The sequence below is a fragment of the Strongylocentrotus purpuratus genome, unplaced genomic scaffold (genome assembly GCF_000002235.5).
Source record: "Strongylocentrotus purpuratus isolate Spur 01 unplaced genomic scaffold, Spur_5.0 spur5_scaffold_11, whole genome shotgun sequence".
NCBI lineage: Eukaryota > Metazoa > Echinodermata > Echinoidea > Camarodonta > Strongylocentrotidae > Strongylocentrotus > Strongylocentrotus purpuratus.
In genome coordinates this window covers 17,219,273-17,507,630 of record NW_022145596.1, presented here as the reverse complement: position 1 = coordinate 17,507,630, position 288,358 = coordinate 17,219,273, and the positions used below count along the sequence as shown (strand labels likewise).

Here is a 288,358-nt window from a genome sequence, read left to right as displayed (position 1 = left end):
GCATGTCTCCAAGGGAAGACACTTGTTTATCTCGACACCAAGGGCGCGAGAGAGTTCTCTGGGTAGAGGGGTGTAAACACAAACAGAGGCACAAAAGAGGGCCAACAAAAAAGTACTAAAATTCTATACTCGATTAATTCTCTCCTTTTCATGAGAAAATATTTCCTCATCGTCATAATCGTGTTGATGAGCATGTGGTTAGGTCATGGTACACTTGCTTCAAAGCGTGAAATTTTCTTAAAACAGTTAATAACAAACAGAGTGAGCGTGTGTGCGTGTTTGCGTGTGTGTGTGCGTGTGTGTGTGTGTGTGTAAATATATATGTGTGCGTGTGTGTGTTTGTGTGTGTGTGTTTGTGTGTGTGTGTTAGGAAACGGGGCATCAGATTATTTATAGAGATGGAATAACATCATTGAAGGATGCTTATGAATTTATTTTACCTTGTAGAACCATTTGAAGATGAAAAGTGCCTCATATAACTAGCGGACAAAGAAACATTAACAATACTTTAAAAGCGAGATAGTTATGTTAGTGAGCAGATCAGAACTTTAAAAACGTTTCGAGTTAAATGAGAAAAGTTAGAAAAAACATCATCAAAACCAAGCACTTAGAGAACAAAAATGTATAGAAGGTTAGTTTGGATGAATGCGGAAAATTTGGGAAGTACTGAAGATTACATTTTCAGAAATAAAAATTGGACACAAATAAAAGTTATCAGTACTTTGAAAAAAAGCAAGATCACGCATGTTATTGTGAATCTTCATTTTGGTAATGCGGTGATGTGACGGTGTCATTAACTTAATTACTTAACCCTTTTTTTCTTAATGTTTCTACGGCACCTTATTCTCTTTCAGTTGAGGATAAGTAAACTATGATACAGATGATGTTTCCGGTTCGTTACAGGACGGGTTCTAACGTATGTTCTTCATATTATATCTGTAGGAAGAGAGCTAAAGGGCGGGGCTAAAATATGCATTCCTTTATTTCGTCGTCTCATGTTTTTCCTTGAAATACGGCATTGCCAAAATGTCTGATGTTCCGATGAGAGAGTCTGCCTAGTGATTTCAATTTCCCCAATTGTACAGTTTTCTTTTCTGTGTCAAGTTCTTGTTCATCTTTAAAATGTGCTTCATTTATAATTCCAAACAATCCCATGCCTAATTACCCTAACATTTGAATTCCAAAGAAGGGTTTCATAAATTGGTTTAAAATAGGAAGTGATGTTTAAACTTGGCGCAAATGCCTAAAAGCAGAGAACTTCTACTATGTAAGGGATTATCCTGATTACGTCATTTGATAATCTTTTCTAACGTAGTACATGGTATCCTAACCCTGAAGGTGACCCCGTTTTCATAAGAGGGTAAGCCTTCAATGAGAAACATATTCCTATCTATGGGCAAGTATCGTATCGGACAGAACTATTTTATTTAAGAAAAAGGATAAACGAACAAAGCAAAGAGTTTTATATCAAGAGCGGTTTTAGCGGAACTCGAAGTTATACCAAATAGGAAATAAATGACTTTGGTAATACAGATTTCAATAATACTTCGAGAAAATAATTTACCTTTAAGCAAATAATGCTATCCCCTAAGTTGCTTGAATAATTTGTTGAATGTCCAATTCGTAATGCTATAATCATAAACTCCTAGATATATGTGAACACTGCTGCTTTTGCTATTACTACGGATATCTATAATTTGACGAATTTGTAGGATCTCTCTCTTCTTCCTTCTTTTGTTTTGCGTTTATTTAATATATTTCAAGATATCTAGTAATTGTTTTTATATCCCTTATCGTAAAATTGTTGCATTAGGAGTGTACACAACAAGAGCGAGAATAGTTTTACTAAAACAGATATTTCCTGCCGAATAGTTCATTTTGTATTGCTGACGTCGCGACTAGTTCACCTTTTTCCTTGGGAAGAAAATAAATATTCGTTTTTTTGTGGCCCCCCCCCCCCAAAAAAAGAGAGGCAAATTCAGCGATTGTGCGGGATTTCAAATACCTCCAGCGGGCAACTCTTAAAGTGTCATGGCAGTTACGCAGTGCAATTTACGCTGATTTGCAGTAACTGCACTACACTGCTGCAGTACCTATATAGCACCATCTAAACATATTTACATCCTTCAATGTTTCATTTGAGCCGTGCCATTTTATTTCATTTTTTTATTGAATGTGGTGTGAATGTGAGTACCGAACATCAATAGTACTATTCACCTTCGGGCCGACAGCCCTCGGGAGAATAGCACTATTTGATATTCCTTCAATGCGAATAATTTTAGCTAGATCCTCGAGAGTCATTGTATATTTGTTTATTACCACTCACTTTGTTAACCACTATTACACGTACAATAGTAACTATGGAGACGAAACACCAAACCAATCTTCGCGGTCATTTTTACTGGCGGCATACACACTAAGAATAGGAAATTAAGCAATATGATTCCGTTGCAGTATCCCGCGGGTAATATCACTTCAGTTTTTTTTCTTTATATAGAAGTCGTTGTCAACGTAATTAAATAAAGAGTTAGTTAAAAACATCAATTTTCAATCAACCACGAATTGGTAACTCTGCGACGTATCTTGCGTGCTCCCTCTCCGTTTGGCCAGTACTAAGAAACAAAAAAAAATTGTATTTTCCCTTAAGATAATTATCAATCATACATGGAACCTAAATAACGTAATTGCAAATATGTTGTTATACGACCCCTGTTTGAAACAAAACTATTCCATTATCAATAACCTAGAAAATGAAAGTTATGATTGTGTATGTACACAGCCAGTTGTCAGAGTGTTGCCAATTTGTGTTTCACTGATGACAACTTAAACAATTCATAACTTTTATGTTTTTTAATCGGATATTGGTATTTTTATTAAAACCAACTTAATATCAGGGTGGACTTCCCCTTTGAAGAAAATTGGTTCGCTGTGCGCAGGTGAGATAGTTTTCGGGCAACTCTGCGTGGGCGCCATTAAATAGAATTCCTCTAAGCTCTTATTATGGACTTGCATGACGTAGATTATCATCATTAATGTCACTGCTTGAATTGACTATTCCTGAGTCATATTATGCACCTGTTCTCATATAAAAATCAAAGGCTGCGATCACTACCATTGAAACAACACATTTCATGAATATTGAATTATATAGATTTGCGTATCCAATTGATGCATGGCGGATAATTAACACCATAATTTCAAAATCCCGTGTTAATTTTTTCTTTATTAAACTGACTTTTGTAGACGTTATTTTCATGGAGTTGATGATTAACTGAATTATGTCAAACTATAATGAAAGGCTGAAATACAAAACAATATCTATACCAAGCATGTAAAGAAGACTTCTTTCAAAATGCATTTCTATTCTTTGAAATGATACATTTTAAAGGGTATTCGAACCCTTGTAAAATGTACATTTGTATGATAGCAGAAAGATAAGTTACATCAAATGGGGAAAGTTTGAAATAAATCGGACCAATTATGAATGTTTAAAACATGACTAAGTATATGAGAATTTCAAATTGGCAGCTTGGTCAGTGGATATGTGCTGGCTCCCATTATTTAGCCTATACAAACCCTTCATCTATTGAATTTAAAACATTGACAGTTATTGTATAAACGCACAACAGAGTTTGGTTTTATGTTTCAATTCAGGATTAACCTGTTTCCTGATTCAATTACAATGTTTTTGTATTTATATCACACTATCCATTCTGAGCCTAGTCGGAATTCATTAAACTTTTATTTGATAAATCTTAAGTTATTGATCCTGCATAAATCGATAATACAACATGGTCCAGATTCATGGAATTCGCTCTAAAGCTGACATAAAAGACGTAAACTCCTCAATTCATTTAAATTAAATACGAAGAAAACATTTTTTCTCAAAGGACATTGTTTAATCTTTTCCCATTTGTGAATTAATATTCAATATATTTCCAGATTTCTTTAAATATCTAACACTATTTTCTATAACTTCGTTTTACATATAAAGATTTTGTATGTCAGACATAATATTTACATCACATCATCACCATCATTATGATCATCATCAATATTTACAGAAGAAAATCACCCACATCCCCCTGAGTCCCTCCTAACCCCGGGCTATCGCGATATCAGGCAAACGCTTACTGTGAAAGCCATTCTCCTGCAGATGTCCTCCTGAATATTTCTTGTTGGCGTGTTATCAGTTACATTTTTGTTTCGATGTCAACATTTCTATTATTATTATATTGTTCACACCTTCACAGAATGTGTTATATTTTATCTATGTTCTATGTTGAAACGTAATTTGATTTGCACGTTGCAGAAGAATATATATTCAATTCAATTCAATAGTCGCAGATAATAATTGGAAAGCATATTAATATTGTTCCTCTAAAGAGAAAAGATCTTTCTGGGTCAAGCTTTTTTTATAATTCGAAATTTTAGATAACAAGTGGAAAAGTTGTATATCACTACCTTACAAAGACACTACCGACCCAGCCAATTTGCAGAGCCCACGGCTTTTAATAGTGATCACAAATTTCTCAATATTTGTCTGATTTAATTCAAACTTTCACAAATCTACTTCTTTGATTTTTTTTTTCTTCAGAGGATTTTGCTATCAATGTAGGATTTCTTTTCCAGCAAATTGATTTTATTAGGCGATTTGGTTTTTCCCTTTATGATTAGGAGCATTTCTGCACTAATATTGAGATTCAGGATCATAAAATAAAATATTTAAAGTAATTTTAAGCGGTTTTACCCTGCCTTGATGTTAGGAAGCACCCTAGATGGAAAATTATCAGGAACCAGGGAGCGAGAATTTGTGCAAATGCCAGGCCCGTACCGAGCACATGAGGAGTAATTCCCTTAATGAAAACAATTAGGTTAGAGGAGTAGTTTATCGGTTAATCGAGACCAAAAGAAGCTACGTTACCCTTTGCTTTAATTAATTTCTCATTTCAATTTGATTAATGGTGAGGCTCCGATTATAACCATAAAAAGGGAAAATTAATATGAATGGTTTATTATATATATATTAGAAGTAATATACGTTATTGGATACCTTCTTTAGCACAATATTTTGAGTAAGAGAGGGCACGGAGGGCGAAAGAGAGAGGAAAAGATAGAGAATGATTTATATCTAGAGCACACAAGAATAAAGATAGATAGAGAATAATGTGAGAGAAAATGAGAGAGGAGGAAAACCTACAAATAGACAACCAGTTACATTTACATCTTAAGAAACCTTTCGGGTGTTGTGGTTAACCACCTTCCTTTTTGGAAATGTAAACATTTATAGATAAAATTAAAATGTTGTGTCAATCAAACGTTGAGAGGGCTCGAGTGTTGCTATGGATACTCTTTCTCACCAATTCACCTAAGGCTGATATCCATGTACATGTTCCAGATGATTTCCCATTTTAACGACAATGCTTTTCAACAACCATGAGTTGTTTTAACTTACATTTCTATTGTTTGGCTGTGTTATCCATTCTATATTTAACAGATGGCGTTTCTCATATGTCAGGTGCTACCTGAAAAAAATAATCAAACGTTTATTGAAGTTAAAAATCGATTTTATTTTGTTTTCAGGATTCATTTACTTGTCTGTTACTCCAGGAAGCCCTCGTACACAAAGGAAGATGTCGATGATTTGTTTGAAAACCGTCTACAGAATCCATTTTCGAAGAAATACAGGAATCAAATTTGTTTTTAAGACATCATTTCCCATTATACCTTTTTCCTTTTTTTATACAGCAGATGTTTCTGCATTTATTGATAAATCAAATACAAAACATTCAAATAACAATAATAGTGTATAATATAATTGATTTACATAAAAAGTGACAACTGAAATACGGAGTTGAGTCAAAGAATCAAGATAAATGCAGAGGTCAACTATCATAAGCATGAATGATTGAGTCGATAGCAACCGGAAAGGGGGGGTACTTGACGATATTATAAGAGTATGTAGGAGACTAGAGAGCCACGTATAAAGATTTTGTTCAGAAAGTATCTAAATAGAAAGTGGAACGAAAATAAAGAAAGAAAAACATGTGTGTGCAAGTGGGTGTGTGCAGGTGAAGTAAGTGTTTGATTGGTATTGAGCATGAACGGGTCATCTTAAATTAATTTATATTAACAAACAATTAAAATCGTCAAGACCCTTTTGATATTAGTGAATATCTGGATATTAAATATTTGTAATCGAAGCTTTGAATGAGTAAAGAGATGCAGAGTGTTTAGTATTGTCAGGTAAAGCATTCCAAATATCTGGATAATGGTGTTTTATCGATTTATAGGCCATAATAATTATTGGGTTAGTTAAATGGAAGTCCGATGAGTGTCGTGTAGAAAAACAATGTATATCCCTATATTAATATTACGAAATGCCAGAGGTATAGTATTTATTCGAAATGTATACATGAAGATTGCATTTTGAAATTGTGAATATCAGCGATTTATAACGTTTTTAAGTTTATAAAATATTGGATCAGTGTGGGCTAAATATTGTGAATGTGTACACAGACGGAGTGGTTTCTTTCGGAGACGATAATTATATGACCATAATTTTCATCTTATACTATTACCCCGCTCTATTTTACAATAAGATATGTCTGACAAAATCGAAGAATTGTAAAGCATAAATAGTGACTGTTGTCACTTTTTCAATTTATATAAAATGCCAATGCCTCTCGAGATTAACATGCAAACGTAGTTAATAATATGACTATTTCAAGTTAGATTTGAATCAATCATTACAACTAAGCATTTTGGTTTTCTTCTGCTTAAAAAAAAGGGACTTTAATAAAAACAAACAGTCACATAATTTGAGAGCTATTTCTACGTTTACAAGAACCTTGCATGGTGCTATAGTCGAGATGTGTAAACTCTTTTTTCCAGATGCACGGTAATGTTCAATACGTGAACAATATATTCAGGACAGATTTCCATTATTGAGATTTTTAATGAGAAACGGTTTTTTATAATCTGTTTTCTCCTCACATGCACCTGCGCCGGAAAGATTTCTATGAAACTTGCCTTCAATACCTAACCTATCAAAACTTCCGGGAATTGATTGGTCGTGAATATTTTATTTCCACTCAGTTCATGTTTTTTAGTATTGGTAAAATAGACTTCGTGTTTTGGGGAAGGGAAATATGTATAGCGGATGCACAACAGCTTCATGCCTGTTGTGAAAACAGATTCCTTTGATTGGGCAGAATTCGTACCACGTGACCTAACGTCCTGTGCGCACGAGGCGTATACGGACCCTGTTTCATAAAACTTGTTATCAATGACAAGTGACAAGCTACTGTTATAAGCTACTGAAATCATGGCATCTGATTGACTGAGAGCAAATTTGTCATATAAATTTAGCAGTTGATATAGATAACAAGTCTTATGAAACGATCCCCAGATCTGACGCAGGACTGTGTTAGTGACTGTTGATGTCTCTGCCGTGTGCTGTGAGTTGTCAGCGTACACAAAGAGAATTCATACTGCAGAGTGCAACAATAATGTTGCATTACTGGCGCAGGCAATCGTTCTTTCACAGGGTCAACAACTAAATTAAATGATTCCGTTTACCCAGAGAAGGTAATCCCCCATACTGTTCTTTATGAGAGTAGTGCAATGATCACTACCTCCTGCATGGCTAGGTACCCTTTAAATTCACCTGGGGTAAGAGGGACATGCACGTGGGTAAAACGCATTGTTCTGAAGTGTAAGCACAGAGCAAGGATCGAACCCATAAAGTGTCTTTACCAAAACACCACGATGCCCCCACGAGGTAGGTCAGTAACTGACAAGAATCCTGCTGAGTTCAAAATTGACTGATGCACAAATAGTTGTAATGACACAATGCCCTTTCAATCAAATGATTCCCACTGCAAAAAGAGGCCAACATTTGTATTACAAGTCTACATCATTTCTCATGCAGAAAACAACATACCCATTATTTTGTTCACCTTCCTCGGAAGAAAATTTCAGCTGCAGGTCTGTAAATCCTGGAAAACAAATCGAAGTAAGATGTATTGAATACCGTGAATAATGAATGATTGGTGATTTGTTATTACTTTCAGAACAATAAACATCCCTCTATGTAGACACCCATCAGTGGGCAATTGCCTTCAGCGTGTCTGTAGCACGGTTCGTGATTCTCGGTACAGACAGCGGAACATGACGTAAACCATTAGGATATGATTTGATTTGGGTATTGCAAGCATTTACGGAGTGACCGAAAACCGAGTTATCTGGGGCGAAGTTGTACAAATTTCCACTAGACCCCTGGTAAAACGAAAAAACTTCGAGCACAATCGTACAGACTCACATGTCGAAGGGGCTAAAGGTGGTTATATTACCAATGTCCGCCACTTCATAGTTGGGTAGCCTCCTTCTTCTCACATTCGAGAAGTAGGGCGGACTGTTTGTAGATTGATTTTTTTTTCACCAGGATTATTTGCCAAAATTGTTGCTCGCTCCCTACGGTCGCTTGCACGATTTAGAAACAACAACAATTGTTTTTTCTGGAAATCGTGACCCCCCCCCCCCCGTCACTCGCCACGCCCCCGCCCCCTCCGAAAACCATGTATAGACAGACTAACTATTGTATTTTACATTACTCTGTTACATCATGATTTTATCTTTCACTTTAGGGTTGAACAAGGTACTGTTTAAGCGTTCAAAATGTTCTACTAATCCCTTAAAAGCACCCCATTTGGAGACAATACGCCTGAAGCCACGCATGGCCTGAATGCGACTTTCATGATATCGATGGATTTGTTTATTCTGGGTTGCAGGGAAACAGTATCCCATGGGTATTTGCTCCAGATTGATAGCTAGAGGAATGGGCCGCCTTTCTCAAAAGTGAGTAATATTCATGAACATGATGAGTGGTGTGGAATGCACCTTTGGTTAGCCGAACTGGGAAAACGCGGTAAACGTGGGGCAATTTTGCATGATTCAGATTTTGTTTATATGGGAAAAGATAACATGCACTCAGTAAATGGGCAGGCTTAATCCTCAATAGTGTTCTAAAGTGATCCTTCCAAACGAATTCAATTTTCGAGCACCAATGGATTATTTGTGTTCTTGTTCTTTTTTCTTTCTTTTTTGTGTGTGGTTTATGTTCATTGCCCTCAAGAAGAAAAAAAAGACGAAAAAATCAGTCTCATATATCTTGAAGAGGCCCTTGATTGTAGTTGATAGTATGGCAAGATTTTTTTTACCTGCTGGCTCTTTCTACTCGAGCGCCAAAAGTAAATTGAATTGAATTGAATTCATTTTCGTATGCAACGTACAGATCTAATTATCTTTCAACGATACAACATACACAGGATATAACATATTTTTGAACGGGTAAACAATATGATGATAATTATGAAAATGTTGACATTTAAACAAAACTTAATAAACACTACAAAAAATTAAACATTGGAAAATTTGCAGAAAAGGGGCTTTCAATTTATGAAGTAAAAAATCAGCAAGCGCAGAGGCATGACGTGATGTGTGCCCAGGGCACAGACATAGTCTGAAAGATTTGCAGATTAACAATCATATTTTTGTATTAATGGCGCTAATCGGTTTAATGGAGCTAATTTGTATTATCAACTTATAGAGGGTTTCCATGATCAATATTTCAGGGAATATCACGGAGAACAGTGTCGATACATTTGAAAATAGTGTATCACACTCAGATTTGTAACTGATTTGTAAGATAATAGGTTACGAAAAGGGAAACAGATACAAAGTAAAATAAACAACCGGCCTTTCGAACTCGTTATTGATCATGGTATCATGTATTTCTTTTAAGTGGAGTAAACGGCACGGCTCAATTTAGACTTTATGTTGGTTCTGCATTCACTATCCCCTGACGTTTGCGAGTGACGTCATGTAATGTATTGGCAGAGCGTTCTATTGTATCATGTTCGGGTATCACGTATCCCTGTCTTTCACGACTGCAGAAATATAAAGGGCGTGATAGTTAAATAGGAAACGTGCCCCTTTTCCTCCTCATGATGACGGTGGTATTACAAGTAGTTAAAAGGGCGTTGATGAAAAGCCCGAGGCTCAAACAGGTTTTCCGTGCTTAAATTGAATAGAAAGTAGGGGAATATAAAAATCAATCATTTCATGTTCATCCGAAACAACATATCCTTAACGAGACTGAACGTGATAATTATTTTCAAAGTCCTGTGCCTTTTTTCCTCTTCCTCATCATTGGTAATGTTGTTGATAATACTTCAAAACTCTGAAAGGATGAGAAAACATTAAATATAAGTATTCAATTATTTAAAAATGATATTTACATCATTTTGTACAATGATGATGATAATAATAATTATAATAAAAATATGAATTATGATAATAAAAATAACAATAATAAATATGAAAATAAATAATGATAATAGTAATAATACTAATAACGATAACATGAGCGCTGATGATATACACTAGAAAGGATGCGGTTCCTGTGTGGTGCATAATACAAATATTGTAATGCCTTCTTTATATTATCTTAGGAATCATAAAATGAGTAAGGTATCGGTTTACATTAATAGGCAATACCGCAGCGCGGCACATATCTCTACCAGATGCTACTGGATTTTCAAGAAAACAATTTCCGATAGAGCTACATATAAATATGAAGTAGTCTCGAAAATTGAAGTGATTTGAGAAGATTCCATTCCTTAAGAATAATAGAAATGAGTAAAGTATCAGTTTACATTAAGCAAGTGGGAAATACAGCACACGTCACTACCTGTTGCTACTGGATGTTTAAGAAAACAATTCTCAATGGAACTACAAATGAACATGAAGTAATCCCGAAAATTAAAGTGATTTAAAAACATTCCATTTGAAGAAAGGACCCAGTGGACGGCGAATATGAAATTTGATTGAGTTAAATTGAACTCATTTTCTTCAGCAACATACAAATCAACGTACAAATGATTGAATGCAATGTTGACATTAAAAAAAAGTGTAACTTAAAACACACTACCAATAATTATTCATAACTGAATCTGCAGAAGAAGGGCTTTCATAAGAAGCGATTGCTTGAGAGCATGATAACCGGGGTTGGGAGGAGGGAGGGCTACGGATGATAACAAAATGATTTTAGAAACTGGTGGTGGTGATGGTGATGATGTTGATTATAAAGATGATGATGAAATTGAAAATGAAAATGAAAATGTCTGACACAGAAAACTTATATAAGTATACGGGAGTTATTAAATATAGGGATGGATGTTTATAGAAATCTTGAATAATATCAAATAATAATTCAGCACTCGGAAAATTTCAGGCAATGTACTCTGACAGAAATGCTTTCTTTGTATTGAATTCAAATGAATTTAGGGTTTTGTATGATTTTATTGAGTCTATGAGTGCATTCTATAAATCTGGACCATGATGTCTCGTTGATTTATTCAGGATCAATAATTTGGAATTCATCAAATAAAAGTTTAATGAATTATGAGTAGGGTAAGAACGGACAGTGTTATTGAATACAAATAAATTCTTAAGTGAATCAGGAAAAAGTTTCTTCATGCATTTAAACATAAAGATCAAAGTCTGTTGTGCGTTTATATTTTTAATAAATCAATGTTTTGAATTCATAAAATAATGGCTTCGTATGGGGGTAAACAATGGGAACCAGCACAAATGCAACGCGCTTTTTTTTGCAATAAATTAACAGGGTTAGTTTATGCATTTGCACTTTACGCCCACACCAAGTTAAAAAATGAAATTCATGGCAAGATGTCTTATAAAGTATACCAATATTCTTAGAAATGCAAATATGTGACGTATTTGTTCATTCCAGCTAAGGTCCTCATCAATAAAGATGCCTAAAATCTTTTTACATTTCAACATGCAATGGTATATTATCAATTACAATATGATAGGAAAAATCTGGAGTATTTATGCATTTGCATGTCTTAAATGTATGAATCTCGTTTTATTAATATTAAAGGATGGTTTACTAATTTTAAACCAATATGAAACTGTTGGTAGTTCAAAAGTAAGTGTGAATAAGAGCTTCCGAATTATCATGAAAAATAATCATGTCGAGGGTCGTCAGTAAATAGTATAAACGATAAAAGGGATGATGCATTAATTATACCATTAATCTACAATAAGAAAAGAAGGGGAACTAATATTGATCCTTGCGATACTCCACATTCAAGTGAAGATTGGCCAATAAAAACTCAGTATGCACCACATACTGTTGCTGGAATGATAAATCATCCATACACCACGAGAGAGCAACTCTTTGAATTTCATAATTTCAAGAATTTCCGTTTCGGTTTAATTAAATTTGGAGTGGACTATTAGGCTATTATTATTAATATTATTTTATTATTATAATTTTGTTTAGCTTTTTAAGCAAAACATTGGGATTCAGGTATCAAACGCTTCTGATTAATCCATGAAAATTCCCATTACGTGTTTTTATTGACCTTTGCATTAATATTTGATCTTGCATTTAAACCAAAGCTAGGACACTGAAATATGAATTTTCTGAAACAATTCGATTTGAATTCAATATTTCATGGTTATTTTAAAAATGATATATTCTTTAATTAATTATTTTTTTCGAGAACTTGGGATATGCTGGGAAGAATAGAAATGAACCTTTAATTGCTTATTTCAATTGCAGTCGATGTTGGCCTTTCCTATAACTGGAAGGCTTAAAATACTCTAGAATATCGACACCAGCCATGTTTTAGTACATTTTACATTTCAATAAGAAAGAATTTACAAATCTACTATTTCACACTTTAATTTATATTTACTTTATTACATAATCCAGGCCTAGGAAAAGGGTGTTTGGTGGCCGAAAACGTCAGATAATTTCGAGAAAAAAAAATTATCTTGAATAATGTAGATGTTCACTGGAAAGGTTTGGCACTATACAAACACGGTTCTACAAATTACTTCCAGTCCCCTGGCAAAACGACTGTAATCCTGTTAATAGAACATCCGCAAAGGATTACATGTATGGAAAAGTGAACGGAGATTTACATTAACATGTTGAAGCTGATAAATGTGAAGGAATTATACAGGGTACATATATATATATATATATATAACTATATACACGGGCAATGCAATTGATATATTCAAATAAGATCATAGGATTTTTTTTTTTAATCTGCTTTTAAGATGTATGACGTAGATACCTGGATATTACATACATAAAGTATTTATATGCAAGAAATATACAGAATACTGTTCCATCGGATTTGCGTTTAGATTCTAAGTAAGATGGTGCAGTAAAGGTTCCAGGCGCTTTGACATTTGCCTTTGCTTCACGAACGTGGCAAAAAAAGATTTAGTTTTAACTTTTAAGACACTCGACCTATAGGCGACAGATTTGGAAGTAATGTATCGCATAAGATTACATATACATAATAACCTCCCCTTACTCTTTCTCTCTCTCTCTCTCTCTCTCTCTCCCTTTGTGTTCATGCTAACTCTCAAAAGGGGCTGTTTACGTATCCAATTTCGCCTAAAAATAAACAAACGGTTGCGTTTCCTGTATGTTTTTATTTTTGTATTCCCTCATTTAAAAAAAAATATCCTGTCAGGTCAAATATGCAAATTTAGCCACCATTTAAGAATCCATGCATGTTAATAATAACAAGATATTTCTATACCATAAATTGCATAATGCCTCTAAGCGGTTTAGAAGGGAAATAGTTGATAAGTAAAGGAAACAGAATTTACATTACAAATGACATCAATCAATTAACATTAAAACTTCGCAATTGAAAATAATTGTTACCAATCACTTACAACCAAAATACATATATTTTATAAATTAATAGTATCCTACGTTAATCTACAACGTACAAAATGCAAAAGGTCTAAGGGCATTGCTTTAAATGTATTTAAATAACTAGCATTGCGAATATAATTGGAAGAGGGAGATTGTTCTAATGTTTCACGGTAATCAGGGCGGGTCTAGGGGAAGGGTGTTTCGGTGGTTTAACCCCCCCCCCCCCCCCTGGGCGGCCATGTGAAAAAGACGAAAAAAAAGGAAACCAGTAAAACGGCGCGATTTTTGGAAAAAAATTGGTCAAACCCCCCCCCCCCCCCCCCCCCCCCCCTTGGTAAAAGCTTGATCCGCCCCTGGTAATTATCAAGTGATCATGGTTTACACTGCGTCCAAAAAAAGGAAACCAGTAAAACGGCGCGATTTTTGGAAAAAAATTGGTCAAACCCCCCCCCCCCCCCCCCCCTTGGTAAAAAGCTTGATCCGCCCCTGGTAATTATCAAGTGATCATGGTTTACACTGCGTCCAATTGGCGGGAAATATTATCATGGATACATATAGCAATTTCTAGATCATGTGTGTTGATTTTTGACGTGTCTCTGCTTTGCTGGATATTAGGGTGTCGGTTTTCCATTCTCATTATCGGGCAAGGTGAGAAGAAGTAAATTGCTGATACTGCTTCGAAATTGTAAACCACCTGAGACAGGCCGTCTAAATTTCATTCTAGTGATGGCAGTCGTGCCTAGATACAATGTATGATTGCAGTTTTAAAGACTTCGGCAAAGATCGATATATCTTATTCATCCCAAAGAAGATTCCTTTTATATATTAAAGAAACAGTTTCAGGTGAACAACATAGCAATGAATGACCGAGAAAATGTTCGGAATGCTTGCAAGATCGACCAAATGCTATTTAAAATCTTACGTCATCAACAAATCCACGAAAATGTTAAAGTCTGCAAACACGTTGATTTCGGCGGACGCTCGGGGTTTTTTTTAATTACCCCCCCCCCCCCCGATCATGGGTCAGGATGGGAGAAATGCAATGCGATCTAGAATGTAATGTAACCATTTTCGCGAACTGTTATCCTCTCGTGTCTTTTACGTATCATTATCTCTGTGATTATCAATATGCTTTTTGTGATGACGGTAAAATGAGTTAAAAATGTTTGAGCCAGATGAGATTCACATACTGAGCCTTTTCCATGAATCCTATATACGCCAAAAAGGGGGTGAATAAAAGGCAGTGGAAACGGAAAAAAGTCCAAGAAATCATATGCATTTTCCCTTTGCTCCTGGGTTATTAAACAATAACAATAGCCTTTACAACCAAAGGTCTTATCAACTTTCTGCTATCTGAAATGGATTATTTCTTTTGAAGAGGAATGGTTGCATGCACCTGCTCATATTGATCAATTTTTTTTTTATATGACTATTCTTCCATATAGTCTTGCTATTTCAAAATAAAGATATATTAGCCGTGGGCAGATTTGTACAAACGTTTTGTATGGGCCTCGTGCGTGGACACAAGTCGCTTCTAAATTGTACGCCATCCGATTAAATATTGATTGAAATGATATATTTCAATTTCCGTCAAACTGTTAAAAATATATTCTTACACCTAAAAGCACATTAATGTTTTTATATTTTCATATAGTCGTGTTTTTATTTGTATTCACCATAAATTGATCTGCCCATAAGGAACTTCTTTTCATCGCGTTTCCGATGCAGTCAATATAAAACATGGCTCATACATTCATTCCGTTCTTATTACCAGGAAGGCCTGCAAGGAACAGGTGCATTAATTATCCCAAAGCAAATGTTTTGAGACCGTAGATTTCTATAAAAGAAAATCCAATCACATTGCGAGGCGCTTCATGACCCCTCAGGGAACCTTGAGTTCGAGCAATTTGTAAGTCTAATTTGAATTTATTCTGGTTGAACCTTCAACGCATTTTTCAAGATTGACAACGTCGTACGTTTTATCTGTCTGACAAGGGGAAAGGCTTTGAAAATATCAAACCTGTAGCAGTAATACGAAGCATTAAATTTGCAATGGTGCATTTTACAAATCTCTCCGTCTGATTACACGTCCACCGCTAGATTTAAGAAGATTACCTACACCTATCACACAATTGACCATTCGACCTAAAGCGTGTTCCATTGATACCCTCTCCGCGGTGCCAGCAAACAGGTCCAACGTCTATGAAGAGGTTTGAACGTATTCATGAGGGAGTTCATCGTGGTTTTTCTAACCCGTTGCCCGGCACCACTTGACTTGACGAGCATCCGAACGATCGGCGAATGGGCGCATCGGGGACTGTCCCAATTGCGCTGAAAGTATTCCGAAAGATAACAAGTATAATAGACTACGACGTAAAAGGAAAAGGCATGAGCAATATACCTTAATTATATGAAGAAACTGATAATGGAAAACAATAAATTTGAGGTAAATTCAGTCAGTTGTAGATTTCACTGGACTTGTACAAGTTGCAGCTCTTTGGGAACACGCGCAATTGAAATGATATGACCTTAGTCTATAGTTTATGCTGAAAGTTCGTCCATGTCATCTCGGAATTTGGCTGTGGTTGATATTGCAGGCTCTTGGCATTTTTTGTCTTATTTTCCATTTTAATTTTAATTTGAACTTCTTTTTTTTTTGGGGGGGGGGGTTGGGGGGTTGGGGGGGGGGTATTAAAGAAGAACTTCCGGTAAGAGATATGAATAAAACGTCAGTACATTGATAACGATATCTGCTCAAAAGAAATATGCCATTGGGAATTATCAATCTTGCCCACGGCTGACAAGTGTGACAGAAATAACTTTCTGCATGATCACTGAGTCTCCTGAGGCTATGGTCATCCATGTGCACATTTCTAGGTTAAATATGCAGAAAAAAGGTCGACCGTGCTCTTCACGAATTGTCAAAAACTCAAGAGTTCTGTCAGCATGCAATAAACGTAATATCTCATTTCCTCCATATAGCCAAGAACTTTTACTTCTTTGTATTGTTCAAAGGGTATACTGTTGTCGTATGTGACCATGACAATAAGGGTATAAGGCACTTTCACGTGCCTATATAAATACAGTGACATAGTACGTGACGCATGGTAACTATACAACGGTTGCCTTAATTACATGTATACAGTCTATATGCTAACAACGATCTTACCTTTTCATTACTTATTTATGATTTAACAACAAACAAAACACTTTATTTATTCATTTTGTATGAGACAAATGAAACACAGGACTGGTGTTTGTATGGAGATGTCGAGAAGTACGCATTTCTCTCTGTTCTGGTCTGCTTGGAAGAGATTAGAGACTTTTAGATTTGCACGACGACATAGTCGACTGCTACGCGTGAAGTCCTTATAAGGCACTGGCAGTGCCTTATAAGGACACTATAGTGCCTTATAAGGACGTCACACGTAGCAGTCCACTTTGTCGTCGTGCAAATCTAAAAGTCCCTAGTATTACATCAGCCAAAGCAAAGCTACTGCAATAGTGCAGTGCACGATCACTGGATATGTAAGAAATAAGGGTTGGCTTTCGTCCGCATTGCGTCATTGTTAATTTAATGTGTCGAGACTGAGGAAGTAGCATATACCTGACATTTACGTGTTAAAATGCCGAAAGCCCGGCATATATATATTCTCGCACTTTCATATATATATATATATATATATATTTGACAAAGGCTATGGTTGTTTCATTATTCCTTCTTCATTTCGTCTAATTTTCCTCAACCGCCGCAGGACTATTTTTATTTTTATTTTCATTTTTATTCTTATTCTTATATGAATATATATTAAAAAAATATTTGTCAGTGTGGTAGAGAAACGCTCGTTGCCAAAAAACATCACCTTCAAAGGTTGCGCTGACATCTTTGGAAAATGGAAAACCGCGAAATTTATCTGGAGGCAATGGGCGGCATACGACTCGGCGAAATTAAAGCAAAACAAGATGGCTTCCAAAAGGTGGGAACATGAGAAACTGCTAAGATGTCTTCGCCTGATGAGCTCCATTAGTTGATTGAAATAGGACAAAAGAAAAAAGTACATGTAAATATATAAATAGCTAATACACTAGCGTACTTTTTGTGCGGTATATTCCCCTTCTCTTGATATTACGGGAAATTATGTTGTTTTGAGGATTTAAATAAACAAACAAACCTCCAAACTGATGTGAAAGCCATGCCAGGGAGGGGCACAACTACGTGTAAAAGGTGATGCAAAGATGACGTGTTATCCATGGAAAAGGATTGCCATCTATGTAAATGAGCAGATGAAATGATGAGGTGTTGCATACGGAAAACCCCGGGCATTTAAAGGGAACTAATCGAACACAGAACATGGTGTGTTCTATATTTACGCATTCTTGTTTTATACTGGTGTGATAGTGTTATGAATAAACCAATGCAACTTTGAATATTCATGTTTTCGGGATTAGTTGAGATAGCGTACTCAACATGTACTGATTTGAGGTAATCACTCGCCTGTTGTTTCAGATCATTTTTTTTTAATCGTCATCATTTTTGTTGTTTTGTATCCTCGAACCACCCCCATGTTACAGAGACTATTTCAAAAATATCATCTTTAAATAATGCTCTAAAGAACACTAATACACATTTTCTGAGGCCGAAATCACGTTCAAGCTCCAGCTTAAGATGGCGAACTCCTGCATTTTTTCTATTTTGAAATGATATATCAACTATGTGTTTATGAAGGTTTCATCAATCAAGTGATTTATAGTATGATATGATCATATATGTATTTTGACTTTTGGGTATAACATATATGCACATATCGTGTATATTAATTGTTATTATGTTAACAAATGCAGACACCAATGGAAACAAACAAACACCTTCCCTTTATGTCCTTGTATTGTCAACCATTTGCATTCATTATATAGTGGTTCTCTTGCATATTATAAATTCCTATCAGTGAAATGATATTGTAGTAAAACAAGGTGTTAATCTAAAGATATATTTAATTTCGTCACCTGTTCACTAGTTCAGCCATGTGTATTGTGGAATCCGGCTGTCAGTTATATGGGACTTAAGTGCAGCTCCAAAGGCCTTAGGCTTCCAATCGTATTCCTAAAATTGTTGAATACACACTGTTGATTTATAATTGCAGAGTCCGTATTTATTTTCAATTTATCTTGGTTATTTTTCCAGTTTTCATCATCGGATCCGGAAGTTGCCAGTGGGCCAATGACCTGATAGAGTGTGATCCTGGTTTCTTCCCGTGCGGTAACAGCACCGAGTGTGTGGCTCAGCAATTCCAGTGTGATGACATTGCACATTGCCAAAATGCTGCCGATGAAAGTGGATGTGGTAAGTCATTTCCAATATAAAAATATATCAATTATTGAATTTCGTAAACAATTTGTATTAGACTTTATTACTAATGACACACATCGTCCAATTGCAGTTCGTTACCGCGTAGTGCCTCTATAAATAGCCAGAGAGAATGAGAGACGAGGACTTAAAGGAAAATGGACAGTGAAAGAAAGTATTTTATAATATTAACTACCTGTATCAAGTAGCTACATTAGCCATTGGTGGTTCAATGGAAGATAACAAAATCTTGCACATCGTTAGTGGACAAATGAAAACAATTCACAAATTTTGTCGATATTAGTTTATAACATTTTGTTGCGGGGCTTGTCAGGGTCCGTTTAAAGCAAGAATTAGGTAGTAATTATGGTAGAGCCTCACTACATGTACCACTGGATGGATATGGAAAGCGTTTTTCCCATTGTTTTCTTTGCTGTGCAGCCATTGCTGACGGATGGCTCGCCCACTTTGATTATGTGCATCCCGTATCTGTCGGAGAGACCAAGGCCCTCAATGAATGCGGTGAGACCTTTATAATTATTCTGTTCTAAACGGTTTTTAAAAAACGCGTTCAGACTACTATAATTCTCTAGTCTGAATGTCGTACAGTGATGTATACAGAAACGGGTGTATAGTTCGAACGAAAACTCTATAATAATCAGGGTTCCGTTCGAGTCTGAACGTCGTATCTTACGAAAATCATACAACTCATCTGGGCTAATCGTCAGGGGCCATTGGTGATTGGCCATCTGCCATGATAATTAATGTTTTCAAAATTAGTTTCTCTACACGACGTTTCTTTATACGCTTTTGTTTTCTAGCCTGTACCCTCCTTTTACTACACAATAATCATTTAAATGACGTTTCTTTAAACGAGTGTCGTATAATATCCTAAATTATAAACACCTCCACATGACATGGCGTAGTATACGTAACACATGTTTTAATGGTGTTAAGCTCAAGTTTCGGAGTTATGGAAATGCAGAGTGTTATAAGTCAGATGTATTGGCGTAAACAACAAAAATGATTTCACATGTTGCTGTGGCTTGTTATCTCTGTTGTACGACTACAGTTTTAAATCTCATCTGAAAAGGCATTAATCATCCATTTTCATCTTGTCATTACATTAACACATAATTGTGTCACGCTTGTATAGTGATGAACTGTGACATTTAACTGTAGCAAATTATTATAAATTAATTTTAATAGGAAGAACGCACATTGCGTACTAAGGAGATTCCAGTCAAACAAACTGTTTGGCGTGTACGCAATATGTATTCTGACAACTGAAATACCAGTGTATGTAAAAGTGGTTACTGGGCTTTAAATAATTAGAAGGTGTGCTTTAGATTACGAAATGACCTATTGAATTACCAATAAATTGAGCGTTGCAAGCACTGTGATAAAAAAAAAATTCACAAGCACGCCAGGATTTAAACAAAAACAATTATTGTTTATTTCTTGTTATTCTCGTGATTATCATAGCTCTGGCCCAATATCCTGATGGTTGTGTTTGCAGTAAATTAACTCAACTCGATTGCTCAGAATTTAATTTGAACGAGGTCCCACCCAATCTACCAGAGAATATCACCAGACTGTAAGTATGTAACTCTGTGCAGTATCCTAAACGCTGTAAGTCTTATGAGGAGGTTTCGTGTTTCGTTCATTTGACTCTCAATCTAATAGTTAAATGTTCGAATCCAAGCCTGGCACTAATGTCCTTTGGCAAGACATCAATCCGCATTAGCCACTATTCATCCAGGTGAAAATGGTACCTTGCAATTCTATAGGGTGATAATAATTGAAAGGCCCTCGGGAAAATCGCAATTGATACTGATGTAGCTACCCTGAGGGAATAAGACGCACATCTGTATTTGTATTATTATATTATTATTCTCATCACTATTTCTGTTGGCAATTATGGATTTGGGGGAAAGTTTGATTTTCGTCGGCTAACAACATCACACATATAGACCACGAAAGGACATGCATTGCATAATTAAAGTCAACGCAGCCCAGCCTTATCTTAATGGACGACTTCAAGAATGTATTAAACATTTTATACGATTCCCACAATTGCTCATACCTTGCCATCTCATACCGATAAATATGTATGTGACCTGCATTCAGGCTATTTAAATATAAAAATATCGCCCAACAAGTGAATGCAATAGTTCGCCATCCTCCTTTACTACTACTATTACTATTCCTACTAATAATGATAATAATTATAACGATGATAGTAATATTAATAATGATTCTAATGGAAAGTGCTCATCTTGCATATAAATGGCATAATAGTTCGGAGAATCTATATATGTGTTTTTACATAATATGAAAACAAATATATATACACGCATATATAAGGGCCTTGTACACTTGTAGTAGGCTGTCGAGAAATTACAATAAATGTTGTGAACTGGTCTGCTGAAATAAGTTGAAACCTTTGCAGTCTCCCTTCTTCCTCTTTAATAGTTAAAGTGCCAACATTCATTTCTTATTGAACTGTTGGGGTGGGTTACTCAACGAGGTTCTTTCACCCTCCAACCAAGTGTGGTACTAACTGTATGTTTCATTTGCTTTACATTGTATCAAACCATTCTTATTATGTTTCATCAATTATCAAAGAAATTGCAGTGCACTCAGGCAAATGTTCTTCACTAGCAGCAGCAGTGGTGCTTCGTGTTCTTTCTGTGATACATTTTGATCTTCTGAAAACGACCTAATAGAACAACTCTTGATTATTAATCAACAACGAATTTGTGCTTTAAAACCGCTTATTTATACAGATACCTGAAATCAAACAACATTGTGAACATCGGAAGTGAACTACTTGCAAACTATTCATCACTCGTATACCTGTAAGTCTGATTTTGTGTTTGTTTTTGCTGCGATTGCATTTTATGCATTCTCATCCTCATGTAAACATTTTCCCATGATTTTTGGTCTTTTCCTCTCTCTTTATTTTTTTAAACTCTATCGGTCATTTCAACGAATAGGGAACAAATCGATTATGAAGTAAATTACATATATTTATTGTTATATATGAAAAGAAACGTTAATTTTATTTCAATACCTTTTGTAAATCTATATTCTAAATTTTATGTGATGGCACATTGCTTTGATTTAATTATATCATGAGTAAATTGCGGTTTATAAATACGATACAATACAATATATCGCGACAATATGTTTAGACTTTAGACTGAACCACTAACGGCTGATAATTGTATTCCAATACAGGAACTTGATGGGAAATAGAATCCACGAAATAGCCGAGAATTCTTTCCGGAACCTGCGTAATCTCAAAAGACTGTAAGTTGATCGGGGATCTTTATTGATCCGGGCTGGTCTGATATTGTGATCTTTGAAGAAACAATTGCGTTTGCGCGGAGGTGCGCGAGGAAGTGGGTTGTGTGAGCATGCATGAGTGGAGTGTGTATGGTGTGTGAGGGGTATGTCGATGTGCGCATATATTTTGGTGGTCCTATTTTCTTTGCTGGATTTCCATTTATCCTGAAAATTAACCTGAAAGTGCGGTCTTTTTCCCAGTAAGGGTATTCGAGAAAAATCTATCTCTCAAATTAGGGGAAATAGACGAATTTCACTGTCCTCCCAAAGAAAGTAGTCAGTTATCTGTTGACTCATCTCTAAACAGCGTACCCACTGGCTACAGACGTGTAAAATTGGGGTAAATGAAAAGTCGTATATTGTTTTGAAACTCATAAATGAGGGAAACATTTAAAGAAATCGGGGGAGAGCGGGAAATTTGTTTTCATAATATTTTCTTTAAAATTATGAAAGTAATGAACAAATGATCGACATATTTTACTGTCTTTTGCGTCCGTTCCGAAAAAAAAAATAACTAACCGACAAGGGTCTAATAATCTTCAAATCGAGAGAAGGTGTAAGTATGAAGTGACATCAACTGACTATTTTGCCTTGCAAATTATCCAGTTATCTTATATTTGATAGATCGCCTTGAGAAATCACGATTATATCTCTGGAATCCTTAAACGATAATTTGTTTAGATTTTTAGTTCCACCAATTTGTTATCTAAAATGTTGCTGTCCATTTGATTGAAATAAATTGATTCGGGTAAAATATATGAGAATGTATAGGTCGAAAATCACATTCCATTTTTTTGTAAAATCTCCACGAACTTTGGTCACCCCATCCAGGCGCGTACACAGGGGGAGGGTTTGGGAGGTTAAACCCCCCCCCCCTTTGGTATTTTTTTGTATGTAACCCCCCCCCCCCCCTAAATTTCCCTAAAACCCCCCCCCCTTTTGGATGTTTTTTTTTTTTTTTTTTTTTTTTTTGTATTAAAAAAAAATATATATATATATAATATATATATATATATTCCCATGGCTGACCTCAAAAAGAAGACCTTACCCCCCCCCCCCCAACGGAGAAAAATGTCAAATTTTCAAATTTCGATACCAAAAAAAAAAGAAAAAATGTCCTCTTTACCCCCCCCCCCCCCACGGCTGAGTCGTTGCGATTTTTTGGGGAAAGAAAAAAAAAAAAAAAAAAAAGTGACCTCTTACCCCCCCCCCCCCCCCCCCCCCCCCCGCTTATTCAGCGGCTGGCTGAGTCGTTGCGAAATTTTTAATTTATAAATGTTAAACCCCCCCCCCCCCCCTTGAAAAAATCCTGCGTACGCGCCTGACCCCATTAAAAATCGCACAATCATGGAGGCCGCCATTTGGTTTCTTGGATAACGCCATATCTTGCAGTGCGCGCGCCGCCAAAGCATTGTCATGCCGTTTAGAATTACTACGCATCAAGATGTGTGAATCAAGAATGCTACACGTGCTGCACGCAACTTGCATAGGTGCTGCTGCAAAAAAAAAAATGCATAGCCGGGCGCGATGGAAAAAAATAAAGCATAAACACGTGATTTGAATACATGTTTGCCATTGGCTAGATTCTTTAACCCGTTTTATAATGCTTGAAATACACGGTGTGACTACGTCTTACGTCATCTTACCAAATGTTTGTGTCCACAGCTTTCTTTCGGAGAATAACATATCACGTATACAAACGGGAGCCTTTAATGGACTGAGCGGTTTACACTGGCTGTGAGTATGTTCATGAGACCTAATTCTATATATTTGTAAGCTTTCGCTAAAGCGAAATTTTATCCGACCATGGACCTACTAATCCGACACGGCTGTAACATGAACTGTTGTCGAAATCACCAATTATTGTAGTAAGTCCTGCTCTAGATAGGCAATGCCCAGACGGTACAACTAGTGGTCTAGCTAGTTAAGGCCCGGGGTACTTGCTTATCCCCCTACCCTTTTGAACGGCGAAAAAAATATACAAATAAAGGGGAAAAGGAGAAGAGAGACTGATCCCCGCACTCCCCCTACTCTTGTAAACTCGCATGACATTTCCAGATTAAGATCGGTTCCGCCCCCACCTCGTCGTCCCAGGGCCCCTCAGTTAATGGACTCACGTTACATCACTGGGTATATACCTAAACTTATCGCATATCCTGAAGACCGACGAAGTGTTTCATTTTTGTTTGTTTCTTTTTTGTTTGTTTTCCTTTGAACGCAGCTTCCGGATACAATGTGATGTGTTAAAGCAAGTGAATAATCGCTTTTCACGGCATCTTTGATCTTCTCTCCATTCATTAAGCATTGCAATTATAAAACTAGGAGGCCGGAACGAAATTATATAGTTGAGAAATGAACGAATGAACCGGAATAATTGTGACCAGCATCTGAAGACGATGAGACTGAATGAGCATCCCATAATATTATGTGTCGTGATGATTTTGACAAAAAATATTTTTATGTGCAAGGAAGAACAGCAACAGTAACATCATAGACAATTTAAACAAATGCGACTTTAGATTAATTAGTTCTACAGAACATTTGTTGAGGTGTTTTTAAGCCTTTAAATGCTTCTTTAGTACACAATTTATTCACGCTTTTCTTTAACACACCGTCTTTTCTCATAATGGCTTTGTCGCCTTTGCCTTTTACCCGCTCTGTTCATATATTTTTGTTTACCTTTTATCAACATTGTTCCCTAGATTTCTAAACGACAATAAAATGCGGACTCTGGAACCAGGCATATTTCTCGGATTAGAAGGCCTGTATTGGTTGTAAGTTACCCTATCCAAATAAAAGTAATATTAGTAGTAGTAGTAGTAGTAGTAGAAGTAGTAGTAGTAAAAGTAGAATTAACATTAGTAGTAGTAGTAGCAGCAGTAGTGGATACAGTAGTATTAGCAGTTAGTAGTAAAACTTGCAGCAGCAGCAATAGTAGTAGTGTTATAGTATTAGTAATAGTAGTTGTGGTTTGTTGGAAAACTAATTTTGTTCAATACAAAGGTAATTTACTACGAGGTCGATATACTTTTTCCCCAAGACTTTTGTTTTATACATGTAAAAAAAAAATTGTGCTTTGTATGATAATAAAAAATGATTACTTCGTGAAGTTTGCTTAAAGTGAAAGCAAAGGGCACAAGTCCGAAAGGACTTTTTTAAAGTTTACCATTTTCTGACATTTTTCTGAAACGTATACTTCTCCTTTAATATCAAACCTCTGTGAAATAATAAGATCCGCCCCCGTTTACAATATAAACAAATCTTGAATTATAAAGAAGATTATCAGCGACGATTACAAGAGAAGAGCAAAGACTTGCTCAATAGGCCACTTCATAAATAGTTCTTTAATAAATGACCGCAAATTTCCACAGATCCTTTACACATGGAGACGTCCCACTTTGTGTATTTAAGTATGATCACTGCCAAAGCAATAACGGTGCTTCATGAATATCTTTTGTTTACCCACTGGTAATAGAAGTACGTCCACTTGTGTATCGTAGAATCGACCGCAGGTGCATAGATGAATAATGATTAAATATAACTTTCATGAACACGTATACAGCAGTCGTTTTTTAACAGGATTGTATAAATAACCTTATATGCCCGTGCGTAGATAGAGTCTCCGAAACGGATTATATGCATGGGAGGGGTCTGTATAAGGTGATATTATTATCATTTTGGGATGTAATTCATCTTACCTCTGAGAATACGTGGCTCGGAGAAATTGAGTTGTTGAGAGCCGATGCTGAATGCTGCCCTCGAAGTTGAACGGAAATGCATAATTATATGGCCTATTTCTCTCGCTCTGTTTCTTTGTAGGAATTTGCAAAAATGCTCCTGTCAAAGTTGATATTGATGTATACATATTTTACCCGAAGGAACCTTCGGCATTACCATAGAAATAAAGGAATTACCATAGAGGAATGTTAAACAAGGAAACACATTTTTTCTCAGTTTAGATAACCTTGATCGAGAATGTGTATTGCCTTCGGCACAATATAAATCTTGCAACTAATTTGTTAAACAAATTTAGATTTGTGAAATTTTTTTAGGCCCTCATACAGTGTGAGTCAAAAAGAAGTTTGCACCTCGAAAAATGATAATTATTGAATTTTTTTATATTAACAGTAAATTAGTATACATCTCATGAAAGAGTGTTTTATCCCAAATCATATAGTATCATTTTTGTGTGGTATTTGTTCACGCTTGGATGAACAAGAGGCATTGTTTGCGAGAGGGTAAACATCGACTTGCGCTAAAGTAGCTTATGTCATGTTTTACAGTGAGAGAATGTATTGAATGTATCATATGAGATGCATTGCATAATTTGTTTAATAATTTGCAATTTTGTAGGTGTAAACTTTTTTTTGACTCGCACGGTATAATAAAAGCCGCCGTGTTAAAAAAATTATAAAGTGTCTTACTATTTATGATTAAATCGACAGAGATATGCGTAATAATGAAATCAGAGATTTACAGGAAGGAGAAGCACTCAAAGATCTTAAATCACTTGTTTGGCTGTAAGTATATTCGTATATCCATGTAAATACATACATACGTGAATACATCCTCATACATACATGCACATATACATTATGCATTTTCATTTGATGCTGTTAATGGTAGTGTTAAGCTGGTAGCTTCGAACAATATCGATCGCAAAGACTTTCGAAAAAATCAACCTGATACCTCAGTCACACCACGAAATTGACTGCAAACCAACCCCAAACCGACCCATTCTTGCCATTGAAGATAATGTAATGGCTTGTTCGGTCTGTAGGCGGTCTGGTGTTGGACTCTTTGGTGTGAGTGTGGTATAAGGCGATTTCAAAAGCCTCGTTCCTCACCTTCATCCATCCTTGGAATGTGCGAACGTTGCCATGACGTATTGCGTAATCCGATCAAGATTTCTATATGATTTGATTTTCAGAAAATTCTTTGCGATAGCGTTGTTTTAAAAAAGAGCAAATCAAAACATGGAAAGCTAATTTGGGGTCCTACCGAAGTGAAATCTTTGGGTGACTTACTATCTTGTTCCCGAGATCTTTTTCCATACTCCCATCGAAATAATTATCTTTTCGCATTTATCTTCAATATTAAATGTAATGACAGATCCAGAGTAATTTATGATTTGTGAACAATTTACCGGGCAATTTGTTTTCCAATGCAATAGCATGCATGTATGCGTTTCTGGGTGAACCCTACAAATGCGTTCATGAGAACTGGGGTATAGAAATTGGCGCCGCGTACTAGATCCACCCTCTTTTGGGCAAACCCAGGATCTACCACTGTAGTGTGGAATGGAGGGGGACACAAATGGACAACCGACACGTTGTTTGCTCAAGTAAATTCTCCTCAAACTGTTAAAATCTATTTAAAATTTCGGTTTGTGTGTGTGTGTGTGTGTGTGTGTGTGCGTGTGTGCGTGGTTGTGTGCTCAGTTTCTCCAATAATTTGAACAAATCTTCGTGATGACCTGTTTGTTTATGTTAACATACTTCTGCAGTGACTTTGAAGGGAATGATATCAGAAGCATAAATGCAAGATCTTTTGCTGGGAATACTTCTCTGACAGTTTTGTAAGTACTTCAGTACGGTTGTTAACTCATAATTTATATTTATTTATTCATGAAATCCATGAACGTTACACCTTTTATATTCGTAAAGCTTGGATTTTTTTATTTCACAGTTTCAAATATATGTTGTGATTGGGTTAAATTCACTTTATATGTAAAGAAGAGCTAAATCCTTACACAAATATACATCCATAGTGACTTCGTGCAGTATATAATTTAGGTAATCAAATGCCTAAAGCGCTTCGAGGCACGTACGATAAGATCCACCACACATAATTGATGCCTAAAAGTGGTCAATGTGATATGAGTTTCCACCGCTCTTCCTGTTGATTGAACATTATGATATCATGTGTTGCATTCAGAATTTTAAGCAAACACCAATTATTGTGCAACTTTAATTAATGTTGACTAGTGATGTTTCAGTAGTAGCATCTCTTCAAAACAAAACAAAATTATGATTTAAAGGTTGAAGGAATACGTATTGTTTTCAACTAAAGGAAAGACTTCCTATTTCGAATTGTAACTCTACTTTACACACTGAGAAAAAATGGTGCAAGTATGCACCTTTAGGGGTGCAAACCGATGCAACATTGGCATGACCTTTAGGGGTTAAATCCTGCACCCTTTAAAAGGGTGCCAGATTGAACCTGTTAGGGGACATGTTAGTACCCTTTATGGGTTCAATCCTGCACCCTTTAAGAGGGAGCCAGATTGCACCTTTTAGGAAACATGTTAATACCCTTAATGGTTCAATGCTACTTCAGTAGGGGTGTAAACTGATACAACAGCAGTTTGTTTGCCCATGCCTTGAGCCATAATGCATGGCCATCCAGAGGATTTGTTTATGTTGGGGATCGGGGTAAAATGCAATAAATTATTGAAAATTTATTGCATTTTCTGTTTTTTATTTTATTTATGGAAACTGCCCCCTACCCTAGCCCCCACTGCGTACAGTCATGGTTCAGTGACAAAGCAATGGCCTCGTAACTGTGAGGCCCTAGGATCAAAAACCGTGTCGATGTGCTATATTAGTGCCCTTTTGTGGGTCATTAATCCTCATTACTGTCATTTATGACTTAAGGGTGTAGGTCCCCTAGTTTATAAGAATAGTAGCATACACATGCTTTAGCAGTCGCGCAAAACACACATTGGCAAATTATTATTAAATAAAATCTGAGAATGAATACTATTATCTAGATCTATTATTTTCAAATAATTTTTAAAATAATCCATAAATTGGGGTAAAACAAAAATATTCCAACTTTATGAGTGACAGTGTATATAATCAATATATCTATTGCTAAAACGTGAATGTAATTGTAACATGATCAGGCAAAATAATCTATTTGTTAATGATTTTTTACTTTTATTTTGCACCCTTTTTTGGTCGATAGGGTTCATTTTTGTGGGAAGGGTACAACATCTTATATTGCACCCTTTTTTAACCCCTTTTCCTTCAATAGGGCTCATTTTTATGTTAAGGGTGCAAACTCTTATTTTGCACCCTTTTTTGCACCCTTTTTTCTTAGAGTGTAAAGCAAATACTCCAACATGTTAGTTTTCCTTTACAATTTTCATAACCTTTTTTTTGAACGCAAGTAGAGTTTTGACTAATACATTCGTATTCATTAAAAGAGAACATGATGTATAAACGACGGTTTTGGCGGAAAACCCCTAGGACTATTGATTGTATTTCAGACACGTCGGCAAAGTAAAATGGACCCCACGAAGCACTTTTGTAAGATAAAATGCACAAGCCAGAAGGAAAACGTCGATTTTGATAGATTTTTCGAATGTTACGGTGAAGTGATCGGAATTAATTTAAGGTTACATTTACAATTTCGCTTTTTTTTTAATCTCTTTTTTTTTGTAGCAGTCACGTCAGAAACTCTTCCTGCTTTCAATATTTTATGGAATGCTCTCTTTGAAATCATGAAAATGACACCGCAAGAGTTAATATGCTGTTGCCAACAAACGAAAAGGGGAAATTGGGAAATATAATACTGAGAAACGGTGAAGGTCATTGCCTAATTGCGGAAGGTAATATCATAGTCGTCATCCCTTAGGGTGACCCGTGTCGACCTTCCAGTTTCTCAGGGTTGTTGACCATTAATAATACAAATTCAGAAGGGAAATCAAGGGGACAGGAGAATAGAATACTGAATTCTGAAGGTAAAGGACGATCGCACATGGTAGAAGATATCAGATTGTTGATAAGGCCAACGCGATAGAAGATGCGAGATTGTCGTATTTGTCATATGCAAGCATAAAATCAGACCGTTACAACACTACAAATAAGACGTTACATGTTGTAAAATTCAACCATTTATATAGGTTTGAAAATAGTAAGATAATTACAAAAAAAACATGGTCGTAGCCAATGGAATACACGTGCAATATCGATGTCATTCTTGAATGTATCTTTTTCTGTTAATATTTTTCATATCTTTTGCCTCAGAATACTTAGAAACAACAGTATAGAATCGATTGAGAGGGACGCCTTCACCTCATTAGGAACTCTAGTGGAATTGTGAGTATCTAAGTTAAATCCATGCATTAGTATATTGTTATTATGTGAAAATCAGGTTTGCATGCACTATTTTGAGAATGATACACACTCAAGGGATTACCTATCATGTTAATGGACATATTATGACTACATCCCTTCTATATTCGTGTATTTTTATACCGCTCGTTCCAGTTTATACTTGAAATAGACTGATACAAAGGTACGGGGGCACTGGGGTATGTGATCCCCAATCGAATTGATGAAAGTAACAGAGAGAGCGGGAGAAAAACAGAAAGAGGAATAACCACCCTTCCCTCTCTTGATCGTCTAATCATCTCCTTTTCGACTTGAGCGCCTCCATCCTCCGCCCCTTACACCAGTGCTCCTCAATGCATGGCTTCACCACTGACCACTATTCCCATGATTCCGATTACAATTCAATGCATTCGCAGAGTAGCCTTTTTCATCACTGCACATCGTGTGACGCTCAATAAATGGACAAAGCGTTCAATCTTTCTTCGTATCCCGGACAATCAAAGTAATATCAATAGTGCAAGAGTAGATGACCATGACTGTATTCATTTCAATAGTGACCTTACTCGCCCACCAACGCAATGTTAACTCGATATATATACATGTCACACGAGTGCTCCAAGTGCAGAATTGGCTTACGCTGTCTGTCACTGAAAGTGAGTTTAAAGTGAACCTTAAGGAGGCTAAGTAGTCATTTGAGAGACGGAATAAAGAGGTTTTAGTCTGCAAGGTCTGATCCGCTGCTCAACGCAATATTACCGTGGCATAATGGGGAACACGACAACGAGGTATTTTTTTTATTGAGAGCGGAGGAAAAGACTTGACCTGGAAAGATGTCTCCAGCTTCACGATCCCAAAGCACGAAATATAGCGCGCTTTAGTTTTCTTCAAGATATTAAAGAACGTATCCAGCTACCGCCTCCTGTCCGGATCATGCATGTCACCGGACCTCAAAGTCAACTTCTACAGTAACTGTTCACCATGTTCGGAAATCGGAAAGGTGTCCACCTGTTTGGGACTCTGTCTAAAACATTTCTAAACTTGTACAAGTTTTGGCAACATCCACGTCAAAAATCGATTTGGTCGTGATAAAAATGTAATTATATCATGTATATAATTATAATGCTGAGCACGTGTTGTTTGTGACGCATGTACCACGTGACGTGCACACCATTCACAAAGCTTTCACAAAAGTCACGTATCGTGTATGCCCATTATGTGTCTTGTTCCGGAACGGGACGAGGCACATCTTCTGAGCAAAATTCCCCCCGCCCCCTCCTCAAAAGAAAAAGAAGAACTTAAAGCCCCTCTAATGTGGTGGGAGCCCCGAATTCGCCAACAATATGATGGCAAAAATAAAAGTTAAATTGTATCACAATGTGAAAGAGGATGTCATTTAAGACACACTTCTGCAAAGATTTCCCCAAAAATATGTCTCTGAAGAGAAATATTGATTTTAAAAAAAAATGGGGTTTTCTGTTTTCTGCGTATACCTAAATTGTGTATTCTGTAATTGACTGCAAGCATAATTGTTTCGAAATGTGCTTTGAATGACATCCTCTTTCACATTATCATACAATTGAAGTGAAATTTTGCCATCACATTTTGGGGGCTCCCAACAGTTCAGAGCTAAGGGCTTTAAGGAAAATAAAACAAAATAATAGGACGAACACCAACCAACGAGATAAATGAAAGTTATATGCCAAGGACTGATGGACATGGCAGATCATAAGTTCGTGCTAAACGATGTACTACAGAAGCTACAGAGCACTTTATATACCCCGTTTTGAGATTTAGGTATTTGATGAGTGGCGCCAAAGCTCATATGTTTACATCGCCTGTGTGTGAGTTGAATTTAGTTGCTTCGTTTTGCTTACACTTTTGTCCTGTCTTATTTTCTTCCTCAGAGATTTGTCGCACAACCAAATTTCCCATTTACCCGAGGGCATTTTCGATGGGTTACACACTCTAGAGATTCTGTAAGTATAATGAGAATGTGCTTAAAGTACTGAGAAGCATTTTGCAGGTTAAATGTTTTTTTTTTTTAAAGATGTTTTTGAAAACGCTTCTTTTGAAAAGTCATGATATTGCAGAAAACGAGTAGAATGATTTTAATAGATTTTGATGGTGTCTCCCTAATACGATATAAATATAAATTTACACTTCCCAAGTTTCTCCAGTTTGGGACATCTGTAACCTGAATATGTATTAACAGGAAGATGTCACGTTCAACGGTTAATCGTACAACGTAGGTAAGCAGATAATTCACAAGTTAAAAAATTAATCGTTTACTGTATTTTGGTTGCTTCCATTGAACGTGAACATGTTTGATTCAGCAGGTCTCAAATTGCTAGATTATATTAATCAAATAAAAAGAATGCTCCTTTGTATATTATATAATATAACTTAGTCATTATGCATAATGAGCCGAAAATATACTGAAATTTACTTTGGTCACGAGCATATGTTTGTGTCAGGAAAAACCTAAACAGCTTCAGATCATTTTCTTCTGGTGCCATTTCACAGGAGACTGAGGAACAACCCTCTGTTTTCCCTGCCCGTGGACGTGTTCCGAGGGATGAAGAAACTTGTAGACCTGTAAGTAATTAAAACAGTCATCTTTCATTGAAAGAACAAATGAAGTAATAGCCCCTAAAACCTAGTGCACACTGTACTATCTGACCGATATCCGAATTTGGAATAATTTTCAATAGCATTTGATATGAACATTCATACATGTGAAATGTCAATGACCTAGGATCTCATGCTTCATCGGAAGAGGAAAAAACTAAATCGCCTCAGAATCGTAATGACGTCAGACAAGTAGTGCGAGTATCCATTTTTTGAAGGACATTCGGCTTTTACTCTAACTAAAAGAGTTGAATGCACAAACACTCCGACTGTATGTATTTGTATCATTACTCCAAATCTAAAAATAAGGAAGACGATCTTTCTTCAGATTTTCATATATAATAATTTCTTCAAAAGCCTGATCGCATTTGGACCATATAGTGTACGGTGAGCTTTACAAAACATTAAGTTGGAATAACCAAAAAGGGGCATAAGAGAAATATACAGAATATAATAAATAAGGAATGAACTTACTTAAGCAGAGCAAATAAAATCGAAGCAGAATAAGGCATGATATTGTCTATTTATTCCTAAACTTATTAAACAACAGAGCAGTCATTATGAATTATTTTTATAAATTAGGAACAAAAGTGGAAGTTAAGATAAACAACAAATCTATATAGCTTTAATATTTGGGATTCAAGTCAACGATTGAAATGCAGTTCATGAAATGGTCAATGTGTATTATACCCTACTATATCATTTTTATACTAACATTTAATTTTCACTTCCTAAGGTTTAAATCAATAAAAATGAATGATACAGTGCTCTTGTTTCATTATCTCTGTCTGAAGAGATCTTGCAGAAATCATCATCGGAAATATCAACGTGGACATGTTTCAAGGGCTCACCAGACTTGAAAAGGTGTAAGTATATTAACTTTAATTGCAAATACATATTCAGTACCGCTGTCTTCACCACCAGGATAAATTTCGATATCATTTTACATAATTGATGTTATAATAATTGTTCAGATTAAAAATGAATAAACCAACTTTGCAGAATTTACAAGATGATAACGTATAAGCTACAAATTATATTATTTCAAGTTATCATTTCTCCTCTTTTACATCCCTCTCTCCTCGAATGTGTTTGTTTTTAGGGCTTTCGACAAATTCGAGTACTGTCGATACGCCCCGCACGTTCGTACCTGTACACCGCGATCTGATGGAATCTCGTCGTTCGAGAATCTCTTAAAAAACGTGGTTCTGCGAGTTTTTGTATGGACTATAGGTATCATCACCAGTGTGGGTAATCTAGGTGTACTGGTCAGCCGTGCTTTCATGAAGGCAGAAAATAAAGTCCATACGGTCGTCGTCATAAATCTATGCAGTAAGTTCAGTGTTGTGTTGTAGATTAAGGGAATTAAACCAAAATGCTTAACACTAATTCGTCAACACTGGCATGACTGGAAATGTGTTCTGTGAGTATAATCTGCATCATCCCCATGAATTCGTTCAGCCTCTATCTGGAAGTCTTTCAGCAAAAGAAGTTTTAAAAGTATTCAATTTCATGTCTAATAATATAGCCTTTGCCTGATGACCTATGTCAATAGGTCAATAACTTATATCATTTCGAAATTTCTTATGTCGATCCTACCACTTTTGTTTTAATATATGATGTTTTGAATAATAGATAAATATAAAATGCGCATGTGCATTTTCACATATATAAATTTGATAACAAATGGAATTTTCAATTTTTATATCTTTTATGAAGCTGCTGATTTTCTGATGGGAATCTACTTACTGATTATCGGAACTCATGATGTCAAATACCGAGACAACTACAACCAACATGCACTGGAATGGACCAACGGTATTACGTGCAAAGTTTCAGGGCTGCTTGCTATGATCTCCAGTGAGGTGTCAGTTCTGACTCTCATGTTCATATCTCTAGAACGCTACTTCATCATAGTATACCCGTACAGCTTTCAAAGGATTAAAACAAGACGGGCAATCATGGTGTTAGCCTTCATATGGTTCTTTGGAACCCTCCTTGCTGTGGTGCCAATCATTCCTGTGGACTATTTTGGAAACTTTTACGGAAGTAATGGCGTTTGTTTTCCGTTGCATCTCCACGAGCCGAGGATGAGGGGATGGGAGTATTCTGTCGTTGTCTTCTTAGGAATCAATTCCACTGCGTTCGTTGCTATAGCACTTTCGTATACAGGTACATAGCTTTGTGATAGGCAGGTCAGAGCTATTTTGTCCAATACCTAACCGACCCTTCTTAAATATAACTCTATCTGATAACTGCATCACGTTAATGTATAACCCTAGAACATGGAGCTCAGATCAGCTTAGATATGAGGCGGAATAAAGAACATATCTGATGCCAATAATATTCCAAAACCCTCGGTACTTGATAACGTATTGGAAAACTAACAACCAAATATATATGACTTGCCCAAACTATTACAAATTAACCGCTGTATAATTGATCTAAGATCTGTTTCCAATGGAGAAAAAAGCCCCGACTAATATTATTTTATTTCAATTTTTCATTGTTGTATTAATTTGCATAGGCCTAAATATGTATTCGATGAACAAGGTAAGAAAAATTTCATAAATAAAATCTTACAAATGATTTACTTTAGTAGCGTCATCTTGATTTGAAATCAAAGTTAAAGGGTAAGCGGACACCTTCTTTTTTTTTTTGGTCTCGAAATTTGAAAATTTGAAATTTTGTTCCGTTGGGGGGGGGGTAAGGTCACCTTTTTTAGGTCGGCCATTGATATTATTTTTATATTTTTGTAAGTTTTTATTTTTATTTTTATTTTAAAAAAAAAACTCAAAGGGGGGGGGGGGGGTTTGCCAAGAAACATAACAAAACATACATATAAACAAAAATCAAGGGGGGTTAACCCCTGAACCCTTCCCCCCCCCCCCCCCCCCCCCCCCCTGCGTACGCGCCTGATGACAAGGGGTACCAGCTTACAACTTCTTTATTTGCTTGTCATTTTCAAGGAATGTTTCTTAGCATACGAAAGACAAGACGAGCAGCGGCTCAGTGTGGAATGAAAGGAGACATGGCGTATGCTAAGCGTTTCTTCTTTGTTATCCTCACCGACTCTTTGTGCTGGCTGCCCATCGCCGTACTCAAGGTCATGTCTCTTTGCAACTTCATTATATCAGGTGAGACCGGGGCAAAATGTCATTAGCAGAAATACTCTAATGGATGCCGTTATAACTTGGGTAGTTACACTTTTACAAAGAGATGAGACCTGTCTGCTTTCTACATCAGTGGCATTAATACCACAGTATCCACCATAGTGCCATATTGTGATGAAGTGTTAACGTAAATGGTGGAGATATAGAATATAAAAGAGATGCTCCCCTATTATTACCTCTTCAGAAAGCATCCTAAATGATGTCAAAAGGAAATTAGGCCTACATGATAAATCCCGACCAGATGCATTCAACTCTTGTTTATGACTAAATCAAATTTTAGAGAAAGCTCCAGGAGCACTTTAAAATTTGCCTGATGAATTGGGTATGACAATAAAACTGATCCAAGGATTCCAAATGTTCGCATACAGTTTTAAGACGGTACTCTTATCAATGTTAAATATTTTCATCATTTTTTTTTCACAGCTTGCTAAAAAAAAACTGTTGGTCTCACTTGTCCCCGAAATTCTTTTTTTGCTTATCTTCACTTTTTTTAACATTAACCTTGCATTTAATTATCTCTTTTGAATACATTACAATTGTATCTTTTTAATTACAATTATATCTTTTTAATGCAGAAACCCTTTACGGCTGGATAATAGTTTTCGTCCTGCCAATCAACAGCGCCCTCAATCCAATACTGTATACCCTCAGCACTACGTCATTTGCCATGTGGTTCATGCGGCAGCTGAAGAGAGGTAAATTCAAGACATCTGGTTGCTACATCGGCAGTAATGTCGACATGTCAGAATTAAGAGGTTTGTTTTTGTAAACCTAGCAATTGGTGCACTTATTGCATGTACTCCACATCTTGAAAAAGCATGCACGTGGCACATCTTAAATTCTTAGTTTAATGAAATACTGAGCAATTCTATAAAGAGGCATATTAATATTATCACTAAATCGTCGATTCTATTAATTGTTATCTAACAAATAACGATTGGACTTTGTTACCAAGTCCTTCTATGTCTTTCTAACAATGAATAGATGAAATCGTAACATTTGTTGATGTGTGAAAAAGAAAACAAATATATCAATTTTGAATACCTACATATGGCTTACTTTGTTCTAAGCTGTTTTCGCGTCGGGTTGGGTTGTCGGGTTACACGAACTTTATGAAGACATACCCACACATTATCGAATTCACGTTAACTCTTTTTATATGTTATTTGTGAAAACATCTCCATACAATCAGACAATGGCGAAAAGTCCTTCGCTGGCCTTTTAAGAAACTCTTAAGATAAGACTTCGTATCTAAAAGAGTCGGGTCAAGATGTGAGTTTGGGTAGTTTTTATGTATTTTTTTTCAGAAAGTTTCATATAAACTCGCCCGAAAACTTTGGCGGTACGAGGGTATATTTTACAAACGTTACACCCGACTTTCCGGGTATTAGAGCTTGATTATTAACAAATTTTCGTGTAACCCGAAGATGCGAAGATCCCGTGGAACGAAGGAAGCCCTTACACACCACTAATAAATATCATCAATATGGGATAAAAATCTGGATATCTTTCAAATTCTGTACCACAGGCCGTCCGATGGAAAATGAAATACCCATCGCTAGCAAAGGGGCGGACAATATAGCCTAATAATGAGGACTAGAAATCAATTACAGATGAGGTACACAACTGTTACTCTGGGTTTGAATTGTTCTGTCTCATCTGAAACCCACTTTGATTTGATTTCTTTCACACTCGTCAAATATATCTTTATTTTAATGTCAATGTCACTTGTCTAGCCCACTTAAACTGTTGGAAGCGTTTTTTCCCTGTTTCAGTCCGCACTTAATTTCTTAACTATGTCTTGAGGGTGTTTTGCATGGAAAATAACATTTTGATCAACGCTCGTATGCACCTGCTCCGCTTGATCTAATATCAAATTGATTTATTAATGCTTAATATAATTGTTTCACTCCAGTATCCCATGGGCATAGGTATGTTGTCTCGATCGCTTAGCGATGTTATTCAGAGAACTTTGTCCAATAGTTTGTGTTTTGTATATGCGCCTCCATTACTGTATGGCCTTAAACTGTCACACATCCCCCTCTTTCTCTCACTCCCTCTCATTTTCTTTATACTTTCTCTACTTTCCTTCATTTCAAATATTAATCGTGGTGAAAGAATTGCACACATCCATTGCCTTTAATGCTCTTTTAGGTTTAGTTGATATAATTTGCCTTCATCTGCTTTAAATGAATGTCATAATTGTTTTAACCTTGGTAATAATTATAGTCTGGCTTAAACTGTGCGATGTCGTGTGCTTTTTCTTTTCACGAAGAGAAATACGTCAAAGTGAAATAATTTATACGTTGTCGTGCATTTCGTATTCTTAAGATTTAACTTGACGTGTTGTGAGTGTGCAAAATATGTAACTCGTTGCCAAGTCTCGATAAAATGTAGACAGCACTTGGAATTAGATGAGCATTATGCTGATGACTGGTGTAAACGATGCTTAATCGACGATCTAAATGGAAATCCCAAGGTCAATCTTGAGATAAACTCCCTGTCCTGATTCTAGCAATCTCTTACAACATGGGCCATTAGTAGGGGGAAATGCGAACAAACCCATTGCTCATAAACCAATCATGCAAACTGATTAATGGGCCACTTTCTGCTATCAGGTTCTTATGACAGCATGACTGTCATTTCAACTTTCATAAATCCAACGCTAGAATACATCTAAGGACAGGGGGGGGGAAATTCTAAATTATGGAAAATATATACATCCCCTGGATCATTAATCTTGTTAGCAGACGGTAATATGAGGAACAGTATTGGGTGTCGGGCATTACACCCAATTGTATCGTGTCCATTTGCTATGCGTTATGAAGCTACAAAACATCGCAATCTGGCGCAGGTAAATAAACGTAATGCAATTTAGAATATAGATCATCGGGTATTGGCATAGAAGGGGATGGGGAGGCTTATCCTTTTATCATGCAACCGTGTGACCAATCACAAAAGCCCTATTTGCACCAATCATGGGTCGATAGGAATTGAGTGAGGTAGTGAAATGAGGTTCGGTGTACTATTTCCACGTTTTGTTTCTATCAACATCTAGAAATTGATGAGTGCATGCTATTTGGCTGTGGGGGCGGCAGCGCAAGGAGGAGGGGGGCAAACAACCCTCTCGATAAGTTAATACGGCATATGAAATACAGATGATATTATATTGCGTGGGGGCGGTATCTCCCACTCTTATTTTACAGGAAATATTACCCTGGTTCAAATCCGCTGCATAACTTTAAAGTGACTCCAAGACATGTATGACTTGCATGGGGTTATTAAACAGTTGCTTGGAATTGCAGATAATATTTATTACATTCTTTTCCAAAGTTGATATTTGAGAAAGTAGTGAAATGGTCAATAAATTGAAGGTAAGAAAAATATTACCTTTTAGGGGAAGGTACAGAGAAGAATAATATCTACTAAAAAAACGAATAATGTATCTTATTGAAAAAAGTGTTTCTTACTTCCAGGTCGAATCGAGGAGTCCGGTGCCTTCACCTCGTATACAAACATGCCAAAGCGTGCCTCGTTCTTTTTACCCACCCGCAAACACCATGTCAGCTCCAAGGTCGAAGCAATCCCTGCTGTTTCTAGCTCTGTACCGTCCAGATCGGCAACGACCACGGCCATGACAAACAACATTCGGCCACTTCACACTATTAACGAAGGCGAGATCGTTGATAACAACTCTCAAAGTCAAGGGAACCATCAGTTAAGAAGAACACCGATTGTGCGGTTATGTGACCTAATGGAATGACGTTGGATTACCAGACTTGTGTGTTCCATCTCACTCGAAAGAGAGCCATCATCGAAGGGGGTGGGAATGGGGGGGGGGGGCTAAATTTCTCTTAAATCCGTTGCCTACGAGGTGTCATTAGGGACTTTAACATGTGCACGTCGACATAGTGGATTGCTACGTGTGACGTCCTTTTAAGGCAATGTGACGTCCTTTTAAGGCGGTGCCAGTGCCTTATAAGGACGTCACACGTAGCAGTTTACTATGTCGACGTGCAAATTAAAACTCTCTACTAGCTTGACGGAGGACTGCGTCAGTGATTGATGCGGTATCTGTCCCACCAGTGGGAGTGATACTGCACATGTATCGTTTTTTGTTTGAAGATCAGTATTGCCTTCATGGATTCGACTGGCCCTCGACAAAAAGCAGTTATGAGGCCTCGCGATTAATGGACGTTGATGTATATTATTTATTGTTCTACTGTTTATGTAATTTATATACAATCTTCTTTGTAATCGAATATGCAATACCATATATCCTGTTTTTTGTCTTATGCTATTCATTCGATAACGAAATAGCATTGTACATTAACACTGCCATTGCAATTTTCATTTGTAGTAACCTGATAACGTATCGTATTTCGCTACTATTCGTACCGACAAAAGATGGTCGGTAATGGCAATTTAATTTCTTTAAAAAGTTTGAAATTCTGCATATCTCAACAATACTAATGGCTCTCTGTTGATTATTAGTTTATTGTTTCTCCAATGATTATTTGTTAGGGCAACGTCGTGTTCTTGATTTGCTTTTAAAAAAATGAATAAATTTAACCATTATTAAAACATTATTTCTGATCGGTCAAATATTGTTCCATTTACAGAAATTGTTTTAAAGTGTGTCCCTTTAAATCAGTGTTAAAAGTGTTTCGTCGGTACTCTTCATGAAACATTTTTCATTAGCAATGATTTAAATTACCTAATTTGTTTAAAGTTATCTACACCACACCAATGATTGCAAATATGCTTTTAACAAATGATGCCTCTTAATTTCCCCTCCATGCAAACATATTAACTGTGTTGCAGTCATATGGATCGATGTTTGTTCTAAAATTGCCTAATTTTAGCTAAATTTTCATCATCAATATGTCAAATATATCATGAAAATAACGTTGGATGTGCAATCGTCTTGTAGTCTTTTTAAAAATTAAAGTTTATATAAAGATCTCTCAAGTAAGCACCAAACAACACTTTGTGTGGGGAAATAAAATGAAATTATTATATTCAAAGCTCGTCACATTATTTCTAAAAAATATTTGCTGCATTATTCCAAGGGAGCATTTTTTTTTATATGGTATTAAATCCATAATCATGCTGTCACGTCCGCTCTCATGCTTTTTGATTTATCTATCCATTACCCGGTATTACAATGTCATCATTTTATTGTGATACCCAATTTGCCATCTAAGTATATATACGTCATTAATTCCAGTTTAAGGACAAATCTTGATTGACGCCTTATTAAGGATTTATGGAATCGGAATCGAATTGAAGCTAGCTCCATTTGTTTAGTCTCTTTTTATCTACAGGTATATACATATACAGTGCGTCCCCCCCCCCAAAAAAAAAAAAAACGGAAACAAACGGATATAGTGGAAAAAAATCAATGAACTTGATAAATATAAATACTTGCTTTTCATTTTTAAAAAAAGCTAATATCCTTCCAAGTGATACGACGATAACTTTAATCAACACCCGCTTCTTTGAGTAAAATTGTTTTTAAAAATTGCATATCAAAATCCAATTGTGCCAATATTGGGTGAAACTGTGAAGATAGTTGAAAACGTTAGTATCACTCGAGAACATGACCGAAGATGACAAGAAGGAAACGAAAATTTCGAAACCGGATGGGATAATTGTTTTCAAGTGCTTCGTTTAATAGTTAGGGGGAAATTATTGCCACTATCATAATAATTAAGGATAGTGGAGATAGTGGAGATGGTGGGATGAGGGTCCATGGTGAGAGTTAACCCGGCTTATTTTGTACTGAAATGGGTTTGTAATTCTTCTGAACAGTGATTTCAACATTTTTCACCACTAATACTTCTTAAAAGAACAAAGCAAACAGTCTAGTGATATTTTCTCAATAATCAAAGTAAGGGGAACCGTACATTTTCCGATAGGGGAGAAATATTGTCCAAAGGGCATATAGGGCAGGAAATAAACCATCAAAATATATGATTTACCCTTAGGGCTTAGGATGACACCATTTTCAAAGCATTATTTGAATGAATATTACTTCTACTTTATGTAAAGCAAGAATATGTTTGTATACACCTCATAGTTTTCTCACAATTACCATTTGTTTTCGGGTTTCGTCTTTTTTTGGGACGCACTGTACATTCCATGCTCATAAATTCAGCAATAGATCATCAGATAATCGAAGCAAGCTTGCTTGCACTCATTTATCGTAAATTACCATGGACAGCGAAAAGAAACTTGTTTTCAACTCCAATATTCTTGGGGGCTATCAAAAGGGAAGTCCACCTTGATATCAAGTTGGCTTTAAAGGTACTATGTCCCATTTGCAGGCCAAAAAAATGAAAAGGTTAAATTCCAACGGCATTTGAAAGACAATACTAATTTAGAACTTCTCTAAAAAAAGGGGGGCTTGAAAATGTCTTTAAATGCTGAGATATGACCATCTGAATGAATATATTTCCTATAGGAACTCAGTGTTATATGCTCTGGCTCCTAACTATTTGGAAATTATTTTTGATGCTTTTTCGGAAAATGAAGAAAAAATTGAGAAATTCTGAAAATATAATTTTGATGACGTCACACTTTTACCAAATGTTCGTACGTTTTGTGCTGCACAAATATTCAATCAGTTTAATTTTAGCCATTACAAGTAGTTGGTTATTGATGTACACAAATGCTCATGTACCTGTTACAGCTCATGTTATGTATGTGATTACCAAAGATGAAAAAAGCCAGTCAGTCACTCAATAGTGTCTGACAGTGCAGTCTAGCAAGTAAACGGGTTTCCTTGCATAATTTGAATATTAGGAATCTGCTCAAGTTTAAAATTCACAGATAGGACATACATAACATATTTATAATTTCTGCAAGGTTCTACAGAATTTGATGTTGGCTGCAAAAGGGACATCGTATCTTTAAATAGATGCTGACAAATGAGAGATAAGTCAGTGAAAATATGATTGAGCAATAAGAATTTTTTAAGTTGCGATCAATCAAACACAAATTGGCAACTCTGTGACGTATGTCGAGGTTCATTCCAGTTTGCTGTGTACTAAAATAATCAGAAATTTCTTATATTCCCTAAACAAAATGTTCAATCATACATGCAACCTAAATAAAATTATTGCAAATATGTTTCTCTACAACCCACGTATGACAAAAATCCATTTACTTCATTAATGACTAGGAAAAAAAAATTATGACATTTTTATGTACAGAGCAAATGAGAGAGGAGATCTCAAGAAACGTGACAGCGTTTATAATGCAAGCATCATTGACTATAACTCGAGAACTTCTTATCCTTAAAATATTTTCTTCGAATTTTGCTCCAACTTTCACTCAACCCGGTTGTCTCATGTTTGTGCTTTTATTAAAATCATTCCGCGTACTTTTACAGAATGCGATTCTTTTAAAGTAGGGCTTCTCTCAAACTCGATTAAAATTGCCGGAGTAAGGGAGTTCGGAGTTTAAAGATCATGAAGGCAGACGAAATGAAATTGCTGGAGGAATTTTTCTTTTATTGTTTAGAATTCATGAACTGATAATGGGGTATAGGCCTCAGTCCTCTATCCGTTATAGGATACATCCCCCTCTCCGTTTCATTCCGCTCTTTATGGAAGCAATTTTTCTGTGGATCCGCGCCTGGGGCTAATTGTTATACAGCGTTTATCCATATTCAGATTTATAAACTACGAGCCATGAATAAATTCAGTGTAGTAGGATGGATTTGGATATTGGGGACGGGGGGGGGGGCTGACATCATGGGGGATATCTGCCTCACTCTGTAAATGAAATGGGAATTAACAAAGCCACCAATTATGTGCAGGTAGTCGGAACTTCTCTTCCCATTGTCCCTCATTCCTTTCATTGTTTCTTCTATTTTTGTTCTCTTTTTTCACCCAACATTCGACTGAGAAGGGGGAATGTGCCCCCTACCCCCATAAATATGCAATTGAACCTTGGACAAAGAGTAATTTTTCTGTCAGAAACATTACACAAGATCCATTGATAGATTACGAAATCTTTCACCCCAGACATAACCACCTGCCCGTATAGAAATGATAATAGGCATGCACAATATCCAAATGAAATAGACGGAAATTGATGTATGAACGAGGTGGGTGGGTTCATTCGGTGTGGGTGCGTATGGTGACCGAGAGGGAGGATGTGCATGTGTGTATAAGAGAATAGGGATTTTGCCGGTGTGAAACATTGGTAGTTATTTTTTTCAAGATGTGTTTCTCAGTTTGGTTTAATTAGTTCTTTTAACTATATATGCGCTTGTACATAATAAAAAGGCGCTTTATGAATATAATTTCATACTGTAATATATATGTTTAAGGGCTATATCCAAGTTTTTAAAATAATGTCAACATATTGATTGACTTTATTAGACTCTATTTGCGTTTGTATAAACGCATGGGGCTTTATAATCAACAGTCAGGTCGTCGCGCTCTGGTCGACATTAGGGACTTTTAGATTTGCACGTCTACAGCTTTGACTGTAACGTGTGACGTCATTTTAAGGCACTGCGCATGCGTCACGTCGTCTCAGTCGGCGATCGAGAATGCGTCAACCTTGATTTTCCTAAATCTAGTACGGTACTAGTATGCCGCGTGCGCGCGTGTGCACGCTTACACTATGAACATGAAGAAAGAGGACAAAATATACAGTTTCTCAGGTAGACAAAGGAACATCCCTTGTCTGCTATTATGTAAAATGTACAGGTGTCACATGCATATTCACCAGTTCTACACATTTTTACATAATAGCATGGAGGGGATTCCGATGTTCTTTTGTCTACCACAGCAATTGTTGAGGGTAGAATGAGGAATTGTATATTTTGTCCTCTTTCTTTCAAAGTGTTACTTCATGCATGCATGTATATCGTCGAGTGAGTCTAAGATTTCTAATTGTAGTCAACATGGGCAGTTGAGTACGTTGACACGCATGATCAGTCGGCGTTCGTCGTGTTCTCGTCCACATAATCTAAAAGTCCCTATTATCCTTTCCTCACCCCCCCCCCCCCCCCCAAGAAATTTTCCTTATCATTTTAGAGGGAAGACATGTACAGGCTAGGATAGCGGTAAAGACGATTGGAAAAGGAGGTTCTAGGACAATTATCCCTGGGCGATAACCGCCCCGGCCAATTACCAACGGGACAATTGTTCGGCCGCAGAAAATTACCTCCTAGGACAATCACCCCCATGACAATTAGCCCCTCCCCTGGAAATTACCCCCTTGGAAAATCTGCCCGCAAACCCCCCCCCCCCCCCCTCTCAAAAAATGATCAGGGTAGATTTCCCTTTTAATGAACAAGGGGAGGGAAAATTGTCCTAGGATGTAATTGTCCTCGGGTTAGTTGTCCTTGGTTGTCCTTGGTTGTCCAGGTTGGGGGTAATTGTCCTATGGTGTAATTTGTTTCAGTGGGGTTAATTGTCAACGGGGGTTATTGTCCTCATGCGGAAAAGGCAAATGGTGTATTAAATGATAATATTATTTCTGGGTACTCTTCTCTGAAATCGAGGCACAAAATTGGAACTTAAGATTTGTTTGGGGGAGGGGGAATCAAGCGAAAGGGAAAGGAAAAAAATATCGTTATTATTTTCTTTTACAACTACCTCCCCCCCCCCCCAGGACAATTACCCCCCCCCCCCCCCGGAAATCACCCCAAGGACAATCCCCCCTTTGACAATTGCCCCCCTTTCGCAATTACCACCCCCTCCCCCCCCCCCCTCCCCCCGAGTTATTATCAGGGTAAACTTTCCTAATAATGAACGGGGGGGAGTAAATGTCCTCGGGGAGGTAGTCCTGGATGTCCTCGGGGTGGTAGTCCTTGGATGTCCTTGGTTGTCCTGGGGAGGGGGTTGTTGTCCACGGGGGTAATTGTCCAAGGGGATCATTTTTAGGTTTGAGGAGTAATCGTCCTTAGGGAGTAATTGTCTTCGGGGGTGGTTGTCCTCATACGGGAAAAGGCAACGGGTCTAGTGCTAGATTACTAGCATTCCAAACCTTCACTACAATTATTTTTGCGTGATCTTCCCCGAAATCGAGGAACGGGAGTAGAACTTAAATTCGGAGGGCCAGCAAACGTTGGGGGATAATCCTATTTTATTTGACCATTTACATTGTAATAGGAGCGCCATAAAATGACAGCAAAGCATGTAAGTGGGCAACTCTATTGTGTACCAGAATAGCTTTGCTCAATATTGCTATACATACATTGCTATACATGCTAGCAATTCCATTTTCTATGTCTCTCTTTTATCATTCTCTCTTAATTTTTTAAAATCTTATCTATATCCTTTTTATTTAATTTTGTTATAGTCAATTCACATTATTATATTGGAGATTTGCACCCCCCCCCCCCCCCACCCTAAAGTACAGCACCGGGCACCTGCCTCCTCGCCCGCCCCGGCTCTATATCTGAAACAAAGTATATTGTATTCAAAATGTATTTTATCTATCCTTTTTTTCCATCAAATTTAATGAATAATACTTACATAAAAAACACATTATTATATTGATGACAAAGAAACACACATACAATTTACTTAGCACAAAATTAATTATACGCGATACTTTTCAACATTTACCATACCTAATATTTCCTTTAAATAAATTTCGAATATGTTTGTAAAATAACATTTTCATTTTGTACTGTATACATAAAACATAAGAAGCTAACTTAGCTGAAATTAATTAAAAGATTTTTAAAAACAACATACTTTGAACATTGCTTGCCTACTACTAGATCACTGTAGTTTTTCTGAGAAAAATTAAGACTTTGTTCTAGAATATTTTTTAGTGATCACAGTCAATAAAATAAATAATAATAATTGTCTGTGCATTAAATTTTTGAAACGATATAGATATTCTTCTAATAACTTACAGAGTAATTTGAAAATAAACTATTTTGATCGTATTTCCTTGACGTTTGTCCATTTATCTATCCTACCTTTTTCTTATTCCTTCAATATATTGGTCAACTTCTGTATCTCTCTGATCTTGTATTAAAGCATTAAGGCAAATCCGTGTGTTTTCAATCTCGTTATCTAGTGCGTTGGCTCTTCGTTAGCCGACTGCATTGGTCTAAAAATACCACCACGTCGCATCACTATGCATACTGGAAGCTTTATTCATGAACCCATCTGATCTTGTCAAGCGACATGTCTGTTAACAGACGACTGCTATCATTCTACATCCATATCATGTAGATCAGATAACAGCTGATCCGAGAGCGTGTTCACGATGCCTGAATATTGAATCAGACAATATGGGATTCGCTTTCATTTTGTTTCAACAATGACGAAACCAAAAAAGGAAACCACGATTGAATACAACGACCTACTTCCAAAAAGAAAGAAAGAAAAAAATCCATGGCTCAAGCCACTTTGACCAAACAATTTCAATATCTCAATGCAAGAATAGACACAAACGATTTAAGTTTAATTTGATATTCGTCTATATAACGTATATTTATATATATATACATATATTTATATCCCGCATACTGAGAATCTTGCAATCTTATTGATCAATGGTAGATAAGTACTATCTCCCTGTGATAGGACTTTTGTACAGTATATTTTTGCTGCTGCCCAACTTGCCAATTGAATAAGCGTAGCAAAGTAGGTTACGCGAAATGCCAATGTCAAATGAGCGCGCATCGACTTTATTACTTTGTATGCATGTTGTGCTTTGTAAAAATCTAGCTGAAGCTAAACTGTCTGCAGAATCAGTTCCTTAAATTATGTAAAATTCACTTTAAATACACCTTATTGCCGATGTGGGATATAAAACAAATATTAACCGACTACGAGGGTAATGGTACAAACTATCATCGCCAAGGTGATGGTAGCCCCGAGATCACAGAGGCGATGATAGTTTGTATCCATTGCCCGATATATATATATATATATATATATATATATATATACATATAACCTAACATGTTGTATTAACAGGACATCTACATATATCCCTGAGTGGTACATTAACAGGACATCATAAAAAAAACTGATATGTACCCCAAGCCTAATCCTAACCCTAACCCTAAGTTTAAAACAATATAACTAATCAAACAAATGACTAATGAATAAACCTATTGTTTCTTGGGAGGCCTATAAGTTCCCTCTGCCTACAAACGTACGTAGAGGGCAGTAATCGTATTGTTCAATCACTGACAGGACGTGAAAATGTCCTGCTAATGTTTACCTAACGACTCGTTTTTAAACTACATAGTCCTTCTAGTGACGCTGTTAGGTATATATTCATAAATACAACATATATCAACATTAAATATCTTATTGTATAATAATTCTAAAGTAAATAAAGTTGGAAATGTAGCTTGTATCGATATTTAGAAAAAATTAATATATATTTGTTTAATTGTAAAGGTAAATGTAACTACAATTTGGAAAGGGAATATTAAAGGGGAAATCCATCCTTACATTCAGTTGATTTTAATAAATGCAACAATGAGAGAAAGCAGGTCAGTGAAAGTTTGAGCGAAAACCGGTAAGAAATAAGAAAATTATGAACTGTTCAGGCGCAATCAATCAAACACAAATTGGCAACTCTGTGACGTATCTTGCGAGGTCCCCTCCAAATTGCCCTGTACTTAAAATCGTCAAAAATCTATATTCACCCTTAAGAACATTTTCAATCATACGTTCAAACTAACTATTTCATACATGTTTTTATTTAACCCCTGTATGAAAAAAAAAACCTTTCCGTCATCAATAACTTAGCAATTAAAGGTTTATGAACAGAGCAAATTAGAGAGGAGCTCGCAAGATACCTCACAGTGTTGCCAATTTGTGTTTAACTGATGTCAACTTAAAAAAAAGAACTTTCCCATTTTTGATCGGATATTGCTCAAACCTTTTTTAATTTGTTTCTTTCATTGTTTAGCTTTTATTAAAGCAACTTAAATTCAGGGTCTACGTTCTCTTTTATATATATAGCAAATCAGTCTTGACAAAATATATAATAAATATGAAAAAATAAACCATAGCCATATTTACAAAATCAAATAGTATTATCCTGACTGTAAATGTTCATGAATTGATAATTGCTCTGATCGCATGCAAGATATATATTTTCCTAAGAATATAGGAATAGATCTTCAGAAATCATGAGACCCAATGAACATAACCTGCCCCAAAGCAGGCTCATGCACAAATCTGCAAATAACACAGACCCCATAGCCCTACATTTATAGTAGTACCCAATCCTCCCCCCTCAAAACAAAATATTTATTTAAAAAATAATAATAATAATGATAATGATAATAATAATGATGAACAATAATAAACAAATAACTTAAATCGAAGAAAGAAAAGTAAACAAAGGTTACTCGTTACTTCAAAATATGTACAGATCCAGATTAAAACACTACAATTATGGTATGCACGTACCATAACGCCCTTATAGTAATTGCACAACCAAAATTAATGTCAACCTCCTGAATAAACTATGTGCGACGCAAGCAAATTTTGCGTTACAGTGTTGGTGTTCAGACAGGTGAAATCGTTCAAGACATATTATTTTCATGTCAGCGGTTAAAGTTACAGATGCTCCCTGACTCCGTCAAGCCCACGCCGAGCAGCATCACGTCACAAGTATCGTCAAGCTTCATGACTGGCTGAGAAATAAAGAGACAGTTTCACTGCATGGATGCACAGATGGAGATGCCGGAGATAGGTTCGTGATGGTGGTTGATTGCGGAGGTGCAGCGTATCACACGCTCATAAATAGTGTGGTTCAACAAACGTGGAACGATGGTCATCGCTGTGAAAATGTTCTCAAGTTAAGATGCCATGTGTTAAGACAATTATCCACGAGCCTCACTAGCTAACTTATATCTCACTTCCTCATTCTATCCCTACATCATAACCCCCGCACAACTTTAGCTCAATACTACCCTCGGATATCATATCAACACCCCCAGGACATTGACACCCGGACACCTAACTCAAAGACAAGTAACCCCCCCCCCCCCCCCCCCCCCCGTTGTTGCCTTAGGATGATTTGGAACTTGCATGGTAAATATCAAGACGCGTGGCTAAAGCTGGATAAATAAATTTATCGTTCTGTAGTTTTAAAAAAAAAGATAATAATAACAGTAAAAAAGATAATGGTAAAAATACGCCATTTCATTATCGTTTTCACTATCAAATAAATTTCTCCCTATAGGATTACTTGTCCAGGTTTGTTTTGGGGGCTATTTCTCTAAGGGTTTGTTTTCCGAGGAGGATAGTTTCCCGTGACACAGTTTTTTTGTTGTTTAATGATAAGTCAAGGAAATAGTTATTATTGCTGATTTAAATCTTGAAAAGTCAATTTATGCAAATTTGAGAATGTTGGAATTATTATCTATCACGCTTTGAAAAAATATAGATCGAATTCCAGGTGAAATTGTTGATCCTTTTCCCGTTTATTTCGGGTAGATAGAGAGAGAGAGAGAGAGAGAGAGCGAGAGACAGACAGAGAGAGACAGACAGAGAGAGTGAGCAACGAAAGAGGGGGAAGAAAAATGAAAGAGGAAAGAGAAAGGTAAAGGACGAAGGGAGACAATGAGATAGAGAGAGGTGATAGTGTAGGGAACATAGTCAAAAAAGAATAATTTTGCTTAATATATCTTAGATTGCATGGTTGGGAGTGCATAAAAACTACCACGCAAATGACTATGAATAATGGCTCTATTAGTGGTTATGTGCTTATAAGGCTGATATGTTATCGAGTTATATCCAAATTATCCGGCTTGGTTCAGTCCGGTATCTTTAAAGTCGATTTATGTATAAAGCTCGTGGATATAAAACGACCATTACGCCTTGATGGCGACATATAAGCCTATATCAAGCACCAGGATTCCGATTTACTATTCAAATCGTAGCAATAAGCATTACGGGGTCAATTTAGAATGCGTGCCTAGGATCACGTGAACAAACTATAAACAAAAAACAATTAAAGGTTATTTGAGGATATCTCATCCAGATGTTAATGTTTAAAGGTTTTTGTCCAAAAAAAAATACACCAACAACAGCAGAAGCATCAACTTGTTTTTGTCAACAAAAACAAAAACACAATACAAACAACGACAGCAGCAGCATCATTCAAGCAAATAAATTGTTATATAACTAAAAGCCCGGTCACACAGCCTTTCGCGTCTGTATCGCGGGTAAAATTTCGCGATTTTTTTTTTGCCCGCGGTTGCCCGTGGTGGAAAATGTGCAAAATTGGCTTACCCGCGGTTTACCCGTGGTATGCCCGCGGAACAGACGCCGGCGACTGTTCCGCGTCCTTATCGCGGGTGAAGCGCGGCGGTACCGCGGCCTACCACGCTTACACGCGGTACACACGCTAATGCACGTGATAACAACGCGGTACAGACGCGGAACAAACGTGCTATGACCGTGCTCCACCCGCGATTACCCGCTAAAATTTCGCGTCCAATTCCGCGTGTAACCACGTCTTAACCGCGGCCGTAGCACGTCCTAGCACGTTAGTTCCGCGTCTGTACCGCGTCTTTACCGCGTGTGTACCACGTGTACCACGTGTACCGCCCGCGATTACCCGCGGTCTAAATTTTTGGGCAGCCCAAAACTTTTTCGCGCGGCCAACCGCGTGTGAATTTCTTACCGCGTGTAACGACGGGTAAAGTACGGCTGTATCGCGTCTTTATCGCGACCTCAAAGCGTCCAACAGCGTCTGCTACACGGGCAGAAATTTTTGGCCGTGATTCGGCCGCGATACGCCCGTGGAGGGCTGTGTGACCGGGCCTTAAACCAATGCAACAGTATTAATAAGCCAGTTCACGGTTGCAGTCTGAGCATGAGCAGATAAAGGTCATTGCAGAACAAATTTTGAAATACACGGAGACGAAATACTGGATACGTGCTCATGAAAGTTATGTAACATTATTCATTCATGCACATTCAGTGCACTCCATGATACACAGGTGGAAGTATTCTTCGAAAAGGATTCTTTGAAAAGGGAAAACAAAGGATATTTATATAGCACCTCCATCGCTGTAGGAGTGATTATTTCAAAATGTACAAAATGGGACCTCTTCATGTTTCGAAGATCTGTGGATATTCGGGGTCATTGCAGTAATGTGCTAACCGTGAACTGGTCTATTGTATGTATATAGTATTCATAGTTCATTTCAAAACGGGGTAAATTTAAAGTACATGCCTAGGATCACGTGAATAAACTAAAAAAAGCGTTCCAACTAAAGGTTATTTTAGGGTCGTTCTCTTCCACGTGTTTGCTGATCACTTAATGACTTCCATGGTGCTCTCTATGTGTTGCAGAGGATTTAAAGAAGAAAATGTTGCTGCCCATTATTTAAAAAAAAAAACGCAGAATCCACCTCCACATTCCTTTCCACACGTTTTTATACCAGTTTTGTTAGCGTGATAATGTGACCAAAATTAGAATTTCCACATTCTGAATCTACTATGAAAACAAATATAACGTTCAGATTAATAAGTTAACAATAACGTTAAAAGGGGGAAAAAAACAGCAGCAGCATCAACCAAGCAAATAAATGTTGATACAACTACAACGTAAAAAAGGTCATTTAAATATGTATCTTATCCATATAGTTCATTAAAAAAAAGGAAATACATTTTATTGCAGTCGTTCTGGGAAAATATCGGGCATTTCGACAATCAAACATTTTATACTTACTCCGAAATAGCATTATATAAAATCAATATGGCTAAAAATAGATTTGTTATATGCATGTACTTCAAAACGCTGAAATTGCATTGATTTATTAGATCATTTCCTACCAGATGTATGTATATATTTGATGAAGCACCCACTACGATCAATGTCTGTTACCTCGACACAAGTTGGCGTCTCACTAAATTCCCTGAAATGCCAACTCGAGTTCTGGCCTCGTTCTGCCCTGAAATGCGAGTCACACTCAGGCGACCACCTCTACAACCACTTACGAATCATATCTCGTTACAGTCGGCATGGAGATGTACACTCTCTTTTTCCCTCCTCATCAACGCCAGTAAATGCACTTTCTCCTAGAAGACAGCGTCATCGCTGTGCTCGTCTATGTTACTAGGTTCAGTCTAAACGGTGCGTTGGACGCAACATCACCCAGGCTGTTCGGATGGGAGAATCGTGTTGTGGAAATGCTTTTTTTAGCCACTAGATGCCAAGGTACCTTGCAATGTAAGCCAAGGTCCCCCTTTTCGCGGAATATAATTTCATTGATTTTCGTTTTTGTTTAAGATGAAAGTTTGAAGATTTAAGTTATCGATGAAATATTTATACAATCACGCTGACCACACAAATGGTTAGTTACTATTTGCAGTTTCTCTATTATTTGAAATGCAAAATATAATTTGATTTTAAAATAGGGCTATTTAATTAGCCGAAAGTCAAAATAGCTTTTTAACGGCAGTGAAAAGATTTTGTTCTCAAATTTATTCACAGCTTCACCTATCTTTTTCTCCCATGAGATGTATCTGATTTTCGTTTTTGTTTAAGATGAAAGTTTGAAGATTTAAGCTATCGATGAAATATTTATACAATCACGCTGACCACACAAATGGTTAGTTACTATTTGCAGTTTCTCTATTATTTGAAATGCAAAATATAATTTGATTTTAAAATAGGGCTATTTAATTAGCCGAAAGTCAAAATAGCTTTTTAACGGCAGTGAAAAGATTTTGTTCTCAAATTTATTCACAGCTTCACCTATCTTTTTCTCCCATGAGATGTATCTGATTGAATTTGATTTGTCTGTGGTTTCAGAAAATCGAAAAGTAAAAAGATCCATCTAAGATTAGATTTATTTCAATAACAAATTTTACAAAGGAGAGTGTACCAGGGGGTACTGGCTATTTTTCCGATATATGTTTTGTTTGAAATTCGGTGTATTGTAAGATTCTACGTTTTACTCTGAATCATACCAGCACTCGTAAAGGGGTTCTGCACAACTCTTCTGAGGGAAAATCTCAACATTTCCATTTGCGATGGAATAGTACCTGCGTGCACAGTCACCGTGAAACGCTTTTTGCAAGCACACTTTCCTTGGAGCTAGTGCGTCTTTGGTGCCTTGTCATCTGATGCTTCGATCGCCATCTCAACATCTCGTCACTTCTGAAAACTCTAAATGACCTGCCAACATATCAATATAAAGAGCTCTCCCCAGAAGTCAAGGCATGCCTTAGCATCATTCGAAAATAAACAAAATCATATCAGATATTCTTATTGTAGCCGGTGCTTGCTCGAACGACTCGCATCAGAGATCAGCGTTCGTGTGGCGTCCTTTTTCTGTGGACATAACGATACCAACCTTCAGAACTCTTAGAGATTCAGAGATTCAGAGAAGTATTCACCATGTTCTAAGGCAACGCTTACCAGATGAAAATGGAATTAATACTTCGCGTTGTGACATTTACTTCAGCCCTGGGTAAGAAAACTCTCTCTCTTTAAATATTTATACTTTTCCGAGTGCAAATTGCATACTGAAAATGTGTTGTGAGCGACTTGCAATGGGTCACAAACCTCCGATTTCAGCATTGTGTTCTCTTTCTTATTTAATTTTTGTGAGATTTTAATATGGCTCCGTTCCGTAGTAATTAGTGGAGTTCTTGTGGATGAAAAATAGGAGGTTATTAAATGACAAGTGGACATATTAATGATAAAATACTCAGTGTTTCTAACAGAGTTCATTTCTACGAGAAAAACAATAATTTACTCAGAGTTTATTTTTCAGGTACATCTTCTATCTTCCTTAAAGAATGGAATAATTTAGACATTATTGAAATTTAGAAATACAAAAATCTAATCTAAAGAGCTGATACTCCATTAACTTGTAAAAAATATATCTTGATCTTCAACTTTCAACTGTCTACAACCGGATTTGACGATAATAGTAAACAATTTAAGGTTGGGAAAAAAACATTTTGATTTTCAAGGGGAATACAAAAAAATTAGAAGTAATTAACTTATTACATAACAGTAAGTTATTGTTATTATTATTATTATCATTATTAACATCATTTTTCTTTTCAATTATTATTATTATTGTTATTATAATCATTATTATTATTTTTGCTAGTAGTAGTAGTAGTAGTAGTAGTAGTAGCAGTAGTATTGGTAGTAATATTAAAGTGTTTAGCGTCACCTGTGCCAGGGAGGCGAAAAGCGAACTGAATCACTGTAACCCTCGCATCTCTCCTCTTGTTATAACTGATTGGGGGTGTACAGGTAGACCAACTACTACACCGGGGTCCCCCCCCCCCCCTCTTAAAAGAAAAATATTGCAATGGGTCATTAACGTGCAAAAATGGTGATTCTCTTCTACTAGGTGCCTCCATCTGATTTGATTTGATTTGATTCAATATTTATTTATTTTCCATATACATGATAACAAATGTATGGTCTAATAAAATCATCTTAAGAAAATATGGGTCGTCATAAGCAAAGCTCGAACTGACGTTCATTTTCATAACTCAATCATGTTCATATCATATAACGCCCTTTCCGAGGGACGGAGTGTTTTACACTGTAGCAAAGTGTGAATATATGAAACAGGTGAGGGGTGCATTAACACGCAACCCAGGCTACAGTCATCCACCTGGTAGGATTCAAACCCATGATTTTTAGGTTATACAGGCTGACGCTTTACCGACTGAGCTAACCCGCCTTCTGTGTATTGAATCCTCTGGGTACATTAGCCCGACATTTTCCACGAACTAAAAGTTTTTACAACAGCTTACCGCGTCTGTTTTTAGACGGAGAAAGGTCTGAGAAAACATTCAGTGTTGAATTTGTTGATAATGGCGTTTTATTTCTTCAGACTGTGTTTGAAAGTGCTAGTAGGGCTATTTATTTCTACATCCCAATATAAATTTCCTTTCACGACAATGCAAAACTTATGTTTCGAAGCGTACCAGGGAGGTATTATGTGATGCATAAAATCTATATTTTGAAAAACGAACCTCTTTTTCATGGAATGTGTCATTATTCACTAGGTCTTAGATGAATTACCAAATCGATATAACAGAGACAAACAAAACCTTCAAATCATCGTTTGAGATATAACGTGTGGCACGCACCTCGTTGGTAGGTGGTGATTCTGTATAGAATGACAAAAAAACTTGGAAAAAATTCATCATGTTTCAAATATATTTGTTTCGCATTTCACCTAAAAAAAGAGACAAACATATAAAATAAAAATGTACAATACATATAATATATATGGGCACCTCTCAATGATTATCAATTCATTTGATAGATTCAGTAGAATGTGAGGAACCTATTGAAAAGCAGTGCCTGTATAATATAGGTTCCTGGTAAAATAAACATTGTAGATGTAAAAATCGTAGCAGTAGAGAAAGACGTAATTTAGCAGAGGGAATTTAAAACACAATGGAATAAGGAAATTTGTATACAAAATAATACCCGAGCAATTTAATTAGCATAGCACAAAGTGCTTTGTTTTTATGCATTAAAAACCGGGACAATAGATTTTGAACACTATTTCTTTGGTCGCTTAACAGCCATGGCAGAAAGAATTCTTATATGTTCTTCAAAGTTTTTTATAAAGATATCATATGATGGTATACCAAACACAAATCTAGAGTAAGACTATTGGCAAAATATCCCTCTTTCTAATACACACTCAACCTGCATTATGTATGAAAGCTCTTCAGTTTACTCTAACGGCACTTTAAAATCTTAGTTATTATAAATGCCTGGTAACTGAACACATATGAGTTGTTGGTTTACTTACCGAAAATAATTGACTCGTAAAACAGTTCCATTCGGGCGATAACAATCGCGTGCGTATGCCCAGTGTACCGGGAAAAAGACTTCTGTTTTAAATTATCCAGGTAGCAAAAGTAATGTGCCAAATACGAATAATTTAATTTATGAAAACAGAACGCATCAGATAATAATTTGTACTGGTATCCTGTACATAATTATATTTCATTTCATATGAAGTGTTGAAGTGACTTCGGAATTATTATTGATCAGTGGCGTAATGAGCAAAAAATTGATTTGGGGGGGGGGGCAACTGCCCACCATCAGTACGCCAGTGCTAGTGATTAGGGCAAACAAGTATATCACATAACCTATACAGTAGAACATAGAACACAATCTGAGAAATGCATATATTGATGAGTAGATTAACTCAATACTTCTTTTAAAGAAAAACGATATTGCATTTGAGAAAGATTTCCTTTTTCAGATCTTTAACATTGCAGCAGGGCTCATCAGCGAAAGCCAGTAATATTGTCCAAGCTTACATGGAGTATGCTGTAAAGGGTACGAACACAAATCCTACACTCGTTCTCAAAAGCATGTAAATTACCCACGAAATGGGAAGTTATATATGACTGTAATCCATCAAAGAGGGTGTCGATAAAGAATAAGAGAGAAGGTTGCGCCATATTTGCAACGAACCAATATCAATTAAGAGAAGCTGCCAAATGCATCCTGTCATCCACCGAGATGTTTTCTTAACAAACGGTTGATTTTACAAAAAAACATAATTCAATCTCCATCTTGGATTTTTGTTGTTTATTCAAGTCAGAACTTTCAGAGGAAGATTATCTTAAGAGAAAATCAGCAGAAAACAATCATGAATACCTGTCATACTCTTCGTACTGATTATCTTCTCATTTTATCCCTCTGAAGTGGGAAATGGATTTATCCACCCATTATATCTTGCTTTTTTTGTACGAGACGATGAAAGTGTCCGTGTCACTTCAATGGAAGTCTTATACGATGAAGGAAGCATACATATTACATTACTGTACGTTTTCGTCAGGAATCATGTCACCGACACAAAGGGACAAATATATTACGAGGGGTGGCGAGAAAAAAAATTGGGGGCATCAATGTAAATTACGACTTAACATCATCAAGTATGAGAGAGAGAGAGAGAAAAAAAAGTCTTATTTTTTATCAAATAAGAACAAATTACTTACGCCAGGAGAGTACTGCCACAACTGTTGTCAACACCTTTTTGGCAGGGAATTTTCAGCTTATCAAATCGTTGCTTGCTTCGCCTATTCTATTTTCGGATATTTATTCCGTAAAAGATACCTACGCATTTTATTTAAAGGGAGAAGGATGGTGTTTCGTTTCATGACCGTTCACAACATAATTGTTTCGCATCAATGCTGCATGACAACTGTAGTTGGTATGGATGATGGTGATGATGGATGATAATGATAAGGATGATGGTGGTCATGGTAATGATAATGATAAGGATGACGGTGGTCCTGATTTAATCTTTTTGCTTTTCCTTCATATTCCATGCAAAAGTAACAGAGTATAGTACATTTTACAAAACATTAACATTTCTATAAGTTATATGGAAATAATTAATCCTTAATCATAGGGATTAACACCATGGAATAATGTTCTGTAAATCATTAAATACGAAAATGAAACGTACACCAACTTGAAAGCTCTGCTAACCAGGGAGACTTTAATGATAATGTTGTATATAATCATGATAATAGCAATGGTGATGGTGATGATGATGAAAGTAGCTTTAGCCTAAGTCATGTTATTGGTGGTGATGAAGAGTTAGTAAAGATGTGGGTGACGCTGTCTACTATAATGATAGCATAATAGTATCGATGATCTTTATAGTATGCGATATACAAAAAAATCCCGTTCGCTTTCATCGCATTATGATGGATTAAATAAACATTGACGAGAAAAACATTAGTGGAGCACAGGACCATTAAAACTTTGTATGGATTTAGGTATTTCTTAAAATGACTTTTGAATGGCATGGGTTCGCATATTCCACCTCCAGAATAACCAAGAGAATAAAGAGTGTTCGCTTCCGGGTTCGCTTCTACTGATTCCGAGTTCATTGAATCTCAATGTGACCGGTTGTTCAAAGGAGATGTTTATGCCAAATATCTTCCTCTCCCAATCGAAAACTCTTCAATTCGATGATCAACAGCTCTTCAGTTCTCTTCACGAACTGGCGCGTTCCCCGGGTCGACGAAAGGCGGGTCCGTGAGGTAGCCGTAACTATCGATTATGCATCACACTGGAAGGGTTTCACCGTGGTTTCAGTTATAAATATGCAGGATACATACGTATTTTGCCTTTTTTCAGTTCAGTAGTAAGAATAAAACTGGTTTAGTTGGATTTGGTATTTTGCGGGAGTAAGGACCATTTATGAACCATCCGTTTGCTTAGAATATTGTCTACTTCTCGTCTTGTCTAATTGAACTGGTATTCCCCCTTATTTGGGAACTTTGCATCAATGTGGTTTGGTTGCTTGTTTGTTCGTTTAGTTTTCGTTGAAGTGCTTGTTCGTTTGTTAGTAACACGTGTATTCTGTTTCACATTTCAACTCCATGCTGGGTTTATGCCCGACCTTGTCAAGTCAAACAAAGTGACGTTGATTGGGGTTATTCTCCAGTCACACTGTAATTTCTTTTCTTTCTTTCTTTCTTTTTTTTCTTTTTTTTTGTTTTGTTTTGTTTTGTTTTGTTTTTTGTTTTTTTGGGGGGTGGTCAGTGTAGTGTCGGTCCCACTTTCGCGACCAAGGTTAAAGGTTATCGCTTTCTTGTACCCGACTATATGACCCATCCTGAAATATAGTCCGATTCAGCATATTCGAATAAATGTAACGTCTGTCTAAATTTGAAAAGCTGCGTTTGCGTTTGAGAAAAAACGTTCTACATACTTTCTTTTCCTATCGACATTATCGGAAACGTGTAGATCTCTTGATCATGTTGATCAAACAGAATGGTGCCTGAGAGACACTCCACTTTAGATTCCTCAACTGCTTCATTCCCTGCTGCTGATTCTATCTCAAGCTCTATGAAGGCAAAGGTCCAAGAAAAAACTATTTATTTTTTAAAGGCCCTACCCGATGAAACTACAACTTTTTATCAATGGAAAGCTAAACCAACGTAGAATACAAATATAAATTAATTCAAAATACTTTCCCTTTCAGTATTGCACAAAAGCAAATTAAATTCTTATTTTCCGCACTTTCCCAAATTACGGGTCAACAGGGGTCAAATTTGACGCATTTACAGTGACGACATAATGTGTGCGCCCGATTGGCTCGCCTATATAGCTGAGGCGATGAGCCATGCTTAATGAATGCAAAGTCATTGTGAATTTGCGTACTCCACTTACGATGATGTCATCAATTCGATAGCTTGTTTTTAGGTCGACAACTCCCGATTTTCAATTAAGCTTTAGATTTCGAGTGTTCAGAGAGCTGTTACTCGTCTGACAGGCACTAAAGTAGCATGTAATTGTTATTATCGAAATCTATGGCTCGTAAGCTTTCCTCTGACATATAATTCATCTATTTCATTTTTCACTTCCGACAGGGTCTTTCCCTCTGTCCACAAAAAAACCAAGATAGATATCTTATGAATGTTTCTTAATGGTGCGTAAAGACGGGCGAAACAATAACAAATGCCTCGATGCTCGACCATGAACCTTATATTCATTTATGATATAAGACGTCACCAACGGGCTGCTTCCCTAATCTTAATTGATGATGAAAGGGGCTCTCGGCTATGACGCCTATCTAGAAAAGGGCTATTTTCAATTCCAGACGACTTAAATTGCATTACATGACCAATTATTGATACCCCGGGGAACTATATGACTCCTTGACAAAATCCCCTTTCCCGGGTAGAGTTACGTGTCAAAATATTCAATCAAGGGTACCAACGTTCCCCTCGGAATGTATCGTGAAAAATAAAAATTGCCTTCCATAAAAGATGAAAGCATCGGTATACCCTTTATTTCCATCGTATTAATTACATGAGCATGGAAATAATACTATCCCTTAGTGACTTTCTAGAATTAAAAAAAAATGTCCATGAAATCTTTTCGTACTATATTACAACGAATCCATTCGAAATTGATATATCAAATATTCACTTGTCATGAATACGGTCCTCGGTTTTATTATTCTCATAAAGGAAACGATAAATGATATATGTGCGATGCTAATATACGATGCCGGGTTAGGAATAAGACTCTTCTCTAAATCTATGATTAAATTCCAGACGGAAACGAGAGCGATTTAAAGGATCCGAGATGAAGCGAATAATACGATGGTTATTATGATTATTATTTCACGAAGGGGTGGAGGATTTAAGCCATCCGTCGAAAATGCTAAAGAACAATGTGAATTTCCACCAAATGGAATATTTATCAACATGATTGAAAGGGGATTTGCCTACTCTGTACCTTTAAAATTATCCGGTAGAACTAAAACGTTCATTAAATTGTGTCTCAAACTAAAAACTGGTAGGATATTATTGAAGTAACTAACAGGATTAGACAACAATTATATCGTTTTCCGTATATACACAAGTCCTCTTGACCATTTCGATCTTTACTTGTTCTCGATTTGTATATGTAATAATTTGTGTATCTATATCATCATTTTCGACGACAGTGAAATGAAATAAAGTAAGTATTTGACATGGAACGGGTTTCGAAGTGTTTGTATATTATCAACGGTTAATTGTCGGGTTGTTGACGTTCATCAACCGCCATTGTGGGGCATAAGGTCTAGAAGCAAATCCAAGCTACGCAAAAGCTGAAAAATGCATAATCAAAAAACGTAACCGGTTCGATTATGTGGAACAACAGTGAAAGAAAGGGTCGGTGTATTGACTAGATTCTGATGCTCAGAAAGTACGCACCCACTTCCTCACAAACGCACACATGTCCGCCCAAAATGCATCTCCATGTAAATCCAATTATTCCACTAAGACATGATTGCTACCGCAATAACAAGTCTGAGGCAAATTAGTATTTTCACCAGGTGTAGGACTTTTCATATTTATTATTGTTATCGTTATTCGTTTGTATAAGTCTCATGAGAAAGCATAATGCTTTGTAAGTAAGCGACAAGGGGACCGACGCGCTCTTAGTTTTCTTCGAGGGACTTGGTTATGAGAATTAATACCTTATCAAAGGGCACTAGAGGATCGACTTGGATTCAAACCCGAAATTCCCGGTTTTGAAACCACTTTCTCTACCGCTGAGCCATTGCGCCTTCACAACTACAACCTTTGATCCCATGGACCCACGACTCTACCAATAGTAGTAAATGTAGTTAATCTTTGTCTTATTACAATTAAACCATCTTCATTATTACTGATGTACATTGATTGTTGGAGGTAAGGTTTCAAAGTAAAATACATTAATGCAATTACACGGTATATATTTTCTTAATGTGGCGTCTCAAAAGAGGGTGTGGTTGCGTTCGTCATTATTCATGTTGTTGCCATTTTTTCTCTCTCTTTTTGTCTTTTTGTAAGTGCCTTGAGCACCATTTAGGTGGATATGTTTCGCAATATGCATATGTTTATTACTATTATTATTAACATTATCATTACGAAGATGGTATTATTATTAACCCTTAGATATGTTGTTTGTGACGTCAAACCTACGTTTTTTTAAGAAGGGACGGCGCAAGATTATTTTGAGGGATAAGAAATTCTTTAAAAATATTCTTCAAGCCCCATAAAACAAAACTGACAAGGAGACATTTTATATGCACGGTTTTGAAATCATGGGATAACTGATACAAAGTTGGTGTGAGGGCTTCGTTGCTTTAACCCATCGCATACGAGAACCGGGTAGTTCCTGTCTTGTAGCCGATTGAAGTGAAAGAAATCAGTGACATATTGGTAAACCTAAAAAAACTAACAAGCGTAAAATAAAAACTAACGATGTGGGTGTGCGTACTTCCAAGCTGGATTATCTCAAAGGGAAGACTTAATGGCAAATCCCATAATAGGAACCACTAAACATCTAGGATAAAAGATTTCCTGCCTTGGTCAGTGATATAATACAGATTTTAATGGGGTTTTATTTCTTTATATCAAATAACATCAAAGTCAAACAACAAACTGAAAACCTATCCTTACCACACACACCACATGGACTCACATTGTGTTACATTGTTAAGCGTCTTGAAAGGAAATTAAGGAATTGTCATCCCTTTGGTATACCATTCGTAGTCCTTGAAACGAGGGATTTTTTTTTTGGTTGGTCTTGGACAAACTAGACTCAAACTGAAAGCATATCCTTACCACAAACACCCCATGGACTAACAGTACGTTATGCTGTTAAGCGCCTTGAAAGGAAGTGTCATCCCTTTTGGTATACCATTCGTAGTCCTTGAAATGATGGAATATAAATCTCTGTCAAGACTATTCAAAATACTTGCTTTTCACGGTTTCATACAGTATCTAAAGCAGTGTAGATGTGGAGAGCTTGAACAGTATCGTGTATAAAGCTCAATGTTCATTCGCTTTTGTGGATTATAAGCTTCGATCGAAAAAAAATGCATATTTTTTGAATAATTATTTTTGTTTTAAGCAACAGCAAGTCAAATATTAAATCGCTTTATGTTTTATGCGTAAAATGATTAAATGCCCTTCCAAAATCGTAACACTATCTCTGATGTTAGTCAAGAGGCTTGTATTTTATGATCTTCTGGCATGTTTGAGATGTTGTCCAAGCCTAATGGCAATCAAGGTATTTATAACACCAAAATCAAGTTATAAACCTTTTAACTATTTTTAGTAGGATTCCTTGAAAGTCATTGTATACATGAAGAATTTGCATATTTGATGATTTGTATGTATGAAAATAAAAAAAAATAATACCGTATTCAGCTGTAGAGTTAATCATTACAGAGTCCCTCAATGATTTTAACGATACCAGTTTTTGTTCTACCTACTGCAACGCATTTTATACAAATTAGTTAGTAGTCAGAGGCCCGAATTCACAAAGGAGGTTTGTCGACAAACCGAGGTTTATGTACGTCATATGACGCGTTTTGACGCGTTTTTTACAAACCTGGTTTGTGAAAAAACAAAAGGAGGTTTGTCGACAAACCTCCTTTGTGAATTCGGGCCATAGGAACTGAGTATGGAAGATAGTGGGCTTGGCAAACGCTGGCAAGGTAAGCGAGCACGTGCCTTGCAAGACTTGGATCATCTAACGGTGTATTGTTGCAAGCAGCAGATTTATATCACATTTCCAGAATGAGGAGATCGTTGATGACTAAAGAGGAAGAAACACTGGCGCCTCGTTAGCAGACAGGAATGAATAGATTATTTTCTATTATGAAATATGAACGTATGAGGGCCTCGTCTTGCCGTTATTCTTCAGTTGCTGATAGTGGTGTTGTTGATGTTGTTTATAATCCATTGACTACTGAATTATCTAATACCCATAGACTAAACGCAGGGACCACCAGGTTTTAGTAGCAATGGGTTAAAAGGAGCATTCAGCTTTTGCTGTGCTTGTGTCTTTCCCATTGTTGCAATATTTCGCTGTCCTCATGAAATCTAACATTATATCCCCAATACCGGTCGAGGGATCGCGCATTGCACCACCTAAGCTATGCCTGTAGGCCATATACACCTAGTTATATCATGGACCTACCTAGTAGGTCCATAGTTATATACAACGCAGCGACCTCTTTAAACTTGAACCTCACTCACAGGAGCATACGCAACCTTTATGAAATATAAAGACTGGTGCATATGATATGTCGTCATTATCAACATCGTAATTCATGTCGAATAAAAAAATGTAAAGAGAACCCAAACTCTCTCCTTTATGTAAGGTCCATTTTTTCCTCAATTTTCATTTCTTCTTTCTCTCTCTCTCTCTCTCTCTCTCTCTCTATATATATATATATATATATATGTATGTAAGTGTATATATATTTCCCTCACCCCCTCTGTTTGTTCCTGCTATTAATCCGACCCTATTCACTTCAAGTCAATTTGAACAAGATGTATTGCTTCCAGTGTGCAAACTGTGATAGCTTTTGCATGTAAAGCACTCACTCAAAAGCAAACCTTTTTTTCAGAGTATCGAAATTCGAGTATTTCTCCATCTACCAACCTTTCAAATCTTGCATTCATGCCCCGCCTTATGTTACACGTAGATTAAATCAATATATGGTCTGTGTCGGATTGTCGGATTCGTTTAGGTATCAAATACATCCATACTTAGCACCATGCAAAAGGCAAGTAGACCGTTACCAGGGTTCTCCAACGAAAACTCTCTAAGTGCGTGCTAAAGACGGAGAAATTCAACGACTGAAAATATCAACCATTAAAAATTCAAAAGTGTTAAGAAATTAAAGACTTTCTCTTCTAAAAATACGCGCAAATAGCTTTTGTGAATGTCAAGACACTTATCACTTGCTTTAGGCATTGATATCCCGGTTAAAAGGATATGATATTGCCTAAAAGTAGACATTTTACTGTAAGAATGTTAATGAGAAGAGATACATTTTCAACGAAGACGCAATTGAGAAATAGATGTCTGGACTTGAATTTTTTCAGAAAAGGGTTTCAAATATTGTCGTGTTTACATTGTTAATACCAATGTTTTTACTCTTCCTGGTCAAAACTGGATTACATGGTGAAAATGATATTAAAGCTCTGTTATTAGGAGAAAATGTGACAGAAGGATAGGGGAGAATATAGAGATATAGACAGAGAGAGAGAGAGAGAGAGAGAGAAGGGGAAGGGAATGGGAGAGAGAGAGAGAGAGATAGAGAGACAGAGAGAGGGAGAGGGAGGAGGGAACGGAAATGAGAGGTAGAGAGTAAATAACACAGCGAATAGAGATTTATTATTTACAAAATTGGGACAAAAGATTATGCTTCTGCACCCGTCAAGGACAATGATGAAGTACTTCGAAGAAAAAAATCACTCTTTATTGCAATTACACCATGAAGCTCACGAATGCATGTGATGTTCTGTCGTCTATATATTCCAGTAACTCTCGGATTTTCTCAAAAAATGACTCTTTCTGGCAAAAGAGATATACTCATCTCAACTTATTGCGTTTACTTTCAGGATATATGATCGCTAATCAATATTTGTATGTCTACAAACAAAAAGAAAAGTCAAATTTTGCAGGGAGAAAACTGTATCAAATCCTGTTTGCATTGACCAACTTTCGCCCAAAGGCAAATATCACCCTCAAGAGAGAGAGATTTTATTTCTAAAAACTTGTGAAACCGTATGAAATGATATCGGAGGAAGCGGTACATTTTCACAACTCGTGTTACACTGAATGATTAATAACGTCTGCCAGCTCAGGGACTAGACTAGGGGATATAAAAACCAACGTTACCCTTGCGAATACACAAACATGGATATAGCTATATCGAAAAAGGCAAGGCTTGCGCCTATCATTTATTAACTAGACGATGGTGTTCACCTTCAAGTATTGTTCACTTAATGCGTTTATATCATAATAATAATCAAAATAATATTAAAGATAGTAAGAATAATATTACTAAAAGTGGGTTCTTGTATATGCTCATATAAGTCAAACTTGACGCTCCTGGCGCTCCAGAATAATTATTACCTAATAATTAATTCCTGCCAGGTACACATTTACCTCACCTGGGTCGAGTGCAGCAAATGTAGATTAATGTCTTGCCAAAGGATATTAGTGCGGCGGCGGGACTCGAACCGCAAAGCGTGTGATCAACAGTCCGACGACGTAGCAACTAGATCACGACATCTCCATGTTTCCCCAACATGTTACGAAAGAGTTGTGAAAAAAAGTTGCGTTCTGGTTAGGATCACAAATGATTTGGGAGTTTTCAGTCAGTCTGGAGGATTGTCACTGTAGAGAAAGGTCCACTGAAAGCGATGCTCTTCAAATGCTGTCACGTTTGAAATATTACGAGTAAAATGTCGTTCAGGTTATGACGTCGCAAAACAGTGGCGTTTTTGTTTGTCTGCTTCTTTGTTTGTTTGTTTGTTTGTTTTTAATCAAATCGCATGATCACAACTAAACATTATCTTTAAAAACCTGCTTAATGTTTTTTTTTTGGGGGGGGGGGGGTGTTTCATGACATTTAGTCACAATGGCCTCACAATATGTTTCCCACAAATGTTTTTACAACTTTTTCGATATTTACTTGGGATTAAGAGATAAGAGCGTTAGCTTTAAGTGCAACCAATTCGCCAACCTCGCCGCAGCAAAATCATTTTAGTCCTTTGTTGCGTTTAAGGACATTGATATAGGTTAAGATGTTGTATCAGTCATATCACCACCGGCCTCTTACGGTCAGGTTTCTTTCTCATTTTTCGACCTTGAGGAAATGCCTCAAGACAGAAAACCACGCTTCATGCAGAACAAGAGGACAAAGAACGGGTGGACTCGTTTGACCAAGACAGGCTAAGTGGTTATCTATACTGTCCAACCGCAAAGCAGACACCGTTCCTAAAATGCTTACGGGTATATCAAATCATGGCGAAGCTTATACATTGGTGCTTTGTGTGAAGGTGTGATCTTAAAGCGTTACATTTTCGTCTGCTGCCCGCAAGTAGGTCGCTACTGCCAAGGAAAGTACGTACCTCTTACGGCGTTCTTGCGGGCAGCTCACGATTCGCGGGAAATTTAGCATGTCACGAAATGTGATGTTCATTACTTCTAACATGTCTAACGGCATTGATCAAGGTGAGCAGGATATCTCGTCTACGAGTCCCTTCGCATTCCGACTGCAGTAATGTTTCACTATCCATACAAACACACGTCGAGGTCCTCGGAACGCTCGCCGGGACTTTTCGCAACGTATGTACAGCAAAAGTTCATCCCGAAGTTTAGACAATGGCGGTCTAAAAGTTTAAGTTCAACATGAACCGCAGAAATCTCATTGTCGGGTCCGGCTTGTAGCAGTAGACTTTATTAGATAACTTGTTTAGCACAGGACTAATCTTCCACAAGGTCCATCTGGGTATACTGGCATACTGGGGTGTACAGGTGGACCACTACACCACGCTCCTCTACACGGGGCCTCCATTTAACGTCTTATCCGAGGGACGGATTTATCTTCGTTTGGGTATCAGTTTCCGTATGGACAAATATTTCAAAACATTATCTGTCCCCCCATACTTATACATGGTTGAAAATCTACGAGGAAACGGGGTGTGCCCCAAATCATATGTCAAAACCCTGTAAAATGATAAATGAACGAGAAGAAGGTTGAGTGAACGCAAACAAAAGTAACAGCACCCACTCCTATCCCTCTAACAAACGGCCTTGCTTATCAAATTTCCATTTCATCTAAAACTATATTTTATTAATCCAATGATACATTTTTGCGAGTGCATTAGTGAATATGCACTCAGGTTAAGTCACGATAGGATAATGAACGAGACTCGTCGAGTTCATTGCCCGTCTCATTGCGACTTAAAGGTATTACAAAGTTTTGGTAAATTTTGAAAATTGGCTGGATAGTGATTCTTTGCTGAGTCTTTACAATTTTGATATATTTGGATGCCCCTATGGATGTATTATAAGCTCTAACAGAAACTAGCCACTAAAACACTTCTGCATTCGAGAACAATTGAAAATAAAAATTTACCGGTGCTCCCGGTAAATTTTGATAAATTTCAAATAGCGCCTACGGCATATACGATGGTAGCTGCGACCTCAAAAATTTCAGAATATGCAGTTGTGATATATATATATTCCAAACGGTAATAGCAAATCGGTCGGTTTTAGTCAAATAACATTGTTTTATAGCTAAATTAATATCTTGACCTTGAGAGGGCGCTATACAACATAAAGAGTTTATTATTTACAATTTCATCACTTTAGACTCGATTTCAGCCACGACAACGAGTGAATATTGTAGGATCGCATATGCTTTCAATATGTTCATTTGAACCAAATTCATGACCCCCATACCAAAACTTTGTATTACCTTAACTAAATGCAGTGCATATCACTCATGTACGAGCTTAGAACATGTATTATTTGTTTTATAAGATTGGTCTACAATATGAATTTAACGTCGAGGAATTGACGGTTTGTTATCACCAAAATGCAATCCTCGTGCATATGGTAATAATTAAAGCACGCACACGTGATCCATTTCGACGCTTTTCATTGACCACATTCCTGAACCCATTTTATAAAGCGTACTATAAGATAACGAAACGGATCCTAATCAAATGATTAGTTGAGAGCGTACACAAAGTCATGACCAGGCATTTATTTTGCCTAACAGTAACACGTAATTTTGCTAATGACCGGTCATTAGTAAGTATTAATGATCGGCCATTAGTAAAATCATGTTATAAAACATCTTTTTATAAAACAAATTAAACATTATCTTATAAAACAAATCATACACATCGTGTTGTTTGTGCATTAGTAAAACCTTCGCAACAGTCCAAACACCCCTGGCTATCGCCTCGGGAGTGTTAGACTAATCCAAAGGTACCTTGCGTTGGTAATTCTTACTGATGCCCTCACTGCTGTGTAATTATTTGTATAATACCCGTGCATCCCTTTCAACTCCTCCCTACACTATATCTGGGCCCACTCTACGCCATCCATTTCTGCAAGTACGATATGAGTCTGTTACAGCTCGTTATGGTGGTGGTTTGATACTCTGTCCACCGTGCCGATATCATCCCACAATTTTGCCTTCCAGGCCCGAAGATTATTTTCAACCCATCTGCCTAATGGGCTGTTGTTTCTGTATGAATATCATGATGGCCGGACGCCATACATCTCCATTATTATTTTCGATTCCTCCTACTATATGAACCCTCAAAGCTTTACATGTATATCCTATAAAACTATAGGTAATCATGAGTACCAAAGTAGTTTTCTAGGAACATTCCTTCTCTTCCACGAAATCATATCGACATGGCCGTGCTGATATAAACGTCAAATGTAATTCGTCGACATAGACAGTTTCTGCGGTAGGACATTCATTACAGATGTAAGAAAACAAATCCTGTGCGTGACCAGCCGAAAGAAATAATGTTCTAGTCAATATTCATGAGTACTTTTACTTTCCTAATTTATTCTTCTGTGTTCTGTTACGTTCCGCTATAGATTATAAATGAGGCAAATTTAATTTCAAACAATTTCATAAGGGTTTTGTTTTCGCTGCTGCCAGTCTTTCTTAGAACACTTATATATTTGTTATCCATTTTCCCTTTCATTTTTTAGCGTTACGTCAATTTTTATCTAGAACATTTATGGCATTAGTTTTATCTATCGTCGATGGTTCCTACCCGCTCCCCTTTTTCTCTTCAGCCCCCTTTCCCCTTTTCTGATGAAATAAAATTGAACTTTTTAAATTTTAAATGTGTGTTATCTTGTATAATTGGTGTACTATATTACTTTTATTTCCACATAATGATTGATAACAGGTATTTCTTGATTTCCATCTTGATTTGTATGTATTCCTTTGTAAATTGATTAGTTTCAGCCCACGGTCTACATATTCGATATTTGTTATCAAACTCATTCGATATAATCAATTTAAGCGCTTCAGTAAAAAAAAAATCTTTTGATCCAGGATAATGGTGTCTGAGCTAGGCTTTTAATATGTACAATGAAATCACGCATTCGGGATAGACAGAGTACATACAAGATTTGAAGATAATGTTGAGTTCTGGGAACAGGTGGAAAATAATTTGTGAGCGTTATCGTTGTATTATGCAAAGTGTGGAAGAACTTCAGATAAAAATTGTTCCCTGACAAGCATGGTTCTTCAAATGCCTTAATGTTCTAAATATGGCATGTAACATCATACAAATTGGGAGGGAATATTACGCCACGTATCGCATGACCAGAATTCAACTTTATATCTTATCCAAGATTCGTAAAGTGATATATTCGTTCAGATTGAAAATCATTTTCCGCCCACCTGATCATGGTGATATGAATTAACCTCACACCATGTTTGTTGATTGCTCTACAGCAGGAGAAGTTATAATTAAACTCTCTGGTCGAAGAGAAATTATAGAAAGGCACATTTTGACAGTATCAATAAACGGCACATACGAGGAAATGAAGAAGAACATTGGGCAGTTAACCATGTAAAGAAATATAGTAGAACGACCCAAATGTAATATAACGATCCTGTTGTGTTATACCAGTGCTAAAGAGTGAAAGGTAAGGAAATATTTATCCCCACACTGTTTTCGCGTATTCTTCAGAAATCCATCAAATCGATGAGGTATTTTTGGTTTTCCAGACTTTATTGATTTTCGTTTCAATATGAGCATGATGAGCATGTTCAAATTACTTATAATTCCAATATTTGAAGTGAAAGTACCCAATAAACAGAACACTAACAAATAACCTCTTTTGGGAGTGTATTTTAAGTGACCTAGTGCAATAAACGTATTAACACATTTAAGTAAATGTCAGGTGTTTGAAGAACGTAAATCTCCTCAAATCAATACCTTGATATTGACGTGATTTTCACGTGATTTTGTTTATTGGGTATGTAATAACTCAATATCAGGGAGGACTTCCCTTTAAATTAAGGTCGCTGCTTCCCCATCCTGTGTTATCTATTCACAAAATCAGGAGTACGTGGGAGAATTTGCTGAGCATGATTTTCACGCTATGTTCCTAACTCCTTACCCCCCCCCTTCCCAGCCTAAAACCAAACGAAGAAATCAAATGAACTTTTGCACTTAACACACAATCCAGCCTTAGAGCTAGGGAAATCCGCCATCATCGCATCTCTTGTGTATTGTTCAGTGCAAAGGTAAAGAAATGTAAGCCCGAGGAAGATGATCATCTTTGCATGAAATGGTAACAAGATATGTTATCTGATCCTTAGGTAAAGAAACAGAAAGAAAGACGGGGAAATATCGTAGCTGATGAAACTTGTTATCTAACAAAGCGGTATTATTTATCAGGTTCGTGAACACAATATACGTCTGAAGGGAAGAAAAAACTCTGCGGTCGTGGTAAGTTCCATTCGACCTTTAAGACTGAAACGTAAGCGGTTGTATTATCGAGCGTGCTCTAATTAAAAAATAACCACATTTTCCTTCATTGTGTCACCTACCATCTAAACAGCCCCTCCAGTTAAAAGTCATGATAAGAAAACGAATATTTCAAATGACGCCAAAAATGATACCGATATGATGCTTTTGTATTCTTTTTGGCATTCATTGTAACGGTATGTATCCTTTTGTTGTACAAATTTTTCTGTAAAATTAATATGATACCACCTAAATATGGATTGCGCAGAAGCTTGCGAACCGGCCTGCTTTTCGGGAATGACAATTCTACAGTGATAGTATTAATGGTGGTCATGATTAAGATGATGACAGTAATAATTATAAAAATAATAATCGTAAAAATAATCGTAATAATAATTGTAATAATAATGTTAATAAACACAATGATAATAATAAGTAGAAGAAGAAGAGGGTAAATTACTACTGGTACTACTACGACTACTACTACTTCTACTACTACTACTCCTACTACTACTTCTAATAATAATGATATTAATAACACTAAAAAAAATAACAGTAAGTGGAAAACGTAAGTAGGAAGTTTTATCGAAATAAATTTATTGAGTTATGGTAATTGTTCACCTCCCCCCCCCCCCCCCCACCCACCCCAACACCCCAACTCTCTCTCTCTCTCTCTCTCTCTCTCTCTTAATAGCAAGTATCATATACCTCTCTTTAGAAATCTAGCCGTCTGATTGGTCCAAATTGGAGTCGTGATTTTTAGCCATTCCCGTAAAGAAACGAACAATGCAAGTACGGGTTAATAGTTCATGAGTGAGATTCCGACATGATTCCGGGTACCGGGAAAATAGTAACATTTTGCTGCGATCCCCATCGGTCTACGTATTACAAATTAGTTTGTACGAGCGCGTATAGCATACAGTGCTTTTTTTCTGCGATTCCCAAATGATTGTAACTTTCAGTCATCTGTCCAGCGAAGATTAACAGACAGTCTCTCAGATTTTCCGTAAGGTTTTAACCAATCTTTAATCAAGAAAAGGATAAGGTAAGAATTCTTGGTGGATTTTTGGTCAATTCGGTATATAATAGACATATCGACTGCTTTGATATTGAAGGCCTGGCTGTTGCATCCTCCCATGATCCCGAGGCGCCAACGTCCCCTTGAGCCTATAGAACAAGAAGACCTCTACTAGCAGTCGATATATCTATACTAATACATGTTTTAGACAAATTTACCATGTCATAAGACTCCAATACCCCATTCACAGTGGCCTCAAACACCGCGACAGCAGCGGGACTGTCCCGCTGCTGTCGCGGTGTTGTCTTCAGTGTGAAGGCTCGGACCCGTTATAAACTATCGCGGGATAACACCGCCTCGTGATAACGCCGCGACAAACTATCGCTAGGCTCGCCTAGCTACAGCAGCGGGACAGTCCCGCTGCTGTCGCGGTGTTTACTCAGTGTGAAGGCTCTCCGCTATAACACCGCGACAAACACGTGTGATTTGTTTACTTACCTATCACTGACCTCTTTTCTCCAGCAATGGGGAACATAAAGTGAAATAGAAATAAAGTAACCAGTGGATTCAAATTGATTTTATTATTATGTAGATATTATAATTATCCAAATAAAAATATTTCACACTTCAAAAAATTAAAATATTCTGACTGGAAGCAATAAAAATGCTAGTTTTTTAAAAAGTAATATGATCGAGGATACAAAAAGCAACTTGACATGTTTAGTATTTCCGGTCATATCGGGGTCACTCGCGGGTCATGAGCCATGCATACACGTGTTTGTTACGGAGGTAATAAAATTCACCCGCTGCAGCGTGAATGGGTACATGATATTTATCCCGCTGCTGCAGCGGGATAACTTTTCTACTGTGAATGCATTTGTAGCGGTGTTATGGCGGTGTCGCCGCTCCGCTACAACGCCGCTACAAATTTCAAAACCACTGTGAATGGGGTACAAGTAATCTTACCTGTCGCACAATTACGCCGTTCAACATTTGGACGATAGTTTCCACCATTATGGGCTTAATATTCTATTCCTTTTGATAAGCAGGATATTGGAGATTTGTATAATACGATATGTTTGTTGGTAAAGATCATCACGACCTGGAAAATACTGCCCACTCATCTAGTTTTCAGGCTTACCTGTTGGAACAGAAAAGAAAAAGAAAAGAACGACTTAAGGGAAGGTTGAGTTGCGGGAAGAGGTGTCAAATAATTGTGAGCGTTTTCATAGTTTTTATGCTAGTGTGGAAGAATATCAGACGAAAAAAAAGTTTTCCTGAAAAGCACGGCTCTTCCAATGCCTTCGTATTCTAAATATGACATGTAACAGCTTAAAAATGAGGACCACATTTTTATGCCACATGTTTGTGTAGTCCCATATACATCAAGACTGGGCAAAAAGTTGTATCATTTTGATGTTTCAAGAACCTTGCAGTACACACCAATACTTATTTGCTACATGATCGACTTTTCCTGATCAATTCCACTCAGTTTCTTTCACAATGCAACCGCATGACCAGAACTCAACTTTCTCTTTAATGACAGAATATTATTTGTAAATATTACATTATTATATTCATGAAAGATATTCTCAATTTGTATTTTACATGTATAAGTTGAAATCTCATGGGTAATCTAAATTCCTATGTGTTTGAAGTCCGCACAAATCCAATTTCACAACCTTCTACGATATAGAATCCGAGAATTTGAAGGCCGCTGATATATTGTTTGTTGAATTGCATATTATGCAGCTCATGATTCGTTTTCGAAGACTACATTACATAGAGCGGCTAGATGCGAGGAATATCGAATGAGTATGCCTATATTTAGCAGCTGAGTTTCAATATTAGAGATCAGATCAAAAGAGTAAAGGTTTACAGAACATCTAGGTGCAGAAGCAGCAAATAATCTATTGCCCTGTAGACAACGTATTCAAGGCCTCTCGAGCAGATTTATTTGTATGCCGATTGCAAAATTTCCGAAGTTCGCATTTTTAGTGAAATAAAAATTGAATAGCCAATGGGTAAAGGTCCGACTTAAAACTTGCATAACCATAGAACCCATTATTCGTGTTGAATTGTATTATATAAGAGTTCTTTTCGATTCAGACCGTAGTTTCTATTCATACAACCAATCTCTTTCCCCACACCAGTGTCTACCGGAATCAAATCCATAGTGAACAAAAAAGAGGATTTCGAAACACCTGCCTGTGTGCTAAAAATATAAACGAATAAAACGATTCAGAATTGTGGCAGGAAAGGAATGGGAAAGAGAAAGGTTTATAATTTCATGTAGATATCGACAAAAAATGGGAGGCTTGCGAGTAAAATCAATTTGAAAATAAGAAATTATAACAAAGCTTGTATAACACTTTATTAAACTGAAACAGCAAGGATACAATGGGGACCTATGGGGGAGGGATGGGGGAGACGAAAATATGATATCATATGTTTAGAAACTTTGGAAATCTGTGTCGAGGTCAGGAACCAGTGTGGGACACTTGCTCCAAGCAGTCTTCAGGTATTCCTGCATTTAAAGGATTATCTCTGAAAAACGAAATAAACTGCGTTACAAGACGATTGCAAAGTTAATTCCTTCAACAGGATTTGGCTTGGTCGCCCATAAGTCTTTCTCCCAGTAGGTAGGCGAAAAAGATTGTGATGCAGTCATCTTCTTCAGTCTTATTATATTGAAAAAAATATGCCTCAGGTGGCCTAGCTCGATATAGAAACATTAGTGGAATTAAGATAAATCTTAAAAGTGCTAGAAGGTTGACGACTGTATGTTATATCATCAAACGTGTGTGATGTAATTGTTATCGTGGATTAATGCTTGAAAAGAGGTTGGAGAGACAAATTACTCGAAATCACACGAAATATAGGTCTACGTCTATTTCTCTTGGCAGAAATGAAAAGGCAGAATGTTTTTAAATGATATCATAGTACGGGGAAAATATTGGTTGAACATGTCCTGGCATTGCATATGGGATTCCTAAACGTGCTATCAGTTACGAAATCAGTTACTATTACAATACGACCGCACAGAAAAAAAAAATCAAATGAAACGTAATGATAATACATAACAGCTGAGCTGTGTTCTAGATATCGAGATAACATGCCGTTTTTTCGACACATATTAGATGCATTACGCGTTAAGGATAACACAAATTGATAACAGGGTGCTGCTTTGCTTATAGTATGTCGAGGTGGTTTAAAGATAAACTCCAGTTCTGGTAAAAAAAATAAAAAATAAAATTTCACATAATCAAACGAAACTTACATTGAATGTTCAGGATTACAAATAAATGATATGTGCAAAACAATTTTGGAAGAAAATGTACACTGGCTGAGTAATGAGCATAAAAATACAAGGAAATCACGGTAGTACTAGCACCGACACCATGTGTGTTGTCCCATATAAAGCTTTCTGTGTACAGTGCTTGTTACTTTACCAAGACTCGGCCAAATCTATGATGATTTTGATGACTCCAGAACCTTGCAGTGCACACCAATACTTACATGCTACATGATTACTGTTTCTGATCCATTCCACACCTTTTCTTTCACAATGCAATCGCATTACCAGAACTCACCTTTATCTTAATATGGCGACGCCGCCACCCGCCTCGTGCCTTTAAGGTATTTCGCATCGTTCCTATGTTGTAAATATATATATATTTATATATATTAGATGTGTTCATTTTGATTTTATCAAGGAAATTAATGTGTATTGAAATGGATGAAATTGATTTGAATTAGTGATAACAGCGAGATAATGGCTGATTGGTATAACATTTTTTGTTATTGTCGAAATGCCTGGGGTTTTCGATATTACCCTAAATTGGCCTAAATCGCAATGTTTGCAGCCGGTTAATAGAGACGATTTGGCGGTGTGACTGATGTGCAAATGAGGCGGACGGCTTGAATACTCAACCCAACCCATTGGGGTTTACACCTGCACTGAAGTTTATAGGATATTTGTTTCTTTGTTTTTTGTTAGTTCTTCCTACATGCCGGCCGGTATCTGGGGCATTCTCTGGGGAGTGGTTTCTAGCCTACCACTTGATCTTAAGACGTTAACGGCAATTTCCATAAACGACACCGAGACTTCTCTTGCCTGACAGGAAATTATGTATATTGCTTTAGTTTCGGTTAGCGAGGTTGGTTTACAATTCCCGAACATCTCTCTCTCTCTCTCTCTTTCTTTCTCTTCCTCTCTATTTCACTCTAACTTTATACTCTTTCTATGTATTTCTCTTTCACTTTTTTTGTCATTATATTTTCTTCTTACTCCACTTCTCCCTCCGTTTATTTGTCTCTCATTCTTTCTATATATCTCTATTTTACTCTCCAGCCTCAGCCACCTTCATCTCACCTTTCTCTCTCTCTCTCTTTCTCTCTCTCCGTCGAACTCACTGTTCATTCCTCTTTTTCTTCTCCCCCCCCCCCTCTCTCTCTCTCTCTCTCTCTCTCACTCTCTCTCTCTCTCTCTCTATCCCTGCCTCTTACTAATATTTTCCCTTTTACCTTTCTTAACCTGACTATCAAATTTATTTTTGGAATGACTCTAATGCTGCATGCAACCACATATTTCTACGAGAATGGAAAGCGAAATTGCGCTGTCAACCTCAAGGATCCTTTAACTGCATTACAGATGTGCATAATTGTGTTGTACACTTATATTGGATTGTTCAGATGTATTACTGTGTTGGAAATCAGTATGCTGCTTAAAATACAAATGAATTCACGTTGAGCATTAGAAGGGGGTGTGAGAGACTCATTGTAGCGTTAGCTTCATTGTACCAAAATAGACGCTAGACACTATAAATGAATGCTTTGAATACGCGACTAAAATAATGATGAAGACGTTAACAATTGAATTATGCATACAACTTGTACATGTTGTAAAGTTGGTGATGTTGTTTTGTTGATGAGGTGGTTGAAAACAGTGTTTTGTTTTAAAAGAAAAATGAAGTTACTTTGTAACACTACACAATTAATTATCGACTAGGTTTGGCAATCCAGCACCATCGTTTTAGGCAGAAAGGGCTGACAGGATGGATTATGAAGAGGGATCGACATTGACAGAGAGAATACGAAACTAGGGAACTGCCTCTGTAACATTTCCCTAGTGTCACCAAATGAATCTCGGTCGCGGGGAGACAAATTAGGAAGGTTAAAAATATACAAAAATAGGACACCTGTCTCATTTGTAGATGGGTCTTGGGATTGTCGAGTAAGTAATCAATTTGGGAAAAAAGAGATTCCTTGACGAAGAATAGAAGACATATGTGCAACTGCCTACAATGTAGACAGATCCATGTTGTGACAATTCCATGTTACGTGACTTGTCAATGTGTGATTAACTGTCAACTGTGCGTCGTTCGGAATCGTGATATATAACATTAAACTATTTAATATCTTGTTCTGTTCTAAGTTGTTCTTGATTGTAGTAGAATTGCTCAAGTTATTTGATATATTACGTTACGGGTAGTGTTTGGAGAAGAAAAAAAAAGCTGAAAGAAAGGGCAGCTCCAAGGGGACACGGAGAACTTCACTTGTTAACATCTTAAACAAAAAACAAAAACAAAATCTTCGACGGCATAGTTTTGCCGCGAAGAAAACCTCACTCTAGAAGCTGTATTACACTTTTAATGCGATCGTACAGATTTTCTGGAAAGCCACTCAAGGGAATGTCATAACAGATTTTATATACCACACAAATCATGTGCGAATCACGTGATACATGTCCTATACATCATTGTATATTCGAACATTTAAAAAAAGTGATGAACACTATTGTTGATATTGCCTTAGGTTAATTTCTTTGAAAAGGTCTTTGCAATCGTATTTGTAAAGGTATCGGCATCAATTCCAGACGAGATCCCCTCTTTCCCGATATAATTTAGATTTGAAACACATCAAGAGCTCTTGCAGCGATATAGAATACTTGCATAGTGTCTACGCTTTATAAATGTATATTTATTACAATTACTTCGTAAATTTATGTTTAATATGCCATCTGTACTGTTTGGCCTAAACCACAATACTTACGTCTCGGTTTGTTCAACGTTGTTGTTTTTCTGTTAATGACGCGTCTCCTTTCACAGCCAGTTGCATCGTAAGTTTGCACATTTTCGCATTGTGTATAATATAGATATATATCCTGGATTTCAAGATAAATGGGTTTTGTAATTTGTTCAATGCCGCAAGGAGTGGATTGCTGTGCTACGTGAAATCCATTAAAGCATACCACATCCTTACCCTGCAAAAACCCTAGAAATCTCGTGGTTTTCAGTAATATCAGTCTGCCTACCCGTATTACCAGTGACAATATATATCGTAGAATACTATGTCATAAGTTTTAAAGGAATTTTAATCACTTCTCCATGTCGGGGCTGTAATTATATACCGCATTGTATAGTGACGCTGGAGAAGAAAAAACGGTGGAATAAAAATTTCACCCATAACGGTACAGTTTGTGTATTTAAAGATAATTGAGATGATCGTACAAACTTTCGAGAAAATCGTGGCACTTTTGAAAGCCTTGTCCGTCACCTATTGAAATGAAGTATTTCTCAACCTGAACATGCTTTGTGTGAGATGTTATTTTCAAGCATGATTTATATGAGAAATACAAAGGGGTATGGGAATTGCCCTTGAATTGATTTCCCCAGAGTGTCTACGATCGTTTGGTATAATGGGTCCGAGAAAGTCGGGAGTGTTGGAGGAATGACAGAAGAAATTTGTGAACATAACAACGGCAATACCCAAGTCCATTTCCACTTAGACCGTTTTTGTAGTTGCAGTTGTATTAACCGTTATGGTGACAAGGCATTTAAGCCCAGCTGCACTACTTATAGCTACTGGCGCCCTCTATATAGCAAACAATGCCTAATCGGTGACCATCGGTGACCATCGGTCCCCCATGGCCCCCTTTTTCTTATGTTAATTGAGACCATGCAGGGAGGTCTAATCCCTCCTGGTAAAACTAGTGCAGGTAGGCTTTAAAACTACGATTTCGAGACGGAAACAGACGCAAGCTGAGAGTCTTACTGCAGCCTGTAATACCATGTCTAAGGCTCTGGAAAACTTCCTCCCGTCCTTCCCCTACCTGCCACCGTAACCTAGCTATGCCGCCCCCGTGTACTAAACCCGTTATAATTGCTTGTGATTAAGTTTCATTGCAAACACGAACGTATTATCATGCAATATTACTTGCAAACAACCCAAGGCTCACACATTAAATCCGGCGCAAATAGAAATCTTCCATATCGCTATTTTTATTATTCATTCCAATTATTGAAGTCGGGGCATGATTAAACGATTGAGGCTTTTCCATAAACTCGTCGAAAATATTACATTAATATTCGTCTACACTGCAAAGGGAATTTTGTTAAGTATCATAGCCTTTTTGTTATTGCCAATTTATTTAGAGAAAGACATATCAACATGATTAAAGTAGGGTATCCTGTTGGGAATAAGTTATGAAAGCACTTTTCCCGCTGATAATAAATACCTGAAACATGTCAAATACAGGGAGTTTCCTGTTGACCTATTAAACCTCGTAATTATTCTATTTTCTTTTTGGTATGCTTTATATTAATAAGTTTTCAGAACTGAACAATTTGAGAGGTACATATGTCCTGACTTAACAAATTCACCCGGAAGACATTTTTAAAATACCGCATTAAACTTGATGTAAATATACATGCAGGACTCGAATGACAGAGAAGGATTATGAAGTTTGATAGAATAGCCCTCAGGAGGTAAAAGAAAACATATGATAGTAATGATAATGATAATGAAAATAATTATAATTATAATAATAATAATAATAATACAATAATAAGAACAATAATAATAATAACAATAATAATTTTAGTAATTTGGGTTAAGAAAGCGCGTTATACGAAATAGCGCTTCTAACTGCTTAAAGCTCTCCTCACATAAAACTACGTTCTGGAATCGTCCTAGAAAATCGCAAAACAGATTGTGGTTGGGGTAGAATGTGTAAATAATGTCTATAATATCTTGGTTCGTTCATTAACAGTCCTCAATACATGCATCTCGTTTGTTCCCCGTTCACTTAGTTCATATCAACTTCTGATCGGGTAAATTTGCCATTTCCAAGCAGTCCAAGCCCGCCTGTAGTCATAGTTTAAACCCGTTCTTAACTAGTTCTACCTAACTAATGCTTCCTGGGAGAAATTTCAATATTTTAAACATATTTGTGGCTTACACCCAGTAAATATGTAATTGAAAAACAAGTCAGAAAAAATCTTGGAACCAGCGGGATTTGAACCTGCCATCTACTGCTTGCCGGACAGCGACTCTACCTCGACTCTACCTCGACTCTACCTCGTTCCCAATACGTCCAAACCATTCCAACTAGTGCGCAACTTGTTTTAACTTGTGTGTAACCCGACCACCCCGTTCAGATACAGTTCCACACATCCTAATCTAGTTCTTAGGCACATTGCAAATTACTAACACAAGGGCTTTCGTCATCCTTCTAGGTCCCCATTTCTCTGCTGGGTATGTAATGGCAAATGTAGATCAATGCCTTGCTAAAGGACATTAGTGCCGGGTCGGGTATCGAACCCACGACTGTTGCAATTCAAGTCAAGTGCTTAAACCACAGAACCACTCGACTACGACACCGTTAATGCAGCAGCTAGGTCAGGGACGTAATCGATTACGAGAGGGAGTATGGAAAGTTATAGAGACATGGATGACATAAATGCAGAGGTAAATTGGGTGTTAAGTGTTTTAAAGTGTCTTTAGAACAGGACGATGAAGAGTACGACCCAACTTTTAAATTGGACTGTAGTAATGTAGAGAAAAGAGAGAAAAGTCATAGAAAGAGAGGATACTGTACATTATGTGGGCGAGTAAAGTGTTTTTGAGGGGGTTGGGATCGCTGAAGAGGGTATGAACAATATATGGAGTGCGAAAAGTAATAGGGAGATAGCGTATCGAATTTATAGAAATATAGAGAATTTCAAAGTGCAGATATACAGGAAAAAACGAAAATGGATAGGGAGGTAACAATATACATATAAAACACATAATACATACCACTAAAATTCGGACTGACAGAACCTGTTGAGTGCATGTGATTGACATGTGGACAATTTTGAAAACTTTGATTAGGGTACTTGATCATTGATCAAAAGTGGAAATGAGGGAATTCTTATATAATTCCTTCTGTTGAGAGCAGACATGGCCAAAGTCCGCTTTAATTTGCATTTTCATAAACGTCTTTCTCATTTGTAGCAGGATGTAGTAGATAGAGAGAGAGAGAGAGAAAGAGAGAGAGTGAAAGAGAGAGAGAGAAAGAGAGAGAAAGGAGAATAATAATAATGTTAGTAAGTCTTTAAGAACTTTAAACAAGAGCACGATGAGAATTATGCTATTTTTAGAACAACCTTAATCCATTACATCTACAGTGTGCGTTGAGGCGTGCGTGTGGGTGTTTACGCGTGTGTGCGGGTGTGTGTGTGTATATGTGGTAGGGATGGGTTATGCTTTGGGGATTTCTACCATGTGTACAGCAAGTACACTCGATGTAGAACAAAACGTGATTTTTTCCTTTGGATTCATGGAACTAGCAAAATTAATCTTTTCGACTTCACACATCGGAATCTAGGGTGTGCAAGTGCTCGTAATCTTAGACGAGAAGGTATTCGATCAAGTCCAAAAGCAGTCTTTCAAACATCGATTTTGTAACTTCTTATTACGGAAACTGGGGACGAAAAGGGTTCACGTAACGTGTCGCTAAGTGCATGTTAGATTCATGTCGTTTAGGGTGAAACTAGAAAATAGCGAATGGAAGGTAGCGAAATCTTTATGCAGTTAGAGAAGCAGAAGTTGACCCATGAAAAACATTCGGACATCAAATTAAAGATCTTCAAAACAGTACATTAAATTAAGACCAAGATTCTATAAAAGTTAAAACTTTCCTTAAGACCTTAAGACAAATCCTTTGAGAACACTCCGTATTCGACTAATGCAATTAAACCCAATCCTGTGTCTACTTATTTTGTTTAACAAAGGACAAATTTGACCTCAGACTAAGTTCATAATTTTGAACCCAAAAAAGGTTTAAGCTCGGTGTCGGGTTTCAATTTTTAATACGATACGGCCCTTAACGTTTCACACTAGTTCGATGCTCTTTATCTTTCTTTTACTTTTTTTTCGTAAAGCTTCGCTCAAGTCCCTCTAATCTTGTCTCTCTTTTTTTCTTCTCTTTTGATGATTTCAAATTCTTTTGAGCAGCGAGGATACCAATTTGCATGAGATATAGACTTAATGCCCAATATAACAGTTGTAAATCTTACATCCCCGCGTTATACACCTGAATATAAAATGGTAGTCATGGAAACGAAGAGATTTCCGCCGCTTTTACGATGCTTGCTAGTGACACTTATCAATATTAAAAAAATCACCCGCCCCCAAGAGAGTGCTAAGTAAATATGTGTTGTTTTGTCACTGATAGTATTAACCTTTCCATAGGGCATTTCATCGACAGACAAATTCTTTGAGAAGATATTTTAAAAACGAAGGATATACGAGCATGTTATCTTCATATCCATATAGCCAAATTTGCTTCTGTTTTTTTTATTTATTGCACTTATGAAATTTCTTTATATCTTTATACACATTTGTCTTGTTAATGTTTGGGATGTGAGGGGTGCTATGAACACGACACTTTGATAGAAATTGGACAAACAAAAAGAAAGGTTGTTAATTTTGAAAGATGTAATCACTGCTCCTATGGAATTTCAAATTGGCCGCATCGGTAATGTCCCTGTGATGTCGTGGCCTACAATTCCCCCATTTTACATCCTTCCCATGACAAATGTCAATTTTTCAAAATCTACAACTTACAAAGTCTTTTCTTTAAAGATGAGCTATATATAGTAAATACTATCTATATATACATATGTATATGTATTTTGTACGCAAAAACGGAAGCGTTTTATTCGACTACGTCATAATCTATGACCAACTTGCCAATTCTACATTTAGCAGAAATGTAGTGATTTCTTTTTTTAAACATTTATAAGTTTCTTATCATTAGTCCGATTTATTTTTTGTTGCCTTCACCCTGCTGTTACTCTAAATTTCTTCTTTCAAACAGATGAACTAATTACAAGGGTTGCATCGACCTTTATGAAACAGAACGACATTGCAGGCAAATAATCCATACCTTCGAACTCATAAAGAACCCGTGATCAACTACAATTATTTTGTATGGTGAAAACGAAAACCGTTCTATCCATCAACTACACAACGAGCTTTCTCGCACCTGCACCGGAAAACGAACATCTATATCCATCAATATGAAGCTACAAACAATAGCATACATGAAGTGGCAGATGTAACATGTCCTTATAAAATGAAGAAGAAAGGTGTTGAGACAGGATATTGAAACGAAATTTGGACAAATCTCGAAAGACCAAAGTTCAAGCCTGACCCTGTATTGAATGTTGGTTTTGTATTATTCAGGCAGGAAAAATATCAGGGGACATAATGGCCTCGGAGCTATATCGCTTTATCTTTTGGATGAAATTTATATATATCGTAAAAATAAAAATAAGTAATCACTTCATAGAAGGGAATATGCCTCAGTCACACCGTCGTTAGACTGATTCAAAACCGACTTTGAAAACGAGTGAATCTTGGCGATTGGTAGTAATGTAACTTATTTTTCGGTCTGTTGTTGGAACGGTGTCGTTTTCGGGGGTGAAACTGGGGTAAATCTAATGGGTATTTCAATACGGTTTCCGTATAGGCCTACCAAAAACGTTTATAACATTTTAGAAACAGACGGTATATAGCTGTCCTGACATGGTTGTGGTAGAGACTTAACTAGACGTTCGAATTTATTGTTTCTTTTTAAAAACAAATATCGACATGAGGTTCAAACCGGAAGTCACTTAACATTGAATTCAGGTTAGAAGGGGATCTGGAAGAAACGGGCATAGGATGGTCTTCACGAGTCGACCCGAGGTTTATTGTTTCTTTGTTTTTCATTTATTTACTTCAGCGTGTGCCATTTTTCTTTTGTGATGAGAGGAGTAGTTGTGCATGCGCACTAAATGTAGATCATTAGTGACACATTAGCCATTTCATTTGTGTTTCCTTGTTGTTAAGGAATTTGTCAAGGATATTGTTAGTTGATCTGGGGTTTTAGATAAATCAAAATGTGTAGTGGTCTATTGGTAGCCTTACTTGTTTATTTTTGGAAACGACCAGGATTCGAATCCAAGTCATTCCTTTCGAATGATGATGTTGATGATCAGTATACATTAACTATGAGAGCTGGATTACTTGATGAACGGCTATACTGCATGGCACACGAACACAAACACAAACGCGCACCCCTGCACGTCGATCCTCACGCACACCTGCACAGCTATGTACTCGTATCCCGGCCCCCCCACTCAGAGGTCGGAATGACCGCATGCGTGTTGCCAAAATGTCCGGTAAAGGGGTACTTTTCGTGCGACAAAGTCCGGCCCGAGAATTGTAAGAAAAGGGGTGTATTTGACTTTTCACCCGGAGATTTCTTTAAAAAGGGGGTGTTTTTCTTTTTTTCTCTCATCTTTTTGGACTCCTGAGAAATTATTCCGAATTTAGGGGGGTACATTGAGCATTTTTTCTGATTTAGGGGGGTCTCCAATGCAAAAAAAGCCCGCGAAAAGCCCGCGAAAGGGGGGTTCGGAAATGTTGGCAGTCCTCAGATAGGGGGTGCTTTCAAAAAGAGGGTACGAGCATATGCGTACCCTAAATAACACTGAGTGGGGGGGCCGGGACTCGTATGCAACCATGTCCTGTCTTCCATAAAATGCTCACCTGGGTTTTAGCAAGACTTGAAACAAATCTAATCAGATGCTTCCTACAACTAAAGCCCCTTTCACACCGGATCTGCGTAGAGTTGCGAAGTGTTGCGTACCGACTACGCCGAAGTTAAGCTGCGTACTCATTAATAAATTGATGCTTCGGCGTAGTCCCTGCGTAGGTTATGCGTAGGCTTGCGTACGATGGCGTATAGTTACGTACCCTGTGCGTAGGCACCGCGTACCTACGGCGTAGGCAATTGGCGTAGGGTTACGTACGCTTGCGTAGGCCTGGCGTAGGGTTACGTACGCTTGCGTAGGCCTGGCGTAGGGTTGCTTACGGTTGCGTACGGTTGCTTACTGTCTGCGAAAATGCCAAGTAAAATGCAATAGACGCTCGTAGGAGCCGCGAGTATAGCCATGGCGCATTATAAACATATATAATAAAAAAAATATGTTAAAAAGTTCAATTTATTGTATAAATGAACTGTGCAGTGTACAAAGAATTGTACATGTTATTACATGTGAACATAACTTGATCTTAGTATAATAATAACATTCTGACAAACTGTGACATCCAAGGGGCAGTGGGTCTCTTTTGCATGCGTGAAATAGGGCTGAAACGCCAATTTGCGTAAAATAGTGAGTGAAGAAAATAACATTTATAAACCTGCCATAAGTTTTAATAGTAAAAAGTGGCATTTTGTACACGTTTTTGACCGTTAAATTTTCATTTTTTTTTTAGAAGGTATTAGCAACTGCTGAGGTTACTTTGCAGTAATGTTAATTTGTTCAAGATTTTATTTTCCAAAAAATGCAGACATTTTTGTTGATGTACTACATTATTGTACTATGTATCATTCAAAAGGGTAATATATGAACTTTCTTTTGATGTACATTGCAAGGTCATTTATACTTTTGTTCTTTTTAACATATTTTTTTTTATTATATATGTTTATAAAGCGCCAATGGCTATACTCGTGGCTCCTACGAGCGTCTATTGCATTTTTACATGGCATTTTCGCAGACAGTAAGCAACCGTACGCAACCGTAAGCAACCCTACGCCAGGCCTACGCAAGCGTATGTAACCCTACGCCAGGCCTACGCAAGCGTACGCAACCCTACGCCGTAGGTACGCGGTGCCTACGCACAGGGTACGTAACTATACGCAATCGTACGCAAGCCTACGCCGAAGCATTGATTTATTCATGAGTACGCAGCCTTACTTCGGCGTAGTCGGTACGCAACACTACGCAACTCTACGCAGATCCGATGTGAAAGGGGCTTAAGCACAAATAACAAATCCGATATAATAGCATCGGCCCAGTTTTCCTCATGGCACCTAGGAACACGCCACAAAGAAATCTAAACAAATTTCCATGAGATTTCCTTTCTTAAGCTTTTTAAAGGAATACGTGTCCTGATTAACATATTTAAGCTGAAATGGCTAACCACAAATTGTTTGTATTCCCTTTTCGTCGTATTTTGGTGGTAGCTCGAGTTGCTCGGCTAGAAATAGGTTCTTTGATTCATACCCACCTGCGCAGGAAGAAAACCGTATATCTCCATGGAGCCACAACCACCAATGCAATCCCGTAGGACATAAGGATCGATTCCAAACACAAACAATGTCGAATTGCTAGAGAACTTGACAAGGTTGAATTGACTTATTAATACAAAATCGAATTCACAGCTTTAACAAAACGTTACCTTTTAGATGAAATGCAATAATTAAAACATAGGTGGTAGTTTGATATGAAGAAGAGAAATAAGGTTGCAACATTCAATTGTGAAATTTGTATGACAAATAGAAGACGGGAAAAAAGGAAAAACATGTCAGGAGAAAAGGATTCTAGTCAAGTAAGACTTTATAATTAGTTAGGTTAATCAGACTTTAAAAATCTGAACTATTGATCTCTTGGAAGTAAGTAAAAATCAGTAATAAAATTCAGTAGACAAGTAAAGATACATAAATGAAGCCGTTTGGCAAGTGATATAGATGTCGATAACTTTTTCTTTAATTAATAAAGAACCGATATATTTGCATTTCAAAAAAGATATTGTGACATTGACTTGCGTTATCTAAGTAAAATGAAAAACGATTTGCCCGTTTCACACTATACCAAGACGAACCAAAAACAATGGCTTATGAGTATAGATTATCCATGTACCTGCAAAACGATAATGGGTTTGTGATTCTATCATTCACGAGACATAACCCGACGGAATTGAAAAACTTCCAAGGACAGTAACTTTGTGTACCAAAAGGATAATGAATAGAGTAGGACCATCCTGTCATTTCTTATTAAGAAATTCCCATTAGTTGTATTATTACATTCTCAATCCACGCCGATTATGATTAAGGATAGATAAGAGAAAGAGGTTTCCTTTTATTTATTTTACTTTATAGGAAGAAAGAAAAAGATCAAGAGGGGGTAATTAGGGATAAAAAGTTTAGGCGTCCATTTATCCCTATGATATTTGTCGAAGTGCTTTCCTTAATATTCTTTACATAAAGTAATGACTTATTGATGGAAGATAATGCGCGGATTAGTTGCAGAGTATTTGCCCCGAAATCCCCAGACGCAACGTTCGAATCTGCAATAAGTCCTTTTTAATTGCTTTATATTCGTTGAGATTCGTAAATGATGTATTGCATCATTGCTGTTTATTTTTATATTCATGTTTTTCAGATTGTTTCGTGACTCAACTATACTCATTTGATTGATATGTCTGTTGACTTACCTAAGCCTATATTAAGCCGTGGAAATGACTAAATATACAAATCACGTTGATATTCGCTAAAATAAACGGGTGATATGCCAAGCCAGGACATCTTATCAACATTTTTTTTTTTTTTTTTGGTCTAAATAGGGAATACTGTTTTTATCCTAAAGTTCACATCGAATCGTATTTTAAATGTAATTGTGTGATTGCCGAATACCTCTGAATTTATATAGTAAACTTATCAAGTAAGCGTTCAGTAAAATCATTCGGTGCTTTATAATCATGTTAGATCCAGGGGCTGTGGGAAAAACAACAGAATTAGGTTAAATTTGCCATTTGCCTAAAACCTGAAATTGGTTAGTATATCCGATTTCAAAAACGGAAACAAGCATTGTTTTGTATACGCCCTTCCAGAGACATCTTGGACTGTGTTTGTCTCTTGCCTCGAGAGACAAGTTCGCTTTTAGATTGTGCCAAATCACTTAGTTCGGTTACTAAAAATAGACAAATAACAATAGAGTTATGCAAATCGGTTTATATTGAATGATACTGATATGTCCTGTCCACTCGTCTTCCCTTAAATGTAATTGTGTGATTGCCGAATACCTCTGAATTTATATAGTAAACTTATCAAGTAAGCGTTCAGTAAAATCATTCGGTGCTTTATAATCATGTTAGATCCAGGGGCTGTGGGAAAAACAACAGAATTAGGTTAAATTTGCCATTTGCCTAAAACCTGAAATTGGTTAGTATATCCGATTTCAAAAACGGAAACAAGCATTGTTTTGTATACGCCCTTCCAGAGACATCTTGGACTGTGTTTGTCTCTTGCCTCGAGAGACAAGTTCGCTTTTAGATTGTGCCAAATCACTTAGTTCGGTTACTAAAAATAGACAAATAACAATAGAGTTATGCAAATCGGTTTATATTGAATGATACTGATATGTCCTGTCCACTCGTCTTCCCTTTCCCTTGGTTGTATTTCAAAAGATATACTGACAGAGAATCCTTTGCGTAGGTCAACTGTTTTCAGGTAGCTCCTTACATTTCTCCTCTTAAACGAAGGGAAGAGAATGTAACTATAGTTTACACACTTCAGTTTGGGTCGCCCCAAGATATCCTGGTCCGTGATTCGTTTTTCTTTTTTTCTTTTTTTGACCGATCGACTTCAGTCACAACATATTATTAATATATCACGTACCGTTACAGAGTAAATCCCAGAACGCGGAGTATCAAGGGCCAGCACTCATCCATCAAGGGCCAATATAACATCCATGTCGTCGCTTCCACTCGAGTTTCAAGCGAGCCTAGTGACATGATGGATAGGGTTGAAAACCCGAGTTCCGTTATCGTATAAAGAGCTAAATTCTTCGGTATTAGCATTGGTGTCGCTAAGGGGGGGAGTGAGGACTCGTGCCCCATTAAACTATCAAAGGGGGAGGCGAATGAAAAATAGGAAAGGGTGAGAGGGGGAAGGATGGAACATAAAAGGAGGACGGGGCGACTCCCTTCGACACCACCCTCCTAAATAATGGGCCTTTTTTTATTCATCCTTCACCCTCCGAGCCCCTTACTAACCGATGCCCCTTTAAATGTTTTGAACGAGCTACACCACGTTGCTTTTTGGCTTTCTGATACAACTTGACAAGTGGGTCGAAAAGGGAAATGTCTGGGAAGGTTCACCTGAGAACATTAGTTGTGATCGTCACTAAGCTTGTTGATGTGCTTTGACTTTTCAGTTGTTTAAAACTCGAGCATGGCACTTGTCAACAGTTATAAAGAATAACACGAATGAGCTAGTAGGATACCCGTTGGCAGACTCCTTTCCAGTATTTTTTCCCTTCAAATTGGTTAATTGTCATTGCTCTCTTCAGGGTTTTATTGGTTTCAAAATATACCAGAAAATACAAAAGGGAACACTTTTCAAATCGTATTCCCCCAAATGCCACATGTTTTCATTTCAACACAATTGCGAAAATCAACCGTAGGCCATTTCAAAAGCCTTATTCATTACTTCTTTAAAATGTGCACAGTTATAATGACGTTAAAAGGTGATCCAAACGTGACTGATAATTATGGGATGTGCAAAATGGTAAGGAAATTGCCCTTGAATTTTTTGTTTTTAGTCTTTTCGACGTTTTTTATTTTTTAATAAGAGATAGCAAACTATCTTCATATCCACCAGGAGGCAGTTACACTTTATCAACATTTACCACAGAGTCTTCTAGGTGCTCTTAGCTATCATTTATCTGCAAGGAATGTTATATTCTTCATGAAAAAAACCCCGAATAAACAGAGTATTCTTTGGAAAAAAGGTAGATTTCGAGAAACTCTTCTGAAATGTAAATATAACTTTCTTTTCCCTGCTCCGACAACGTAATCCCGATAAACTTGTGTTCGTGTTGATTATTTTTTACTATCGGGACCGAATTTCATTGCCTCTCTCATACTTGTTCATATGAGAAGGACAAAACGTTCGATCATTCTTTTAAGAGATTTGCTCCTTTTGGTTAAATCGTTGTACATGGTATCACGTTATTGCTGTCTGAACGAGTATAGGCTCATTGTGTTGTTCTGTCACGTCCGTAGCCTGTGTTACGATTTCCACCTGCAATACGTGCCACTACCTTCAATGAAGCCGATATCGACTATTTTATACAAGATGAAATCGATTCATTGAAATCTCTCACCATAATTCTAGGATTTTAGTGAATTCTTCTCTAGGTATTGAGTGTTATCACGTTCATGTGATCCAGTACCAGTTTATTGCGAACACGACCTCTTGATGTATAAGCGCTAATGCGCAAAATGATAAAATAATCATATTTAGTTCCTCATCTACTGTTTATCTGGCTAAGTACAGCCGAAAGACCCTCTTTTATCGCTCACTAAGGCACACAGGACGCCCACATTCATTAAAACTACCTAAACGAGCACCACATAAAAGAAGGTGTCGTTAACGCAAGTTTCAAACCAGGTCAGTGTATTATACATTTATGCTTTGCCTTTTGACCGTTCCTGCAACGGAAATTGCCTGAAAACGTTTTTAATGGAATATGAAGGACCGACAAAGGTGAATGACTTCAATAATATTCAGTTCTTAAATAGCACATAATACGTTATGAAATAAAATCCCTATGTGCTTTCAAAGAGCTTTGGGAATTATTACCCTAGCTTTAGCTCCGGCAGACGTTATCAGCGCACAGTGCATTTAAAGGAATAATCCTAACAGGTGCCCAGTTACCTCACCTGGGTTGAATGTGGCAAATGTAGATTAATGTCCTGCCAAAGGACATCAGTGCCGCGCAGGGACCCGCACCGGGGGCCCCGTGATCTACAGTCCGGTGACATATCCACTGGACCGCGACACCTCTACGATGATACCTATTCAATATTATCGTTCCTTTAACATAGAATGTCAACATTCATATTACGCATCCAATTCATGATTAACCAAAGTTTGTTACATGATATTTACCTGTCAGCAGTTTGGACACCCCCCCCCCCCCACACACACACACCCACTTTTTATATGGAAGAGGAAGAGGAGAAAATACATCACGCAAGCACACATTGAAAGAGGGTCTCAGATTATCGACAGAAACGGGCAATTAAATCACACCAATGGAGTGCCTTATTACTTTTGGAGTTAATATTATTTCTGCTGTTAACGTTGACGACAAATAATGCTTTGCTCCTTATTGTTTGGAATGGACATCCACAGAAACTTAAAACTGATTAAACTACACATTTCATCACTTTACAGAGCTACTTAGGGGCAGGCTGCATAATATCATTGCAAAGGTGCACGCCACAATATACATAGCCTGAATTGAGATGCTGCATCGGTTTGATCATCAAGTTACTTTGGCAATAGCTATGCAAGTAGGCACGCTATCTGAGCCTTGTGGGTGGAGTAAAGGAATCATTTACATCTTCTTAGTCCAACGGCGTTTTTATTGTGGCCTGGGAGAAATATATATTCCATCACGTTATACGATTATAAAAGCCGTGTGCCACTGCGTCTCTTGTCAAATGTAGGCTAACCGTATAAAGATTTTTTTTATTGTATGAGGAGGAAAGTCATATCGATAACATAGAGTAATTGAGGCCTCACTCTTGACTGAAGGAGTCAAGCCTGAACCAAATCGACCCACAAGATGTCGACTTCCATATCAATGAACAATGTAAACAGCACTTTTAAAATAGTCTCTGGGAAATATTCACTCGTCTGTATTCTCAACGGACGAGAAGAGGCATATTTCAACAGACGGTTAGAAAAAAGGCCTGATTTTTTTCCAAAGGCCGTGCCAGAAATGCTGAAATATTGAAATCGAGAGATAACAAAACGAAATTTCCCATGGATATAGTTCGTATATCTACGCTACGTGCAAGAAATGCTGAAATATTGAAATCGAGAGATAACAAAACGAAATTTCCCATGGATATAGTTCGTATATCTACGCTGGTCTCCATTAGGTGATTGGTAAAGAAGAAATAAACAACACAAGAGGCATTAAAGGCACATCCCAAAGCAAAAACTTAATCTGACATAAAGTTATTGTTAGGGTACACCATTTTCAAACTAAAGAGGAAACTACGGACCTAATTGCTAATTTTCTATGAGTATGATGATCTTTAGTATTTATCACAAAATTATACGACAGTCTACCAATCATGATACAGTACATGAAACCACAATGTAAATAGTTAATCGTAAATCATAAAAACGCATCCAAAATAGACGAATACTTTATTATACCCTTATTGGTAAAACAATTTATCCACCGCTTATTTTAGCAATATATCTAATATTTGACAGTTTAAAGCAACAGGTAATCCTAAGGAAATTCTTATGTATACTAGAGTGATTTCGTAGACACTTATTAACGGTACCCCTTTAAAGAAACCCATCAACACAGTGGTATCAATTCGACGCCTTTGCATTATCTCGATTCTGATCAATATGTGTCCTTTTGTTTGAAAATAATGCTTCTAGGCGTAATTTCAATTTTAGATCCTTGCACCCACATATTGCCATTCAATTGTGGTTATGCTGCTCTCTCTCTCTCTCTCTCTCTCTCACACAAACAAAAATGAATCATGGCGTCTAAACCTCTTATAACCTGTATAAATGTATATGTTTCTAAAAAAAAAGTTCGATGCTCTTCTATCGATGTCATATGCACAAAAATATTTAATTGTCCTTTTTGTTTATCGCGTTGGCAGCAAAGGAAAAAAGGCTTCATTTACCCCCAAAATTCAAACGAAATAGTTTTGCTTGACAAATGCTGAAAAGGTGAAACATGTATACAACATGCAGTCAGTCCTTTGTGCAGACGTGTGCAAACAATATGCAACTTGGCGGATGTTTCAAATAAAATCCTTGAGATATCGTGTGTGAAATTTTAGAGTCATAGGATCCGAAACTTCTTTGTAAGAAATCAAATCTAGCGCCGTGTTCATGTTGCCGCGGAGGGAGCTGTTCTCAAACCAACAAAATATAACAGTCGAATTAATTTTGAATTACGTGCAAAAACTCTTCGACTTTAGAAATTAAATATCTGGAATTAAACATTCAAAATTAATTCCTTTAAAGCCTTGATTTCCATTTTTCTTTTGGTGGGTGGTTTCTGTTATTAGACACCTTCGATATAACACTGGACTCATGTAACTTCCCGTTTTTAGGTCTGCAAAAGAGACAAATCATCTCTAAGAAATAAAGAATGTTATATATGCGGCGAATGCCTTGGAAAAGCTTCATTGAATCCATGGTGCATAGTTGTGAACTTGAATTTCTCCAACTGTTTATAATTCATTATTAAAGGAAAAAATATTATCTGAAGATCATAATGGTGAGAGCAAACAGCTCTTTGTCCAGGGATTGTTTCACAAAGACTAAGATCGACTTTAAGTTGTACTTAACCATGGCAGGTCGTCCATGCCACTGTTTGCTCTCACCATTATGATCTTCAGATAATATTTCTTCCTTTAATAATGAATTATAAAAGATGTAAATTCAGTAGATTTGTGACCATGATTTGTACGTCCCATGAGAGACCAATGACAGTAAATGGTGAGAGCAAACAGTGGCATGAACGTCCTGCCATAGTTAAGTCCAACTTAAAGTCGATCGTAGTCTTTGTGAAACAATCCCCCCCCCCCCTGAACGCATTGTTCCTCCCAATAAAGCACTGGCCACCCTGTATGTTTCACCTCTTAAACTTCTCCACAACAACACACAACAGATTACAATTTCGGAATGCAATATGAAAATAATTAATTATTAAGTTTTCTGTTCAGCAGAAAAGCTTGTCAAATATAATTAACAAGCTTTTTTAGTACCAACTAAAACCCCCCCCCCCCAAAAAAAAAAAACATATCATATATTATACAGTGAATGCACCTTGAAAACCCTGTGAGAGGGTGTGGCCCCTGATGGAGCACTGCCATATATTGATCAGGGCTCTTGACTCTCATACAATAAGCGCTCGGTTCGATTCTCGTCCGGTGCTTGCAAGGTGCTTTTACTCACATTTGCCCCTCTCGACCCAGATTTATTAAGTGGGTAATAACTGGGGCTTTCAAGGACCTTTGGAAGAGCAGTATAGATACTGATGAAGCTTGATGCATTTAATTTGATACTCATTATTGTTGGTTTTCCCCTTTTTCATATCCGAAATATCATTATTAGATAGAGGGAGGATTGGGAAGTCCTGAAAAGGACTCTCGATAATCTTTCTTTCTTGAGAACCTCCCAATCCTCCCTCTATCTCACAAGGTGCAACCGCAAGCCTACTGTATATCTACATTACTATGCAAGCCGATAGCCTACTTATAAGCAGCATTATGATTAGTGTTATTATTATTGTCATTATTGTTATTATCACCATTCTTGATATTATAATTATTATTATTAACATCATCATTATACACAAACTTGTTCATTTCAGCTGCGATGAGTAGAACTGGGAGTTGCCAGTGGGCCAATGACCTGATAGAGTGTGATCCTGGTTTCTTCCCGTGCGGTAACAGCACCGAGTGTGTGGCTCAGCAATTCCAGTGTGATGACATTGCACATTGCCAAAATGCTGCCGATGAAAGTGGATGTGGTAAGTCATTTCATTTACAGAAACTGAAACCTTTTTATTATTGCGCCCTTACGTCACAATGCAAACGAGGCGTTATTTGTCTGACGTACGACGGCGTCTGCGATTGAGGGGATCCTCGACCCGCCATTGGCATGGTGATCGAGACTGACTTGAATAAAAAAAAAAGATGCCAACAATGCTATTACAGCAGTCTAATACAACATGTGCTTTCATTAAATTTTGATGCATAAACATTGTATTTTGTTTATGTAATTTGCCGCATTGTCACTTGACCTCTTCGATGTGCATTATTTGTGCAAAGGCCTAGGCCTACACATAATGAGTTGCACAATAGAGGCTATTTGTTCTGTCATACTAATGTCGCAAACTGACATTGCATTTTACTGAGGGAACTATGTATAAAAAGGATAATTAACTACAAAGCATCAAAATATATGTCTAATGTAAAAACATAAAGAATTTTCGCGTTCTGCAGCAGGTTCTTCTGACATCCCTACAAAAAGGCCGCCATTTTGATTGAGAAAATTCAGTCAGATGGACATAACTACTCAATTCGAGCAGTTGTTAGCCACCCCCTTGCCAATACGCTGATGCTATTTCTACATACATACCCAAACCCACCAACTCAACAAAATTTACTCACAAACTCATACACAAAGATATATGAACACATTTTTTTTCAAACATCACCTTAAGATTTTTCTTTTGAGGCCGCCATCTTTGTCAAGCGTCGCTCGCAATGGCGGTCTCCAGCATTTTTCCACAGAAAGTTAGGATAATGCTTCTAATTCATAATAGTATATCATAGAAATACTAAGTTCGCTATTAGCCTATATGTATATATGTTAATCACATTTTTACGTGAAGTAATCATTGTTTACATATTTTAATGATTCCTTACGTTTACATATTCAGTTAAAATAAACAACAATTGAATTTAAGGCATGTATGGTTTAGTTGTTATTGTACCCATGCCATTCGGTAATAGTTTGTTTCTCATGGAATTAGATATTGATCCCTTCAAGCAAATTCATGATCGTGCTATGCATCCTAAGTGCCGAAGGGGAAAAGTGAGATCGCACGCATGATTGAAGGAACGTTCATATCAAAAGTACAATGTGCCTCATTATGCTGGGTTGGTACGTGCGAAACAACCGAATTTCACCGTAGGGTATAACTCATTAAATTAACAATGAATATATGTATTCTTCGACTACAAAAATAGCTTCATTATTCTCTAGCTGTCACGTAAGCTCAGATAGTTCCATTATCACTCTATTTCTGGGCGTCTTATGGAATAAACCTTACAAGAAAACACCCCGAAGGGCTCATTTACGATTCATGTCTGCCAGACATCTTGAAACTTGAGATTCTTGACGATTTCGCCTGCCCGGCAAAAGGCCGGCATCATCAGTCGGTTTTGGGCTTATTCGAACGCAAAACAGACAAATCTGATGTGAAGAAAAAAAAAATTCCCCTACACATTCTCATTTATTCATTTATGCCTGAAGCATTTAGTAACCGCAGAGATTCAACCCAAAAAAGCAAAAGAGGCGTAAATCTCGTTATGAAACTTTCACTATAAAACATTTGCCAACTCTTTTTAAAAATATATTTATGTGATTTGAGTAGACACGCACGGGTACCTGGCGTGAAAGCAATGAATATTTTCCCTGTTTCATGATGGTAGCCAGGATGGGTTTAGGCTTTAAAAAATATAAAACTTCGATTGACATTTTACACTCCTGCCATTTATATTCAACAAATTCCGAGGATACTATTTAGAATCCTTTATATATTTTGCAACTCTTTTTTGATATTTATTGTCCCCTTCCGGTATGTTTAAGATTTTATGCTAATTACATTTTGAGAATGAATATTAAGGAAATCGAGGTTTCTCAAGAATTGGCATTTGAACACTTCAAATTATTATCTTTATCTAGCGTGAAATTTTATTTCGTTGACCGGATTTAATTGCCTCAATAACCCTCACGCATGCGGTTTATATTGAAGAATTTTAGAAATTTATATACAACATCATGTTCCTTAGTTACTCCGCAGAGGGTAGTTTTGAATTTGCAACAAAAAATAGTATGTACATAATGATCGTGTTTCTTCATTTGTAATATACTAGTAATTGGTAGATGAAGGAATGTGTATCTAGATTTACACAACCTGATAACTATCTACTTAAATATCCCATATAAAACATATATATATATATAATTACAAGCAAGATATCTTCTTTCTTATACGACAATGAAGCCATTCGGTCATCAAATTAGGCTTTTAAAAAACGGTGACGTATTTTATTATTGAGAAATCGAATGTTTTTCTCTGTATAATCAGAATAACTGAAATAAATATTTATGTTCTCCTTTTAACGAAAAAGATAAGGTATTCACTCATCATGTCCATGACATGCATGAACAAGTTGATAAACCAATGATTCTTCAATCAGTTGCGCAAGTAATCGTGTATTTTTGTATCTCTTTATTCGGGTAATGAGCAATTATTGCTTTAAAAATGTATTTTTTCTGTACTTGAAAGATTAAGTCCAGATAGGTCCCCCAGGGTGCGAGAGTGTTTCCCTGGTAAGACTTTCGCTTATTATTTCAGATTGCGGGGATTTCTCGTTTCAGGTGCATCACCTGGAGGAAGGCCAGCATTTATGAACAACACAAAATAACACTCACGTGACCTCTTTATATACTAAACTCATGAGCACGCACTCGAATATTGATAGGAAAATGAACAGACTTGACCCCCATTGAATCAATGTTTCACAATGTTCTTTTTCTTTTTCTGACGGAAGCACGCCATAATTCAAGGTAACAAACATGGAATAGGAACATAACAGGGAGAAAGAAGACAAATCAGTCAGGCGATAGCGCAGAATTCTACAAGGCCTCAAGCAATATTCCACAGGATTGAGCTTTATTGATTGTCGAACAGTTTCCTTGATTGATTGTAATAGCGTTGGGGGCCGGTGGCAAGAACCCACCTGTTTCCCCCACTTAGTTTGGAGTGCATCCCCTTAATGATCCTCTTTGCTTTCTTTCGTTACAAACGCTGCCCCTGCATCTGACTCTAAACAACACTATTCTGGTTTTGCAAAGCACAGAGGTCTGGTCTTACGGAAACGGTGACGATAACGATGCAGAAAATGTATGGCGCTAATGAGCCCACCGGATACTATTCGATCTGAGTACGATTCGATTTTGGACGAATTTGCAACAGCGTTTGATAAGACCATTCATACTTGTAAAATCTTAATGATCACATATTTGAATAGTCATATGTTTAATAACATGTTGATTTCAATGGATTTCAAACTTCCTTGAAGGAAGTAAAGCGAAGTCAGCTCAGAATTGTAGTGACGTAATTCCAGTAGGGCGATTGTCTACGATTTGAAGGCGATTGTCTACGATTTGAAGCCGATTCGTATTTTATTCTGACTAGAAGGCTTTCAAAAGCACTACATTCCTGTTGTTAGTATTCTTATGATTTTTTTACGAACATGAATCAGGATGATGATGTTTGTTTAGATTTCATATGTAATTTCAATTTCTTCAAAAATCGGATCGCAAGAAGATCGTATAATGTGCAGTGTGCTTTATTTAAGCAGTGATTAACTTGGATCTGATTCATTTTCTACAGAAAATGAATTTTATGGTTATCTTCAAACGTTATAAACAGCAGCCCTTCAGGGCTCGGTCACAAATGACGATAGCTATAACTTCAAAATCGAATAGAATAAATTTGTTAGGTGAGACATTATAACATTGGTAGTCACGACCCTTTTCCTTCTTAACAATAAGGTCACTGACACAGATATTTATAGTATACTATGTTATGGTTAGCACTTAGCAGCATCAACGAAAATCTCCAATTATGTTAACTTCTTAACAAAGTACTATCAGCAAGCACAATAGTTTCAGGATTGTTAGCTTTCTCCATTAGCTCATTATTAATGTGGCAAAAATGATTAATATTCTAAGCAATTCCATAAATTCACGAGGAGCTTTAAAATCTTCACAGTTAATAGGCAATCGCGCATAAAGTCACAAATTCTTTTTTAAAAGTATGTGTTCAGGCCGGAAGTCTCGTATTTTCGAAAGTTTTAAAGCCTTTTGTGCGTTGTATATTCAAATTGCAGTACTATATATTTGTCAACTTGGAAACAGAAAACAACATTTGAAAACAGGGATTAATATTGCATGAATACGCATTGCGTTTTGTTGACATGCAAAGGCTAGGCCCGAAAATGCCAAAGAAATATGACGTATCGGTTTTCATATCGATGTGTTATTCCGCGATTATTGATGAGCTCAGAATCATGACACTCGATAATTCTTATAACCATCCCTCGAGAACGCATATAAATAATTAAAACGATGAAAGGAAACAACAAAAGCAATAAGCCTAAAGTGAAAAGAGAGTCCACTTAACCCGTTGACTACTGTTTTCCCTATTTCCCATAGGCTTAAAACAGGGACTACTCGGTTCCAGGAGGAATGGGTTAAGGATGGTTGAGTTCTCTTGCAGATAGTGAAAAACTGAGTGTCAAATTTGAAAGAGCATACAATTTAAATGAAAAAAATCATCTTTGTTTGAACAAAATCGGTTCAAAAACGGCTGAAATATCTATAAATATAACGATTTCTAATATTTGTGTATCACCACAATAATTCAATTATTTGAAAAAGCCGTTGAAATACGAAATAGCGCCTTTCACGTAGTATTTCAGCCAATGCCAATGTTGGCTCTTTTTTGGCCTTTTCGTGTTGGTTATTTACGCACAACTAGTAGGCCCATATATTTTTATTTTTAATTAATTAATTAATTAATTAATTAACGGTCACCATATCTGTTTGAAAGTGAAGCTGAATTGGTATGATCGTATTGGCTAAATTCCACACATTTTGGGGCCTAAAATTACCTTCATAGCAATTTGAAGTCCTAAAAGGGCACTAGAAATGTCATAGATAAGAATAAGAGCAATAACCATGCACTTTTAAGGCATTTGCGGTCTGAAAACAGAACTCAACTATCCCTTTAAAGAAAAAGTTGAGTTCTGGTCATGCGATTGCATTGTGAAAGAAACGGTGTGGAATCGATCAGAAAAGGTTGATCATCTAGCATATAAGTATTGGTGTTTACATTGATGGAATCATCAAAATGACAAGAAATTTGGACCAGTCTTGGTAAAGTCACAAGCACTGTACACATAAAGATGTCTATGGGACTACACAAACATGTGGCGTAAAAATCCGTCCCGATTTTTATGCTGCTGCATTCCACATTTAGAATATGAAGGCATTTGAAGAGCCATGAACTTCCAAGAACTCAACCTTCTCTTTAACCTGTTATAATATGCAGCTTATTATGGTATGCAAGCTAGATGTTTTTGCATATTGATATTTGAAGAAATAAAAAATAAAATAATCCTTTTCATCAACGGTGTACAAGAGTACACGTTTGATTGTTTATAAATCGCTGATAGATTCTGATCGGATTGACAATTTGTAAAGTTGAAACATATCCAATTTATTTGGAACAATTTTTGTTGTAATGCCATACGAATTATGACAACAAAAATTGTTCAAAGCAAACAAAAAGCGTTCTTACGACGTTCATAAAAACGCCCCGGGAAATTTCAATTTAAAATCATAATATTACACATTTTACATCCGCCATCGATGAGTGCTCCCTGGAAAAAAGATACAATTTCTTTGAAGTTCCTTGCCTACATTAGGAAGAAAGAAGCTAGCATGCAAATCTGGGAGGAGATAGAAAATTATTCTGGTGCATATGCAGGAAGACAGCTTCTCGTGATAAAGTGAATTATTTACAGAGCAGCTTATGGTTTTCGTCATAAACCCCTTGATCGGGTGAAAATTGAAGTGCGCGCCATTTCAGAAATGAGATTTTGTTTGCTAACCGGGTTTCATATATCCATACATCGAGTGGTTTAGGGGCATAATTTGTGTCGTGTCGATTCGTCCAGAGAAAAACGTGCACAGGTATACGGAATGAAACAGGTTGGAAGCGTGGGGAGGGATGAATTAAAAAAATATTTAGAAAAAAACTCCTAGTTATTATTAATGAGACTGGTGCAAATGGTTCTTGGAAGACGAAAATAATCGCTTTTTTGATCAGTTACGTGCAATTTAACCACTCTCCATTGTCATGTAAACTCATTTTGTGGCACTGCTATTGAAAGGATTTTGAAAAGATGCCAAAGCCAACATCAAAACAGACATAGATGAACATCATGTACATTTTTGTTTGGTTCGGAAAACTGGATTTCATACAAAATCGATTCCATTGACCAAATACTGTAATATAGACCCAAATACATAGGCATTTGAATTTTCATAGTGTATGATAACAATCGACAAAATCACTTTTCTTTTTTTCAGGCCAAGTAAGGTCTCTTTTGATGGATGTACGTAGTTTATATCCATTTCTATTAATAGGCAACATTTCAGTGCACGATATATTCATGTTTTATACATACTTCTATCAAAAAGAGTTTCAAATAACGATATGTAGGTTTGCCAAAGGCTTGACCTAAATATGACAGTTAATGAATGCAACAGGCACAAGTGAATAACAGGTGAAAGACAAAGTTGGCTTCCAGGCACTTGGAAAAGGAACATCCATTAATCTCAATAAATGTGTAAACTAATCTTTGATAGACACCCGCATCCTGGGCAGCGTCTCACGAAACCGTCATAAGTACAAGTTCACCGATATCCCATTGAAATAGTTGCATTAAGTTTAAACACGCGTTTCAATGGGATGTCGGTGAACTTGTACTTATGACGATTTCGTGAGACGCTGCCCTGTATGGTAACCACTGAATAGATCTCTAGACATCGTAAAATACCCTGCATATTCTGTTTCAATGCATGCACGCATTTTTCTCTCCATAGAGTACAGAAATGTGACGTCATACTGGCCAAGTTGTCAAGGTTGCTGGCTCCAAACATTTTTGTGTTAAAATTTTGTGTGGTGATTACACCAGTCCGAAACATTGAATTCACCCTGCTCCAGCCCGTTGCTTGAATGATTTCAAAGCGAACCTCATGAGCAGGCGCAATTGTTTATAATCAGTAACCTGGACGACAAGCGAATGTCACGTTAGCACTTAAGTACTCTACAACCCCTGGACAGCGTTTCATGAAACCGTCAAAAGTACAAGTTCACCGACATCCCATTGAAACGCATTTTAAATTTAATACACGCATTTCATTATGATTTCGATGAACTTGTACTTAATGACGGTTTCGTGAGACGCTGCCCTAGTTTTAAACTATTTAATACACTTGCTGTGCATAATGGCATCTCTAGGGATGGAATTCACGTTGAATATGTTTGTTGCTGCAATCCCTAGCAATTCTGTGACATGTTTTAGAGTTGCCAAGAAAAACCCTGTATAGGAAGTATCCATAACAATAGTTAAGAGGTCAGAGGTGTGTTGTCTGAGATGGCCTTTCGGTACAATGTGCATTTAGTACTTCATGGTCCAGTTGTAATAAGTGCAGTACTCGGTATTACATATAACGCATACATAATTAATTCAAAACATTACGATCAAGAATGTGAAATGTATTGTATGTGGGTGTTTTTTTTTTATAATTGTTTCTAATCCACAGCTAAGGGAAGATGATCATCGTCTATGTACTATTTAAACAAGAATGACCTTATTGTTGGACGTCAGTAGTCAATAAATTTAGTTGGTTAACTTCGAAGACAAAAAGGCATTAAAGTTATCGTCGTACTATTTGTCTTTGTTCACTCTTGTATCATACGTAGCTATTGATGATGGATGGCTAGCCGATTTTGATTCTCGTGTTCCTGTGTATACGGGGGTCGATGGGGCTATTCGTCAACAGAATAGCGAATGTGGTAAGTTGTTTACATCAATTTAACCCTATAAAATCACCGGTGCCAGAATGGAGGTAAGTTAATTTTGTTTGCTTTCAACCGAAAATGATTTATTATTTGACTTTTCTTCTTCTCTGACATTTCGGGCTAAAAAAAAATGGGAAACACATGTACATAGTAAAGAAATAATTGAGTACATGCATTGATTTATTTATGTTGTTTATGACGAATAGAATTGAAAGTCAGTTAATAGTTGGCTTACCTCTTACCGTTTGTTGTTGTGGTGTTTTTCCTAAGGGTGTAGGGTTACATTGTCAATCCCTGCCATTCGTGTGGTATCATTGGGGAATATCTTTACGCATTTCACTTATTCACTGGTAGACTATGCTGGTTGATTGGGGATATTTTAGTTGACCGAGTGCCATGCGATCGATAGCCTTTGAGAATGTAATAGAATAGAATTGAAAGTCAGTTAATAGTTGGCTTACCTCTTATCGTTTGTTGATTTGGTGTTTTTCCTAAGGGTGTATGATTACATTGTCAATCCCTGCCATTCGTGTGGTATTATTGGGGAATATCTTTACGCATTTCACTTATTCACTGGTAGACTATGCTGTTTGATTGGGGATATTCCAGTTGACCGAGGGCCATGCGATCGACAGCCTTTGAGCATGTGGAGACCGACAGCCCTAGGGATCGACAATGTCGGCATTCTGCACCCCCAGAAAATTTATTAGAGGATGGACATCTGCCTCATGGGCCGCCGCGGCGGTCCCAGAGGAACCCTTTGATAAGTTACCAGAAAGTTTCCGAGACCGCCATTAGGGACTTTTAGATTTGCGTGGACTGATACGTGTGACGTCCATTGAAGGCAGTGCATTAAAAGGTCGTCGATCGTAGCAATCCACGTTGTCGTTGTGCAAATCCAGAAGTCCCTACTGTCAGCCACGGTGGCCGACAGTTCCGAGTGCTATCTGTCACCCGCTTTGCAAGTGTTTTGACATTTGGTTTATGCACCTGGTGATCAATAACTTGTAAATCCGTTGTATTCCTTCTTCCCTTTTCCGGCCCTCTAGCATTGTCATCCTATCCAGAGGGTTGTAAATGTAAGGAGCTGACCCATTTAGATTGTTCTAGGCTCAACCTAACACAAGTTCCCTCCAACATATCGTCCAATGTGACCAAACTGTAAGTATGAATTTAATCATATTAACTTGTCTCATTTATTACAACATCATATATACCAGGCTATCAAATCTTGAATTTCGTTAAGAAGAAAATAGGTTACTCATTATATAAAAGTAGGTTCTATGACTCTTTTTATTCCGCCAGTTTTGGAAACTGCGACCTTGTATCCAGTTACATTTGCAATGCTTTCAACAATAAAAAGCTTTTGTTTTAAATAAGAGTAAAAACATTTTTTTGTCATTAAGGCCGATGTGAAATAATTTGTCCTTTGTATCGTGTTTTCTAAAACCGATGCTTAGAAGTCTATGATTATTTCAATCGAATAATCAAGAGAAACAACCTACATTGGATATTACTGTATAAATGCTTTGTTTTATTAAGTTCTCCTTTTCTATCCCCCTCTCTCTCTTTCAAGAAATTGATCATTTCGCTACCTTAAGGGGGTTTTAGCGATATTACAAATAAGTATCAAAAATTTATATTCAAGGGCCTTTCCTTCTTGCCTCCTAAACTAAAGCGGAAAAACTAGAGCAATTGATTTTTCAGCTAGTGGCACGATCGAAGCTGCCGAGGTAAACTATTTTATGAACATGATATAAAAAAAAAGTACGTGCAAACTGAAAATTAATCACCGAGCAACGTTTGTGTTTCAGGTGATTTCAGTCATCATTGTGTATTTCCTCCAGGTATTTATGCCTATTGTAATTCATATAGAAAGCTAAGATTACTAGTAGTACATGGCGAAAGCTGTTCTTGAAGTTAAATCTCGAAAACTGTTGTTTCTATGTTTCCGGGGGTCGTCGTTTCATGAAACAATCAAAAGATCAAGTCCAGCCTCGACCATTTGAAACACGTGTATTGCATTTAACACGCCATTCAATGGGATCGCTGTGAACTTGAATGTATGATGGTTTCGCGAAACGAAGTTTAGGTAAGTTTTAGATAACACGCCTGAAGGATATATCCTTGAATTGCCTACTCAATATTTTCCATGACATTGACTTCCTCTTTCACAGATTTTTGAAGTACAACAATATCGAAAGTATTGACGCAGAAACATTCACCAACATGTCATCCCTAGTCTACCTGTAAGTAACGGTACCTTGAATTTAAGGCAGTGCAAAGCGATTATTAAATATCAGGAATTCAGTTCAAATGTGTTTTCATCGGTGCATCGAATTATTGTGAGACAAAATCGATAATCAGGTTTCTGCAATCATGCAGCTGTGAATCTTGAGTGAACAACACAAAATAATAATGTCGGACTAGAAAGAAAAATTCCCCTCAGAAGATTTTGGTTTAAAATTGTATGTGCGCGCAGGCACATCCATGTCCCATCCCCCCCCCCCCCCAACACACACACACACACACATTAATTTATACATTTCGTCTTTGCTATTTTTACGTATTACAATAAGCGCAACTGATAAATGAATTTTTTTTTTGTTGAATGCATGGGAACGTGTATTATCAAACTGATATTGAAAGCCAATAGAAATCAGTTTTAATCGAATGTACTGTTGCTTGTGATTTTTCTTTTCTTGGCAGTAACCTGATGGGAAATCAACTCACCGAGATACCTTCTGGATCCTTTAAAAGTTTACATCGATTGTCAAAGCTGTAAGTAATGCCAACATACTATAAGGAGGTGTTTTTTTTTAGGTTTTTTTTTTTTTTTTTTTTTTTTTTTATTTGGGGGGGGGGGGTGTTATTTACTTTTGAAAGCTTCCAGTGTAATTTTTTCGTAATTTCGACTTGTACGTCAGAATTTAAGATAAACAGGAAACGCCCTGTTACTCAATTAACAGGAAAGGATAAAAACTAATCGGTCATTTTTCTCCACAGTTTAATAGTTTCAAAAAACATCAGACATTGTAAACTTCACTTAATTTGATGGCATAATGATCTAACAATTTCATTTGTAACACCTATTCTTTTGATCTGTTGTTGATGTATTTTTCTTTGAAATGTTACCATTCACAATTCTTTAAATGATCCTCTAATGAGACGAAATACACGCATAAATATGAAGAAATACATTTATATATAAATATAATTTGACAGAATTTTGGAATTTAAGACTATACTTACCATAAAGGCAAGTCATTAAATATGGCGTGTGATATGGCGTGACAGCCCAGATGCGACATATGAAAAGGAACCATGCACCGGTGTACACTGGTTACACTGGAGCAAACAAGCAGGGTTTAATCTGCAATTTAATACAGAACAAACAATTAGCATATCCTGTATCAAATTAAATGTACCCTGACAATCCTAAGCCATCTGTCACCATACTAACGGAAAACAAACAATGACTTCTTCCCATGCAACAATTACGTGCAACACTGACTCACTGACAACTCAACATTCAATGCATTCATTGAGTGCTCGAAGGCCTCATTCATGTTACTACAATATCACGCATGACCGTGCACCACAATTACGTAACATACACTGTACACGTGTGAAATCTTTCACGTGAACGACTCATTCATGTCATTATTTTATCACCTCATTTTAGTTTCATAAACTTCATATTTCATCAAGCTATCTGGCTATAAAGAAAATATAACTCATACATTTCAAGATAACGTAATAATTTCTACTTACATCATCGGACTTGAATCACAAATTAAACGAAAACATAGGCATCTCTGGCCAGCAAACTTTCCCATGACGTGGAGAATTAGCAGCACACGAAATTCTAATAAAAGAATGAAACGCCGATAATACCAAACAACAACAACAACTACGCCCTCAAGCGGCCAAATCGAAACCCTATCTATAAAGCGGCGCCTTTTGACCGATAATTATACTTTTTTTAAGTTACATATTAGTGTAGATTAATCCCCAAAGTGGTGGTAGCTTTCGTCTCTTTGCCTTCAATAATATAGATATAATGACTGCTATGAGAGGGATAGTTTTTTATAGGTTCAAGGGGACGTTACATCCTACTATAATCCCAAGGCGTGCCGAGGGGTGATAGCAGGACGTAACGTCACCGAGTGCCTATTAAAACAAATATGCCTTAAATATTTAAGCAGTTTTTATATCTTGTATCACTATGAACATGACTGACAAAGAAAGCGGACAAAATATACAGTTCCTCAGGTAGACAAAGGAACATCCCTTCACTGCTATTATGTAAAAATGTGTAGAACAGGTGTCACATGCATATTCACCTTTTTACATAATAGCAGTGAAGGCATGTTCCTTTGTCTACCTGAGGAACTGTATATTTTGTCCGCTTTCTTTGTCTGTCATTTTCATAGTGTATATACCGAATTCACAACAAATCTACAAAGAATTCTTACATTATCATTGTTTCTTGGAAATCTGAGACATTGTCTGTAAATCTTCACTTGAAAGTTGCCTGAATGTTACAATCATTCGGGAATCGCACACAAACACACACTGCACTGTATTTTGTATCCACGCTCGCACAAAGAGATTTTTGTTCACATAAACCAATGGGGATCTCACCAAAATGTAATTAGCGGCCCGTTAGCCGGGGCATGCGGGCAACTTTTAAAAGACTATTGACCGGTAGGCGGGCATGGCTAAAATCATGACTCCAATTTTTTACCAATTAAATGGCTAGATTTCTAAAGAGAGAATGGAATGATCATGTAAGATTCCAAGAAAGTATTTCAAAACACATATGAAGGATATACATTTTGCGTGGGAGCACTAAGAAATGATTGTAATTGGAAAATATTTAACCATACATTTCTATTTTAATCGAGATAATGAAGATGCCCTTTTCTTTCATATTTTCCACTTTCCTCCTACTGTCTGATATCAGGTATTTGTCTGAAAATAGAATATCGAATATACACCGAGAGGCTTTTCTTGGATTAAGTCACCTGCACTGGCTGTAAGTATGAAACTGTCACCATGATTTTGATTAAAGCGTGACAAAAAAAATAAGAATGCAAATGACTAACGATGCACGATATCATTCAAAAGTGACAACAAATACGTCATATTTTGTTTTTACTACAATCTATGGAAAAATGATTATGGGAAGATTATTTTTTTTGTATCGGTGTTTTGGAAAATGTTATGACATATATTCAAATGGAAGTATATATAAGAACAATTCTCATCTATGGACTTTCTTTCTCGAGAATGGTATTGAATATGTATGGCATTATACAAGATTAACGATACTTTTTGTTTCCTTTGGTATATTTTCAATCAGGTTTATGAACAAAAATAAATTACGCTCAGTTGCACCAGGCACGTTTCTGGGTCTCGAAAGGTTATATTGGCTGTAAGTATATGATATATTATTAACCTTTCTTGGTGTGAGATGTTTTGCTGATGCTAAACGTGTCTTATTTTATGAGCAGTTGTATTTGATAACTACACGCACATTTGAACAAATAGTGTAAACACAATTCAGTTTTGTTAATGGGAGACGTGCTCTCTCTCTCTCTCTCTCTCTGCCTCTCTCTATCTCTGTCTGTCTCTCTCTCTCTCTATATATATATATCACTCTCTTCTTCCCCCATCTATTACACACTCTATACACACCTATATATATTATATATATATGTAGGTGTGTATAGAAAAGACAGATATATATATATATATAAATATAATATATAATATATATCTGTCTTTTCTAACCCTTCCCCCTCCCCTCTCTCACACACACATATACACACACACTCTCTCTCTCTCTCTCTCTCTCCCGCTTCTTACATTTCTTTTTGTGTAGCTAATGAATAGTTTTTATAAGAGCTTCAATGTTCACGAACAGTGGTTTACTACACTGGGTAAAGAACTCATGAGATTGTCATATTGATAATTTTTGAGATTGAATGTTCTGATGAGGTTGCCCCATATAAATATGTCTAGAATTTAAATCAATCCTATTTAGCAAACTAGTTGACTTCTTCCTGTATTGTCAGCTGAATCTAAAGGTAGAATACGGGACTACATTTTATCTTACACCTTAATGTGTTCATGATTAAATGTTTGGTTTTACCATGGACCCTACCACTACTTGTTTCTGATTTTTGCTTGTATGTTTGACTCTTGAATTGTAATGTTGCAGTTGTTTGTCATATACATTTTTCTTTGTTATTAATATGTTTTGATAGTCTTGTATTGGAGAATAAAAAGTACATAAAATGTTGCAAAAAAACCAAAAAAAATACATTTAAAACACAACGGTATTTTTGTAATCAAATAACATGCAAACTTTCTTTTGACAAAAGATAATAAAAGGTATGTCACTTTTTTGTAGAATAATGTCACGGCAAGTTCTAGTTTTCCCTTATCAGTTATCAGACCTTAGATAACTTCATATATTGTTACTCGTCAACAAGGCACACACAAAAAACATCCTCTACAAGAATGCGGATTATTTTCCCTAGAGCACTCACTGATATGATAAATGATCGCTTATAAGAATAATTTTTCATTTTACCTTAAGGGGGAGGAGAGACGTGATTACCGTATTAAGAGAAAATCATATATTCATCGAAATTTACACAATAATGCTATCACGAATCAAGGAGATGGCTTTCTGTTCACCTTGAGCCGTCCTCTGTCCTCTCAAATGTCAACGGACGGATGGATTGAATGATGACATGACAAATATATTTCCGGTTAACGAAGGTCGAGGACTCTATAGCGGTGTTGGGTGATTCGGGTATAGGTTTTGGAATGATTTTTCTTGTTGTTTGTTTTCCTTTAGTGTCGATTGTGTATACATTGCAGAAAATTCCAGAAGCCCATACCCATGTTTTATTAAATGGTTATCCCCGGCGAGATTTCGGACAAAAGTTTGAATAATTGAAGATTTAGATGACCATATATACATTTCATTTACCTAAACTGTATTTAGTTTTTAAATTGTTAGAGTGGGAGTAAGAGAAAAAGTAGTAGAAAATACAAAAGTAGCGGGGAAAAATAAAAGTCCGACTAATAAAGGTTTGAATCCGAGAGTTAATACGAGGCATATTAGCATTTAGAATGGCCAAAACAATAAATCTATTTTGACGTTAGATAAGAAAAACCCTGGCAACTTTAGCAAATGGAAGAACTACCTATCCCCAAGGAAAATGATAAAACGTATTGTCTTTCTATTTCTGTTTTGTGCCTAAAACATTTCTTAAATTGTTTACGCTGCTTTTTCAAGAAGATTACTATTTGAGCCGTATTTAGGTTTCAGCATCACTCAGATTCTTATATAAACAATTACGATTGAGACAGAGGCGGGTTGAGAAATGCGACAGTTAGGACTAGCGCGCGCTCGAAGGCGTTATACGTGCATGCTTTGGGAATTGGTGAGTTATGTATTGCGGAGACCACGACCCCTGGGCCCTAATATAAACTTAACACTGCCACGGGGAGAGGAGGGGGCGGAGAAGGAGGAGGAGGAGGAGGAGGAGGAAGTAAAGAGAGAGGATAATAAGAAGCACACCGAAATTCTCTCGGAGACCACAATCGAAAAAGAAATCCATATAAACTACTTTCCCCATGGGCAACTGCGGATTTTTAAAAGCGGAATGGCATGTAACTTAATAGCACAAATTAACAGTCGATAAGAAGATTTAGGGGAAAATGCACTTTCCGAGAAAATGTCAAGATTGCGTTTGTTTTTCTTCTTCAATTTATTCGTCAACAAAAACCAGTGTCTTGGTTACCAGGATGCTTGATATTTTTGTAATGGAAACCCATGTTTTTCTCAGGATGGAACTTCAGAAAGCTTTTATCATTTATCTTTTTTCACTGCGATGAACCTAAAAAAAGACTTCCTTAATATTCATCATCAGAAGAAACAAATACTTTGCCACGCCATATACAGAAATTCCCTACTCTTTAGACCTTTAAAACCGACTAAAGACCTACTTCTTCAACACAAAGTAGATACCCAGATTTTTAGCACCTGTACTTACAATTTGTATAATTCATGTAATTTTGTTCTTGTTTTATAATATGTTCTTTTCTACACATTTTATTTCAATCTATGCATATTTTCTGTCTCACGTTATCATGCTTACTTATTAACTTTTCTTTAAAGGTGGTTTTGTCTATTTACATGATGCAAAATCATTTAGAATGTCAATCTCGCGTTATTATCTTTAATGCTGAAGTTTTTCTTTATAAGTTATATATTTCATGTAAAGCGCTTTGAAATGATAAGTATGTTAAGCTCTATAAGAATCTTAATTTTTATTATTAATATCATTATTGTTATTATTTTTTTATAATTATTATTGTTGTTATGATTAATATCATTCTAATTATCATAATTTAATTGCCCTGCTTATTCTACCCATAATCGAATTAAATCGTATCGACGTAGCGTATCGGGAAGTTGACGTCCAACAACTAGATAATGGAGCATAATACTCATATTTTTTCACCTCACTCTGCTATTTATGTGTAACATATCCGCACTCTGTTGGGGAATAGGGTAGATTATTTACTCTGTGATGATTTGCCGCCATGCCGTAGGTGGTTCGAGGTGTGAAAAAATAATCTGTTAAACTTTTGATCTTCAATGCCCCAGAAATGCTGATTTGAAAACAGTTAAGCTTTGTGATTAAGCATTGGATTTGTTTATATAAATTGTGAGTTTGTGTTATTGTATTCTGGAACTTGCCCTCCCCATTTGTTTTCTTCTCTCTGTCTCTCGCTGTCTCTAAGAATTAAGCAGAGAGTTTTATCATTTGAACGGTATTTTTATACGGACCTGAACGATAACGTTTTTTTCCTCCTAAATGCGGTTAGTTTACATGGGTTGAAGTTCAACTTTTCAAAGACAGTGTGCAGACGTTTGTAGATGTATTCGACGTGTAACAATCAATAATGCATTGAATAACTTACCTGTTGGGAATTTCAGTTATACATTTTACCTCTACAGGCATGGCAGGCGTGTCTGTGTGTAGGGGATATACATGTGCGTGCGTGTGCGTGGTGTTCGTGCGCGTTAGTGCGTGTGTGTGTGTGTGTGTGTGTGTGTTTCTGACTGCGTGTGTTTCTGACTGCGTGTGTGCGTGCACGAGTGCGTGAGTACGTGTGTTTATGTGTGGGTGCGGGTGTACCGATGTGTGAATGGGACAGTGTAGAATGCTTTTTAAGTAAATTTATCTTGAAAATTTAGTTTAATTAAATTAATTTGTGATGAAGGACTCCAATAAAGAATAAATAAAAAAAAACATATAGATTCTTTCTTCTTTTCTTACCTTATAGGTGATCTTGTAGATTTACAAAGAGGCAGTGGGTGTTCATCCTGTTTTAAATTATAATCTTTTAACGTTTTTCTTGCTTCCAACATACTTTTGTTATGTCATACCCATGCACTGCTCCTGTCTAATAAAAAAATAATCCAATTTAGCGGGTAGTTTTTCACCGTTCCATTCATAAATCAAATATAATTCCATCATCAAATTACCAAACTCTAATTGGGTCGTTAAAAATACTTTAAAAACCCGAGGAAGAGAATTATACCTATACGAAGGTAACGTACATTTTAAACTTGATAAGTAATAACAGTTTAATAAAGCACAAAGTGTAATCAGTATCATTATGTAGAAACATGTTTGCTTATCAGCGACGCCATTTTGATGTAGCTGATTAGATAGTTCTACCGTATTTCATTGCTAAGTGAATGAATTTGTCATGTTTGGACGGTATTATAGATGAGCCTCTTGGCTGAAGGATAAATTGTCTTTGAGGAGAATGACTTCTGATTAAAAAGTGGGTATTTCAATCCTAGCAATTACTGCCTAATCTTGACCACAATCTGTTGCTGACATATTAACTAAGAGAGCTGTTCATGCGCTCTGATACCAAAGAAGATGATGTTATCAAGATCCAGTTTGTTCTCCTGCCAATGCATTTTATGAGGCTGTTATGTATTTGACATGGAATAAACCTAATTGGAAACAGATCGATCTACAGTAATGAATATAACGTGTCGTCATGGACAATGTGTGTATGTACTGTTTTCATGTTCTTCTTTACCTGATCATTAAGAAATCAAAAACATGATTGCAGATTCATTACCAGTGAACCTACGGGGCTAGGATTTTCGGCTTATATCACCTAATCGTAAAAAATGGCGCGACGAATTAGTTTCGAACTAAAGATCTATTTTTCGATCACCATGACCATCGCGTTTCCTTATGTGTGTCTAAAGTATTTTTATCTTATATTTTTTGTTTGCATCTCGACCCATTTCATGATTTTCCGCTGCTTCCTCTTCGTAACCTAATTCTTGTCTTGATGCTTTGTATTTCCCAGGGATTTGCGGGAGAACGAAATACGAGACCTAAACGACGGGGAAGCATTTCAGGATCTCCTCTCGTTAGCCTGGCTGTAAGTTTTTAGCTTATAATAAAGGGCGCAGATGGTATCGTATAATTTCTTAGACTTTCTCTCTCTCTCTCTCTCTCTCTCTCTCTCTCTCTTTCTCTCTTTCTCTTTCTCTCAATCTTTCACCTTTTCTCTTTCTCTCATTATCTATTTATTGATTTACCTGTTCATTTGTCTACACAGTATATCTTGGCCTTTCTATTTACCCCCTCCCCCCTTATTTTCTCTCTCTCTCTCTCCCTTTCCCTCTCAATCTTTCTCTCTCACCCATCCACTCCCATCTCTGTCTGTCTGTCTGTCTCTCGTTCTATCATAATTTCTCGTCCATATTCAAGTACCTCTGTTGTACCATACGTATCTCGTTGTTCTATGACAATTTTTCAGAAAACGCAAATAACTGAATCAAATTACAGGTTTGCAGACAATATTGTGTCAGTTATATTATGTCATGAGGTAAAAATGCTTTCACAATAGAATTCTTCCAATGGGAATATTGTATTCGTTGCACTAACATCAATTCTACCTACTAGAATAGTATCAACCGTATACCTACTGGAATAATATCAACGGTATAAATGGCAGGGACAATGATTCCTCCAACAACTTGTCACCCGCTTTTATTGATAATCCCCTTAACCTGCTCATGGCAAGAAACTGACGTCATTTCCATGTCATTTTTTGAATGAATACAACTATCCCACTGGATAAATCTCTTAAATAGCGTTAATTGCACGTTGAAGGTCATTTCGATTATGAATGATATTGTGAGGTGATTGTGATTCCTAGATTCCTACGATGTAGATATTTCTAATACTGAAGAAATTAAACTACATTCAATCAAATGGAGTATTAATGTCGATATTTTACAACCTATAGAGTCTGAATATGATACACTAAGAGGCATAAAAGGTACGTTCAGGTATTTTCTTTTCTGGACCGTAAGTCAAATCAAAACGAACCCAAGCTCTCTAATCTGTTTTGTTGGTGTTTCCATTATACTACACAATTCAAAATCTGTATGAGCACAGATACACAACAACAGAGTTAAAAATACATCATATTCACGGCAATTGTAAGTAATGTACAGTTTCCATATAAATAGTGAAGACAATGCATCGTAATCTGAAATCAGACCACCGACTAATATCGGTTTCTCATTTATTTCCAGGGACTTCGAGGGGAACGACATCAGAGGCATAACCGCCAATTCATTTGCCGCAAATACATCTCTATTCGTGCTGTAAGTTGTTGATAGATATTATTCATAGTGACCTTTGCGAATCATTGTTAAGATTAATGATACTGCATCATAATTACAGCTGTCGTGCCTGTAGACTGAATCGTTTTGCACACTAATTTCATTTGTATGGAGATACCAGTTAAACTGTTGATGTGCGCCAATGTAATACCCCAAAAAAGCAAGCACAACATCAAAAAGAAAGAAAAGGTTTTTTTATTATTCATCTAGAAAAGAGAGAGGCAAAGAAGACCTTGCATGCAAACATGGCGAATGGCGTAAATATAATAACAGCTGAAGTTGATTTCATTTGTATTCAAGTTGTCACGAATCTTTCGATCGCTCGCTGCTTGTTGTGACGAAAATAGAAGCAATCGTATGTTAATCTTGTTTTCATCGATTTTGAGCTGGGTATTAACAAAAGTAAACGTAAATCAAATTATGGTTTAGAATATGATCCGCGGCCTAAAGTAAGGAGATGAAATGACAATTTACGATGCCTATACATTCAGCAAATAATGGAAAATTATTTTCTGTCCTATTTGAACAAAACTTGGTGAATAAACAAAATCCTAAATGCATATAATGATAACACAATACTCTATAACTAATACACCGTCATAATACATGGATTATAAGGATAACGGCAGCATTTTGATGATGAAGAGTATAAACGAAAGAAAAAAAATGGTTGGCGGAAAAAGTGTGAGAGACAAGACTTTAGTTGTTTGGCCAACTCCACTTTCGTTTGGCATGAACATGATGAAGACGAATCGGTTTAGGAATTCAGGGAAATGTAATTGAATAAGTGTTCTTTATAATATACAAAAATGATGTTTGCAAGAGCATTAGTGAATGTGCACAGTAGGATAATGAACAAGACTCGTCGAGTTCATTGTCCATCTCAATGTGACTTAACCAAGTACAGTGCATTGTACGAGCTAAAATCCTGTATTATTTGTTGTATAAGATGGGTCTACAATATGAGTAAATAGTCAAGAAATTGACGGTTGCCGATGCATTTCCCGTGCATAAAGTAAAAATTAATGCACTCACACGTGATCCATTTCGATTTTTCTCTTTAGCAACATTCTTGAACCCATTGTATAATAAACAATAATGTACTCCGGGATAACTATTTTGAGGGATCCATTCGTTTGTTTATAGCAAAGATAGTATTTATAAAGGGTTACCATGGTTATGATCCAACTCTCGTAATTAAAAAGAGTACAGTAGCTGGCCAGTCAAATGTACTGGATTTGTAAACATACAAACAGAGTAAATTCTGGGACTACAATACAAGTATATAATTTTGTCAAAGCATTTGGCTACCGATCACTTTTTTTGTACTCTTTAAAATAAAAATAAAAGATCTTTAAAATCAAAAAGTTCTCATCTCTAAAACTAAGGTCAGGCAAATCTGTATTAATTTGTTATGATGTTGGATATGTTCACATACACGTGTTCTGTGCTTCTATTAATAAATTCTAGAGGGGCCTGTTGTAATACCTTGCTTCTTCAAATTTAAGGGGAAATGGAACCTGGCCCAGGAAAAATCATTCGGCAAGGCTCCATATGCTGTATTGCCAAAAGGAAGAGAAGCTGATATCCATATGCAAGGGCTGTTAATGTACCTGTATATGCGCAAAGTGTGAAAGGATTGGAGGCGGAAATTTCTCAAAAAGGACATCTTGCCCAGGGGTTCTGAATATGTAATGGCCTCTTGATATTTAGAGGCTCAATAAATCGTGCAGAGTAATATGAAGAAAGGGTGTGAGAAGGTGGGTGTGTGTGTGTGTGTGTGTGTGTGTGAGAGAGAGAGGGGTAGAGTGGGGGCATGGTATAGAAGGATAAAATGGAGTGCCAGTTCAGATAGGCACTGTCCCATCCAGCAATCAAGATATTCATTACGCTCAAGGTCAAATCCTCTTCTTCTGCAAATCCTCCGCATCAATTCGAAGAAGGATCAACAAAATATAACTGTTTCAAGTCCCACTTTTTTTTAATAATCTCCCATTAAGCATCGTTACTGCTCCCCAGTGGGATCATTTAAGAGAAATCTCAAGACTTATTTGTTTGCTTTGTAATTGTTTTATGACAAGGCGTTGTGTGGAGCTGTGTGGGATGTGAACGAGGTTGTGTACTGTATGAACCAGGCTTGATTCATTCATGTGGTGCACAGCTTTTTGAATAACTTTACACAGCTTTACACAACAAATTTACAGTGTATGTACTTGGAGGGCAAAATACTTATTCTGTTTTATTTACTAATGTAAAGTGCCATGAGTATGTTTATGTAAAGGCGCTATATAAATATCAATATGTATGTATGTAGGATACTTTCCACCTCCCTCAATAAGAATGAGACTAACTTTTTTGTTATTAATAGTGAAGTCTTCTACAGCGCTCATGTCTGGCACATTGCCACTCCTGACGCTTCATTATTATCACCCCTGCGTTAGCACGACCGACATTACAGCGCTCGAGCATTTTAAGAAATTAATTCTTGCCCGGTACCCATTTACCTAACCTGGGTGGAGTGTGGCAAATGTAGATTATCATCTTGCCAAAGGACAATATCGCCGCTTCGAGACTCGAACCGCGAACCATGTAATCAACATCCTGGTGGCGTATCCACTAGGCCAGCGTTTTTTCAACCGGGGTGCCGCAGGACATGTCTATGGGTGCCGTGGGAGAAATTCAATTAGTCTTTATCTATCAAATATTTCAGAATAACGTCTTTTACGTGTTAACAAAATATTAAAAACCGCTATACATTTTCATTAGAAAATGGCACTTTAAAGATAATAAAGCGTTTTTCTTCCTCGCTCGCTTCGATCCCTCGCAACGTTTAAAAACAGGATGATTTCAGGCAGCAAAGTGCTTAAATACTCCCATATTTGGGCAACGATTTGCCTGAATATACATCCATTCGACAACAATGTGCTCGAATGTCGTGATATTCGGTAAGCAAGCTGCCCATGTGTTAGGTATTCCATTGTTCAGAAGAGTCAATTAACACTTTCTTTTTGGTTTTGCATTCAAACAGTGTACTGAAGAATAACAATATTCGGACAGTTGACAGCGATTCCTTTACGTCTCATCGAACTCTGATTGAGCTGTGAGTTTTATTAAATTTTTCCTTTCTGTTCAATGGCGTTCAATAGCACAGGTAAATTGGATGTATGATAATTGAAGCTGAAGTTAATATTAATAGCATAATTTAGGTAACTGTTTACCATATTTACATTGATATGAAATTAGGCATTACTAATGTGTCTTCAGTGACTTAGAAACACATAATTATTATTATTAGATCATCGTGAAGTAAGGCATGTAAGAAAAGACTTTTCAGTAGGCAAGATAAATGATTATTTTGCGAATATTGCTAAATTGACAGATATAATCTAGAATTAATTCCTTGTTATTATTCCTTGTCACTGTTATTATACTTATGACCTCCATTGTATTGCATTTTTACGGACTTATAGACACTTATTTTTTATTTGAAAAAGTCGTATAGAACCTTCAGAAGAATGTATTCTTACAAGTCTACTATGAGTTTTCAAACTATGCCTTGCTTAGCACTGGAAATTTTATTATTTCAAAGAATTTTTAAAAAATCGATAAGATTATTGTGAAATTAAGTTAAAAGACCGAATGAAAATAAATGTACTTAAAGTGTCGAATGTTAAACTTACATGCATGAACAGTGACCAGTGAAAGACGGCGTATGAAATTACGTTGGAAAATATACAGGCATGTTAGGGGGTGTGAACATTTTATATTATTTTGGAACCTTAAAGATACACTGTTCATGCACGGTATGCATATACTGGCCACGAAGAAAGATAAATGTGTACTAGACATGGAAAGTAATGTGTACGAGAGCTTAAACAAATAATGCAGGTGGAAATATCCTTTGGGGAAAGACTGAAATTACAAACCCCATTCAATATATAGTATATTATCTATCCATTCTGGGATGACCTTCTCTTTCAACAGATGGTGCACAGTATAAGATTCAAGATGGTCTTGGTGGTGACTTTGATATGTATTATTACCAGTATTGCTGTAATTATAACGATTTTGATAATGATCATGATTTTTCCTCTTATTTAGTGATCTTTCAGACAACCAGATCCTACATCTACCGATGGGACTCTTCGACAATCTCCATATTCTCGAAATATTGTAAGTGATGACGCAATAGAGGCAGGACCTTTGTAGGTCGGTTCATTTCATTCTCGAATCTTTGAGGATTGGGACCAATATTATTGAAGTTTGAGGGGAAAAGGGTTTCTAAAAGGAATAAAAGTATACATATTACAGTATAACATTATTTCAATGAATAAAACTTGTTTGCTAATGGTTGATTTTGATAATACCATAGTACCACTAGATATAAGAAAAACCTCATCCGCTCCCGTCTTCAAAGCTATGTCGAAGATGCACTTGTTTTCAGAATCTTTTAAATAGTTTACCACTGTTTAGGGTTGTGGAAAAATTAGCACTGTAAGTTTGTTTGTTTTTCATCAGAGCGCAGAGGAGAATACCTTTTTAGTAGCTGCGCTATACAAAATTAATCTAATTATCTTATTTCCTCTCCCATGGTTTAATTGTATTTCATGCCGATTGTCCATCCCCCAGAGTATTAATGTCTGTCATTTCATTGTTCTTGTCTTCTTTGTCTATTTTTTTTTCGTCTTCTATCATTTCTTCCATTTCCTTTATTTCCTTTACCAAGCCACGATTGAACTTTTGCGTTATTTCCATATTTTGCTTTGTATGCTGTAAAAATACTAATTTCCGTTGGTCAGATATTGATGTCGTATTTGCCTATACATAAAGTGATGAAACTGCCCCGCTGGGAATACCCGCCCACTATGTTTTTTACTCCCTAACTCCCTCTCTTTCTCTCCCTTTCTATCTCTCTCTCTCTCTCTCCCTTTCTATCATGTCTCTCTTTCTTTCTCTGTCTATATGTCTGTCTGTCTCTTTCTCTCTATCTCTCTCTCTGTCTGTCCGTCTCTCTCTCTCTCTCTTCCTCTTTCTTTCACAATACTTTCGGTCTTGATTTGTCTATTTCATTCTATACCAATGTCATGTTTGTGGGCGTCAGGGGGATACCTTCACTCAGCAGAGCAAATTGTTATTCGCGCTAGCAGTACAAATTATTATCAGACCTGATCAGACCACCAATAACATATTATACTTCCGATGTTGTATTTCTCAAGCGACTTCTCGCTTAGCAGTTTCGGGTAGCAATTACCTGCGTGGGTAGGTTGGTACCGAGGACACTCAAAAGAAACTTTGACGACAACTCACAAAAACGAGGACGACCTCGATTCGAGAACTCGGTAAATTGTTTAAAATTTGCATGGAAGAGGCAGGTCCTCGGTTATGCAGTAAACTTTCAGAACGTCCTCGGTATGGTATATTTCTAGAAAAATGTGTGTCCTTGAACATGTTAGAACAAACCGATGTGTATCATGAGTCCCGTGTGGGTGTGCGCGTTTGTGTATGTATATGCGTTTAATCGGGACCCATTGGATCCTTTGCTGTTAGGGTGTTACTATTTGGTTTTTCCACCCCATGAGTAACATAAAACCGAACGAATGATTCTCTCTAGACGTGTCTAATTAAGTTTGGGGACTGATCTTTGATATCACTGTCTGAGAGACGCTACTCGGTTTCGAATCGGGGTCCTTCAGGATTCATTCATAGAAGAAGACAGAGAGCCGACTCTCCCGCTGGACCAACTCATATCCTTCGATCTGATGAAGCCCTGCCGAAATTAATTTACTACTTTCTTCATCTCCATACTCTCAATGGCTGATATCTCCAATACAAAGGAAGAGCAAAGGTCAAGCAACATGAAGAAAGACCGATGTTAACCCACGTGTTGGTCACTGCAGCTCGAATATGAACGCTCACGTACCAGATGGTTGTCGGGGATAAGGTGTTTATCGAAAATAATTCGCAAGAAAAGAAAAGGATGTTTATTCAGATGAAAATAGTCGGACATCCAAACACTGGATCCGATGACAACTTATTAATGTTCTTAGACATAAATACAGAAACCGATTTTTGTGTGTAGAGATAATAAGAGTGAGGTTTTCAATACATTCTGCATTCACGTCTGATTCCAAGCCACTCCAAGATCATCAGACATTGCTATTGCGTTTTTGTTTTTTTTTTTAGCCTGCTTGTTTAGTGTGTTATTTCTTCACATAGCTCACAATATCTTTATTTGAGTCTATAATGAAGAAGAAAAAAAAATCAATTTTTACGTTTTGTTAATTTGTGTATTTTTCCATGATCATGTTTTGTTTTTTCATTGCAGGCGTCTTCAGAACAACCCTTTAACTTCGATTCCTACCGAATTGTTCAATTCCTTAGGCAGCCTCATAGAATTGTGAGTGAAACGACATTATCAAAAGAAAAAGAAATTTCAAAATCCCTTATCGATTCTTCCAATAAGCTATTCACCACTGAAATTTATAGTTACTTTCATGAGGACAGCGCGCCTACAGCTGTCATTTGGTATTAATTTGCACTTAAAAGATATTGACATTTTAAAGTAAAAAGAAAGTGGCATTAAGGTACTCGTGATTAATCTCGACTTAGGTTTTGACCATAAGCTCATCCATATTGATTGATTGATAGAGAGACTCTTTGATTTCAAAAGAAAATTATATTTCTAAATCCCTTATCGACTGGAAAATCCCACTAGAATAGTTTTCTTCCTTATTCACCGCTGATATTCACTGTTACTTTCAAGAGGACAATACGCCTACAGTTGACATTAGGTATTCATTTACACTTAAAAGATATTGACATTTTAAAGTGAAAGAAAGTGGAATTAAGTACTCGTGATAATCTTGACTTAGGTTTTGACTATAAACTTATCCATGTTGATTGAGAGCGCATAATGTGGGAGTAAGCTCTGTTGAAAAAGGATTTGATTTGGACATTACATAATTCATGAGAAGTTTTACATTAATTAGTCAATATTTGCCATATTACTTTGTTTTTATTGTTATTTGAGGTAGGTATCTATTTCACATTTCGATATTTTGATATCTATCTCAAATCAACGAAAAGATAACATAAATAACTTTACTTTACAATGTAAGAAAAAACAAACAAAATACAAGTCATTATTATGTTTGCCAAAAGGACATACAAAAATAACGCCATTATTTTGATAGACTTAAACCATCGACTACTGAATTGTGTAGGTCCCATAGGCTATAACACAGGGACCACCAGGTTCCCGTTAGCAAAGGGTAATTTGTCTTTGTTTTCTTTCAGGAATCTAACCGGAATTATAAATTCTAACATCAGTGCAGAAATGTTTGACAGTCTGACAAGTCTGGAAAAAGTGTAAGTCGGTTGTTTAAGAGCGTATTATATATTTGTGTGGTATATTGATATCAACTTTTAATGCCACATATTATGGAATGTCAGTATCATAGTGATTTAGTCTTTTCCTGCATTAAATGAAAGAGCAAATGAACGTACATGTCGTGAAATTGTAACAATTGTAATGGTAAAGTATTTAAAAAATATAGTTATTCAACATTGATTGAATTCATCTACAGATATGGCAAAGGCTTTACTTTGCTTTTTAAATGAGAATTTCACGGTTTAGGAAACTGGGAGCTTCTTCCGAACAATCCCACAATTTCCAGCTCGTAAATGTGATAACATTTCACCCTTTGTGAGAACCTTATGGCCTGGTCACCACAAACCCAGGCCCGATGCATTTTTGCCACGACACGACAGAAAATTTGACTTGCCGTCGTGAGGTAAAAATTGACATGCACTTTTTGTATTCGACAATCTTTTTGTTTTGGTATCTATGCCTTGTGGCTGTCGTGCGATAAATATCCTGTCATGGATACCAAAACGAAAATGTTATCGTCAAACAATAAACGACTGTCGCAAGACTGTCATACGACTGATTCACGACTGACAGTCGTGTGACAGTTGCAAGATTGTCTTTCGAAAATTATATTTTGTAAAAGGCTGACATAACATTGCAAGTCTGTCGTGCGTTAGTCTTGCGTTAGTCTTGCAACATATTTTTGTTTGGAGGCATCCTGGATACAGACTCGGATTCAATTCGGGCAGGACTGTTTCCAATTTAAAATCTCGAGAGCAAATGGCAGGCAACGGATCAGGCTCATTATATATTCGGGAGACGGACGCGTAAGCGTCCCACGAGTAAATCACGACCTGATCACGTGGAAAACATCACCGGACAATACCCGACAACACACGACGGTCTGATTTGCGACACACCCACGACATAATTTATGACACGTTCCCATCGCAAAACCATCTTTAATGTGTCGTAGCCCTTGTGAAAACTCGAAATACATTTCGGGCATGTTGCAAGATCTGGCCACGGCAAATATTGTATGTTGTTGTGGCCAAGGCTTTAGTCATTCAAGAAATGGGCACAGCCTTAGATCACAGTAAACACCACTAAATGTTACTTTCTCGTACCATACTCAAACTTCTATTTTTCACCAATAGCATGATTATGACCGTCTACGTACCTATTCAATATTTTGATGGCATTGTACAAACATTCTCTATTGCAGCTTACCTCAAAGTCTATTAACATTTGCATGTCTCTTTGATTTTCCGCGTCTTACAGAGAATTCGGGAAGTTTGAGTACTGTCGCTATGCCCCTCACGTTCGTACATGTAAACCGCACTCCGATGGAATTTCGTCGTTCGAGAACCTCTTGAAAAACGTGATTCTACGAGTTTTTGTATGGACGATAGGAATCATCACCAGCGTGGGTAATCTAGGTGTACTGGTCAGCCGTGCTTTCATGAAGGCAGAAAATAAAGTCCATACGGTCGTCGTCATAAATCTATGCAGTAAGTTCATTTAATTTTGTATATGTAAAACAACAAGAAACATGCGAAATGCAAAGTTATCTTGACATCTTTAGGACGTTTTCACATTTTCTTTTTTTAATAGAGCTACATTCATCATGTTCATCGTTTGATCGGGGAAAATGGGATTCTAATATTCGAATTTCAATATCTTCGAAATTATTTTCACTTCATAATCAATACAATTTATGAACATTCAGAAATGGTATGCTTGCTATAATAACTTCCGATTGTCCCCCGCCCAAAGAAAAAATCATTTAAAGTTGGTTAAACACATTGGTCAATCCACTTGTTTGCATTCTGTAAAATTACTGATAAAAAGAGCCATTGCTCTAACATTTCTAAAGAAAGATCAATAACCAGTGTTTAGCCGACAGAAAATACCACTATTATCGTCCCCCCCCCCCCCCCCCCCCCCCCAAAAAAAAAATTGTAGTCAACTAATAATGTGTAATTCTTAATAAACATGTTAAAATATAAAGTTACCTAAGCATAATATTTCTGTTGGCTACGCACGATACCTAAAGCCATAGATAACCATGGTCATATGGTACACTAGAATTTCTTTTTGGGGTTACCTTTCCCCCGGCAATCGGCGTAAGCTTTCAGTCTATATATATATATATTAGATTTGCTTTTTTTTTTTCTTATCATATCACCTAAAGCCTAGTATACATGATACAAGAAGCCTTGACCGCTCTGCCTTGCAGTATATTTATCCGAAAAGACAATATATGTATTATGATTTAAATGCACCAGTAAAGAGTTTTGCGTCCGCTTGCAATGATTACTTATGAACTGTGCTCTTTTATATACATTCGAGTACAAAGAAGAGGAATTTGCCGACCCTTCACTTTTCATTATAATCTGTCGCGAAAAGCTTATACATGTACAATGATTTGTTAAATATGAATGACACATGTTTTTAGCGGTAATACATTATCCCCTTTTACTTTCACAATTCATTTCAGAGAGAATTTTTCTAAAAAAGGACTTGATAACAAAGAAGTATACTCATTTGTAGAGAGATGAGATAATTACCAATTCCAAAGCAATCATAGTTGATATCTGTAGCGAGCCTTCCAATCTAAAATAAGCGCCATAACCGGTCTCGCTCAGATTTATAAGGTCATTTCTATGCAAAGTGATATAAAAACCAAGAGCTATTTATATATATATATATATATCTAATCCTCCTCAAGATTATACAGCTTGTGCGTTGTGGAGCATAGTCCTTTTCCCCACATGCTCTGATCTACTGCATTTTTCTTATGCATGTTAATGCTCATACTTCTGAGAAGTGTGTGTGATTCTTTTTTCTTTATTTATTACTTCTGCCTTCTTTTTGTTCTATTTTGAGTAATCAACACATATACAAGCTCTGCTTTTAGTGGATCTTTCTTTTCCTTTAAAAATCGACTCTATAATGATATGCTTACATGTTTTTTTAATCCTAAAATGCCTTGAATATTTATCGACATGTAATATATAACAACATATAACAATATAATATTATTTAATGATGAATTAGTGTTATTTTCTATGTTATATTGCAAAAGTCATTTGATATTCATTTGATGTAAGCATCTTTGTCATGTTTTGATTGAGTTATGGAAATGTAATTATTTAAATTGAATTCAATTGAATATAATTCCTGTCAAAATACCTATTCAATTAGGAGATGATTTATGACTATTTTCTGTTTATAAGTGACTCTCAGTGCCATTAAATCGTAGTCATCAATAAACATGTACCGCTCTTTAATATTGAAGACAAAAAAGGGAATAAAACGCAATGGCATATTATTATTGCGAATATGTGGGTATCATCATTTCGAGAAATTGAACACGGATTTATTTTTCAGGAAGATATTCACTATAAATAAATCGTGATGCATATACGTTGTGAAAAAAAGGAATAGTGTAAATCACACCACCAAGAAGTATTGTAGATAAACCTTGACGTCCGCATTTAAAGATTTTTATCAAAGAATGGGTTAAATCCACTTATAGCTTTTTCGATCAAATCAAGGAATTTTAACATAGCACTTTCCCTTAGCAGTTATCATTATTTTTTGCATATTTATTTTTTGAATCTAGCAACTGTTTTTTTTTTCATACAGTTTTATAATATTGACTTTTGTTGATTCAGTGCCATTTTGAATGAAGATTTGCGTATGTACACATGTGTTCAAGTGTGTGCTATAAGACATAATGCAGAGAGTACGGACATAACAGTGTGTGGTAGGGTTTTACAAAAAAAATGAAGGCGAGAAGAGCCTATCTAGGATTAATAAACCCACAGCTCCCACCCCCGGTGAGATTCCAAGGAAATAGGTTTTCTCCTAATTGTCTGCCCCTACTTGAGAGGACTAACAAGACTCCCTAAGCCCTGTTACTGACAGACAAACTCATAAAATATTAATGTTTAGTTGAAACTTGGTTCCCATCCTTCAGATAATCCTTGATCCACCTGTAAATAAGCTATTTTGTTTTTTAAAACTAATTTCTAAACTAATTTATCTTAACAGCTGCAGATTTTCTGATGGGTCTTTATCTGCTCATCATCGGGACACATGACGTCAGGTATCGGGACAACTACAATCAATATGCACTGGAATGGACCAACAGTATTACCTGCAAGGTGTCGGGACTCTTAGGCATGGTGTCCAGTGAGGTCTCAGTCCTGACTCTCATGTTCATATCTCTGGAACGCTACTTCATCATAGTATACCCGTACAGCTTTCAAAGAATCAAAGCAAGACGAGCTATTCTAGTTTTAATCTTCATCTGGATCATCGGGACTATTCTTGCTGTATTACCCATAATTCCTGTGGCGTATTTCGGGAACTTTTACGGGAGTAATGGTGTTTGTTTTCCGCTTCATCTTCATGAACCCAAAATGAAGGGCTGGGAATATTCTGCCTTTGTGTTCCTGGGGATCAACACAACTGCCTTTGTTGTGATCGTTGTCTCGTATACCGGTAAGTAACTCAATATTACATGATGAAAGTAATTACAATCACCTTTTTTTTTCAATTCATAAACCCACAAAATAATGTTGCGATAGAAAGGTTGTTTTTAAATAAAGGCTGTTGGTGCATCATGAATATTCTAGAATCGGACGCTTTGATATTTTCATTCATAACGGAAGACATCTAATAGATGAAATGGTTCTCCCCAGATCTGTCAAAAGTTTCCCGAGCCGGACAGTCGAACCCGCGCTTCCTCATTCGCCATTCAACAAGCATGACAAGGTTTAATTAAACCATGTAGTAGGTCCATGATTAAACCATGGTTCTTGGTAGGTCCATGTTTAAACCCACACCTTTGGAGGAACCGGTGATGTGACATTTTCGATCACCTTCAAATCATTTTTTAAGGGGATGGGGTTGTTTATTTGCTTGTTTTTATTTCTATGTGTCTGTTTGTTTTTCAAAGGGTTGGGGAATCTGAAAACTGCTTGATCTGCTGTATTATCTTTTACTTAGAAAGCTGATACATGTACAGGTCCGTTTCGCAGTAGCATTGAGCATGGGCTTGTTTCTCTCTGAACTATTATGCAAGAGAATCTCTTCAGGCGTGAGGCTGGGTTGTTTGTGTCTAATATTTTGAATACTGGGTACAAAGTTCGAACTAATCAATTGTATTTGAGTGAGGTTCAACCATTTGATATAATATTCCTGCTATTTCCGCCATCTCATTTGTATCTCCTTACAATGATCATAATAAAGAGGGACAATTCAAGAAATTGATATCCTTATACACTATCACAAGTACATTATTTCATCCTATGCATGAATCTCAAATGAAGGTCCGATACTATTCTTCTCCCACACAGAGTATCTCCCTATCATCTTAATTTTGTTGTATTGCTCTGCACTTTAATGGCTGATTCGTTTGTCTGTCTGTCTGTCTCGTATGTCTGTCTGTCTCGTACGTTTGTATGTCTCTCTTTCCATTTTTAGATTTCTACCTATGCCCTTATTTTATAGCACTCATCATTTTTTCCTGATTCCATCTTTTTCTTCTTTTTTCTGTTTTGTTCTTATTGTTATTGTTTTGACAACCTAATAGTGTGGTACGGTATGTCACTAAAACAACTCACGTAAGATTTTTGTGTCAAAGTTGATATTTTTTGCATTTTTGGATTCATTGGGGTCCAAGCTATCAGAAATTGATGGGGTTCAAATTTTCCCGAAGACACCAAATTTCCCTATTGCGCGTTATATATGCCATTTTGGAGCCCAATATGGACCCCCAGGAAATGAAGGAGGGGTCCGAAAATCCGAACCCCATCATTTTGGGCCAATTGGGACCCTTTTGAAGCCAAAACAGCAACAACAAAAAATTAACTTTGGCAAAAAAAACTTACGGGATTACATACCATACCGCACTATAAACGTGCTATAAAATTACAGGGGAATGATTGGCTCACTTATGACGACACGATGATCAATATGCCGTCCCACTTGAATGGCGGCCTTAAATATTGTGTCTATTTAAGCCTTCCCCCCCCCCCCCCTCCCCTCTCTCTCTTTCTCTCTCTATCTATCTATCTCTCTGTCTTTTGTTTTGTCTCTCTGTTCGTCTCTCTCTCTCTCTCTCTCTCTCTCTCTTTATCTATCTTTTTCTCTTCTCTACCATCATTCTCCAGGTAAGAGACAAAGCATAAAGCATAATCGATAAACATACCCTGCACCAAATTGATTGTGGTTATGACTATGTTTGGAACGTAATTTGTTTACATGTCACGTGACGCTCGTGATTTATCATGTAGCAAATAAAATCAATACAGCATTTATTTGTAAAGGTCTTCTAAACTCGGAAGTAGAGTCAATGTCCTCTTCAACTGAAACAGGCATTTGTTTGATCATTTTTACTTCTAACATTTTTAACATCATTTTAGCATTTCCAATTAATATCACTGGACTTAAAGTGTTGAATATGATCATACTCCTACATGGCTAACCCAGCCTAAACAAACTGATACGAACAGAAATACGACTATAATATTATATAATAATCATATTCATCTGGTTGTTAGAACATCTCAATCATTTCATTTGATGCCCTTACTCTAAAACATGAGATATAGTTGAATCTTTGCTCCTGTATCTCACTGCTAGTGCCATAATATAAGTTTTAATGCAAAGTTTCTCTTTTTTGCAATCGTCTACAAGGAAAATGAATTCAAATCAAAAGAATGACTATTTTGCTTGGTTATCACTGTTTTGAGGCAACCAGACATACATGCATATAAGGTTGCCACGACGAACCTTGCGGTGAATGATTTTCGATCACCTTTCAAGTTTTCACGTTTTTACCCCGTTTCTGTGATTTGATATTTCGTGTCGCTATATATTATGTACAAAGAGTTTTCTGTAACACATTTTAAACATCATAAGTACTTTGAGGAGTTGCATCCCCACCTTCTTAAAATCAAGATCCATCAAGATTTCCCTTTTTTTGTCTATCAATCAATTATGTCAGGGCACCTTCGTGGTCGTTAACCTGATCCCCGGGTCTACTAAGTGATTCATAATGAAAGCCAGAACCATTTCGTACCGCGACAAATCCATGTATAAGCATGTATTCCCAGTGGCGTTTTATTCCTCTTCGTATTACAGTCTGCTTCGCGGCAATTCTCATTACCATAATTACTGCAGATTTGCCAGGCTTCCGGAAATGTCAGAATTTTGTCAAACGGGGAAAAAAGGAAATATTCCATTACATCCCAATAGTTCCTTTTCTTAATTCTATTTCAAGAATGCATTAAATTGGTCATGCTCTGACACTGTCAGTGATGTTAGACTCGTCTTCCGCAGTTTCATTACAGAAACTTTACATGACACAGAGATGATATCATTATCCATTCCTTATGCATTTTTTTGAAAAAGAGATTTTATTCACTTATTTCTCATCCTCTCTCTCTCTCTCTCTCTCTCTCCCACTACCTCTATCTCTCTTGCTCCCCCTCTCTCCCTCTCTCTCTCTCTCTCTCTCTCTCTCTCTCTCTCTCTCTCTCTCTTTCATTCCAGTTTTGGAAGATATCTGATTCACATGTCACGTCAAAGAGCGCGTCAATCACTGACGCAGTGTTGCGTGAGGTGCATGACGTCTCGTGTGCAACCCACATAATGCATCATTAGATGTGACGTCAGTAAACCGGGGAGAACTACACGTTAACTCATGTCATTTAACTTTGAATGGAAAACAAAAACAGTGTTACTATATATACATTTTATTTCCAGATCACCAACCCCTTAAGCAAATAAATCGATATTATGTGTTTCCTTTTGCCAGGTATGTTTCTTAGCATACGGAGGACAAGAAGAGCAGCGGCTCAGTGTGGAATGAAAGGAGACATGGCGTACGCTAAGCGTTTCTTCTTCATCATTCTCACCGACTCCCTGTGCTGGCTGCCCATTGCAATCCTTAAAGTGGTGTCCCTCAGTGATTTTGTTATTTCCGGTAAGTAAATACACTAAGGTAAACGTATTAATCACTTTTGAATGTAGAGAGAGAAATAAAGGGCACAGGGGTTAATATTGAAGAAACGTTGTTGTCTGCTTTAGGTCATTAGCATACATGCGATATATTGCTTGGCGTTTTTCCTACGTTTCACACACCCAGCTTGACGTAATGGGTTTTCAGTTTATTTGTTGAAATTAGACAGACCAACACCACCTTCCCTTTTGTCGTTTGGTTAGGCAAGCACTTCACAGCGGTGAGCTGCTTCATACGGAATAATAATAATAAGCCCTTGCTTAAATCCATGTCGGGTTGATGTACCTACAGCGTATATTTAATGCAGAGGAGAGCAGTGATGACGTAATAGACGTGTAACTCTGCTGCAAACAATAATTAAACATTAGGCAATTATTTCCGAAGTTGAGCTGTAATTAAATAATGCCATGATGGATATAGTTCGGCGGCCGCACTTTCAAGTTATTAGGAAATAACGAGCATAATTAGCCTCGAAAGAATAGTCCATCGCCATAACTACTGGCTAATTCTCTCTACACTTTCGATATTTTGCCTACAAGCATGCTTCTAAATCCAATAATTTGTACGACTGTTTAATTCAGACCTACCACTGCTATATTAAGAGGATTTTTTTCTTCTTCAAATTACTTATAAGCGCTCTTTCATGATATTAAGAGTAGCTTAAATCTAATCATTATTCTGACATTCGCTCATGGAAAAAAATATATATGTCAGTTTATTGTAGTTCAGTTTGTAATTGATAACAGTTATCATTTTTTTCAGTCGCCTCTGGTGATTAAAAGACTTTTTCTTTCTTTCTGTTAAATTAAAAACAGTGAAACAATTAGGTCATTTTTCAGAAGATATGAAGGGATAATAGGAAGGTAAAGTAAGTACCACTGCTATATTAAGAGGATTTTTTTCTTCTTCAAATTACTTATAAGCGCTCTTTCATGTAATTAGGAGTAGCTTAAATTTAATCATTATTCTGACATTCGCTCATGGAAAAAAATATATATGTCAGTTTATTGTAATTCAGTTTGTAATTGATAACAGTTATCATTTTTTTCAGTCGCCTCTGGTGATTAAAAGACTATTTCTTTCTTTCTGTTAAATTAAAAACAGTGAAACAATTAGGTCATTTTTTCAGAAGATATGAAGGGATAATAGGTAGGTAAAGTAAGAACCACTGCTATATTAAGAGGATTTTTTTCTTCTTCAAATTACTTTTAAGCGCTCTTTCATGTTATTAGGAGTAGCTTAAATCTAATCATTATTCTGACATTCGCTCATGGAAAAAAATATATATGTCAGTTTATTGTAGTTCAGTTTGTAATTGATAACAGTTATCATTTTTTTTCAGTCGCCTCTGGTGATTAAAAGACTTTTTCTTTCTTTCTTCTAAATTAAAAACAGTAAAACAATTAGGTCATTTTTTCAGAAGATATGAAGGGAAAATAGGTAGGTAAAGTAAAAAGGTGAAAAAGATTGCATTTTCTTTTCTATAATATATGAAATAAATCTGTGCCCTCTCCCCCACCATTTTTTCCCCGTTGTGTATTTCAGAAACTCTGTACGGCTGGATCGTGGTCTTCGTACTGCCAATCAACAGTGCCCTGAATCCCATCCTCTACACCATAAGCACCACGCCCTTCGTGATGTGGTTCATGCGCTCTATCAAGAGAGGTAAATGGCCGACAGCTCGTTGCTACATGGGCCGTAAAATTGACATGTCAGAAGCCAGAGGTTCGTTCCCTCAATTCCTATTCCACCTCCTCCTCCTCCTCGCACACTCTTTATAGAAGTGGAGTCTACACCATCACAAACATAGATGTAGTTGCAATCTTCACCTACTAACATACAAGGCTGCGAGGATGGGAGTTTATGATGTTAGGGAGCGTTTGGGTTTGGTTCCCTAAATTCCTTTTCCACCTCCTCCTCCTCCTCCTAGCATACGTACTCTTTAGAAGTGGATTCTACGTACACCATCACAAACATAGATGTAGTTAGATTCAGCTTGCAATCTTCACCCACTAACAAACAAGGCTGCGAGGATGGGAGGTTATGATGTTAGAGAGCGTTTGGGGTTGACTTTTGCTATCCCGAACGCCCCCCCCCCCCCCCATCTCCCCGGTAATCGTCAATCTCCTAACATTTCTATACCCAACATGCCACATACAGGCATTTTAAAATACGTTCGTAGATAGCAAAAATACATAAAAGTACAGAAGTGACCGTGGGGATATATTTGGGCTCCTTATAGCCAATGTTAGCCATATTCCGTCCGAGAACATTTGGTGAAAAAGTAATAATCACTCGAATTTCCTTTGGGAAATCACTAGACACGTGAAGGTAGGTGTTGGGTGCTTCCCTTTTAATATTTCTCTCTGCTAATTCCAAACTGTTCGGCTCATTTGAAATCTGATAACGGTTGACAAAATCAATATTTTGAATTTGCGTCAAATAAAATCGTTTTCTTCTCTCCTTTCTGAATTCAATTAAGAAAGCACATAAACCACAAAAACGCGTGTCTAACTTGTATAACGAAAACACAAAAACTAACGGTTTTAAATCAATGCGTTTCATCGCAAATTGCAAAAAAAATACTATGACGCCTCATTTAATATCAGTATTAATTTCATTTTATCCATACACAAAGTGCAATATCATAACTACAGTTTTTACCATATTTACTATTTCATGCATGTCTATATATGTAAACTGAAACCTAGTCTATACGAAACCATATTTCTTCAGCTAAAATAAGGCGAGGAAATAGGTCACGATATGATCTTCTAAATCCTATGACGACTCATTTGATATCAGTATTAATTTTTATTTTTCATATACAAAAAGCAATATCATAATTACAGTTTTGACCATATTTACTATTCCATTGCATGCCTATGCAAACTGAAACCTATAGGCTACCAAACCATATTTCTTCAGGTAAAATAAGGCGAGGAAATAGGTCACAATATGATCTTCTAAATCCTATGACGACTCATGTGATATCAGTATTAATTTTTATCTTTCATATACAAAAAGCAATATCATAATTACAGTTTTGACCATATTTACTATTTCATGCATGTCTATATATGTAAACTGAAACCTAGTCTATACGAAACCATATTTCTTCAGCTAAAATAAGGCGAGAAAATAGGTCACAATATGATCTTCTAAATCCTATGACGACTCATTTGATATCAGTATTAATTTTTATTTTTCATATACAAAAAGCAATATCATAATTACAGTTTTGACCATATTTACTATTCCATGCATGCCTATACAAACTGAAACCTATAGGCTACCAAACCATATTTCTCCAGCTAAAATAAGGCGAGGAAAGGGGTCACAATATAACCTCCTAAATCGGATTGGGATGCAATCAATTTAAAAACCTTCCTGTTTGGATTATTAAAAACAATGTCAAGTTTATCCAATCACATTTACGAACATCATAACAAAAGAAATAGCAAATCGTAAGCAGATCAGATTTCCATGTTCAGCGCTTTGGCAACTTTCTTTCCTTTATGTTCTTTCCTGATCTTAATCATTTATAGCCTTACATGTTCCGACCCAATATTTTAGCTGACACTTTTTTTTATTCAACTAACTTAGTATTAATTTACTTGCTTATGCATGCAACACCAGCATTTTGATTATGCATTTTAAAGTATGTATCAATAGTATTTGTTTGGATTACAATACAAAAGCATTGGTACTTGTATTCATGTATTAAATAAAGTATATGCGATAATGCTACAAAAGTCCACAGGAAAGTGGTCCCCCTTCTTAAAGTTTCTTCTTCTTTTCTTTTGTGGCTGTTTATTTTTGAGTTTGTTTTCCAAATGGATCCTTTTTGTCCGAGGTATTTTGGCTGAAATATAAGCAGAGTCTAAATATATGAGGGAATTTCGAAGTTCAACTGCACATATTCGCGATCGAACAAATCTTTAAGTTCGATCTCAATTTGTCATTGAAAATGACGAAATGGCAAAATAAGGACATACGGGGAAAATGACGAAATGGCGAAATGAGGAACTACGGGGAAAATGACGAAATGGCGAAATGAGGACATACGGGGGGGAAATTCTAAATTTTAGCGCCTTCCCTGTCCCACTATCACGATATTGAGAGTTGTGACCTTTGTCTCTTCCCTATATTTCGAGCTCTTAAACGTGACAGAAATTAAGTCCTTTGATAATTGAGTAAATCCATCGATATGGCCTTGTGTGTGATGTTTTTTTTTTTTTTTTTAATTTCTCTAAAAGGAAAGAAGTAGCGTCGAAATTGATTTTGAAATTTTCGCTCCTCAAAAGAAAAAAAAGGCTAAAAAAATTATTTAGACTGATCTATGAAAGAAGTAACTTTTTACACGGTGGGTGTATGTGATGCAACCTGTGGCACGTTAATCCTCCTCCTCCACCTCCACCTCCTCCTCATCCCCCTCATTTTAGGCTTCTACTCTTTTCCCTTCTGTTTATTCTTTTTTTCTTCTCCTTCTCCATCTTTGTCCAATTCTTCATGTTCTTTATATTCTTGTTACTCTCCTTCTTCTGCTTCGTCTTCGTCGTCTTCTCCTTCTTCTTTTGTTTATCTCCTCGTCTTCTTTTTGATCCTTCTCCTTTTTCTTTTGTTAATTTCGTCTTTTTCTTCTCCTTCTCCTTCTTCTATTACTTCTTCTTATTCTTCTTCTACTACTTTTAATTCATTATGGTCTTCTGTTTCTTTTCCTTCTTCCTCTTCGTCGTCTTCTACTACTACAATTACTTCCACTTCTTCACGTCGTTCTATATCTTCTTTTAAAAACGTCTTTTGGATCTCAGGCAAGGCACAGACAGTTTAGACCCAGCAACAACAACAACAACAACAAATTATGCATGCATTATTTATTACGTATAGACATAAGTGTATCAGGCAGGTGTATATAGTGGATCTTCCCCCTACCCCCCCCCCCCCCGACATGTGAACCTGCAAACTTTCAGGCGAACGTTATCTCATATCCTAAAGCAACAAAATCGATGGTGTGCTTTTCCTTTATCTTTAGAACATCTTGTTTTCTTTTACAGGAATCAATTACAAAGACCGTCAATAGATTAGTGCGCTATCCGTCAATTTTGTTTTCTTTCTTTTCATTTATCTTATATATTTATTGTATGCACGCTTATTCCGCCGGCTGGTAATATTTCAGAAGGTAGACTATATATACTCGCGTAATTATAGACGACAGCTCCCTAGCGAAATTTGCCATTAGCAGGTGGTTTTACGCATAGTGCTATTATAATGGGGAGGTTTTTGTTGACATCGGAAAACATGCGAAAGTGATATGGAAGGAATCGTTAGTCAAGGGTGATTTTGAAGTCAAATTGAATTTCCAACGACTCTTTTGTCAAAGTGATCTGCTTGTTTCGAATGTGAGGATAAATCTTGGAATTGAATTATTCCTTCTCTTTAAAATAAAAACAAAAATATAAGGGAGAAAGGGTACAAATAAACCAGAGCACATTCTGAAAGGTCGATTGTGTGGTAGTCCTCGTGGGAGAAATGCGGTGGATTATGGGGCTGTGGAACCATCAAATTAATTTTAAAAATCACTCTTGCTGAATAACAAAGCTGAAAGCATGGCTATAACGGACTATCTATAAAAACCCACGAGATAGAATAGCCTTAGCCTATATATTCCGCATTAAAATGGAAGTGTTTCAAGATTCCCATCATGCGAACTTCCAATGACGTAGTGCACACCTGCCATGCCACCCCCCCCCCCTCTCTCTCTCTCTCTCTCTCTCTCTCTCTCACACACAGTCTCTCTCCCTCAATCTGTTCGTGTACGAAATTAACCACAAAAAATTATAGATTATTATGGTAACAGTTTTTCATGTTTTCACCATCATACTTCTTTTTTCCCATTTTCTCCTCTACTAATTTTCTATCACTTTCCCCTTCATGTATACCATTAAACACGAACTTGCCATGTTTACATAATCCCAGTACTTCTATCTCCCCCTCCCACCTCCTTTTGTTTTACCCCAGTTCCCTATTACACAAATAATATGCAGGTCACAGTGACAGTTGTGAAGGCTATACCTAATACACGAAACTGCCAAGTTTTACAATTACATTTTCCCCCCTCTTTTCCTTTACCGCCCGCCCGCTCATCATTTTTGTTTTTTCCCCTCTTCTCCGATTACCAAAAAATGTAGGTCGCAGCGACAGTTCTGACGGATATACCTCATATACGAACTTGCCAAAGCGTGCCTCCTGTTTCTCCACCGGCACCAACGGCCCGCTCGGGCTCCAGCTCGAATCCGTGTCGTCTGTCTCCACGTGCTTGCCGTCGGTGTCGGCGATGATGACGACACCGCTGAACGTCATCGACGAGTTGGCTTCCCCAGAGACGCCCCCGCCGATGAACGGGTTAAAAGACTGTCGACGCCGATCGTGTGTCTAGCTGATCTTATGGAGTGAACACGTATGCAATCGAAAACGACAATGAACATGCCTCGGAGAATCTGAGGAATATATTCATGTATTACCATGATCACGTACATTCAATAAAGGCCCTACTGCTGTGAATTCGAGGAGCAGATATCCGATAACAAGTCAATGCTTTCATCATAACACATTTAACAACGCTTGATTGGCAGAGTGAATGCTCTTCATCGCTTTATCTATTCATTCTGCAAAATATATACCTGTTTAATGAGGATGTTTCTCCTGGATCCATATGTTGCGAATAATATAAACTTTTTAGTGTCTTCACACGGCATGTCTACACAGCCGATTCTTAAGCTTTCCATCTATTCGTTTCTTAATTTCAACAAAACAAAAATGTTCGGGAAAAAAAATCAATGTTGTCAAAAAAGGATGTGTTACAACAAAATCACCTTTTTGCACATTATGAAGTGGATTATAAAATTATACAGCTGGAAGTGGGGTATGCTCATACCCTCCCCCCCCCCTCCCCCCCCCCCCCCTGCCCCCCCCCCCCCCTGCCCCCCCCCCCCCCCCCGCATACACCCTGACAAATAAAAAACAATTATTGTTAGCGGCATTATAGGCAATGTATGCCTTAATTTATTAGGGGTGCAGAATAATGGTTAACTTATTACCAAGAATAGTCTGGAGAAGCTTATGCGACAACTGCCCACCCCACCCCCCCCCCGGCCCCCATCCTTCTTTATATATTTGTTTGTACTTGGGTAAGCCATTCTTGTGATTGATGCGAAAATTGATCATTGATTCTTCATTTGTATTCATCGGAAGTTAGTGCTTCAGCGCCAAAAGTAGAAACCGAACTGAAACAGAACTTCTTACTTCTGATTGGAGGCAATACCGCTAAGAGAGTGCTGACGATGCCACCGTTCTGGGCAACGTGTTCTGAAAATTGTGTGGACAAAACATTCAAATTAAGCTGCTTGAACTTTTGGCATTTGGCTCCAAAATCGGACTGGAAATCGACACGGCTGTTCAGTGATTGAATGAAGCATTTGGTTACAATAGAAATTATACAATAAAGAAAGGTCAGCAAAAATATATCGACGATCTGATTAAAGAAATCAGCTAAAAACTGTCACCGTAAAAATGTGAAAATGCCATTTACATTGCCAAAAATGTAATATATCAGGCAAAACCATGCATAATTGTTATCCTATTAGTATTATAATGTTGTAATGCTGTTGTTGAATGTGTAGCAAGTTGTGAAGTGCTCTACACGCTTATATTTTGCACATGAATGTCAATAAATACGATTATTGTATTCCGTAACAAAGCTATCCAAAGACAACATTTCCTAACCACGACCTGCGAGAAATCGATAAGTGCTCCAGGCAGTGCTCCAGGGGGTAATTACCAATGACGATAAAAGAGAGCAATTTTGCAACTCAAGATTACTTTATGTGCATCATGCCATTCATGCTTAATGGAGTGATTGCAATGCACTAATGGAGGAGGGCGGCCTTTATTTAAAGTGCCAGTTCAAGGATTGACTGGATGAATAAAGCAAAAGTGTGTTTTTGTTTCACAATTATGTTCTTTGATATAATTATGTGCCTATAATCGTACATATCAATGTCTTTTTGATCTACGAAACTAGCTGGATATAATGATATAGTGAGTTGTATTTTTTGAACATGTTGAAGGAGATAAATGCCCACCAACCAACCGTGTGCTAAATAGCCTACTACATGTACTATCAAAAATGGAGAAAAAAGTTTATCAACAGTGATTAAACATGTCTATGTCGCTTATTTCAATAAAATTCGCGCTCTCCCCGAGGAGGAGGGAGGTCTTTTTTGCACCCCTGTGTGCTCTTTGTGCTACGCCTTACAAGCTATATATACACGGCTGCATTATAATTTTGTCCTAAACCAAAGATCTGTTTTATTTGTGAAAATGAGGAGAGTCATACGAATGATACCATAGCTGCTCTTCCCAATTCATTTATTTGTGTAATTCTATAGTTCGGCAAGAGGAACTTGATATTGTGAATATCGGTTCCGGAAGTATTCTATGAGAAAACGGAATACGATATTTGTTTGCTTTCTTTTTCAAATGTTACGAAAATATCACATCGCCTTCAGGGATTTCACTTTTATTGATCGCAACCACCGAAGCAAGTAGCTTGAAATCAAAAGGGAACGAGTGAGAATATCTTGGACCTTTTTTTCTCAAAAAGAGCCTTCTTCAATTTTTGAAGGAGCCTCTACAAAGTCATTGTTGCATGTCGTAGAAATTCACAATATTCGTGATGTTCTTTTAACCCATTGCTTACTTGAACTTGGTGGTCCCTGTGTTAAGCCTATGGGAATTAGATAATTCAGTAGCAAACGGGTTAAGAACAGATGTGTACATGACAAATATAAGAGACTCAACACTTTTGAAATCCTGAATTAAATGTCACATGAAAACACTTAGTGACCAAGAAAGAAAATTGGGCCATTAATTTTGTATACATTGTTGAATTTACCGTCAAATCAATCTTTTAAGGTAAAAATTATGTAATTTAGTGCAAAGTTTTATCAAATATTTTAAATCAGAAGCATAATCATGTACAGAGAGTTTCGTCAACTTAAAGTGTAGAAACAGGCAACAGAGAGTGTCTTTTGAGGAGGGTTGCCATTTTTTAAAATATGACTTGTCCAGGGGTTTCGTGGCTAATTTTGTAAATGCTTCATAGGACATGATCAAACTTTAGATTACGAGTCAAATTTGCCGACGCACCTTTTCCGACCCTCCCTGCATGATTCTCTCAGACAGTAGCTTTTAATTTCTATCTGCCTTTCTGTCCCCATTTCTCTTAATAGTAAGTATACACTGTGCATACTATAACTTCTGGGTATACAGTATATGACAGAGCCCCTTTCTACCTTGTATTTGAACCCTCGTGGTAATATTCTGCTAATGGTAAATGTATTTCTGTTACATTTGTGTTAAGCAATTTAGTAATATGTAAGATGTATGATTCCATTGTTGATACGACTCACCAGTGGCGTACGCAGGATTTTTTCAAGGGGAGGGTTTTCAAATTGGCCCAAAATTTCGCAACGACTCAGCCAGCCGCTGAAAAGGCCGGGGGAGGGGGGGGGGGGGTAAGCGTACACTTTTTTTGTATAAGAGTCCCAAAAAAAATCGCAACGATTCAGCCAGCCGCTGATTAAGCGGGGGGGGGGGGGTAAGAGGACACTTTTTTTTTGGGGGGGGGGGTCTCGAAATTTGACAAATTGACATTTTGTCCAGTTGGGGGGTAAGGTCACCAGCCCCCTGCGTACGCGCCTGCGACTCACACAGAATTACGCGAGTATGATAGGCCTACAGTCTATCTTCTCATTTACGAACAGTACTACATCGATACTAAGATAATATTTAGACATTATTACCACTGTTACCCCTATTACTATTACTACAACTACTACTACTCCTGCTTCTGCTGCCGCTGCTACTACTTATACTACTACTTTGCTACTACTACTACTACTTCTACTACTACTATACTACTACTACTACTACTACTACTTTTGTTACTACTATTACTACTACTGCTACTTCTAAATGGGCCTTGTAGTAGTGATACGCAGTCGTATCAGTAGTAAACTATTACTGTGACTACTACTATACTACTACTACTACTAATACTATAATACTAATACTACTATTACTAACTTATACTACTACTACTACTACTTCTTCTTCTACTACTACCACTACTACTGATCAGAATGCGTACTAATACCGGTAATATGAGGCATGTTGATACCTGTTGACACTGCTACTATTAATAAGCAAATAATTACCGTTGGTGAAGGTGATGGGACAAACTATCACTTCCGGTGCGATCTGGATGTAGCTATCTTTCCGAAGCGAAGCTGAGGAAAGATAGCGTATACATTCTGATCGACGAGGAAGTGATAGTTTGCCATCGCCTGAAACCAAAAGGTGATTATTTGCTTTATATTCCACATCTAAAACAATTTCACTACAAAAAGAAAAGGACGTGTATGCATCTACATAAAAGACACCCAGGCCCAAATTCACACCAAAAAATTTAAAAGTTTAACCCAACCCTTGAGGGTATGGTGCGCGCATGTGTTATCTTTAATTGCGCTCAGTAATGCGCGCTTCATTACGCCTGTTTTAGTGCGCTTATGGATAATCTTCAGTGAAAGTGCGTTGCCCTGTGTAGATAGTACCTCTACCTTCAGTGAAAGTGCGTTGCACTGTGTAGATAGTAGTACTATCTACACAGTGTAACGAACTTTTTGCATCTCCCATCAATAATGGGCGAACTATCATTCATCACGTGATTTACTTTTGACCAATCGCAGAGCAAGATTCTTAGTATGTGGAATATAATACCATTTACCATTTACAATGAGAACTGGTGATACTATTGTTACTCTTACTATTACTACTATTATTACTATTTCTATAGCTAAACGACTACATTATATAATACTGCTCCTCCTTCTCCTTATACTCCTATTTACTGCGGCTACTTGTATTTATAATAATACTACTACTACACTACTACTACTACTACTGCTACTAATATTACTACTACTACTACAACTACCAACATCTCTAACACCGCCACTAGTACATCGACAACCACGCCTCTTTTAATAATAATCCTACTGTTGTTGTTATAAATACTGCTTCAAAGTATGCCTACAGCTGCAACTCATATTAATTCTTCTCCCACTACGGTTACTAATACACTATACTTATGCTAATTATACCACTATACTGCCGTTGCTGCTGCTACTACTAATACTACTACTGCTGCTGAAACTACTTCTACTACTATTATAACTACTCCTACTGCTACTACCTCAACTACTACTATATGAACTACAACTACTATTACTACTAATATTAGTATTACTACATGCTTCTACTACTTTTACCATTACTACTAAACTACTACTACTACTACTACTACTACTACTTCTACTGCTGATGATGACTACTACTCAAGACGTTAATCTACATTTGCCACTCTCCACCCATGTGTTTAAATGGGTACCCGGTAGGATACGAACGTTAAGGTACTTTGCTCAGCATTGTGAGCGTCTGTGAATTGGCGTCTAGCTGGAATGCTCCCCAGGGAGTGGAGAATGTGCATAATATTTTATGTGCGGGCAAGCCTGAAACCGATCACCGAGGTGGGTAATAATATTCATGTATCTAATAAAGCGCCAAGACACATTGTCGATGTATTAATTGCTATATAAACATGGGATATTACTATGTATACCTGCACATAATTATATCATATTCCCTCCCACATTCTTTCTTAACTGGGACAAAATGAGATCGATCTGATAAGCGAATATTTTCAACTTGATGTGTGCTGAGAATTATAAGTGGCTAATTGCAAATTTTTCATTCTTTGTATTCATTGTTCGGTGAAAGCCGAATGCAAGTAATTAATGTAGGCCTATTTTTGTTTGCACCATACCGTTAGAGTATTTTACCGTGTTTTGCTCGAGTATGATGTTATCAATGTATGATGTGCCTGATGTGCTCCGCACCGACAATCACACAGTATTCTCGTAGTTTGTAGAATTTAGCTGGATAGATAATGTTTGGTATCTTCAATCTAAACCAATTGCGTATTGTTCCAACACTTTTTCAAATTTCGTTCAGAGCGCCAATTGTAAATTTCTGCTGAATAAGCGATTGCGTGGTACGTGAATATCTCTCGGCGGCGGGCATGGTATATAAGCAGTTCTTTTTGTTAACGTGCCCAAAAAACAAATACAAAAATCGTTGACAGTTTTTACATTTTGTATGATTTCATTTCATTTTGCCAAATATCATTTCATCAAAAGCGACAGTAGAAAGCCAACGCACTGTATATTGTAACCACTAGTAACAATAGTGCGTATTGGGTTAATAATAGCGCTGTAGTCTTTCAACATTTTTGTTTCATTCTGGTATTTCACGCTGTTATCTAAAATAGTATTCTAGGCACACCTAACACACAATACCTCTATAAATACTATTTTGTATTCCGACCATATATACTGCGACCAAAATGCGTGTCTACGTAAACTGAATACTGCTCTCGAAACCAGTTACATATCAACGAGTTCTTCGAATTATTAAATGTGTATATTTCATAGAAAGTATATATATTTTTGTTTTATTACTGAAAATAATTATTTTAAATTCGCTTTATTGCAAAGCATCACTCCTGATACATAATACACATACATGTACATGTATATTCCATATTACGTATGCCGTCGTTGCGTGGTCATATTATAAACCCGATTTGGTTATTCTGCCCGAATGATGTAAGCCAACAGTGGACCAACTGACTTAATTCCTATTCGAGGGACGTGGTAAATGAGCATCGATGGGTTACCACACAGCACTCTCTTTATGAACCCAGTATCTACTCGTTTACTATTCTACCACTGAGTCATCGCGCCGCCTGAATACCCGCTTTATTTGTGAATGTGTCTACTCTAAACTAATGTTTAACTCAAAGTAACGAAAGAGATGTTTATGGGCATAGCTCATACGACAAAATGTACAATCAAAATTAATGTCATAAATGTATTTGTGTATTTATGTATTATATTCGTACCATAATTGATATTTTTTGTAAAATGATGAAATTATAAATTATTAAAAATCATTTATTGTTAAAAATATTTGCTCTTGTGCATGACTTTATTTTCAAAGCATAATTCTCTCTCTCTCTCTCTCTCTCTCTCTCTCTCTCTCTCTCTCTTTCTCTCTCTCTCTCTCTCTCTCATTCTCTCTCTCCACACCTACCCCTCCCTCCCTCTCTCTCTCTCTCTCCCTCGCTCTCTTTATTCATCTTCTATCTTCTTTATAGTCCTTTCCCCCCCCCCCTTCTGTCTTCATTATCCTATTTGTACACGCACATAATGTCTATCAAGCTCTAATTGAAATAAAAAACAATAGGAATATACATATGGTTGGGGGCAACAGGTCAAATCCATAATCAATCCTCAAGACAAGTATCTAATTATGAGAACATCTAATCAAAAATCTTTGTTTTAAATTTATTTCAAATACTTAAAGAGAGTTCAATCCGCCATTGTTAAGCATATATAAATAATTCAATACTCATTTTTTACAAATACATGTTTGTATACACAAACAACGGTTACAAATATTTTGTAGTGATATCAAACTGTTTTCCTTCTGTCAATTAAGTAGAAGATAGTATTCACAGCTTAACGTCACATTCGTTAGTCCATTTCGCCTCTTTTGCGTTCTGGGAAGAGATTTTCCAATCTATGAATCTGTAAAAGCGCTTCGAGACGGTATTTCGTATTAAGGGCTATATAAATCCTGATTCATTATAACTATTATGTCTGTATTCTGTTGACACACATTGAGTTGTTGCTTTGTTCGCCAATCTTCATGCATGCTTTTTGGTAATGTTAAAAGCACATGTACCACTGTTTGTAAGAAGGATCTAAATAGGATTCCATGACATTTGCTCCGCTGTAAATTTCATACACTAATCGAATGGCTAACTTCAACCCTGGATTCAACACTATACCCTACCCTAAACCTAACCCTAAACCTAACATAAAACCCTATTGAACCCTAACCCTAACCCTACATCTTAGACGAAATAAAGCCCGGAGCAATTGTCGCAGGAGCAAATGTCGTGTCACCCTAAATAGGCCAGAAAATGGTCCATATTGCAAAAACAATGATGAATAACCAAAAAGAGAAAATATTTGTACCGGTAATTGGAAAACGTGGCACATAAGAGGTAATATACACATGTAATTCTTTGAATTATGCCCCCATTAATAATGAAATATCAATTATTTCAAAATCGTGTTTTACCATTGCATACAATTTCTATTATCTTACGTGAATTTTTACATTTGTTTTCCCCAGATTCAATGTTCATCAATCTTCTTTGAGTTTAATGGACCATTTCTAATACATAATAATGTGAACAATATTATTTAATAAAAGATCCCTGTGGAAGGGGGGGGGGGGGAAAGAAAAAGAATTCTATTACATTCTAAGACTAATTGATAAATAATGCGACCACTTTTACAACCAAACCACATGACAAAAATGTTCAGTACTAACCTCTGTATTACTGGGAGGAAAAAACAATAATTCTTCTATCATCACAATAAATACAATAATTCACAAATAACGAAGAGTGATTGATTATCATCACTATTTTTTTTCTTCATATAATTTTCTTTTTTAAAAAGAATCCTACACATTTAAACGTCCGAATCCGAAAACAGACACACAAACTATCACGATATTGATATATTGGCAATTTGTTATTAAATTTTGTTTGTGGACAAGACCATCTTCTCTGCAATCTTTACATATTTTTTGTCTAATATATGTATGTTGTTGCTTTTGAAATTCGGTGATTGCAAGGAGGCTATGGTTATACCCTTGTCTCACTAACGAAACTGACACCAGGGGTTGGTTTCACAAAACCGTCATGAGTACAATTTCACTAACATGCCATTGAAACACATGTTAATTACAATAGTCACAGCGTTCCAATGGGACGTCGATTAACTTGTACTCACAAGGGTTTCGTGATACGCTACTCAGACCGACACCGGCCCCCATCTTGTAAAGAGTTGAGATCGATCCGAATCAATCGCAAGTTTGCTGTTCCTATCTCTTACATACATACTTGCTAGACTTGCGAACGCAATATGTTGCGATTAATCACAACAGTTTATAAAACGGGGCCCATTTTCCATTACCACCTATGGCCAAAAATTAGTCGGTTTGGAGTCGTTGTGGACTCAGTTTGGCTGTGTGAGTCAGGTTTTAAGTCAAACTATTGGCAACAGCATAGGCACAATCAACATGATGAAAATAATTGTACAGATACCCACATTTAAACCATGACAAATGTTGTGTATGGCAGATTAACATATAAACACTGGTTTAAATTCATATCTGAGACAAATGCTATTAAATTTGTATTGGAGCCTTACCCTACTTACTGTAAATTGAAAATTTTAACCATCTATAAATGTGCATAATTTGTGCCTTTCTGTTTATTTGATCAACAACAAGAAAAATTTGTGTTTCTCTTTTGAAATAAAACAAATGAAAATGAGCAGTTGCTCTCAAAATACTATTTTTCATGAGTACTCTGCATCATATCATTATCTTGCATACTACATGAAGACACTATGAAGTATAGTCTGACATTTTCTTGAAAGACTGTAAGAATCCTCCTCTTATTTTCCCTACACAGTCTTGAATTCCTCTTTTTTTTTAAACCATCTTGTTCAACTCCAGCACACATTCTGATCCTTCAATGAACATGCTTTTGCAGGATATTTGAGAATAATTTACATTTTAGCATCACCATACAAAAGAGAAACTGCCTGGAGTATTACAAATTGAGAAAAGAAAATTGCCTGTACACCTTTAATTCTCACAAACTACCCTACATGAACAACACAGATATCATCACTATCCGTGTAATATATTCCAAAAGAAAAACTTGACGTCTGTGCCTGAGGTTTTTCAAATACTAATTGAAAAATGAGACTCAATTTAGGTGAATATAACTGCCATCTTATATCGCTGGGAGGTGGAAACAGGTGCAGTCCCCATTGCCACATGTCTCTGATACACTTAATCCTATACTTGAATTTGTCGGTTCCTTTCGCGGTGCATCACTTTGAAGTAGCTGAGATATACAAGCGGTTGAAGCCCGACACTTGCACATACGCCTGTAAGAAAGTCGGACAAATGTTTGTCCATTCGTGACAGCATTTCGTAGAGTATTTCATCACATCGTTGCACACATTGGTTGCTCCATTACTCAAGGCCTAATATATAGTATGATCCTTGCACCAGAAGGAATATAATGGGTTGCCAGGCAACCAGATACCTGATCCAGTCTAGCAGCTGTCCGAACAACATGTGGGGGCGCTCCCATCTGATGAAAAATGGATTGGTCAAGGAAAATACAAACATTAAAAAGATTTCTGATCCAAACAATCATCACTGCTATGGCTGTAGGCTAGGTTCCACATTCAAAATGTAAATAAGGGAAAGGTAATGTTGTTTATATAAGGCCCCGCTATATCTCTTGCAGCAGAAGCATATTACAGGATTAGGGTATTCTATATTTTACAGGGTCACATACAACTGTGCACCTGCAACAAGATTAATGCTATGCCTTTAGGCAAACCAAAGGCATAGAAGGGAAAGGTCGTTTTTTTTCTCAATATAAGGCCCCTGTGATATATCTCTTGAGGCATAATCATAACAAGATTAGGGTATTCTATATTTTACAGGGTCACATACAACTGTGCACCTGCCACAAGATAGCAGTATTAATGGAAATGGCGTAAATATGATCTACCTCTTTGTAACAAAAAAGGAAATGCATTAAAGTTACACAACATCAATGTTCTTCACTCTTTTATGATCATTTGATTGTGTAAATATTAGGAAAAAGCGAGGTCAACATTACCTTTTGTCCTTATTGGAATGGTATGTTCCCATAACTACACATTATAAGTGACACAAAGCCACATATTTCCTAAAATAAAGCAATTCACCCTTCGCTATTAATGGAAAATATTATTTCATACAGGGATGTAAAAAGTAAAATCACAGTAAATTTCTCTATTGATTGCCTTCAAGTGTATCTATGCAAGGTTTTCCCTTTTATTTTTCAATATTCTTAGCACTGGAAAGGTTAGGTAAGGATTTTATAAATACCAAACATTGTTTGTGCAGGAGGGGATTTTGTGGGAATTGGAAAGACATGTAAAATTTAGCAATCACGTGAAGTCTCCTAAATCACCTTTGATGCTTAGTCTGCAAGCACAGACTTTTCTTTGACACTTAACCGTAATTCCGAAAGCCTTGAGCAGAGCCTTGATCATGGAAAGACCTGTAAGATTTTGCAGTCAAATGATGCCCCCCGAATCACCTTTGATGCTTACTTAGTCTGCAAGCATAGACTCTTATTTGCCACTTTACCGCAATTCCTAAAGCCTTGAGCAGAGCCTCGATCTGCCAGTTTGTCCAGAGCAGCTTTAACATAGAGCATATTGTAGTCTCATTTTGCAGACATTGTTAGGCACAGCCACTGACAAGGGGTTTGTGCTTGCAAACTATTTGATGCTGAAGTCAGATTTGTTGTGGTTGCCCCATCACAATTACGAGATATTTTAAATTGTATCAGTGGTTTACCATGTGGGGGTTAGAGTGGCTGGGGTTTTTCCCTCTCTGGGAAAACAACTCAAAATCCAGATTAATGATGATGAGGATCGTCTAACGGTTATTGAACTTTGTTCATCAATACCACAGGATATAAGAAATAGTCCCCTCTATTTCTATGATTAGTTGATAGATGAGAGGGTGGAATGAGAGCTTGAATTTGGCATTTTAAATTGCCATAATTTATAGAATTTCATATTAAAATCATTATCTTTCATTACCACCACCAATAATCATCGGACATTATCATCAGAGAAATGTGGTTTTCAGTTAGAATTGCAATTGTAGACTGTGCTGGGGCGCAAACCAAAGCCTCAGCCAGCCTTGTTTAAAAAGCACTGTCCAACCATAAAGAATTACACTCATCCTGGAGGGGGTGTACTATGAACTTGCAGGCCACCTTTTTATATATATCATTTGCAGTTTGAGTCACCTTTAAATTATTATTTCTTTAAATTCCAACCAAAAATATGTTCCCCTATCTAGTTCTTCATTAAAAAATATTCCTTTAAAAACTGAAAGAATAATGAGAGGCTCTCCCTATCAAAGTCTTAAGCATTCCATGCAATTCTTATTAAAGGTTTGCTTTGTTTTCTGTGGCAGTCTTTTAAGCCATGATTTACTAATGACCCATTTGATTGGTCATTAGTAATTCTGTTACTTTTTATTTTCAATTTCTCAAACTGTTTTCAGAGGAACCATCTCCATTTGTAATTCAAGGTTCATTCATAGGACATTCCCCAAAATTTTTTCAACACATCATCGATTCCCACTGTTGATGTAAAATACAATCTGACATCTAAATATTAGCTAAAGGTTAAAGATAAACTTGAGTTCTGGTAAACAAAAGAAAATTAATTCTCACAGAATCAAACGAAACTTACACTGAATGTTCAAGATTACAAATAAATGTCATTTGCAAAAACAATTGTGGTAGAAACTGTATACTAGCCGAGTAATGAGCATAAAAAGATAAGGAAATCAAGGTAAGCTAGCCCCGACATTTTTTGAGTGGTCCCATATACATTTTTCTGTGTACAGTGCTTGTTACTTTACCAAGACTAGGCCAAATGATGATGACTCTAGAACCTTGCAGTACACACCAATACCTACATGCTACATGATCATTTTTTTCTGATCCATTCCACACCTTTTCTTTCACAATGCAATCGCATGACCAGAACTCAACTTTATCTTTTAAGAAAAGTCTTTCTCCATCTCTCACTTTCTTTACCTCTGTGTTCAGCATTATTCTGTTTTCTCTTTATCTCCTCTAGGGAGTGTTTCACAAAGACTAAGATCGACTTTAAGTTGGACTTAACAATGGCAGGCCGCTCATGCCACTGTTTGCTCCTAACATTTACTTGCATTGCTTGATCTCTCGAGGGATGTACAAATCATGGTCACAAATCTGCAGAATTTACATTTTTAGATAATTCATTATTGAAGGAAAAAATATTATCTAAAGATCACAATGGTTAGAGCAAACAGTGGCATTAACGACTTCCTGCCATCGTTAAGTCCAACTTAAAGTCGATCTTAGTCTTTGTGAAACACTCCCCTGGGGGCTTGCAAATCCCTAGCAGAGTATTTGAAGAATTAAACATGAATAAATCATACATTATTGCAGCATGCATCATGCATGGCACTATATATCTTTGTATGGTTTTGTGAAAAGGATACGGGTTTTTAAACATTCTTTTTAAGTCCACCTTCTCCTTGCAATAGGGACAGGTCTGTTTCTTGCCGACAATGCACCATCCACGTATGCAAAATTCATGAAACCTGCAATTATAATAGAAATGTAAGAGTGGGAAGCATTGAAGAACCAACCACGTATGCAAAATTCATGAAACCTGCAATTATAATAGAAATATAAGGGTGGGAAGCATTGAAAAGGTATGGTAATCAATCATAAAGAATTACGAGATGTATTTGCACATCATCTGCTGAAACCTAGAATGGAATAGACTTGTAAACATGTACTTGTGCACATACACATTGCCTCTCTAGCTATTAGCTAAAAAAAACATGGGTTTAATAATATCTTGTGCAAGGGACTCAGTCATTCATCAACTATATAGAAGTTACTTTCCTTTACATTTTGTGTAATACATGTAGGTAGTAAAGAGTTGAACATTATTTGACAACTGCAATGAAAGGGGCAATGACAAATTAGTTTTCAAAATTGGTATGGGAAGCCAAAAAATGGAATGTGAAGAAAATGAAAGCATAATTTACGCTACCTAACCAAGAATATCCTGGTACAATGCAGGGGCAATATAAACATAAGGATTTTGTATTGTAGGGGGATAGTGGTCGTTAAAGGTACTATATCCCATTTGCAGCCAACATCAAATTATGTAGAACTTTGCAGGAATTATGAACACGTCACGTATGTCATATATGTGAAATTTAAACTTTAGCAGTGTCATAATATTCAAATTATGCAAGGAAACCCGTTTACTTGCTAGACTTCACTGTCAGACACTATCGAGTGACTAACTGGCTTTTTTTCCTCTTTGGTAATAACAAACATAAAATGAGCTGTAAATGGTACATGAGCATTTGTCTACATCAATAACCCACTTCTTGTAATGGCCAAAATTTAACTAATTGAATTTTTGCGCAGCATAAAACATACGACCATTCGGTACAATGGTCTGAAAAATCAGACTATTACTTACTGGCTCTATAGCTCCTAAGTCGATTCAACAACTATTGTCTTTATTTTCCCACTTAATAACATTTTCAAGCCCCCCATTTATTAGGGAAGTTCTAAATTAGTATCGTCTTTCAAATGCCGTTGGAATTTAACGTTTTCATTTTTTTGGCCTGCAAATGGGACATAGTACCTTTAAGTGTGGGTACCAGTAACATATGGAATAGCACTCAAGTATTGACTGCTTTGAGTTTGAGGGGCACGGTTAAAACTATTGCCCAAGGTGATTTTGAAATTGTACATTTTGACTGGCATATTCTATGAAAAGTTTTTTTATTTTTTAAATGACATGGGGATGCGGTATATACAAAAAAATGTTGACTGCATATTTTAAGGGTCATGTGTAAAAGTGTTATCGCTCCTAGGTGATCCAGAGACTCTAGATCCCCGAGGAGCAATAATAGGGATCTTTGGGAATCAATCCAGGTGCCTATGTCATACAACTTAACATTGATGGTAACTTCCATGGAAACCTTGATTTGAGTTGGCTGTTGAGTGATATTGCCATTGTAATTACTGATGGCAAAGTTACCATTAATGGTAATTTTTATGCAATGGCACCGAGATCTAACAAACAAATGACATTTGTGGGTTTACACTCCCCCTTAAATATCAATCAATCAATCAATGGATAAAAAATACAATAAAATAATCAGAAAAGGAAATATGTTCCATGTTATATCATTTTAGCAGAAACTTAAAATACACCCAATATAAAAAGCATCAATATTTCATAGGTGTACTTGCTGATAGTTGCATTATTTTTATCGAGATTTTCTGAAAACTGACAATATTGATTTTTTTCTCTCCAGAAAATGATCAAATAGAGCAAAAGCTGGATGTAAACCTAATTTTAATCATCCCTTCAGAGCTTGACTAATCCAACAAAAAGATTGAGCAGGTGCACTCAATTGTTGTTGACATCAATGCACATTTTCTCTTCAGAGATTTTATTGATTACCAGGACATGACATTTTGGAGGATTCTCTCTTATACTATACGAAACTAGAGCACACACAACCGGGTATATACATGTATGGGACTGCACATACATGTGGCATGCCTGTTAGCTCTAAACTTTTCAGCTGTATCTTGTCATATTTTTAGTAAGATAGCATTTTCAGAGGAATCCTCCTCAGGGGACTTTTCTTCTAGATGCTTTTCTTCAAAACTGACACAAAAAAGAATGAGAAAACTCACTAATTATTTGTTCATCTAGACAAAATCCTGGATTTAGCTCCTGCTGCAATCAGGAATCCCATGACGTTTACAAACGGATCGCCCATCTGACTATCAAGATATTTATGACTGGAAATCGCAATCAAATTTTGCACTTTCCTAAGGGTTTTCATAACACTACAGTCTATTGGGGAAAACAAGTATGGTAAAACCGGTCACTCAAAGATTTGTTACTTTTTTGAGGCACTGCATGATCATTTTGAAGCGCAATTCTTTTAGGGCTTCAATATAACACCATATCACAGACGCTGATTACACGTAGGGCCATGCAATCCATATTTAACATTGTTAAACAATGCCTTTAAATGAGAGCTGATATGTGAACTGATTTGAAGAGATAAACATCTGCCAGTGACCATGCAGGGAGGTCTAATCCCTCTGGACAAACTAGTGCAGATAGGCTGTAAAGGTGAGACCCACCTGTGATCACACGAGAGCTGATATATCCTTTCTGATCCTTCTTCGTCTTCATCCGGTATTCTCATAGTAAGACCACATACTGCACATATATAAGGCTCTAATGCTCTCCCTGGTAAACCGGTCTTTGTGTAATACTGCAAAGGGAAAGGAAGAAATCGATAGATCATATCAAATGGTTGAATAACTGATATTTAATAGAGTACCGAAGCTGTGATATCATACAAATCTTTTTTTTGAATTTCTCAATTTTTTCTTTATTATCCAAAAAAGCTTCAAAAATATTGTCCAAATGTCGAAAACCAATTGAATATGTTAAGTATTGGCTGAGATATGACCATCTAAATAAAAAGATTGCCTATGGGAACTCAGTGTTATAGTGCTCTGGCTCGTTATGTTATGAACCAGAGCAATATAACACTGAGTTCAAATAGGCAATCTTTTTATTCAGATGGTCATATCTAAGCCAATACTTAACATATTCAATTGGTTTCTGACATTTGGACATTATTTTGGGTGGTCTTTCAGAAAATGAAGAAAAAATTGAGAAATTCCAAAAATACATTTTTGATGACGTCACACTTCACCACTCTATGAAGTAAGAATAATATGCATTTAAAGATAAAGTTGAGTTCTGGTCATGTGATTGCATTGCGAAAGAATCGTGGAATCGATTTGAAAAAGATGATCATCTACATATAAATATTGGTGTGTACTGCAAGGTTCTCAAAAAATTTGGTCCAGTCTTGGTAAAGTTACTGTACACAGAAGGATGTATACAGGACTACATGACTACGTGGTTAAAAATCCGTCCCAATTTTTATGATGCTACATGCCATATTTAGGATATTAATAGGCATGCTTTTCAGGGAACATTTTTTATCTGACGTTCTTCCACACTTGCATAATACAATGATAAATGCTCACAAATTAGTTTTCACCTCTTCCCAGAACTCAACCTTCTCTTTAAAAATTGATTAACAAGCATTCAGGTGGCCGGGAATATTCAGTTTATTACCATGCCTCACATAACTACTTGAACTACATACTGTAGGGGCAATGGTTGGATACTTAAAAGGATTATTTTGTATTAATACTAATATAATAGATAAAGTAAACTCTGCAAAGTTTCCGTAATTCAAGTTTTGGCCTAGTCAAAAGTGAAATGTTAGAACATGCATTGTTAATCATTCAAAACAAAATCCATTCTCTGAACAAATGAAGAATTCACCATGAACCATAACAATGCATTTCGCAACATTCCACTTTTGACTTGGCCCCATATTCATATTCCATGATAACATAATCATTACAAATGGGGCATTATTGTAAAGGGGAACAAACAGGCTTTTCAATGATACCAATGTCAATTGTCGGGTATGATAATATACTAACAAGAAAGATGTCAACACTCAAACCTGAATTGCAGGGCTTTTTTGAGGACTTTAGATTAATTGTTAACCTATTTATTAGTCAAAAACTAGATCAAACGGCTAGCAAGCTAAATAAGACCATGGCCTTCTATCAGAAATTCAAAATTCTAACTATTCTTTATTTTGTTCACACTCCCCATCTCCTAACCAGCGTGGATACGTCACAGGACTGTCGATCACAAGGTCCGCAGTTCGAATCCCGCCGCGGCACTAAAGTCCTTTGGCAAGACATTGATCTACATTTGCCACACTCCACCCAGGTGAAGTAAATAGGTACCGGTAGGAAGGAATTCCTTGAATGCTGTGAGCACCGAAATCGGTAGCCTAGCAGAGCTGGGGTAATACTGGAGCGCTTTGAGCACCTTGCAGGGTGGATATTTGCGCTGTATAAATATCCATTAATATTATTATTATTAAAAGTTGATTTTCTACATTGAGAAATTATTTAAGGGGGGATTGGTACACTTATACATCCTTCCGTCTACGAGTCTGAACAGAGGATATACTCATTGGCACGTTATCCCACTTACACCAATTTTTGAAGCCATCGACTCTGAGCAGATCTCGGCAAAGTCCCTGCCTAGCACGCCGTAGTACAGGCCGTAGAATAGGAACACCATGCCATAGTCCATCGCTATCTCTGGCTTGATCATGAGGATGAGGTTTAAGCCCAGGAACGTGAACATTATGATGGTGTACCCTATGATTCCGAGGCCGTAACTGATCTTGTATATCGTGTAGAACCATCGGTATACTAATCTGTAAAATAAATTTTTTTTTTAAATACATTAAACCAATATTTATGAGTGCATGCTGAAATAAAGAGACAGTACAATTGACAGCCATGTAAATACCAACATACCAACATCTTGCAAAGAAATGATGGTGGACCTATACTGTGAATATGCAGTACATGCAGTCACATCTCATTGAAGAATCAAACAATTGAAGCTGTTCCATTCCTAGATTTTGTACAGGTTTTTGATACAAGCTGTCGATTGCAGTTTTTCATTTATGGTTCCTTTTTCTCCTTTTTTGTTGGTCTTTACATATATTTATTTATCATATTACATGTATTATTATTTCTTAATACGAACAGTGTTTCTTATCTAGCTTTACAATTTATGAACCCATTTTTTTATTCAAAGGAAGAATATGCAGCTCTGGGGGAGGAAAAAAGTGGGGAACCTATGATAGATATACAACTATGAATGTAAATTCAACTGAAAGATTGAGAAAAGCATCCCTTTTTTTTAAAGTTTCACATGTACTTACCTTGGAGTAGTACCAGGCAATGGTTTCCTAGTTGCCTTATAAACAATAATACTGGTGAAAAAAGAGAACAGTGCCCAGATGATCAAGAATCGAGTCCAATGCATCGTCAAGCAGAAATAGACTGGTATGACCCACATACCAAACATTGTTGCCATCTGAAAAAAATGTGAAGGAGAAAAAATAACCAGGAATATTATGAGTTCAAATGGCAGACAAAATACAACTGTATAACACATACATACTCAGGCAATGATAGTTCTGTGGCCAATTTGCATACGTTAATCAAGTTTCTTATTTCAACTCTCGACCGAACTCTACACCTAAGTGTAACCATGAATTACAACTCAATTGAAACCCCTATTCTAACCCCTACCTGACTGAGAAAGTAAAGCGGGTGTCACCGGCACTTTTTTGTATAAAACATGCTCTAGTGAAAATTGCACTACAGTCGACTTCATAGTTAATCCATTAAATTTGTTTGTTTGTTTTATCTGACTGCTAAGAAAGCATGTGTATGCTTGTAAGCAAGGAGATGCGAGTTTAAACTCAATCTTCCTGTTGTAAGTTAGCAACCATGGTACTGACAGTCTAAGTCCTCTCTGAAGGACTTGGTAATGAGGAGTAATGCTAGCCTCTTGTCGATGGCCCTCGCTTTGTTCGAGTCCGTAAATTCTGGCGAGCGAAGCGAGTCAGAGAAACGGAGCGCGAGCGAGGGCCTCTTGACAAGTGATCTGAATTTCTTATGTTTTACATTGTTTGGCGAATATTCCGACCCAAGAGAAGTCGGTGAAAGTCATCCAATCAGAGAGAGCTAATATGACGTAATATCTACCACTCTGTGCGAATTCCCTCCGTGAGAGCGAGACTGGCCGCCTAATTGTAGTCTGCAAGCACAAACCTTGGTCAGTCGTAAAAGAGAGTCTGCACTCTAAGACTACCATAGGCCATGTACATGTACTATAGCTGCTTTTGACCTATATTGGTACAACCAGTAGGTACGAGTAGGTAGCTGTGCTAGGCTTCTCTCAAGGCACAATGATTTTTTGATAAAGTGTCAAATTAGGGTCTGTGCTTGCAGACTAGCCTAGTTGGGCAATCCCGAAACACACACAATAGTTGCGGTCTAGACATGCATAATTCAGTAGGAAATCGGGTCTCATGAATATATAATTCAGATCACTTGTCAAGAGGCCCTCGCTCGCGCTCGGTTTCTCTGACTCCCTTCGCTCGCCAGAATTTACGGACTCCAACAAAGCGAGGGCCATCGACAAGAGGCTAGAGTAATGCCTACTTAAAGGGCACTAGCACATCGGCTTGATGGACCTCTTGGGTACGAGACACTGCTCTACAACTAAGCCATCTCACCTCCTATTTCATACAACTCTGGACTCAACGATGTACCTAACCCTAAAACCTTCCCTGAAACCCTGTCAACATTATCATATACCTTTCTATGATCGAATAAAGAGTGCAGGCGTGCAGCATATGTTGCTGGGGCAAATGTCAGATAACTGGTATTATTAAATACATCTTTTTTTTGACATAATTTTGTCAGATAGGATACGATAAGGCCTAACAAAAAAAGATGTTGTATTGCCCTCTAGGTGCCAAAACATGGGTCGGTTGGCCTCCTTTCTTTTCTTTTTTTAAACTCCCTCTTTGGGCTGATTTTTGTCAGTTTTTAATGTAAATACATTTTTTTTCTAAAAAACGGATAGGAATGCTAGGAATACTGCAAGGTTGAAGCATATTTTATCATTGGTCATTACATGCACTCGATCTGCTATTCATTGAGGGCCCCTCTATTACAAGGATATTAAGTCAGCAGTTAATTGCTCTTTTGCCATGGATTAATATGAACAGACACTTGATCTTATAATACATTGTAAACCTTTCTATAGTCTAACACCCATGTATTCTTTCAACAGGATTACTTAACTCTCACATATTCTTTCAGCAAACCTTGCTCAAATCTACCCTCACCATGAAAGCATTCAAAGATTACGATGTGAACCTTTGTGTTACCAGCACCTCATCAGCAAGATACATGTAACTTGATGTAAGAGATGTTAACAATAGACAAAACCTATTATACATGTATCTTAAATTGTTTATTGCCACATCCTAGTTACATGAAGTTAGGTCATGCCTACATATATGGCTTACAAGCAACAATGGGGATTAAAGATGGGCTTGCACCAAAAAGGAAAACAAAGAGTCTCATTCATTTTGCAACTTAGGACAGACTGACTATAGAAAAAGCACATCCTTTCAACCACACACTTCGGTGATTACAGTGTATGCCATACAAAACTTGGAGTGGGGGCTATATATTTTTTGTCTGCTATACTAAAGTATACAGTGTACTCCTATTAACACACAAAATTAATTTCAAAGCCGCCTAAAAATGCCATCAAAATCAGACAAGCAGTTACTTTCTCACATAAATATGCAAATCATCCACCTACACAGGAATATTTGTTACTAACTACCGTAAGCGTTCTTCTTTGGAATATTAAGTTCTATATGCCCAAACTGCAATAAAAAAATCAGGATTATGAAAAAGAGCACTTCAAACCAATTCATCTATCAATGTTAAGACCGTCAACTACAGTGTAATTGGTTATTTACTGCCCTAAGTTTCTGTTTAATGTATTATCTAATGTATTATACCCATCTGTCTTAAAATTAACATTAAATCAACTTCCATTTCAAATAAGAACTAAAAAGAGGGACGCGTTGTTCAGAATTTTTTTAATGATTGTACTGCGTAGCTGTCTGTATTCCATTACCATCTCTTGGTAGAGTTTGATACTGTAGTGTGTTCATTGTGAAAATCGATGCATGATACAAACAGTTGACTGTCACTGTTCAATGTGTATGCACCAAATAGAGTCTATATATATGGTCTTGAATAAAAGAATGAATCAAACCTGGTACGATTTGAAATGTCTCTGCTTCCACTGGACGAGTAAGATCTGAGCTACAAATAGAGTCGCTATCAAGATGAGGATCATCTCTGCGTGCATTGCCTCATGACCTTTGTGCTTCTCGTGCATCCTCTGGTGCTGAATCCTGTAGGAGAAAGAAAAAAATATAATAATGTGGGAATGTGGACTAGTTTATGTTTTATGTAGATCGCGGACTTGTCCGATTATGCAAATTAGTTCGCTACGCGTGTTGCACATGATTTTGCGGATGAATGATTTATTGTGTGGTACGCCGCCCACGTTAAGGTGTTAACATACATGTTAGTATTGAATCACATTCATGTCACGTTCAATTGCGGAGAGGACGTTGTTGCTGTGCCTGTAGCTATGTATTACAGAGTCACGCGGTTTCCTTGTTTTAACGAGGGTTTTGGTTCAACTGTTTGGCAGTATTTTCGAGTAAGTTATGCTTATTGAAATAGATATTTGGTTTAATCCTGTATCATAGTGAGTGATAATGCATAGTTTGAGGTGGATATAGATGTCTGTTTGAAGTAATTATGATGATAAGAATGCCTGTTTATGATGTTGAACAGAAGTTTTGGTTAGGGCATTAATTTGGTCATATTACGCTGTTTATAGATAAAATGTCAGAGACATTTGTGCTAAAATTGTTTTATGCAACTTTTTCTTTCATCATATTTCGGAAAAGATATTTTGAGGGATTGCAAAGATAATTTAAGGATTAATTTTCCCATTTTGTATTTCACACACATGTGAAGTAAAAATGTATCTTGACGTTGAGGGCAGTAAGATGTAAATAAGCTAGCAAGATGGCGGCGCCCATAGTTGATTCCTAGATGTGAGTTGATGATAGTTTTATACACCTTGGGTGTATGATATGAAGAATATTGTTGATATTTTCCTGTGGTGTTTATGTCTCGCTATTTACTATTAGCTGTAGATGATATGAGAATTTACATTAGTGTGATTTAGAGAGCAAATACTTGTAACTGTTATTGTTGTTACATTATTATAGGGGCAAGATCAGGACTTGCATGTTGCAGCTTCTGTTGCTGAGCTGAGCTGAGTTGATTGCTGGTAGTTTCTTGGTGTCTCCCTTTTCCCCTTCACTTCCTTCTCCACTGTAGTTGAGAGCTTCAGTGGTTTATTGCTGAAGACTTTGGGTATGTTTTAATGATATTCTGGTAAAGTTTGCAACAGACTTTGTGTAACTTTACTCAGTCTAATATTGCAGTGTGTTTAACAATTTATATGTATATTGATGTTATGGGACAATTTTATATTTGTTCCATCGTATTATAAATACTTACAGATAAATACATGTATTCTTGTTTGTCTGATGCAAGTATGATGCTCTGATTACTGTTTGAGATTCTTACAGCTGATTTGATGTTTAGATATAATTATGTCATTCCAGTTAATGATTATAATATTTGATTTCAGTGATTTTACAAGAGAATCAAGATGAAACAGATTTGATTTGGAGATCAAGTTGTAATTACTTAATATGACATTTAATCAAGAGGATATACAATATCTCTGTTTAGTAATTACTTTGATTTATTTCATTGATATAATCATGTATTTGTGAAGATGACATTTGTAATTGTTTGAAATACTAAAACATGTTTTGTTTTATTATTCTGCCAATTGCAGGGTTTTTTCCCGTTTCTGCGTGCATGAATCACCGAGAATCAACGGTTTATGAATTAAAGCACCGGTTACGCTAACACACGTTTCCCGAGTTTCATTTATCGTCTCACACGTACTACGACAAATTGGCGACGAGGATGGGATGAAGTCAGCGCAGACAATGAGGGAAACCCCACGGTCTTGGATGAGCAACCCCACTGCGTGGTCTGAGAGGACCGGCCTAGACGATCTTCGCAGATAACCGAGCTTGCAGACAGCTCGGGTAGATAATCTTTGGTGGTGACTTACTGAGCATAGAACTTCGAACTTATGATTACTGCTCGGATAGATGGAAGAGCGGTATTGAGAATGAACTATCCACGAGGACCATAGACTGATAGAGACTGAATTGACTGGAACTGAGAATGTTTTTTTTTTTTGGTTACCAACCAGGGTAACAAGGATTTGTTGTAAGTCCCAAGTGTTCAGTATTTAATACTGTAGATTCAGTTATATCTATTCAGTACATGTTTTGATAGTAGAGTAAGGTGTAACTTACCTGTTTTTCCCCTACTATACTTGTTACAGCCTTTGTAGCGATGGCTGAAACAGTGACAGAGATGTTGGAGACCCTGACTAGTGTTCTTCAAGGACTGAATGTGCAGAAGGCGCCACCGCCAGTGAAGTTGAGCAAGTTCAAGGGTTCACCACAGGTAGCTGGTGATTTGTCCCTGCAGGAGTGGCTGGAGAACTTTGACAGTTATTGTCGACACTACCAGCTTAAAGATGTTGCAAAGGCCCAGTCCTTAGTGGATCATTTGGGAGGAGTGGCCAAGGAGGAAGTTTTGTGCAGGGAGGAGAGAATCCTCAAGGACTTTGACCAGCTTGTTGCTGTGCTGCGATCATTGTTTGGTGCAGTGGACACTGTTCAGTCATTAACGGCTGAATTCCATAGTAGGAGGCAGCATGGTGGTGAGACACTCGCCGATTATAGTAGGATTTTAATGCGAATCTACACGAGGATGGAGAAAGCTGCATCGAGCAGTGATGAGAAGCAAGCTTTGACTCAACTTAGAGACACATCCTTGAAGGAGAGATTTGTCACAGGTAGCAGCCAGGTGTGGATGCAACGAGAGCTGCGCAGAATGGAGCTGGCAGCGAAGGGCAAGACCTTCTTACAGTTGAGGGAGGATGTGCTGGAATTCTTCAGGGGTCAAGAGACCAAGGCGATTCCAGTTAAGGAAGTGAGTAGCTCTGTCGATGTTCATGTGGCAACTACCAAGAATGCAGATGCTGAGTGGAAGGGTGAGATGAATTCCCTTAAGGAAGATGTGGCATCACTCAGAAGGTGTGTGGAAGCCTTGGTGGATAGCAAGGTGAATGCTGGAAGAGCTCCACAGAAGAAGAATCGATGTTTCAACTGTGGTAAGACAGGGCACATGAGGAATGAGTGCGAGGAGGAGACGTTGTGTTTCACCTGTAAAGGGCGAGGACACATTAGCCGGCAGTGTCCACAGAAGTTACAGTCGATTACCCAGCCTCCTTCACCAACGATGGCATCTCCTCAGCCTGGAGCAAAGAGAGGGACGATGGACACACGTCATCAGGTTCCATCAGAGTTTGCTAAGCGCTTTGTGGCACCATGTCCGAAAGGAACAGTCCATATCGCGGGATTAGATATTGGATGTATTTTTGATTCTGGAGCAGAGGCTTCCGTTATCCCAGCATCAGTGTACCATCGATGTTTGAAGGAGAGACTGGGAGGACCTCAGCAGGAGCCAGGAGTTTTTCTCAATGTTGTAGGCGTTGGTGAAATTGAAGTGCCTATAGAGGGTTTTGTTGAAGTTCCCATCAAGGTCAGAGGGCAGTCACTACAAGGAGGATTCCTGGTAGTAGTTGACAGAGAATGCAGTGGCACTGAATCGGAGTATCCTATTCTACTAGGTTGTAACATTTTGCAGAATTTGGATGGATATGACATCGAATTTGGTTTTCGATCTAAGGCACCCACAACCATGGAGAGCAACGGTTGCCCATCACCAGTAAGGACAGGAAGATTGGAGGTATTCCCTCCCTATACAGTTAGAAGGGTGATGTGCCATGTGGAGAGGAACACCATTACGCCAGGAGCTGAGATCTTGGTGAGAGAGTCAGATGAGGAGCCAAGTTCGACGCTGAGTGCAGTTGAAGGTTGTCAGCAGTTGAAGGGGGATGATGTTGAATTGTTTATGTCCAACACATCTGGACAAGAGGTTCATCTACTGCCTGACACCCGTGTTGCTGAAGCTCTGGCTGTGAAAAGAACAGGACAACTCTACTTAGATCTGCACGATGAACAGTTAAGAGTATCAATGTGTGATGTCGTGATAGAGGGAGTCGACTCACCAGTGAGGATGTCTCCGGAGTCGGTAGAGGCTGTTTCCTGTCTTCCGCCAGGTGTGAAGTTGGAAGGTCTAACAGAGGATCAAACAGAGAAAGTGAGAGAACTTCTTCAGAAGCATGCTGATGTTTTCTCTGCAGGTGCATTTGATCTTGGGGAGTGCAATGTGGTACCTCATCACATTCAGCTGGTAGATGGACCAACAGTTAGACTTCCATACAGGCGTATCCCTCCAGCTTTGATTCCTGAGGTTAAGCAGATGTTGCAAGAGATGGTGGAACGGGGGATAATTCGCCCATCCAAGAGCCCGTTCGCCAGTCCGATTGTCTTGGTGAAGAAAAAGAATGGATCTTTGAGACTATGTATAGATTATAGGAAGGTCAATGCTCGCACGGTGAAGGATTCTTTTCCGTTGCCCAGAATAGAGGAGACCCTGGATGCACTTCGAGATGCGAAGTACTTCTCAACACTAGATCTGGCACATGGATATTTTCAAGTCGTGATGGACCCATCCTCCATCGATGTGACTGCCTTCAGAGTGCCTTGGGGGTTGTATGAGTTCACTCGGATGCCGCAGGGACTAGTCAACAGTCCTGGCACGTTCCAGAGGACAATGGAGTACATCCTAGGAGATCTCAACTTGAGTCAGATTGTCTTGTATTTGGATGACATCTTGGTGTATTCTGCAACATTTGAAGAGCACTTGATGAGGCTTGAGGTAGTGCTGACTAGACTTGCAGAGAATGGATTGAAGGTACAAGGCAAGAAGTGTCATTTTGTTCAACAAGAAGTTAACTACCTAGGACATGTAGTGAGTGAAGATGGAGTTAGTGTTGACCAAGGCAAGGTAGAGAAAATTCAGACGTGGCCGCGACCTCAGAATGGGAGAGAAGTGAGTTCGTTCCTGGGGTTGGCTTCCTATTACCGTCGATTTATTGATGGGTTTTCTCGAATCGCTGGCCCTTTGCACCAAGTTGCTGCTAAAGGGAAAGGAAGCAAGACTGAGTTTGTGTGGGGAACAACACAAGAAGAGGCCTTCGAGATTTTGAAGTCGAAGCTTACAAGTGCACCAGTTTTAGCATATCCGAAGTTCGATGAGGAGTTCATTCTGGAAGTGGATGCATCCAAGAAGGGACTCGGTGCTTGCTTGATGCAGAAAGGAGATGATGGTAGGGTACACCCTATTTCTTATGCCAGTCGAAGTCTGCGAGGTTCAGAGAAGAACTACCCTGATTTCAGTAGCTTCAAGATTGAACTGCTTGCTCTGAAATGGGCAGTTACTGAGAAATTTGCACCCTACCTCATGGGAGCACATTGCATAGTATTAACAGATCACAACCCGCTGAAGTATCTGTCTACAGCAAAGTTGGGAGCTACAGAGTTCCGATGGGTTGCCCAGCTGGCACCGTTTGATCTGGAAGTCAGATACAGAACAGGCAAGAGTAACAAGAGTGCGGATGCATTGAGTAGGAGACCAGCTGACATGCTCCAAGAAGAAGTTGCTGCAGTGATTGATGAGGTGCTGGAGTCAACAGAGTTTCCTCAGGACAAGCAGCCTACATCACATGATGACTTCAACATTGCTATTCGAAGGGTCACGAACGAGAAGGTTTCGAATGTTTTGCCTTCATATAGTTATGAAGAATTAGCCAAACTGCAGGAAGAGGATGACGACTTGAAAGAAATACGTCACCTGAAGGAAGCGAGAATTCCTGGACCAGAGCCAGGTGCCAAAGTGACAGATTTGCATGGATGGCTACGAGAGTATGCAAGCTTCGAGATGTACCATGATGTGCTGTATCGAGAAGTAGAAGACCCAGTGTTGGGCAAGATTCATCAGTTGCTGGTACCTAGGGTGTTGAGAGAGTCGATGCTAGAGATGACGCATGACAAATGGGGTCATCAGGGAGTTGATAGGACCCTGAACTTGTTACGAGAACGATGTTATTGGCCTGGAATGACACGAGAAGCAAGAAGGTACATCAAGAAGTGCTTTAGATGCATCACTTCAAAGTTGCCTACACCTACGGTTCGCCCTCCACAACGGCATTTGATTGCATTTAGACCTTTGGAGATTGTAGCTGTGGATTTCTTGAAGCTTGACAGAGGAAGAGGCGGATTTGAAGATGTATTGGTGCTTACCGATGTGTTCAGCAAGTTTTGCCAAGCCATCCCATGCAAGGATCAAACTGCTGTGACGGTAGCAAAGGTGTTACGGGATGCTTGGTTCACACGGTACGGCATACCGTCAAGAATTCACTCGGATCAAGGACGGTCATTCGAGTGCACCCTTGTGGCTGAGCTTTGTAAGCTGTATAACATACAAAAGTCACGGACGACAGCATACCATCCGGCTGGAAATGGCCAGTGTGAACGGTTCAACAAGACGCTGTGTGGATTGCTGAGATCGCTGGATCCTAGAGATAGGAATAGATGGCCTGAGTTAATCCAGCATGTGGTATATGTGTACAATTCTACACCGCACAGGATAACGAGAGTGACTCCACATTTTCTAATGTTCGGTCGCAGACCTACGTTGCCAGTGGATCATTTGATAAACAGTCTCCATTCTGATTGTACGGATGATTACGCTCAAGCACAGCAGAGATTGATGGAGAGAGCCTACAAGATAGTTTGTGATAGACAGAGAGAAGCAGCAAAGAAAGAGGAAGAGAGACAGGCCAAAGGAAGAGGTGATTTGTCTACCCTGGAAGTTGGAGAGAGAGTGTTGCTCAAGAACGAGGCATTTACAGGGAGGCACAAATTACACGACAAGTTTGACGAGAAACCCTTCATCATTTTAGCCAAGAACGAGGAGGGTGATTTATATAACATTCAACCTGCCCTTGGAGGGGTTACCAAGTGGGTAAATAGACGCAGAATTATTGCAGATCCTCGTCAGGAAAATGATGGCCTTGATGGTATTTTACCCTACCCAGATGTAGCAGAGCTTGGGCGTGGTATTAACATTGGAAATGACGTTATCCATCAAAGTAGTGATGATGACGACGACGACGACGATGACGATGAGGAGGATGATCATGAGAACGGTTACACTCTTTCATGGAAGGAGTTACCTCATCACGTTATTGACGCAGGTGTGACGGAGCCCAGACGGTCAAGTAGAATTAACAAGGGAGTGAATCCTAATCCTGGTCGACTGCCGATGTCGGCGATCACCGGATTACCCCCCTGATGGAGTTAAGTGATGTGCGCATCGAAAGCGGCGAAGAGGAACCGTTTAGTTGCATCAGTTGGGAAGGGATATATATATATATATTTTCGACAATTTTTTAGATAGAGTATTTCAGCATGAAATAAGCGGGGAAGATTGCCTGGATATTCATGATTTTCTTTGTTTTTGTTCTAAAAAAAAAAAAAAAAAAGAGGGAAAAGAATAGGCTACAAACAGAATTTGTTTAGGAACTTGTATTTGAAGGAGAATTAGGAAATTCAAGTCTTATAAGTGGCATAAATATATGTTATGTATAACAAGGCTTCAACAGTTTTTGATAAGGCAAGCTAAATGATGTTGACTTATTTTTATGTAAATAGTTCAGATTGGCTTGTTATGCAGGAAATAAGGTTTATATTTTCGTCATTGGAGCCAGATTAGTATGCAGTGATCTCATTTGATAGTACTCATTGGAGATTTGTATACTATAGTTGGTATACAGTAGTGAGGTGTATAGAAAGGATTTTTTTTTTTAAATCATACTGTTGTACATTATGATTAAGGATATATTTGATGTTGAAGAAAGGAAAAAAAGAAATTGTGTATAGTCTATAGGATAATGTTCTTTTTGTGTTACAGAAAAGATATTACAGTATAATGGTCTATAGGTTCTTTTTCAATTGAAGTTTGATTGAATGTTTATCGATGAGGAATTTTATGTTACATAGGTACACATTGGCGCTTTCGGGACGAAAGCTGTTTAAGCGGGGAAACTGTGGGAATGTGGACTAGTTTATGTTTTATGTAGATCGCGGACTTGTCCGATTATGCAAATTAGTTCGCTACGCGTGTTGCACATGATTTTGCGGATGAATGATTTATTGTGTGGTACGCCGCCCACGTTAAGGTGTTAACATACATGTTAGTATTGAATCACATTCATGTCACGTTCAATTGCGGAGAGGACGTTGTTGCTGTGCCTGTAGCTATGTATTACAGAGTCACGCGGTTTCCTTGTTTTAACGAGGGTTTTGGTTCAACTGTTTGGCAGTATTTTCGAGTAAGTTATGCTTATTGAAATAGATATTTGGTTTAATCCTGTATCATAGTGAGTGATAATGCATAGTTTGAGGTGGATATAGATGTCTGTTTGAAGTAATTATGATGATAAGAATGCCTGTTTATGATGTTGAACAGAAGTTTTGGTTAGGGCATTAATTTGGTCATATTACGCTGTTTATAGATAAAATGTCAGAGACATTTGTGCTAAAATTGTTTTATGCAACTTTTTCTTTCATCATATTTCGGAAAAGATATTTTGAGGGATTGCAAAGATAATTTAAGGATTAATTTTCCCATTTTGTATTTCACACACATGTGAAGTAAAAATGTATCTTGACGTTGAGGGCAGTAAGATGTAAATAAGCTAGCAAGATGGCGGCGCCCATAGTTGATTCCTAGATGTGAGTTGATGATAGTTTTATACACCTTGGGTGTATGATATGAAGAATATTGTTGATATTTTCCTGTGGTGTTTATGTCTCGCTATTTACTATTAGCTGTAGATGATATGAGAATTTACATTAGTGTGATTTAGAGAGCAAATACTTGTAACTGTTATTGTTGTTACATTATTATAGGGGCAAGATCAGGACTTGCATGTTGCAGCTTCTGTTGCTGAGCTGAGCTGAGTTGATTGCTGGTAGTTTCTTGGTGTCTCCCTTTTCCCCTTCACTTCCTTCTCCACTGTAGTTGAGAGCTTCAGTGGTTTATTGCTGAAGACTTTGGGTATGTTTTAAATGATATTCTGGTAAAGTTTGCAACAGACTTTGTGTAACTTTACTCAGTCTAATATTGCAGTGTGTTTAACAATTTATATGTATATTGATGTTATGGGACAATTTTATATTTGTTCCATCGTATTATAAATACTTACAGATAAATACATGTATTCTTGTTTGTCTGATGCAAGTATGATGCTCTGATTACTGTTTGAGATTCTTACAGCTGATTTGATGTTTAGATATAATTATGTCATTCCAGTTAATGATTATAATATTTGATTTCAGTGATTTTACAAGAGAATCAAGATGAAACAGATTTGATTTGGAGATCAAGTTGTAATTACTTAATATGACATTTAATCAAGAGGATATACAATATCTCTGTTTAGTAATTACTTTGATTTATTTCATTGATATAATCATGTATTTGTGAAGATGACATTTGTAATTGTTTGAAATACTAAAACATGTTTTGTTTTATTATTCTGCCAATTGCAGGGTTTTTTCCCGTTTCTGCGTGCATGAATCACCGAGAATCAACGGTTTATGAATTAAAGCACCGGTTACGCTAACACACGTTTCCCGAGTTTCATTTATCGTCTCACACGTACTACGACAATAATAACTATTTAAAATACATTGAAATGTGTGATATTATAAAGACCACTCAGAGGAGACTAGGAAAATATGCATGTTGTTTTCATAACATTTTGCATACCGGTAGATTATTTTAGCACATGTTTTCATAATAAATCTACTCAAGTAAATCAAAAATATGGTCTCTATTCATTGGTGGTCTTTCAAAATGGCTAATCTCTAAGGCAGGCAAGCCCCCAAAGAACTGACTACGGTATTTAAAAAAACAGAAACCTAGAACTCTGAATTTCAAGAATGGTTCGCAGACTCTAGATTTACATCAGTTTCCCTAGATGCACTACTTAGAAAATTAGTGAAGATGGATCACATCAGTGCAGTTTGTGGAATTTTCTTAAAACAAAAAAAACAGCAAGACATGCATAAAGATTTTCTGGTGTTACAATTCACTTAATTATGAAAAAATGAGAATCAAACTACAATGTATCAACTACATGTTAGTGTAATATTCAAACATTACAAAGAATACATTTTCATTATTAATTTTTTGAAAAGGCAATTATTAGCGATAATTTCTACATATAGGAAGAAATTTAGCAAAATAAAAATTTCTTGCACATGAAAGTCTTGTGTTTATGCAACATGCAACATTTTTTGATGTTCTCATTAAATTAGAAATTAGATCAACGTACATCAGTTGTCCATGTAGAATCTAGTCTTTTTTAATCCTCCCATGACGTTGTTACTTACCGTATTCTTTCTTGTTCTGGTAACTTGGACAGATCCAGCGTCTAAAAGGAAGAGGATTAAAATAATCAAATACATAAAAAATGGTTCTGTTTAATGTGATACCTACTCTCTACAGGTAATTCACATGAGGAGTAGAACTATTCTTTGCACCAATCACGAAGACCCTAATTCAAAAATTAATAAATTAATAAACAGTGTGTCGTCTACTACTAAAAATATATACATGTAAACTCAACTTTATACATCAATCAACTCCCAAGAGTCCCAACTCAAATTTTACCTGGGATTTTATATCATTATACCATTCTATCTGGCCTTTTGAGACGATGAAAGCTCATCTTTAAGGGACGGGAGGGGTGTTAATTTGCAACAAATGGAGTTAATAACTGCACTTGTGGCTATGGCCTATGCCCAGCTAGGCCACACACTGCTGTAATACTTCTTCCTTATTTTTTTTACTAAGAAAAAAAGTATAGACTATAGACCTAGATCTAGTCCCTGGAATAAATGTTAGACATAATAATAAATTATAGATTATAATTCATGCAAATTAGATACCTATTTGTATATTCATTAAAGACCATGTTGAAAGTGAAAAATGAATTATAATTCATATATGAAAGGAAAGCTAACAAGTCTATATGCTCCTAATAGTGCCTGTCAACGAGTATGAGAAACAGCTTTCTGAAAACTCGAAATCTAAAGCTTTGAAAATCGAGAGTTGTCAACCTAAAAACTAGCTACCGGTATTACATTGATGATATCATCTAGACCTATTCGACGCATATTCACAATGACTTTGCAGTTTGCATTAATTAAGCACAGCTCATCGCCTCAGCTTTAGACAAGCCGATCGGGTGCACATATTATGTCCTTCCCTGTATTCTGTAACTGCATCAAATTTGACCCCTGTTTAAGTAATGACTAATGTGGAGAGGTGCAGAAAATAAGGTTTTAATTCGCTTTTGTGCAATGGGCCTACTGAAACAGTGAAAGTGAAAATATTTTGAATTCCTCGTTCATTCAGCTTTCCATCATTGATATTACAAAGTTGTAGGTTATGCCTTGGTCATTAATAATTCATATTAGAAATACCGAGTCTGCCATTGTCTTGGGGTCTTGGCATGGGCCCTGGTGCCGATAACTGGACCCGGTGCGGGGGCCCCGGCCTGCGCGCGACACGTACCCTGGCCTTGCTTTTGATGGCTTTTGGCCTTTGCTTGCATTGCCATTGACATTGGACTTGGGTCACACGTCATCACGTTCGTTCGTACACTGCTGTCACGTCACTTTCATAATCCATCAATATTTAACTCATAACCAGCGAATTTTATACAGAAAAGGGTCAATTACCAACAGACAATAGTATTTGGATGACAAATGATAATTATTTACCGGCTTCGGCGGTGGAGGAACCATCACTTTGGTTTCGTTCAAGGGAACTTTTATCTCCATGGGCGCGTCCATTTTGGATTATTTTTCAAGACGTGTCTGGTAGGCCCTCTACGGTAAAAAGTATAAAATTCGATCTAATCCCTACGCTACGCTGCATGTTCAAATTTGAAGATACAGCTAGTATAACTGCAAAGATAGTGAATGTAGAAACAAACTCGACAGGCTGAAATTTTATATTACTTTATAATATTTCAGGAAGAGAAGTAGAAAAGGTATTTGTTCAACCGAGGATTCAGTTCAAACTGTTGCATACACAAATCTTTATGGTTTCAGAAAAATGGGTTGTGCTTATTTTGCAAAAGTGAAAGTGAAACTTATCGACATATATTCTTTGAATGTATTGTGCAGATATACTTAATTTACCAATTCTGAAGAAATTGTCTTAGAAAGGAATTCATCACGGGAATAGATGACAGTACCAAAAATAGAGCAATTTATTGACCCATATTTTGATTTTGATTAAATATATGATTATCAACAGTAGAGAGAAGGGAAACCCTCCAAAAAGCAAAAGAAATAGAAAATGGATTAAGAAATGGAAAGAAAAAACTTTCAGCTGAAAGGGATACCCTTTACATTTATTTAGCTAAAAGGAAAGCCTTGGAAAGTTTTGAATAAATGATTGTTTGTTTGTTTTTTCGATATACAGCTTTTTCCTTTCTCCTTTGTTTTTCTTTTCTTTTCGTGTGTTTGTTCGTTATGTCAGTGTTTAAAAAAAATGTTATAATACTGTTGTACTTGTTACCGTGTGTTTTAATGTTGTGTTGGGCGGGGGCAGTAGGTGTCTTCTTTCTCTCTTTTTTTTTTTAAATCTGTTTTTTTTTTCTTTTATCATATCACTTCTTCTTTCTTTCTTTCTTTCATAACCCTTTTTTTTCTCTCTGAAGGAAAAAATATTGTGGAAAAGAAAAAAAATGGAAATTTTTAAGCAAGCTGGTCGAAAAAATTATGTGCGATTTATTGAAAATGCGAAACTACGATTTTGTTTATGTGAATATTTTTCTTCTAATAAAAACCTATGAAAACAAAATTGACCGAGGATAACTTTGTACTCTAATTAAGTGTCGAGTTGATATCATATCAGTGCTTGGTTCTACTGCGTCTTCCCATTCAAAATTGCACTTGTATCAAGAAGTTACCAGCCACTGCTGGTAACTTCTTGCTTTTAATAAAAGCGTTTGTAAATTGTATTTTAATTTTAAAATGTTTTAGCTACGTTTATTTGATATTCCTTATCGGATCGATAGTAATTATTGCAGAGGTAGTATCAGGATGGTATACTACTAGTATGAACATAACATAATTATAAAAGATGAATTATGTTGAGAAATTTGTCGTGTTTATGAGAAACTTGTCCTATATTTTTCCAAGAAGGCAGCCATGCAAATTGTATAGCTGGCCAATCCTATTCATTCAGATATTGTATTTGTGCTATGCGAGTATATTTGTGCAATGTATGCCAAATCAAATCATGTGTATCAGAATCATGAGACCATCGAAGAAACCAGGCCAATACAAACGGAATCCATATGTACATACATATCATTTTTCATCAATGTGCATTATAACCCATCTAATGAACCATATTTGTTATGAATATATTATATTTCAGTTTTCAATTTTACGAAATTACATTTTGGAAATATGATCAAACCAAGCTATGTCATACAATTATTTCACTACCGAGTTACTAAACATTTCTTTCTTGAATATTTGGTGGCTCTAAAAAGAGCCGGTTTTGTTGGTGATTTAGAAGAGTAACTTCTTATCCTCCGAATCCGTAGAGGGTACGTCCCTGTCGCTTCAGGGCGTAGACGACGTCCATGGCGGTGACGGTCTTCCTCTTGGCGTGCTCGCAATAGGTGACGGCATCACGGATGACGTTCTCAAGGAAGACCTTGAGGACTCCACGGGTCTCTTCGTAGATGAGACCACTGATACGCTTGACTCCTCCACGTCGAGCAAGACGACGGATAGCTGGCTTGGTGATTCCCTGGATGTTATCACGCAAGACCTTGCGATGACGCTTGGCGCCTCCCTTTCCGAGTCCCTTTCCTCCTTTACCACGTCCAGACATGTTGATGATTTGTTTGAGAAAATAATCAAACTGATACTTCAGACCGGTTTTCCGCTGGTATTTATACCCTTTGTGCGAACGCGAGTGGACACGCTATACCAATTCTTTGTTCCGCAAACCCAGCGACCCGTCACACGTATATCGGCTTTTCAGTTTACCGCCAGAAGCGAACTGACGATTTTATGCATAATGCATTAGGGTTCGAATCTGACTGCTTTACATTATTTTGACTCTACAGCACTTTTCCTTCGCAAAAAAAAAGAAAACATTGTTACATATTGATGCTATATAAAATTTAACATGCTCTTACAGTATTTTAATACCATATGAACAAATATCATTATGAATATTTTCATAAAAAGACACAAGACATTCGTTTACGGAGGGTTCGTTAGGGTTCGCTAACTTATGAATTATTCATGAGACTGGCGATCCTTCCGTAACTGTTGATGATTGCATTGTCGTCTATATTTTCATTAAAGAGAACATTTTTAACAAATTTTTAGTAATCAGTCACTTTAAAATGATGATTTTGTGTGTTTTAGTTATAACGAATTAAAACATTGACCCCAAAAATGTAGATTATGCTTATTTTTAGGTCTAGTTTAATTTACGCCGACGAGCAGGTGTGCCGTAAGATCGATGCATAATGCATGAATCAGTTTGCCGTAGAACAAGATTGACCAATTACCAGCGGGTAAATTCTGGCCAATCAGCGTCTGGTAGACAGTGGTATATAAACCCAGCGCGGCCGTTTCAAATCTATCAGTTGTATCCTATCAACAATCAACAATGGCACGTACCAAGCAGACCGCTCGCAAATCTACCGGAGGAAAGGCTCCTCGCAAGCAGCTGGCCACCAAGGCAGCTCGCAAGTCCGCCCCAGCCACCGGCGGAGTCAAGAAGCCCCATCGTTACAGGCCCGGTACCGTCGCTCTCCGTGAGATCCGTCGTTACCAGAAGAGCACCGAGCTTCTCATCCGCAAGCTCCCCTTCCAGCGTCTGGTCCGTGAGATCGCTCAGGACTTCAAGACCGAGCTCCGATTCCAGAGCTCTGCCGTTATGGCTCTTCAGGAGGCTAGCGAAGCTTACTTGGTCGGTCTCTTCGAGGACACCAACCTGTGCGCCATCCACGCCAAGCGTGTCACCATCATGCCAAAGGACATCCAGCTGGCCCGCCGTATCCGTGGCGAACGTGCTTAAATATATTGTCTTCCTTTGACGGTATCAAACGGCTCTTTTTAGAGCCACCACATATCCAAGAAAGAACCAGTAGATCATTATCTGATTTCTTAATTGCATGTAAATATATTTTGTTTTCCTGTAGTGAACATGCATTTAAAGAGGTCTTTTCGACTCTTTTGTCGACATCCCCGGCCCGGCCCCATGTATAAATTAAAAAACAAATACACAAAAAGTAACTCGTAATAACCCAATCAGTTTGACAATAATTATTACAAATGCATAACCATGATAAAGCGTTAAAACATCCAATATAGGCCTACCAACAGCATGGTCCGAGGAAAATTAATCACTTTTTGAATAAAGCTTTCTTTCCTCAGTCGATCCTGTCACGCGTTAGGCAAAATGTGCATTTAACAAGAGATTCCCGCTGACACAATCGGATGCCTACACACCCAACATAACAAAGAAAACCGTTTCATTTTGGCGGGCTCTGACTCACATTGACATTGTCTTCGTGCCCTTTATTGGATTTCCCCCTTCCTCTCGCCCCATTAGTTTTTGTTTGTTACTTTGAGTACTTTTCTTGGAACAAGACGATCGACCCTCCCTTGCATTCATATAGCCATAGCATTAAATAACCTTCTTTTTCAAAATTAAATGAAAGAATTCTCCTTCATTATGCGATATCTTTTCATTGAATGTCAGACTGCAAAACCAAATTTGCCACCTATTATCCCCTCCTGTAGCCTGAGAGTATTACATGTCTTAACGTTGTGCAAATGTAAGCAAAAAATTTGCATACAATTATTGTTAAACATAGCTTCATAGCTTCATAGCTTCAAAACTCCCAGCCCCCCCCCCCCCCCCCCCCACCTCCCATGTGTTTCCATCACTGTGACGTTCTTGTCAACAGATGGCAGCAAAGCAGTCTCCGCGTCGGAACCTTATGTACATAAATTAGTTTAGGCCAGGTTTAGCCAAGAAGTTCTTGGTTTTGCCAGGGAGAGCTTTTTTCGACGAGCTAGATTTGTTCATGATCATAGCTGACAAAGTGCCATCTCTGTTTATTTTAATTTTTCTGATCTTTTTCTCTCCTCAAGAAAGTCATCTTTCATAATTATATTCTATACAAAAATACCAAACTTTCACATAACCAAAATATACATAAATAAAAAAATATATATAAATAAATAAGCCTTTCTCTTTTCATGTCTTTCATTCGCCATGGAATACCAACTCTAGAAACAAAACAAACAGACAAATCTAGAATTTTGAACTCTGTATATTGTTTCACATCTAAATGCATTATTACAACTCCTTTGTAGCCTAATGTCATTTAAAATATTATCGCTACTAACTTCTTGGATTTTTACAAAAATCAATTAAATTCACAATTTAAAAATGACATCTTTCTCATCAATCTTTTCTCCGTATACTACGATGTATAAGTTTTCCTTTACGTCCCCGATTCTCTCTTTCTCTCTCTCTATCCCTACCGTTTTTTAAATCTCTCTACCCCTATTTATCTATCTCGCCCACTTTCCTAATTTCTCTCTCTCTCTCTCTCTTTCTCCCCATCTCTCTCCCTCTCTCTGTCTCTCACCCTCTCTATATCTATCTCTCTATCTATCTACGCTCTCTACCCCTATCTTGATGTAAGTGCAATATTTTGAGTAAACTATTTGACATTTGTCATAATGAATATTAATAGTAACAATATTGTATATAAATTATTGTAATCATAATAATGATACTAAAATAGTTTTTAAAATAATGATAATAATAATAATATGATAATAACAATTGTAATAAGGCTGTAGTGCTGTAGTCAACAAAATAATGCTGTATGGCACTGCATGTATGAAAATAATTGCGTTGGTTAAATTATTACATGTAATTACCAATTTTGTTTCGTGTAATTTTGATGTTTGCCTTTTTTATTGTACGATCCTGTAATTCAGCTTTCGAGCGGCTATTGATTTTCATTTCAATAAACCATTACTACGACTACTACTACTCTCCTTCGCCGCCCCTCTCTCCCTCTCCCTCTCTCTCTCTCTCTCTCTCAGGCTCTCTACCCCTATCTCTCTCTCTCTCTAATTTTATATCCCTATCTCTCTCTATCCATATCTCTCTCTCTCTCTCTCTCTCTCTCTCTCTCTTTCTCTCTCTCTCTCTCTCTATACCCCTGTCTCATTCTCTCTCTTTCTCTCTCTCTCTCTCTCTCTCTCTCTCTCTCTCTCTCTCCCCACCTCCTTTTTTCTGTCCTGTACCCTGTTCTCTTTGAGCTATTTCTCATGGGTTATCTCGCAAAAAGCTGTGACTTTGCTTATCGGTGATCATAAAATCATTGTACTTTATACCTCTTTGGTTGCGTTTATCTAGGAAATTTTTGGCTAGAATCAGGTTTCTCAAACGTCTTTCAGGCAAATTTAGAAGTAGATAAACGCAAAGCCTTTTTCAAACGTCTTTAGATATGGGCATATCAAAAGACGCAAAAAGGTGCGTTTTGTATGTGACATACAGCCAGAATCACGTTTCTGAGAGGTCGATAAACGCAAAGCTGTTTTGAACGTCACATACAAATAGGACCACACAGGTGTTGTGTACAAGCATGTGTGTGAATTTGACCTCCGAGAAACTGTCTGCTTCCCGGGTCAAAACAGCTGGGCAGACACAAGGCCTTTATTTTGAATCGTGAAGAGTAGATAAACGCGACATCTCGAAAATCACGATCGTATAGTGGGGTATGATAGTGGGGTTCGATAGTGGGGTACGATATGTACATATCTAGTGGCAAGCCTAGATAAACGCGCTCTTTGAGATAAGCTGTAATGGGCCCGTGGTATTGATTGCATGCATTCCATAGCAACGTGTAACTTATCTCTGTTTATTTTTCAAACACATTTTTAATCATTGTACGAATTCCTCTTTCCAAAGGAGAACAATTACCAACCATTATCTCAAAAATTTTAGCCTCGGATTGTTTGCCTTGACTTTCAACTCATATTACAAGTTCAACGCATAGTAACTGACTGTTTGGTAAGGAATGCACGCCTAGCCACAGTGCATGTATCGTTTTAATAGACGAACCAAATCTCTAAATCCAAAGTCCAACATTATATTATATTGATAAGATGTTAGCATGTGCAGTTTATGAATGTATTCTTGCAAGCACGGAGATCGGATCGGCCTAGAACTCTGCGTCAACTAGAGATTAAAATACTTGGATGACTTGCGGGAGACCGGGATGATCTCGGATGGTCGTCGTTCGAGCTTTCGTCATCGTCTTCGTCGAGCGTGTCGATCACTAAATTTAGGCAAAGCTAGGCATTTTATGTGAACTCATATACATAGGCGTACGTGGTATGGCTAGAAGTAAACTGAACTATCTTGGTTCTTAAGTTTATCACTTTATTCAAATAGAGGTGGGAGAATATCCACATTTTTTTCCAGCTAGTATTGAGGAAAAATAATTACAAGTTGCTTTGCTCTCGTATAACGGTTTTTGTATGATCTGACTGCAGAATGGAACACTAATTTAAAATGGTGATTAAAAGAACATTCTGAACTAGGCCTATTCCAAGCACAAAGCCAGACAATTCAAGATGCCGCGAAAGAAGCGCCAAGTTGCCATGAACCCGTCCCGCGCCCTCCAATCCTTACGGCGCATCAAGAACATCCAGCCCGACGAGCTCGGCGACCTCGGCTTCATACTCTCGTCAGAGACGAGTCCCCTGGTGCGATGTCACAACCACTCCTTCACTGTCGCCATGCAAAAACAGATGGACATTTGGTATCGGCATCACGTGACCACGATGCGTAAGCTTTCTCATGGTCAGCAGTCGGAGTATCGGAACCTTATGAAGGTCAAGGTAAACGTCAAAGTCAAATGATTATTATCTATTAATTTCATCTAGCTATATTCTTCTCTCTTTCTTTCTTTTTTCTTTCTTTTTTGCTTGTTTCGTCCCCAAAATGGGGCCGTGTTTTGTTTGTACCATAGCAATTAACACGGACGATTGATTTTATTATACGATATTATGTCAAGATACAGATCTAAACGATTTATTGCCATTCTGGTCGAATTCTCCCTTTGTCACATATCATAGACAATAACTGTACTGTCAATTGATTTCAAAATGTCCGCACATTAAATAGAACTTAATCCAAGGAGTTAGAATTCTAACGCCTAGCTTAAAGGGATAGTTGAGTTCTGTTGCAGAGGGCGCTACACAAAATATTTTTTGTGAGATAATGAAAAACTGAGTGTCAAATTTGAAAGAACATAATATTTAAATGACAAAATCATCTTTGTTTGATCAAAATCGGTTCAGAGACGGCTGAAATATAACGATTTCTAATACTTGTGTACCACCACAAATATTAGATATTTTGAAAAATTTGAAAAAAACCGTTGGAAAAAACGAAATAACGCCTTTTACGTCATATTTCAGCCAATGGCGATGTTGGCTTTTTTTGTTGGCATGTTCGTGTTGCTTATATTACCCACAGTTAGCTGGCTCATGTATTGTTATCTTTAATTAAATAATTAATTAACGGTCACCGTGTTTTTTTTTAAGTGGAGCTAAATTGGTATGATCGTATTGGCTAAATTTCACACATTTTGGGGTCTAAAATTACCTTCATATCAATTTTAGGTTCTAAAAGGGCACTATAAATGTCATAGATAAGAATAAGAGCAATAACCATGCACTTTGAAAGCATTTGCGGTCTAAAAACAGAACTCAGCTATCCCTTTAAATACACTCCAATGCGAATATAGCTGAAATAAATACGCCTCTGTCATGTTTTTTTTCCCTGTGTGCAATAAAAAATAATAAACCCCACATTATACATTAAAAAAATCTTTGTAATAGCCATACATGTAGTACACATTGGTAAACATTTAATTTGATATCAAACTCTACACCGTTGCCTTTAAAGTTGGAATAATGTTTTTCTTACCTCTTTCCATTCAATGTGACAATGTGATTTTTGTCATGATAAATTAAGTTTTGAACTTCTCAGGACATTATTGATCAAACTTTGTTGATCAATCTTTATTGGTCAATTACGTTCTTAGAAAATATAAATTCTATCTATCAAAAATAATTCATTGTCAAATTATTCTATGAATAGAGGAAAGCAACAGAATGCAATGGCCAGTAAAGCCATTTGCCTCGTTTGTATACTTTGCGAGAAAGTGTCTTCTCGGTCTAATTCTCACAAATAAAATTATATCAAGTAGGTTTATGCCTTCTCAGAAAACAATGAAATTATCTATGCATAACAGCGTATTTTAAATGCTATCGCAGGAGACAACAATTCATTTCATTATTGCTTCCCCTTTTCTTCACAGAACGATAAACGAAGAAAATTAAAACAATGAAATTATCTATGCATAACAGCTAATTTTAATGAATTAAGCTATCGCATGAGACGACAATTCATTTCATTATTGCTTCCCCTTTTCTTCACAGAACGATAAACGAAGGATGTATCGTTCGGGTGTGATGCGACAGCGAGACGAGGACGAGTTCGACATCCGTATGAAGATAGAGCGAGATCGTAACGAAGCTGAAGTCAAATTGTTGAACCTGACGTTGGATGATTACAGGACCGACATCGACGTCAATGTCGACCTTCAACGGAAAGAATCCGATAGAAGTAGGTTTTTTTTAATCTTAAAAGGATCCGGAAACTTTCTCTCAGATTTTGAAACAAAATTCTGGATTTAGCTCATACTGCAATGATAATTATAAACCTTTAGGTCAGTCAGGAACCCCATGACTTTTACAAGCCGATCGCCTGTCTGATTATCAAGATATTTATGATTGGAAATCGAAACCAAATTTTGCGTTTTCATAACACTACAGTCTATTGGGGAAAACAAGTATGGTAAAACCGGTCACTCAATGATTTTTACTTTTTGAGGCACTTCTTGATCATTTTGAAGCGCGATTATTTTTTTCGGACTTCAATAATAAACAATATCACAGACACTGACAACACGTAGGGCCGTGCATCTCAGATTTAACATTGTAAAACGATGCCTTTAAGAATGCATACTGGCCTACAAAACAATCATTTGTAAAAACGTTTGATGACCCCTTTGATATCTCTCTCTCTCTCTCTCTCTCTCTTCTTAATTGATGCCTTTTTCGACCAATGATTAAGACCCCAACAAACAGACCAACAAACATACAACAAACAGTGATACGAAGTTGCACGTTTTACGAATGAGAAGTATACAATCTGAATTTGGTTCATCTGAATTCAGTTTTTTATTTTACATGGTTATTTTAATTCTAAGATTTATTTTTAAAGTTCCTGTTTCAACTATAAAAACAATTATGTGCCTGGGATTCGTTTACAATTAGGAACATAATTAATAATGTACTGACAATCAAACAAAATAAATCATAGTGCTAGTCTGCATTTCTGTCGTTTTCTAATTCCAATCCACTCTCATTATCCGCTCTTTCTTTTTCTTTTTCTCTTTCTCTAGGTGGATGGTTGCGACTCAGGAAACGAGACCCGATGAATTCCAGCGATCTCCTCCCAACAATTTATGACATTGATGATGTCCAACATCAAGACACGCCAACATCCGAACTGGTCAATGATTGGGAAGATCCATCATCGGGTAGAGACAACGATGGCGACTACGACGACCATAGCAAACATTTCGAATTAAAAAGCAATGATAACTTTGCCAATGATATGAACAATGCAACCTTAAGCTCCGATGTCACTCATAAACACAACGGACTCGTGGACGACGACGGCGATGCTGACATCATGCGAGACAACTTGCGGACTACTGACCGATTAGTTCGTACGTCAAACGATGACGACGCAGAGCAGGACCAAACTGAACACGTAGCTGCTGAAACCCAACAAGACTATGTACATGTAGATGACAAACAATCAAAGAAAGACATCTCTGACAGTCATAGACGTGGACGAAATCAACTGTTTAGCCGTGTAGATAGCGGCATCAAACGTACCAATCCTCATGAACCCGATGGGAAGCTGCTTCCCGACCATGGTGTCCTAGATATGAAAACTCCTGCTATAGTTCTGAAGGACTCTGGAGATCACCACAGGGAGACTAACGATTCTCAGAGAGATTCACATGCTGTTTCAAACAACGCGAGGAAGACCGCTCTGAACATGAAAGCTATACACCCAGTAACGCAAATGGTGACGAAAGGAGACGTCGGACGTGTTGGATGTTTGAACGAGGGGTCAGGTTTAAAACAAAAGGGAATCGATGATAAGAATGGGATCGAGATCATAGAGAAGCATGCATGGGGTACGACTAAACGCGTCCAGAAACTTCCAAGTCTTCACCTGCAGCCAATCCATCAGGTTATTCGGTAAGTGATCATCTATTTATCTTCTTTAATTTTCTCGAGGTTTACGTCACAACTGAACTGGGGGGGGGGGGGCTTCAGGCAAGTATCGGAGTATGGACATAAGACATTAATCTAACACGCTCTACTCTCATTTTTCATGAAATTGAATTGCTCCAATCTCTTTTTAATTACAAAAGTTGATTAGTTATTTCAAGAAATCAAATTTCTATGAAGTAAAGCGGATGTGGAATGTTCCTTTCTGGTAAAGGAGAAGAGCGCCCTCAGCCGACCTGATCATGCTCTCTGAAAGAGCATAGGTTGGAATAATTAGAAGCCCAAATGTGTATGCTTTGTATATTTTTTTAAAAACAAATGCTTCATACAAAATTTAGATTAGTGCAGATACATGTAATGTCAAAGACATTTCCATGTCTTTGTTTAATAACAACATTTAGTAACGAAGATTTGTTTTCCCCTCTTTTTCTTTTAGCTACCAGCGTCAGGAAACAGCAGGCAGAGGTCTGGTGGGAACCGTCATCGCTGTCAAACCATCTGTCGAGAAGTTTCCAATGCCCTCTAAGAAGTCACAGTATCACAGGAGAAAGGCGTTACAATGGCACGTGGAAGAGGCTCCAGCACTGCACAACAAGATACAACAGTTTCTCTCAGGTAAATGGATTGTTCCGAGGCCAAGATTTTAAATGTATATGACGGAGCTAACTTTCAGGAGCTAAAGTTAAAAACTCAATTACTCACACTCTTATAACTTTTAATTAATATGTGAACAATTGATTTGTCCCGATTTATGTTACTTGAGAGCGTTATATTTTAAAGCTTACATCTAAAAGTATTCAACAAAGGTGTTAGTTTAACCAATCCACCTTTCATTCTTTAGTTACGAAAAAATAAAATCATCAACTCTACGATGAGTATGAATAATTAGTTGTTAACTGTATCTTTCTACGGAGGTTAAGATAATCACAATGATCACGGTCCGAAAGGTATTATTCTTTATTTACACAGCCATTGTTTGATTACCCATTTCGGGGACTTTTTTTTCGAGCGTTTCTTCTAAAATGATTTGCGATTACCCAATCGGGGGGGGGGGGGTTAGCACATGAACACATACTCCAAAGGTAGATGTAAGGTTTGCCCAATTGGTTGGCTGTTGCCGTTTATATGCCTCTCTCTTCTATCTTCCCACAACACATATCCGCCAATGATTATTCGAAGAAAAAAAAATAACTTGATGAAATTTTGAACGAAACGTTTTTTAAATAGCAATCATCTTCTTTCCTATCTCAGAATGTGACGCCGTACCTCGACCAGCGCCAAGCCTTAACACTCGACCCGTCTTCTTCTTCTCCCGTCACAATCCAATAGTCGCAACGTCGACCGATACCGTCATCACCGAACACCGAGTGGAAGAGATGACGAACAGGAGCAATGAAGTGATAGATGATGTCAAGACGATGAAACGAGAAGGGGCGACCTCTGTCATCCGTGGTCACAGCCACAGCGTCGCCATCACGAAGGAGATGATGAACCGCAAACATAGAGTTGTGACACCTCATAAATGAAGGGAAAAGTGTTATCGAATGTGTTTTATCTTCCTCAGCCAGGGGAAGAAATTAATAATGACATTTGTGTTTTGCAAGAAACTCGGTGTTTTATATTTTACTAACACATTCTCTGAGAGTGTGCAGGAAACTTACTTACTGAAATAATTTATCAATTGGAGCTGGATGTTTTGTCGAAATTGGATGTCCGTACACAAATATAGATGTTCTCTATATATATCTTAAGATAACATGTGTCTGGTTTCGAAAATAAAAGAGAATGCACACTTTTACTTTGTATCTTCTTTTCAAAAAGTGTAACACAAAATCCAAATTATGCGATTCTTTGCTTCAGATGATTTTGATTGAGTTCAAAGTACGACGGGCTAATCCCCATCCTAAGGTCATCATAGGGGCGGATTTAAAAAAAATAGTGCTCACTACCCCCCCCCCCCCCCCTCCTGCTTTCTTTGGCCGGCATGCTGAGTCGCTAAATATTTTCTCGCGAAAAAAAAGAAAGTGCTCACTACCCCCCCCCCCCCCCCCCCTCGCTTATTCGGCCGTTCGGCTGAGTCGCTGCTACATATTTCCTCACGAATTGGGCCCCTCCCTTGCCGCCGGCTGGACCCGCCCCTGGGTCATCATGTATAGCTTTGTTATTACTAACGACCTCCTTGGAAGAAGAAAAATGTACGACGATTGGAAGAGAATTTAAGACAAGTATCTTTATCCCCTCCCTCATTACACACACATTCTCTCTCTCTCTCTCTCTCTACCTCCCTTAATCCCCCACACCCACCTTCAACTTCCTCTCTCTTCTTTCATTATGGAGGTTAAATTGACTTTCTTTTTTTTTACCTTTGTCGAAACCGTGGACAAAATCTCGGCAAATACCTTAAAAGCATACAAGTGTGTAACGCCAGAAAGGGGCATATTGCCCCCAAATTGAATGGGAAAAGGAGAGAGAGGGGGGATAGGAGAGCAAAGGGAAGGAGAAAGAGAGAGAGAGTGCGGGAGAGGGAGAGAGAGAGAGAGAGAGAGAAAGGAAGTAGAAGAAGAAGAAGAAGAAGAAGAAGAAGAAGAAGAAGAAGAAGAAGAAGAAGAAGAAGAAGAAGAAAGGGAAGAAGGAGGAGGAGGAGGAGGAGAAGATGATTAGGATGATGAGGATAATGATGATGATGATGATGATGATGACGATAGAAATGTCAAGAAACACGAAAAATCACCTTGAAATACTCTACAACTAGGATTAGTCCACGCAGAGCAACAAATGCCTCCTTGCCGCATCTGCCCGTAGCTTATGTTTTCAATATACTTGTTTTAACTTCATTTCGTGGATTATGGATATAAGACTTTTGTAATAGTCTCACCTCCCTGGTTTAATCGACGTGCCCGAATCAATTAGCTTGATTTGTCAATTCGGCCGACCCAAAAGCTTGCCAGAATACACAGGTTTACTAACCTCAAATGTTATGCAAAATTTTTAAAAACCTGAAATATTGCCCGAGGCTTGCCCGGCACAGCAACATGTAATGTATGCAGGCTGGATTCCAAGTATTGTAGTTCATTCACCAATAACAAGTTAATGGAATAAGTCGTCACTAGGTCCCCAGGAAAGAAACATGCATAAATTTGAATATATTAGTAAACCGGTCTCATTGCAACAGCTAATGTATAGGTGGATTACGGATAAATTGAATTGTTCGTCACCGGTCGTCCATATCAGAACCATGCATACATTTGAATACATCAGTTGATGGGTCTTTTGAACGGAATTCCAGAGAAAGAATAGCATAGAACAGCTCTTTTCAGGAGGCACACTCATTGATACATTGTATTGGCATTAAATGTAACAATGACTCGATTTGAGTCTGCCAACTCGACAATGCTCGGGCTGGGATAATCATGATAATGAAGTTGCGACGAAGTTGTGGCGAAGACGCCCGTGCAGTCGGCATTGACGGGAAAAGGCTATTCGGAACACCTGTGTATAAAGCGAGGTAATGAATTTTGTTTATCTACATGTATGATTAGAAAGCAATCATTCCAATGATAACCTGGCATATATGTGAATGATACCACATATACCACAAGTTGACAATAAACTTAAAGAAAACAAATTATATGCTCATTAAGGGACAAAGGCAATCATGTGAAATTAGGGGTATTTTAAAACTCAGTGATACAGTGATAGATAGAGTCAGTGTAGCATCTTTCGTAGGAATTCAAATTGATGAAACCTTGATGTGGAAGGAGCAAATTCAGAACGTTAATAAGTGTATACGGAGGAAGATTGGACTGCTGTGTAAGTTGAGGCACTATGTGCCTAAGCACATTCTCATGCTCTTGTATAAATCCTTTATCCAACCGCACATACTTTATGGTATTGAAGTTTGGGGAAGTTGCTATAAAAGTCATTTAAATTGCATACTATTGGCACAGAAAATGGCCATGCGTGTGATAACATTTTCCCCATTTAGAACGAGTTCGAAGGCACTGTTCGTACGTCTACAGGTATTAGATGTGCATAATCTGTTCGAGCATTCAGTATCGACATTTGTATATGATCTGCAAAAAGGACATCTACCACATTCGTTGATGGATTACTTTGTTTTAATGAATCACATGTATAGAACAAGAGGGAGAGAACATTTAATGCTACGATTGCCTAAGTGTAGTAAGACACGTGGGACTTTTTCAATTTCTTTCATTGGAGCAAAGCTGTGGAATAATTTGCCCATAAATATAAGAGAAGAAAAAACAAGATCATCATTTCGTCAAAATCTCAGAATTAAACTCCTTAGCAGAGATGAATCATAAGGATCAAATAATATGATATTAGGAAAAAATAAATGTTAATATGACTTTGCATACAGTTTTAGATATTCGGAGAACCAATCCCGACTAGCACTCGTGCTAACTTTTGGTTCTCCCTTTAACAACATTTTTTAAGTTACTTTTTAAGATTAAGAATATCCTTTATTTGAATCACTTATACGTTATTGGAACTCTGTGAATTTCAATTCCAGCCACAAATCTCTACATATTATTAAGTTATAGCTAATTCACAGGTTTGATATGACATGATATATGATTAACTTAATTTGTATGGTTCAACTATAGATATTTTCTTTTTCTTTGTAACCCATGTACATGGATATGTATACAACATGTTATTTTTGTTACCCACTTGAATACATTTTGTAACATTGTGTTATGTTGTTGTTAATAAATTCAAATTCAAAAAAAAAAAAAAAAAAAATACCCGTGCATGGATGTCGGATAAGATCATACTTATGTTTTCAATTTTTATCTCCACAGAAACCTGTAAAATATCGACGAAGACAAGGGTGACGACCATGACGGCAAGTGTTGGATATGTCTAAACATGCTGAAAGGAAGAAGGCGTCATTTGTCTTGCAGAAGTGCCTCGGCTGAGAGCAAGTGTGGAAAACAACTTCAAATCTACAGTTCCTGTGTTATTTCCCTGTTTTTCTACCCTGAGTTTTGCGGTGATGTATGAAATTTCTCATCTATATTTGATATTTCTTTATGTTATAGTATTGGGACCGGGGCAGACCAACATAAGTGTAGTAGAACAATTTACTAACACGAATAATGAATTAATATTTATGTTTCGTTCTGATGGCCCAACATCTACGAAAATGTTAAAATGTGTTAATCATTATTATGTTCCATGCTAATGATGCCTTGAAATGTCTTTGTACGATGATACACTATGAACATGACAGACAATGAAAGCGGACAAAATATACAGTTCCTCGGGTAGACAAAGGAACATCAATTCACTGCTATTATGTAAAAATGTGTAGAACAGGTGAATATGCATGTGACACCTGTTCTACACATTTTTACATAATAGCAGTGAAGGGATGTCCCTTTGTCTACCTGAGGAACTGTATATTTTGTCCGCTTTCATTGTCTGTCATGTTCATAGTGATAAGACTTCGTATAATTATGTCACATTGTTGGGAATAAAGGTGAAAATAACCGGTGCACACACCGCTTACATGCCCTACCTGACCCTCACTGTGTCCTCAGACTGTTCTTGTGTCTATATCATTGAGTGATGATTATATTATGTATGAAAGGCTCGTGTGAAGTAATTATTATGTGATGATGATAATGATGATGCTGTGCAGATGATGATGATCTTTATACAAATCATGAATGTATGGTTTAAGTTAATGCTTATAATGACTTTTTAAGGTATACAATTTATCTATAACTGTCTTTAAAAAAAGCAGGGGTTGTCCCATTTAATGCCACGCTCTTTTGTCAGGAAAACATTTTTGTAATAAAAAGATAAAAGAGAGTAAAACAATTACAATTTTTAAAAAGAAAACTGTCGTAAGATAAGAAAATTGCCCAAATAAAATTAATTTATAAAAAATAACTATTGATATAGATTCTAATATAAGTGTATATTAGGGTAAACTATACACAAATTAATTTGGATGTGACACAGTCTCACAATCCCCTCCACCCAATTCCACCTTAGCAATGATCACCCTCCCCCTCCCCCAAGTAGCCTGCAGGAATTTTGAATGTAGAAGAATTGTTGCGCCAAATGCATCTTCAAAATCATAGTCCGTCTTGCAATAAGCGAAGCCAGAGGTAATTAATAGACAATGGCATTGATGTCGATGACAAAGCTTCATTTATATATGTCTTCAATATTGCGATTTTTGTATCAAAGAGTGTGACTGGCATGATACAATTATAAGCCTTTCAGAGTGTCGATCAAATGAAATAGTTGATGGCAATAAGGTGTTGAGAGCTGTGATATTGATTAAACAGAGGTCTGGGCTTTCATTTTTGTTAATACACATGGGGAAAATGAAAAATCGGCTCTTAACTAGCAAATAATTTCAGGCGCTATGAATTCGTTAGGACATTTTTGTTATTGATTCAAAATAACTCATAGCATAAGAATAATAATTATACTCTTTATGGGATTATGAATTTAGAAGAAAAAAAGAGAGAGCTAGGGAGGGGGTATCTTTACGAAACCGCAAGAGCTGTAAAACGACTTTATTTTCTCAATGGGACTGGTGGATGTGTATTATAGCCGATTTCAGCAGTTGATGCGTGGAAACGCCGCTGGATCCCGGCCCCCCTACTCAGTGTTATTTAGGGTACGCATATGCTCGTACCCTATTTTTAAAAGCACCCCCTATCTGAGGACTGCCAACATTTCCGAACCCCCCTTTCGCGGGCTTTTTGCGGGCTTTTTCTGCCTTGGAGACCCCCCTAAATCAGGAAAAATGCTCAATGTACCCCCCTAAATTCGGAATAATTTCTCAGGAGTCCAAAGAGATGAGAGAGAAAAAAAGAAAAACACCCCCTTTTTAAAGAAATCTCCGGGTGAAAAGTCAAATACACCCCTTTTTTTACAATTCTCGGGCCGGACTTTGTCGCACGAAAAGCACCCCTTTACCGGACATTTTGGCAACACGCATGCGGTCATTTCGACCTCTGAGTGGGGGGGGGGGGGGGGGGGGGCGGGAGCTGGATATCTAAGTTTTCAAGTGTGACGAATGATGGGGGCGTGCGTGGAAGGGGAGGGGGAGGGGGAGGGGGATCACATTAAGCAGGATTTATACTCCATAAGGTGCCCTATTAATTCTGGTATTGTTTCTAGTATCTGACTTAAAAACGACAAAATGTTGCTGAAGGAACTTCGATTTGGCTGCTGCACAGACGATCAAAACTGGGGATCACGCTGACGCTGATGGCGCTTTTTGTAACGGGGCAAATTAACATGATAAACCGATAGATTGGTTGACTAACGTATTTATTTATTTATTTATTTCTAATCTTTTGACAGGGTAGCCCATTCGCCAACAAGTAGTGGTATTCCATGGGGCCCTGAATAAACATGAACATATTTACATCGTTTATAACGTTTATACAAAACAGTTTAGAAAAATAATACTCATTTGCAAAATAAACATATATCATTAACCTAGTAAACAGTAATGTCAATATGAAAATAATTATGTGAATAAGTCATGTTAATATTACAGAACATGCACGTAGTGTATGTTCGGCTGAGCCATTCACAAATTACAACTTTGTTTAAACGATCTCTCAAATTGTGTGCGTACTTTTTATACAAAGGTTGTACTTGAAAACCTGAAAGCTTGCCTGACAAAGCAAAAAATAATTTATAGAGACTGGATTCCGAGTATTGTAGTTCATTCATTACTAATACTTAATGGAATAACTCATTAGGTCTCCAGGAAAGAAACACCCATACCACGGTTTTAATATGTTACTAAGCCGGTCAATTGGATGAATAGGACAGTGCTATTAAAGATGGCCTTGAAATTTTCAAAATAATTTCTCTATTTATTTTAGGGAATAAATAAGTGATGAATAGGCCTACTTAAAGACAACAAGGCGTGTTGAAATTGAAATGTTTTGCAAACGAACGGCGCATATTTTAGCAAATTCGACAGAAAATGTTGCCGAGTCACTCGATCTTTGCATTGAAATAATTCAAACTCTTTAACTTTCAACTCAACATTTCAAAAAACCGTTAAGGAAGGAAAACCTGTGATGAAAAAAGAAATAGTCGAGAGGCCATTTACTACAGTCATTTACCAGTACGATGCGACTGTCATTATAAGACTAATCCGTGCTCACCTCTGACCCTTTTGTGAGAACTGGAGGAGTGTGATCTCAATAAGGATCGATTTGTTTGGGGAACGTTTTCAGATGGAGTAAATAAAGATGAAAGCCAAAAATCGATCTGCTCTTCGACAAAAAGATTGTATTGAAACTCGGCAAGGGGTTGGGAAAATGATGCTATCAATATAATAGCTTTCAAAAAAGGAACGGTTCCCTGGTACATGTCAACGATCTACCAGTGGATTTCTTTTTTAAAATAACAACCTACTTGATTAAATATGTATTAAACCACCCGTCTTTCTTTTATTGTATTTTCCGATGTCTTTTTTGTTGTTGTTGCTGTTGTCTTGTTTATGATTATATTGTGTTTTTTATTCAGTCATTTGCCGGCTCTCTCTCTCTCACTCTCTCTTTCGCTCTCTCTCTCTCTCTCTCTCTCTCTCTCTCCCTCTCTCTCGCCCATCTTGCGTTCTCTTTTTTTTCTCTGTTTATCTGTTAATCTTAACATTTCTTCATCCTTTTTCTCCATCTCTCTTCTTTTTAAATCTCTCTTCCTTTTTTAATCTCTATTTCCCTCTCCCCGTATTGTATTCTCGTTTTGTTATCTCCGTCTCTCACACTTGGAGCGTAGATTTTTTTAAATTTTTTTTTGTTTTGGGGGGAGCAACCCCTCCCTCCAGAATCGCCTTCCCTGTATGACCCACGTTCCCGCACGTTTTGCTTGGTTTCTGTAGACCAGTTAAAACTTTTTAGTGTAGTGTCCTTCCAAGTGTCTAAGAATAAGACGCATAAATAAATAGGCATAATATTGAAGTGTTCACGAGCATCGAAATTTCATTCTTTAAAACTGATTGTTTTCTTTTAAAAAAAATTCAAAGGAAGAGAGTACATATTTTGTTTTAAAGTCCCTTAAAATGTACCTGGATATTCAAAAGACCCCCCCCCCCCCCCCCATTCTTGGCTAATTTTCAAAACGATCTGGGTCAAATTCCAATCGAAATTGATTCGGGGAAATATATTAATAATCAATGTACTGTGAGAGAGTTTTTGGCGTCAATAGTATATTACAAATTAGAAATTTACAATGACAAACCGCAAAATAAAATACCTTTGAATGATAGGTTTAATCGTCTAGTATTTAATTTCCCTTCCTCTATTATGCAGCTTCAATAACATTGTTTTCATGCTCATACGAATGGGAAACTTGAGAAAAGTCGATTGAAAACCGAGCCAGACAGGCTTTGTCAATGTATGTTTCGTCGTCTTTTATGGCCGCTATTGTTAGTCGGTTATTTCGGTTGCCCCCTATGAACTCACGCCATACGCACGGGTCTTTTATCGAACCCCGTACAAAACCGATCAAAAACATAACAGATGTATCTCTGATTGCCTTTTATGCAAAAGCCATGTATCGATTTCGTTAAGAAGGTCATTCGAAACGCTTTACAAGTTAGAATTACAACATTGTCTGGTCTTCGGATGCAGTTTTTAGTGAGGTGAATGTTTAAACTTGTCACCTCGGTTTTCATGTAGACAGACCCAGGGTATTGATTACTACAATCGTCTGTCTACCGACATTACAAATGATGCCTTATTTTGTACACAGCACTATGCAAGTAAAAGACAACAGGTGGAAAGGATTATACCGTCACAACAGGATTTATGTTTTGCATTATTAGTTTTATTCTCTGTCGCATGCATGACGAGATGATTAAGAGATGTAGGAAATTGTTTTAAGAAATATTAAGTACAAGTAATTAATTGGTTAGCTAAAAGAATAACAACAAAAACTTGTCTAAATAATATTGCATTACTCACGTTGTCGTAATATCAAGAATTTCCTTTTAGAAAATAATTCATATTTATACATGTATATTATATTGACAGCAACTGTAATAAATCAAATGTCAACTCTGTTTTGATCTTCCATAGAAATATCCCCTGTAATCTATACTAAGCTAAATTGAATATCACTATCAAATTACGTTACATTATGATACGATTCCAAAAAGTACTTGCTTTAAACGCCCATATTAAATGTATCAGGACGCGTAATGCAGTAGCAACCATCGGCAGCTACACAGTAGCAAAGATCAATTAACATTTCACTTGAAACCTATCAACGACTGCATTTACACAAGTTTTTTTTTAAAGTGGGCAAGAGTCCACATACATGAATAAGAGATAGACAAACGAACACTCGAAACGAAAACGGAGGAAATCGAAAGGACTCCTCTTGAGCATGTTTGCACAAGGTCTATGCTATTGACATAGCCGTTTACACTGTCAATTAGCTAGGCAACCTGACATGAAATTGATGGAAAATCAATGGAAGATTTGCAAATAGACGAATTTTAGCGGGTCATTGCTGATAAATATCCCATTTTCTGCATACGGGTGATTCATTAGAAAGCTATCGTTATTTTATGGGTGTAATCCATTGCCTGTACCGCTATTACTTGAATTGGACAATTTAGATCACATTTTTTTTTCTCATAACATCGTTTGTTACAGGTAAAGCAGCATATACATAATTCCCATTTACATTCGTCATCTAATAGTGAATATCCTAATTTATTTTAATCATTCAACGAGAAGACCTGCATCTTGTTAACTGATTGTCACTTGGAAACCGTTAATCAACAAACTTGATCTTTTATGAGGTGTCACATCGAATCTGAAGTACATTGATGTTATCAATTGATTTTTGTATATGATTAGGCTAAACATGTTTTAACAATGAGTTTGACGGTTCAGAGTCCGCTTTTCTCACCTTTCGTATATTAGACAAATATGAAATCAAAGATATGTTAGACATAATCAAATAGAGTTGTTTATCGTCAATATTGCTTCAACGCAATACATCTATGTCAAATGGAGACGTGCAAAAGGCACCCTTCTCAAAATGTTGCTTTACACTAAACTTCTACTATCACGATGCTTTGTTACTGTTGCTAGGAACAAGCAACAGGCGTCATTCAAAAACAAAATAGCAATAATAAAACGGTAACGTTTGGTCGATGTACTTTGTATTCTCTCTACAGGGTTAATCAGAATTATTCTTCTTGCCAGGGTCCTGAGGCAAAGGAGATTAAAACATTTGTAAGTTTTCGTTTCGGAGCATATAAGTAATCCTCGTTATCCATGCATGTAAGCTACATAAAGGGTTCGAGCAATGACAAACATGTAACATTTTAAGGCTTCTCTAGTGGACCAAAGGACCAAACTTATTTTCTCAAAGAACGCACTAACAATCTCCTTGAGCTGAGATTTCAAGGATAAAACAGTCTGGTGTCTAGTTGCATATGTCTGTTCGATCAAGGATGATGACTATTTTTAGACAAACTTAGATTATCTGATTTTATGATGATATTTATCATTAAGAGTTTACGACTGGTTTCATATTCCTGAAAATTTAGGATCGCACACAACAACAATTTGAATATTGGCTATTGTTAATCTTCATAATTACATTTAACAACTAAATTATTTGTACCCTTGACAACGGTGTAAAGCTATCTTTTTTCCCCATGTCAGGTTGCCACGTATGAACTCCCATTTATTTGATGCCCATTAATCCGAGTCTGTGTCCGAATCATAACCCTGCCATGCTGATGTTGGTATAGAAACATGACTCTCATGCTTGGCAAGTCCTCCAGTCGTACTTGTCCTTGACGCCAATCCGTACGCCATCGACGTCGGATGAAGCGGGGTGTACGGATCGTGCTCGTACTCATCATACTTCCGGTTAACATCACGGAAGGTGATCGTGTTCGCTCCCAGGTTCCCCAGGCTCCGTTTCGCTAGATCAACGTCGTAATCGGAGTCTGGCATATCCCTGATCCGCTCGACGGTCTTCTGCGTACCTGAGATCGACGATTCTTCGAGCAACCGCGCCATGTAGTAATCAACAAACTGATCAGGGTCTGTCTTGACGCTGTCAAGGCTGTTCACATATTCCTGGATCCGTGTCCCGTGCTTGGCGCGCTGGTGCCTCGCTTCGTCAACATCCATGATCGTCAAAGGCTTTTCATCACTGAATATACTCACTGCGCTCTTTTTCCGTTTCGACTTTGCGGCGGACTTGCAACGTCCTGTCTTTGATTGGGGTGAACCTAGACGATGGCTAACATTCGAGGTGGACTCATTGTCGGATTGATCACTGCGTTCTTGTTCGGATACCTTTAGTGAGGTCCGAGGTCTCGAAAATTTGGCAGATGTTTTCCGCTTCTCTGATCTGGAACTGGTACCACTTGCAGTTTTAGGTCTCAAGGTTGATTTCTTTGGCACGCTTATGGAGGCTTTTGCAGAATTATTAACTTGTTCACTTTCCTTGTCGGTCGTGATTTCCCCGGGCAAAGTCTTGTCATTTTGAGTTGTTTCAACAGAATTCGTGTTTGTTTCAGGATTGATTTGATTATTGTTTTCATCCTCTTGGCCATTTTCTTTTCTCTGCGCGTTATCATCCTCTGCTTCCGTTATTTTTATGATAATTTGTTGTGACTCATGTTTATCATGGGGACTTATCTTCTGAGTTCCATCCTTGAGGTCTTTTCCATCTCGTAGGAAGTTATTTTCAGGTATTGATCGCATTTTGTCCGCCACCTCTGAGGTGCTCAGAGGAGCAAGTCTTTTGGTGACACTCGGTAATATTACCTTAGTTCTAGTTCTGTCTACACCGGCTGTACTGGGCCGAACCTTGTTGGCTTGCCCCGTGGCTAGTAGCTTAGCATGGGTGATCCGTTCGATAGCCGTCATTGGTCGAATTGCTTTGCTAGACTTTTTATCTGTTGTAGACGGCTGAGTTTCGTCGCCTGGCAGGTCAGGCCTCGTTGACGATTGCGCGGGAGTCGGGGTTACGTTCCGGTACGTCATCATCCGATCCTGCGACTGTCGATGAAGCGCTCGCTTCTTCGACAGGTCCTTCTCTCTCTGCTTATTGAGGACATCAACAGACGAGGTATTCGTGTTGAAGTTATAGTTATCCTTGGTGATGAGTTTCTTGAGCATCTCCCTGTCACCCTTCATCCTGGCGTGGAAGACTTTGGAATGATGCAGTTTCGTCTGGAAGCGTTTTTGAGCGACCACTTGGTCCATTGCGATGCGGTGTTCTACTCGATGTTTTGAGACATCCAACATGTTTAGCTCTTTATCTAACATTGCATCCAACTTCCAGTTGGCTGAATACACCGAGTGGGATTTCTCACCCACCAATCCCGATTTCTTCTCACCTTTCGAACCCATGGTTGGTTCCTACTTCACAATTTGATCCAGTTTACATCAATGCAGGTTAACATCACAATTTATTTGAAATTCCAGACTTTACTCTCAGAATGTGATGATCCACTTAAAAATATCATAATCCCTTGGCAATATAACAGATGTTTATATTTCCGAAAACTTTGGCACTTTTCATTGGTCTCTTTGTGGCACTATAGCAGTGCAATACAACATAGATGACAGCATCAGAGGGGGCGTTTCGAGGAATATCAGCTTTCTGCGTTGTTCACTTATCTAAAGTTATCTCCTATATTAGACCCCGGTAACAATCGCCTCATAATGTCGATATCCGTTTCACATACTCCGCATAGACGTACGTCATGAGGTTCTTGAAATGTCAAGTGCAACTCCGTAACTGTCCTCTGAGGAGTTCCGTTGTACCCAGGAGATGAAAGATTGCCAGCCCTGGAATAATTATTGATGATCCTCTGTAAACGCATCTGTCATAAAGTACAAAGTCCAAAACATTAGAGCATTATTAATGTTATCGACTTTCTTCTATTAAGTACAAAGTCAAAATTATTACAACTTATTATTTTATTGATATTATCAGCTTTCTTCTAAAGTACTCAATCAAAATTAATTGAGCATTGCTATATTATATATGACATGCATATCTTTTATCGACTTTCTTTTGCTATTTTATTCAAAATTTATTGACCATAATTGCCAAGTTTATTCCAGCTTATTCTTTTAGATATTCTAGCTATATAAAAGCAACAGGTAGATTGGTATTCTTTGTCATATTAACTTACACAGAACATGCAGAATAAATGTTGTTGAAAAAAAAAAATAATTGGAATACATGTAGGCTATAATAGCGAACATCTAATTTTAGAGGCGGCCGACTCATGATCAGTTAAACGTAAGTAGTTTAGATATGTCTCCTCTGCCCTATATCCCCATTTTCATCTCTTTGGTTATGGCAAGCGTTGTGGTATTTGATAACTATATGACCTACTTGAATAGTAATTTATTATTAATCAAGCTTGTGATAATGACTGAGAAAGATGCCGTTGATGAGTAACCTTTGTCGTCAAAACTAATGAACTTTATGCGTCAACTAGTGCACAGTTGTATTTTCTTTTTCTTTGAATATTATATAGACGACATATTATTTACAAAAGGTTGATATTTGAGTTGAGCATGAATACACGTCGAGAGTCCATAATGTCATGGCTACTCGAATAACAAGTGCCTAAATTAAGATGTCGTTAATCATTGTGATCGTTACAGGATGCCAAAATGTACAAAGCGTCTGGGTATATCCGGGTAAACCCATATGATATTCTTAACGCATCTATCGCCCCCCCCCCCCCACAAAAAGAAGGAAAGATATAATAATCATTCTAATAATAATTTTTAAAATCGTCACTAATAGTTTTGTCTATTTCATGACGAATCTCTATTTTACACTTACATGTATTAAAAACACTTATCAAACTCGTTGCTCCATGGTATAAGCATATTGAAAAACAAATGTCCAAAATAAATGTCCTGATGCTCTAATAATTAGTTCAAATAAGCTAGATATTCTGCAGTTTAATAATAAATCACTTCCCTTTTGCTAAGGTTTACTTTAAAATAATTAGTGAAGCATAGAAAATCAAACTCTTTTCAACCATGTACACACTTTTATACATTGTTAGAATTAATTATGAACATATTGCCGAATACATCTAATATAAGTCCAACTAAGATTTTTTAATTCAGGTCTATTGAAAGAAAATTCTTCGTAAAACCAGTCCAAAACTAATACAAACAAGGATTACATTGCTTCAATTTTCAAACATATATATATATATATATATATATATATATATATATATATATATAAAAGAATCCAATAAATTAACAAATATTAACAAGAAACAAAAAGTGAGATTATTAACGAAGGAGAATTCTTCAACATATTGCACTTCAAATTGATAATAAACATAAACTTATAAAACAAATTCAATCATAAAGCAAAGAGAGAAAAGGAGAAATGAAAATGGACAAGCTGGTGAAGACGAAAAAAAAGGGAAAAGAGGGATTTGATGAGGAAAGGAGAGAAAAAAATAAGAGTGTACTCACCGATAATTCATTATAATCGCCCCCAGATCTCCGCGACAGTTATCAATAATATTGACTACCGCTGAATGTAATGTCTCTCTTGCAGAGTAATTATGCTACCACTCCAGCGAAGTTGTTTCGGCTTTTGTATGCGGCTGGTATCAGCGTGTTTTCTCTCGAGAGTGTCGAAACTCAATAGCCCGAGTCCGCTAGAGGCAAGCTAATGAAAAGAGACAATGACGTGAGCAAAATGCATCCTTATTACTACAGCCCCACCTATTGTTATGGCTGTATTGTCTGTCAATTTTCAGCGTGGAGCTGACTGAATCGAAACTTTTGGTCATAGCTGAATGCCTCTCGGCTCTCCCATAGCGACGGGTAGTGTCAACAGGCCCGGGTTGGTCTCTGCCCAGGGGATGTTTGACTTCGTCGGGGATTCCCTGGACCATTGATCTGTGGGGACACACTTAATGATTGGGTGGGACTGAAAAGAATATTTTTTTCAATGTTCACGTACCGTGTCTTCTAAAATGACTCATACATTTGAACTTAACTTTCGTGAAGATTAGACAAACAAATCTGTATTGATTAGTAGCAAAAATAGGTTATATCCTTTCGCTGTTCTTTTGTTGACGAATATGGCGTACAAGGGTAAACAGAGTGACAAACCTAGATAGTGAGTATTATAAATGCAAACTCGATCGTGAAGTCATTCAATAAATCAACTTAAGGACAATTTTAATAGCCAATTTTATTGCGCCTAAGAATCATTATGCCTAATATTTGTATTAATTGTCCATGATAATAGGCACACAGTAGATATAAACAAAGCATCTACATTCATGACTGAAAACAATTAAAAGAGGGAAGCTTAATTGCATTTATGGCGAGTCTTTGTAACTTCGTCATCTCTCAAGAATTTTAAAGAAAAACTATACCCCATTATTTTGGTTTAGGACCAAATAAACAGAAAGAACGAAGGAAAGAAAGAAAGAAAGAAAGAAAGAAAGAAATGAATAAAAGGCCTTGACAATTTGTGTCATTTTTTATAAGCATCATGAGATCATGGTAATCAACATCACTTATCATTACCATTGGCTTTATCATCATCACCACTGAAAACTTACATCATTGCCATCATCATTATCATCATCATCATTATTATCATCATCATCATCATCATCATCATCATCATTATCATCATCATCATCATCATCATCTTAAACATTTCCGTCATCATCACCACCATTATCATCATCGTCATTATGATGATGATCATCATTATCAATGTCATCATCATCATCATCCTCACCATTATCATCATCATCGTCATTATAATGATGATCATCATCATTACCAATGCCATCAGCATCATTATAATCATCATCATCATCATCATCATCATCGTAATTATCATCATTACTATCGTCATCATTATTATCATCGTCAGCATCATCATCATCATCATCATCACCATACCAATAACTTCATTATCACCACCATTATCACTATCATCGACTTTATCATCATCATCATCATCATCATCGTCATCATCATCATCATCATCATCATCATCATCATCATCATCATCATAAATCAGTGGGTTAATTAAGGTGAATCAGTTTGAACATAGTCAACCTTCATGAATACGAGTAAGGATATAACTGCATAATCAATAGCGCCTTCATTATATCTTTCAGGCCCTACGTATTCTTCCGGTCCATTAATACGTTCATTAGGGATGCCATCCCTGATTAACGTCGCCGTTATTATCATATCACACTCATAAAGAACGCTGTCACTCCGGTGTTTTTCCATACCACCACAACCTCCATCATCACTACCACCGTCATTACTCTCTACACACGCTAACATTTTGAAAGATTCACATTAGAGATTGCTTGGAATTAGTATTGGTGAACGATGATTAGGGTCATTCAACCACTACTCTAGGCACTGTTTCATAAAACTTGCTATTAATAACAAATAATACATTTCTATATCCCAATTTGCTCTCAGCCATCAGATGCCACGATTTCAGTAGCTTATAACAGTTATTGTAATTTGTTATTTATAACATGTTTGATGAAACAGAACTTGAAAGTGGATTCCACTGTAATTTGTTGGGAGTCAATGTCAAGAAAGCAATCCCTTAAATGCGAGTCCTAAAGAGAATATTTCCACATGTCCACATTAAGAGAGTATCGTCACTGCAATCACAATCCTCGTCAATTCTTACAATATCCATCAAAAGAATTACACAAAAAGCCTTCAATGACATATTAGTACACTCAGTTTTATTTTATTTTACAGATGTGAAGCGTACATAGCACCCAAAACGTTACCATAACTTTACATTAAATGAATTATTTACATTTATGTCGTTTTGGGTAATTTTTTATACTCTATCATACCAAAATTAATGCATTATCTTAAAAGCATAGAATTAAGAAGAAAACTATCTTGATTTTTTTCCAAAATATCAAACGCATATTCAATACAAGATCTCTTTTTTTCAAATTTTAAATTGAGTTAGAAATCGACACGTGATGATTATTTCTATTCATTCAATTATTAACAAAAAACGCTGTTAAAGTATCACCGGGCAAATATCATACACGTTAATACATTGTTCCTTTATTTTGTAACTACATGTACTAAAAAGGTTCGCCATAGCAGCTCTTTGATAAAAGCAGTATTTAACCCAATATGAAAAAAAGTTATATATTTCGCACCATCAAAGGTGTTCTATTAAACTTCCATCATGATGTTAACATTGTTATTATCTCACCTACAAGGGTGTATAATGAAAAAATACTTTAAATGGTTTAATATTGCACCCCTACGTCAAAACAATATCTAAAGTTTAACATTACCGGTACATGTATTCCTTAGTGTGTAAGATAAAATTAATACACTTATTATTTCCCGATGTTCAAATTTGTTAGGGTCTACTTCAGCTCATAGTTCACAACTAAGAATTAGCAAAAGAATTATAGTAATGTGCGAAGATTTTCTTTTCATCTGGGTTTCCTTAAATTAAACAATATTAGAAGAAGGACATTATTTGATAAACGTCATCTTACGAACAAACAAAAGTTATAAAGATGAATGCGATGGATTTTTTTGTTCTTGATCGTCACAACTCCATTAATTATTAACCATTTAAGGTGGGATGCGAACGGCGAATCCAGAATTTGAAGTCCGCACTATTGGAATTGTCCAAAGTATAGGCCGGGGAAAGTGCTAGATTTTATACTATGGAAGTAGCCCCACCGTCTAATTTAAAGTTTAAATTTAATTTTAATAATCTCCACCACCGTGATCATCCTCTACTAGCTGAAAGCCGACGATCCCCGAACTTCGACGTCCGGAGAAAGACTAGGGGTACCATCGACATTATCGACTCGCACGGATTTCCTTGGATCCCACCATCTTCGGCTTGCAGCAGGTAGAGGATGGGAGAGATCACAATCGCGAAATAAAATAAAAACCGTCCAGATTCTGGACAACCCCAAAACAATGCGAACGCACTCACACCCTCACACCCCCCACCCGCCCGATCCGTGCCCCTTGCGACAATAATGAAAAAGTAATATGTTACCTTGATTACAATTGTCAATTTCATGGATACAAATATGCGAATCCCGCATCATGCGCAGCCTTAATTTATTCTGACATGTCATAAAGTATAGTGCATCCATCTCATAATTGCTTCTTCGAATCCGTTGCTTTGAATGTAAATCTCAATGATTAAGCTATGTTGAATACAAATGTCAGTGAATGCATTATTTTGAATGCAAAATCCAATGAATGCATTTATTGCAATGTTTTGAATGTATATTACAATGAATGCATTGTTTTGAATGCATTTTGCAATGACTACATTGTTTTGAATGCATATCGCAATGAATGCATTGTTTTGAATGAATATAACAATGAATGCATTCTTTTGAATGTATATTGCACTGAATGCATTGTGTTGAATGCATATTACAATGAATACATTGCTATGTGTGTGTGTTCAACGTTGAATTTCTTTACTTTGTTTTCGTACACACAGTCCCGTCACATAATGCGTGGTAGCTGCATGCTACAATAATGAATTTCCAATGATAAAGCATGAATTCAGCATAACTTGACTAAAACAGTGAAGACAAAGTATAATTCGAAAATACAAAACAAGACAACATCCTTTTTACATTATCTTTAGGCCGGGTGTAGTGTCGATAAGAGCATATTATACTTGTAACAAAACATAGGATATAATAGATTCATTTCAAACAGCAGTATTATAATCCTGTCACATTTACAACTATTTACACATAATAAGAATGGAAGTATATATGTTTCAATGCAAGTGTTCTATGTACACATTATTCGGTGTTAGGCTTTTCTCTTTCAGGAAAAACCAAAGATAAATTATCTGGTAAAAAGTTTGCTAACTATGTACATTGTAATACTCACATACTCTACCGTGAACCTATTACGTAATCATTTACTCATATGAAATACAACATATTGTTTGCAGCCACAAAAGCCAAAATGCCATCATCTTCTTGCATCGAATTTTAGGATATCTTGCAAATAACTAAGATCGTGCACACTTCGTCATATTCTTTTTCATAGAACAGGGATTATGCATTTCAATTTCATGGACTAAGATTTCCAAACGTGCTCACATTTTCAGATCTTCTTACAAGAAATAAACTATTAAGCAACTTGGTTCCACTGAGATGATTTTAAAGGGGGTTATTACACCTCATATCGCTCGTTGTTAGGATGCACAGTCCTGACAAACATAATATTCCTCACGACTGCTAAAGTCGTTCTTTTTGAGGCTCTCTACAATACAAAGCATCATTATTATTTCACATTTACCTGTTTAGAATTATGCAGGCATGTGTACTGCAGTTTTATATGAATATTCACTCACGGCAAATGAACAAATTCGTTCAAGAAACAAGTATTCTACATTTTCTTTTCTTTTTTGACGTAGTGTATACTGACAGATGAAACGTTTAAATAAATGTTTATATACTAAATTTTCCTAACTAAAATACTCCTTGAACATGCAGTTCATTTTGGCCATCATAACCAGCCTGAAATTCTTTTCACACAGTCTTTCTTTCGCGAATCTAATCACTATGAGACGCGCGAGGTCCGTTTGTGGTTTACAGTGAGGGTTACAAGTGGCACTCCATATATAGTCGTCACATTTCCGCAATACTTTTTGAAAACAGCTCATTATGTTCGTAATACCAGCTCTCCATATATACTAGGAACTGATACATGCTTTCAAACCATGAAGTTATTTTTTTTCATTAGAAATTAAATTAACATTCAAAGAATATCTCAAATGTTCTTGAAATACTCGAAATTATATTTGTAAATACTAAGTACAACCAGTTCGTAACAGGCAATTTTCTGAAATTTCTTCATTAATTTTAAAATGAAATCATTACCATTGGTTACATAACGAAAAATGAATGCTACGTGGGCAGTCTCGCAAACGTAATTCCATGATATAAATAATCATTGGTAAAAGTGATGTCATTATCATCGAGGTTAATGGTATAATACTCTAATTCATGCACGTCAAGTCAATTTGAAACCACAAGTCGTACATGCCGGTGAATTTTATACATGGTAATGCCGAAAACACTGATGACAAGCAACTTTTTTTTCATCGTTCCTTACAACTTTAAGGTCTGGTCTTGGACGTTGCACGCTATGCTGCACGCTACGCTGTTTCGATTTCCGCGTCGATGCCCGCTGCGATGTACATATCGTCGATGTCGTTGAATACGATATGGTGTCATCACGCTTAGAATATTTTCGCGAGCAACAAATGCGAAAATGTATTGGAATCCTCCTCGTCTGACATTTCATAATCTTCAGCTTAAATAAGGTAAAAACTGCATCTTTTTCTTTCAGAATTTTGCTGCCATGCTTCTGCATCATGTGCGGGCGCTATTCAATGCGCTTCGTAAGAGCAATTGATTGGGAGAGTTTGACCAACCCTGTTCGAGTTTGGCACGATATGGCGAATATTGCTTTGTTGGGCAAGCACAAAACAAGGAAAGTATACGCCATGTTGTGACCAAGTGAAACTTAGTTGGCCAAACTCTGTATATAGATGGCTCTGCGCTTCGATGATTTGATCTACCGATGTGGCAGCTTATAGTTGATTGTTCTCGCTTTCTTTTCCAAATATCAAGAGATATCTCTGCTCTCCGTGAATATAATTGTAGGGATACCTAGGATAACTTGCGTACAACGAGGTTCTTATTGAAAGACCTTTATCATATCTCCCCATGTAAGACATGAATTCACACAAGGGTCCATCCAAAGTAGACAATTTATTGAGAAGTTCTTTTCCTCTAGCTTCCATATGGCACAGACCAACAGCGATACACTAAAGCTTGTAAATCGTTGCCACACTTCGAATTAGCACACCTACTTTTCTGTGGTATTAACACATCTATTGCAAATGTGCATCCAATTCTTCAGAAATTCATGTCTAATCCATCAATTCGGAAATACAACTGCTCCTCGCTATTGTTTGATTGTTTTTGGCCATAGCGTTCATTCTCATTACAAAATTTAGTCCAGACCTCACATCTTCAATTGATCATTTCTTCAGAAGTACTGTTTTTATAGGATTGATGAAACGATCATATCAAACTCTGTTTCCAACCAAGCTGTGGCAGCTTTCGAAGATTCCATGTTCAACCGTCGGCATATCGTCGTCTATTTCTCCCTTTTTCATCAATGGGTGCGTAGTGCACTGAAATCTAAATTCCTCCATAGTTGTCGGGTTTACGGAGGCTTTTTCACGTCGCTCGTTATAACTTGTGGGATAACGATATCCTTGTCAGTGAAGTCATTATACAAACGAAAATGGCAAGTGGTCAATGCGAAACATCAACATTTTAAAACAACGGTTCTGTCGTTTCACACTGCATCACACAGCAATTTGTGCTTCTGAAGTTCTTTCCCTATCGGCTGCAGTTTGGCTAGTTTCGGCGGCCAAGAGCGTGCTCTTTTTCTGCGATCGGCTTCCTCCGGGACCGTTTCGGAAACCTGACGAGTAAGCCGGTCGACCGTTGACATTTGACATGACCCGACTCCCAACTTCTTCCGGGGCGTAGCCATGGATTATGCTGAAGACCTAGGGGATGAAAATGGGAAAACATGACGATTTTTTTCTTCTTCAAACGTGTATGAACGTCATGCCAGACGGACCTGGGCCCCGTTGCATAAAATTTACCATTGATGGTAAAGTTACCATCAATGGTAAGTTTTGTGCGACGGTGCCCTGGTGCGATTATTATTATTGTTATTACACAGGATAATCTCTAAATAATCTTAGATTTATAAAAAAAATTATAATGTTTTTTTTTTCTTTTTCAATGAAGAAAACATTGATGAAAGACCTCTTAATTTTAAAGTTAATGAATATATCATCTTCACGCATCTTAAAATTGAATATAAAGAAAGGAAAATAAATAGTTTCGATGAGCTTCACATATCATGTGTTTTTTCAAAATCCGTAACAAAGTCGTCATCAAAATGCACCATGTATTTTGATGACAACTTTGTTGCGGTAGCATCATACTAACATCTGAATCTATACATATAGGACAGAGAACTGTCCCAGTGGAATTAAAGTATTAACCATTACGGATTTCACAATAATTATTATAACGGGGAAAGATATAAAACTCCCTATATTCAGGAAGGTATAATATAAACAGACAATCAGATGTTAATATTTTACAATATGGTCACAAATGTTGTCCATGTGACGTGTTACTCGCCAACATGACACATTTTGATTTTTTGTTTCAGATTTTGAATCGGGGGGGGGGGGTGTGAGTGCCCTAACCCCGCCACTTACCCCCCCCCCCCCCCCCCTGGGTAACGGCTACAAACTTACTTTTGGCAGAAAGAGCAGAGCAAGGGTTAGCGTTGTACAGAAGAGGATGAGGCCTGCTATGATGGCGTAGCTATAACTGCTATTCTCGGCTAAGAGGAAGGAGAGAGGCACACCTAGCGCGCTGAAAATTACTACCGTGTAGATCGATACCCCGATATACCGGCTATCGTTCAAGGCAGGAATGCTCACGTTCCTGTAGATGAAAGGAAATAAAAGATACCATTTCACAAATCAAGGACTTAATTGAAAGAAGTTGAAAGAAGATCCAAGACATTATTAGGAATGACAGGAATAAAAACGTCTCTGACATATTTCTTTGGCTCGTTGCTGGTTAAATTTTTATTTCGGAAGCCCGTTACTTTAACCCGCCCAGATAAACATTCATGACAAAAACATATTACATTCCGCCCTTCACATTTTAAACAAATTGTAAGATGTCAGTGTAGATTTGAATACCTGAGAGCAAAACGTTTTGAGGGAACAACAATGCAGGATAGCCGGGTTATTTGTCTAATTCGATTTCCCATCAAGAAATGCTGTCTAGTGCGTTGGCAATTTTCAAGGAAATGTCTTATTCTTGTCTCACTTTTCATCAGGTTACAAAACGTGATCATACGAGTCGTGCACATGACATGTCGGCCCGTATGTTTTATTTAATTTGTAAAATGGATGTCGACAAGCACTTTCGGTAATGGAGCAACGTCCGAATTTGGGGAAACTTTCTGCTAGCTACAAAACGTGTTATGTATTGTTCGTGTTTGCGATGTAATAAATACAGTGGCGGAAGAACAAAAAGAATACTTAAAATAGATCCTCAGAGTACAAACATACGTTTAATATTATTTTGTAGTCATGTTTCAATGATGAGAAATAGCGGATTAACATAAAATTTCCCTTGTATTTCAGTATGTAGTTGAGAAATATTGATCAATATAAGTTTTCGTAATTTGTTGAGCGGGTGGTCAAGATATTCACATCTGTGTGACAACCACTCTGTCGTATAAAGGGACTCTATTACTAGAGACGGTCCCATTGATTAGGATATTTTGACCAACCCGGTTCGCGTTGGGCACAATATGGCAAAAATTGCTTCGTTGTGCACACATCAAAAATAAAATTATAAAATAAGTAAATAACATTTAAAAAAACACGCCTTGTTGTGACCAGCTGAAACTAAGTCGGCAAAACTCTGTGTAATAGAAAGCTATGACTGAAGATTATGTCCCTATAAAGTGACACAAGCTGAAGATATGGTCTACCGCCATCTACGGTAGTCGGGTGGAATCAGATGAATGCGGTGCGTACTGGTCAGCCTTCAGCGAGAACGAACAATGGTTGAGGGTCGTTGTCATGCCTGGTTGGTGGTCGATGGTGTGGATGGTATTGGCCATCGGGAGCGCGAAGTCGTCACTGCAACATTGTTATGAATGACAAAAGCCATGTTACAGTGCCGACGTCAAGCCCCAAATCGCCCTTGTTTCGAAGTCATCATCCTCTTCAACATCGTCATTCTCCCTTTCTCTCCGGTCAGATCACTTCTTGGACTTATCCATGTCAACATCGCAGGGTCTCCTCCTTCTCCCTATTCTTTGTCTATCCTGGCCCGGGACTTTTATCTGTCTTCCATTTCTTCCTATGTGCTGTTCTTATTTTTTTCATTCTAAATCTTGGATTGTCTTAGAACAAAATAACGAAATTGTCATCACACATTACGATGTCCTTTTCTACTCTATTGTTCCTTAAATTTGAATTCAGCATGTTCAGGGAAATTGTCAACTGTTTACATTTTTACATTTATCACACTTATATTTAAACTTGTTTCAAGAAATATAATGTACTACTGACTGTCCAGCACAAGAAATAATATCAGACAGATTAAGTTTCTGAAAAGTAAATAAATCCCGTACTTCCAGAATCCAAACAGAAAGTTTTTACTCTGTTTTTTTGTATTCATTACGCTACGAAACCATCTTCTTAACCGCCATCCCCTTTTATTTCAGCCTTATTCCCTCCACATATCATCGGTGTTCATCTCACTAAAAGGCTTTAAGGGTCATGGTATGCGATATCATTTTTCTTTTTTAGGAAGCTTGCATCCTGAATACACACTCTGCTCGGGGTGCATGGCACAATATTTTAACTGCCCCGTACTCTCTGCTTTAACTGGGACATTTGTTTTACGCCGACAAAGAAGCTGAGTATATCCAAACATCTAACATGTCTGCAAACAATATTAGACAAAAGGAGATTCGATTCAACTTGACATTTTGTATCAAGGGCACCATAGGTGAAACTATCTTGCAAATGATGCAATTGAAACACTTCAAAACAGCTCCCTAGGCAAATGACGGCTCAGATCCAAAGTTTTAAAGGGCAAGAGGTTTTCCCTCCTGTGTGTTATGAAAACACAGGACTCTAAACGAATAGGCAACCCTGTTTATTTTCGATCTTCAAAAGAAACTCTTTTTGTTCTTACTTCTTTGAATTTGAATAGATATAGCTCTTTTTTTTTAATTTTCAAAAATGCATTCCAAACATATTATTTCAGGTGTTTCAACTTTTTGTGTCAAGAACAAACGTAGTGACAATGACTATTTTCATATTGTGATGTGCTTCACGTTAAAATGGCCCCGCCACATGACATCACTAATGGCACCGTTTTAAATGTGCCGGTGCCAAACGGATTATGTTATGTTTGATGACAAGTTGGTCCACTGGGAATCATGCGGGTGTTCATTCATTTTCATTAATTCATTTCATTTATTTCAAACACGGTCAGAAATATAAACAAATCTGCAACTAGACTGGGTTACAAATGGGCTGTGAAACTAATACAATGGAATATGGAGTACAAATACAAATACATTACAAAATACAAAAAGTACATATAAATGTATGAACATTATGTACACCTGTATGTACAAATTGGTGTGAGTACGTGTGTGTGTGTGTGTGTTTTGTAGCCATCTTTAATGCAAGAATCAGCTATATCAATAATAATCGACAAATAATGGTGTATGGTTGTTTTAAAAAAATAGCTTCTTAGGGAGCTATAGTAAACGAATGTAAAATAGAATGTAGCAGTCTAAAATAGAGTCAATCATACTGAACAAAAATTTGTTTATTAAAAATAGTGCGTTAGATCATTTCGGAAAGACAATCATCATACTTCATTTTTATTGATCTCACCATTTTCTTCTAAAAAGAACAGTCAAAGAGGTGCATGAGTAAGAGTAGGAGTATAGCATACTTTACCTTCGTGGAAAATCTAGAAACATAACAAAACAATTCTGACCTCACTATTCTTCTACAACCATATGAAAAAAGCAACTAGATGTAGGAGTTTAAAATCAAGAATGGGTTTTGTTTGAATAATAACAGAAACAAGTAAAAACCACTTGAAACAGAAACAATGGCGCCGCTAAAATGGCGCCTCTTTCATGACGCCGCTTAAAATGGCGCCTCTTTCGTGACGCCGCGTTGCTTACCTTGTCTGCCACGTGATAAATGTACCAAAGATGAGTAAGAGACCTTTGTAGATGAAAAGCGTCCAGATAAAATACTGCTCATATCTACTGTCGCACGTGTGCTGCTCTGTTTTGAAGATTAAATTCGGTCTATCTGGATCAGCCTATATGTGAGAGTGAAGGAAACAGAGAGAAAGAGTGTGTGAGACAGAGAGAAAGAGAGAGAGAAAAAAAAAAGAGAGAGAGACAGACAGACAGACGGACAGACAGATAGAGACACAGAGAGAGACAGAGGGAGAGACATAATAATAATAATAATAATAATAGCTCACATTTATAATGCGCCTAACACTTTGTTTCTACAGACAGACAGAGAGGTGCATGGGGAGAGTGAGAAAGAGAGAGAAAGAGAGAGAGAAAGAGAAAGAGAAAGAGAGAGAGAGAGAGAGAGAGAGAGAGAGAGAGAGTGGAGAGAGATTTAGCAAGAGTAATACAAATAACGTTTGCATGATTCTAAAGATAACTTTAATAGTTGTTGTAGAATTTTCCAAAACGATTTTTCAATATATTTCGTATCGTGTGTGAAGAAAAACTTTCGTTTAAACATGCAACGACGAACTTGGAAAGTATATAAAAAAAGTGCCATAAAAAACATTGATTCCCGAACATCATTGTCCCATAAAATATAAGTAATAATATTCTGCATCCATAAAGTTGTCCCAATAACGATTCAGATTCTTTAATGATATTTAATACGGAGAAGACGAAAATATAAGTCCTATGATCTTTACAATTACTCATACGCTGATGGATTTTTTCCAAGTATGCATCAAGAATACCCTTGAATGGAATGCGGTTTCGAAAAGGTCAGAAGCGATTTAGGTCGTCATTGAGAGCAAATATCCTTACTAACTGGAGAGGGACGTATTATAATTAATCATGTCATTCCAACATTCATTTTGTAAGTACAGGGCGACGATACATTGTCCCTAAGCAAAGCATAGCTCGTGGAAATTCCGTATAATCCGCCTCTAATTTCCAGCTCATGAAGATGAGACGGTGCGAAGGGAATATGAGCTTCCTCCGCAGACTAAACAGATTTGAATCACAAAGATAAAGATAAAGTAAAGTTTAACAGATGATGAAGAAATACAGAAGACGGGGGGGGGGCGGGGGGCGACGAAATGCCGCCGCATGGAGCGATTAAGTTTAAATCCCGTGATGTGACGGGCAGATTAAATACGTCTTAGACTAATTCAGGTCGGGAGAAACTACGTGCTCCGCTTGTGCTTTGATTAATTGAAACAAACTGAATCCCCGATGAAAAGAGTTCATCTACGGCTCATCTATCAAGCAAAGAGAAAAGAAAATGATCAAAATAATTCCCTACTCTCTAACGATGGCCTACTAATCCGGAACGAGTAGAAGGAGCTGACAACAATATTAGTTAGAGACATTATTTTAAGGAGAGAATGTGCACGATTCTTCCGTTCCAAACCGAAGCCTTAGGCTAGACTTGGATTAATGTCTGTGCCCCGAAATGGCTGTTAACCTTGATATATCGTTTGCATATTTCGGCAGACGGTAATGTGGTAAATTAGGTTGATATCGGGAAATATCGAATAGCAGCGCCACGGAACAACAGGCCATTAAACACTACACGATTAATGCGATGAGTAAAAAAAACTTCTTCGAATTAACTGGATTTGAGGGGAAATATGTTTCGAGTTGCCACATTTCTTTAAATTGCTGCACATATCTATAGCAATGACCGATTCATGGGTGTGACAGACACGTGTATTTTGGGCCTTCGGAGAAATTCAATATTAAACTAGACGCCAAAGCCTACATTATCTCTGCAATAAGCCTTGGGAATCGAGCGATTGAAAATGAGTAGTTTTACGACGAAGCATTGCTTTTGTATTAGAATGACGATAGATCTGTGCCACATTTCATGTTACCTCCGGGGATACATAGCTGCATCCATCAATAATGTGCAGTATATATTGCAGAAGATACAGTTACATAGATTTAAAGACATGTTAGTAGAACAAATCCGAAGAATTTGGGTCACATGGGGTGTCGCTAGAAATTATACACCTTTTGGCAGTCCCACCCCCCCCCCCGCCCCAATACCCCGAGCAGATTTTCCAGATATCTATTCTGTTTGCTTGTGAATAGCAACAAGAAATACCGCGAATTAAAAGCTGCCCCATTATGTTTCATGGTATATTAAACGGAAGAAATGAGCGAATGTAATGTGAATACTAAATGCCCAGGAGGAGGGTAATGCAGTGAATAATAATTTGAATTTGTCTGTATTACATTGAGGAGTAATGTTTGATCTCATAATCATCATTCCTTCAGCTTTCGCTTTCCTAATACCGGACGTGCTGAATTGCGGATAAAAATTGTTTCAGGCGTTATACTTATCATGGATGCAATGTCTATTTTAGATTCAGTTAATGCTAACTGGACCGATAATTGCCATGTAGAAAAGAAAACACGAAAAACAAAACAAAGCAAAGAAAGAAAGAAAATTTATGGGAAAAAGAGGACAGTTTCGTTTACTTAGAAAACCAATTTCTTCCTGCAATCTAAAACTCCTCTCAGTCTGATGACTTTTGGCAAAAAGCTACGGTCCAGGGGGTGTTTCACAAAGACTAAGACCGACTTAAGTTGGACTTGAACTATGGCAGGCGATTTATGCCATTAAAAAGTCTTGAACCAGATGTAAAATTAGAGGAAAAAAACTTAACAATTATGGTATTTAGTTTATGTTTTTTCTTTCAACAATAAACTATCAAAAAATAGGAATTCTGTAGATTTATGACGTCCCTTGAGAGACTAATGGTGAGAGCAACCAGTGGCATGAATGGCCTGCCATAGTTCAAGTCCAACTTAAGTCGTTCTTAGTCTTTGTGAAACACCCCCAGTACAGACACGAGACCACTCACCCTGACTTCGATGATCTCTACTTGGACTTGTAGGGGATCGATGATCTGCCATACCATGAGGACGGTGATGTCGATGAGGAGTAGAATGCCCACCATGGCGAATAGACGATAATCCTTGATTACCTATAGGTGAAGAGGATGAGAGGGCGTGGTCAGATGGAGGGTGTTGGAGAGTGATAAGAGAGAGAGACACGATAGAAAGAGAGAGAGAGGGAGAGAGGAGGTGGGAGGGGGTGGGTTTGTAAAGAAAAAGAGAAAGAAAGACACACTCACTATGTATCTCTATCTCTCTCTCTCTTTCTCTATCTCTCTATCTCTCTCTTTCTCTCTCTGGTAAAACACAGATAGCACGTTATTGCTGGTAGGCCCACTTTATTATACAACGCTGTCATTAATTTAAAATCCTGATAGTTTTAATGTTATCAGTATCATATGTTATTTAGAAGAGATTCTTTCCAAAAATGAATTTCTTAAAATGCAAACTTTTGACAGATCGATACATGTTCGTTCTATACCAATCATGACAAATACAGGGGGGGGGGTGTGAATGTGTTTGTGTTCGCTGTTTTCAGAGATAAACAAAGTTTTGAATTTCTCTGTTCTTAAGTAAGTAATGTTATTAAGAACCTTGGTAAAATAAGAAATCAATTCACTTGATGTGTGCATTTAGCAATCTAAGACCACAATGGAAATTAAATTCAATCGTCCTAAACTGAATGCCTTGGCAAGTAGAACGCTGTTGTGGTCAGCATATCGCTTTCTTCCGACGACAACAATGATTGATTTAGTTGGGCGCTGGGGGCGGAAAACGAAAATTGCATTCCGACTGATTGATACAAAATCAGCAATGTTTCCCACGAGGGAAATACAATCAATGTAATTCTCATAAACTCTCAGACTGATTCTTTGACCAACAGTTTCAATCATCATTTTGAAAGAACAAAGGACGACTAATTTTACTTAAGGAGTAGCACGTAGGAACTTAGTACGAAAACCAAATTGCTATTCCTTTTATATATATATATATATATATTTTTTTTTTTTTTTTTTTTTTGGGGGGGGGGGGGTCCACCTCTTCTTTTGAATAATATTCTTCTGGTTAGTACAGTGTACGATGAGAGCATCGAAATTTTGAGACTCTCTCATGCACCGTTCCCCTCTTTCCTTAATGTCAAGAGGGGCTCCAGTTATTGAATACAGAGTGGATTTTTTTTTGTTTAATGCAAAGTGTTCAGTCTTCGAATATTTTACTATTTGCGCGTAAGTGTTACATAATTCTGCCTTTTTCTTTGAGGACCGGTTGAATTTCCAGTTATCCTATAGGCCAAAAGGCCATCGAGGGCCCTGGAGAAGGAACGCGGAGGAGGCCTGCGGAACGTTGCCGCAGTGATCTTCATTCAGCCATTATGTAGTGCTGTAGCGGGACTGTAGCTCCGAGGCAAATAAGGTTTACTTATCGAGAAAAAATGGTCACGGCTACTTTGTGCACTGCATGTCTTCTGTCGTCATGACATTCTCTCTCTCTCTCTCTCTCTCTCTCTCTCTCTCTCTCTCTCTCTCTCTCTTCGCCCTCTTGTTCAGCGTGGGCTTTCGGGACTATTATTGAGAGAACTCCTCACGAAACAAATATTTTTTCAGACAGGATGAAAAATAGGATTTTTTCAAAATAGTGTAAAAATAGATGTAACACTTTTTCCAGTTGATGGATTACCTTTGTGATTTGCTTGGCACGCTTGGCCTTGTTTTTTTTACGGAGGTAAAGGCCAGTGTTTTTATACTCGTACTTTAACATGGTAAAGACCAAAATCAGGAAAACGGGGGCGCTACCCCCATCATAGCCTCGGGGTAGCGTATTAGGTCTACCTTTGCAGGGGAGGGGTGGAAGTCGGGAATGCCATAGAGGGGGTATGACCCCCTCTTGATATAAGTATAATTATCTACCCTGCCTCCCTCACTCTCCCCTACCCTCTCTCTCTCTCACTCTCTCTCTCTCTCTCTTCCACTCCTCTTTTTGTCTGCCCCTGAATTGGAGCGGCGTTGGGGGGGGGGGGAGCAAGTCCCCCTTCTAATAAAGTCTGTTCAGGAAAACGACAAATGATATAAAGCTGGTATCAGGTTTTTCATACAAATATATGATTTACTTCCCTTATTCTTCGTGATATATTAAAATCGATTTTTAAAGCACGGTTTATAGTGATATAAAACAAGCTGTGAAACAGTTTAAGAAAATAAATCATGTACACGCGATAGATTAGAATGCGAAAAAGATAGAGAATTATAAGTATAAACGAATGAATGGAAGTGCTTTCAGAAAATTACAATACAATAATAACTATCCTACTTTCCGCGGTCTCAGTCAACATGTTAATACAGTATAAATCAGATTGTGATGCACAAATAGAATAATAAAGTAAAATAATTTCATAAATAAAGGTGGGGAAATGAATCAAAAGGAAGGGTCAACGAAAGTGGGGACAAATTCGAACTCTGAACAACAGGCTTCCAGGAAGAATATATAGATAAAGACCTGAATGTACAGGATAGCTGAAAATAACAGGAAATGTAAAATATCTTTTGAAGAAACAGGATTTCCAGTTATTGTCAGTTCAGAGAGAAACGAGTGGAAATATCATCGAATATTGGGAGAGGAAATTATCTCTAGTGGAATTCTTTTATTTCAAAACGACATCAAATGCGCTAATGGGAATAGCAAGGTGTTTCGAGATCATCCGGCGATATAATTGCAAATAGATGTAAATCAACAGAATATTATGTATTTCGCCGGAGGCAGCCTTCAAACAAATTCATCTTTTTTTTCTCTCAATTGCGTTTATACATGTAGAAGGGTCTGAGGACTTACATTATGTATGGGGGAACCGTAAGAGCTACTCTAGCTAAAAGTGAGTGATCTCCTCTACAAATGGGAATATTATATGGGGTGGGTCTTCTCTGGCTGAAGGCATTTTATCTGAAGATAATTTCAAACAGGATTAAATTTATCCCTTTCGTGCCGATAGAGATATGATACTCCTTCAATGTCGCGAAGTGTTTCAGATAATAGGTAAAATGTGATACTGCTTCAATGTCTAGAAGTGTTTCTGTAACAGCTAAATGTTCTATCACCGAATACACTGCTTTAGTGATAAATATTTAAAAGGTTACAATCAATAATTTTCCACTAAATATGCAACCATATTTTTTTTAAAGAATATGAGCGTTTTTGATCATTTTTATTTCTTACCCTTTTCTGCAGTTTCTTGTTTGTGAATATGCTGTATACTCTCCATGTTTTAGAAAACATTGCTCCAAATGATAGTGTGAAACCTATAGAAAATATCCACGTTCTGGCCTGTAAGAAAAATAGTAAAAAGAAGTTGTTATTGAATCAAGTATTTCAATGCCGCGGTATCCTTTTCTATACATCTTTATTTTGTCAAAGATATTCTGTGACTAAACATGTGGGCATGGTGTTTACATGTGTGGAATAAGAGTTCCCTTGCCTTTTTATATAAAGACACAAACGGATTGGAAAGGAATAAAAGTTCATGATTTTGAAACAGAGATTTCCTCGATTCACCATTTTTCAAAAGTCTTTACTCGTTTTGCGGTTTCAAAAATATACAAACATTACATTACATATACGAGGCATTTCAAGCGTAAAATACTAGGTACATTATTATTCTTTACTTATTCATTCAAATATACAGGAATACAAAATCAGAATGTTACTGTTTCACATCTTGTTCCTAATAGTGAATCATACAAAATAAGAAGAACAAAATTACGCTGTTGACTATATGAACTCGTTAAGGAACAACAAAACCCACTAAAAAGGTCTGTTTTCGACCCCCGCGTTTCTAATCAGTTGTTATCGCTTATCGATAGATTTTCTGTGTCACGGCGTGATCACCCAATCTGAATGATCATCCCACTGATAAAATTATGTCCGGATGTTCACATTCGGGAACAAGTTTTATCTAATAACTTTCATAATATATAACATCGGGAGTCCCAAAGAGAAACTCCGATCTCTTATCCAACTATTGTTTTCTTAACTAATCGAAGTGAATTGATTTTAGTTTCAGAATGTTACTGTTTCCCTTCTTGTTCCTGATAATGAATCATAAAAAAATAATAAGAGCAAAGATAGACTGTTGACTATATGAACTCGTTAAGAAAAACCAAACCCCCAAAAGTATGTTTTGGACGCCTACGTTTCTAATCAGTTTGTATCACTTATCGATAGATTTTCTGTGTTACCACATGATCACCCAATTTGAATCATTACACTGATGAAATTATGTCCGAATGTTTACATTCGGGAACAAGTTTCATCTAATAGCTTTCAAAATACAGAACAATTGGGAGTCCCAAAGGGAAACTCCAATTTCTTATCCAACTATTGTTTTCTCGGCTAATTGAAGTGAATTGATTTTAGTTTCGGTGTTCCACCAAAAGAACTGAATAACAAGATTAAAAACTTTTGCCAGTGCTTTGTATAAGTTAAACATAGGCACAAGGGACTGTGACTGACCGCCCCCACCCCCCCCCCCCACTCGAAAATGTTGTAATTTCCATTATTCGGACTTTCACTGCCTCATACATGAATAATAGGGCAGTTGTCATTGTATGTTTGCTGTATTCACATCTAATTTTGTATTTTGATGACAAGATTAGATAGTCGCTGCAATAAATTGTCAATGCCCGCTAGCGAGGTTTTAGAAAGTGAAAGTTGATATTCAAGAAAGATACGTCAACCACCCCACCCCCTTACAAATTTGGCCCATGGCTTATTCTTCTAAAGACCATGTAGATAATTGTAAATAATTATATTACAGAAAACACGAAGAACTAACTTGGAACGAATTGATCAAAATCACATGATTTAATAAGGGGACATTTTATTACGACGAGCACTTGACGTGAATATTTTTCACAACTTATCTTCATCGTCACTCTACCCGGGAATGAAATGATATTACGCTGTCGGTTAGAATAGAAGCCTGGCACTTTGACATTCATCTATCAAAGGAAAACAAATAATGTCCTATTTTACTTTGATATCTTTTTCTTTCCGTGAGTTTCAACCCCCCCCCCCCCCCCCCCCCCCGCCGTCCCCGTTCACCAGAGCATTTTCTCGACTTGATTGTAAATGGGCTCGTAAATGGTTAAGGCTCGTTCAATTATAACATGGTAAACCGCGGTGTTTTATTCTTCTTCTTTTTTTCCTTCTAGATGACGTACATGTAATCACCTTTCTGTAGCTTACATCACAGAGCACAGTGAGCGTTAGACCTTTATTGAGCACATTCGCCATTTGCCATTTGTCATTCATTTTATACATGTTGTGAAGACAAAAAACTCCGCGGTTTACCGATTCATATCTGAACGAGCCTGCGAAATGGCGGGTGACTGTCAGTCAGGACAGCGGCCTGGGCCATTCTCCTTCAATTCCACTATAATTACCACGGTTCTCATAGTGGAGCCTCCCCCTCCCCCCCCCCTCTCACCCCCACTCCCTCCAATCTATCTCTCTCATCACACTTGGAAAATGACTTTGACATGAAACTCTGTCGAATGATCAATTCCCCAGCAAATGAAGCAAGTCTGTCGGTCAGGGCAGCGGCCTGGGCCATTCTCCTTCTATTCCACTATAATTATCAAGGTTCTCATCGTGGAACCCCACCCCCCCCCCCCTCACCCCACCCCACCCTCACAAATCGATCTCTCTCATCACACTTGGAAAATGACTTTGACATAAAACTCTGTCAAATGATCAATTCCCCGCCGATGAAGCAAGATTTGGCCGCAATCTTGCACCGCCATGAATATTCGCGGAGACCAGGCGTCACCGCAATTATGGCCAGAATGAAGATGAATCGGCCCCGTAATGGAGGGGAGCGAGGGCAGACTTAATTTGGCGGCAAGGCATTAAGACGTAAGACATTTTTTAAAGGAAAGTCGTGACAGCAAATAACGGGAGCGATCGGATTCTACCTTTCCGCTACATTAAATCTACGGGATACCCCTTTTTAGATTAATCTATTATTATATTTGATGAAGTTCTGGAGGAAGATTAGAAAGGCAAGTCCCAGGTCCATTAATCGAAGATTACCAATCTGTGTGGATCAATTTAATTCATTCATTCGTTCAAAAGTAATGTTCAATATAGGGAGTTCCTCTCCTCCTACCTTTGAACATATCATACCTCAGTCACCGACTCCAAACCGACCAGCTAGTGACCATTGAAAACAAATAATGCTATTTGTTGTAGATCTATTGCCGCTCTGGATCATTGAAAACAAATAATGCTATTTGTTGTAGATAATTGCCGCTCTGGATCATTGAAAACAAATAATGCTATTTGTTGCAGGTCTATTGTCGCTCTAAGCCCCATTTCACGAAATCATCATAAGTAAAAATTTCGTAGATATCTAATTAAAATTAATGTTACTTTCAACATGCAGTTCATTGCAATGTCGCCAAATTTGTTATTAATGAGACTTTCTCGTGAAATTTTGCTCTAGTGTCAAGCTCTTCCTGGTGTGACTTGCGCATTAAACGATAATTACCTATAAAGTCCAATATGAAGGGACGTGTAATGTTTGTTCGTTTCACTGGCAATATCACTTAGTCGATACAGGGCCCTGCTTCACAAAACTTGCTATCGATAACAAGTTACAATAACTGTTACAAGCTACTGACATCGTGGCATTTGATTGGTTGAGAGCAAATTTGCCAGAGAAATTTGGCTCATGTTATTGATAACAAGTTTTATGAAACAGGGCCCAGTGTTTCACCACGGTGAAATCCGTAGGACGTAGCGGCGTGCGCCTGTTATCCAGCTAAAACAATGGCAGTTACAAACTAATTCAGCCGAGGGCGCAGTTTCGAAATTGAGTCACGTCTTTCGGATGTTGACGTTAAAGGTCGGTCCCCAGACGTAAATAATCATATCTGATTGACACACGTCTGTATAAACCCAATTACACGCACATACACACATGATGAAGTATACATACCTGGCACATTATCTTGAGACCGTTTTGATCGAGTAGTCCTATGTCCACACCTAAGATGATAGCTGTGATGTAGGTGAGAATGCAGCCCCCGATTATGATGTTGTTCATGTTTGGACTCGACATCTTTATTAATCTGAAAATTCAAAACCAAGATTTGAAGAAAATAATGAAAGCAGTCAAAATTGCATTAGTGACCACCTGTCTACAGAGACCACATTTTTTGTTTCCCTTGAAAATGATTTCTCATTGAAACATGTACTAAAGGAACCCGTCTACAAAGACGGATTTGTGTGTTTCCCTTGGACGGTCGCTATAAACAGGTTTAACTGGTATTAGATTGGAAAAGATTCATTCAAACATTATGCCTCGCTGAAATCGTGGCTCTATTACTCATTGAAATGCTTAAATTAAGAATATACTTCTTAATGTGGGAGCGGTCACATAAGATCCTGATTTATCGGAAATTATAGCGAAATTGGAATCTAATTTAGTAGATGGAATCCGTATGTGAACAAAACAATTTTGATTCAAAAAATAATGTTAAATCTTTCATGGCATGTGGACGGTGTGCAGATTATATTACGTAAGCGATTATCATCATACATACAGATATCCACATTGTTACCGGCCAACAAGTCTACTATTTCATTCTAATTCAAAATAATAATATATTAATTTCAGGGATCAAAAGTTAGGCGTCAATGTTGTTAATAGAAAAGAAAATATCATGACTTTCCAAACTACGCTTTTATCTGTTTTCATAATACCCAATGAATTGAATTTTTTAGCACTAAATACATATGCAAAATTGCACTGCGCACATATATAGGGCACGGCACTTTTTAACCCGTTGACCACTGACTTTATTAATTGCCATAGGCTTAATACAGAGGCCACCAGGTTACAGGATGCAATGGGTTAATTGGCGGGTTAAACGTGTGCATTGACTTACTTCTCATCCCTGTAGAAGATGTTGAAGAAGAGGAAACCGATAGCGATGACGATGCCGACGATGGAGAAGGTGAGCATACTGATGAAGAGCTCACGTGACACCTGCTCTATCACTATTTGATGACTATCAGCATCTTGAGGTGGGTGCCCGCCATTGGAAGCTGGTAGGAGAAGAAAAAAGAAACATCCATTACGTCATATTTCAATACTAATATTACAGGTTCAAGTTCAAATTTATTGATCATGCACAAAAAAACATGGCATAAAAATCATTTTCCGGCTGTTTCTTCAACTTATATAACATCAATTAACATACCTGTATTATCAATTTATACAAAATCAGGAATAAATACAACGCACAATAAATTGAACATAGTACAAAATGGTAGATGCTTTGGTATAGAAACATAATAACACAAACTAAAACCGTAGACATACTAAAAATCACTGATGGTGTCATCACTTAATTTATATCCTTAATCGCTGATTCCGCAACTAACAATTACCTCCTGAACCTGTCATTGTACAATGTCATGGCACGTATGAAAAATGACCACCTAAATCTATCTAACGGTGTGATTGTTTTTTATGTTGCTTGTTTATTTGTTTATTTAGTTTAGTGAAGTTTAGTTTAGTTTTATTTTGCTATCTTTTCTCTCTTTTTTTTGCTTTCGTTTTCTTTTCTCGTATTAAAAGTTAACTTATTTTCTTCAATTTTTGCTTTTCTTCTTCCTTCCCTTTTCTCTAATGTTTCTACTTTTAGGTTTGCTTTGCTTGCTTTCTTTGCCTTGCTTTGTTTTTGCTTTCTTTCATTTTCCGTTGCATTTGCTCTGCTTTGGCTTTTAAGTCCATGTCTTGTTTGGTCTGCTTTGTATTATCTTAATTTTTATCTTTTTTGTATGTTTTCATTTGTTAATAAGGTTGGTATGCTTTGTTTACTTACTCTCGTTTCAATAGCGCGAAGGATGACCAAAATGGTTGTGCAAAATACAAAGTGCAAATTAACTCAATAACAACTATGTTATAATAATCGTTCCCAATGTACCACGCATTTTCTCAAGAGGTTTAAGTGCTTTGATTGGTTTTCTGCAAAAGGAATAAAGGCTTACAAAACTGTTGTACCATGATCCAGCAAGTGCTACCCTCTCATATATTCAGCTGTTATATAATTGTTTCCAATCCAACGAACAACCCAAAAAACAAACAATCAGAAACAGATCGGAGGAGTTAGCAATATCAAATATCAAACGATGTGACTTGACTATTGATTGAATTGCGTTTTTTTTTTTTTTGATTTTTTTTTTTCTAGAACCATTTAATATTATTTTATATGTATGCACCACGGGCAGTATGCCTCCGAAGTTGAATGTACGTATTTCATTTCGAAGCAAAAGCTGTGAGCGCCTGATATTCTTTTATTTATTTGTTCATATATGTATTCATTTATGTATTCATTTATGCATTTTTCTATCAATATATCTCATTTATCTATTTAATCATTCATTCATCTATTTATCTATTTATCTATTATTCGTTTATTCTATTTGCTCCCCTTGTTTCTAACGGTAACCATAATAGCCTTGGATAATACACGTTTTTCCTTAAAAATCTAGCACTGCCCCAATCTATCCTGATAATGTTAGTTTAGAATTCACCTTTTTTTTCATTATAGTAATTCAACACTATATCACATAAATAACTGATTTTTATTACAGCATCAAAGTGAGGCTGATCAATTTATTTTTCAATTTCATGCACCAATTCTCCATGAATGTTAGATTATCAATCTTTCTTAAGGGAGTGGAATAGGAGGCGCAATTGTCTTCCCATAAAACACACACGAGTTACCTCCATGCTAGTCTGGTTACCAGGACACATAATTTCTTGCTGAACCATTTCAGCCCTCATGCCGACTATCATTGCTAGTCTGATATCTACCCTTTTTCTTTATTCTGTGCATTATGTTAATTATTGCAATGACGACCTTCGTCATTGCCTTGTTTTCGTTCACATTCTGCCCCATTAATATTCTCCTCCTTAGTAGTGTTTTCCTTATCGTCCAAAAATCCCATTCGTTTTGCACATAGTGTTTGTTATTCCTAGTAAGGTGCTTTCCTCATGTCCGTTTCCTTTCAAATTTCATAGGCATAGTCTGTAGCATCTCATCAAGGTCACCTACTTTTTCGATTTTCGAAATTACTCATGCATAACCATCCAGGCGCCATTTTGTCCGTTTCTGGTCCATTTTAATGCCTTTCTTTCTTCCTTCCTATCTCCACTATCCTAGATCCTACAAACTTCTAACAAATTCCTCTAGATAGTCTAAGAGATGTCCTTTCATCTGCGACGGATAACCTGCCCTTCAAAATGCCATCTACATACTCAAAATTCAAATCTGAAACCGTCTCCGTCAACAATCTCTCAAATTCTTGAAAAATTGACCCCTAAATAATCTAAAACTGCCATAACTTTCTCATATAAATTCCGTTTTGTATTTTAATCACACAGTATCTTTATCTCATAATTGCACATAACCTTCTCAAATTTCACGCTCTAATGACTTTGCAAAACATAACTAGCGCCCTCTAAAGTTCTGAGAATTGGCTTTCTTTCTATGGCCGTATCTCCATTATGGCTTGGCAAATCCGTACCCTTTTTTGGATTTAGATACTTGAAGATATGCCCTTTCCAGCTATATACAAAATTATATACCCTTACACTGACTGACTTTGAGAAAAATGCCCTCCAAATTCGCCATTTTCAAGAAAATTCCAAAATAACTTAAACTTGCTCTAAAATGTCGATCTTTATACCTACATCAATGAAACTTGGCACACATATGTATCCATATACGTGACAACTGTCTGCCAAGTTTAATAAATTGTAATGCCCGTGTTGCAAAGTTATCGTCAAAAATGATGAATTTACTATGCATTACGTAATAGCGCGTTTAATGCGTGCAATATATTGCGCGGAGATAACAATGGTGTCAAACTGACCGCAATGGAGTGCCCTTTCGCATGATACCAAGTATAGTATATGTTCACACAGAAAATTGTGAATAAATCGCATTTGAACAAAGGTCACTATACGAATTCCGCCGAGTTTCCGCCCAAATCGAACACGTATCGGCTAGGACATCATTTTTTCAGACTACTTTTCGCCCCTTAAATGTCCTTTTTTTTCCTTGAAAATTTGCAGTGACATGCCGAGTTCCAATACGCAGGGCACCTTGTGACCGGATTTTTAGAATTGGTCGAGGGGGCCATTCAAGACGCCATTTTGTTCTATAAATCTATTTTACATCACGTGTTTCGATAGGATTATCATAGAAAAAAGTGAGTGGTTTACAATAACAACCATGAAATTCTCTTTCTAATGATACCAAATACGGCCCATAAAGAGACCTAAAGAGAGAGAGAAAAAACAATTTAACTCCGGTCATAATACAGATCCTGTTAGTTTTCCGCTCATGCATTACACGCATTGTCTATGGGGCATATCGGGTTCACGCTTTTGACCCCCAGAACGATCTTGATTGCAATGACGAACATGCACCAAATCCCCTTGGTTTTTGCACGCAGTGCTTGCGAGCCCTTTCTACGTCCTTTCCCCTATCCCAATTTCTGTCAAACTTCGTAGGCATAGTCACTACCATCCCATCAAGGTCACTGTTGAGGCCTTTCTTTCGCCCTACCTATCTCCAATATCACAGAAGCTACAGACTTCGTACAAATTGCTCTGGATAGGGCGAGAGAAGCTCGTAGAAACATGTCGTCATTGCACGCACATCGTTGTGACACGATTGCATTTCTAGTATTATCACCTACTACCTCCTTTTTATGTCATATTCTTGATATAATATATTATTATTTATAATAATAATAATAATAATAATAATAGTGGGTTCTTGTATAGCGCTCATGTCTGTCAGACTTGACACTCCTGGTGCTCCCGATTATTACCCTGGCTTTAGTACGGCTGCCATTACGGTGCTCTAGCATTTCAAGGAATATATTCCGACCAGGTACCCATTTACTTCACCTGGGTGGAGTGTGGCAAATGTAGATCAATGTCTTGCCAGAGGACATTAGTGCGGCGGCGGGACTCGAACCGCGGACCTTGTGATCGACAGTCCGGCGACGTATCCACTATTATCACTATTATTATTTGTTGGGATTCACTGCTTTTTATTGCATGCCCCTCAGTTTCAATAGGCTATGCGTATGTGGATAGATAATCACGTGGGTTTGGGGGCACTGTATCTTTTCTTTTTACTTTCTTCGTCTTTGTTTGATGTGTATAATTACATCATATCTTATTGTGTATATACATGTATATATCGTGTTTATGCCTATAAAGGGAAACTGGAAACAAAATCACATCAAATGAAATCTTTATCAATATTCTACGCGCGCTATCAATCCCGGATATAAAGTTACAAACTATTCAGCGACTTTTTTTTCTGTTTTTCCTCTCATGATCCACAATTTCATTTTGTGAAAAACTTTCGGATATTACACGCGATCCCTCTCAATCTCGTAATGGATGAGATGACATTTTAAGAAATCCCACAAAGTTGATACTTTAATATAAATTCCATTTTAGCGCTATTTCGAATAAGGGTGTTCAAACCCTAAAGGATTAAGAGACAAGGCCGTGTATTCATGAGGCAAGGATATATTCCTCCTTACAGTGCATTATTAAAAGGGAAAACAGGATTTGAATTCATGAATTATAAACAATTCGTGAAAACAGCGACGAAATGAAGCTACTTGTCAAGGATGCTTTATCACCCGACTTTATTTTTGTATGTGCTGTTGTTGTTGCTGTTGTTGGTTTATGTTTGTTTTTCCTTTTTTTTTGGGGGGGGGTCGTTGTCATTTTTGTTGTTATTGTTGATTTTAGGTCAAAAAGTGTCATGTCTTCTGAGGAGACTATAAATGGATGAAGAAACTTTAAACTTGAATTTTCATAACAAAGATACATTATTCGTTCGCACATGCTAGGATTAAACCGCTGTCATGTTTACGATTTTGAATGGTTTAGTGATTAAGTAAGGGGATATAATCTAAAATATAATTTCTTTTTTAAACTTCAATAAATTGCCATCAGGAAGAGATTATCTAGCATGTAAGCGAATAATGTCAAGCAGATCAATTCTAATTTCTACCTTTTTATGGTTATTGTTTATGCTTTAGTCGTAGAAGAAAAAACAGAGAGTAAGATGACATTTAGTTTTGTTTTCACCATAATGGCATTTAGCTCTAACATGGGAACTTTTTCTTGCAGATGTATTAAGGATCTGGTAGATGTAATCCTCTTGTAAACATGGTAAAAGAAAAATATTCTTGTCATTTAAATAGGCGTGGTGCTTCAAAAATGGACAAAACAATAAACACTTGGTTTTGTTTTATGGAATTAGTTTGGGAGTGATCATAAGTGCATTTGTATCCGACAGCTTTAACACCAAGTGCTTGCCTATGCATATATATTAAGATTTGAAATGTTTTATCTTGTGAACATAGCAAAAATACATCATTGTTAATCGGCACATGAAATGAGAACGAAATTGGTTCTTATTATGAAAAGCCTTTTATGGTTATTAATTGGGCAATTAGAATGGAAATTACGGGATCTTGTTTCTTACGTTGGCCGGTCACATTGTGGATATCTGTATGATGATAAATCCAACAATTATAATGGAACATTAAGGAAACTTGTTATAACTATTTTTCCATGGGATTGTTCAAACTCCATGCATTATACATGGAGGTTTCTAATATGCTAAATTTTATTTCGTACTCACAGACTAGAGGCTCGGTACTATAACTACCCCAAATCTTGCTAACTAGACGTAGCTGATTGGGGCTGCAAAAACTATGATCTAATACTTGATTTTGTCAAAAGTATAGGGTTAGGGTTAGTATAAGTAGGGTTGCAATTTGGTGTTATGTCAGGTTTAAGGTTATGGTTATAATAAGGGATAGAAATAGTGTTAGGTCCAAGATTAAAGTTAAGAAGGCAGTTAGTGTAGGAACACACCTCAGAGCAGTGTTGCTTGGAGATACGTGTTAGACATCCGTTACACCATTTGGTTCGATGGTATGTTTTACCTGACTGCTAGGAAAGCATGCGTATACTTTTACTGTAAGTACGCAACCAAGGGACCGACGTCTTTAAGTCCTCTTCAAGAAACTTGGTAATGAGGATTAATTTTTCACCAAAGGGCACGTCTGGCGCATCGATTTGGTTTCGAACCCGGGACCTCCCGGTTACGAGACCACTGCTCTACCACTGAGCCATCACGTCTCCCTCGCTTCAAATTATCATTGGCCTAAAATTATAATTGGTCATTCGGGAGTAATGTGGTATTGGTTGTTCGGTCTGTAATTGGTCTGGTGTCGGTTACGTCGGTTTGGCCGACATTTATTGTTATACCACAAAGATAGGTGAAACGTTCACTCTCGATCTTCGTTATTCGATCTTCCACTTTAAAAGAAGCCAGTCAAGCCGCGACCTGGTTTTGGTTCAATTTCTCACTCGAAAAACGTTGATTTATGAAGACTCTTCATCAAAGTGACACCACTATCATCATTCACCGCGAACCGTGGTGGCAATGGTTGGCGCATATACATGCACGTATACAACGTCGGCGCCACATGGCCATAATTGAATTAATAACAGACGAAAACTTCATTATACTTCCATCATAAATTACATCAGCTCAGGCAGTGCATTTCTATAGACTTATAGTTAAGAGGAAATTATGTGTAAACCGTATACGTAAGCCGCTTTTCAATCCATAAAATGTTACACCCGTATCACTTTCTATGTCGGCCATTTTGATCTTAGTAAGATGTGAACTCATGGGAAATAGAACAGTTTCGGTCGGTCTCTCGTAACTTCACAATTCATATTCCAAAAACCATCAACTTTGAAAAGTATATTTGGTTATCACGTGAAATATGTTGAAAGAGGGTATCACTAGGTTATGGTGACCTACAAAACTCTTACATAAGAATTTTTTTTTTTTTTTTTTTAAATCTTTAAAAAAATCAAATGTCCGTATAGTCGCAGTAAGGGTGATCGACCTTTCAACCAAATTCTTATTAAGATGTGCATAAGATGGGTATATTGCATTTGACCGATGATCCAATTCTCATTCGAAATCTTCAAAAAATTAAACTTCGCTCGCGATTGACACCGCATTTGAAATGACAGAATTTGAATTTTAGCAACATTAACAAGCAACATGTTTAAAGCGTTTTCCACAGGTATGCATTAATGGGCGCTATAGAAAGACCGGGAATGAGTGTAATAGCCTAGTACCCAAAAATCAGTTTCCTAATATTATTTGCATCATTTTAGTACCCCTTAGTGCGTTATTATATGTTAATTACATAAATCATGCAACTAAAATGGCCACAATGAATGAATATCCCGGAAATTGTTCAAAAATGAATTATGGTTATTGGCCGCAAGAGAGCCGTTTTGCACCGTCCTCGCATGCTGCATTGCAATGAATAAATGCTAGCGTAATGCATTCGTTACTCTTTCCATGTGAAAAAAATAATAACCAATTCTGATTCCTTATCTATGCTTCCGTGCCCCCCTCCCCCTTCACCCTCCGCTCTTCCCATGCCTCCACTTTGATTCAATAATTCAATAATTATCTTGGTTGGAGCGTACATGGTGCACATGATTATGAATGAATCGGAGAGGTACACTTTTTTCCCGGTGTGACTATAGAAAATTAACGAGAAATCCATGTCAAACACCCTGCTCCTGTGATCATCATCGTCGCTCTTCTTTGAAGTTGCTTTAGATATGATATTCTACTCAGGTTTGATTGTAGTCATTACTCTAACAGGCGTAAACTACACGTATAAATACCGTATGAGGGGGTATATGAGTTGAATGGCCTCAGCATGTACTATCCAGGCCTTTTGTAGCGAGTTAACGACAAATCAATATTACTTTAATCAGGTACACGCTATGTACACGTGTATCATGGGATTTATTTCAGAGTACATTGCTTATTGACGAGGTATGAAGCAGGCATACACTAATACAGGTGTAGATACGCATACCCACTTAAATGTACGGCAGCAGGACATTTTTCGATTTTTGTTTTTAAAAAAGGAAGGACAAAAATAACATTGTATTTGTTTTGTTCTTTTAGAAACATACAGTGTAGGACACTTTGGCTTAGTAAAGGGTACACCTGTTAGTTTAAGAATGTGTATAAGCATGACAGGATGTTGTAGGCATGTTAGTTCGATAGACTGACATTTGAATAACGTAATGGTCTGATTTATGGAACGCTTATGGTGTCGAAATGTCTTTTTCTGTTTTTAATAAGCGAGTTCGTAATTAGGATTTGCGCGTGGGCAGATAAAGGTCATTCGTACCCAAATTGTAAAACCATTGAGACGGATACTCGGATCGTGCTAATGAAAGTTGTGTAATCAGTATTCATTTATGCACCAACAGTACTTTTATCTGATACACAGGTGGAAGTATTATTCTCAAGAGGCAAACAAAAGGTATTCATGAAGCACCTCCATCACTTAGGCAGTGATTATTTTAAAATGCAAAGGTGGGAAGTATCCATCGTGTCTAAGATCGGTGGATATTTTGGGGTCATGCGGTCCAGAGCTATTTACGAACTCGCTTATTGTGACAATAAGCCACTTCAGAGATACTATCTGCGCATGAGCAGATAAAGGTCATTTGTACATAACTGTAAAACCCATCAAGACTACTACTTGATACGTGTTCATGGAAGTTATGTGACTATTGTTCATTTATGCACCGGCGATACATTCTAGGATGCTCAGGTAGAAGTATTCTTGTCAAGAGGGTTAACAAAAGGTATTAATGCAGCACCTCTGTCACTTTGACAATTTTTTATTCCAAAATGCTCAAAGTGGGACATCTCCATGTGTGAGTGATCTGTGGATTTGTGGAGGTCATTTGTACAAGTGCTACCTCCGAAGTGGCTCTTTGTGGAACAAAATTAATAAAGTAAATGTACTTTATCATGAAATCAAAATAATAAATTAATCCTATTGTGCAAATATTTGCCTTTGTTCAGTTACAGAATCATGAAATCATTTTCGAGATGAAGAGGTTCGACGGCAGTTCGCGCTCCATAATCAAGTAGATTTTCTCTTCTCACGCAGTTACTTATAACCTATACTTTGATCTTGTTATACCAGCCACTGAATATAAACCCACCTCCCCGCTTTTCATTTGATTGGACCAAATCTCGAATGAATCCCACCTGAATATGGCAAAGTTATTAACTGCCGAAGCTGATTATGAAGATATAGAGTGTCCCTGAATGCTTAATCCCTGATCGATACTTATAATCACGATATAAATGGGTTGTCATCATAAAGCTTCATCAACTCACCCCATATATTCTCCATCGGCATGTACCATTCGATACGATCATCTCGTCTGTAGTATCGGCCTATGTCTCTTACTGTTCCATCTGTTGTACATGGGAAAAAATAGAAATACAAACATTGTTTAAAGGCGACAAACAACGAGCCCGATGAATCACTAAAATATTTTAAAAAAGGAAACCAAAAAAAAAAGGCACAGGAGTAAAGAAAAAAGACTATTCCAACCTATGATTACGAAGAGGAGACAAAATAATATTATGATAGAGATGACATGATAACAGAAGATGGGAGAGGAGGAAGAGAAGGAGAAGAAACAAACTAAATAGGAGGGGTAGAGGGAAGAAAAAATTAAAGGAGAAAAACGACATCTATGATATCGAGTATTTAAAAAAAAAATGAAAAAGAATAGGAAGATTGGGGTGAAGACGGTAATTTACATGAGATAAGAGAATTTATGAATGCAAATAAATAAATGAATAAATAAAAATATATAAGTAAGCAAGTAAATTAATGAATGAATATATTTATCAATAAAAGAATAGATAGATATATAAACATTAATAAATGAATAAATAGATCAATAAATAAAAGGCGGAAATAAATAGATAGATAACAAATTAAATTAAGTATATACCAAGAAAATGAAATACATTCACGCCAATTAAGATATTATATAAATCGGAATACAACATGAACATTTTTACGCAGAAAAAAAGAAAGCTTCTCTCCCCTTCTTCATCCATATTTTATCAGGATGCATCACCTACATGATATTGTATGGAGAAATATGATTGAAGTTGATGGGGTTTATTCAAATAAATATGATTCAAAGAAACGTGTCACAAGGAACTTTAAACCCTGCAAGTTTTGTGTTGTTTTGATTTTTATATTTAAGATCAGAAAAAGTTGTTCTCATCAGACAGTTGTCTTCCCCAACGGTAGATGAATGAAAATAAACGTAGATATGAACTAATGATGAACGCATATGATGCAGGCGTAGAGTATTATTATTACTAATCCCTGCTGACACCAACGGTCGAACTTATGAACTTGATGAGCGAGTTTGCCTGCTGGCGAGGTGAAAGGAAGGATCCCTCTAGGGAGTCTCAGGTTGCCATCTTCCTGTCATATCACCCATCAATAATAAACATGCCCTCACTCTCTCTTGAAACCTGCCCGAAAATAACCATCTAAGGCTCTACCTTTGAATTTTCGCCACGTCTTTGAATCCCGGTCGAAATTTTGTCGGAAAATACATTAGCATTATCGATTTTGCGTCATGATCCTGAATATTTCACATTTTTTTTGTCATGACTGACATTTCTCCGAGGGATAGAATGTTACTTACAAATCCACTTTCTTATGATATTTCGAATAAGAAAAAAACAAAGGAACATGAAAATTACAGTGAAACAAAAAACCTAGAACACAGTGCGTGCTTGGCGAAAAATAATCTTTTGGGCGCATATTTTGTATTCCCTCAATTCTGTACTATTAGCTATTGTTTTCTTTTTCTCAAGACGATCCGTTCTTTGTCGATAACAAAATATGAAAGGTGGGTACCTAGCAGGAATTAATTACTTTAAATGCTACTTTAAAAGCGCTATAATGGCTGACTGGCAGCCACGCAAAAGGCAGGGGTAATAACTGTGGAACGCCAAGAGTGTCACGTCGGACGGTCATGAGCGGTAAAGAAGGAACCCACTATTAGCATTAGTATCATAATTATGTTTGGACCTAATTGCTATTCTGAAATGGAAAACAGCTGCCACCAATATTTTCCCAGTAGAGGACTCTGTGTCAGGCGATGCAGAGCTTTATAGTTTCGTTATCATTATAGTAAACCATAATTTCTGTTGAATCATCATGGGGCTAATAAAATCTGATTCCCAAGTAACAAAGCTGCCCCCCCCCCCCTATAAAAAAAATTATGCTCCATACTTTCAGGATCTTGAATGCAACCGTCCATATATTGTTAGATGTCATGAGATATCTCTCTCTCTCTCTCTCTCTCTCTCTCTCTTTCTCTCTCCTTCATTGATATACACAATTACTATACATAAATAATTTTTGTTGGTAGTACTGAGCAATGAAAACTCTTTCAATAAAGCCAAAAGGAAGCATTCATTGATTTTTCATTAAAAAATAACGTAACCAAGGTAAATACTCCCCACAGTGACAATAAATATGTTGCCAATCGATTTAGAAGAAATAAAGAATTCATACAGACGCACGCAATTCGAGCACTACGCTTGATAACTCATGAATACCATGAATATTGAATGCTACCTTCAAATAAATCAAACTGCACTTTTTTGCTTTTAGCATTGATATAATTTTGATGAACAATGTACATGCCCATTCATTTCAAAGCGAGAACGATATGTTGAATATTGTGGCATATGTTATGAAGTTTTAATCGACTTACTAATGTTTCTGTTAATGCGTAGAACTCCCATTCTGTCTCCGCTCTCACTGAATACGACCGGCCCCTGTAAGGAAAAAAAAGAGATAAAATGTTATAGATTCTCACATCTTTTCTTCTGTGAACAGCAATCTGCAATATCGATATGGTTCGCGGTGCATGTACTGTTTATAAATAAATATTATATGGTTTATGGTAAGTGTTCGTGGATGTATGATAAAAGAGAACCATTAAGGCGATGGGCGTAGCGTGTATCCGAGCATTGAGGGGCACCGGCATTATGTGGAGGGGGCCCTGACCTTATTCGATGAACAAAAATCAATTTGAGGAAGAAACAAAAACCAATTGGGGTAGGATGCGGGAAGTTTTTAGCATCTTTTGTTCTCTCCCTTCCCCCTTTACTCCTTTCTTTTCTCTCTTTTTTTCTCCTCTGTTTATAATTTTATCGTGGGGCACGTGCCCCCCCCCCTCCTCAAATTAAGCCACTGGATATGACAATATAAACGGCAATTCCAACCTATTAAGGCAAAGAGGCGACTTCGAAAGTCATTAATAGCCGATAACATCATTGTAGATGTCATTGTTGTTATATTTAATTAATCTTAATGCTTGCATTCCTGGTAACAGGCAACATTTCCCAATCTTCCAATTGAAAGTGCATGAACATTGAATGTATAATCATCTATTTAAAAAATTGAATAACAATGATGAGATTAAATATTTAATCATTGTAGAGCTCTCATTTTACATATTAAACGTTTTACTCCACATGTGCCAAACCAGGTTTAAAAAAGCAAATTATCTATACAATCAACTATTGGCTTTTTCATGACGAAATTGGGATCCAAATGCGCTAATGTTTAATAGGCAAAATTAAGGATATGAACATTAATCTGAAATGAGAATTTTGCAAATAAATCAAATTTAGTTATGATTCGAGGTGCGATAGTACAGAAAATGCTTCATTTACAAAATGGCTCTGAAAGAATTGATGTTATAAGGGCAGGGGGTGGGGTGGGCTACTTTGTAATAGGAGGTGGGAGGAATGAAGAGAGTAAGAGAGAGAAAGATATGTTAACCCATTGCTTACTGGAACCTGGTGGTCCCTGTGTAAAGCCTATGGGAATTAGATAATTCAGTAGTCAACGGGTTAAGAGAGTGATGGGAAAAGTGGAAGCGAAGGAAGAAGGTACACAAGGGGGAGACAAAGGATAATGAAAGGATGCTCTAACATTATGCCTCGGCGACATAATTGCCCCGGGATTTATTTCGTTAAAAACGATGGGGTTAGGATAAGGTTTGAAGTTGGTTTATAATGTATAAGATTTATAATTAGGGTATTAAAAGGGTTAATATAGATCTTGGTCTTGGGTTCAAATTAAGACTTCGGTTCGGGTACGGTATAGACCCCGGATATGCCAGACAACCAGAGAAAGTGATACAGATGGAGAGAGAGAGAGAGAGAGAGAGAGAGAGAGAGAGGGGGGAGAGAGAGAGGGGAGAGAGAGAGTTCTTCAGCAGTGAAGGAGGCAGATTATCCTGAAGAAGAAGAAGAAAAAGAAGAGAGAGGGGAGGAGGGATAGGGAGAAAATGAGAGGGAAAGAAAGTGAGGGGGAGATATGTATAGATATATAGAGAGAGAGAAAGGGGAGAGGAAAGGAAGAGAGAGAGAGAGAGAGAGAGAGAGAGAGAGAGAGAGAGAGAGAGAGAGAGGCGGATATCCGAGCCGTAGAGATAAGAGGCTTTCGGGGGGAAACGCTGTATCACATTTACATCTTGGGAAATCAAAGGTCCAATGACCGGAGGATAAGAGTAACTGAATACACAGGGCAGGAAAGGGATACAAAATGGGTCTTATTATACTTCAGACATATTCTCTAATATCTGTACTAAGAGGAACCATTTATGAAGCCCTCTTCACTTACCGTTGTTTACGGGTAAAATTGCAATATCACCCAATATCGTGTCGCATATCCCCAATTATAGGCGCGCTTTCCGTTTAAGCTTTAATGGGGTATCGTTGTTGCAAATCATGTTGATGGGCGGAAAACATTGCGCGCGTCGATGTGTGAAGTTTGTGAACATGGCGAAGTAGCGCGGGAAAACAGAAACTTTTATTTTTTACGTGGTATTTGTATTTTAATCTCAGGTAATATGTTTTGTGCTTTGAAACTAAAATAAGGGATGAAAAAATCGTCGTCATTCAAACATCCTATACCCTTCTTCCCTATGGATTAATATCAAACTTCACTAGTCTAAGAAAATCCTCCCAATGGACAATTATCCCCAATGATATTTGTCCAGGGGTCAGTTGTCCAGGTACGATCAACAGAGACGCATACCCTAAGCAAAAGTTATGCCCATTGCGTCTGATGAGTCATTTGTCTAACTCAAGACTGCGTCAGCTACAGGTACGGGTCTTAACGCATCATCAAGACTGCGTCAGCTACAGGTGCGGGTCTTGACGTATCATCATGTGAGGTTGACAAAAAAGTTAAAATCAACGGTGCAAGCAGTGAGTTGAATTCCTGGCGTATGAGCTAATTCTCCTCATAACGCAGTAGATAAATGAAGCCCAGCAGCGTCAGGCATCACAAACACGTATGTCTTAAGTTCTAAGAATAAATCGCATATCAAATAACGTCACACTGCACACCGCATATTTTCTTAATATTTTGTTTCCTCTATCCTGTCTGATTAGAGGTAGTAATACGTTCCTTTGAGGTTTTCGAAGGGACACATTTTGCATACTGTTGCCGAAGTCTTTAACGAGGTCCCATGGTATCACTTACGAACATTCTAAAGCTTTGGGTTGCGCCAAGGGAAATACAGCTCATCAATTACGATTAAATGACTCGTCTGATCTACATAGTGTGTCCCACTTGGAAAACAAAACCTCATTACATTCCTATACCTAGTCTTAAGGGAATGATTAACATTTATTCTGTCTCATCAACGTAATGTTTGCAGGAGGCATTATGGGGCTCCTCTGAGGAACTAGTTTAAAAAGAAGGTTGAGTATGATGAGTCTCAGGTAGAGCCGAAAACTAATTTATTAGTTTTTCTCTCTTTTTTATTCTCATGCAGGGTACTATTATATATATTATATACGAGCAACGTCAAACGGAAAGTCTTGTTTTTGAAATCATTTACAATTTTTTTTTAAATTCTTTTCACAATTTAATCCGAATTTGTATTCCTATATTCGATTAATGCATTTTTGTATTGAAACTTTTAAACACAAAAGTCATTCTATGATTAAATATAAAGCTGAGAACTGGTTTTGCAATTGCATTGTGAAAGAAATTTCTGGAAGCAAGTGGAATAGTATGATTATGTGTAACAGAATAAATGATCAAGATGATCAAAATGAAGAAAATAAATTATCTCAATCTTCCTGAGATAAAAAAAAAGCACTATACATAGAAATTTGGTATAAAGTGGGACTACATGAGGATAAAAAGTCTGGTGCAGTTCTCGTCATATTTGAAAATGGGAGCATTTGAAAAACAATTCTTACCATGTAACATTTCTTCTATGATATTATTCCATATTGACGGTCGATAATCACTCTCACACGATGCGTCAGATACCCCGCCAGTCGGTAACGCAGCTCTACGCCAGCAAGATGACGCCTCGTGTTAAAAAGACACAGCTTTTGCATGAGGAATAATATTGACGCTTAGAGTCTTCGCCTTTGTTAATATTAACTCATGGGGGATGGGGCGTTAGGACGACGATGAATTGTATTGTTTTAGATTGGTTTTCCTGCTCACAGAGATTTTGGAATATGACATATACATATATAAGCAGCTTCTTACTACTCACCGAGACGCCTAAAAACTGTATCTCAAAAAGCTTCTTGACGAACATCGCCGACATGTTGATTCCGATGCCGCCATAGGTGAATTGCCCGAGCGTGAAGGGCATGTCTTCCAGGGACGCGTTCATGGCAAGGGCAGAGGCCCAGACGGCATCGTAGGCGAAAGGTCCAGGTTTGGTTTCCCGCGTGAAGTCCACGCCGGTCTGACGTAGCATGACGTCACTGTACTCGGACGCCGTCTGTCAAAAAAAACAAAGATATTATATTCATGGATAAGAATGTTACTTGTTTGACGTGAAAATCTAACGATTACTTCTTACTTCAATAATCAATGATTGACGTATGAACAACAACAAATTTGGGATGTCTCGGGATGTACTTTGCTTTATTTTCGACGTTTAGAAGATGCAGCACCCGGAATGAGAGATATGCAGGGTGGGAGAGATAGATAATGAGAGAGAAGTAGAGAGAGAGAGAGAGAGAGAGAGAGAGAAAGGGACAGACAATTCGAATCGATAAAGATAATGGGAGATATCTTTGTTAAACACTCTTAAAGCAGAGGAAGAGCTCTCTTTGTATTAAGCAATCAAGCTATTTTAATGATTTTCCTTTTTAATAGTTTAAGAGTTATTAGTATAGAAAAACTTGTAATGTTTCGAAGTTTGTAATTTGGGTTCACTGTACTTTTTTGTAGCACAGTGTAGAGCGGGTTTTTTTAATTCCCTTTTTATTTCTCCACTCAAAACAGAAGATAAAAACTGTTCACAGTTTTCCACATAATATTTCTCCACAACAAAAATATTATATAACTTCTTTACAATGCAAACAAAATAAGAATACACTATATTAATACAATCATGTGGAAAAAATGCATCATAATCGTTAAACTTTAGGAATGAAATTACAGTAATGTGGAGAGTACCGTTGTTCTGAAAGGAATATGTTTAATAACGGTTTCAGGGCAATTATCCGCTGCAGAAAACGAATAACCACATTCCTTTCAGACTTTTTGATTCATTAAATCAAGCGTAGTTTGCAATTTCCGCGTAAAAGAAAGTATAGTTCAAATTAGGATAAAAATGTTTCATACTTTTTTTTTTAATACTGAAAGTATTTTGAGAAAAAAAAATGATATTACCAATGACATTAAGACAGAAATAATAAAAAGAATTACCACATTCCTTTCAGACTTTTTGATTCATTTAATCAAGCGTAGTTTGCAATTTCCGCGTAAAAGAAAGTGTTATTTGATGTTATATAGTTCAAATTAGGATAAAAATGTTTCATACTTTTTTTTTTAATACTGAAAGTATTTTGAGAAAAAAAAATGATATTGCCAATGACATTAAGACAGAAATAATAAAAAGAATTACCACATTCCTTTCAGACTTTTTGATTCATTTAATCAAGCGTAGTTTGCAATTTCCGCGTAAAAGAAAGTGTTATTTGATGTTATATAGTTCAAATTAGGATAAAAATGTGTCATACCTTTTTTTAACACTGAAAGTATTTTAAGAAAAAAAAATGATATTACCAATGACATTAAGACAGAAATAATAAAAAGAATTACCACATTCCTTTCAGACTTTTTGATTCATTTAATCAAGCGTAGTTTGCAATTTCCGCGTCAAAGAAAGTGTTATTCGATGTTATATAGTTCAAATTAGGATAAAAATGTTTCATACCTTTTTTTAACACTGAAAGTATTTTAAGAAAAAAAAATGATATTACCAATGACATTAAGACAGAAATAATAAAAAGAATTACCACATTCCTTTCAGACTTTTTGATTCATTTAATCAAGCGTAGTTTGCAATTTCCGCGTAAAAGAAAGTGTTATTTGATGTTATATAGTTCAAATTAGGATAAAAATGTTTCATACCTTTTTTTTAACACTGAAAGTATTTTTGAGAAAAAAAATGATATTACCAATGACATTAAGACAGAAATAATAAAAAGAATTACAGAAAAATGAAGTCTGTTATAATGAAAGAGAATTGCTTTTTAAAATATTGAATCATCATCTCATTACGTAACCATGGAAATCATACAGTAAAACACGTCATCTCGCAGGGGATGAATTCCCCCCCCCCTCCAAAAAAAAAAAAATGTTGTCCAGATAACGACAAGAGGTTATTTTCTTATTCTGAGACCTCCCTATTATAATATATACACCCTGCGTGTACCTGTAAGCTTAACCCTTTACATCGCTAACACGGTGACCCAGATATCAGTCATGTCGTCCATTCTATAACCCGATCAAAACACCAAACACGCCAAAAACAAGAGATCGAAGTTATTTTTGACGCACCGAAGTGGGTCAGAATTCGTGCACCATTTGCTGAGCAAACATCCAGCCCATACACTGGGAAATCTGATGCGTGCTAAACACAACAATCTAATCAACATCTCTCTAAAAGGCTGATATGGTTGAAGTGGTGTTGAAATTATGATGATTGCCCACGGCTCTGGAGTTTATTTTGAAACCGCCAAAGTAAAGCACTTTAGGTAAAGCCTCTCGAGGGGGCCGCCGCAGGCAGACGAGTTGGTAAAATGTCTTAATTTTCTCGGTGCATAATCGTCAGAATATTATATGGTGGTTTCGTATTTGTGGAGAAAGCGATGAACTTGTCGATTTTTAAGAAAAGTGGTTGATGATACGGGTGGCAGCTTGTGTTTTTGATTGGGTGTCTAAAGGAGAAAGATGAATAATCTGATGGAGAGAGGGTGAGTTCCAGAGGTTTGTAGATGGTGCAGAGAGAGAGAGAGAGAGAGCGAGGGAAGGAGGACAGAGAAGGGCAGAGTGACAGAGATAGACAGATACTCACAAACACAATATATAGTGTGTGTGTGTTCATGTGTGTGAGAGTTAAAGGAAGAGAGGGAAGAAAAGAAAAAGAGAATCTCAGAGAATGAGAGACAGATACAGAAATGAGGAGATATGGGTAACCACCAGGAGGAATAGAGACAGAGAGAGAGTGAGAGAGAGTGAGAGAGAGAGAAGGGGGGATACCATAAAGGTAACGAGGAGTCGCTAACCGTACATGATTAAGAAAATCAAATATTACAGGAACAAACGTTTTGAAAAACGATATGATGTAGAATAAACTTGCCAATCAACATGATTAAAGCTCTTGAAGTGGCATAAGTGAAAGTAATCCCGCCGCATTTATTATGTTTTTGTGTTTGGTGGAAAAAAGTAATTTAAATGTTTTCATGTTTATTTCTGCTCTTTAGAGTATGGACATATATAGCCTGTTCAGAGGCAACACTTTGCAGGTCGATATTTCATTTTCCAGATTGTATATTCTTCCCGGGGCTCATTTGGGTGTTTTAAGTTGGTTTTACTCAATAATGAATATACATAAAAGGAATAGAAACATTTTGCCATTTACGATGGAGGGGCCATTCCTAAATTGATTTCTTTATGTGGAGACCTGAGCAACGGCAGCTAAAAATATGACAAAAAGAAGGCAGTAAAGAAGAACGACGAATTCATGAATATATCAAACATTTATTCCTCTTATCATATTCCTTTATTATATTATACTCATTTTCTCATGGGATTTGCCAATATTATTGTATCAGAAATCTATGAATTGTTGATATACATGTCACCAATCATGAAACGACGAGTTTAAGGATTCATGAGGGAAAGGGGTTCGGCGAGAGGGAATTTTTGATACTCTAAAATATAAAGTTGAGCTCGGTTCATGCATATTTCAAAAGTAACTGTCGGGATCAATTGGAAAAGTTTGATCAATGCAATACATAAGAAAAGTCATGGTTCATGGCTGGGGGAAAGTTCATGCGAAATGTCATGTATAGAGAGAATGTTTATAGTTTAATGTTGGAGGAAAAGTGTGAAAGGATAGAGGGTTAGGACGGAAAAAGCCTCGAGAAAGGGAAGGCCACGGATAAAGAAAGGTGAAGGACGAAGAAAAGATAACAAGAGAAAGGCTATGACAAATAAAGGCTCGTGATAGAGAAAGCTCAATGGAAAAGAGTTATGAGGAGCAACTGGATACAATAAAGATATGAGATTGATGGCACGAAGATGAGATCGGAATAAAGAGATTGCGGATAAATCACGGTGATTTTGGAAATAATCCAGCCGACAGATAATAATGGAATTCGACGAGAAAGTCAATAACCAAAGAAAAACACCGGCAGAATTCAATTAAATCAGAAGAAAATGCATCACAGGCAGACATTCGTTTTAGTGGAAAAGGAAATAAAAGAGAGAAATGATGGGGATAGGGGAAATAAAGCGGTGGATTTAAATAAGAAGGATTTTGATGAAAGCACCAACAACGTGGAGAAGTTAGAAAACTGAACTAGATTAGTGAGGAGGCGATATATGATTAGAGAAAGAAATAGAGAGGGATGAAGAGGGTGAAGGGAGACATAGATAGGGGAGAGATATGGGGAAGGCTAGCAATAGAGAGTAATGGAGGGAGAGGGTTAAGCGGAAGGGAGAAAGAGAGAGAGAGAGAGAGAGAGAGAGAGAGAGAGAGAGACGGAGAGAAAGAGAAAGAGAGAGAGAGGGGATGGGGAGGGGCGCTGGTGGGAGAGAGAGGAAGTGAAAGCTGGGTAAAGTGAAAGACAGGGGGAACGGGAGGGAAAAGGGAGGGAACCGGAGAGAAGAAAAGAGAAAGAAGAAAAGAGAGAGACAGAGAGAGACAGAGACGGAGAGTGAGAAAGAGAGAATGGAGAGGGAGAGACAGAGACAGGTGAACGGGAGTGGAGAGAGAGAGAGCGGGAAAGAGTTAGAGACAGGGGGAAAGAGAGGAGAGAGGGAGCGGGAAAGAGTGAGAGATAGGGGAACGGTAGGGGAGAGAAGGGTAAGGAAGAGAGAGAGAGAGATGGTGTACTTTTAAACTTTTAGAGACAAAGAGATAAAAGAGAAATGGTGGGGGAAGGACATGCAGGTAGAACATTTCCCTTAATACCACCGGAATTTATTTTGGTCAGGTAATGAATAAACTCACACACGTAAGTCGGAGGGTATAATCCGCTGGGGAGCCCAGCAGGACTAACCTAAAAGGGGAAGCTTGTCACGGGTAATGATTGGTGAGGCGGTGTCATGACAACTGTGCTGGAAAGGGTGGAAAATACCCCAAGAATAAACGGATTTGGCTTGATAGATTCCGCCAGATTGAATATGCAAGGCCGACATTTTCCTGTCGAGCTGGCATTAGGGAGATCTTCTAAATATCATCGGAAACTGCGACGGAGATTCGGTGCTTGTTTGTTTTTCTTCTTTTGCTCAAAAAGAAAATGAGAAACCAGAATATAAAAGAACTTTAATTATGCGGAGCATTTGAAGTGGATTATTGAAAAGGAAATAAACACGCCTCGGCGGGATTTAGTGCCTTTGAGGGATATTCCCGCCCTGGGAATATCGTTATTTCAGATTTGTGATATGTCGCTTGTTATTTTAAACTACACTTTTATCAGCCCTCGCAGGATTAAAAACGCAAACAAATTGAAATAAAGTAAAAACAAAAACATAACATAACGAGAATAAAAAAAACCATCTCGCGTGATGTATTTGTGCCATTAGCATTGCTCCGACTATAGGTAATCTCTAGCTAAATTGATAAATGTTAATAATTAAAAAATAGAAATATTGAAAAAAGAAACTTAGCTAGAAAACGGTTGGGGTTACATTTATTTTTCAGCGATTTACCTATATGATTTTATCGAGAAAAATACACGGTCCCCTTTGTGTTTATACTTGGTACTAAGCGGTGAAAATAAGTTTTGGGAAATTAGTCGTTTTTACAGAAAAAACGATAACCTCTGTGTAGAGATCAGCTGTGTCGTTATATTCATTGTTTGTGAAGCAGGGTATTTCGGGTTCACCATCCGATACAAACTGCGGCTTCAATGCTCATTATTAAACAACATTTGTAAAAATGGTTAGATGCACATTGAACGCTTTTATAACACATGCAACTTAAGCTGCGGGTTTACAACCAAAAAAGTGCATCACCACCTAATAGACAGTGTATCAATTACCCAGTCCCACGGATAAGACGTAAAGTCGTATTTTTTACTAAATATTATACGCAAAACATTGTAATCATTGTCTTATGGTCGGTCAATCAAACTGAATTTTATTGATTAACCAATAAATGACGGATATCAAGGACAATCTGTGGTAGATATGAACGTATTGGAAAGTGAATGGGTGAACTTGCTTCACAATTTGTTTTAAAGGGGGTATAGCATGACGATACTACGTGTCTTTCCCGTGAGCCTGACTCGGGGCCAATCGGGTATGATACGACAACGGACGACGCGACCGCACTATTCACGTGCGTGCAACATAGTTACGCGAAACCAAAGCGTGAGGAGAATTTCGGTCTATTTCGCGAACGCTATAGTGCGCGCTGACCGTTAATCAAGTCCATTCGTTTACATACAGTTGTCCAAAAGAAGTCGTAGATGGCGTAAACCAGTATTGGCCATGCTACACCCCCTTTAACCAATGAATGACGGAGATCTTGGACGATCTTTGGTAGATGTGAAAGTATTGGATAGTGAATGGGTTAACTTTAATTTGCCCAATAACATTACCCAATTATTTCGTCGGTAACTACATGGTTGGTAGAAAATAACCAATTATTGAACAACATTTGCCCAACATCGATTTGCCAAGTAACATCTACCCAACTTATTTTTTACCTTTGATTAGGTAACTTCATATAGTAAATGGTTGGGAGAAAATAACCCAATTATCGGACATAAATTGCCCAAATTCGTTTAACCCAGTAACATCTGCCCAACTTTTTTACAGTGTAACTCATTGGAAGACTATACTGTTGTGCCTTTGCGTATATAAAACGCGTACCCTATTTCCAACCACATGATTTCTTTTTCATCTCGGAAGTGTAAAACAATCTGCTTACTATGTATATTCTATCAGTTACACCCTTCGCTATACGATTAACGTCGTGGAGTGGTGAAGAAAAAAACAAACATTATTTATACATTCGCCATGTTTTCTAAGAAGAACGCTTGTTTCATGCCGTGTATATTAAGACATAATCCTGTCGGATGTCTTTTGTATTACTCTCGTTTGTCCTGCTATAATGAAAGTAATGAATGATAACAACTTCTTCAACGATGGAATATATCATTGAGTACTTCCACTTCAGTGCTCCCCTTCTGTTGTGTGTACTCCTATCATGCTTATGACAATTATTACCTGCTCTATATTCAAGCAAGCAGAATCCCAGAGAGAAAATGTAATTAAAACGATACTTTACGGTAGCATTCTTTCGACTTTTCATGTGGATGATTAAGAGAGACGCAAAATAGTGAGTAATGAAACTTTTAATTAAATTATTCCTATAGCTGTCTACACGCTATTTTCAGTTGCAATTCACTCTTGTAGACCATAAACGTTTCTCTTAAAAATAGATATGATAATACTGACTACGGCGCTCCCATTATCAATGAAACAGTATACTATCATGCATACACATCATGCAAATGTGTCATGATGTTCTCACTAGAACGTTCACATCCCCCTCTATATCGGGAAAATCGAATGATCGCGGGCTGGCAGTTTACTAGCACAACAAAAAAGAATCGATACTACCCTGAATTGTGGACGCGCACGCGCGAGCCGAGCTATAGTCTGCTGGCTAGAAAATAAACGCCATTAGTCCGGTCCCCGCCTTGTATAGCCTATTAGCGGACGGATCCTATTTCGACCGGATTTCCCGCGGCCAGGTATCTGGCAGAGACGATGAGGACGTTGAAAAGGGCATCGACACGAATTTAGAAACATTTTAGCGCGATCCGCGAGCGGGGAGGACGAAGGCGGGAAACGTGTCCGTTTAATGTAGATGAAGTTTATTATCTCGATATGAGAAGGCGTGACCGATCCCATGAATGATGGATTAAGCGCCTTTTCATGCAGTCCGCTTTGATTTCCCCCTGTTTTATTGCACTTTTGCATATTTTCATATTAAGCGTCACTACACCTCTTTTCTCCGTTTCATGCTTTAAGAGCTCTATAATTTATTTTCACATTTTCACTGCCTTTCTCTCTGTTTCTCTGTCTGTCTCTGTCTCTCTCTCTCTCTTCCTCTCTCTCTCTCTCTCTCTCTCTCTCTCTCTCTTTGTTTTAGTCTGATTGTCTCTCATTCTCTGATATCGGTCTGCTTCCACCAATTATCATTTTCCTTTCCGTAATGAAATACCTAAATTCTAACCCCAACGTTTCGGTGTGGCAGAAAAAGAAAATAGGCCTAAATATGGGTCGGCAGCCTGGGGCAGGCGGGGATGTCTTGGGCAAAACCCTCCTCCTCGACAATTCTGAATATGCTACAGTTTGATATCACCCTTCTCCATACATTAATTGTCAACGTTTCATGCTTTTCGTTTTCACACATACAAGACATGAATGTATTTACACAGTTCATGTCATCATTATCTCGATCCTGACCAACCTAAAACGTCTGTGTTAGCTTACGTGTATCGTGTTATGTATACAACTACCGTAAAAAGCCCACAAAGATAATAAAATAGGGCACAGTGTACTGTATTACAATGGGGAACAAACAGAAAAGGGTTTGAAATTAAAAACCAGACCAATAATGTCTGCTTTCGCACCTCCGGGGTTTTCATTGAACTTATTGAAAACTCGGGTGTATGTTTTACCTCATTGTCCAGGTTTACATGGTTTAGGACTAAAAAGACGTTAATGCATTTTCTATGAAGACGAGGTGGATTGATTGTGCAAGCCATTTACAGTTAAGAACCTCAACCCGAAAATATCGTTAATTTATTAGTCATAAAAGTATGCTTGATATGCAAACATGAACAGATTTCTCAACAAATACACATTTAAAGTTTCCTACAATATAATTATTAGATATACAATCTTCTTGCATTAACATATCTTCATAAGAGGGTGTGGTAACTCGTTCTCTGCAGCTCATGGATAGTCACCACACCCTTTTTAAAGGTAAAAAGCTCATAACTCATTCCTATGGATGACCCTCTCTAAAACAACCGCACCCAGTTTCTTGTATTAACAAATCGACTAAATGATATCAATTTGCGACTAATTGGGCATTTCTGATATCGCAAAACCATTCAAGGCACTATTTTTCCCGAAAATAGTTAGCAATTACATTCTGAACTTATTATATCGAAATGCAAAAGAAAATTAAATATTGTAATAAATTATATATGAAATGGACGCTTATAAAACTGCTATTAAACCTTATTCATTCTGATAATAGAAGGAAAACGATAATATAATTCCAATTTTTTAGTACAGTGGGCGTTTAAACTTGATTTGAACCATTGAATATTAAACGTAAAACCTGTTTGAAAAAAAATGTCGAAGATGGTGTAAATGGGAACTTACATCAAACACTAAAGCAAGGTCGTGTAAAGAGTACTTTCCAAAAAGGTTCCTGCCTCGTTAACCTTTTCCATGTGTAATGGGTTGATAAATATCACCCTAAATATAAATGAATGATTAAACAAGAGCCTAGCCAAGTGGATAATGGCAAAAACATATAGAGCAACTGCAATTAAATTATAACCTTAGCTAGCTTGCCTGCGCACCTTATTCTGTCTTTCCTTCCTCTTTCATAATCACATTTTAACGTTCTCAGCCGTCCCCTTACCTTCTGTTAAAATTATGCTTTGTAAAGAGTAGTAAATTACAACTAAAAAGATGAAAAATAATATTATATACTGTTTTTGTCCTTTTTCAAAGGTAAAGGTGAGTTGAAAATTACTGTCTTCTAATTTGTCATCTCAATGACGACGTTTTATTCGAGTTTTAGGGACAGGAAGTTATCACTAGGGCGTTGGCTATCCAATTGTTTAGAACATGATTGTGTTTCCTATTTAAAAAAACGAATTGTATTTATTTATTTGTACAGAGATGTGAGAAACTGTGAAAAGAATTGTACATTAAAGACATTTCTTAAAATGCAAACGTAAGAAAGTTGTGACAGTTCAGTAAGGGACTACTTGGACACGTTTATCATTTGCATGATTTAACCCCTTTACTTCGCTACTTTCTATGAATCTCACTCAAGTTTTTATCAATGATTATAATAGTGGGTTCTTGTTTGGCGCTTATGTCTGTCAGACTTGACAATCTCTTGGTGCTCCACCTTTTTTTTTAAATCCCGGCTTTAGCATGTGTAGGCTGTGCATCTAAAAAGAGTACACTGTAAAAAGGAATTTGTTCATTGGTAATTTTTACGTATTTTTTCCATGTAGAATTTACTTGAAAACATTAGTTTTGCCACTTACGCACTAAATTTAAGTCTTGCTAACTCAAACTTTCAATTTAGTAGAACATACGTGGAATATTTAAGTAAAATCAAATACATAAGAACTTTAAGTAATTTCAGCTTGTATTAATTTAGTAATTTTAACTCAAAATCAGAAATTATACGTATTACTCAAACAATTTATGTTGATTTTTCTTATCTTTTTAAAGTAAGGACCGATGCAGTGCGTAATAGAAATATTTACGTAATTTATGAATATTCATTAAGACCAAATTAAACTCTTTTTTAAATAAAACAATTCTTTTTTGTGGTTGAATGAAAATTTAAGGACTTTAAAACATTTACTAATTCATTTAACATGGCTAAGCAAAGACAAGACAATTTTTAATTGTTACCCAGTTGAAAACAAATCAAAACTTGATATTTCAGGAAATTGTCAACCAATTTTCCTTTTAAGATGCTGCGATCAAGTATATATAACATTTGGAGCCTTTCAATATGTGTCGAATTGAAGCGTATGTAATAGTTTGTGATGGTGGTAGATATATATATATATATATGGTTAAATCTTAAATAGAAGTAGTGTTAGTGATTAGTGATTAAACTTAAATAGAAGTAGTGAATGATTTATAGTGGATGTTACTTCAACAAGTTGTTAGATTAGATGGGTACCAAATCGTGCAATATGTAATCCTGTCATAGCTTTTTTTAATTATCTAAAATGATTACAATACTTAAATTATTTACGTTAATGTAATTCGATTTAACTGAGTAAAAATTTATTCAGCAAAATAAGTAAATTCTACTTAAGATGCCGTAGGTAATATTTACTTAATAAAAATAAGGCAATTTTTTTCCTCAATTTTATTGAGTTATTTCGACTATTATTTTGTTTACAGTGTATGGTCATACGCCAAAATCCCATCAGTTCGAATTAAAAGGGCAAGACATGCAGATATTGCAAAGGGAAGTTTGATATAGTATAGTAAGAAAACCGAACGTGCTGAAACTAATGATTATAGGAGAATAACGTTCAATACGTTGTCTACAAATCAATATAAAAGATATTTATAATAAGATAAGGTTTTAACAAATCAAAGTTAATTCTAAACGTCATTTTTGCAGCACTATTCAATAATCCTGATTATTCCTAAATCAGCGCGCTTAAATTGTCGAAAGTCCGTTTCAATGTAAAACATATAAAACCTTGATTCACATCAGATTGATATGTTCTGCAATTTACCAACATCAATTGTGTTGATACCATGGAGATTTATGGTTGCCATGGATACTCATTACCGCAGAGAAGCGGTTTTGTTGAGGTTGATTGTTATTCAAACACAGAATTCGTATTGATTTCAACAAACTTGTTTTATCTTTATGAAGCACATGGTGTAAGATATAAAAGTAATTGTTAACGATTTAATAGCGCGTGATATGAACAATTTGAAAAATAGATAAAGAAAGAAGGAGCGTCACGAATGTCTCATTTTATACTAATTATACTTTGAATGTAACATGAACTCATTCATTGTAAATATGAAATGTTTACCGACCTGAAAGTATTCACATGTAAAATATTGAATATTGACTGCCATGAAACAAACTGATGTAAAAAAGCACTACTATATGTTATTCCTAAATTAAATGAAAATTGTATAGCCCCCGTTTACAATCCTTAATCCCGTTTCTTACGAGACGTCATTTTTATTGACGCAAGGCTGTGTCACCGACTGGCGCTGTCTTCGAGGCGCCTTGCGAGTGTGATTGTGTACGAAGGTTGAATACACCATGGAGAGTGTAAACGTTGCGTTGAATCGCTGCGACAGGCACTGACTGTTCCTTCACATGCGCTATTATTATTAACGCATGTAGCAACGCATTCGAAATGACGCTTTGAGTGTGAAGCCTCGGTCACAAATGCCATTACGAACTGCTACGAACGCCGTACGAACGATTTTCAGACAATGGAAATTCGGGACGACAATGGAAAAACAGGGGGATTCGTACGAAATTATCGTTCGTATGAACCTTTGTGACCGTCGCATAACGGGCTCGAGTCTCCGTGACTATGTGACATTCTGACGACACATCGTGGAAATCTCAACCGCATCTGTCATCATCGAGCAACCCGTCAGCATACCTCGTATGTGACGGGCGCATCTGTGCATCGGATTGGAGACGGGACAATTTCGTGCAATCAGCTAATTACAAATATGTTCAATGGATGATAGATTCATGAATCCCTACATGCCTACACTCAAGTGTAATTGCGTTCCAGACCTCAGCTCAATGGACATTAATGGGGAAGGGAGTCTCACAAAACGCTAGCGTGATTTGAAAGCACACCACATTTTCTGAGGAGAAATATTTGATAATTGTGAATTGAAAGTTTTTTATGATGATAATTGGGAAAAGTAACGATGTTCGAAGAAAATTGAAATTCGGGATAAACAGAAAACTGTCTTTTTTTGTTTAAAGTAGAATTCATTTAAAACTGTCTTTGTTACAAAATAAGACAGATTTGTTCAAGTAAATTCTATACCTTCAATATCAGTATTGTTTTCTTACAATTACAGATGTGATTTGATTGAATTCTGTCAAAATAGGGGTATTTCGTATATACTGCAATGACGTGTAACTATTGGCACACCATAAGTTTATAAACACACAAACACGCACGCCCACTGTTCATACACGTAGTGGCAAGAGCAGAAAGGGAAAACCTCGGGTAAGCAAAATGAAGAAGACTAAGCAAACGAAAGATAGTTTGACATCAAATGTAGATATATTAAAGCCCCACTGTCCTACTTGTAGCTACTTGCTCCCTCTATGTAGAAAACTTCCCCAATCGGTGTCTGTTGGTCCCCCATGATCCTCTTTTTCTGAGTTAATGAGCTGAGTTAATGAGATAGCCACCTGTCAGTGACCTCGCTGTGTAGTCTAATCCCTTCTGGCCCATTAGTATTGACGGTCATTTTAAAGACAGGATACAAACAACAGTACAAAAATGGTTTAACAAAAGTTAGCAAAGCATTATTGACGGAAAGGTTAATAGAACAACAACAAAAAAAAATTTCAATATTTTGTGTGTTTTTTTAAAATTTAAGTTTAGTTTTATTCAACACACAATGAGATTTGGGGGAATCTATGAAGACGAACATGTGTGTCCATGTTTCTTCTAAAGTGAGGATTAATATTTTGATTTCATTTCCGATTTGGATTTAAATCTAGAGCGGGAAAGTGCTCGACAGGATCACAAAAAGAGTAGTCTCTGTACTCATGGATGGATTTTGTAAGCATGTCAAGATGTGGGCGGAGACGAAATTTCGAGGACAAAATGTATGCAGACAATAAAAGAAGAAACGGAAGTAAAATGGAAAGAATTTCCATACAAATTCATTCCTACTGATAAATTAAATCATCAAGCAACGTGACAAGAACTTCTACTTTTCTTTTCTTGGAATGCATGAATGCAATTCAATTCTCTCATGCCATAGTTATGCAATTCGGGCCCTGGATAAGGTTCTACTAGATCTTTTCAAGGGGATTCAGGCTGTCATTTTCAAGGTTGAAATTTTGCATAAATTCAGGGATTTATGATAGTCGTGTTCCAATCACTTGACTGGCTTTGATGCTTCGTTTCCATGCAAAGATTTTGTACAAAATGTCGTCTCATTCCCCCCGAAGTCATGTAATAGTCAGTGTATAATCATTCTTAAAGATGAGAAAAGGAATTCAAATCTTTACTATCCCCCCCCCCCTCTCTCTCTCTCTCTCTCTCTCTCTCTCTCCTCTTTATCAACCTTTAAGCATTTCATGTTCCTAGATTGTCAGATGTTGATATGAATTAGGATATCTGCTAGATTTTTTTGAAAAATGTAATTATGGAAATTGTGTGGTTACTTCGTAAAGCTTACTCAATATTGCGCTAAATCTCAATTTAAAGTATTAATACCGCTAACATCTCGTTCCGGCCGGTGGGGCTCATATGCAGTGATGTAAAGGTAATACAATTTCACTCTAAACAATGTTGGGTAAAATAAAAAATAACCCAGCACGATGTTTATTATGTATGCGACCAACTTTTAACATTTTTTGTTACCAACTTGAGTTACATATTTTCGAATTAGGGTCAAAATATAGCATAATTACTCCCAAATGGGCAATAAATTAACCAAGTCGGGTTGATACATAATTACCCTCAAGACACATCCATACCTGGTCGTACTTGATAATTACATGTATGTATTCGTTTCGTATTATTTCAAAGTTGATCTTATTCCTGATATTGCTTTAGTGCATAATATGAGAATTACAACCTAAACACATGGACGACAACATGCATTGTAGCATTGTAAACTCGCTACAGACAGTATAACCTGTTGGAATGAAATTGGAGGTAAAAATAAAACTATTTTAGAAAATCCATAACTGGAAAATTCCAGTTACACTGAGATAAATCTATTCATAGAAATCTTAGAAATTAATGAAGCTTTTACGTAGGTGAGGGTCGGGTAGTAGCCATTTTTACACATTGTTAGCGTTCGGATAAACTGTTTGTTAACTCTTTAAGCTGAAAAATACATCAGTGATATGTATTCAGGTGATAGAGAGAATATGAAATGCCCTAGAAATAACTGAAGTTCAGATACAAAAATAGCAGGAAGGCTGTCATTTTTCAAATTTCCCTGAGGTCATGGCTCCCTTCTGATCGGAAATAGCAAAATAGCAGCAAGAACAAAAAGCAAAATAGCAAAAGCCGTGGCAAAACAATTTTACTTCCGTGTGTTGTAAAAATGGGGATTTACCCTCTCTCAATTTCTTTGAAATATCAATCGCTCAACGATTCTCAACGGTTTCATATTATTTAATCTTTTGGGAGGACTTTTCACACTTTGGTGTCTTGAATGGCAATATATTGTTTCCCCTAATATATCATTTGATACTCCAACTATATAATAAGAGAGAAAGAGAGGGAGAGAAAGAGAGAGAGAGGGGGAGATATATATATATATATATATATATATATAGAGAGAGAGAGAGAGAGAGAGAGAGAGAGAGAGAGAGAGAGAGAGGGAGAGAGAGAGAATAATATGGAGAATAAGAGGAAAGAGCGGCAGATATTGACATGATCGGAGAAACACGAAATATTAGAAAGGAGAACAAAATGTAGCTGGTGGTGAATTCGGATTCGAGTAAAGGCGAATCGGTGAGTTCTTTTTAAATAAGAGGGGAAAACAGGTTCTAATTCATTTTCACTGAGAATACGACGATACACTGCCATTATCGGAAAGGAATTCTGCCGGCGAGGTAGAAACATGTTGCATCAGTCTTAATTATACGAATTTTTTTTTAGTTTTTATAGGTTCTTAAATTTTGGTGATCTTTTGAAGGAATGGAAATGGGTCACACTAAGCATTGCTAATTACTGCCGCCTATCTCGCCAATATACGCAGCAATTGTGATTTTATTATCAACGCTACAAACCTGCCTTCAGTGATGCAATATGAAGGAAGTGGGTAGAAGAGCGCTAACGTAAGTAAACCAGGTTCCCGGCCATCCAAGATCTATTTCTTGAGGTGAGCCAAATCGCGGCGCCGAGAGGAGCGGCGTCATTGCTGCTCCCCTTCGAAACAACCGCTTGTGTGAACCCATGCTCATCCATCAAACTGTTGCTGCGGTAATGAGGCAGGCATCAGATGGGGGTGCGGGATGCATTCCTGACATTTGCCCAAACAGATGAATATCTCAAAATATTGCCAAGATACCGATTCATTCGCATTTCAAAACACATCCGGATTGTAGAACCACTCCCCGAAGATTTCTTCTTGACGAGTGGGGTGAAGGGGGGTTAATGAAACCCACCCGTACCCCCTTGAATCCTATTATTGGAGTCACTTGTTAACCTTAACGTCGATTCAGTACACGTATGCATGCTAAATAGCGACAATGGTGCTACCCCAGGGAAGTGTTTATTTGTGCTGAGGGTCTGCGAAAGCAAGCTGGTGCTCTCCAAAAACGGTGTCACGAAGAAAGACGTCAATCCCTAGTCGCAAAGTAGAACGAGCTTTGATCCAATAACTTGTGGAGTCTCTTCGCCAGAATCGACTTGCCCTCCAGTAGGAGAAGAAGGTGATAAGGGGAAACGAAGACGAAGAAGAAGACGACGAAGGAGAGGAAGAATACAAAGAAGGAGAAGGAGGAGAGGATGCTGATGATGAAGAAGAAAAATTGCAAGAGGAGGAGGAGGAAGAAAAGGGGGAAGAAGAAGAAGACAAATAAATAAATAGTAGAAAAAGAATAGGGAGGAGGAAGAAATGGAAGAAGGAGGAGAAGGATGAAGAGGAAGAAGGATGATAAAGAAGAAAATGGTAAGAAAAGCTCTCCGTCTAAACTTCTAGTCCTCGCATTTATCTCAACGCATTCTACACCATTCAAAACGTAGATTGGGGATGAAAAAAAGTCGGTACACGAATTGGCGACGGCAGTTATAAATTATCTAGCGCCCCTGATCGGGAAAAAACTTTATCACGAATTTGTGAGAAACTTATTTACACGTTGGCAAACATTGTAGATCACACATGTTAAGCAATCATGATAGCCCTTATAAACAACATGAAAGTTATATACACCTTTTCATAATCTAAACTTAGAGATGTTAGACTTTACTTACAGAAGTTTGGTTAATTTGTGTTTGCATCTTCTGTATAGGTGACACGGTTATCAAGATTAGGTTTGTATTAGTCTAACGTATCAATAACTTTACTTTTCATAATCATAAAATTTTATACGTCCACTTATAACAATCACGAAACTGAAAATCTACTAAAGCAGCTCTTAAGCAGTGCTAAATGTAGTAGTTTGGCTCGGGATTACGTGCAAAAGCTTCCATTCTGGTTTACCATGCTTTTGCTCTTTCATTCATTAAATTGCTCTCCTAACTCAAAATCATCCACTATGATTTATAAAGTTCATTCATCACGCCAGCTCTTGTTTCTCTTTCAATCGTAATATTCTTACTAGCCCGTAAATTCTGGTTGACGACGACAGTTTGTAGAGCGCGATAAAAATGTTGAGATTTAGGGTTCGTTACCACTGCGATGCCATGAAGATGACGAATATAGTTTCACGCTTCGAGAGTGACTATAAATCATGTGGATTCTTTTTCTTCTCTCTCATAATGTGAACAAAATGGCGTCCTAAAGCAATTGCTGTTAAGTTTTTCTTTCTGGTGCCTCTGCACCCTCGCTCAATCCTCAGCTCTCCTCACTTTATTCGACTTGCATGATTAACCCAATAATTCTGAAGAGGATTTTCGGCAAACTACGTCACGACTCGATGTGGGTCTTGGACTAATCCAACGCAGAATCCCAAATATAAAGGCATTTCATGAATGTACAATGATTTGGACTCTTCATCAGTCCGACAAGGAACATATTATTCCTTTTATGAGCAAAATCAACATGTTTGGCAATGATTTGTGGGTTGTGAAAATATATTAAGCATAAGCTTGCTTGGATATCGATGCATGCTTCAAGTCATGTCAGTTCGAATTAGGCTCCCTGATGGATCGATGCGGTGGAAAGATGGATGACGAAGGAGGGAGGGAGGGAGGTAGAGAGAGAAAGAAAGAGAGAGAGAGGAGAGAGAGAGAGAGAGAAAGAGAAAGAGAGAGGAAGAGAGAGAGAGAGGAAGAGAGAAAGAGATAGAGAGAGGGAGGGAGAGAGAGAGAGAGAAAGAGATAGAGAGAGGAGGAGAGAGAGGGCTGACAGAAGAGGGAGTTAGAGCAAGAGAAAAAAAGATGGAGAGAGATAGAGTGAATGAGAGGGGAGATCGAGAGAGCAAGGGAAAGAGACAGAGGAGGTTACTGGAAAGACAGAGATTGAGGGAAAGACGGAGATGGAGAGAGACAAAAAGAGACAGAGATGTAGAGAGAAAGACACACACACACATCATGATGAATGTGGGATGAGGAGGTAGACGAGACCGAAGAAGAAGCGACCATTTGACAGAGGTATTCCCATTTCTGGCTTTCTTGTTTCATTGTTTACGCCAAAAGCTTTTAATATTACACCGCTGTGGAGGTAGTGGCTTGGGCAGCGGCTCTAATTATTGCCTCGTAAATACAGCCCCTCGATAGCTAGGGTTTGTTTCGAGAGTTTTGCACTTGACTGCCGATATCTAGACGGCATGCATTCGGAGACATCGCGCAAGTGCCTGTGGTATTTACTTTTTGAAGTCTCTATTAACTCTGCCATTCTTCCTTGTTGCCAGTGTCAAGGCAGATACAGACACGGTCCACTCGCCAATTTTGGCACCATCTTCAAAAATCCGTCCTCCTTTTGTCGCGACGCGTCACAAATCGCTAAGAACGCGGCCAGACTCGTAACACAGGTCACTATGTGCAAATGAGAGCTGCGATTTGTATTGAAGATGATTTTCAGCAATTTATGGTGAGGCTGATTTTATTTTACTGGTTCAAACAATCAATCTACTGCAGGATAACCAACCCTTCAAGAATTATAGCCATGTTCTCTCGACAAACGATTCCCATACCAGAGATCCAGATTAGCTTAAAGGTATGGACCAGTTTTTGAAACGCCCCCTTCTCAAAAAATGAAATGAAAGCTCTTATTACCAATTATGTGAAAGAATGTATTTTGACTAATACGTGATGATACAAATTTTGGCGGGAAAAACCTATATATATATATATGGTATATGATATATTTGGTAAATTATCATATCGATCCGGCCTGGATAGATATCGCGAATGCACTTCAGCATGCATTGAACATTTGGGCATATATTTCTGCTTTTTTGCGAATTTAGGTTGAAGTATTGCCATCTAAACCTCTGAAGGCAATATTTAAACAATATTGAATAGATATTTTGCACTCAAAACCCTTGAACCCTAATTTTACCACTACTGGTCTTTAAGTATTGATCACTTTTTATTGCTTATTTATAGTACTATAGGAATATTTCGATGGGTATTTTTCTGCATTGATGTACGCCTTTTAATCGACTGTTTTTATAAGCTTTGTGGACAATGATGAATTGAATTTTAATTTCTTGACTTACCATTTTTGAGATGGTTTCGTTGTTACTGTCCCCTAGAACATCAAATGTGACTGCAATGTAGCCTTCCACTGCCGCCGAAATCTCCTCTGGAGCACAGTCGGTCGTTTCATCATCCATTTTCTTCCAAAAGAAAACAGATTACATATACTAATATCAGTTATTAGCAAAATATTGTACCGGCTATTTTTACTATATACAGACTGCCGTGTTTCGGATGCTATTTCAACTTTCAACTATTTTTTTATTCATGACTATACAACTGCAAGATTTGTTCGTGGTGTACTAAATACATGAAAATTGTTTCGACTTTACATATGATTTATATAAAAGTAAACGTACATTTGTCCGTGTTGTTTCTAGCACACTATAGTGTCATGTTGATGCCATGTTTAAAGCACATCTTCTGCCTTTTAAAAAATATAATTTTCATATTTTAAAGATAATAAGTATTTCTGTAAAATCACACAAAGTAAGTGTGTCATTGTGGTACCGAAGAGGAACGCTTTAATAGCCATGTAAATCACATTATTCTTCTTTTGTGTTTCCAAAAATTTCCATCACGCATTTTGAGCCAATTCGATCAATATGAAAAGATATTTCTTTTAAAACAAAATAAAGAGATGATTTATTTTCTTCTGTTTATGTGTTTGCCAATTTTAATAACTTGATGTAACGATAAAGATTGGTCTTAAAGTTACGACGTAATACTTACCCACCACTCATTTTCGTAGTGCCCCCATATCAACCAGACGTAGTTCAAACCATACAACTTGGCCTTGTAGGCCTAGAAAACAAACACACAAATAAATAAAGTTTGTTATTAAACAACATTCATTGGTCCAAAGCCAATCAGTGATTGACATCACAACTCTACCACGTCTACGTCATAATGGAATGAGGGAGGATAGAGCAGTGATTGGGTAGAATTTTATACATTTATAAAAGTGATAACGAACCAATAAAAGTGTTCAAACCATGATCAGAACAATAATTTGTTTTAATTAATCAAAATGTATGAAGCGACCTTTGAAAAAACCTCTGATAAGTTTATTTGTCTTCGTTCGCATTGTTTCAGTTAAGTATTGGTGGCTTTTGTGAGAGTAAACGATCAAATAAGAGGAAAGTTATTAAATGCTGAGATCATATGATAATAGTAGTATCACGTATATACCCTTATCTGGTATTCAGTAATTCATAGAGTTAAATAGATTCATGTAGATATTATTTATAGAAAACGATGCAGTTATATGAATTAACAGGAAATAAACCAAAAGTAATATCAAATGACGTTTCTGACTATTATAAGTTTTACGAGTTTTTGTCCTTGTATTTCGATCGCACATCTCAGTCTACATTTATCAAGTCTATACAAGGAATTTGTTATTATATTTTGGTTATGCAGAGTATAATCCGTTTAAATCATTACATATCAATACAGACTGAGTGGAATCGTGTTCGATGTCAATATTCTCACCTCACAGAATACTTGGATGGCCTCTTTCTGGTAGAAATTACCGATGATGACTCGCACATCTTTCTCCTGAATGAGGGATACACACAGAAATATTATTGTTATGATTGTTAAAACAACCTCATGTTTAAAGTGGTTTAATAATGTGTAGAGTATGAGAACAACCATTAGGATCAATGTCTCGCATGTGATCCAAGTTACAACAATTATATTTGTTTCTGAATTACAGTGACACAAAAGAGAATGATTGTTTAAATGATATGTTCTTAGTGAATATTTAAGGTTTATATGAAATGTGAAATGTATCATTTTTGCCGGGTAGGAGAAATATATAAGTTTGAACTCCTTGAAGTATGGTGGTAGGCAGAAGAAACCACTTCTCGTATCATTTTGCTGAGCAAGATACAGTCAAGAGTAGAAAGACACTGATCTTCTACAAGTGGCATAGATGTGCGCGCACCTGGGAAGAGGGCATTTCATATTCCATCTACCCCCCCCCCCCTCCATTTCGCTGGCTCTCTCTCTCTCTCTCTCTCTCTCTCTCTCTCTCTCTCTCTCTCTCTGTTATATCATTGTGGAAGGACTCCCCCTCCCCGTATACTTTACTTTATTAAAGAGATACGCAAAATCATTAGTGGAATGACAATCGCTTTAACATCAAACGATTATTATGAGCCATCATCAGGAAAACAGTCCAAATAATTCGCCATTACCATGATTTCAGTCCAATAATCACAAAGGAAATCGATTTCTAAGAAACTAAAATTCCTCTGGGGTGTGTTAATTCTCTATTCTTACTTTCCAGAAGTCAAACGCAATTTGTATTTCTTAATTTGGGAATATAACTCTGATAGCCTCAGGATGATCAACTTAAGATCTTTTATTCTACTTCGCTCAACCTTGAACTACTACCCACACAATGACAATTACACCAATTTCACCAACTACCTCTGAACATTGGTTAGAAAAGTAAGAACACTTTCATCCGAGGCATTCATCAATATTCCCTCTGCATGGGAGACGGTTCTTTTCTATCAAGACCAGAAAAACCTCTAGGAAGACAAATCTTGCTCCTGAATTACCAATTCACCGTTTGCGAATTGGCCATTCTTATGATAAAGAGACTTTTCTCCTATGCAGGTACATTTTTTCAGTGATTGATTTGCGTTATGACAAATAAAACATAGACGTATATAGCATCACATCTTCGATGTAGTATAAATGGAAAAACCCTTGTACTTAGACATAATTAACTTGAATGATATTAAACACAAAAAATGCATGGCAAAAGTCACCATGTTCAAATTGGAATATGTAGAATATACAACTCTATTTGAATTAAAAAGAACTAAAAGAAGCAAATATGCATAACTATGCAGAAGAAAGTAATTTCATCTGATGTCTCCGACAATGGTTTTCCAGAAGCTACTAGAGTTAATATTATTTTTCTTATACAAGGCCTGTTCTATGAGACTCTTTAGTGTGTATTCACATGAAATGAATGGAAAAACCCTATGGGCCTTTTGCTGGATGAAAAGAATTGCGCGAGGAAACGAATGTGACACGTTTTGATTGAAAGTGTTTAGATAATGATAACTACTTCTTCTCTCCCTTCGTTCATATTTGCCTTCTTCTTCTTCTTCTCCTTCTTCTTCTTCTCCTTTTCTTTATTTCTTTTATATTATTGTTATGATTGTTATAACGACCTAGCCACCTAGGCAGAGTTTCATAGTGTTGAGGAATGTAGGTATTGGGGAAAATCGATTAAATTTAAGAAACTTTTTAAAGTGTGAGAAATTGCTACTGAAATGATCCCCAGATGGGCTAGTTTTCTTGGTGTTATTATGCCAAGAACGCTGTTGGGTTTTTGCAGCTTCAAATCAACTTGATTACATTTTGCAATTATCTAATAGAGCCTCTTTTTTGTCTCAGTAGAAGGCCAACCGCAGACACTCGTATTTCTATATCCCTCTGTCTGTCGTATTTCTATACCCCTCTCTCTCTCTCTCTCTCTCTCTCTCTCTCTCTCTCTCTCTTACTGTTACTCTCATCCATTATCTCTCTCTCGATATTTCTCTACTTTCATGTTTCTCTTTCACTTTCTCCCCCGCCCCCCCCCCCTTTCTCTCTCTCTCTCTCTCTCTCACTTGCGTTTTTAAATAAAACAATAGCGAAAGAACATCTTCCTGACTGTGAGATTGAAACATCTGATCGAGGTTAGTTATGGCCACTTTAGGGAATTCTAGGGAGTGAAAAATAAAATCGTTAAAAATGTATAAGAAGACAGAAATGGAATATTGTGTGGCTCGTCTCATATTTGATTATAGGTCAAGGACTATGCGGCTTGTGCGAGGTGTAGACGACGTGGTTATCGCGTTTCATTTTGATAAAAATTAATTTGATGAAATAATGGATGCCTTTTTACTTTTTGTTACGATTTTTCTGAAAGCAACCACACGCTTCCAAGGACAAATGAAGGATTGAAGCTGCTTCCGTTCCTCAAAATATTAAAGAACCAAACTGCATTGGACAAGCATTAAATAGAAGGTTGAGATCTGGGAAGAGGCGAAATTTGTGGGCGTTATCATTGTAGTATGCAAGTGTGGAAGAACATCAGATAAAAATGTTCCCTGAACAGCATGGCTCTCCAAATGCCTTGATATTCTAAATAGGGCATGTAATATCCTAAAAATTGGGACGGATTTTATGCCACATGTTCGTGTAGTCCCATATACATCTTTCTTTGTACAGTGCTTGTTACTTTACCAAGACTGGGCCAAATTCCTTATTACATGTATGTTGATGGCTCCAGAACCTTTCAGTACACACCAATACTTATATGCCACATAATCAGCTTTTTTTGATCGATTCCACACCGTTTCTTTTACAATCCAATCGCATGGCCAAAGCTCAACCTTACGGCTTGTTCATATATATATATATATATATATATATATATATTATTTTTTTTATTTTTTTTATTTATTATTATTTTTTTTTTTTTTTTTTTTTTTTTGGGGGGGTCTTTATCTAATATCTGTTATAAGGTAAATGAACTGGAACTGCGCACAACAATGGTCCTACTCGTTTCCACTTAGGCTTAGGCTATGTTATAACACAGAGTTAAGAAGTGTATTACTCCTATATATAATGAAAAAGAATATTAAAAATCGCTGCTGTTTATCGCTTCATACCTCAACGCGGCTTTAGGGTGCATTATTCATCAAATCATTTTCATGGCAGGGTAAAGAATAAAAACGCCCAGTTATAAGCTGCTGACGATGATCACTATCACACAGCGCATGTCTTGTGGGAGACTGTTGTCTTCTTTACCGCAAGGAGAAAAAAGAAGTGAAGGCTTGTTACACCAACAAAAAAAGTTTTAACAAGCCTTTGGATTTGGGACTTTCGCGCTTAGAATAAATGAATACAAGTTTCCCCGGTTATGGCTTCCTACGCACCATTTTTATTCATTTTCTTGAAATGTATTTCCAATGTAAATTCTCCGTCGATTCTTTTCCTATTACACGCGATTTATCCAAATTTATCCAAGTTTATCCCCTTCTCCTGCTTTGCATTTCTCCAAACTTGTTGACAAATCCTGATATTACTCCCACGCTTTTCGAGGGTAGCTTATTGCATCTTTATTTTTCTCTGCTGAGTGGGAATTACTTTTACTTTAAATGCATAAAATGATAGGGCGGGTACGATTTTGCCAGAACGATTGTGATTTGTTGATGATGGTGTTGTTGTTGTCGTTGTTGTGGTTGTTTTTGTCGTTGTTCTTTTTATCTCTTTGCGCATGTTTTTGCTAATTAGATTGCCCCTTTTCTTTTGTCGATGGTGAAAATACGTCCAGAAATAAAGGTTATCAAGTGAGCTCATAATAAGAAAAATCGCCTACATGATTTTAGACGTGATGACTTTACTATAAAATAAAAAAATAGGGAATTAAACATTCAAGAGGTCTAATGGATGATGTTTTTGTAATGATGTATGCATACATATTTTGAACTTTAATTGTGTTATTCTGGTTGCACTTCAGGTATCATTTGAATTTTAAGATCTCAAGAAGTTATGAATCAGAAATTGTATTCTTGTTCTGAGTATTTGAAGGGTCTGATGTGATCACGACTGAATTCGAGAAGGAGTCAAGGAAGATTAAAGTGACTCAGTATACATTGTTGAAGGTTGATGAAAAAATTGCTTAATTTTTGTATAAAATGTTACTTACTTTATTTTTTCTAATGTACACTGTTGGTCATAATGGTGGAATAATGATTTTTACCCCAATGATTTTGACAATGATTTATTCCTAATAGATCTAAATAATAGATTCTCAGATTTTATTGAATGACAATTGAGGAGTGTTTGTTTGCGTGACTGCTAAAGCATGTGTGTGCTACTATGCTAATCAACTAGGGGACCTACGTCCTTAAGTCATAACTGACAGTATTAGGGATGCCTTAGAAAGGGGCACTAATATAGCACATCGACACGGTTTTGATCCTGGGGGCTCACAGTAACGAGGCCATTGCTTAGCCAATGAATCATGACTGTACGCAGCGGGCGCTAGAGTACGTCGACGCCCTCACAAAACAAATAAACAAAGAAAATGCCATAAATTATCAATAATTCATTGCATTTTCCCCCAGTCCCCAAAAGGAAAAATTCCTGTGTAGGGCCATGCATTATGGTTCAAGGCATGCCCACATAGAGATTTTGTTTATGTTGGGGTTCGGGGCAAAATGCAATGAATTATTGAAAATGTATTCTGAATTCTGCCTCCCAATCCATGTCATTTCGTGCGCAAAGAATGATCAATTAAACAAAAAAGAAAATCTTATTCAAGGAGTGTTTCAGGCTAGAAAATGAAGGTTTACGTGCATTCATCCGCATCCCCTGTTGTGATGATGTTTTTGTTTGTCATATTTCAGACGGTACACCTCCCTTATACATCTACACATCTCCACAATTTGGAGGGGGAATTTGTCGACCGTGGGAAATATGAAATCCCCCATAAATCCCCCCCCCCCCCTCCCGCTTCCTCCTGGAGCCACAACTAAGTACGTTCTGGCAGAGACCAGGGGGTGTTTCACAAAGATCCTAAGTTGAACTTTAAACTCTAAGTTGAACTTAACGCTAAGTTGGACTTAAAAACTATGGAGAGCCATTTGTAGCCTTAAAATTAAATATATTCAAAAGCGAATATTCAAGTATTTTAGACTTTAAATAAATTCCACATCAAGAACATGAAATCTCCTTGATAATAGAAAATAACTTTCACAAATATTTCATAGATGCTTATGGCTTTCCATAATTGTTAAGTCCAACTTAGAGATAAGTTTAACTTAGGATCTTTTTTGAAACACCCCCAGGGTATTATATAACCTCAAGCTAAATTTAGCCATCTCCAAGCAGCGCGTGCCTGTCCTTCCAAATCTATAATAAATGGGAACTATGCTCGCATTATCGGGTAAAATTGTGAAACAGTAGACGGGCATAGGGAGATAGATTGCGGTCAAATTTGTGAATGAGTACAAAGAAAGCCGATGAATGCATTGAAAGCTGGACTAAACAAAAAAAAGTGTTTAATATTTCCTCCTTTGTACGATACCTACATCGGGAAACATTGCTGTAAACATCCCTTGTGTGATATTACCTTTTCATTGCTTCACCAAATTTCTATTTTTACTCTGTTCTACTTTTTTTTTTTTAATTTAATATAGTTAGCAAAGGCAGTTTATATTTGAAGCACATGAGTAGTTTTGGTAAGGCCCAAAATAAGTTCGCAGATTAAATTTTATTTCAGATGTTGGATATCAAACGAATAACAATCCAAAGTTCTGACACTTCTGCAACTTATAAAATGTCAATAGTTGATTTCTTCTTTTCATTATTTTGTGTCGGTGTGTGCGTGTGGGGAGGGGGTGATATCCAACAGGGAGGAGGGGTGATTATTCCCCCCCCCCTCCCCCTTTCCCCGCCCTCCTCTAACATTCTGGCACTAAATTCAATTCCAAGGGTAGATCCGGAATTTTGATAGCCAAAAGCGGCACGATTCCAGAAAAAATACAAATTAAGTGGGCATTTTGTCGGTGTTTCAGTACTTTGGGCATCACTATGCAAACGGATAATCAAAATGAGGCACAGGCTGTTTGTGCCCACCTCCACCCCCTGTCATCTACCACTGCTTAATCCTACGATGAGAAATCGGCATTCTCTTGAGATGGGAAGATTAGGTCATGTAAAACCCATCAACTTCAACTCTAAGCCCCCTGTCTCTTTGTCAAACGAGATTAAAGACTCGAGCCCACCCAACAACTCGTCTTGATCATCTCTAAACCCCTGTCATACACCATAGCAGCTAGGCATCTCTCTCCCCCCCCCCCCCCCCCTCTCTCTCTCTCTCTCTCTCTCTCTCTCTCTTCTTCTTCTTCTTCTTCTTCTTCTTCTTCTTTCTCTTTCTCTCTCTCTTATTTCTCCTCTTCTTCTCTCTCTTTTCTTACTCTCTCTCTCTCTCCCTCTCTCTCTTCTTATTCCTCCTCTTACTATATATATATATATATATATATCTCTTTCTCTCTCTCTCTCTCTCTCTATTTCTCTTTTTTCTCTTCTTTTCTCTCTTTTCTTTCTATCTCACTCTTTCTCTCTCACTCTCTTCTTCTTCCTCCTCCTCTCTCTCTCTCTCTTTCTCTTTCTATCTCTTTATAATTTCTCTCTATTTCTTCCCCTCTCTCTCTCTCTTTCCCCCCCCCCCCCCCTCTCTCTCTCTCTCTCTCTTTCTCTCTCTTTCTCACACAAACTATCCACCACAATGCCTTTCAAGGCTACCTTACCTTGAGGTACTTGAGTGATTGTGCGATATTTTGCGACATCGTTTCCATGTTCTTATCGACGTTGAAAGCCTCTTTGACCATGACATGAATGTTGCTTGCGTCAAGTTTGGTTATCAAATCGTTCACCACCTGTTTGAAATGTCAAAGAAAAGATCAATCTCAATTAAAAATTGATATCTTTACTATTGAAGTTGAAGAAAATGAGAGGATAATACGTTCATGAATAACATCTGCTGTAAATGGAGACGTACAAAGTGCAATGTCCTTCTTGTAAACCTCGTAAAGCTATAGTTGGAGACTCAAAATATGCGAATTAACGACAATTTTCACCTGCATGGAATCACACCCAATCGGCACTTACGACACATTTGCGTATATCGCACGAACTTCTGGAAAAAAATTGAGCCAAGGAGTTTGCATAAATGTCGTGCGACTCTTGCACGACATTCGTAGGGAATGTCGTGCATTATTTTAATCGCAATTTAGTCACAATGTGGCTTATTCATGTCGAAATCGAATGACGAATGTGCCGCGCTCCCAGGGGTCCTAGGGCAGTTCGCGCCTGTATCGTACGAGTCTCATTTTGTCTCCAATCAATCGCAATTTAGTTTCATAGGTCACCAACCATTATTTATCGCACTGTCCGACTCACGGAAACTATATTGAGATGGGTTCGAGACGGGATAAAGACACCCACGACAATTCTGCGACTATTTTGAGAGAAAATTTTGTCGCATAATTTTTTTGAACGTGTTCAAATCTCCAGCAACACGAGAGCAAGATTCTGTGACTCACGCGAGGAAGTTGAGAACCCCCGCGAACGTCTTGAAACATTTTGGAAGCTCCCTCGCAATTGCCGTTTGCGATTTGCCGCCAACAGTCGCAGCCCAGACCCAGTGAGATAGGGGCTTAAACAAATCGATACGAGTTACAATTCAAGATTTTGACCTGCACGTGTAAGTGGATTACTTTTCCTCAATTGTGAGGAAAGTCCCTTAAGTTTTCAAACAAAACGACCAAACTTCTGAAAGAAATGGGTGTTAATTCATAAATATCGTCACAACTTACTTAAGGAGTAAGAGGCTCACTTTATTTTAGAAAAATTAGATCGTAACGTTATTTCTTCTACCTAAGCAAGAAATTGCACTGGAAACTGTCGTGTAAATTTCAAAAGTATCTCATTCTCCTTATTCAATGTTATTCAAAGCACGAGATGGTAAACTGTTATTATTCTTGTCCCGACCACAGCAAAACACGGAAGCTATGCGGTATTGGCGGTAACGAATCTCTTTAAAAGGGAAGTCTCCCCTGATATTAATTTGGTTTTGATAAAAGCAGACAAATGAGAGAGAAACAAAAGTGTAGTTTGAGCAAAATCCGATTCGAAAAAGGAAAGTTATGAATTGTTGAAGTAGTCAATAGTGAAACACAAGTTGACACATTGTGACGTATCATGCGACTTTCTCTCACATTTGCTTTGTACATATTAACATTTCATAAACTAATGATTTCTTTGTTATTTACAAAGATGATTTAACCGATTTCTTTTTTTTAGTTAGAAGTGTCGATCAGAGGGTCTAGTCACCCCTTCATAATCTTGGAGTCAACAATGTTCAGTATATCTTGTAAAGCGCAAGCTTTCAACTAGTGCCTTTTTCGACCCCCCCCCCCCCCTCCCATCATAAATATGAAACGCCCCTGTGCCGAGTGAACTTTTGGATCTTTTACACTTGAGAGGAAATTGGTTCAACAGAATATGATATTCTCTGTTTTATTGGTTTATGTGTGTATGCATTGTCATGAAAGAGGAACTTTCATGTTCTAATGCTAATGCATGTTGCCCCCCCCCCTCCCCCCTCCTCTCCCTCCCATCATGAATATGAAATGCTCCATCTCCATAGAGAACTATTGAATCTTTTATACTTGAGAGGAAAGTGGTCCAACAGAATATGATATTCTCTCGTTCATCATTGGTTCATATTTTTGTATGCATTGTCATGAAAGGCCCTTCTATTTGCTAAGCTTTTATGATTTACGGTCGCAAGTGCATTCGACTCGGCCATGACCTTCGTCATATTTCTGTTCATAAGAGAACTAGACCACTCACCACATTGCGTGACATGAATCGCTATGCATGGGACTGAGTCCCTCTTTTTTTTATTAAAACAAAAACTATGGGAAAATGAATTTATGGAATGTCTACAAACACTCCGACTGTCACTTAACCTTGGCATAGAAGGGGGAAAAAGAACGAGAAAGGAAGAAAGAATTTGAATGGTTTCCAGTTCTCTGCGTATCCTGAATGGTAAAATGGAGATGGCACGTTTTAAAAAGTATAATTGTTATATATAACTTTTTAGGGGGAGGGGGCTTCGATTGTATACGCTATAACTACGTAGTAATTTTTTTTTCTTCTTCTTCTAATATCTACCTGTAATTATTGTTTCCCTTGAACCCCAAATACACCTTTATGCTTCATATAACGTTTAATTTGTTTTCTTAATTTCCTATTAGAGATAATGGATATGAAGTCAGGTGCTATACAGGGTAGTTTTTATATTTTTCGAAGGGTCACTGTTAAAACTACGCCCCTCGGAATAGTCCTTAAGAATGGCACATTTCGAATTTCGTATGAAGATCTTGATCTTCCCAAGTCATACATTGTGTTCACACGATGGTAATTCTGGTCTGCAGAAAAGTCGTGTTTAGAGCTAGTCGGCGTAAATATGATGAGGTCGGCGTAAAGGTCGATAGTCGTGTTTCCTACGCCGATCTTTACGCCGACTAATTTTACTCCTTATTTTTTCCCCAGGAGTAACGCGCTAACACGACTAGAGGGTAGCGTAAGTTGACCGTGTTTATGCTCCCATTTGGCACTCAGAGTATTTGTGACCTTACACAAGTTTTGTTTTTTTTTTAAATCGAAAATGAAAATTCGATTTCACGCGGTTTAGATGCGGAAGCTGGATTGAGGTCGACTAGAGCGGGCGCCACCACTTCTGGAAGTTACACTGAGTAAGAATGGGTCGGGGGAAGGTCGTGTTAACTTGATCGTGGCAAGTTGGTCCGAGTTAGAGCGTACGGACAACTAATGGTGTGAGTCAAATATTTATGGAGTATTTATTGCTGCGGGGAAAAACTTACGCCGACTAGGAAAGCCCATTGAACATGGCTATTGAGAGGATTCTTTCTACTCCAAAAGGAGACAAAGGATCTGTAATGTGAAGCACATAATGGTTGGCGCCGATTCATTCATGAATAAACCATTGATGTCGAAAGCCTTGGTTTCTTATTTCTGCTTCATGTTATTGCATTCTACATCATGTTCACTCATGAAGTATTGAATTCCAGACTTATTCTACCTGAAGGTCGATGGAATCGCATTGATTAATTTTCGAGCGGCGACTACACTTCAGCTACGAAATCTGTTTTTGTATGCCCGAGTCTCCTTTTGCAGATTCCCCCTTTTTTCGATTCTTTTCTTTCCCCGGTAGATCTTACTTAATCATGAAGACCAACCGGTATCGGTTTCACGCAAATCGAATGTCTGCTACGTTTCTTATCCTTTTTTCAGTGATCAAGCTAATTTAATTTTCTGAAGGTTTCCTTACCTAAAGCATTGAAATGTTAGCGGAGATATGGTAATTAAATGTATTCTCGACAGTTTCCATCTAAATGCGGTGAAAACAGTACGATTTTACCCTCAGATCAATAACTGCTCTAACCGTCGGAATCCCGGTTATTGGCCTTATCTGATTGTTTTTCTTTTTTTAACGAAAACGTTAAAGATCCAGCAACTTTGTGTTCATGATGAAGCCACGGTATATAGCTACTGTACGACCCTTGGAGATGGGGTATGGATGAGGATGTGTGCATGCGCGTGGGTTTGGTACAAACGAGTTTACTGCATCTATTTCCCTTTTCTGTCGATAACGAGGTTTTTCCTCGTTAGGGCGGATTTGAGAGAGGCATAACCGTCCCGTGCCCCTGTCTGAAGAACAAACAAACCCAAATTTATCATTGAAGCCCCATCAAATGTGAGACCCTAAGAGGCCCCTGAAAATGTTGTAAACTTCTTTGTTTGTTTGGGATTTCTTGTTTTCTTATCATTTTTTTTTGGCTTTTTTTCCTTTCCTGTTATCATTTCGTATGAGCATTTCTTCAGATACGAACCCCTACAAATGTGATAAACCCTATAGCTCAAATCCCCCTTCCGAAGTCCTTGATCCGCCTCTACTCGTCTTATCGATTCACTCCACATGCGGACTTCTCTTTCAAAAGTTCAAATTTGAAACCTTAGACATGACGACTTTCTGTAGGGACACTACAGACATGACGAGATTCTATGGGGACACCGCTCCGCCACACTGGACACCGTTGGGTGTCTTAACTATCATTCAAATCGCCTAGTCACGCACTCGCCCTCATTTCGAACTCGTCTGACACAGTTTCTATTTCGTTTCTTAGAAGAAAAAGAAATCGTTTTAGATAAACAATTTATCCCAACAATTACGGCCAAACACTCTATTGAAAGTGATTTAAAGGACAACACTATCGTGTTTGAAAATTAATTATCTGTAATTTCATTATGAGCTTCCATAAGGCCGATATTTCGATGACTCAGTCTATGTCCGCTTTGAATTACCGAGATTTCTTGTACACAAAGAAGACAACTAGAAAAATTCGAATGTAAGTACCATTAGTCCCGTACGTGTGATGTTTGTCAAAGAGCATGGAATTTTTCGTGACCTTGGAATTGTAAGTTTCACGACATCAGCATCTCATGCGATGAGATGAGCAATTTTGAGTTTGAGTTAAATCGCCACTATCTTTGACTCTTTTTTTTGGAGGGGGGGGGGGAGATATTCCGTTTTATCTAAAGACAAAGGATTTGTAACGAAAGCTGTCTACGGGGATCAATTGCACCGAGAGACAACGTTTGAATATATGCAGTTGGCTATCTAAATTTCTAAAGATTGGGAAGGTACTTTCTGGCTGGAGGAGGAGGGATAAGCACTCTTTGTAGGGGGGGGGGCACACTTTTTTTTTTTTTTAAAGACGGGGAATTCTAAGCTGCGTAAGCGGATCAATTGCACCTACTGACAACATTTGAATATATGCAGTTAGGCTATCTAAACAGATGGGGATAAGAACACGATTATGCTCGCTTTAACCTTTTTATCGGTTAAATTATTCGAAACCTAAACCCGTTGAGCGTTTCCCATCCTGATCGAATCCCAGTCAGACCTTCGCCTGACGCGGAAAATGAATTCGTCCCTCCCAAATCTCCATTCACTGCAGGGACATTCGATCCGAAATAATCACACCAAGCCAGGGTCACCAACCCCACCGGTAATCACAAACTTAATCGGCAAACATGTCTGAGAGGAACGTCTGCATGGCAATCTTCCTCTCTGTAGCTCAACGTTCCACCACGCAATAGAAATCGTAAAATACGCCAAATACAGACGGATTTCTCGATATAGTCCACGTTTATTCCACCACGCCCAAAGATACAAAGACATAAATCTGCACCAGACGAATAATCTGACTTTACGTCATTTATTTAAAAGGGCAATGATATGAGTAGACGAAAAACGTGCTTATCTGTTTATATTTTTTGCATTTTATCAAAATTTAAAACATTCCCAAGAGTTGGTCACACTTCCTTTACTTTATTCGTTCTCCATTTAAAAAAACATGCAAAACATTTAAATATATACAAGCATTTTAAGGTAAAATACGAAGTACATTGAATGAATTCATATGCAATAATAAGAAGAAAAAGGACATCAAAACCTACTGATACTTGACAGGTGGATGTTCCCAAGAACTATCAAGTTATGAGATAAAGGTATTACATAGTTTTGGTAAATTTTGAAAATTGGCTAGATAGTGATTCTTTACTATTTTGATATATCTGGATGCCCCTATGGATGTATTATAAGCACTAAAACAATTAGCCACCAAAACACTTCTGCTCTCGAGAAAAATTGAATATACAAATTTACCGGTGCTCCCGGTAAATTTTGATAAATTTCAAATAGCGCCTAGGACCATACGATGGTAGCTGCGACCATGGAATTCTCAGAATATGTAGTTGTGATATATATATTCCAAACGGTAATAGCGAATCTGTCGATTTTATTCAAAGAACATTGTTTTATAGCTAAATTGATATATTGACCATGAGAGGGCGCTATACAACAAAGTGTTTATTAGTTTACAATTTCATCACTTTATAGACTCGATTTCAACCGCGACAACGATCACTGAATATTGTAGGATCTCATTATGCTTCCAATATGTTTATTTGAACCAAATTCATGACCCCATACCAAAACGTTGTATTACCTTTAATATTTCGACGGAGAACAACAAATTAGGTAAAACAAATGTGTTAGTGGTTTGGATTTCAAAATTTCTGTTTCTCTCTTTTCTTTATTTCTCTCACCCAAGTCTCTCTTTATCCCTACCCCCTCTTTCGCGCCCCCTTTCTCTAATTCTCTTTCTCGCTCCCTCTGTCAGCTCATTTTACATGCATAAAGACATAATACATGTATCAATGAATGCTCAAACAAAATACTCCGATCGAAGAATTTGGTAGAATTGTTTTCTTGAGGTAAATAGAAAAAACAGAATACTTACAGCAATGTTATCGAGGCTGTTAACCCCTAATATGCCGACGTTTTTCCACTCCCACTTAATGCACATCTTTATCCGCGGATCATTGTAGCTGTTGGTTGATGGGATGGTCCGGAAGAGATACCGGTTACCCGTCAAAGATGGGGCGTGCGATCCGTAAGTGATCTGGATAAAAGAAATTCAGTAAGAAATAAATACAAGGCGATTAAAAAACGAGAGGCTTATTTACAATTCAGTAATTTCTTTTCTTTTCTTTCCTTGGGATTTGTTTTTTCTCTCTAATCGATGATCTTGTTAATTCGCATTTCATTCACAGCGTAAGACCGGTATCGCCCCCCCCCCCCCTCTTTTTTTTATCATTCCAGCGCCCCCTCGATGGCCGGCCCCTCTGCTACGAGGGTATTTAGTCATTTCTTGTGTTTTATTGTAATATATACTCGTTAGGGGAGGGAGAGCAAGTATGCGTATGTCAGATTAATTGTCAATTGGGTGCTTATCTACAGAAGATGTGTTTTCATTTTTGCTTCCTACATCACCAAACTTGTACTATGTCTCTCTCAATATTTTACTTTATTTAGAAAAGAAAGAGGGAATTGTCTGTCAGAATGCTGAACGTTATTCGGAATGACAAAAAGATACAGACAATGTTTTTTTTTTTTCATTTAAGACGAATATGTTATGGTTAATAAAGTTTGTTTAATATCTTTTTGATTTACGAATTTACATCTTTTTGATTTAAAATATAAAGAAAAAAATGCAAACTTATGTCATGGTTCATGTTTATAATTTTGTTGAATATCTTCTTCATTTACTAATATACATATTTATAATTGAAAATATGAAGGGAAAATGCAAACTTTCTTCAAGAAAGGTAGAAAATACTATCAGCAATATAGTAGTGAGCCCTCTATTGTTGAAAGTTTGAAGTCTTAAAAAAACAAGAAACTAATGTCCTCAAAGGGGTGCCATGTTACTAGCATTAACTAGATTTGCAATTAAATGACAAAAATTAGCTATTTTAATAAGTATTCTAAGAAACAGAGTACGTCATACTTGTCATCCACATACTTGCTTAAATCTTACTTTTTCATTTTCATTAATTTTGTCGATTCGCATCAACATTTTGAACAAAGCCCAGCCTCAAGACAATTTTATCAAGCCAATATGCATGATCATGATGATCGTGATGCTTATGGAATATCATAATCAGGCATCTCACAGACAATTAGGATGTGCCCTTCTCAATTATTCTCAAGATATAATGAAAAGTAATTATCTATTCATCCTAAGGAAATTGGCTATGAATACATTTTGATGTTGTGCTTTCACAGGATTACCTTTTCATTACCTTAAGAAAAAGCGGGGAAAACGTTTTGTAACAGGTTGCAGTAGCACGGAATGGGTAAATCCTTTAAAGGGCATTGGAATACTTTGAGGGCATCGGGCTTTCCCTCTCTCTCCTTTCCTTTCTATTTTCCCTTGTTTTTTTTTAAGGGAAAGTCCACCCTGATTGTCATAGAAATAGACAAATTTGAAAGGAACAGGTTTGAGAAAGTTTGAGCGAATTCCGATTAAAAGTAAAAAAGTTATGAATTTTTGAATTTGCGATCAGTAAAACACTAATTAATAACTCTGTGACGTATCATTCAAGGTTTCCTCCCAATATATTCGTATATTCTTAAAAGTGTAAATTTTATTGCAGTGTAACGAAATAATGTGTAAAACATTTATGACAATTTTGAAAGTAAATATTTAAGCATTAAGCTTACACGTGACTACACACATGATTACATCTGGTATTGAAGAAGGTATTCTTTTTTGTTTTAATACTGTAGTATGGCAAAGTCAGCAGAGTGATTTTGAATCTTCGCTTAGGCGTACATAGTTAAACCAAGATAAAAAAATCGGGGGAAATGTAAGCATTTCTATGAAGAAAAACACTATAATCATCTTTAACACATTTCCTCGATCTTTTTCAATATGCCAAATTTTAATATTTCAAACAATATTTCATAATAAAGAGGAAAGAAAAATGAAGGATAGAAGAAAAGAAGGAAACTGATTGTTAGAAGAATCCCTGCTTCATTTAATCACAAGAAAAGTAGATACGGAAAATGACTACGTGCATCGATTTATGCACAACAGCTACGCGTGTTCGTGTGTGTGTGTTATCATGCCCGAAGGCGTTGAGTAATTTTTATTAAGAAAAATCACCTGTCTTTTCATTTCAGCGAAAATTCAAGTTAATGCGGGTCACGAGATTCGAGATAATGTTATGAATAGAATAAATATTCATACGCAGTCGAAGCAGAGTGTTCGAAAGATTTTGTTAATGACTTTTATCATGTCGTTGTCAATAGGAATAGACATCCTGATATAACTCGGGTAGTACTATAATTATATTGATTCATATTTTATTCTGCTACTTTTCAACTGATGAAAGCGATCAAGCGCCTCTATTAGATCTTGTTGATTGAGCGTATATATATATATATATATATATAGACTGCTCATGTAATATCAAAGGGTAAATGATCTATGCACAGTGACATTTACATTATTCATGACCGTTTAGCTATAGTTCTTTCAAAATCTAAAACTAATCATTTAAAGGTTACATAGTACTCTGAAGATGATCTATCAAAGAAGAAAACAAATACTTGAAGATTCGGAAACTAAGGTTTGGGGGGATAAATAAAATAATTCTAAAATCGCGTGTGAATTTTAATAAATCTGTTTGTCTGGTCGGTGTTGGGTCGAGTCTGGCTTCAAACCATTTGAGTGGCATTGGCCTCGGCCTCGCGGACCCAGGCAGTCATGCGTATAAAACATATGGAAAGAACTTGACTTGACTACATCGCTGTTGTTTGTAAATACAAATGTGTTTTGCAATTTATTCTAAGATAAACATGTTAAATCAACATTAAAATATGCACTGATTTTTTGCGACTTACATTGCGACTCCATTGAAGGAATGCCTTACAATACAATCTAGTGGAATAGCAGAGACATATGCTCTGCTAGAAGTAATCTTAACACTTAAAGGGCAATCCTACCCTCGTAATTAGTTGATTTGTATGAACGCAAAATCAATAACAAAAAACAGATTCAAAAGTTTGAAATGAATTGGACCAATAGTAAAGAAGTTATGAATGTTTTAAATATGAGATCACTAAGTCTATGCGAATCTCAAGTTGGTAGTTTGGTTAGTGGATCGTGACGTACATGTAGGACGTGGATAACTCTGCCGTGTGCCGTGTACACAAAATATCACCAATTTCTGTTTTTCTCGAAAGTTCCTTCTCCCTTGGTACACTACTCAAAATATATTATAGATAACATATTGGTATAGGTCTTCTAAAAAGAAGTGGCCCTCCTGAGCCACGGACTTTTGAAATATTTACATTTTAGTCATTTTATATTTTGGAACAGATGGGAAACTACATCACATTGACATTACCGATTCAGCCAACTTGAAGTGCCCTTTATTCTAGTAATTACAACTTTCACAAATTCATAACTTTCTTATATTTAGTCAGATTTAATTGAAACTTTCATCAGTTTGCTCTGATTTTTCTGCTTTCGTTTAGAGTAAATGTATGTTGGGGTTGTATTTCCCTTTAAGTTGCTTTTTTCGCCGCTCTGCACAGTCAATCGTTTGCGACAGATGCAATTTTGCACAAACAATAGGCACTTATTGACGGTAAGATTGCTTTGTGCTTGCAACATAATGTCTTTGCAAAATTACACATTTCCTGTCTCCATGACAACCCTCTTAAAATTGGTATAAATGAAGCTTGCACTGAAAACAGTGAAATAAAAGCCTTTAGTATTTCTACCACGTGATAAATATAATGTGGCGCCGGAAGATTTTTTCGAACTGAAATGATGATGAATCAGTTTTGGTAAAAAATCGCGTGCACTGTACACAGAAATGGGCACATAAACCTACAGTCATGTGGCAAGATAGTTTTGGTCTAAACATTTCAGTTATTTCTCGTTACATATCGAATATGATAACAGTTGAGGAGCAATCCCTTTCATCGGATATTTATGATATTCTTCCAAACTGATATACAAGGACTGAGTACCAAAAAATGCGCCTTATTTTCTATCTTGAACAGAAATCAACCTTCCCTTTAAATGTAATTCCCATGGTAATTGGAATATGTAATGAGAACTTACTTGGACCACGCCCCAGTAGATGAGTGGCTTTGAGATGGCTTCGGTGATTTCATTTCGGAGTCCACCAATCACCATCACTTTGCGTTTGGTGTTGTTACCGTAGATGTCGTCAAATAGAACGTTCACTGCGTATCCCTCGTCGTTCTGTAACAAGGGCAGGAAAGAGAGTGGATAGAAGCAAGAGAGAGAAAAAATGATTAAAAAATAATATAATGAGCACTTATGTTATGTTCATGCATCAATCCTAAATGGTGCCCAAGGCAACGAAAAGCAAAGACTAAGTAAATAACAGTTTTATAATGAGAGACAGAGAAAGGGGTAGAACGACAGAAAGAAAACAAACTATATTATGATTATCATGATAAATATAGTGCGTAGACAACCATGAAAATACATGTTTGATCAATCAAGAACCAACAAATTCGTCTTAACACAAAAAGGGTAATAACGTTAAAAAAAATGTCCCATGTCGGAGTAGAATAGTCAAGAGGAAAGAAAAAAACGGCACCTTATAAGATCTTTTCTGTTTAACACTTATTCCTCTTTCTCTCCCTGATTTCTTTTTTTTTTTTTTTCCTCTTAAGTTTCATTTCATTTCTTGTTTTCTGTGTTATTGTTTATTGTTCCATGTTATCCTGCGAAAATCATAATCTGCATGATTATTTTCCATTTCTCGTATAAATGATTTCGACACATGCGATAAGTGCACGCCCGTATATTATCCTTCGGCTGTCAAGAAAAGTATTGATACGCTCCAGGCCAAATGGAACAACGTCTAAATGATAAACATTTCAAACAATGTCAGAAAGAAAATGATGATAGATAACAACGATGCGTGGAAGACACAGTTGATAATTTATTTTGACTACACGACAGTGACAACAACTATGACAAAGCGCCTTGCTTTTCGGCGGAAAATGTCAAAAAAGGGACAGAAGAAAAAGAAGGGCTCGGCGAGCTGTATTATTGTTAAGGGTATGATTACATAGAGAGGCTGAAAACAGGCACGTTCGACAAGGGCTTTGTTTATTTGTTCAAAAAATTTGCTCAATCCTTCTTTGTACCATACCCTGGAAGCACGGTGTGAATTGCGCATAGGGATGGGCTTGAAGTGTTGCATTATTAAGGCCATTTAGAGGGTGTGGGGAGTTGCGATAAGACGTTTTAACGGGGGCCTCTGGGATGGACTTAGGGCAAGAAGAATACGCCCCCTCGAGATTAATTCCAAGACGGCTGTTTTTAATGGTTGGAAGAAAACCATGACCAATATAACGTATCACAACATATGAAAACAGAAGTGACATGGAAGAAGAGTTCGTTAGTCTTCGAGCCAAAGCGACATTTAGATGTCATAATTAGCAAATATTTGAGTTTCATTTTAGGGCGTAATCCCGGAGGTTCGGATTAACTTGTCACGACATTTCGCTGCTCCCTGATCACCGAGGCAGACGGTATTATTTTTTAATTTAGATAGATCTGGAAATAATGAGGAGAAAAGAGGTCGGTTTGGGGCTTATTATTTAAGGTGACAAAACAACAATGATTGGAGTTATATCTGTGCTAAATAATATGCATTAAAGCCCCTCTACATGTTCCAGCTTTCTACAGAGAATAAACAGCTTATCATTTTTCTATAATGAGGAAGGATGCCATATCATACGACTAGAGGGATAGTTGAGTTTTGTTGCATAGGGCGCTGCACACAAACAAACAAACAAAAAATAATGAATAACTCACTGAGTGTCAGATTTGAAAGAATATACAATTTAAATCACAAAATCATCTTTGTTTGATCAAAATCGGTTTAGAGACTGCTGAAATATCCATAAATATAACCATTTCTAATATTTGTGGTGCCCCCACATACATTTGGTAATTTTGAACCAGCCGTTGAAAAACGAGTGAGCGCCTTATACGTTTTATTCCAGCCAATGCCAATATTGGCTTTTTTTGCTTTTTCGTGTTGGTTATAATACGCACGACCAGCCGGTCCGTGTTTTGTTATTATTAATTAATTAAGTAATTAACGGTCACCGTATATTTTGGAAAGTGGAACTGAAATGGTATGATCGTATTCAATGAAGGCACTTGCGGTCTTAAACAAGAACTCAACTATCCCTTTTAATACCCCGTCACACCAATCATAATTATGACACCAGGGGGGGGGGGAGCATTTTTGTGGACATCTCATTGAAACATGTGCTATAGCATTAACATGAATTTCTATGGGATGTTCACGAACTTAGACTTATGACGGTTTCGAGCAACTGGCGCCAGGACGACAACAGACAAAACAAAACGTAATATCAACCCGCATGTCTCAAAATCGGTTTGTGTTTAATCGGTTGGCGGTGTGACTGATATATTTATAAAATAAGTGCCTGCGAAAGACTCAAATTTTATTCTCAATGAACTACGTTTGCCACCAAAAAATGGTGAGCAGGACTTTTAATTTTAGACATCCTATGCGTCGAAAGGGGTATTATCGCTTACGTTTCGCGGATTTTCTATCTATTACGGTAGCGCATCTCATAAATTCATTATCTGGAATTATGGGAACTGGTATTGCACGTGTTTACACCAATTAATCGTTTTCGCAATTCAGTGAAGAGTGACGGTGCGCTCATTTTATTTACCCCCAATTCCGCGTAAAAATTGACATAATGCGATTGCATTACCAAAGAGCTGATTCTTGCGACTATTTCCGCTTTAAATTAGGTTATAACCAATCTAGTGATATAAGTTATCTAATAGTTTAATAGTATATATAGGTAAAAGCGCTGTGAAACGAGAGAGCTCGTGAATGCTAGCTGTACGAGCTAGGGAATCACGATGCAAGCAGTATTCCACCTAGTCGAAAAATAACACAGGCAGCATGCCCAACCTTTTGTAGCTTCTGTTTAAAGTGCATTCTAGATCATTTAAGCCCAATGCTTTTTATCAAATCTTTTCAACCTAGATTTCAAAACGGCCCCCGAGAAATACTATTTTTATCTTAAAAGCATGGCTATTGGAGTCTTTTTTGTTTCGTTTGTTTTCCATTTTTCTTTGACCTTGATATTCCTCTTTTGTGTTACCCCTTCACATGCACACGAGACGTCATTTCGATTGCGTCAATGCATGAAAGGGAACCTGTGACGGAAGTGAAAATAAACGTAAGTTTAATATCTAAACCGTTGTTTCAACTGATTTTTTTTGTAATAATTTCTTTTTTGTTTGTACGATGTAACTTTCACATGTTGCGTCAATAACCCATCAATCACTGAAGCAGTCCTACGTCTGGCATATATGACGCAACGCGTATTTGCGTCAGGCATATATGACGCAACGCGTATTTGCGTCGGGCATATATGACGCAACGCGTATTTGCGTCGGGCATATATGACGCAACGCGTATTTGCGTCAGAGTCCTAAAAATCCGCGCTTCCTCGAGTATGACCAATCTCTGCTTGTGTAAACTTTCAGGTGGTGAGAATAACGATCTGTTTGCTGTAACCAGATGAAGCGAAAGATACAGACAGCGTTTTCTAAGTGCCTAGAAAGATGCGTTAATTCCCGTTTGAGGTAAAGTTACTTTGCACGAGTATCCTGTATTTCAACACTTCAAGTCAACCTCAAATACAGCATATTCTCTCAAACTCATGCCTGATCAAGTTACGAAATGGGAAAGCATTCAATGATTGTTATGTCATTTTGATTAAATTGCATCACCACGACAGTTTCGTGGTGAGTTTTGATTTCGAGCTTCCGATCCTTTTCTAAGTTTTAATCATTTTGTTTTCTTAGTAAAGTCACACGGATCTAGGACTCTGGATGATGTAAGGATGCCTAAAATAGACTGCTCAAGTCTCTGCTCGTTTGAATTATAGCACTTCAAATGTACTTTCAGTGGCATGTTATAATATTAGTAGTGGATACAGCATTTTAAGAGATTTACTACGACAGAATATCAGCATCATTCTGTGACTGTTTGTGGTACACATTGCGATATTCATGTATTTAGACCCGTCCGGTGAGCGTAAATATTTATCTAAACAAGGAATGTTCGGGCTGTATTCTCAAAGTTAATGACCATAATAATCTTCCTTAAGAAAATAATCAGAACTTGAAAAGGTAATGAAAAAAATGAAACATGAATCTATGAAATGAAAACAAAATCCTTACAAATGAAGTATTACCTCTGCTTAATTCCTGTTATTTTGCCCCCTCTCTCCTCCCTTCCTCCCCCCCCCCCTCCTCTCTCTTTCTCTCTCTCTCTCTCTCTCTCTCTCTCTCTCTGTCACTGTCTCTCTCCCTCTCTATTTCCCTCTATAGACTCTTCTCTTTTTTCTAACCATCTTAAGTCATTATCCCCTTCACCATATAGACAAACAATGAACACTCCAAACAACACCATCTCGTTTTAACCGAAAGAAAATGTTTGTCCGTTTTGTGGTCTCAGCCATCATCTTCACCAATGCATTACCCCCCTGACATGGCTGATATGTGTTTGCTCTGAGCTGAGGGGGTCGCCGCAGACCCCCTCATCCTGGCTAGCCCCTAGCGAATCGCACCCCATCTTCGCGTCTGTAAATCACGGGAGCCCATCGCAAACAACCCAGATGCTTTCGGGGGGACCCCTCGAGGGTGTTTATCATGCCTCACTCTGGAGCCGCAATGAATATGGAGAATGAGAGAGAGAGAGAGAGAGACAGAAAGAAGGCTGCTAAAGTTCTCCCATGTTTCTCTTTGATTGATGTGGCACCAGAAAGAAATGAACAGTGTCGTCATACATAGTTAGCCCTTTATTCAAGAACTCTGTCTCTCTCTCTCTCTCTTTTTTCTTCTTTCTAATCATCAATTTCTTCTCCTATACTGTTTCTGTCTTGTCTCTATATCAATATTATTTATCTTGGGTATTGCTCTCATCCCCCTCCCCCTCCCCCTCCCCCTCCCCCTCCCCCTCCCCCTCCCCCTCCCCCTCCCCCCCCCCTCTCTCTCTCTCTCTCTCTCTCTTTCCTCTGTCTCTCCATCTCTTTTCCTCTTTTTTTGCTATTAAGTTGGTTTTTTTAAACATTATAATCCCTCTTATTTATGATAAATAAATCAACGTTTAATTTGTTAGCATGAAGTGTTTCTACAAGTTATTTTTTTCACATTCCAGTAAAGGCATGGGAGAGCTTAAAACATACATTCTAATGGTGTCTTCAGCATATATCCTCACTGTCTGTCAATGTATGGAGTATCACGATTCCCAGTTGACGTTGATTTTACATCCTGTCAAGGTTGTTTTCTATATCGGAGCAAAATGTGTCTAAAAAAGTCCTCCTTATTAAAAACAACCATTCGAAGCCGCATCTTATTGATTTTCTTTCATCATTCATGACAGTTGTTCCAGTCTCAATCCACATTCGGCACGATATGCTCTACATTGATCAACGGTACTAGAAATCCGCGAACCTCGATCAAATATCGCAACAATTATTCTGCTGTCAACTTCTATGTTTTGAATATCCGTCAGTGGGACGAGAATGTTACACGTATCATGGGCGTGTATGCTTCTCTTCGAAGGCTCATGGATACTCCTCAATTACCGATGAACTTCAATAGACATGGAATCACATGAATGACGTACTTGACAAACCCACATCTGAAGAAAAGTACATTGGTCGCTTAATTACCCTTTCTGGGTTTAAGTGCAGCTGATACGCGTGTCTGTGCTAGCCATTTTCCCTTGCAAGGTTGTCTGTTTGCGGATGAAGATAATTTCATGGTTTTCCTGTTTTTTGTAATAATTTGTTTATACATGGAAGTGATTACCTTGTAAATGTTTATATCACGAACACAAAAAAAGCTTCCGTTTCTACCTAGACTGCTCGTATGTGTACTGTTATTTGCATATAATTTATGTTTTGACGAAATGAATGTATGACACACTACTCTAAATGTCGAATAAACGTAATTCTAGTTATCGTTATATAAAATGTTATCGATGAAAAATGTTTGGGGACAATTATCCCCCCCCCCCATTACCGATTTTCTTGATTCACCAATGTATAAATGCGCTTTTGATGAAACTGAAAAAAAAAATTCTATGTCATAATCGTCATCGTCGCGATCGTTGTTGTTGGAGTCTTTATTTTTTTTAAAGAGTGAAGTGTAATGCTCGTTTAATACCACTTCGTCCTCTAGCGCCATGAACAGTTAACAACTCAATTATTCATACCCCTTTAAAGTTTGATGTTTATTTTGTGTCATTCTTAACTCAAGAATGAAAGATGGATTGATTGAATCGGGGCCTTTGTCGAATACGTTTAGATGTATGCTTTAATAAGTCACGTTCTCAAAAAATTAAATTAATACATTTTAAACGAATTGCAAAACATGGTAAAGGGTATGAATAATTTAGTTGTTGACTGTAGGTATCAAAATCAAATGCTCGTTGCGTACAACGCGACATTTCAATCGAATCGTTACCTGCGCCAAACATTCCTGAAAGAGAATTAGCCAAGACGTCAGTGATTCCAAACAATGTTTGCACTGTTCGCTTTGTACCATGTCACCGTCACATGGTGCGTCAATGACCACACCAATCGCTGACGCAACCATGCGTCAGGCAAATAACGCCTCGTGTGCGACGGTCATAAGAAACGATCACGACACGGAAGACGGAACGACCGTGTGCCGTTACCTTTCCGAAAGGGGTCTTGATTGGTTAACGTATTGATGTATGACCTATTATATTACCTTCCCTGTCCATGCCCTTCCTCTACTTCGGGAAGATTCCCTGATGGAATTGAGCAAATCATCTCCTCAGATCCAAAGAGGACCTTAACTCGTTAACTCAGCACTACTTAGTGCCATTCTGACACTCAATGTATGGTATTGAGACGTATGACATGTTTAAACGTTACTGACAGTCGCATAATGTCCGCCACATAATGGGCGGGTTATAGGCAGGGTCGATGTCGAATCCATTCGTTTCGGCCTGGGTATTCGTGGAATGCCCTCAATCGGAAATGAAAGGTAAATTGGATTTAACCTTAAATAATGACATTGACCTCTGTCTCTGCTTGGTAGGTGTCTACTTAAGGGTAGGTTACTGTTGACCCATTTTACGTGAGCAGAATATGACCCAAGTCACACCAACGAGATCGACCCTAAACCCACAGCAGACCGATCAAAATAGTTACACCATCCCTTGGGTAGCGTTTCACGAAAGCGGCATGAGTACACGTACGCTCCCCGATATCTCATTATATCTCAAAATGAACACGCGTTTGAATGGGTTGTCGGTGAACTTGTTCTCGTGACAGTTTTGTGAAACGGCGCCCTGTCGACCAAGATAAATTTGGTTTGGAGTTCGTTTGTCGGTGTGACTGAGGTGTAAAAAAACAACGTTCTCGTTTATCATTTTATTTTAGCAACTATATCCATCTCCTCTAATTGTTACTTTCGATGGATTCTGATCTGAAACTGCATATTAGGCATGAAGTTTCCTAGCAACACGCCTTTTTAGTGATGGATGCTTTTACTTAAGTGCACCAAAGGGACAGCTTTATTCTTTTTTTCGGGGGGGGGGGGGTAAAAGAAGCATATTTTTATTATGGCATGTACGGGTGGTGCTATTATTACAGATGGCGTGGTGGGGTGACGATTTTCAAGGTTATTGTATCAAATCAAATCTATACTCAAATTAAACGAGGAAACCAATCATTTTTAAACTTAACATGCAGAAACGGCTCCATCCTCCGACGACAATTAAACTACAAGGTCCCAACGATTCTTTAGTAAATGAGGGCGAGGGTCATGCAAATAAAATGTCAGGTCTGATAGTATAACTTGCCTTAAGATTTTTTGTTGTTGCGAGAAGCAGCAAGCAAAATAGAATCGCCCACATTCATCCGACATGAATTCCATATTGTTCAGGAACTTGCGGAAGACCAATTTCCTCAAAGAACCAAGTTGTCCCTCCGGTGCACTTAAGTAAAATCATCCATCACCCAAAAAGCGTATTTCAAGGAATCCCATGCCTCCACTGCAGTCTCAAATCAGAATGATATGACATAAATGGCAAAGAAGTGTGGGAGAAGGCATGACAATTGGAATACCGGTTAACATTTTCTTTTTCTTTGAACAAGTAGCAAGACGTGGGGAGAAATTGCTAAGGGCATTAAAACCTTTCTAACAGGTTTAGTTGTGTGAAGGTAAACAAAAAAAAGACACATATTGATACAATTCGAATAAATTGGACAACAATTAATACTAAGGACTGAAGGAAGTAATTTATTTTTGAAAAATGTAATCACTAATTTATTCTATGTAATCTCAAATTGGGAAATCGGTCATTCGACTGTGACATAATTCTTATGTTTCCCATTGATTATCATTATGTACATACAAACTGTATTTAACAAAGTATTATGAATGAAATGATGTTATTCCTGATGTATTCTACTCAAAGAGTCCTGCTCATTTACATAATTATGAAAAGTGTATGAAATATTTATTTGTGAAAAAGACATCTGGATAGTTCTCAGCATGTAAATTGTGCTTAGCTGTCGTATATAAACAACTGTCTTTAATTAGTATTCATCCAATTTTGTTCAATCTTTCACCAAACGGTTTTTCTCACATATTTTGTTGTCTCTTTTTTTTTCCAGTCGGAGCATTTAGCATTCCCCCTTCCCCTTTTTGGTATAGGCCTAGATATTTCAAATCTTGAGAGTCATATTGTGTGGTTCTTATATATAAATCAATTCTTGATGGAAAGTTTCCTCACGGAAAATGGATCTTGATCCTATACTAATTTAAAGATAAAGGTGAGTTCTGGTAATGCGATTGCATTGTGAAAGAAAAGGTGTGGAATGGATCAGAAACAGTTGATCATGTAGCATGTAAGTATTGGTGTGCACTGCAAGGATCTGGAGTCATCAACATCATAATAAATTTGGCCGAGTCTTGGTAAAGTAACAAGCACTGTACACAGAAAGCTATATATGGGACAACACACATGGTGTCGGGGCTAGTACTACCCGGGAGTACTACCTTGATTTCCTTGTCTTTCTATGCTCATTACTCAGCCAGTATACATTTTCTTCCAAATTGTTTGGCACATGTCATTTATCTTGAACATTCAGTGTAAGTTTAGTTTGATTCTGTGAGAACTAATTTTCTTTTTTTTACCAGAACTGGGGTTTATCTTTAATGCCTGCACTGCCACGTTGTTGTGGAGAATATTGTACGTACATATTGCACGTGTGACACAAACTTACTTTGCCGTACTACTGTTTGTATTATTAGTCGACCACAGCAGGTGTAGAGTTAAGAGAGTGTAAGATACAAACAGCGATTGTCTATAGATCTGTTATTAGTATTTTCTTTAGTCGCTACCGAACTGTGATTCGCGTTTGGAACACCATTTACGTTGTTTTGCACACTTTCCCATACAATTCAGTCAAAAGAAAACATATCTCTATGATAATGAGAAAGCGAATCACCGTAGGCAATTGACATTTGCATCATGATCTCTGTAACTTTGGAGAATTCATAATTGCTGCCGGGTGAGACTCTCAACGATTATTTGAAATATCTAGAGATTTGAATTCAGACAGTCCTTGAAGGGCACAGAATTATAACGACTGATTCACGGGCTTTGGAACTCATGAACTGCTTGCCTTCAAGGCTGGTTTTTATAAACATCGATGTGTTTTAGAGAGCTTAAAAGCATTAGCATTTGTTTCCTGAATATAGGCGGTCGTGACTAGTTTACTAAAATGTAAATTTTGAACATGCGCCATCCTGGTATTTGACATTCGTTGGCCTTCAAAGGTAACTACAGATTATATGTCTGAACATCGAACCACGAAAGTAGATGTGAGTGAAAATTAACATAAATAGATTTCTCATCGATGTTTGACAAAAATATCAAACAATTACTCCTTTTCGACTGAATAGATTTTGTTATTACATAATAACAAATAATTGACTGAATAGATAAAAGCTCGGCTATACTATTGAAAATGGGGGAAATAACAGCGTTTTTTTGTCGTCGGGAAAGGCGCTGATGTAAATCCAACCGTTTTGATGTAATTTGACTCAGCATCTTTACTTGCATTTTCTACTTTATGATACTGTGATATTTTATGTTAGGAAAGTTAAATTACAAGCTATGCTTCCTTAGGTTTCCTACGCAATAAAGCAAGCAATTATCTTCTCAGTCTCAATTGTATACTTTTAATGCATTGTTCGTGTCATATGATATATTTCTCGTCTGTTAATATTTTAATTGGAATGACTTTGTAAAACGAAAAGCTTTGTACATTTTATTTGCTGTTATTGTGGAAACAAATGAAATAAATTGAGAAAAAAATTATGTACTCCACCAACGCTATGAAAAACTGTACCGCTCCTCTTTGCGATGTCCTGATACAAACATTACGTAAAAATTGCTTGAATTACCTACCTAGGGACTTATATTTTCCTATTGTTTTGTGTGGAGCGTGTACAACACAAAGCCAGTAATTATTACGAGTCTGGATGCAATCAAAGTTATTTGTCTCAATAATTATTCGTCTTGCTTTTAATAGAACACGATCAATGATATAGATACGCAACAATGGAAGCCTCACGACCCTGAATACAATCATGCACGCCGTCTTGTTGATTGTCATGATTATACTGACTATATTATAGACAAAATGTTGGTTGAAGAAACACTTTTGAATTAAACATCACCCTCTTTGTGAGGACGTCGAGTGTTTGGTTCGTGTGGTTACCGTGGTTTGAATGAGATGGGGCCACGTTTAGCTAGCTCCCAGTGAAGGTTAAGAGAAATGGTGTCGTGTTACTCGAACAAACAATTCCAATTCCGTGACTTCAACGATATATATTTCACTGAAAGGAAATAATTATGCTTGCACATTTTATTTATTGTAAAGATTTACACGCTGAGATACGTTTTAGCTTTGTTAGCTTTTGTTTAATAGCCAATGTGACCTATTTTTCAGTCTATTAATGAATAAATGTGTAATCATAATAATGGTATTTATTCAATAATTATCATCGCAGCTCACGAGAGCTGAATCACAAATGATTTTACAATAACAAGTGCATGTGCTTAATTAATTACAAATGGCGTAAAACAGAAACGAATATATCTTCATAATAATGATAATAGAAATATCACATTATAACAGGAAAAATGTATATATCCTCTTGAAAGGGAAGTAGATTTTTGTTTGCGTATTATCTCCTATTTCCCATATGCCTATCCTGCTCAAAATTGTGGAGGGGCAGCCACTTGAGAAAATGACATTTAGGGCCTATATGACGAGGCATTAGCTCGTATCAAGACAGTGAAAACTGGTGTGATGTCTTCGAAGAGAGCTATAATCTCCGGAAACGCGAGGAAAAGAAAAGTGGAAAATATTGTCTGCTCGCTTTGCTCGCTCGCCGCGCAAAGGATAACAGCCCCCTCACTGCCTGGTGAAACAACAAAATTAGTAAAAACCGCTTTGTGAAATTCAGCATCTATCGATCAATACCACCCCTTTACGATTCATTTTCTGTATCTTTTTCCGCTCTCTCTCTCTCTCTCCCTCTCTCTCACTTTCTCTCTTTCTCTCTTTGTCGAACAGCCATTCAACACGGTTACAAATTCCTGATGGATGTCGCATTTCATCATTCCATGTTTATTACTTAAAAGTTTGAATATTTTATGTGAGTAGAAGAAGCGTGTCAGAATTCTCTCTCTCTCTCTCTCTCTCTTTCTCTTTATTTCTCCTCCTTCTCTATCTCTCTCTCTCTCTCTCTCTCTCTCTCTCCCTCTCTATCACTCTGTCTCCGGTGGAGCTAGGTGAGCATAACGATCGATTCCTGAGTTCCTCGGTATATAAGGCCTGGTGTTGCCTGTACAATTATGTTAGTGTATTCTTTTAGCGTGTCACGACACACGATTAACATCCATCCCAGTTTTTCCCCAGTGGCATCAGGAACGCGTGAGCAGACGATCAAATCACGCGGAATGGTTTCCCGCCCAAAAAAACATGCATATGACACTTACATTCTCCCTCGATATGTATTTATTACACTTTCCGCCAGAGCGGGCGAGTTTTTACGCACGGTCGGGACCTGTCCAAGCGTCCACGTGGGATTTGACGAAGACGTGTATTGATGGCGGAATAATCAACGAAATTTGAAGTTCACGTCCTCCGCAGCAGCAACATTCTAATTGAATAGGCATGTCCATTGGACCGCATTGTTGAGCGAGTAAATTGAATTTCGAAGATACACTACACTGGGTATAGATTTCCAACGTAATGTTGCGGATAATATATAGTTTCACGGCAAGATACTGGGAACAATTATGTAAATGTAAAAGTATTTCTAAGTCCGTATCATCGTCTCGAAATGTCAACGATATTTATAGTATTATGAGAAGTGATGATGTTTCATTGTGTACTGGAGAACTGGAAACATATAACGTGCGCTTATGATTTGCTAGTGTTGGATGTCCATCCGTCTATACTATACATCAAGAAAAATGTGAAACAAGTTATTTTTCCCCTTTTATATTATGTCAATTCATGTGAAAGCAAGCATTTTGGTAAAGCATAATTATGTTTGAAATATTGATATCACAGTATCGTTCAGCAGACAATAATTACATATTCTCGATAGACTAAGAATTTGTAACCGACCACATCTTAATTGACAGAAAGAAGTACGCGAGATATTTATTGAGACCGAGAATTACGGGAATGGTGAGAGAGAGAGAGAGAGAGAGAGAGAGGGGAGAGAGAGAGGGGGAGAGAGGGAGAGAGAGAGGGGGGATTGACAATACCACACAGAATGATAATTAAATCTAGAGTAGATGTGAACCTATCAAACGCTACGAAGATTTTCTTTTTCTTCAAATCTTCAACAATTGGAGATAAGGAAGAGCCGATGGATGAGAAATGAAAAAACTAATGATAATTGTATCGATGATTATGATAATGGAATGAAAGTTAATCATAACTAACAATGATTATAATAACAATAATAATGTATGCATAATAATGTACAATATATACACAGAGATGGCATAGAGTTTTTTACAAATTTAGGGCGGTGCGTGGGTGGGGGTGCGAGTGAGAGGATTCTGGATCATTTCGCCAATTTTTCCCCACTAGCGCACAATCACCCTCGAGGTACGTTTGGGTACAATTATGAGGAGCAAACTTCCTCTAGTCCAGGAAGGGAAATTACCATAACCGGTGCATTTCTTCGCACTTATCAGCTCTCCTTCTTTCAGTCAAATGGTCAAACAGATTTCGATTGTGAATTACAATGTTTTTTTGCCATTTTATAAACAGTGCTCTCCGGCTCCTATGTGTGAAATATTGCGGTAACGCGACTTTAAATACCTAGTTTTTATTGGTAGCAGTCAAACAAAAACAAAAGTGACAATTGGCAAATAAATCCGAAGCATTGCCGCCGGTCATGACGCGACTGATATTAATGGATACAAATCGTGTGATGTGGAGCAAATATCTCGACCCCCCCCCCCCCCCCCCCCCTCGGCAGATACAAAAAAACAACTACCAAACATTTACAGATATAGTGGCTGACATTTAGCGTAAAGTTTGACACAGTTTCAAACGATTGACTTCAATATTGCCCCATCTTCGGACGAAACACAAATGACCCATAGCTTCGGGACGATTTAAGAGATAATTGTCGAGGATATAATGCGTTTGCTTGAGGTTTGATGGTGATATATGAAGACATGTGCTGTCACCTTCTTTCGAATTAACGAGACCCAATGAAACACGCCACATTGACCAGTTATACAGAGAGCATTGGAGAGCGAGAAAGGGAGAGAGAGAGAGAGAGAGAGAGAGAAAGAGAGATAGAAATACAGAAAGGGAGAGAGATAACTAGAGAGATTGAAAGAAATAAAAGAAAGGGAACAGAAAAGGCGAGGAAAGCACAAGAAGAGATGGGGTGGAAAAATAAGAAAGAGAAGAGTGAGAAGAGAGAAAGAAGGGAATAGATAGAACATAGAGAAAGAGAGAGAGAATGAGAGAGAGACTAAAGAGTAGGTTATATTAAGAGTGAGGAGAGAAAAGCGGGAGAGAAGAGATAGATAAAGAGAGAAGGAAGAGAAGAGAAGAATAATTGTGAGAAAATATTTGAGATAAGGAAAAAAAAGAAGAAAAACAGAGAACAAATAGACAGGAGAGACAAGAAAAGATTTCATACAGAGAATCAGAGATCGTACAACTTTCATTGATCTGCCTTATTTGACAGAAATATCTTGCTCCTAGAACAGTTTTCATGTGTGCATTTAAATTATTAAAACAGTAATTGTGGCATGCGGGTGTTATCAAAATTCTCCTCTCTAAGACAAGTGTCATAAAACACCCCGAATGATCCCCCAAAGATCTTTAAATTAAAGAATATGATTTACGATTTTACTAAAGTGGCTCTACAAATTATCAGTCAATATGGTAATCTATTTTAAAAATGTACACCATCAATAGTGATCATTTAAAAATACCTAACTCCTCTGATATTTGTAGCGTTTCTCCGTATTACAATTCCCAGGCAGAGCCTAATTAATCTCACTTTATCTTAATTGATATACATCCCGCATTCTCATAACTCTCCAGGACTGTCGTTGGCTTTCCGAGTAAGTGAGAAAAAAAAATCACTTTATCAAAACTGTATATCCTGCAGTCTGACATCTATCTGTCTTATACTGATTTCAAACATTACTCCTTTCGGCACGACGATCGGCTATGGACTTAACATGATCATACTTTATTGAGCCCCTTCAATTCACCCATCACCGAAAGCATTTTATCGAAGCCCGACGAATTCTCTGACACGCGTTGCGTTTCGGGTCCTAGGCAACTGTCGATTGTTAAGACGTTCACAGAGTCGTTTGGAAGGAATTAAAAGGAAATAAAGAGGAGGTTTAAGAGAAAGTTGGTGTCCCCTCAAGGAAAATCGCACGATAATGGAGATTACGGAAAAGGGGAAAAGGAAATATACCGCAAGGCATTACGAAGTTGAATGCCACAACACCAATCGGGAAATTAATTTTGCACTAACTCAGAATGTGAAATCTACGTTAAGGCCGGAAGAGGTTTGGCACACTCTTTTCATTCTCT

At 37.2% G+C, this 288,358-nt stretch overlaps 10 protein-coding genes, 1 long non-coding RNA gene and 1 other non-coding gene across 13 annotated transcripts; 7 read left to right on the top strand and 5 right to left on the bottom strand.

Moving 5' to 3' along the window:
* Positions 1-7,770: 7,770 nt before the first annotated feature.
* Positions 7,771-40,516, top strand: LOC579021 (relaxin receptor 2-like). Its single transcript, XM_030981306.1, has 19 exons — positions 7,771-7,783; positions 18,957-19,115; positions 19,560-19,640; positions 20,604-20,715; positions 21,908-21,979; positions 22,362-22,433; positions 24,135-24,206; positions 25,172-25,243; positions 26,915-26,989; positions 27,976-28,047; positions 30,503-30,574; positions 32,494-32,565; positions 33,113-33,184; positions 34,012-34,083; positions 34,320-34,549; positions 34,937-35,389; positions 36,187-36,354; positions 36,966-37,145; positions 39,867-40,516. Exons 1-19 carry the CDS (start codon positions 7,771-7,773, stop codon positions 40,151-40,153), a joined length of 2,406 nt encoding a protein of 801 aa, XP_030837166.1. The 3' UTR covers positions 40,154-40,516.
* Positions 40,517-103,948: 63,432 nt separating this feature from the next.
* On the top strand, positions 103,949-122,956 carry LOC590137 (relaxin receptor 1-like). Its single transcript, XM_030981330.1, has 11 exons — positions 103,949-104,984; positions 106,001-106,072; positions 106,533-106,604; positions 108,793-108,864; positions 109,192-109,263; positions 114,255-114,329; positions 115,495-115,566; positions 118,613-118,684; positions 119,686-119,757; positions 121,910-121,981; positions 122,881-122,956. Exons 2-11 carry the CDS (start codon positions 106,053-106,055, stop codon positions 122,954-122,956), a joined length of 675 nt encoding a protein of 224 aa, XP_030837190.1. The 5' UTR covers positions 103,949-104,984; positions 106,001-106,052.
* Positions 122,957-123,733: 777 nt separating this feature from the next.
* On the top strand, positions 123,734-130,963 carry LOC115922369 (relaxin receptor 1-like). The gene is made up of 4 exons (XM_030981305.1): positions 123,734-123,780; positions 124,235-124,464; positions 127,013-127,465; positions 130,788-130,963. Exons 1-4 carry the CDS (start codon positions 123,734-123,736, stop codon positions 130,961-130,963), a joined length of 906 nt encoding a protein of 301 aa, XP_030837165.1.
* A 1,217-nt stretch (positions 130,964-132,180) lies between these two features.
* LOC115922264 lies at positions 132,181-137,805 on the top strand. Of its 2 annotated transcripts, none has more exons than XM_030980831.1 (2): positions 132,181-132,656; positions 137,183-137,805. In XM_030980831.1, the coding sequence occupies exons 1-2, from the start codon at positions 132,629-132,631 to the stop codon at positions 137,428-137,430; spliced, it is 276 nt and encodes a 91-aa protein (XP_030836691.1). In that variant the 5' UTR covers positions 132,181-132,628; the 3' UTR covers positions 137,431-137,805. The 2 variants fall into 2 exon arrangements, with proteins under 2 accessions (XP_030836691.1, XP_030836690.1); XM_030980830.1 differs by having other exon boundaries at positions 132,181-132,716.
* Positions 137,806-146,749: 8,944 nt separating this feature from the next.
* LOC590123 (RING finger protein 121) lies at positions 146,750-170,588 on the bottom strand. The gene is made up of 8 exons (XM_789740.5): positions 170,469-170,588; positions 169,074-169,114; positions 158,738-158,879; positions 155,805-155,959; positions 155,060-155,288; positions 153,100-153,233; positions 150,402-150,503; positions 146,750-147,423 (listed from the first exon to the last, which is right to left on the bottom strand). The coding sequence occupies exons 1-8, from the start codon at positions 170,538-170,540 to the stop codon at positions 147,303-147,305; spliced, it is 996 nt and encodes a 331-aa protein (XP_794833.2). The 5' UTR covers positions 170,541-170,588; the 3' UTR covers positions 146,750-147,302.
* LOC115922263 lies at positions 166,859-168,301 on the top strand. The gene is made up of 3 exons (XR_004063387.1): positions 166,859-167,005; positions 167,586-167,733; positions 168,228-168,301. It is a non-coding gene; the product is annotated as an uncharacterized LOC115922263 (long non-coding RNA).
* Positions 170,589-172,258: 1,670 nt separating the features above from the next.
* Positions 172,259-172,642, bottom strand: LOC754292 (histone H4). Its single transcript, XM_011681224.2, has one exon. It carries the CDS (start codon positions 172,603-172,605, stop codon positions 172,294-172,296), a length of 312 nt encoding a protein of 103 aa, XP_011679526.1. The 5' UTR covers positions 172,606-172,642; the 3' UTR covers positions 172,259-172,293.
* A 715-nt stretch (positions 172,643-173,357) lies between these two features.
* LOC754126 (histone H3, embryonic) lies at positions 173,358-173,858 on the top strand. The gene has a single exon (XM_011679854.2). It carries the CDS (start codon positions 173,398-173,400, stop codon positions 173,806-173,808), a length of 411 nt encoding a protein of 136 aa, XP_011678156.1. The 5' UTR covers positions 173,358-173,397; the 3' UTR covers positions 173,809-173,858.
* Positions 173,859-177,378: 3,520 nt separating this feature from the next.
* Positions 177,379-182,734, top strand: LOC105445547. The gene is made up of 5 exons (XM_030981304.1): positions 177,379-177,665; positions 179,274-179,460; positions 180,302-181,175; positions 181,645-181,823; positions 182,460-182,734. The coding sequence occupies exons 1-5, from the start codon at positions 177,399-177,401 to the stop codon at positions 182,732-182,734; spliced, it is 1,782 nt and encodes a 593-aa protein (XP_030837164.1). The 5' UTR covers positions 177,379-177,398.
* A 9,367-nt stretch (positions 182,735-192,101) lies between these two features.
* Positions 192,102-197,141, bottom strand: LOC763643. The gene is made up of 2 exons (XM_003727325.3): positions 196,727-197,141; positions 192,102-195,090 (listed from the first exon to the last, which is right to left on the bottom strand). Exon 2 carries the CDS (start codon positions 194,612-194,614, stop codon positions 192,944-192,946), a length of 1,671 nt encoding a protein of 556 aa, XP_003727373.2. The 5' UTR covers positions 194,615-195,090; positions 196,727-197,141; the 3' UTR covers positions 192,102-192,943.
* Positions 197,142-198,980: 1,839 nt separating this feature from the next.
* Positions 198,981-273,386, bottom strand: LOC763655 (gamma-aminobutyric acid type B receptor subunit 2). Its single transcript, XM_030980829.1, has 16 exons — positions 273,219-273,386; positions 269,037-269,198; positions 262,389-262,517; positions 255,550-255,615; positions 254,788-254,859; positions 254,076-254,195; positions 234,714-234,947; positions 230,889-230,952; positions 228,466-228,546; positions 219,046-219,205; positions 218,094-218,226; positions 214,313-214,420; positions 211,072-211,194; positions 208,136-208,278; positions 204,648-204,840; positions 198,981-203,879 (listed from the first exon to the last, which is right to left on the bottom strand). The coding sequence occupies exons 1-16, from the start codon at positions 273,291-273,293 to the stop codon at positions 203,673-203,675; spliced, it is 2,070 nt and encodes a 689-aa protein (XP_030836689.1). The 5' UTR covers positions 273,294-273,386; the 3' UTR covers positions 198,981-203,672.
* Positions 206,030-206,123, bottom strand: Mir4854 (microRNA mir-4854). The gene has a single exon (NR_038823.1). It is a non-coding gene; the product is annotated as a microRNA mir-4854 (primary transcript).
* Positions 273,387-288,358: the final 14,972 nt, after the last annotated feature.

Coding starts and splice junctions, on each gene's coding strand:
- LOC579021 (XM_030981306.1), top strand. Junction 19,641..20,603: donor CAAGGCCCTCAATGAATGCG/GTGAGACCTTTA, acceptor TGATTATCATAG/CTCTGGCCCAATATCCTGAT. Junction 20,716..21,907: donor CCAGAGAATATCACCAGACT/GTAAGTATGTAA, acceptor TTATTTATACAG/ATACCTGAAATCAAACAACA.
- LOC590137 (XM_030981330.1), top strand. CDS start 106,053: ATGTCATCCCTAGTCTACCT. Junction 114,330..115,494: donor CTCCTCTCGTTAGCCTGGCT/GTAAGTTTTTAG, acceptor ATTTATTTCCAG/GGACTTCGAGGGGAACGACA. Junction 121,982..122,880: donor TTAGGCAGCCTCATAGAATT/GTGAGTGAAACG, acceptor GTTTTCTTTCAG/GAATCTAACCGGAATTATAA.
- LOC115922369 (XM_030981305.1), top strand. CDS start 123,734: ATGGCAGGCAACGGATCAGGCTCATTATATATTCGGGAGACGGACGC. Junction 123,781..124,234: donor TATATTCGGGAGACGGACGC/GTAAGCGTCCCA, acceptor CGCGTCTTACAG/AGAATTCGGGAAGTTTGAGT. Junction 124,465..127,012: donor CGTCGTCATAAATCTATGCA/GTAAGTTCATTT, acceptor TTATCTTAACAG/CTGCAGATTTTCTGATGGGT.
- LOC115922264 (XM_030980830.1), top strand. CDS start 132,629: ATGTGGTTCATGCGCTCTATCAAGAGAGGTAAATGGCCGACAGCTCGT. Junction 132,717..137,182: donor TGACATGTCAGAAGCCAGAG/GTTCGTTCCCTC, acceptor CAAAAAATGTAG/GTCGCAGCGACAGTTCTGAC.
- LOC590123 (XM_789740.5), bottom strand. CDS start 170,540: ATGGACGCGCCCATGGAGATAAAAGTTCCCTTGAACGAAACCAAAGTG. Junction 169,115..170,468: donor TTCCTCCACCGCCGAAGCCG/GTAAATAATTAT, acceptor TCTTCCTTTTAG/ACGCTGGATCTGTCCAAGTT. Junction 158,880..169,073: donor CCAGAACAAGAAAGAATACG/GTAAGTAACAAC, acceptor TTTCTCCTACAG/GATTCAGCACCAGAGGATGC.
- LOC754292 (XM_011681224.2), bottom strand. CDS start 172,605: ATGTCTGGACGTGGTAAAGGAGGAAAGGGACTCGGAAAGGGAGGCGCC.
- LOC754126 (XM_011679854.2), top strand. CDS start 173,398: ATGGCACGTACCAAGCAGACCGCTCGCAAATCTACCGGAGGAAAGGCT.
- LOC105445547 (XM_030981304.1), top strand. CDS start 177,399: ATGCCGCGAAAGAAGCGCCAAGTTGCCATGAACCCGTCCCGCGCCCTC. Junction 181,176..181,644: donor CCAATCCATCAGGTTATTCG/GTAAGTGATCAT, acceptor TTTTTCTTTTAG/CTACCAGCGTCAGGAAACAG. Junction 181,824..182,459: donor GATACAACAGTTTCTCTCAG/GTAAATGGATTG, acceptor TTCCTATCTCAG/AATGTGACGCCGTACCTCGA.
- LOC763643 (XM_003727325.3), bottom strand. CDS start 194,614: ATGGGTTCGAAAGGTGAGAAGAAATCGGGATTGGTGGGTGAGAAATCC.
- LOC763655 (XM_030980829.1), bottom strand. CDS start 273,293: ATGGTGATTGGTGGACTCCGAAATGAAATCACCGAAGCCATCTCAAAG. Junction 211,195..214,312: donor ACAAGAAACTGCAGAAAAGG/GTAAGAAATAAA, acceptor CTTCACCTATAG/GTAATCAAGGATTATCGTCT. Junction 204,841..208,135: donor TTTATCACGTGGCAGACAAG/GTAAGCAACGCG, acceptor TTTCATCTACAG/GAACGTGAGCATTCCTGCCT.